General features: G+C 44.4%; 3 protein-coding genes, 1 long non-coding RNA gene, 1 other non-coding gene and 1 pseudogene across 11 annotated transcripts; 2 read left to right on the forward strand and 4 right to left on the reverse strand.

The window, feature by feature from the left end:
- Positions 1-5801: 5801 nt before the first annotated feature.
- Leprot lies at positions 5802-17725 on the reverse strand. Its single transcript, XM_036177072.1, has 4 exons — positions 17604-17725; positions 11965-12040; positions 8179-8365; positions 5802-6582 (listed from the first exon to the last, which is right to left on the reverse strand). The coding sequence occupies exons 1-4, from the start codon at positions 17617-17619 to the stop codon at positions 6466-6468; spliced, it is 396 nt and encodes a 131-aa protein (XP_036032965.1). The 5' UTR covers positions 17620-17725; the 3' UTR covers positions 5802-6465.
- A 3300-nt stretch (positions 17726-21025) lies between these two features.
- Dnajc6 (DnaJ heat shock protein family (Hsp40) member C6) lies at positions 21026-181550 on the reverse strand. 5 transcript variants are annotated; one of them, XM_036177395.1, is made up of 20 exons: positions 170034-170283; positions 145522-145586; positions 70502-70652; positions 69379-69428; positions 69136-69284; positions 57933-58055; positions 52153-52286; positions 50516-50710; positions 49310-49427; positions 47917-47996; positions 46906-47099; positions 46710-46790; positions 44008-44439; positions 38590-38724; positions 36425-36493; positions 34067-34186; positions 29183-29446; positions 27890-28032; positions 24447-24623; positions 21026-23356 (listed from the first exon to the last, which is right to left on the reverse strand). In XM_036177395.1, exons 3-20 carry the CDS (start codon positions 70633-70635, stop codon positions 23255-23257), a joined length of 2700 nt encoding a protein of 899 aa, XP_036033288.1. In that variant the 5' UTR covers positions 70636-70652; positions 145522-145586; positions 170034-170283; the 3' UTR covers positions 21026-23254. The 5 variants fall into 5 exon arrangements, with proteins under 5 accessions (XP_036033288.1, XP_036033287.1, XP_036033285.1 ...); XM_036177396.1 differs by lacking the exon at positions 170034-170283 and adding an exon at positions 181168-181246 and having other exon boundaries at positions 21039-23356; XM_036177394.1 differs by lacking the exon at positions 145522-145586.
- Positions 127787-128195, forward strand: LOC118577266 (annotated as a pseudogene).
- Positions 181551-200080: 18530 nt separating the features above from the next.
- Positions 200081-251654, reverse strand: Ak4 (adenylate kinase 4). 3 transcript variants are annotated; one of them, XM_036179349.1, is made up of 6 exons: positions 251615-251654; positions 251037-251281; positions 218479-218598; positions 203349-203521; positions 201976-202094; positions 200081-200939 (listed from the first exon to the last, which is right to left on the reverse strand). In XM_036179349.1, the coding sequence occupies exons 2-6, from the start codon at positions 251179-251181 to the stop codon at positions 200825-200827; spliced, it is 672 nt and encodes a 223-aa protein (XP_036035242.1). In that variant the 5' UTR covers positions 251182-251281; positions 251615-251654; the 3' UTR covers positions 200081-200824. The 3 variants fall into 3 exon arrangements, with proteins under 3 accessions (XP_036035242.1, XP_036035241.1, XP_036035240.1); XM_036179348.1 differs by lacking the exon at positions 251615-251654 and adding an exon at positions 251439-251603; XM_036179347.1 differs by lacking the exon at positions 251615-251654 and adding an exon at positions 251432-251603.
- Positions 213493-213648, reverse strand: LOC118579049. The gene has a single exon (XR_004944416.1). It is a non-coding gene; the product is annotated as a U1 spliceosomal RNA (small nuclear RNA).
- LOC118578421 lies at positions 237559-248600 on the forward strand. Its single transcript, XR_004944258.1, has 3 exons — positions 237559-238263; positions 246087-246138; positions 248203-248600. It is a non-coding gene; the product is annotated as an uncharacterized LOC118578421 (long non-coding RNA).
- Positions 251655-288358: the final 36704 nt, after the last annotated feature.

Consider the following 288358-nt stretch of genomic DNA (forward strand, 5'->3'; position numbering starts at 1 on the left):
ATTTCTAAAACCCAGAATATGCTACCATGCATTCCATTAGTAGCCACTGGGGGGCGCTTTTTAGATGGCCTCTGGAAAGAACCATGTAAATAAATGTAGAAGGGCCCTGAGGATGTCCACTTTGAGAACCATTTATCTAAACATGCAAGTTACTTTGTTGAGGTAAGAGACAAGAGAAAACAGAGAGCTAAGTCCTCCCACCTCACCTAAATACGGAGCTGCAGCACATGGATGCTTTTCCAGGTCCGTTGCATGCCTGTTACTTATAGAACTAGGCTCTAGGGCCCCAAAATTTCCCAGAGTTGCTAGGGTGGGGGGAGGGAAAATGAGTAACTCCTAATGCATATGCCGTTTCACATGGGATAGCGAACACATTCTGAAATGGAAGTTGGTGGCCACAGAGCTCTTTGAATATACAAAACCTGACAGACTAAATACTTTTAGAGGGTGAATTTTGTGGGATGGCAAAAGAAAAAAAAAAAAAGAGAGAAGCTTTGAAACATTTCAAGTCCTTCAGTCCAAGAAACCAGAAACTAAGGGAGAATCAGGAGCTTGACTTTGCATTTTGCACATCGAGACTCCAATGAACAGGACGCACTGCCAGCTGTGTATACAATCCTGGGGGCCAGAGGAGTTTGTCCTAGAAGTAGAATGTGTGTCATCTGCCTCCAAAAGGCAAAGACAAGAGTGGTGGTTTGAATGAGGATGTCCCTCATAGCCTCAACTGTGTGAATGCTCAGTCCCCAGTTAGGGATGGTGTTCAGGGAAGTCTTGCAGGAGGAAGCGTGTCACTGAGGTCTCAAAGCCATGGGCCATTTCCAGTTCACTCTCTCTGCTTTATGCTTGTAGTCTGAGACAGATCCTAGCTAGCTCTCAGCTTCCATCCAGCTCCAGCCACCATAACTGCTGCCTGGGGCCATATGGTCCCCACCATTAGGGACTATGAGCCCTAATAAAATCTTCTATAAGTTGACTAGGCCATGGTGTTTGGTCACAGCAACCGAAAAGTAACTAATATAATGGGACAGCATGAAATCAGCAAGTCAGTGAGTGCAGAGCTGGAAAGGTTCTGCTGAAGTTTACTCCTTATGGAGTACACAGTTGTGGCAGAGGAGGAAACTGTCTCCTGAAACAGACTTCACTCACGGCTGGTAACATGTCAGATTTCCCTGAGGAGAGACTGGGACAGACAGTGATGGACATGACCACACCTTGACAAGTCTGTTTAATTATGCATTTAAACCTAAACTTCATGTAAGGACCCAGAAGAAGATGGACTTAAGGAAATCACTGGATCTTTGTTCCTCTTCCCAACGTAGCCCTGTGCGCTCTCTCTCTCTCTCTCTCTCTCTCTCTCTCTCTCTCTCTGTGTGTGTGTGTGTGTGTGTGTGTGTGTGTGTCTCCCTCCTTCTTTTTATTTTTTTGCATCTCACTATTAATTTGGCTCTTTTAATTGGCTTATTAAAAGTGGGTGACCAAACTGGGCATGGTGGCATATACCTTTAATCCCAGCATTCCAGATGCAGAGTCAGGTGGATCTGTTAGTTATTTAGGTGGCGCTCTTATCCCTCAAGGAACACGTCCCGAACACGACAAATCCACAGAAGAGCTGTTTATTAATATAGGATAGGAAGAGACAGACGTGACAGGCCACATGGTCAAGAGAAAAGGAAAAGAGGAGGAGAGAAGAGGAGAGACCTGTGCAAAATGGCGCCGGCTTTTTAAAGAGTGGGCTGCGCATGCGTACAGGACTGCATGTAGCTACTCCACGCATGCGCATAGATTACATGGCCGTGTGCGCGCTTTATGCAACCATGTAAAGCCACAGAGTCCTACCCATGCACAAGATGTTTGACCCGGAAATGGCTATTTTGAACTGGAAATAACTAGGCGGTCCACCGGCAAGCCCAACCGTGTGGGCATGTTGTGACTTCATATCAGGATCTCTGTGAGTTAGAAGACTGCCTCATCCACAGAGTGAATTCGAGGACAGCCAGACCTCCACAGAGAGACCCTGTCTCAAAACAACCCAAGGAGGGGAGAAAAACAAGATAGATAACCAAACCTGGCTTGTTGGAGTGCAGGCTGTTCTCTAACCAAAGTGAACTGTGGTTGTGTCAGGGGATCAAGCACAGTTTGTGGAGAGCTCCAAGAGTTGTGCAACTGGCACAATATGGTGATACAGAGGAAATGAAAGTGTTGGGACAGAAGCACGGGTACATTCATGCTTTAACTTATAAAGTGAATGACCATCAGGGATGCACAGATTTTAGCCAAGGCATTGGGAATTAATAATTGAATTATTCTGAGAAAGAAAAACTAATGCATAAGTTCACTATCAATTTCTTTTTTTGTTGGTTTTGGTTTTTTTGTTTTTTCGAGACATGGTTTCTCTGTGTAGTTTTGGTGCCTGTCCTAGATCTCGCTCTATAACTCAAACTCAGAGAAATCCGTCTGCCTCTGTCTCCCATGTGCTGGGATTAAAGTCATGTGCCACCACCACCCGGCTTTGAAATTAATGGATAGAGCCAGGCGGTGGTGTGCACACCTTTAATCCCAGAACTCGGGAGGCAGAGGCAGGCAGATCTCTCCAAGTTTGAGGCCAGCCTGGGCTACAGAGTGAGTACCATGAAAGGCTCCAAAATTACAGAGAAACCCTGTCTCAAAAAACAACAACAAAACAAAAAACCAAAACAGGGGGTTGGGGATTTAGCTCAGTGGTAGAGCGCTGCCCTGGGTTCAGTCCTCAGCTCTGGGGAAAAAAAAATTAATTTCAAGTGTGTGAAGTGCCATAACACCCATTTCTGACAATCAATACTGAAGGGACACACTGCAGTCTCCAAAGTGTGCTGTGCTCCGAGAGACAGTCTTGAGACTTCCACCCTTCCTGTATTCCCAGGACTTAGGATGGACAATTCTTTCAAAATGGCCACCTATTGGTTTTCCTTGAGAACAGTTTTCTTGTGGACCTTTTATACTCACATTAGCGCTGCTAAACTTGTGTCTAGTAATTGAACTATGTGACTGATGGGAAAACATAACTTCTTTGTGATCCAGTTCCTAAATGCACTTATAAACATCAGGTCAGATCTTCCCTACTGCACAGAACATGAAGATCCCCAGTTCCTTCTGTGTCACTTCACATTTGTGTGTGCCTTTTCTGTGGTTAGATTTTTGTCCCTTTTTCAATACAGCATACTTTATCTCTGTGTGTATGTGCACACGCATGGCGTGTGTGTGTGTGTGTGTGTGTGTGTGTGTGTGTGTGTGTGTATGCACATATGCAGACACAGATTTGAGGAAGTATATGTAGAGGCGAAAATTTATGTCATGCATTTCCTCCACTGCTCTCCACTTTCCAATTCAGCTAGTCTAGCTAGCCAGCTTGCCTCCAAGATCCCAAGTGCCATGATTCCTAGTGGGCCACCATGCCTGCCCAGCTGTTTATATGAGTGCCAAGGATCTGAACCCTGTTCTCAAACTTGGGTTGCAAGCTCTTTATCCACTGGTGAATCTCTCCACCCCTTCCATACAGCAGTCTGGGTTAATCTTGCCACTCCACCTGCACCCAAGTCTGCCACCTTCCAAGGGAGACTACCCCAGGACAGTTGTCATGAGTGTCTGGATTCCTTCCAGGCGGACACTGCTTCCAGAACCAGGACTGCTTCTCTTCAACTACAGTAAGAGCAGGTCGCAACCAGTCAGGTTGACACTGAGGTTGTCCAGACAAAAGCACTGGAAAACAAACCTGTCCAAATATAAAGTATCCCAAAGCACAACAGAATCTTTTTAACTTAATAATGTGCATAAAAGCTTCCATTGAAGGGTTAAGAGACAAGTTTTACTTGACAATTTTCCATTTTCATCACGTCACACACCCAAAAGCAGACCTAGAGATCTCTGGCTTCGTAGTTGGGTTAAACACCACTGCTCTACCTTAGCAGCCTCGCCATTTGAAAGCAAATCATAATTCATAAGCTAGGGCTTTTGCAAATAAAGGAGTTATCAAGGCAAAATGAAGAGAATAGAAATACACAAGTAACATTCATCTACAGGATAATGTGTCCAGGCTATAATTCATTACTATTCCTAGATAATCCTGGTATCATAAATATTTTGGTTCTCTTAGGATACAAATTTTAATTTAGTAAACTATGAGAAAGCACAGTTTTGTGACATCATCTGAGAACTCCTTTAGAGTGTCAAGGGTGCCATTAACATAATAAAACAGTTTACCTTCTAGAAAATTCTTCAGCAAGGAGGTAACTAATAAGTAGATGTCTGGACATCTGTAAGAAACACACATGGGGTGCTTAGTGGGGGGCAGATAAGCACCTGTGAACATGAGAACCTTGGCCTGAAGAGGGGATGGCTTGCACTGCCCCAAACATTACTATGCTTCTCTACACAGCTGCACTGCTTGTTTGCTTTTCTGTGACCAAGAATGTGTCAGGAGGTACTCTCACAAGCTCTGGGCTGTGGCATACAATACTCACCTGGAGGGTGAGGCAGAAGTATCAAACAAGCTTGAGGGTAGCCTGGGCTACTGAGGAAGCTCCTACCTTGAAAAGAGAAAGGGGAGGGGGAAAAAGTAACATTTTAATCTTCTATATTAAAGTTATCATGGTTACTTGAGATGTGTTATAACACACCTCTGAAATAAATAGGATAAACTGATGGTTATTGCCATCTGAGGGAAAGAAAAGTTATTATAGACAACTAGACACTGAAAACAGTATCACAGAAGTCCCCACTATTATTCTAAGACAGAAATTACTGCTCAAAACTGCCCATTCCAATGTCAAGAAATTCTCACTCATCCTTTAAGCAAGGTAACATGAGACAAAAGACATGAAATACAACTCTCCTTCAGTGTTTAAAGTCAAATTTATTACAATAGCAAGAGTCATGATTAAAAATGCTGGTTAAAATGATCAAGTATCTAAATAATTTTTCTAATGTAAATAATAGAAATGACAACAATTCTATATGTACACAAAATATTGAAATACATATAATATCATGCACAAGGCCAAAAAGTAACATTGCACGCTGTCCGCTGTCTGTCCATCTGCTGGTCCCAGTGTCACACCAGCCCGAGCTGGGTGTGCTGATTCCTCAGAACACAAGCCTCAAAGATCGAATGCTGGACACTCACCAGCTACTGACATTAATGCTTAAACACCACTGACGGCATCCTGATGAGGTGACTGTCTTCACCTCCTTCTCCTGACAGGTTGCAGATAAAAAGGATGAGCTAGAAAAACTGTTTATAAGAACCAACATGGATCCTGTGTTTCCTGTGGAAGTGACATCAAGTTCCACACAAAGAGGGAAAGTTCACCAACATGTAAATCCAAAGAAGCCATAAGCCTCTGCTTGCTCTTGATGCTCATATGCATCGCATCGAGGGGAGGTCAGAACCAGCAGGCCCGGAAAGGGAATGATGGAGAGTGGGGGATGGGAGACACTGGAAAGGGGCAGGAAGCACAAAGTTTTAAAGGGAAATTTCAAAGAATTGTCTGTCTGCCCCTCCATTTAAGCAGGGACCTGCTATAGGGGGGGGGGGGTGTCAGCGACAGGGCTTTTGGGTTATTTTGTAACTTATTCTGTGCAACAGACATGGTCCTTTAAATGATGTGAGGGTTGATTTGTTCCCTCTTAAGAACAGGCTCCCCCATTTTGTTGTTGTTTGGGTTTTGGTTTGGTTTGGTTTCTTTTGGCTTTTCCAGACAGAGTTTCTCTATGTAGCCTTGGCTATCCTGGAACTCACTTTGTAGACCAGGCTAGCCTCAAACTCACAGAGATCCACCTGCTTCTGCCTCCTGAGTACTGGGATTAAAAGTGTGCACCGCCACGCCCTACCCAGGTCCTCCCCCCAAATTTGAGGAACATCTCAAATATAAGTTTAAACATTTTAGAAACACCAGGAGTCTGAACTTATTCTTAACACGGGGCAGGTAATGGGCATGCAACACCCAGAGAGGTTAAGTGTTGTGCCCAGGGGAGGACAGTGAGCTAGACATGACGCTGATTCCTCTACAACCAAGCTTCTCAGACTTCTACAGGCATGTGACAAGTGTGGCATCTCATCAGACGCAACCAGTCTAATGGGGCTTCAGACCCCACATCCCCTGTAAGCTGCCAGCACAGTGTGGATGCGACTCACTCTGAGCTGGAGCTCCAGTGTATAGAGAGAATGCCAACTCTGTCTGGGCTGTCACAGATCTGTCCCAGTGTCTCTGAGTACCCAAGTATATCCCAAGCAAAATGTGAATCAATGGAGTGAGCTATCTGCTAGGAATAGAACTCATCTTTTGTTTACAACATCTTCCCTAAGGTGATTATGATATAAAGGTATAAAAAACTCAGCATATTAAAATCCACAAGAAAAGACCACATGTGCACAGATGTACGTACAGTACAAATTCTAAGAAACTCAATGCTTCCCATCAGAATAAAGTGCTACCACTGTTCCCAACTGAAATCATCTCCTCTTCCAAAGACGAGGAAAAAGCCTTGAATTGTGAGGAAAATGACAGCGTTGCCAGCCAGCACGAGGCCACAGGCTCCCCACTTGATCTGAAACACAAGAGAAGGGGTAAGTCACCTTCAGACTCTACTCTGTAAATCTCTTATTCTCTGCTCCAGAAACCCCCACTGAAACATGACCAAGGCTGCCACAGGCTGAGTCACATCATGGGTGGGGGACAGTGAACTTCTCAGCCATTAGTTTAGCTGATTCCACGGTGCTTGTTAATTAAGTCTGGTATCATCCTTTACATCGTCCCTGTTTTTAGTTGACAATGACTACCTCAAGCAAGACACACAGAAGCAAGATTATTGATGATCCAATTACAACATTAGGCGCAAATGCTCTCTGCATGCATCAACCTCTTTCACAGAGAACAAGAACTGAAAATGCTAAGCATCTGTTTGCTTCTTTCCGAGGCAAGGCATACTTTTAAACAATAATCTGCATCTAAACGAAAGCGGCATTCCAGCTGGGCAGCTGGTTTCCTGGAGGCACATCTGGGGATGAGAGTACCCTCTAGTGGGCATTTTTTTCCCTTTTGACTTCAAATGAACCAAGAGAAATAATACCAAGGAAAGTTTCTTCCCCAAACGCAAGCACAGTGCTGAAAGCGCATATACAAACACTTAAGGCAGGAGAAGGAGGCCACGGCCACCTCGTGTTCAGAGTTCAGAGAGCCTCATGGCTTAAGGAAAGTTCCAGCTGGCGCAGCATTAGCGGGTATCTGGCTCAGTAGGCCTCAAGGACATTTGTGGCCTTACTCTCGGTGCCTCCTTTTTGCTTCATCATACCGCACTGTTCTTTATTCACACAGTGCATTTTCATATCCAGGTGCCATTCCAACAGCCTTCTCTGCTTTAATCAAAATCCTATTTGGCTTTAGAGGCCCACATCAACCAGCAGCTGGCATTTCTCTCTTCGTGGTACTCCTGTGGTATTCTTACCAATTTCCCTCCTCATACATAGTATACCTTAGCATAGATCCTCATCAGGGCAGCATCGTATTCTTTGAGTGCTGACAGCACAGAATTTTTAATCCTGGCCTTTCATAAATGGTATTTAATGCTGAATAAGTAAATAAGATTTGTACATATTTGCGCATGTTGGATAGCCAATGTGGTTGGCAGAATAAAAACAAGGAGTGGGAGTGTCAGAGAACATCAAGAAACTGAATAAATTATACCCACAATGTTTTACATGCAAAAAAAAAAAAAAAAAAAAAGCCAACAATGGCTGTGGTAATGTCACTCACTAGATACTGCTCAGTATCTACCAGAGTACTGAGAAGTAAGTTCCTAGTTCCAATTTGATAAGACCTTCATTTTCTGATTGGAGAAGCATCATTTCTATCATCTCTACGGATTGCCCTGTGGTATAAGAGGCAGGAATCTAAGAATGATTGAAAAGAATGGCTAATGTGGGAAAAGCAAGAAGTCATAGATTGGACTAAAAGTTGTAAGAGACAAAGAAAGCATTCTGAAAATGTGACCAAGACACTGATGAATCTCAAGGAGGAGAGAGAAACGCAAACCACAGCTGGCTTCATGGAAAGCTGAAGCAATGAAAATGAACTTGAGGTCTCAGACACAGGCCTTTGAAACAAACGCTGATGGCCGACTGAAACAATAGAGAACAGAACTCACCACAGCCACGCGAGCAAGGATAACAGGAAATCCAAAGGCAGAAACAACAATCCCAGTAGTGAAGAAATATGCCAGCTCCCGACAGGCACTGCTGGTCGCATCGGAGTCATATGTGACCCTTTTGGCAATGAAGTAGGGAATGGGGGAGATGACGTAGAAAATCAAGACGAACAGGGGCCAGTAAACGCTGTCCTCGGTGGAACCAAGATGAAACCCAAAAGAAATGTTACATCTTAACTCAAAGGCATATTGCTGTTTCATTATCATTAGTTTACATGTTTAAGTAAAAACATTAATCAACCATGAATATTACATCATGAAAATATTTCTACCAGGCACACATATAGTTAGAAAACTATTACTTATTCTCTAGTACATATGCAGTTTATATTATGTTAAGAAACAACTATAGAGTATTATACTACAGACCTGCAGTTTTTTTTGCATTACTGAACCCAGGACTTTGTACAAGCTGGCAAGAACTCTACCACTGAGCTGTACAGCTGGCCATGATCAGCACCTCCAAGGACAGGATCTTAAAAAGCCAGCTGCTTTCTCTCTCGAACACAGTACAGTGGCTTATGCACGCTAGTTTCATGAACATCTTTTACATGCATGCATGCATGCATGCATGAAAGCGTCCAATGATTTAAAATGAAACACAAACCAGGTTCCACATGTGCTGTTTTCCATTTCTTCAATTCATTCCGGACCACCCCACCCTCATTCTTTTAACCCGTAGCCACAGCAGCCTTCTCCTTGCTCCTGGCTCACTCTGGCCTCAAGCTTGCCTTGGGCTCTGACCTGCACTGCAGTCTAAGCTGGACACCCCTTCCCGAAGGTGACCCCAGTGACCCTTGCCTACAACACCCCTTTCTAGCTTTCTGCACAGCACCATTTGGTATCTTTGTGCTCACTAGAACAAAGCTGTGATTTGTCATAGTCAATCTCCATTTATCTCCAGAGCCCTGAATGGGACGTTCCACTTACACTTGTCAAGCAGGTGGGAAAAAGAACAAAAGATTTTAGGAATGAAGGAATGAAAATGCACATATGCTCACTGTATGTACCCAACACCACCTTTTATTACAGTAGATTACAAGTATAATCTCACACAAAGGAGCAAAACCATCTGCAGGTGTTAAGAATGGCCACTGAATTTACAATTGTGTTTTCCCTAGAAATACTTTCAAAATAATCTATCATCCTGGTCGCCTTCGGTTAGACACCCATTAAAGAGAAACACACCAGCCAGTCATCATCATAAACACATGGCACAGTAACACACACCATCACCCAACGGCAATCATGCAGATCCACCCACACAGCAAGAACCCCTGGGGTGAAGGGTGTAGGAAGTTGGGGTGATAACCAGGAAGCAAGAAGGGAGTGTTCCTTCAGCAAGCAGACTCAGGATGGAAACAACGAATGCAGGCTCCTCATTTGAAACTACAGAGGTTATTAGACTATATTCCAGAAAGTATTGTTACAAGGGGCTGCTAGGTAATATCAGGACAAAGACAGCGAGGAACAAGCTACAGAGGAGGTTACCTAACTGTCAGTGACAGTTTTCTGAGGCATACTCGAAGAGACTGTCCTCATGCAGAGCAGGCCTCTGGCAAGAGAAGTCTTTTCATATACAAAATTTAACATTTAAATATAACGTGGTTTACAAAATGGGAAGTCCAAAGACTGGCCAACTCTTTTCTGTAAAAGACCAAATACAGACCATGAGTGGCCAAGCAACCTCAGGTCTCCGTCACCTCTACAGTCTGCCACTGTGGCACAAAAGTACTGACTGTGTTCCCAACAAAGCCTGACCCACAGAAGCGGGCAACAGCTACACTGGCCAGTTTGCCAGCTTCTGATGCAGATGAAGTCCCAAGATACTGACACAAAGGCATAAAATGAGTCTCTCTGGGGTGGCAGCAATGTGTGCTGTTCATCTTACGGAGACATGGTACATTACAGAGAATTCAAACACCTGGACTCCATTAGTCATGGAATGACAGGCAGCGCCTTGGCCAAGAGTCAGAGCAGAGGGCCACATCCACGTCTGCCATGTCCTGCTGTACAGTCATCCAGGTTTTCACCATCCCAGGCTTTCTTTTCCCAGGCAGGAAGGGGAACAACATATCCCTAAACCAGAATACAGTATTGGCTGTGAAAACTCTGAACAAATGTGTGTGCTAACATCATGTTTAAATAATGTATGTAATCACTTCTAACTCCATGGTAGATTTGAACTCAGCAATGTTTTCCTGGTTAGTTTTTTGCCAACTTGACCCAAACTAGACTCATCTGAGAAGAAGGAACCTCACTTGAGAAAATACCTCCATAAGACTGGCCTATAGGTTAGCCTGTGGGGCATTTTCTTGATTTATGATTGATACAGAAGGCCCAGCCCACTGTGTGTGTGTGGTGCCACCCTGAGCAAGTGGTCCTGAGGTGTGTAAGAAAGCAAGCAATGAGGAGCAAGCCAGTAAGCAGGATTCCTCGCAGCCTCTGCTTCAGTTCCTGCCTTGAGTTCCTGCCCTGACTCCCCTTCATGATGGACTACAACTGAAAGCTGAAATAAAGCCTTTCTCCCTAGGCTGCTTTCAGTCATGGTGTTTTATCCCAGCAATAGAAAGCCTAAGACAGAGGTCGCAAAAACCAGTTCCAGCTGGTCTCAGTCGCACATGTTTAGGTCAGGCATTCAAACCACTCACTACTCATTCAAGCTGGCAGGAACTTGCCTAAGCCCTGATATTAGTAAATAAAACCTACTGTCACCTACACAGGCCATTCCCTTCCATTTCCACGGCCCCAGTTTTCCTACATCTCTGACAGTGGTCCCTCAGGATCCATCGGATTACAGTCTCTGTCACCAGTTCCTAACTGGCCTCATGATATGTTTTCCCAGCTCCTGTTGTCTGGACACATATCCAACCTCCTCCACAGGGCATACCAAGCCCCAAAGAACTGGCTCTACATGCTAGGTTAACCCTCCTTTAGTGGGTACAGTACAAAGGCTACTGACTGCTCCCTATGCCTCTGATGCAGAGAATGTCTCTCTCATCCACTAAATCTTGGCTCAGGAGAAATGCTCAGGTCCGCTCTCTGAGCTCCCACTGTCTCTACACTCTTGTTAATTGTCTGTCTCTCTCTCAGGACTTCAACTGCAAGCCCCTGTGGGCAGGACGCATGCTCACAACCCCAGCTGCTTCAGGCTCAGAGCTTAACAATGGTTATTAAATTAATACACCCATTTTTTTAAAGGAGTTTTTCTCTACATAAATACACTGGTGCCTGAAGGGGCTGAATTCCTAATGTAGACTTCACCAACTGGTGCATCACAGCATGGGCCACAGTGATCAGACTTTGACAGTGAGAGTAACAGAGAAGTTACTTTAAGAGCTGGAGAAATAGCTCAGTAGATAAAGTGCTCACTGTACAAACACAAAGACCAGAGTTCAATCCCTAGCAGTCATGTAAAAGGCCTGATGCAGTAGTGTACACCTGTAATCCCAGCACTTGGGGTGTGATGGGGGCACTGGGGACAGAAGGATCCACATAGCTTGTTGGCCAGTCTAACCAAATGAGCAAGCTCCAGGTTCACTTAGAGACCCTGTCTCAAAACAATAAGGTGAGAAAAAAGAAAATAAGGTAGAGAAGAGACTGGAAGACACATCACCTCCACAAATACCTGCATACACATGCATGTACACACACTCACACACACACACACACACACACACACACACACACACACACACACAGTAACTCCTTTTTCAAACAACTTACCCATAGTCCTCCAAGGCACATCCCAGCATGAGAAAAGTCAGCCCAATAGCCCCGCTGAAGGATAGTGCCACGAGAGCTGTGGAAAACACACGGAAATGTTAAAGGTTCTAATCAATGGTTGTTTGGGGAGAGGGGGCCAGGAACCACTAATAGGTGCAGAGTTTTGTCTAAGGGATGGCAAATGTCCTAGGAATAGACGGCAGTGGAGGCAGCACGACCTTATGAATATGATAAAGTCAACAGAATTTTACATTTAAAAAGGCTGAGTTTATGCTATCTGAATATATCTCAGTAACACATGGCTGGCAGGTCGGCTCAGCAGATAAAGGCCCCTGCTGCCAAGCCTGATGAGCTGAGTTCAATCTCCAGGACCCACACTGTGGAAGGAGAAAACCAACTCCTGCAGGCTATCTTCTAACCTCCACAGGTGTGCTGTATGTGCACACTCACATACATTTTTTCTAAGTGAAATTTAAGGAGAGGTTGTTGTGGGGTATTCGTACCCTGTGTGCAGGAGTATTGCTGTGATTGTGGTAATAAAAAGCTGGACGGCCTATAGCTAGACAGGAGGTTCAGGCTGGATTTCTGGGGAGAGAAAGGAAGAGGAGGAGGAATCTAGGCACATGGGAGATGCCTGGAGACATGGAGAGGAAACAGGAGGTGCAAAATGAAAGAGGGTGATGCAACATGATAGTACATAGGTTATATAAATGGGTTAATGTCGGTTATAAGAGCTAGTTAGGAACAAGCCTAAGATATAGACCGAGCTTTCATAATTAATAAGAAGTCTCTGTGTCATTATTTGGGAGCTGGCTGGTGAGACAGAAAAATACTCATTACAAGAGGTCACAAATTTAAGCAAATGTAGCAATTTACTTACGTCATTAATTGATGTTACATCTGACTATCCAGTGAGAACTACTATGTGGCTGAATGTCTGTGTACCTTTTAAATTCACATATTTGAAATCATAACTCCTAGTGAGATGGTCTTAAGAAGTGAGGCCTTTGGGTTTGTTTTCTTTAAAACAATGTAGTCCAAGCTGGCTTCCAACTTGAGATCTCCTGCCTCCACAGCTCAAGAGCTGGGATAATAGGCACGCATAGCCATACATTCAGGAAGTCAATATACTGAGACGAGAGCATGATTGTAGAGTTCTTTTGACAGGACCAGTGTCTTTATCACAAGAGAAAGAAACTTCTCTTTTTCACTCTGTCTGCTCCTGGTTCCTGGACTTCCTGGCCTCTAATACTCAGGATTAAGTCATTTAAACTACCCAGTCTGTGGTCCATTTGGTCCAATAGCCCACAGTGAGAATGGCAATGGCCTCTGTCTACCACTTTAAAACCAAAGGTGGAAAGCTCTCTAGCCACTCCAGCAACTTGGCCCTGCCTACCACATGGGTTCTCTCTACATGTGCCAGGATTGTCAACACCAGTGAGGGGAACTCACAATATGCCTTCATAGGAAACGATCCCCAGCAGTGGCCACTGTATAAATCCCCACACACACTGGATACTCACATCAGAACATGTCTGCCCTTTCCACTTTGCTCTGTGACAGCCCTTCAGGTTAACCCTCAGTCACCCAATGGGTCTCAGATATCAATTCTGCAACCAGCTGGTTGCACGACCTTAGACCTCTCTGAGCCTAGTTTCTTACCCGTAAAATGGCAATGATGGTCCCATTTCATGGGGTTTTGGGAAATTAAATTGGATCATCTATACATGGTGCTCGACGAAAGGGGCTCAACCGATGCTAGCTAGCTATGGCAGCTCTCCACTCACCCAGTTATTGGATAAAATAATAAATCAGAAGCACAGGATCCAGACTTTCTTAAAATCCCTAATATAATTAGTCACTGTCTAATGAGGACTGTTTTTTAAATTTTTATTTATTTTCATGTGCACTGGTATTCTGCCTGTATAAGGGTGTCTAATCCCTAGAACTGGAGTTACAGACAGTGGTGAGCCACCATGTGGTTGCTGGGAACTAAACCTGGGTCTTCTGGAAGAACAGTCAGTGTTCTTAACCACTGAGCCATGTCTCCAGCCCCTAAACAAGTTTTTTTTTTTTAATTGCCTTCTTTTATTAAGAGATTTAGAGAGAGTGTTCAATAGAAAGAAACCATTATGCTTTCCAGGAAACCTGGATGAATACAGATGTCAGGGGATGAGGAAGGAATTTCTATCTTAGTGTCTATCTTTTTCTACTAATATGGCGTTTTTAAAAATAATTTATTTTTTAGAATTTTTTTGTACATTGGTGTTTTGTCTGCATTCATGTCTGTGTGAGAGTGTCAGATCCCCTGGAACAGGAGTTATAGACAGTTGTGAGCTGCCACGTGGGTGCTGGGAATTGAACCTGGGTCCTCTGGAAGAACAGACAGTGCTCTTAACCCCTGAGCCATCCCTCCAGCCCTAATATGGTATTTTTAATGGACAAATGTCTGTGAGTTTAGAAGTTGCCTGCCCCTTTCCTCATAGCCTTACCCTGTTCCTCTGTGACAGACTGCCTGCAAAGTTCTCTCTTCCAGGAACCTACAGCATGTGAACCACAGACTTACTTCTTCTTTCTGTTCCAAAATCATCTCAAAGTTCACAACCATATTACTGCTCAGTGCCTTTAAGCCGTGTGTGTGTGTGTGTGTGTGTGTGTGTGTGTGTATTCAGGAATTGCATTCTCTGCCTACTTCCTCTCTTTTTAAATTATGTGTAAGAATGATGTGTATGGGGGGGGGGGCAGGTATATGTGCCACAGCACATGTAAAGACAACCTTGTGAAGTCAGTTCTCTCCTCCCACCTTCCCATGGGTTCCTGGGATTGAGCTGAGATCCCTCAGCTTGCAGAGCTAGCATCTGCTGAGCCATCTTGCCAGCTTGGGGCCATTTCTTAAATTTCAGTAGGAGCTAACCAACAATTCAAGTCCATCTCTTTTCACTTCACACTTCACTGCTGAGAAGCTCAGTTCAACCCCAAGCTCCCAGAACAAGGGCCCAGCCACATCCAAGGCTCCATCGCACAGCAGATCCTAAGAACTCTATTTCTAATCTAGATTACTGTGCCCATAGAGCCAAAGCCAATAAGGACCTCAAATCCAACATGTAAAATGGCCTTCCATTCCCACCCTTTTAAACACATGCTTCATCTTACCCTGAAGACCAGTTTTAGAGGGCTGAAACCATAGCTAATCAACGTAACTCATTTTACCAGACCTCACTCAAAACGACCGTCTTCTCTTGAACTCTTTGCTACTGTGTAGAGCAACCCTTATGCTCTCCTCCTGCTGCCAACTGAGCCTCTTCCTAGCCTTCCTCCGTACAGATGATCAGCTGCCTGTGTGTTTGGTCACAGCCTGCAAACTGCTCCATCTCGCTAGAGCCTCACGACAGACAGTCTCACTCCGAACATCTCCAGCTTCAACCCTTGCCCCTCCCCCTCCAAGTCCCTGAGAACAAGAAAAGAAGATGTGTCCTTTCACGGCCTCTGGCCTAGTCAGATGTTCTGTCCAGCTGGAATATATTCTGGTCTCAACCGCACCCTAACGGGGCCCTATAAATTCAGCAGAAGAACTTCCTCTTCTGTCACCTGCCCCATCGAGGAGTGGTCATCCACGCTGGCTATACAACAAACTACCACAAACTGGGTGACTGAGAACAAGAGAAAATAATTCTCTTAGTTCTGGAATCAAGGTGTCGCCCGTGCCGTTCTCTTTCTGAAGTCTATAAGGAACGAGTTTCCTTGCCTGACACCCAGGGCCAGTACTACCGGCTTGCAGCTATACCATTCCAATTTCTATTACTGTTTTTTTTTTTTTTAATTATTTACTTAAGTTTATCTACCTATATATGGGAGTGTGCCATAGTACATGGACATGTGTGGAAGTAAGAGTTGGTTCTCTCCTTTCACCATGTAGGTCCCAGGGATCAAACTTGGGTCTTAAGGTTTGGCAGAAAGTGCCTTGCCTATTAAGCCAGTGGTTCTCAAACTGTGGGTCATGACCCCTTTGGGAGATGAAAGGACCCTTTTCACAGGGTCACCTAAGATCATTAGAAAGCACAGATATTTACATTACAATTCATAACAATGGCAACATTACAGTTAGTAAGTAGCAATGAAAATAATTTGAGGGTTGAGGGTTACCACAACATAAGGAAGGGTCCTTCTAGCATTAGGCAGGTTGAGGATCACTGTACTACGCCATCTTGTAGCCCTCCACTTCTGTTCTTAAGTGGTGCTTTCCCTGTATGTCTTCATGCACAAATTTCTGTTATCTGAAGGGCATCGTGCAAGGCAGTAAATACTACCTTCGGCTGATTAACATCTGCTGTTTGCAAATAAGGTCACACCCTTATTTGCCACTAGGGAGTTACAACTTGAACATATCTTTGGAGGGACATGATTCACCCCAACATATTATCTCTATGTTCCCAACTGTGTCTGAGCACACCTCATTTACTTACACAGCAATATAATTATCTGAAGCCGTCAACTCAGTAAAAATTTCTCCTTTATCTTTTATCCTAAGTCTCCAATACAGTTCTCAGTAACAGTTGAATTACCCACATTTTTTTTTACTTTGCTTAGTTCTTGTCCACTGAATAGCCTGAGTTCCTTTTCACTATGTGATTTCTAGCACGATCACACATAAACTACTGGTACTATTTTGTACTTTGTGGTCATGACCAAACACACTGTAGTGGCGAGACACCATTTTCCCTGTTTTCTGCACTGCTTTCAAATGGATACATTATACAGTGGACACTGCCCAAGAAAAAAACCACGTTTACTCAGCTGATATGGAGTAGGAAAGTCCTCCAGAAATGATAAGGTATGTCTGTTACTGCTGCTCACACAGACACATTCGTAGTGCACCCACAAGTACACATGCATATACACTGTGCCCATCTGTACACAAGTTGGTAAATGGGAAGGTCTTGGTGGACAGTTTTTAAGGAAAGGAAGTCCAACAGAGACAAGTTAGTCTACTTTGTGCAGATGATCAGAAATCCAATCAGGAAGCCTTCCAATAACTACGTCCCCACTCAGACCCCCATTGCTTTGCATTCATACAGATCAGGGTGGTCATCTCGGTGCCCTCTTTTATCATCATTCAAAAACACAAACAGCACACCCACTGCTTTGTCTGTTCATAGTCGAGTTAGAGAAAACACTCAAAGTCTTGTTAAAATCCCATCTAATCACAGCCCCCAGGCTGCGACGAATAGTGTTTCTGGTTACTTTTCACTGCCACACGCCCGAAATTGATTCTGCCCATCGAGACAATCGTAAGGAACAACAGAACCAAGTTTCCAACACCCAGCCTGGAGACAAAGGCTCCTCTGTAAGCCACAGGAAACTGCGGAGGAGCAGGAAGGTGAGGATGTGGGGCCCTGGAGTGACCCGTGGGGAACTGAGAAGCCCAGGAGGCGACGGGGGAATGCACAGCCCACAGGAGAAGCCTCTGCCAGGGGTCTGGCGGGCGTGGGCAAGAGCATTTACAGGGTCCGCGAAACACCGCTGCAGCGCACTGGGAGGCCGGGGTCTGCAAGCACCGGCACGTTCAGCAAGCTGGGAGCCGCACAGCTAGGAGCCGGAGCAACCCCAACCACCAGCCGCGGGCGGGGGTCGCGGTGTACCTTTAACGCCCGCCATGTCTCTGGAGCTGAGGCCGTCGCTGCTTCCGGCTTCCTCCAAAAGCCGCCCCCACCCAGACTAGCAAGGGCTGGCATGCGAATCCGGGACCCGCCCGGACTCACAGGGTCCGCCCTTGATGACATTATCCCCGCCCTCAGCCAGCGTGACCCCGCCCCTTCAACAGGACCCGCCTCCTGTTGTTTTAGGCTCCTCCTCCGTCCCCCCCTATCCCGTTCGCGGAGCCCCGCCCTCGAGGCCTGAGCCCACCCCTCCAAATAGGTCCCGCCCCTGATCCCTGGGGGCTCCACCCTCAGCTCGCGGAGCCCCGCCCCCAGAGGACACAACCCGCCCCACCATGCAGAACCCGATTCCTACTGGTTTGGGCTTCTGCCACTCATAACCTTACGCCCAATGCGGCCAGATCCTTCCCTACAGGCTCTCAGCACTTCCTGTGCTGGTCCAGCCCAAGGAGACCATCCCCAGGCGTCTCTCCACACTTCGCGGACTTATAACTCCGCCCCCAGTTCTCGGAGCCCCGCCCCTACTGCGCCGATCCTGCTTCGTCTGGCAGAACCCCGCCTCCGCGGGATTGTTCGCGCCTCCGCCGCTCAGAGCCCGGACTCTACTGGTCTTAATTCCTGTCACTCAAACTTCGTTCACGTAGTCTCCAAGCCCCGGCACAGAACTCTGCGCCTAGTCTCGGCGCCCCTCCTACTTCCACCACCTCAGAATAACCCCTTAATTTTAACTTCAGGGATCCTAGCAATCCTGAGCGGTCCCAGCCACGCCCCTCGTCTGGGGACCAAACCTCCCTCACAGTCCTGGCTCCGGTCTCCGATGCTGCCTCAGGACATTCTAGATGCTTTGTAGCTACATTAACATTTTGTGTGAACTAGTGTGTCCGTCTGCCTCCTTCATACTTGTTTACTTGTAGCGATAAGTCCTATACAGACTCTTCGGGTCCGAACTTCTGCTGAGTCCTTAAATAAAGAGCTTGTTTGTTTGTTTGTTTGTTTGTTTGTTTGTTTGTTTGTTTGTTTGTTTAGCAACGTGGATCTGCAGGTAACTAAGGCCAATTTTCGCTCCCCCAGAGCCATTTTTTTCTTACTTTCATCCTTAATGTTCATCTTAGAAACCATCCAGTCGGACCCTCTCCAGAAAGAGATTCAGAAAGGATGGGAACTGTGCTAAACAGCTCCTTAGATAAGGTTAATCCCAGCACTTGGGAGGCAGAGCCAGGCGGATCTCTGTGAGTTCGAGGCCAGCCTGGGATACCAAGTGAGTTCCAGGGAAAAGGCGCAAAGCTACACAGAGAAACCCTGTCTCGAAAAACCAAAAAAAAAAAAAAAAAAAAAGAAGAAGAAGAAGAAGAAGAAGAAGAAGAAGAAGAAGAAGGAGAAGGAGAAGGAGAAGGAGAAGGAGAAGGAGAAGGAAAAGGAAAAGAAGAAAAAAAAATCACAAAGAAACACATTTTGGGGAAACACAACATTTTCGTAAATGATTACAATATAACAATTTTTTTGTATTTATACTGTTAATCATATTGTAACCGCTACAAGTTAAGCCATTCATGTAAGTGTGTATAGGATAAACAGTGTACGTAGGGTCTGGTACTATCTGCAGTGTCAGGCGCCTGCCAGCATCGTGGACAATACCCCTGACGAAGTGGGCATTGTAGTACCTGTAAAAGCACTCAGAAAATTGCTCCGTCGAACCTGTTTTTAATTCCTCCATTATAACTAACCATTGAGCTACTTGAGTGAGGAGCTAGGGTATTTTCCCACTTTAAATGATTAGGATACATTCTCCTTACATTCTCAACCATTCAGTTTGTCCCTGAAAGGCTATGTAGAGGCGTTTACCACAGTTATCCCATCTATACAACATACCAGCACCTGCCATTTTCCATACCCAGATCTCACCCCATCCCCACCCCACGGAGACAGGAGGAAGTGCCAAGGAGCAGGTGTTTCCAGCAGACTTTCCAACTTCCGTCCCTGATTCTCAAGCCTAAGGCTCCAATGTAGCTGCAGCTCCAATACCATCAGTGCCACCCCATGTCTCATTGATTATCGTCAACAGTAGCAATAGTCAGTATCCTTGTGATAACAGTTTACACACATGGTCCCTAATTCTCCCCTGGAAGAGTCGTGAGGAACCTATTTTACAAATGATAAAATCACGACTCAGAGAGTTTAAGGTATTTGTCAATATAACAGATATTAAGTAGGAAAAAAAATCAAGATTCAAAGCTACTTTTTTAGTTTCAGACCAACACAAAGTACCATGCCCCAAACCACATGGCTTATTTTTAGGATAATGAAAAAACCTCTTGATTTGACCTATGTTTTCTGGTCTGGTGTTTCCAGCATGGGAACTGACCTGTGCTGTACTAACTTCCTCTGAAATTACACTTTCATGCTGACTTCTTACTAGGTGGAGTCTCTCCTGTGGCATTGGTACTGACTTGAGCCTCTGAGTCTAAATGCACAAGCACAGCAGTGGCTGAAATGCTCTGGTACAGCATGTCTACAAATGTTCCTGCCCTATGGTAAAGTCCCAAGTTACAGATCAACCTCCCTGACTCAGCACACACATGCACGCACGCACGCACGCACGCACGGATGAAAATGCATTAATATTCTGGTGAGGAGAATAGGATTTCTATGCTGATTCTTTTTGCAACACAGTATTAATTAGGCATGACCTGTGTGTGTATGTGTGTGTGTGTGTGTGTGTCTGTCTGTCTGTCTATCCATCTGTCTGAATGTTTATCTGTCTGAATGTCTGTCTGTCGTTTTGTCTCAGGGCATGAATGACCCTGGGAGATGCAAGTATCTCTGTAGAATCTTGTCAGGTCACATTTCGATTCAAATGTAATCTGCACTTTTCACATTCTTTCCCCTTACTGTGCCTTAGAAGCAAATCAGGTCAGAAGGTATCTTTCAACTTTGTCTTGCGCCTTATCTCATAGTTTTCTTTTGTTTTTTAATGATTTAGTTTATTTTTAATCATGTATATGGGGGAGGCAGCATGTGTACATCAGCGCAAGTGGAGACCAAAACAGGGTGTCAGATCGCTCTACAGCTGAGGTTACAGGCAGTGAGGCCCCCCAATGTGGGTGCGGAAACCCAAAGTCAGGTCCTCTGCAAGAGCAATAGCACTTTTAACCACTGAATCGTCTCTCTAGTCCAGTGGTTCTCAACCTATGGGGTCGCAGCCCCTTTGGCAAATCTCTGTCTCCAAAAATAGGTACATTGTGATCCTAACAGTAGCAAAATTATAGTTATAAAGTAGCAACAGAAATAATTTTATGGTTGGGGGGTCACCACAACATGAGGAACTGTGTTAGGAAGGTTGAGAACCACTTATCTAGCCCCTTACATTCCCACAAGTACAAAAATAACGACTATTTCTACAAGTATTTTTATCCTTTTTAATATACATTACAAATATTTTAGAACAATGACATTTTGTTGTGTTTAACGTATTTACAAAACAAAAATATATTACAATAAATATGAATGAGACAGTGGATCTGACCAACAACAAGCTGTCACAACCAGGTATTTAAGAGGAATGCAGAACCTATTGGTCTGCATGTGTTAAAAGTTTTGAGATAGACAGGCATCCAGAATCATAATGCATCTGGGAAAGAGGTGGGAAACCCCAAGATTTAAGGAGGGGTTCTTTTTCATTGCTAGTCGCATAACATTTAGTGGTATTTAAACCATGAACATTAATGAGCTATGCAAACATGGTACAAAGCTAATATAGTCCTATCATTTCAAAATGTACGTAACAGCCACATAATATCCTCTTAATTATTGTCATTATATACTGTAGTTCACACAATATCTACAAATGTGAATGAGGAATAAAACAAAAAAACAAAAACAACAAAAAAAAAAAACCCTAAAAAACAAAACAGGTCACAGCAACATGTCTTACATCCCAATCTTAAATAGGACAAGCACATACTGGGTAAGATATCGTTGTATAATACGTTAATAAATAACACCTAGGTTCTTACGGTTACTTTGAACAGTTTATAGCTGTATATTTAAAAGAGAGCAATTGTTTTTTGAGAATTTCACATTATCCATAAAAGGTAAAATAAAAAAAAACTTTCATAATTAAGAAAAGAGAGAGAAAAGAGAGATCTACATAGAACAAAAGTATTTCTGACATGCTGCTTTTCCCGTTCAGTTTGTCACAAGAATATTAAAACAGAAACAAACAAACAAAATGATTGTCTTTGAAAACAATTTTTGAAAGCCTTTCACAACAGTGCGTGTGAACCTTTTAAGATTAGAATGAAAATCTTCTTGATCACCTGCTTTGGGACTATGGATGTGCACATTAGACATGTCCATAATGCATACATGCGTGGAGAGATGCTGCACATGTGCTCACAAGGAGACCCAGTGAAGTCCCAGCAATACAAGCTGCTTACCCTGTAGAGTGGGAAGCACTGAGCACTGGGCTAAAACCCAACCAGCTGGAGGTCTGGGAAAGCTTCATGCTTGCATATTTTCACAGGCATCCAACAGCAAACCCAGCGAAAATAATCCAGGGGGGGAGGTCCAGATTCCCTGGGTGGGTGGGACTCTGGTTCCTCAAACTGACAAAGCTATCCAAAGATACACACAGCTCTCTCCCCAACTGAACCCTTCTCCTCACTCAGTGTTGTCTTCTCTGGTTTCCCCATAGCTCGATACAGACCACCAGAACACCGTACCAACTATGAATGGGCCAAACTGCTTTACAAACTGTCGCCCATGAAGAATGGTTTCTTGACTAAACAAAAGAAAGCACACTAAGTCTCATGGCAGCAATTAGAAAGCGCTTTTAAATAGGTTTGGAGTTGTGGGGTGGTAGTGTTCCAAAGTTTTTCTTTAATCAACCACAGATTTTTTTTGTTTAAGGGAAAGGGAGCCAGTAGCCCAATATCCTGAACAGAAGTTGAGATTTGACATCTCAAGCCTCCTGGTCTCTTCAGCTTTGGGCTTGCAGTTCATCCAGGAAAAGTTAGGAGTAGTGCCTAGATTTCTGCATAGTCACAGCCCACCATCTAGCCACTTCTATAATGGTTACCACTCTTGATCAAAAACACACACACTACAGGAGCAAAAGGCTCCAGTAAATTTCCATTAAAAAAAAAAAAAAAAAACCACTTGGTTGGTGATCTTATTGGAGTTTGTGTAAAGACATCGCTCAAATTACATCTTTTAAAAACAAAACACAAACAAAAAATATCCCTAAATCAATTCCTTAAAACCATTATGTAATGCAATTATCATAACGTCCACTCATAAATCTTAATCTCAGACAATGAGATGGATGTCATGCCTTCGCCTTGGGTGGCCTCAGGCCCATTTCCCCAGACAAAATGCTGAAGAGGCTTCCCAGAGGGCAGGCTGGAATGTATAACTCTGAAAGGTCAGCTTGCTAGAGTTCCTCTTGGTGCTATGGACTTCAAGAAACCAAACATTCACATTCTTTATCATGAGAAATGAATTCATGAGGAACTTAACAGTTTAGTACTAGAAATACATTACTGGAATTTTTGGTTCATCTGTGAAAATCTCAGAACTGTAATACACACTAAGCATTAACACAGGGCTGCAGCCAGCATAGAAAAGCTCACAAATTAATACAAGGGCTTCTGGCCTTGGTTTTCAAATTCAGACCAGGCATCATTTAGCTCCATGAAAATCATCTTTGCATATTGTTCATAGGGTTGCCCAGTAGCCTAAAGAAAACACAAAATACAATTAGATGTTAAAATTAAACTTATATTAAATTCACTGAGAATGTGGGTGGTAATTAAAATGGTCTTCCATTACGACATTTCTTTTTATAGCCTACCTATATGAAATTAATTACTGAGCACTGCCCTGGAAACTCACAGAGAATAACAGAAACCTATCAATAAGAAGAAAATTGGGAGCTTGCTGGACAATAAAAGACACATCTCTTTGTTAATGAAAGCCCTATCTCCAGTTGACTGTATTTCCAAACTCCCCTTTTCCAATATCTATAAAGTTAAGGTCTTTGAGACTCATAAAGGGAAGTTTGCCAGCTTCTCTGGGCTCCGATTTCTCTTTCGACTGCTCAAAGTCCAAGCATTGTTTCTCATTAATTATTCTATTTAGTCATAAGGAGTGCCGAGAGATTGAAATCAAACATGACTTTAAACCTATACCCCAGAGGCACTGCAATCTCAACTTGATGTCACATGTCTGTTACAGGTCACATGACAGCAGGGTGGCATGCTTCAGTCTGAGGTGCTGCAGCAGATTACAATGAACTCAGCCAGGAGAGAACTGAAGTTCCAATCCTGTGGAGCCCTTATATGCTCTCCTAATTTATTCAAACCATGAGCATCAATTGCAACACACACTGACATTTTAAAAATCTTGTTGATCCTTATCAATATTTTGTGTTCCAAATGCACCCTAAAGTGTCTCCCGGAGTTCTAGCTAAACATGATCCTGCCCTCCACAGGAACCAAATTTTCCTTTGAAGTACTCAGCCTTGTTTTATTATTGTAGTTCAAGATCACCTGTAAGCCCTAAAACTAAGTCACTGATGAGCGCTGCACTTCCATGGTCAATAAAATGCTTGCCCCAGTGTTTGTAAAGGATGCTTGGATTGCTTTCTGCCAGCCTCCTGAAGTATGACTATTTGTTTAGATACCTGGTTCAAATGACCCATGGGGTAAGTTTTGTTAAATAGCTCTCTTCATCAGTCAACAAACTGAAAGCATGCTGTTTTATCCTATGCTTCTCAAGTCTGAAACAAGGACCAGGCCCATCTCTGACAGGGCAGATCCTACCCACCTTGTCCGGGTGCACCACCAACACAGCCCTCCTGTACACCTTCTTCACTTGCTCTGGCGTCACCAGGTCTGCCATGCCCACAGGCTTCCACTTGGTCTCCCCGGCCCACAGCACAGTGTGCATCGTGGATAGCAGGGCTCTGATGTTTCTCTCTTTGCCTTCTATCCATTCCAGGATCTGCAGACAGAAAATATGAAAGGGGTTAAGACAGTCAAATACTTTTATCTACCAGGACACAGAAGGTCTATCCTGTTTTCAGTGAATCTGAGCATACAGGGCCCCCCTCCCCCCCCCCAGCCGAAACACTCCCCCACCTCCCTCCTCACCCTTCCAGTCTACATCATTGTTCAAAAGCTGTTCATGAACTTCAGACTACACCTCTACAGTCTGAACTCCTTTTTGTCTTCCTACAGCTAATTACATACTCCTAACACATGAGGTCACACCTGGATCTACTTTGTTCCATTAACTAAATAATATTCCTTTCATGTAGACCAAAGTTGTGCTAAGATCTAGCTCAGAGGTAGAATACCTGCCCTGGGTTTGATTCCTGCCACAAGGGTAAAAAAAAATGCCACCTCCCCTACTGCAAATGTGCCATGTCTACCACACTTTATTGAACCTGCATGCCCACCTTTCCCTGTCATTACATGGAGTAGTTTAGGGAAAGGTACTGTTTCTGTTTCTGATCGTTGTATGTCAGGAAGCAAACAGACCTGCCACAAAGTGAGTGGATCTTGACAAGTTCATTAAATTAATTGATCCCGTCAGTCACTTGTTTAAACTAAGAACCTTCCTGGTATGGTAAAAGAAGTAATTAATCAGAAGTTGTGGGGGTTCGATGGGAATGGCTCCCACTGTCCCGTCTCTTTGAGTTCTTGATCTGCAGTTGGTGGAAATGTCTGAGGAAGGAAGCATGGCCTTGCTAGAGAATGTGTGTCATTGGGGGCAAGTCTCAGGCTATTTGAATGGAGCCTGTGCCATTCCCAGTTAACTCTCTCGTTCTCTATTTCAGGCTTGTGGATCAAGTGAGCTCTCAGCTACTGGTCCAGAGCCATGCCTGCCTGTTGTCAGGCTCTCTGCCAGGACGGTTATGGACTCTAACCCCCTGGAACTGTGAGGACCAACAAATGTTTTCTTATATAAGTAGCCTTGGTCATGGTATCTCTTCAGAGCAACAGAGAAGTAACTAAGACAGAAGGAATCACAAAATGGCACCAGCATTTGACACATGCCCAGGCTTCAGTGAGTGAGTGTTGGCGGGGACATGGCTCTGTTGTGGTTACTGATGGCTTCTTTCATCATCAATTAAAACCCCATGCCAATCAAACAATCAGACTCGGCTTTACAGACAAAATGGCTTTCTCATAGAAAACTGTCCCAGTTTGCTTTGTGAGCAGTAGATATCAGTTTGGGAAAGAATACCAAGCTTCTGTGAGTTGTGTGGCAAGAGAGGCAAGCAAAACTACAGACCCTTCGCTGCATCATTTTATGCACAACTGATATGTAAATTTGCCAAGACATGAAGCAAAAGCACAATAGTCTGTTGTTTCTAAAGCAACATGAGCAGTTGCCCTGGAAGATGGCTTAACCCAGAGACACTGTGTGGTTTTCAGGATATATATATTTAACGTCCTACCATGAACAATTCAACCTCTCCACTGGGATAAGCCTTATAGCTCTGTAGTTTTTAACAAAATCTTAATCATTCGATTTTATCAATAAAGACTTGGGAGCAGGTGCTGGGGTGAAAGCCTGCTAGCTCAGAGAAACAGAGAAAGCACCTAGCTGACCTTCCTCCTCAGCCAACATCCCAGAAGCCTCCCACCTTCTCTACATCATCTCAAACAAGACTCATCAAACTGAATTTCCCTCCCTTCTACTTCCTGTGTGTCTCCCTATCCATCCTCCTGACATTCTCTCACTCTCTGTTTTTTTTTTCTTAATAATCCTGTGTTCACTTCCTGTCAGCTGGTTGCCTGCTCCACCTGTTGACCTGTGGTTGACTTTATTTAATCCTGTTTACAATATTCAGGCAGAAAGCTCTTGGATTAAAGGTGTGTGCTAGGGCTGAGCCACACCACAACTAGAAACAAGTTTTTTCCAGGAAATAAAACAATCTCAGCGTTCACAGTGTGATCAAATATCCTGCAACATAATTCTTTGATCTTTATGAACTCATCAACAACCTCACACCACTCATCTTCAGAACCACCTTCTGCCTCCAGGCTGATCTGCATCTGGCTGTCCACACTACAGCCTCACCTGTGAAGAACTCACTTCTTTTTCTGTGTCTGGCTGTCCACACTACAGCCTCACCTGTGAAAAACTCACTTCCTTATCTAGAGTTAAGTTAAATTCACTGAGTGACAAATGTATTTTTTCTTAAAAAATAAAATAAAATAAAAAGTCATTCTCCTTTCCCCCAAACTGATTCTTTAGAACTTTAGAATCAAAAGCAGATGTTTTGTTTTTGCATTAAGAAAAAGTAGAACTTCTTTAGCTTAAAAGCAGGAGTGTGTAGTAGAGGCCAAGGTCCTCACTATCCTTAGCTCCCCTTTCCTCAATCTATACAAATCTCATGCCTAATGTCTCCAGAATGGTAAATCTCTCTTGATCAACAGAGAACTAAAACGTGGTTTCAGTCAACCAAGAACAGCAGAAAGTTCTCAAGGTGGACAGAAAATACCAAGAGTGAACTGTTCTCACCAAACTCTAATGACCGATATTTATAACCTAAAGGCTTCTGAACTTCAAAGTCGAATATCATTGTTCATCTGGTGGGCAAATGTAAGGAGTCTGTATTACCAAACCACAGGCTAAAATTCAGCACTGAGCACAGACTTCCCAAAGCCACTTTGTATTGAAAAGCATGACTGTCATCAAAACACAGCTTCAGAGACCCACCGTAATAGAGTGACTGCCAGAATGAAGTGCCTTCCATAGCTGATCCAGTCTGTGTCCCACCCTAGAGTCAATGTTGAGTTGTAACACCCAAGGTGTCGCACGGCATTAGGAGGCAGGGCCCTGGGGGGTGTTTAGATTTAAACTCTTCTCCACACACTCACGTTTTGAGCATCTGTTTACCAGTGGATGGTCTTTTGGGGAGACTGTGGAACCTGTAGGGGCTTAGCTAGTAGAAGTAGCTCCCTAGCAGTGGGCTTTCGAAGATTCTCCCTAGCCACCCCTTGCTGCAGTACCCTTCTTTCTGCTTTCTGTCTGCTTCCACATGAACAGCCACCCTGCATGCGCCCATTGCCACATGTCCCGGTAAACTGAAATCTCCCGAGACCATGAGCCAAAGCAAATCTTTTCTTCCTCAAGTTGTATCTATCAAGTATTTAGTCCCTAGTGACCTACACAAAGGCAACCAATACAGAGGTGATTGGACATACATGACTTTGTCACACATTTTTGTCCTATAGGATAATCAAGGGGCTCACCTTTAATTTTTCGGGGTCCATTTCCTTAGCCATTTCCTCCTTTCTCATCTCAGCTATTGTTCGAGGTCCCTTCTTGTCTTTGTGGGCATTGAAACCTTGACTAGAAAGCAGGTCTTCAAAGTCAGCAGCCTTTTGTTTCCCTTCTGTAACATAATATTTGGAAACCATCAGAACTTTCATTCCTAAACAGAATGGCAAACCCTCACTTCTTGAGAGTACCGGGCTTCCAAGTAGTTTTTCCATACTTCCACCCTCTTTATACCATGCAAAACAGTAAGAGTTCTGTGTAACAAATGAGGAAAATGGAAGGCTGGAGAACCTAAGGGGCCTGTCCAGAATCACACAACGTGTCTACGGCAAGTGCAGGACCGAAGCCTGGATCACTAACGCCTATTTCATCTCCAGTGTAACTTTGCAGACAAAGATACTCATGATTCTACCACAGTTACAATGAACTAGTGTCAGAGACCAGACAAGAGCCTAGATTCAAGTCCTTGAAATCCTCCCTGCTATCCCTTCCCTGTCTATACCCAGCTGATGGGTTCAATGGATCAGACTGCCCTTCTCCTGCAAGTCTGGCTGGGAACTAAACCTCTCTCCGTCTTTTTGAAGAGGCAGATCCTGGAAACAAATGTTATGTGCCTGAAATCCAGCTATGACCACAGGGACATTACAGGTGTCTATACTTCAGTTTCTTAATCTAGAGAATGGGGATGATGTTAACAATATAGTGTTGTCATGAGAATGAGTTAAAAGCATGCCTGGTTATCTCAGTGTTCATTGGAAAACAAAACTGAATGAAACCGCAACAGCCCATGTAGTCAGTAGTAAGCAACCTGCAGTATTTTTTTTTTTTCCTGGTTGGGAATGTTTTGCCATCTCTGTGCCTAAGATGCCATTGTGGCAGGTTCCATCCTTTTCTCCTAAGAATACCTTCCTTATCGCAAAGGAAATAGTTTTCTGTCCCATCTACCCCTCTAATCAACACGTATTAAGACTTACAATACAGCAAGTGCTGTGCTGGGTTTGAAACCTTTGACCAAAGCCTTCCTTCATACCCCAGCATGGAGAAGGAAAGACCGAGTGAGCCGAAGTCACATGGCACCTGTGTGGGGTTATGGTAGGCCCCAGGTGCTCCACTCACAGTCCTGTGTGGATCACCTGATGCCTCTTCAACGCTAAGACGGTCTCATACACTCTGTGACTGGTGTTTGTCTCCCTCAGACATAATATCCCCAGCAGTGTAACCACACAGGCCGGTCATCTACACCAGGCTCATCTCGTCAACCTCACCCAAATTAGCAGGTCCTTTCCCACGTTCGCTCTGTCCAGCAGGCATAGCTGAGAAGCTCACGTTGTAATTGGGTCGGTTCTGGGGGGAGGAGTGGGGCATACTGGACTGTGGCTTAGGCTGCGCCTGCTGCCAGTTGTAGCCGGCTGGCTGCTGCCACCCTCCACCCATCGGCTGGGGGGATGCTTTCTGTGGTGAGCTGAGAGGTGGAAATCCTCCACCTAATCCAGTTGGTGTGGTGGGTTTGCTGGCAAATGAAGAGCTACCTATGGAGGACAAGGGAGAGAGAGGAGGTCAGGCGATTTGGAGAGGCCTCGAACTCGCGTTGGAAGGCATTGCTTGCAATGATTTTACTGGACACTGCTTTGGATGGTAACAGAATTAACCTCCCTAAAAAGGTAAAGAAATCACCAGCATGTCTGCATTATCTGTTATCTCCTTAATCAGCCCAGTGCTACTTTTAGGTAGTACCTCTTACCTCATTCACTTCTTCAGAGGAACAGAGAGTAACTCAGAATCCTGCAGGGCTTTTTCTCTATGACACTCAGCCAGCATATGGCAGAACACTTGAACTAGACCATTGAGTCCAAGCCAGAAGAGCCAGACTGGGTCACCCTGCCCAGCCTGCCCCATTCTAAGCAAGTTTTATTTAGTCAAAACTACCCAGTGACAAGAACAGGTGATAAGACAAATGGCCTCTTTAAGGTTCTGTTTAAATGGCAATTATTAGGATTAATTATCAAGTGCTATAAGGAAAAGCCTGGTTAGGACACAAGAGCAACTATGGAGGTTTTTGAATTTCACAAACAGGTTCCAGTTTTACACTGCTTGCATTCCTTTGTGGGAGGGCCAGGATGTGTGGAGGTAAAAATGAGAAGCTGAAATAGCCTGATCTCCATTGATTCTTCAAAGAGTCAAAATAATGACGATAATAAAACAACTAACAGTTTGTCAAGTGTGGATAAAGAGTATCACTGGCTGGGTTTAAAGAAGAGGGACTCAAAGGTTCACTGATGAGCTCATGAGCACACAGCTGGTTAACGCAATGCCCTGACCGTGGGAATCTTACCTCTGCACCCCTGCACCCAGAGTCTCAAGCTCTTCCCAAAGCTCTGAGCTGCTACTAAAACTCACCCCTTGCTGGGTCTTTCCACTATAGCTGTGCCCTTCCATTGTGGACCCTGAGACTCCGCTTCCCTTTCACACTAGGATGCTGCATTATAGCTACTGAATTTCCAGTCAGCCCGCTGGTTTTTACTTACATACCATTCTCTCTTTTACACATGAGTTCTAAGTCATCCACCAGCCGCTGTTGGATGACTGCCATGTGCCAGGTACGATGTCAGGCACTGGGATTATGCACAAACAAGGCTTCTTGCTTTTCTAAAACTAGATGAAATGTTCATTTCCATGAGCTTCAATTTTCTCATCTACGAAATGACTATGTCTTTATCAGAAGTATAGTATAAACACACAACCACTGCCAGAAGAGCTTCACGGTCCCTGAATTAAGTGAACGCAGGTACATTACACATCACAAAACAATACCAACCACAAGTCTGACACGTTGTAAGGGACTCGATAAGCATCTGGTCATAGAAAACAATATTCATAGGCTGTCACTGCCCCTGTCATTTCCTATCACCACCCTCTTTTTTGAGGCAAGGTCTTACTATGTAACCTACACAGTCTAAAGCTCCCTAGGTATGCCAGGCTGGCCTCACACCGGTGATCCTCCTGCCTCACCGGAAGTGCTTGGGAATACAGGCAATACCAGCATGTACTGCTTGCTGCTGTCATTTGAAACATACAGCAAGGAGCCCTCTGCAAGGGTCCCCTGGCCCCTCTTGTCCCTAGCACATCAACACATACATAAGGCTGGGTATTTTGTATGAAAAGTAAAAATTCATTTTCTATTTTAAGAATACTTACTTTGTTCTAAATACATCTGTTCATCATTTTAACATTGGATTTATCTTCTACTCATAGGAGAAAACCTCACGAACTAAACACATCTCCCAGATGCCCACCAAGCCCATCACTTGTTCGTTTATTTAGGAACCTCTTTGAGCATCTTCTACACACCAGGCTGCGGACCCAGCAATGAAACAGTGGGTGCTGACATTGCTTTCCAGGGGCCTGCCAACAATGCATGACTTTGTAACATCTACCTTTGCAGAATATGGCATACTCAAATGCAACGATACTCCATGCTGATGTTATCGAAGCAGTGAACTGGCCAGAACACAGCAGAGCTGCTAGGCACAGGTCACAGCCATCCCCTCAAAAGCAGAAGAAGCCCCCAGTTTTCAACCTTGACTGTGCATCGGAATGATCCAGGGAACTTCTCATTCAATGTCTCACCTAGCACGGCACCTACGTGGTGGGTATTTTATATTTGATTAACGTTTCTCTCTCCTACCATACTGTAAGGTCCTCTGGGCAAGAATGCTATCTGCCTTCATTCATTATTGCATCCAGAATGCTTAGCAGAGGGTGCATGGTCACGAATACCTACCAAAGGAGGAAACTGAAGCTTATTGGTTCACAATGGAGGTGGTCTTTCTCTAATCCCTGCTAGCAAGTCTGAGAGGGATTAAAATTGCCCTGTCCTTCAGCTTCCCTTTTGACCTCCAACAACTTCTGCTCACTTCCTCTATGAAATAGCAAGTGGTTTCCGCCATTACTGAATTCAGCTGTGTATCCCAGAAGAGGTCACCTGGGACTCAGAAGGTTTCCTCCCCCACCAAAGCCACATGTAGGTCAGTTCCATCTGAATACATAGTGAGGAATTAGGCATTGGTGTTTATATTAGATCTGGTTCATTCAAGGCCTCTGTCTTTTGTTTTTTTGAGTTAGTGCTGTGTTTTTTGGATGCTTACTTCTTATTCTCAGAAAACTCATCTCATGAGCCAAAATTTTAGCTTATCTCTCTCACTGGTATCTGTTCATTGTGTGACTTTAGCGGGGAAGAAAACTCACTTAAAATTTCTAAGCTGTATACCATAGAAAGTAGAGACGTTTAAGAAGCCAGGTTGTGAGAAGGGAGTTGAGAAGTTTCCCCTCCGTTTAGCACTGTCTATAGATCTGTTTTATATAGACTTTATGTTAGGATTCGATCCCTCCATTCTTAGTTCTTCAAAAGCTATCATCAAAGGATGTTGGATTTTGTCAAGAATTCTGTCCTTGGGTCCATTTATGTGATGCATTACATTTATTGATTTACATATGTTGAGCCATCCTTGCATTTCTGGAATGAAGTTAAATTGATCATGATTGTTTTTGTGTGAATTCAGTTTCCAGTTTCCAAGTATTTTCATCAGGGAGATTAGCCCGTAATTTCCTGTTGCTTTTGTAACTTTATCTGGTTTAGGTATCAGGATAAAACTGGCTCCTGGATGTGTACCTTTTTTCCCCCCAAGACAGGGTTTCTCTGTGTTGCCCTGGCTGTCCTAGAACTCATTCTGTAAACCAGGCTGGCCTTGAACTCACAGAGTTCTACCTGCCCCGCCTCCCAAGTGCTGGGATTAAAGACATGCACCACCACCACCTGGCCTTTCTTTTAATTTTACAGATGCTTTGAGCGTGGTTGGTACTACTTCCTCTGCAGTGCTCTGGTATAAGTCAGCCACGAATACATCTGGGCCTGGAGTTTCTCACTTGCAGATTCTTTTTGTTTGTTTGTTTGTTTAAATCACTGCCTCAGTTTCCTTGCTTGTTACATGGCTGCTTGAACTGCTTTTCATCTTTATTTAACTGTGTTAGGTCAAATGATCTAGAAGTGCCACCATTTCTCCTAGGGTTTCCAATTTAATGGAATACACATTTTTAAAGTATGTTCTCATGAATTTATGAGCTTCACCGATATCCATTGTAATTTACCCTTTTTCGTTTCTTTTCTTTTTCTTTTTTTTCTTTTCTTTTTTTCTTTCTTTCTTTTTTGTTGTTGTTGTTGTTTTTGGTTTTTTGAGACAGGGTTTCTCTGTGTAGTTTTGTGCTTTTCCTGGAACTCACTCTGTGGCCCAGGCTGGCCTCCAACTCACAGAGATCCGCCTGCTTCTGCCTCTCAAGTGCTGGGATTAAAGGCATGCGCCACCACCACTCAGCATAATTTACCCATTTTCATCTCTAATTTTATTCATGTGGGTCTTCTCTTTCCTTAGCTTGGTGAAGGTCTGCCCATTTTATTTATCAATTCTTCTCTTCATTGCTTTATTTCTTATATTAATTTGTTCATTTCTATTTTCACTAATTTATGCCTCAATCTTAATCATTTATTTCCATTCACTGCTTTTGTATTTGGCTTGTTTGGGGCTAAAGAATTCTAACATAATATTTATCCAAAGCCTTTCTCTCTTCCCAAGGGTAAAGCTTCACTTTTCTATGAATCTCACTAGAAAATCTCCTTTACAGTAAAAGTGCATGCTCTAAACCCCTTGTGTGACCCTAGTGACTCCTGCTTTTGTTGGTGGTGGTTGTTTTTATCAAATTATAATCCCATCCAGGGCACCTCTGGAGCCACTCTATAACCGCGTTAATTGAAATGGACATAAAAAAGCTGCTAGCAGCCTCTGAGATATCACTTGAAAGAAAGCAAAACAGTCTACACGGCGAATGCTAAGGCATTCCATGGGGCTCCACTTTGAGAAGCCCACAAGCACGTTTTCATTTCTTGCCAGTGCCTCCCTTTCTCTTAACATGGGGATTAAACTCCAATTCCACTTTGCATTGAGGGCCAGGATCCAGTTTTACCCGAGCGGAGGTCTCAGAAAGATTAAGGTAAGTCTCGCGCTGCTATAGGAACAGTGTGGAGCTGGGCCTCTGTCCCCGCCTCAGCTGACATTTGCATCAAGTACTATTCAGATCTTAATCCGATAAATTCATACCCAGTGTACCCAGGTCAGCGAAGGGATCCAGAGTCTGGGGCTTGCTCTGATGGGTAGGGGTGCCATGTGATGAGCCTGTCGGGCTGGTGGCGGCTGATTTGCTTCCCATTCCAAAACCCCCTGGAAAGGAATGGAGATCATTGAAAATGAGTTAGTTCCCTGAAGCAGGATGCTGAGAGTGGGGTTTCAGAGCTCCTGCTCAGCTGCCCCTATAGCAAATTAGGATGGGGTTTGGAAACATGTGAGAAGTCCCTAGATGCTATTACTCTGATTTGGGTGAGTGGTGACCCGAAGCAAGGGTAAGACACAGGTCAGGCATCTGCTCTTCCCTGGCCATGCATGTTATTTGCCATGTTTACCTCTCCCATCCCAACTTTCTCTTTTTTCATAGATCTGAAGTCAGGCTGGATCTGAACTGTCCCCACCACCCTGGAGATCTTGCTTGTCATCTTTCAACTGTAACATTTTTAACTTAAAATTTTTTTTATGAGTATCTTATTTTATGTGCATGGATGTTTTGCCTGCACATATGTCTGTGCACCAAGTGTCGGCAATACCCACAGAGACCAACAGAGGGCGTCAGTTCCCCTGGAACTAGAATTATAGACCATTGTGAGCCACCACGTGGGTGCCCGAAATCTAACCTGAGTCCGCTGTAAGAGCAGACAGTGTTCTTAACCACTGAACCACCTCTCCAGCCCTTTAACTTAAAAAAAAAAAAAAAAAAAATTTCAAAGTCACAGGTAATAAAAGCAAAAAGTAGACACACTGAACTAGAAAAACTTGTCTGAAAAGGGAAATAGTCAACAGAGGGAAAAAGTGAAGTATACAATGGGGACAATATTGCCAACCATTATTGAGGATAAGGAATTTGAGTGAGAATATATATAAAGCAACTACAACTTAATGATAAATTGACAAATGACTTGATTTTAAAATAGGCCAAGGACATTTTTCCGAAGATGATTTACAATGATCACAACACATACAAAGATCCTCAACATCCCTGTCTTAGTGACTTTTCTATTGCTATGATGGGGCACAGCAACTCACAGAAGAAAAAGTTGATTGGGGCTCAAAGTTCCAGGGTGTTAGAGTCCATGACCACCATGGTGGGGAGGACAGGACAGGCAGGCACGGTGCTAAAGCAGTACCCGAGAGCCTACATATTATCCACGGGGCACAGAGCTAACTGGGAATGGAGTGGGGTTATGAAACTACAAGTCCACTCCCAGTGACACACCAGCCCCTTCTCAAACAGTTCCATCAACTGGGACCAACTATTCAAATATATAAGCCTGCGGGGGTCATTCTTACTCAAATCACCACAGTCACTAATTATTAGGGGAAACGTAAATCAAGTAAACAATGAGGTATTACCTTACACCTGTCAGGATTGGCATTTGTCAAAAAAAAGTGTAGGAAATGGGATCCTTGCACACTGCTGGCAGGGATGCAGAATGATACAGTTACAGTATGCAGGCTCTTCACAAACTAAAATCAGAACTACTATGTTTCAGCAACCATGTTCCTGAGAACATATCCAAGGTATAATTAAAATAAGGACCTTAAAGAGACATTACACAACCATGGTCATTGCACATCATCTCTGTCCACTGAAAATGGAAGGCAGAAAAAATGTAGTATATGTGGACAGAGAAATATGAACTAGACTTAAAAAGAAAGAAATGTTCTTATGGACTACAATGTGGATAAACCTTGGGACCTTTTGTAAAATGACATAAGCCACTCACAAAATCACAGATGCTGGGACAATCCACTTAGTAGAGGACCTATCCAGTCAAACTCATTGAAATGGAGCTGGGGAAAGGAAGCCATGGGTGCTACTACTTGGTGGGTGTAAAGTTTCAGTCATGAGCAATGAGGGAGGATACATCTACACTATTTGACTTAGACTTACTCTGCTGTGTGGGATAAGCATTGTTCGCCCTAGTTCTCAGATAAGAAAACAGAAGCTGAGACTTATCAAAAAGAAAGAATCCAGGAGATTCTAAATGAATTGGTAGAACCAATTCAGACCCATCTAATTCTATTGTTGACACAGATATATTGCAGATGAGTCTTGTAAAGTTAAACGATACATATACATATACTCCCGCAGTTTAACTTTATAAGACAAATATACATATAACTATATGTAGTATATATAATAAATATTTAATATATATATAATGTCATCAAGTGCATTGGGAAAAGTGCTGCTACAATGCGGATCATCAGGAATAATCAAACTCCACAGTGGACTATAATATTCCAAGTATTCACCTTATCTTGGGTGAAGGACCATGCCTTTGCCACTGGCCACTGATGTACAAACAATAACCTGCTGGTCTTTACCTGGTTTGGTATGCCAGTCCCAACCTCCGGCAACATCTGGCTGGATGTTCACGGCAGGTGTGCTGGAAGCTGCAAACAGAGGGAAGATGAATGAGAACAAGACAGCTCAGAGCCCACTTTCCTGAGTTTGCGCAGAACAAAGCTGTCTTCTCTAGGCTGCACGGCTTCGCAAGGCTTCTCACTATCTAATGGATCCATTCTTCCTCCTGGGCTTTTACCCACTCTGCAACAGAGATAGTTTCTGCTTTCATCTGCGCATGCGCATGAGAGCTTGGTAGAAACCACAGGCTTTCTCTGTTCGTTCTTTGCCTCACCTTTGTGTACCTCCGTGTCCACCCACTTGGAATTACATTTAACACTGAGTTCCTTGAATGTGAGAATTGTCTTACTCATCTTCATGCACCCCACTAATGTACTTAACATTCCGGGCTATGCAAAACGAGGGAAGATATCCTTAAACTCAACCCAGCTTAGTACTGACAAGGGCATCAACGCATGAACCACTCAGAACTGGGATCTTATTTCCTCCTCAGCTGTGGCATGGATTGAGAAGAATGAGCCATTCAGAACACTAATTGAGCAAAAACTACCTATCTCCCACTATGCTGGTGGCAGGTACGTGTCTACTGTCACTCAAAGAGAACCCCATTAGAGCTTCAAGAGAGATCATTCTGACCTCTCAAGAAGTTGTGAACGGAACTGAAGTGAAATGTGCTACTGGAGGAAGAATCTCCCTAGGACTTTGCCCATAAAAATCAGCAAGTAGAATTCAGTCTACTAGCATTACAAGTGGGATTGAAAACACACACGCCACACTACACACACACACACACACACACACACACACACACACACACCACAAAGGACCCAAGGCACCAGGATCAGCACTCTAGGCTTCATAGTTACCTGTTTTATTTACCTAATGTCAACATATCCTGTTCCTTCCTATCAGATAATTAATTAAAAAGCACACACCATTACCAGGGATGATGGCTCTTTCCTTTCTGCTCTGGCTCCACAGTAACCCATGAAAAAAAGGCCAAAAGTAGACAGCTCTGCCAACATTTGCCATCTGGCTTCCTCTACATTCTGATGTTTGTCTTACATCTATCAGGATGAAAATGAGGCGGGGTGGGGGGAAGAGACCCAAAGGGCTGAAATGAAGACAGAAAGGAGGAAAACGGCTATGACCAGGGTAGAGTAAATGGAGTCTATACAGGCTATGACCAGGGTAGAGTAAATGGGGTCTACACAGGCTATGATCAGGGTATGTGATGTTGGCTCTTATGTTGGGTGAAATAAGGAACCACTATGAGTTCATAGATGACCTGAATTATATGTAAAAAAGAAAATAATGGTAACATTAATCATCACCCCTGCATTTGAAATGTGGAAAAACAGAATTCTTAAATCAGTAAAATATGATATTAACCCAAATATTATTCTAATGAGGGACCATTATAAAAATGTGAAGATACCTTGCATTCTTTTATGTGCAGTAAACTTTGGAGCACATTTCAATTCAGACTAACCACATCTCAAGTATTCATCTCAAGTGCTCTGTAGCCATGCACATCTAGTAGCTGTCATATCAGACATAGGTTCTCCAACACATCCACATACCATGTCCTAAGCTCTGCTCTGACAAGTGATAATTTTATGGAATGCTAACATCATATTTTACTAATGTAATAGTCCTTTTTTTTTTTTTAAACATTTCAAAGATTTCTGCAACTAGGACATAGCTTCCAATTAATTAAAAGTGGGAACATTTCTCTTTTTCACTGATATATAAAGTAATAACATATGTTATAATTAATGACGCCCTCTGCTTCTGGGTATGCAGCTCTAGAGTAAAAACAAGCAGAAATCCACAGCCTACTGGTTTCAGGACCATCGTGAAACCAAATTACATGTTAAATGAGTCTCTTTCCGGTAAGGAATTGCAGAGTTTTTAGCATGTTAACAAATTGTTAATTTCCAAAAGTTTTGCAAACACACACACACACACACACACACACACACACAGAGAGAGAGAGAGAGAGAGAGAGAGAGAGAGAGAGAGAGAGAGAGAGATGCTTTTATATTCACATCTCAGTACTTAGCCTGTCTTGTGGAAAACCACTCCATTACTCCATTAAGTGTCATAGAAAACACTTTCTTACCATGCACTGTAGGGGAAGGACTTCTCGTGGGCTGCAGAAAGGGGTCGCTAGAAGCACTGGATGTGTTCAGAAAGGAGCCCAGCAAATCCTGACCCGGTGGCTTAGCAGGAGCTCCAAAAGGGTCAAAGGTGGTGCCTAGAAAACAAAGGAAGGATGCATTTCTCGATCCTGCCAGGTAATTGCTATATGGATATTGAAGGCCTGTTACCTCGCCAAACACTTGAAAGACAGGGCTGAAGCTTGCCTCTTCTTGACCTTCCTCACCCCTTCCTAGACTTAGAACTTCCTCCAGAACTAACAGTGGGTCCCCACACGACAGGAATCATCCCACCCATGCAGATGAAAGACTCCGGATTTGTTTATTCGAAAGCCATAACTCTAAATGAGGGTCAAAGCAGATTTAATAAATCCTGCGTGTGTGTGTTTGTGTGTGTGTATGTTTGTGTGGGAGTGTTGGGGGTAGAAGTGTGTGGTGTGTATGTATGGTATGTGTGTATATGGTGCATATCATGTGGGAGGTATATGGTATGTGTGTGTGGGGGTGTGTTGGGGGTAGGAGTGTGTGGTGTGTATGTATGGTGTGTGTGTACATGATGCATATCATGTGGGAGGTATATGGTATATGTGGGTGTGTATCATGTGTATGTGTGTATGTGTGAATGGTGTGTGTATGTATGGTGTATATTGCCTGTGTGTGTGAGAGAGAGAAAGTGTGTGTGTATGTGAGTGTGCATTTGTGTGTGTGTGTGTGTATGGTCTATATCATGTGGGGTGTATATGGTGTGTGTGTGTGTGTGTGTGTGTGTGTGTGTGTGTGTGTGTGTATGGTCTATATCATGTGGGCTGTATATGTGTGTGTGTGTGTGTGTGTGTGTGGTCTATATCATGTGGGGGATATATGGTGTGTGTGTGTGTGTGTGTGTGTGTGTGTGTGTGTGTGTGTATGGTCTATATCATGTGGGGTGTATATGATGTGTGTGTGTGTGTGTGTATGGTCTATATCATGTGGGGGATATATGGTGTGTGTGTGTGTGTATGGTCTATATCATGTGGGGTATATATGGTGTGTGTGTGTGTGTGTATGGTCTATATCATGTGGGGGATATATGGTGTGTGTGTGTGTGTATGGTCTATATCATGTGGGGGATATATGGTGTGTGTGTGTGTGTATGGTCTATATCATGTGGGGTGTATATGATGTGTGTGTGTGTGTATGGTCTATATAATGTGGGGGGTATATGGTGTGTGTGTGTGTGTGTGTGTGTGTGTGTGTGTGTGTGTGTGTGTGTGTGTGTGTGGTCTATATCATGTGGGGGATATATGGTGTGTGTGTGTGTGTGTGTGTGTGTGTGTGGTCTATATCATGTGGGGGATATATGGTGTGTGTGTGTGTGTGTGTGTGTGTGTATGGTCTATATCATGTGGGGGGTATATGGTGTGTGTGTGTGTGTGTGTGTGTGTGTGTGTGTGTGTGTGTATAGCACACCACAAGTGCAGGTATCTGTCCTCATCTTCTGCCATGTTTGAGACTGTCTTGTTTTTCTGCTGCGTACATCAGGCTAGCTGGCCTGGAGCTTCTGTGGTTGTCTTCCTTTACTTCCCATCTCCTTGCAGAAGTGCTGGGATTACAGATGTTCACACTGTATGTCCAGCTTTTATGTGGGTTCTGGGAGTGCAGACTCAGGTTCTGACACTTGTGTGGCAAGCTGCTTTACTCAATGAGCCATCCCCTCAAGCCAGCTTTTGAAAATCTTAATAACATAGAACCAGCAAATCAGAGTTACAGAGTAGCCGAGAACACAAGATCAACACAGATGAATCCATGGGCTGCCTAAACCACATATAGGCTACAGGGGTCCAGGGACTAATAATGAGTGCTCATGTAAAAGGAATTAATGGGGAAAAGCCAGGCAGGGGGCGCTGCTATAAAGATACTTAGTATTCAGAAAACCTCACAACAGGACCAGGAATGTAGCTCAATCATAGAGTGCTTGCCTACCATACATGAAGCCTGGATTTGACGCCCAGCACCACAGAAGACTAGGCACAGTGGTACATTGCTGTAATCCTAGCGTTTAGAAGGTGGAAATGGGAGGATCAGAAGTTCAAGGTCATCTTGGGTTACTCCGTGAGTTCAAGCTCAGCCTGAGTTATGTAAGGCCCATCTCAAAAGAAAAGGACAACCCCACTAAGTAGGTTTTTCTTTAACTTTGTTTTCAAGGGGCCTTGAAAGCTCACTTGAAAGCTAAAAACAGAATAAAATGAGAGCAGTGAGTGAAAATGCACTCTGGAGTCCACAGGATACAAGCATTTCTAAAACACTGACTCCACAGCCTGCTAGGAGCTGGAGAAAGCTGTGGGGGAAGCTAGGAATTTGGGAGGCCCTGCTTGTCAGTAGTAGTGAAGCTTCCTGGGCTCTACTGTGTTACGGAGAGGACCTTGGGTGGTCCACAGTTTCTTCCTGGCAAACACAGGTGCTGTCACCTTCACTCGGCCCTGGGTAAACTGGGGTTCAGAAACTTGCTCTTGTTCAAGTCCAGGAAACACTACACTAAACTCACATTCAAATCTTCCAGCTCCAGGCTCCAGATTATCCCCACAAGCATCAGTCATGAAATGAACGAGATGCCTGCCAATCACCGAGCTACATGGAGACAACTGCCCTTGGATTTCTCACTGTCGAGCAAGGAACAAAACCTCCTTGAGCTACCTAAAGTGAGATGTCACTTCCAAATCTGTAGGCACCAAGCCGATGACAGCCTACTTCCTGGAGTGAGGCTGACCCATTCTAGAAATAGAGCCTGAGAACCAAACCAGCGAACAAACACTTCCCACTGTCACGATGCAGTGGGACATGTGGCTCACAAGTCTACAGCTATGATGTCACTGGCACAAGGCTCTCTCAACACCTGTGGGGCAGGGGCAGCAGATCAGCTTGTTGTGGCAGTACCTACAATGTAGTCCAGGATGCACATCCCTTGCCCTACTTAGTATTCAGGAGACCTCATCCTCTCTGACACAAGGATTCTGGGGTTTGCAGACTGACTGTAAAAGGACAAGGGGTAAGCCCACCTGTTTCTAGTTGAAGCCAACCAATGGCGAAGACACTAAAGACTTCTTAGATGACTGGAGCACTTTTAACATCGCCTTGTTGTAGAAATTCTCTAATAACCAAAGATGAAACATGCATACTACAGATGAAAACTCAAGAGTTGGCCTTTATCATTATGCCCATAGGTATTATCCCCAACTAAGCAAATTGAGAGGGTTTTCATTGTTTTGTTTTGTTTTTGAGTCAGGGACTTACTCTGTATCCCTGGCTGTCCTGGGAACTTGCTCTGTAGACCAGGCTGGCCTAAAACTCACAGAGATCCACCTGCCTCTGCCTCCCAAGTGCTGTGGTAAAGGCATTTGCTACCACACCCAGCCAAATTAAATTTTTAACCAGGCTCTCCAGATAGTTAAGTGTTGGTCCTGTGATTCAAATGCAGCCATTAATTCTAGGGTTGGTGTTCTCTTTCTTTCTGGAGGGACAGAATACTTTGAGCCTTATATCTAGGTCTGCCATTAATAGCTGGGTATGCTCAGACAGCATAGCTGTGATTTCACAGACAGAATTAGCCAATGTCTACAGTGCCTTCCAGCTCTGACATGAATATACCTAGCAGTATGCGAGTTAAATTAGAGTTAAATTATCAAACATCCTTAAGATAGTTTGTCTTAAAACTCAGCCATGAAACACTGCTGATTTCTATCTTGGGATTTTGTTTCCCTGACGGACCTTTCATTCATCCTGACAAACAGGAACGGGATGGAAGAAAGCAAAGCACAGAAGAGCCACAATGTAGGATGCAAGCTCCCAGGTTCACATCCAGCCACCACCAATTAAAACTCTGCACCTGAGCTCTGTGATTCTAATTCCCTTTTTCACAAAGGAGGTATCTAGCAGAACTTCACAAGCCAAGACCAGCCCAGAGCCTCCAGAGAAGGTGAAGGATTAGCATGTGGGAAGATTCCTATAGCATCCCCCAAGCCTAGATGGTTGAGACTCATCTCTTTACCCTTTCTAATGCAGCATCATCTTAAGAGTGACAGTCACAGGGGTAGCTGGTTTGTGCTGGTTATTCTGAAGCTGTAATGAATCTCCGGTACCCAGCTACATCATCTTGCAAATGTTAATGCTGTGGCTGACCCGGAAAAGGGAAGGTTGACTGGGAAAAGGAAGTCTGTGGTGGTGTGTCAAGTGAAACTAGCTAAGTATGTCTGGCTCAGACTCCTTACAAAGACCAGCCACACTTCTCTCCCAACCATGCTGCTGGCCTGGGCCCCTCAAGCATATTCTGATGTCCCCAAACACTTCTCTGTACAGCAAGGGGATATCCAGGACACTAGAATTCAAAGAAAGTATCGCAGGAGGTCTGGGGGAAAGCTCTTAGTTCACAGGTCAAGTTAGGACCCTGGTTCCATCAATGCCCAGCTGTTCGAACAAATGCTACTAATTAAACTGGAGGCTTCTATTTCCTCAACTATGAAGTGGAGATAACGATAGCATCTGGGTACTGATCTTTGTAAGAACTGAGTCATGTTTAATCATGTATTCTATATCTGGCAAGGGGCGAGTATCACACAATATCAGCTGCTGTAGTAAATAATAGCTCATCCATCTCCATCTCCAAGCAGAAGTAACTAAAGCAGATTCAAGGCTTAAGCTCCAAGAAAAGGAAATTAAGAGCATGGAGTTAAGCCAGAGGATCAAGATGCCTGCTTCGAGATAGTGTCTTCTAGATGTTACAGAAAAGTTGCACCCATGACATCTCAACAATATGGCTGGCTAAACAAGACCTTCACAGTGACAACATCAGTGAACATGCCAACACAGACAGAGGGAATTTTACAAGGCTCCACCCTAGACGAAGGGCTACAGAAAACCAATGGCTGTTGGAGCAAGGGAGACTCTTTTTTCCCCAGGGATGAGCTCCCTGATAGGTTACCCAGTACCAAGCAGTTAGTCCTAAACACACATGAGCAACAGTAAAGGAACTCAGTAGGTTGATATAGATGTAACAATAATAATCAAGAAACGAGAGATTATGAATTTGAGAGGGGAGTGAGGGGAATATGGGAGGAGTTGGGGTGAAGGGTGAAATGATGCAAATACAGTACTCATGTATGAAATTCTCAAAAAATAAAAGATTTAGATAAAAAAGACTATAGAGTTCAAATACATCTCCACACCTTTCTACCAAAAAGGACAATGTTTGTATTTTCCTTATGATCTCCCAAGGAACTTCCTTATGATCTCCTAAGGAACTTTCCAAGAAATCAGAAAAGTTCTGCTTACTAAAACATTTGAGTTCTACGTGCTTGGGCCAAGTTATTCCTGAAATCTGAGATAACAGAGAAATATGGGAAGATTACCTTCTCCCACTCTTAGGGTTGGCGATGCAGAGGCGGAGGTGGCAGCGCGGCGTGGTGTGGACTGCGCAGATGCAGGTCCACTGGGATGAAACACGTCTTCTACCCCAGCCTGCCCTGCCTGGGCAGGACCTGTGGCACCTCCACCCCCAAACAGGTCACTCAGCAGTTCAGAATTGCTGGGAGGAGCTGCCAGCGGAGAGAAGTTCGTGCTCACATCAGACCCTTCCAGGCCCAGAAGGTCCACCTCTTCCGGGGGTGGAGGGGCCGCTGGCTCCTGCTCCTTGCTGGCCTTCTTGGCTCCGTGAGGCTTGTCACCGTTGGCATTGCCGTGCGGGCTTGAGAGGGTCAGTAGTTCATCGTCCGACTGCTCACTTTCCTGATTCACCAGGGCAGCGTGGTCCTCCTCACAGAATGACTTCTCAGATTTCTGATCTAAGAAAGGCCAACGTGCAAATAAACGATTGTATGACCGACCGCTGAGACAGGCGAAGTTTGCTGGGAGAACATTGTTCCAGAAAGAGAAGATCTACCAGCCCTGAGCAAACAGTGCTTTCAGACCCCTTCCAATGCAATAACTGTTTTATTTCAGATCATTCTCAGCTCTTTGTTCAACATCTGCAAGGCGATATAACATAAAGACTAAGAGGAAAAACTCTGGGTCCAGGCAGCCTAGGGTGGAACGTAGCTCCGCCCCCACTGGCTGCGCAACCCTGAGCAAGTAACTACTTCTTGGTGTCTCAGTTTCCTCCTCAGCAAAACAGGGGTAATAAATACTAATCAGTGCTCAGGCTGCTGTAATAATGACATGAAATGATAATAAAAAGAACTCAAATCAATAGCAAGTAGCACCTCAATGCTGATTTCCAGACACTATGTGGGGCTACAGAAAATGACAGTAACACTTAGTCCTTTGCGGACACCTCTCACTGCCCTTTATTTCTCCACGTGATCTGAAGCAGAAGCAACACACCCTAAGAAGCAAATTCAACGCTCTGCCTCACGGTCCTCCCACCATCCCACCTGAAAGGAGATATTTTCCCACAAAATGAGCTAGGAAAGAAGCTTCTGCTGGGGAGAAATGGAAGGCTTCTATGTGCCTTTCCAGGCCCTGGGTGAGACCATCTTCCATAGTACTTTGTTATCTCATACGAGACAGACCCACAATCTAAATCGGGGTCAGGTTCATGCTTGTGAACCCTAACTCTGAACCACGACGATCTGTGGGAAGGGCGAGGCTGATCTAAGTTTGGTAGTGGGATCTCAGCAGAAGAGCTTGCTCAGGATGGGTATATGAAGCTACCTTCAAGCTTCCACTGCCTCACGCAAGTTACTATTTATATGTCCCACTGCAGAAACTTTGACGTATGATTGCGGGTTGTCATCTGAGATGCCACTGGTGATGTTAAGTAATATATTTCACATACCTTTGCAAAATGTAAAAGCCCCAAGCAGATAAGAGAATGTACCTGAGCTAAGAACAGAGATTTTCTATTTTTAAAAACATTTTATGTGTGAATGACTGTATATACGTCTGTATACCATGTGTGCACCTCTGGAGGCCAGAAGAGGACATCAGATGCCTAGCAATTGGAGTTACAGATGGTCCTCTTAACTACTAACTTATAAGTGTTCTTAACTACTAAGCCATCTCTCCAACCCCACACAGAAATTATTTCTACATATTAACATGACAATGGGAAGGAGAGAGTGTTTTATTAGAAGCCATTACTGTGAAAAGATACAAGGTAAGGACCCCAAGAAGGGGCTGATGACCCATGTGCAAGCTACATCTGGCTAGGCTTCCAAGTCTCAGAAGTTTCCACTGCATTTTTCAAAAGAAAATTCTGTAAGCAAACCTTTTCATCCAAAGGAATCAGATGAATATTTTTTAGCCTAACACTGAAAACATCTACAGGCTGTAGGAATACTGTGTTACAGTCTCAAATCAGAGCAAGGTCAATCATGTTGCCTAGGCCATCTCTGAAGCTGAATCCTCACCCCTTTCTCATCTAAAGTCTTGACTACTCGATTCTGTACCACACTTTGTAGCTAACCTCTGCAAACTGGAAAGCAAGAATGGCCAGTGTACATAACTAGAATGCCCATGCTGTCTCCTTAAGTAATGTAGTAATGTAATGTACTAGTAATGTAAAGTGCTAGGTGGAGAAGGGGGTCTGGAAATGCCTCCGGGTGTGGGAGAAAATAGCACAGTGGTAGAGCCCTGTCTGGGTTGATTGCTAAAGCAACCAGCAGAGATACAGGCCAGGTAACTTCCTTCACCACACCAGGGCAAGACCCATCCTGCCTTGCTAAAGGTACATTGCTAAGACAATACTCAACTTTATGTCTTTAGAATATTTCCCTGAAGGCAGGAAACTGAACTCTTTGTTAGTCTTTGTCAGTTGACAGCAGCCTAAAGAGAGATCTTAGAATACATCACAGTTCATCCGTTTCAGAACATGTGTTTTGGAAACACTGTGCAAACAAAGGAGGGGGACTTAGCCTCCTTTGGCTTTCTGGTCATTCTGTGCACTCATAGACTTGAAAGCAGGCAAACTGCCTGATTTGAAAAACAAATGAAGGGAAGGGTCTGAAATAAGGGAGGAAGGAAACTTGAATTGAGATTGCTTCAGGAAGTGTCTTAATAAAACCACTAGACAACTTAATCACCTAATCATCCTAATTTAGAGGCTCTGCCATACCTTGCCAACAGAGGGAGGCAAAGAAGCCACCTTGCCCAAGATTCCTGGGATGGTCTGGAGGGAGATCTGCTGGAGCCTGACCTGCAAGACAAAAGCCACCCAGCGTCAACCGAATGCTGAACACCAGAAACAAAGCAATGCAGTAACTCACTCAGAGGCCTCATCCTGAAAACCCAAAGCAGCCCATGACTCATACCTCCTAAGGCCAGAGTATCCTGATGTTCCTGCTGAGAGGAGAAGAGGATGCTGGGGTTCACATCTTTTGTGCAATAGTGCTCCCATGGTGGAGTTAAGTCGATCACTTTGTCTTGGGACTGCACTTCTATATCCAGTGTCACTTGGAACAACTGAGGATATTTTTCTGGTACATCACATGCATCCAACTCAGGCCTGATGGAAAGAAAAACAACGGCACAGGCAGAGCAATCAGCAGGATGCTCAACACGAGACTCAGCTGAAGAGTCCAGCTTGAAACTCCCTTCTGGGAGACTCAGTCTCTAGCCAGGTATTACTGTGCTTTGCTATGCCTCATCTAGAGAAAACGGAATAGCACTTGCTCAGATCCTTTGATTACTACCAAACACACCAATGAAAGCACCGTGAGAAGCAGGGTTGATAAATCTGGCCAGTATATACTGGCATGGCTAAATGGGTCATCAAAATAATGAGACAGACCCAAAGCTACCTTCTCAGCCTGAACTCCTGAATCCTTCATAGCTCCCTGTCTCTGGATCCAGCAACCACCCATGACTCCAGATTCAGTCACACCCTGAGATCTGCAGCCACATTATGTTGTAGCAACCTCAGGTCACTATTTGGTGCAGCTGGTACCCCAGAACCTCTTGCACAGTGCTATAGCCAGACACCCCTTATGAGAGGCCACTGTTTATGCCATCCCAGCAATTAAACTGTCATTCCTGTTGGGTGTAAGCATCCACAAACACAGAGGATTGAGGCCATAATCCTTTGTTCCCAAACATGGAACTTTAGGCCATTTTAGTTAACTCTGTGATCCATATCCACTTCTTAAGACCAACCATACTCAACTGAAGGATTTCAAATACACACAGCTTCTCCGTGCAGTGAAGCTACACTCAACAGCTACACTCAACAGTCCGCAGTTTGGGACTTTGGAGGTGGCAACATGCTGCTACAATCGGGGCTTCCGGGCTATGCCGGTAACAACCTCAGGCCATGCAGCACTTACTTGGTGAACTTTAAAACCGTTGTGTCCAGTGGTATAAATCCAGAATGAAACTGGAGCTGGAATATCTGTGTGTTGGTCACCTAAAAATATGTGCAAGAAGCATGGTAAGTAGGAGAAAAGGGAGTCCACACCAAAGATTGGGTTTGGGGAGCCAGTACCTTCCATTGCTTCTTTATACAATTCTTTGTGGAATATGAATATTAAATGAACTCCCGGTTTCATTTCTAGTTTCTCCACTCCAGGAGAGCAAGTCAATTCCTTACCTACCGATGTCCATGTCTTTATATATTCTTTCATCCCAAGGTGTCCTTCTTCAACCTGACAAACTCATCCTTCAAGGCTCACCTCCACGGTCTGCCTGGCCACCACTAGCTAAAACAAACTGTTTCAATAACAGCCCCCGCTCTGTCCTCTGATACAGCAGTGGATATTCATGTATGTTTGACTTGACCCCTCCTCAGGTCAGTTTTGTAAAGCTAAGAATACAATATTACTCCTGCTAATCCAAAACACCTAGGCAATGGATGGAATATGTGATCTTAGCAAATATTTGATTAATTAAGATATAACTACTTGCAACATATTTCCTAACAACCAAAGAGTAGAAATAATCTAAACATAGAAAATCAATAAATGTGGTATATCTATTCAATGGAACACTACTTAACTATATAAAAGAATGAAATACTGATACATACTAAAACACAAGTAGACCTCCAAGATATTATACTGAGGGGGAAAAAAAGCCAGCCACAATAGACCACATAGTGAATGACTCCATTTATATGAAATGTTCCCAAAGAAGAAATTCTGAAGAAGCAGGAAAAAAGATTCATAGTGGTCAGAAGGCAAGTAGGAAAGGAGGGATGGTTAGTGGCTGCTAATGGGTCAAGGTTTCTTTTAATGAAAAAAAACATTCTTAAGTAAGAGAATTCTAACAGGAGCAATGCCTTTTGGATACACTGAACACCACTGCATTTTGGGGAGGCATCCTGGGAAATGAACTCAGGTCATCAGGCTTGGTGGCAAGACCATTCACCTGCTGAGCCATCTCTCAGGGGGGAAAAATTCTTAACTATACACGTTTAGTTGAAATCCCTCACTTTATAGTGATCCCCTCAAAATAGCACTAAAAGAAAGACTCAGCATCTCAAGAAGGTGGCTTGTTGAGGTTCCAGGGCTGTCTACTCATGATTGTGTATAAGACACAACCTGCCTCAATCTCCATTCCCTCCTGCAGTGATGAAGAAGACGGACATCAGCAGGTTTTAAGGGTCTTTCTCACTCGCAACTCACAAGTCAATCAAGCCCAAAACGATATAGAGAAAAGACCCAGCAATGCTCACATTACCAATTCCGGTGGGCTCATAGTCTGAGTCCTCCTGAAGCTTACCTTAGCCTGCAGCCGGCTCCCAATGGTTGACCGCAGGTGGTACATGGAAACAATGACATCGCCTTGGGCTGTGATGTTCAGGGGGATGAAGATTTTTCCATCTTGGACACGGTATTCTCTTTAAATGGAGATCAGAATAGACCATGAAAGTGTCCACAGTCTGGTACCATCACAGACACAGGAATGCACCTTTATGGCTCTAAGGGACCTGTTTGCCCAGACTTGGACCAAGAAACTACTTCCTGTCTTGTGCAAAGGTAGGAATGCAGCCAGTGTGGACAGGATACAGACTGTTTCTGAGCTGGCAGAACACTGACCCAACATAAGCCCTCTCTCTCCATCTCATCTGGACTTCTAGACCGATCTTGTTTTCTTCAAATCACCATGGCTCATTCAGTAAAATCCAACCAAGGTCAGAATAGAAAGAGAAATATCATACTCTCCCAGGGTCTAGAATTCTGACTCCTAGATTAACCTGTTGCCAACTAAGTCTAGGTTGTGTTACCAGCCACTCCTTTGTCTCCTAAACCCCAAGGACTTCCCACTGATGCATGCTCTCCTTTACAGATCATATAAGTACTTTAAGAACATCATCATTATGGTGGTTTGAATGAGATGTGGCCCCATTGGCTCATAGTTCCCAGTGGGTGGAACTATTTGGGAAGGATTAGGGGGTGTGGCCTTATTGGAGGAGGTACATCACTGGGAGCAGGCTTGAGGATTCAAAAACCCACTCTATTCTCAGTTAGCTCTGTCTGCCTCCTGATTGTTGTGTCAAGATGTGAGCTCTCATCTACTGTACTAGGACCCTGCCTGCCTGCCTGTTCCCATCTTCCCCATAAATGAACTCACCATCTGAAACTATAATCCTCCATAAACTCTTTTTTCTCTAAGTTGCCTTGGCCATGGTGTCTCGTCATATCAATTTAAAAGTAACTAGGATAGTTGTCTATCCAAATCACTGAGTCTCCTTTTTAAATGTCCAGGTCCTCTGTGACCACCCACCCCTATCATCTGGACACCTAAGCACTGTCCTTCAGAACACAGTACCACTGTGTATAAAGAAGAAAAGTCCTTGGATTCAGCTGTGCTTTTCTTTGATTACACATGTTGGGCTTTTAAAAAAAAAATCACACAGTAATAAGCAGGAAGAATCCAACTTACACAGGAATTAAGCATGCAAGAAGAGAAAACATTGTGACTTACTTCATTCGTTCAAAGTCTGTGCATGTTGAGTATATTTTAGTTTCTCCGATCAGTACATCACAGTATGGGCGACACCCATTTCTCTGCTTATTGAAGAAGGGAATTGGGCTGACAGTGATTGCCTTGATCGTCAGTGGCTTGAAGTGAGGGCGGTAGGGCTTGTCTGCAAGTAGCTCACACATGTAGCCCAAGTACCTGAAACAGAAGACCCCCATTCTGTGAGCTCATTGTAGCAGGAGGATTAGACCATTTCTGCTGTGAAGTTTGTCTTTGTAAATCAAATTACAGTAAAAATGTATTCTGCACATTCCTTAACATTAACCACCAAAGGGGAATGCACACAATAAAGAAAGCTTGTGAATCAGAGCAGGAGCCATGGCTCGGTGGTTAAGAGCACTTACTGCTCTTGCAGAGGACTCAAGTTTGGTTCCCAGCTTCTGGATGGTGGCTCACCCACTCTGTAACTTCAGGTTCAAGAGGATCTGCTACCCTCTTCTGGCCTCCCAGGCACCGGGGCATGCATGTGTAGTACACACATACATGTAGGCAAAACACCCACATACATAACAAAAATAAATAAGTCTTTTTTTTTTAAATGAGAGAGACATTGTTTCCATTGACATGCTGAGCTGATAGTAGGGTGTTTACTAAGTCAGAAGTGTGTGGCAGTGCTAATGCTAGCCCGATATATGGACATCTATTCCTATTATATCTAGCAGAGTAAGCACAGCAGCAAAATGCAGATTTGGGTAAACTTTACAATGTATTATCAGGAATTTTATCCAAAGAAGTGAGGAGATAAAATTTAAGTAAGAACAGAGAAACTAATTCTAATTCTAGGGAAGAAAATAAATCAGCTACCTAAAAATGGGCTTCCTTTTTAAAGCCACTTTCGCATTATTATAATCTATACCTATCCATTAAACCTCCATGTCTCGGCCATCAGAAAAGCTAAGCTTTGAAACACATATTCTCTCTACATTTTTGCATTTTCATGCAACAGTCACCATTGCATCTTAATAAAGACCTGAAGCATGAACCAGAAGGCAGTGGGAGCTCAGACTAGAGAGAATGGTCAGGCTACATTCAGTGGGTTCATGCCTCTCTGGACTCTCCCAGAAGTCTCTGCCTCTGGCTGTGCTCTCCCTTTTATCTACAATAAACTTTCTCCTCCACCATACCTAGGAGCAGTCATGACCTTTCCTTTTTATGGTTATTTTTTGCATTAAGTAAACAACAGCATTTGTTTTTTAAAATTTTCAGGTTTTTTTAAGATTTATTTATTTATTATGTATACAGCATTTTTGACTGCAGGCCAGAAGAGGGCACCAGATCTCATTACAGATGGTTGTGAGCCACCATGTGGGAATTGAACTCAGGACCTCTGGAAGAGCAGTCAGTGCTCTTAACCTCTGAGCCATCTCTCCAGCCCCTCTTCCAGTTTTAAAATCACAGACTTTCAAGTGAGGTTCATGGACCTGCATGAAATTCAATATTCTCATCCATTTTAATTGTCATCAAGGTTCAGGATAACACCAGATCAATTAGAAGAATTTAGAAGAGAGCTCCCACGGGGAGGCCAAACTTCCACAGTCCCGGGCACCACTTAAACCACGCCCTGCACCTCGGTCACGTACCTCCTGTGGGACGGAGACAGTCCAATTCCCGGTCGCTTTGCGTAGAGCAATCGAACAGCGGGGCCAGGAGCAGAGTAGAGATTACAGAAAAGGAACATAGCACCAACCAGAATTGAAGACGCAGCCCGTCCATCCTGTCAAAGAAGAGCCACAAACTCGTCAGAAACATCACATCTGGGGAAAGCCTGCTTGCAGAGAAGAGAGAAAGCAGAGGCGCCCCCTAATTATGGATGCCTTTCACTTCGGAATTGTTCAAGACCAAAAATATGTCCCTGCCGTGAAATCAGAAAGCAGCAAGGAAAGACTTTTCTTGGGATAAAAGTGTCTCTGTATTCACCCAAGAGGCTCAGCAAAAGAAATTCCACTTGGCTATGTTTTCTGAGAACTCGAACACCTCTGGACTGGAGGTATTGTAATGAATAGTGGGAGTGAAGAGCCCGGGGTTAGATCCTACCTTTGGAACATGCAGTATATGTTCTCCACCCAAACTGTTCATTAATACAAAAAACAAAAACTTTTTTTCATTGTACAAATCAATGTATTATGAACTGACTGTCTCCTCCTGAAATTCATGTATTGAAATACTAATGCATAATATAAGGACATTGGAACTGGAGATTGGGGCTCTGGTATAATTAGGTCTTGAGGGACAGGCCCTTATGAATTCTTTTTTGGTTTTTTGTTTGTTTGTTTGTTTGTTTGTTTTCTGAGACAGGGTTTCCCTGTGTAGCTTTGTACCTTTCCTGGAACTCTCTTTGGAGACCAGACTGGCCTGGAACTCACAGAGATCCGCCGGCCTCTGCCTCCCAAGTGCTGGGATTAAAGGCATGCGCCACCACCGCCCGGCTCCCTTGTGAATTCTTTCTTTGTCCTCTCCCTTCCTGGGGGAGCACAGCTATGTGCCAACTGGGAAGGAGGCAGATCTACTAGATATGCAAAAAGTCTGAGCTAGGCTTACAAGCTCCACATTCTCCATGAGAAATAAAATTTCTACCACTTGAGACACTCAATCTATGATTTCCTTGTTACATGTCCAGTAACCCAGCTGACGGATGGTAACTAAGCCTCTCCTAGAATAAGTAAGAGCCACTTTGACTTCGAATGGCTCACACCAGTTTACAAACTGTTTCCTGTTATGTGTGTTAAAGTCTGCCCCTCCACAATCTTTTTGGTTTTTTCTGACAGTCTCACTATGTAGCCCTGGTTGGAACTCACTGTGTAAACAGAACCCGTTAGCCTCAACTTAAAGATCCACTTGCCTCTGTCCACCAAGTGCTAGGAATTGAAGATGTGGGCCACCACACCCAATTTTTCTTCCACAGCTTCCAGTCAACCTATCTTTATTCTTCCTTCCAGGAAGGAAGAAACCCACTCCTTTTCCTCTGGCAGCCCTTCACATATCTGAAATGCCTTCCCATTCCATCAGCACTTCTGATTTCAGATTAGAGCCAGCTCGATCCCAGCTATTCTTCCTGCTTTGGAATTCCATTCTAAAAGACATTATCATTTGGAATGCACATCTCTGAACATACCTAACATATCAGTCTTCTGTGTACTGCCCACACAAAAGCAAGGCATAGAATAAGCTCTGGTCAAACTGGAGAAGAAGAAACACTACTTGCCTTAGTGTGGACACTACTTTGATTAACCCAACTCCAGGCCACACTAGTACTAATATCACAAGTCAAAGTACATGCTCATATTGACCTTTGTAGTCCCCAACACCTAGTTCTTTCTCAAATGATCTGCTAAACTCATATGGGCTGGTTAGTTTTATGTCAGTTTACAGAAGTTTACTCATCTGGGAAGCAGAAAACTCAATTGAGAAAATGTCCCCCACCAGATTGGTCCCTGGGCAGGCCTGTGGAGCAATTTTCTTGATTAATGGTTGATATGGGAGGACCCAGCATACTTTGAGTGATGCCACCTGTGGGCTGGTGGTCCTGGGTGCCATAAGAAAGCAGGCTGAGCAAGCCATGGAGCAAGCCATTAAAGACCACTCCTTCGTGGCCTCTGAATCCCTCCTGCCTTCAAGTTCCTGCTCTGTTTGAGTTCCTGTCCTGACTTTCTACAGTGACAGACTGTGATATGGAACTAACTGTAAACACTTTCCTCCAAGTTGATTCTTGTCATGGTGTTTTATCACAGCAATAGAAACCCTAACTAAGATAGACAGTTATGCTTAATTTTCTTTTATATCTAGCTACACACTGATCCTACGTTTCACATTATTTTTGTTAAACAACCAAACTTAGAGGTTTTTTTTAAAAAAAAAAAAATTTGTGTGTGTGTGTGTGTGTGTGTGTGTGTGTGTGTGTGTGTGTGTGTGTGTACAGATGCCTGCAGAGACCAGAAGATGTCCAGGTGCCTGGAGCTAATTATAGAAGTTGTGAGCTGCCTGATGTGGGTGCTGAGAACTGAACTCCAGGGCTCTGTAAGAACATATCTTCTTAAGCATTGAGCCATCTCTCCAGCTCACTAGAAGAACATTTCAAATCCAAGTTCATTCTGGGACCACCTCAATTCTAAGAGGACTGATACAGCTTGCTTTCTGTATCTTCATCTAAACTTTTGACTTTTTAAGCATAACCAAAGAAAGCTTTCACCCATGAGGATGTTGGTCTATCAATCACCCACCGCTCCAAGCAGATGTTCAGTTGTAACCCAGCTGAAAACTCAAATGACTCATCCCAGGTTACTTCCTTTTAACCCAAAGAAATCTGGCAATCTGAAGTTGGAACCTGTAAACTTTCCCGAGTAGTCTACTTGCCTCATGGCAAAATGTTTAGTTGGTTTGATCCTTGTACTCTGCTGAGCCCACGGGCTTCTTTTTTTTCTAAGAGTTTTAAATTATATGTGCAGATTCATTTGACTCATTCCTGAGGACCCATAGTCCTGCGGGATCAACCCCCTCCATCTTTTGGGTGGGGCATTCTCGTTGCTCCCCCAGCACCTCTTCTTCCTGTTTTCTCACAGAACATGGGGAATCCATAGCTGCTTCTCCACATGCTGTCAGGATTTGTCACAGGATTGAAGTCCTGAAAATGGGCCAATATAGGGCAATGCAAGGCTATCCATGCACTACCTCATTACCTGCCAACTTTATCTCATTGGCTGTCCCTGCTAGCCTGACATTTGTCCCCTGCAGAAGAGACAGAGTAAAGGAGTTAGAACTATACGACATGCTTCCATAACTTCTTATCCCTGTTCTGAACATAGAAAGGGGGTGGGGGATGAGAAACACTTTTCCTACTCATCACTCTTTCCAGAACGTAGCCTCCCTGCCACTCTTAGAGGATCATAGCTCTTAGCTGTACATCTACTCATTTTATCATCTATCACACAGGCTTTACTTTTTCTTAAAGGACTAGTGTAGGCTTATTATTTTAAATAAACCTGTGATGTGCATAGGAGGGCACTGAGGGGCTAATGCATAGCTTCCTTTTCTTTCCCCAGCCTAGTCAAACCCTCCTGACTCCTTTATGCACATCCTTTATAAGTGATGCTAAGAACATCCTGCCAGACAATGGTCCTTTGTCAACCTCTTTTTCTTCCTCTTCATAGAGTTTTTGTTCTCACACCCCCCACCCCCCACTTCGGATTTACTTACACCTCACATCCCTGGAACTGTCTTAATTTGAGCTCCATAAGAAATGGCACTGACGGGAAAGATGATGGTTCTGCCTCCAAGCACAGCTGCTGATGCTGCCTAGAGAAGAACCCACACCTCGGGGAGTCAGGGAGATGTTCTGAACATTGCAGCTATCCGTAACTGGCCAGCAGTCTGTAACAGGTGCCAGGCCGCTGCCCACGCCTTTCACAGAGGTGGCAGCTGGCCTGCACCTCCTCCAGGCACTGAGCATAGGCCTCTGACATTCTTCATGAGCCTCACTATGATCACACAGGAAGGATGCTTGGAGCCTGCAGCTGCGCCCAGGGCCACCATAGAGAGGATATCCACTGAGCCATCTCTCCGGCCCTATTTCATGTCATCTTTCTTGTTTTGACTTGTGTGTGTGTGTGTGTGTGTGTGTGTGTGTGTGTGGTGTGTGCATGGATGTTTTGTCTGAATATATGTTCGTGTACCACACGCATGCCTGGTACCTAAGGTCAGAAGAGGGCATTGGATCGCTGGAGCAGTAGTTACAAGTGGTTGTGAGTCACCAGACATGGGTTCTGGGAACTGAACTTGGGTCCTCTGTAAGAAGAGCAAGCACTCATAACCATTGAGGCACCTCCCGAGCCCTCTTTCATGGCTTTCTTGAACTTGTACATGGTATCAAGAAGCCAGGGATCCACAAGGGTGGTTTAGGGTGACCAACAGTTCATGGTAAGTATGCTCACCATTGAAACATCTCCACCTGCTTGTCAGGTCCCTTGATTTTGGTCACTATAGAGACCATAGCAATTAAGTACCCAGATGAATCCACAAAGCCTTGAATTTGTAATTCATTATGATTATATTATGAGAGCTGGGAAGCCTTTAGCCTCTCTAAACGTTTAGGGAAAAAATTGAAGTGAAAATCCCCAATGCATGTAAGGCTGCCTAGGCCCTAAAAGCAATCTGTTCTTTGAGTATCATTGTGCCTCTAAAAGGCAAGCCCTGCAGCCTCTGACTTTAAATGCTTACAGACACCGAGTGTTTTGTATGGCTTGCCAAGTATTTGGGAGTTGAAACAGAAATATAAAAAGGTTCTTCAACTGTCTTCTCTGTTTCAGCCAGCTGGCTCTTAAGGACGGGAAAGTCATCCAGTGCCTCAGCAAAACAAAACAACACACAGCAACACAAACCAACTGATGTTTGTAGTAGGAATGAACGGTTTCCAGCGCTTATGCTCAGGCTCAATGTGTTCATATACACAGCCACTTGCTCAGATCTTTTGTGTCAAAGTTCAAAGAAAGTTTCTTCCCGAAAGAGGGCAGTCCAGTGGGGAATGAGTAGGGAACGGCCTGGGGCGACACTATGCATTAAATGCCACAGGTCATGTTTAGATGCACAATGAGGATGTTCACACTGTGGAAAACACCCAAGGTTTAGAAATATTTTGCTGGAAGTTGGGTTTTAAGAAACAGTTAAGAAGCCTGAGAAGAAGGGCTGGAGAAAGGGGAACCCAAGCCAACAAATCCGTTGGGAATTATTTGGAAATACAGCTGGTCCATAAAACTACTCACAAGGGCATAAATGTCACTTCCTCTTAGTTTTATTTTAATACAACTACTTAGGAAATTAAATGTGTTTCTATCCATTTTATCCATACAAAGCTCAGTGCATTTCTACCCGTGTGTCCACAACTCTCTTCCCACCTCTTTTAAGATTCTCGGCACATTTTAGAACCCCTGCATTATGCAGACTGTGAACACAGACCTCTCCTACTCTCATTCATGCATCAAGCCAAGAATAAAGCCAAGTTCTGTGACAAACACCTGTAGTCCCATCACTTAGGAAACTGAGGCAGGAGGATTGCCATGAATTCAGGACCTGCCTGGACTACATAGTAGGCATTCATCTCAAAACAAAATAAATCATCACCAAGAATAGCAGATTCTTCCCTCAGTTGCTTTTCCTCTGGAGAGGGGGTAGGGAAAAGGCCACAAATAAAACAAGTTTTCATAGTAATAAATCATTTCTTCTCTTCCTTCATTTTTACCTGCCTGGCATTGCTCTACCTCTAAGTGGATGCTCGGTAAATGCTGTTGAGCTCAGATGTCGTCACACTTCTGGATCCAGCCGTCCACACTTCACCTAAGCCCCACCCATGGAAGGACCAAAGAACACTCACCAAGCAGTGGACAACGCAGACATTTTTGGGATTCTGGAGCAGCCAGTTATACATATTCCGACACACAGCAAACAGGTTGTGTAGACTCGGGGCCTGCCTGATGGGCCAGCTGCATTCCGAGACCTAAAGAAATGAAGAGAGGAAGTGAATTCTCCCATCAATCCATCTCCATAAGCATGCATCACATGGAACTTCTGGAAGTGGCATCCCATCCTTTCTCCATGTATAGAATGGTATCTAAATGCAGAAAGACAAGTTTAATGTAACAATTTGTTAAGATCTCCAACATCATGAGTTACACCACTAATGGAGGTAGCATTGTGATCTTTCAGTGCAAACAGGCAGAGTTGGAAAAAGGATCTAAATGCAGAAAGAGAAGCTTCACACAGTCATTTTGGTATTACAGGGTCTCAGTACATAGCGCACCTGACCTCAAATCCACTATCCTCCTGCCTCAGCCTCCTGAGTAACAGAATTACTGGTGGGATAACCTGACTTAATACAACAGTTTTTTGTTTTTGTTTTTAATTAAATAACTCTGTTTCACTGAAGTTAGTAAAACACATTTAGAAATACATTTTAAGTTAACTAGACAAATTTTTTATTGCCTTAGGTACCATAAACTTTAGTTTCTAGTATCCTTCTTCTAGATGTTTCTCTTAGATCCTGTAGTCTCTATGTTCATCTAAGCTCTCCTTAACATGAAAAGTCCTGTGGAGTGAACCAGGGTGGCTAAAGTGTCTTAGTTTTTTCCACAGGGGAAATATTTCCCATCTTCACTTAACATATATATTGGATGAGTTAGAGACCCACCATGACACTGCTCAGCCTGGTCTATCTGGCAGTCAAAGAAGGCAAGCATTGATTAGATGACATTTTTGTTGATGAGAAATTGACTGTCAGAGGTGAGCTGTCTACGGTCACACTGTTAAGCCCAGGTCTTTTGAGCATTATCCATTAGCTTTGGCAGCACCGGCCAGATGACCTCACTGTGCAGGGAACGTGCCCTAACTGACTACATATTTACTAACTATCTAAAACTAAGAAGTTCAGACTTGGGTAAACTTTACATCTTTAACCTTTTCTTTCTTGATTGAATATGGTGAACGGGGATCTACTTCCATAGCTGCCAGTATTACAGGAGAATCAACTGTCAGGGTTTAGTTTGTATCTGACACATACAAATTGATCAATAAATTCCAGCAATTACCATTATTTTACTAAGTCATTGCCGATGCAAAGCTCTGAGGTCAGACTGAAAACATTGAGTCTGGGTGGTAAGAGTGTGGGTGAAGGGCAGACCACAGGAGGCCTAAAGAAGTGGATGGAGGAGATGGCCAATAGATCAAGTGTTTGTGGACAAGAATGGAGACCAGAACTGGATCCGGTCCCTAGAACCCACAAAACTACTGATCAGCCATTGTCCGACTCAGTCAGAAGGCAAAGCCAGAGGATAGAGGATCCCCTGGGCCAACTAGCTAATGAGCTTCAGGTCTATCAAGAAACCCTTTGCCAACAGACACTCAATGTCAGCCTCAGCCCCCAACCCCCAAACACACACACATACATTCACACCAGGAGGAGGAGGAAGAGGAGGCTATTTGAAAAGACTCACTCTGGGATCTACATTTTCAGACAGAAGGAGGCAAAGGAATCAGTTAGGGGGCCAGTAAGATGGTGGGGAGGTGAAGGAAGGGATGGTGGCCCCTTAGCTCAATGGCAGTGGGGTACAAACCCACCTTAGCAGCTCAGGAGACAAAAGGGAAGTGCTCATGTGGCTGCAGTGGCTGTGCAGAGAAGTGTACTTAAGAGAGGTGTTAAGGGTGACACCCATGTTTGTGGCTTGAGTGACCAGACGGAGGGATGGATTCAAAGGGATGCCATCAACAAGGTGTGCTACGAGGTATAAAAAGACCTGGCCTAAGAAAACTCCAACACCTCCAGCTCCCTATGCTCGACACTGGGAATGGTAGAGAAAGAACTCTCATTGGTTGGCCCTTTCCTGGTCACCAGACAATACTAATAACAATATAAACAAGAAATTATCTGAGTGTGCTCACCTCAAAAAGCAAAGGTGGGAATTCCCTTTCTGGTCTGCCAAGGCAGCCTGCTCTTTTTTTTTTTTTTTGGTTAATCTGCAGCCCTTTTTCTATACAATGACTGTGGGTGAAGAGGAACTTCCAGGTTACCCAGTTTTCTATACCCTTGGGAACAACAGATGTAGCGTGTTAAACAAAGTGTGTGAGGGACCAGGAGGTGCCAGCTCAGGCCTGCCAGTTTAAACTCCACAGTAACTAACACCTTCTAACCAACACAATCCAGAGCCCTCTGGTCCACTGTTGACTTCCCAACTGTACTCTCCACCGATGTTTTTTCAAGGAATAGAAACAACTTACCAAATAAAACAGTTGAAAATATAGGAGAATGAATTTTGCTTTGGGGGGATTATAAAATACATATCTGTTGATGCTGCTTCCTGTCTGTGGTGTTTCTCTTCCTTGGAAAACTTCATTACCCCTTCAAAGCCCAAGTCCAATGTACTCTTATCTCTGACCCTCACAAATAGAGCCAATCACGGTTCTATCCACGTCCTGGCCTGTTTTCAACTATCCCTGTTTTTGTTAGTAAGACAGCACAGTTACAGACTCAGGGTGGGTTTTCATGTTGCAGTCACCCCTGACTACTACACTAACTGTCTCAAGCTTCTATTCTCTTGGGGGTTGAGAGCAAGGGAGTATTCGAGGATTGTTGTGAGGATTAGGGCACACTTATTGTCAGATGTATTGGACTGACTCTCCTGTCTCCCTCCTTAGCTACTGAGTTCCATGGAAAAAGAAAGCATGGCTTCCCCTTTCTGTAACCTCACTCTTGGGTGTCTGTGTCTTCAGTGGGTGGCCGCTGAGGGAACGACCAAATAAACACTAAAGGAATAAATCCTAGCTGGCAATCACTTTTTTTGTAATAGGATTTGTCTAACATCTTTTTAAAGGACTTATTCCATTTGTATTTACACTGTGTATACATGTGTGTGGGTACACACAGAGGCCAGAAGAGGGCATGAGATCCCCTGGAGCTGGGGTTGCCAGAGGTTGTGAGCTGTACCACATGGATGTTAGAAGATGAACTCTGACCTTCCACAAAAACAGCAAGTGCTCTTCAGCACTGAGCTCTTAAATCTGAGCCATATCTCCAGCCTCTACATGTATAGCTTAAGGATGAACAGGAAGATTTAATTTGTTGGATTTTTTTTTTTTTTAGATTACAACAGAGTGAAAATACAAGATTTTTTTTCCTGAGGCAATATTTTTAAAGCTTTTAAAAACTGTATGCTAACCACCCACACATCATATGTCAATATCTGAACTGCATCTCTGCTAAAAGCTGGCTAAATTGTTCTTAGCACAATAGGCTAACAGCCCTAGAATCATTAAATCAATCAAGCAAATAATATTAATTTAAAGTGCTCCATAATTATATCTTTACTTGATATATAATTACATAGCACTAGGCAAACACATAATTAGAATTTTTTTTAAAAAAAAACATGTTCTGTCTAAAAGAGGAAAAACATTAGGACATAAACACCTCCCCACCAAATTAGGGATCTGATTGGTGCCAGGCTTTCTGTGATGCTCTAGGTCACACTCAGTACAGTAAGTACGACCCTAGCCTGTGCAACACTTCACTGCAGCATCTCCAACCTCCCTGAACACTCCTGGAGTAAGTGAGCATCAGAGGATACCATGTCTGCTCCAGGCCCACCATGGTACTACAAGAAGAGGTCAAGACAACTGTAGGGTTGAAGCTGGATGCCATGCATCATCATCTCTGAAGTGGTATGCTGTAGCATGAATTCTAGTTGGTCTTAACAATAAAAACCTGGAATCAGATATCAGGGTAAATGCTGAAAGACCAGAGAAGTAAAGCATTCACAGTTACCTCTTACCTCTAAGACTCCTCAGCCTGAAAGGGGTGAGCTCCTGTCTCCTTCTGCCTTATATTCCTCTCTCCACCCAGCCATATCACTTCCTGTCTCCTCCTCCCTAGTGCTGGGATCAAAGATGTGTGCCTCCCAAGTACTGGAATCAAAGGCATGAGATCACAAGTGCTGGGATTAAGGTATGCACACCACTGCCTGGCCTCTATGGTTAACTAGTGGCTAGCTCCACATTGTGATCTCCAGGCAAGCTTTATTTGTTAGAGCACAAACAAATACCATCACAGTGTGCTAAGCACAAAGGCCAAGAGTGAAGTGGAGCGTCATACTGGCACACCCTGTCTGCTGTTCCCTGATCAGTTCATCATTTATGGAAGACAGAAGTATTTCAGTCACCAACTGTGATATTCTATTATTACCAGGGTTAATCTTGGTCACCACTTACCGGGTGCTTACTCCAAGCCAGACACTACTAATCAAATTTCTTTTTTACAATAAGCACATGGTAAGGAACTGATTGTGTTGGGCTGGAGAGATGGCTCAGTGGTTAAGAGCACTGACTGCTCTTCCAGAGGTCCTGAGTTCAATTCCCAGCAACTACATGGTGGCTCACAATCATCTGTAATGGGATCCAATTCCCTCTTCTGGTATACATGAAGACAGGTCATTCATATACATAAAATAAATAAGTATGAGAGAGAGAAAGAGAGAGAGAGAGAGAGTGCTTGTGTAGGTTAGGGATGGTGTTCAGTTGGTAGAATGTTTGCCTCCCATACATGAGGCCCTGGGTTTGATATAAAGAGGAGAAGGAATAGGAGGAGGAGGAAGAGAGGAGAGGGAGGGGACTTATGAGACAAGTTCTGTTATTGTCATAATTATCTTTTTTACAGGGGGAAGTTTCAAGACAGAGTTTCTCTCTGTAACAGCCCTAGCTGTCCTGGAACTCTCTCTGTAGACCAGGCTAGCCTCGAACTCACAGAGACCTGCCTGCCTCTGCCTCCCGAGTGCTGAGATTGAAGACAAACACTATAACACTGGGCTGCCACAATTATCTTATACAAAAGAGAACTGAGTTCAAGTAGCAGTGGAATGTCTTGTTCAGTAAAAGACACAACTGAGAGATGAGCCTAAGGTATTTTTAAAGCTTATAATCTGTGTATACTATAGGCTCTCATCCCAATAAAAATAATAAATTGTACTGTGATGCCCTGCTATGGTTATTAACAATAGCTCTATAACACATTTGTAAGGTGGTATCTGTACTTTACCTAGGCGGAGACATTCAGCTCATGAAAGGTTGTATAACTGCACTATGTGAGCCTCTGGCTCCCAGTTTGGGCTCTGTTTCCACTTTCCTATTTCCTGTCCAGACACTTATGGATGGAGCCACAGGGAGCCAGTGGGAAGTTCTTTCCTCTGCAGTCACCTCCTCAGCAACCTCAAAGTAAAGCAGAAATAACCAGGAGCTGCAAAGGACTTCGTCAGTGAGCTCTGGAGGAAAGGGGGGAAGACCCTGGCTCGCAGTCAGGAGCCCTGTAAGAATCCAAGTCATTAATGCACTTTCCAAAAGCTGAACTATTTTCAAAGGCAAAAACTAAGTCCTACAAGATGTGGAAATAATCCACATGAAGGAAGAGTTTAAAAAAATTTTTTTAAAAATTAAAAAAAAAAAAAACTGGATGACTGGTTTCTATACTGCTAACAAGACGTTCCCAGTAACATCCTTCACAGGTGGACAGAGAAGGGTGGGCATGTATAGCACTGAATGGCATTCTCAGAAGTTCAGAACATTGAGCAAGGTTAGACCTGCTCTCTGGTCATCCTGATTTTTATTTTTTCCAACAGAATTACCAAGAGATGAGTGATGCAAAGATTCTTTATATTAGAGGGCATAGCTACAAACCTGTGCAGAAACCCAAACATACACACACACACACACACACACACACACACACACACACACACACATGGGTGGGGAACAATGTTAACACTTGGGATGATTTAAAACAAAAAGGTTTGGATCTAGATAGTAGTGATGGTTATACAACAACATCACTGAGTGCAATTAGTTAAACTGGATTACATACTTAAGTGGTTAAAATGGAATCATTGCTATATACATTTTCCCATGTTTTTAAAAGTGCAAGCCCCTGGTTTAAGTTCTCTACAGCCCACCAATTAATCTAAATATACAGTGTATCTATTAGTGTTTGTCTTTCAGATTAAGAGTATTTGTCTTAGGGCTAGAGTTGGTTCAACATAGGATCATATACTACTCCTGCAGGTGATCCAGGTTCAGTTCCCAGCACATGCATTGGACAGCTCACAACCATATGTAACGACCATTCCAGGGGATCCAGTGCCATCTTTTGTCTTCCACGGGCACCTATGCACGTGGTATATAAAAACCCACAAAGGTATATTAAATAAGCATAACAAAATAAATAATTTTCAACAATAATATTTGGCTTAGCCAATTCATCTTATGCTCTCTTAAATATCATTGACTGCTTTTAATTAATACTTTTAATCCCCAAGGGTAGATATTTTCTATAAATAATAATAAAAAAATTTTACCTCCTTTGCAATTCTGAATGGATATTCTAGTGCCTTGATTTCAATGTGAGTTTGTTTGGAATCAACTCCTTTACTAACTTGAGACTACAAAATTCCTTTCTTGTGTAGCTATGTTCCAACACCTATGCAAATACTACAAAAACTGCTATGTGATTTTCTCATGATCCCCATCAGTTTACATAGCTTAAAATCATGGGTGTTCATCAAAACACAGAAAGAAAAGCCTCAGAAAAGTTAAAATCTTCCTGCTACAACCTGCCTCCACCACTATGACCTCTACCCTGAAATTCAACCACATAATCAAGGGGACGCAACAGAGTTCAGGTTTCACACAGACAGAGCTAGAGTCCATGAGTCTGTTAGTAACATCAATCCTGCATTATGTCATTTCCAAGGGTCCTTTATGGAAGAATGTACCTACATTTATTAAAATGAGGTTTAGGAGCAGACCTAGCCCTTTGCTAACCTGGAAGCAGGAAGCCATGGTTCTAGTCCTCATTGCCTGGAGACTGAGAACTGGGAAGACAGATCGTCTAAGTAGGTGACAGTGAGCAGCCACTCAGTTCACAGAGTCAGTGCTGGGAGGGATGGGCAACGGCCTTGGAAAGAGACGAACCAAATCAAAAGCAGGCCTGAGGGGAACACTCAGATTTGGGGACCATCTTCCTGCAACTAAAGGTTGAGAGACGCAGGTCAACAGGTCTGGTTCCATTTTGACCAACTCCGCTGGGACTCTCAGCGAAGAGTTATGGATGCCATGTCATCCACAGTATGGGAAAGAATTGCAAAAGCCTGGGGTGTGAAACAAGACCAGCAGAGGAAAAGGTGGAGGGCCTGTAGTTCAGATGACTTTTTGGAGAGAAATGTATAGTTCATGCAAAAGTATTGTGTGTGAGTGTGAGCGTGAGTATGTGTGAGTGTGTATACATCATTTGTGCATCCCTGATGGGTACACAGACTCTAGTGATGAAGGACAGTGGATGATGAAGCTGGAGAAGCAGAGCCCTCACGAGGAGCCTTCTAAGATACCTTCTACCTCTGCCTAGAAGAGAAATAACACTACTCACTACTTCTTCCACTTCCACTGTGTGTCCTGCTCTCAGGCCCAGCCGCATGCCTGTCTCCCAGAACTGAGCACCTCCACAGGCTCCCTAGTTACTACTTACATTCACCTTTAAAAACATCTCTCTCCAACTAGGCTTAAGTGCTTTGACAGCAAGAACCAAATATTTCCATTATAGCTACAGTGTTTAAGACTTCTTGGCACATCTGTTATTTTAGGAAACATTTATTAGCCATGCTGGATACTGTCCTGTATATCAAATAAAATAAACAAGGTCCCTACTCCTCCTAGGGCAAGGGAAAGCAGCCCAGGGTAGATGCTCAGTATGCAATCCCTGCTTCTCTTTTGCCAGTTAAGACCAGTAGCAAGAGCTTTAGTTACACGATTGGGTACCTTTCTTTATAAATACCTTTGCAGGGCTCAGTGGGTAAAGTGTTTGCTGTGCAAGAATGGGAACTTGAGTTTGGATCCATATAAAGCCCAACACGGTGGCATGCATCTATCACCCCAGCACTGAGGAGAAGGGATGGCAGGTCTCAGGAGCCCAGTGGCCAGCCGGTCTGGGTGAGACCTCAAGCTCTGGGTTCAATGAAAGACCCAGAGCTTGGTGGAGAAGCAATTGGAGAAGATGCTCTGACATCAGCCTCTGGTTTCCACATGTTCCTGCACACACACACACCCACACACACACCCACACACACACATACACCCACACACCCACCCACCCACCCACCCACACACACACACACACACACACACCATGGGGAGGGGGCTATTGAAAAAAAAAAGCTATTCAAGCCTATCTTCATATGTATAAATGCTTCTATTGTCAACCTTACAAATTTACTTACTGAGACTGTCACAGATATACCAAAAGCAAGTGAAATTTCTATGAAATACTGTTCAGGGTATTTCATTATCCTTCAGTTGTGAAAACAATGACATTCACTTAGTCTCCAAATGAGAAAACTCAGCCCCAAATATTTTCAGGGTAGTGCTGCACACCTGCAATCCTAGCCCTCAGGAGAGTGGGAGGAGCCTGCAATCCTAGCCCTCAGGAGAGTGGGAGGAGCCTGCAATCATAGCCCAAAGCAGGAAGAATGAAAATTCTAGACCAGCCTGGGCTATGCAACATGACCCTTCCTCAATAAGCAAAAAGACAGTTGTATTCCATTAGGACATCACTCCATTAATGTTTCAGATTCACTTGCTTGGAATTGTATGATAGCAGAAATAACAATTAGAAAGCTAGTTTACTGAGATAGATTTTAAAGAATGGCATGTAAAACTCTTATCAACAGAATGACAATTTCAATCCAACCACTTTGAAATGGTTTTTATTTGTCGGTACCTGCCTGCCTGCCTGCCTGCCTATCTGTCTGTCTGTCTGAGATATGGTCTTGCTATTTAGCCCAGGCTGTTCTTGAACTTGATGTGTAACCCAGGCTAGCCATGAATGTGTTAACCTCCTGCCTCTGCCTCCAAAGTGCTGAGATGACAGGTCATAGCAGCTTCAAAATGGTCTTGTGACTGCTTCTCAAAGAGGAATCCCCCACAGCCAGGGTATAAGAAGTGCCCTGAAGTTGTTAGAAATGCAGATTCCTTGCCCATCTCCCATCTGACTGAAGCAGAAGTTGGTGCCTAACAAACCTTCCACGTGATTCTGATGTACAATGGAGTTCAAGAGTGTTCTAAGATCATGTTGAAAAGATCCTTAATAAAACTTTCATAACTTGTTGAATGTTAGGACAGAAAGAGATTTGGGAGAGTCCATGAAATAATGCTTTTGTGTGTTGGAGAGATGGAGACTAAACCCAGAGATTTTCAAGAGCAACCAGAACCTCAAGCAAAAATGTGTTCTAGCATAAAAGTGAGGGTCCATTGCTTTGCATATCCAAAATCAAACTTCACTTTTTTAACATTTATTTGTTTATTTTGTGTATGTGTGTGCTCACATCTATGCCATGTTGCATGTGTAGAAGTCAGAGGACAACTTGTAAAAGTTCCTTTCTTCCATGGGTTCCAGGTATTGAACTTGGGTCAAGTTTGGCAACAAGTACCTTTACCCACTGAGCCATTTCACTAGTCCCAAACTTCCACTTCCTAAATGTCCGTGCAAAAAAGTCATTCCTGGGTTGGCGATTTAGCTCAGTGGTAGAGTGCTTGCCTAGCAAGTGCAAGGCCCTAAGTTCGATCCTCAGCTCAAAAAAAAAAAAAAAAAAAAAAGTCATTCCTATTTATTAATAGATCCAGATGAAGCTATAGAGCCAATCAGATCTAAAGGATAAGGCACAAATATTTTAAGGTAAGAGAAAGGCAGGCAGGCAGGCATGCTGGCAAATAGACAGATTGAGAGAGACAAAGCTTTATTTTAGTGAGTCAATCAAGAACTCAGAAGCCAAAAGTATCAGGCATGATGTCAGATTCAAACCTAAGCCAGCTCCCACAGTTCCCTGCCCAGATTGAAATTAAGAATAGTTTTCTACCTTGTTTAAAAAAATTCTTTAAAAGGCTAATTAAAATTAAAAAGGATAATCTAGCTTTTCCAATGTCAGCCCAGGCTGATGGTCAAAAACAGAAGCAGACAGCCACTTTGCTAGCTGTGTGGTTCAGGGCAAGTTTCCTCTCTCTCTGGGCCTTTTCTGTTCTGCTGTGTGTGGTGCTGCATGCAGACTTCTCCATGCCATGTAAAACCAACTTTATAAATGTTGGTTGCTGCCCTTTCCATTATCAATATTTGAAATTGTATTACCGAGGTGAGGTATGGAAGGGCAAGTGTATAATACCAGAACTTGAGAGACAGAAACAACAGGCTCTTAGCAAGTTCAAGACCAGTACGGTCTATATTGAGAATTCCAAGCCAGCCAGGGATATATAGCAAGGCTTTGTCTCATAGAAAAACTAATTTACAAAATACAATAGATAGTATCACCAATTCTATAGTAAAGATATCTTCATGCTATCCTTCATTAAGGATGTCATAAATATATTACTATTTTAATTTAACCTTCTGCACATTTTGTCTGCATGTATATCTGTATACTATGTGAGTGAAGTGCCCTTTAAGGCCAGAGAGGGTATTGGGTCCCTATGATCTGGAATTATAGCTGGTTGTGAGCCACTATGTGGGTGATGGAAATTGAACGTGGGTCCTTTGGAAGAGCAGACAATGGTCTTAACCTCTGAGCCATCTCGCCAGCCTCTGAAATATATTATTCTAAAAACAGTCTGTCTATACCAGTCTAACTACTGATATCCATGTAGATTTATTGAGGAAGATCAAAGGCATCATTAGTGTTACAGCAAAACAGTAGTTAATTACCCTGTGCAGTTCAGTTTTTAAGTTGAGCCTCATAAGCAACCACCAAATGCTTTGAGCCCCCAGCTCCAATGGTATTTCATTGACAGGCACATGTTCTTGTAAGTATTTTCACCTAAGCAAAACATCCAGAATATTTAATAGCAAGAGTTTGTGGCTAGAAAGAGCCAGATTCCATAGTTCATAGGCTCATACACCTATGACAAGGGACCCAAGGACATCTCCCAAGAGCAAAAATACCCTCAACCATGCAGATAGTGATGCTACAGTGTCCTCAAGAATCCTTCCCCGGGTGAAAATTCCTTACCCGGCTGTGAAACTTGGCAGTTCGGTAAGACTTGGGTGACAGGTTGTATACTGTGTAGTGGTCGAGATGTCTGGAATCCAAAAAGCTACGGATGTCATCAACCTGATTCCTGAATCCTATGTCAACATTGTCCAGAGGAAAGGACATCACTAGGAGAGGTCACACACAAAGAGAACAGGTTAAACCCATCTGCTGTCAGAATGAATGGCACTGAGGAGCAGCTAAGGAACATGAGACACTCACCAATAATTCTGGAGGTGACGTAAGTGAAGTCTAGGTCTCCCTTTGTGTAGCTGAAAGCAAGACAGGAGAGGGGATTAGAGCAATCGGAATAGGTGAAGATTTCTGTCTCCACTGAAACATCATGAACTGGAGCACTTGTGTCCAGCGGGCATATCTGAACTCTCCTCATTCTCTTTCCTCTAACAAGGAGGCATCGTTGAGAGAAGGCAGCCCACATCCCCTGGCTACACTCCCAGCTGTGCATGCTGCTGCCCTACACACACCCCTTGATGGGCAGTGTCAATCTCAGAATAGAACTGCTGTGTGTTTCCTAACGCTGACGCTTTCAGAGTGTCTGACCCGCTGGAACTCTCTTTCCTAATTGTGAACTGCTAAGGGGAGAGCAGGCAGAGGCTGAGGAGAGGCAAAAGGTCCCTTCTCTCCTCCTACCAAGGTCTTGGTTAAACAACAGAAGAAACAGGAAATTTTGCCTTTGAAACAAGATTAAAATGCCAATAAATATATTGGATTTGACATTTGATTTCCGATTCAAAAATAAACAAATTGTTTATTGTAACCAAAAACAAGCAAATAATTTTCTAGTTCTTAGGAATATAAAAATTACTACATTATTTATGTAAGAATTTTCATAGAGGGGAAGAGCAATCAACTTGCCCCACTAAATAAATGTTGAAGGACCAGCAGGATACGAAAGTTCAGTTTCAATTGCAATCCACAGACTGCCTGTGCATGATCTGATCTAATCCCCAAGCCACTCAGACACAAATCCTATCAGAGAATTCATTACCGTGCCTTACACCACATAGTTTATAAGCACAGATATTGCATTAGAATCCACAATGTTTGTAAAGCCAAAGATGGTGACCATCCCATACCAACATACTAATGAGCTCAGTCCCTCCATAGACTGTGTTTATAACTCCAAAGGGACTTAACATTCAGTTTCAGTCAGAGGACGCAATCATGTCACCAAGCTGACACTATGGGAGTCCAATAAGCAGTAGGCAAGTAGCCAGATCCCTTGGAAGCCTGGGTTCCGCCAGGCTCACTTGGAAGCCTGGGTTCTGCCAGTCTCACTTGGAAGCCTGGGTTCCGCCAGGCTCACCCGAAAGAATGTACGCACCTGCTAACAGACTGGATGACTCGAGAGGATGTGTCTTTGAGGGTGTCCTTCAGGTTGTCCTTCAGATTACTGAATAGCCTCCCTGCACCACCTTTTACCATGTCAAAAAGGCCTCCCCCATAGCTGGGCTCCATGTCTGGAGATGAGGCACCTGAGAAGGAAAGGCAGAAGGTTAGCAGACAGACAACACTGAACGCCAGCTTCTCTTCGTCCTATGACACGTACATCATCTCTAAGAGGCAGGGAATATCCCAGCAATTATGTACTGTTCTCAGAATTTATGAGTTTTGGCAATGCTGCTGGGCCCCAGAGAGTACAAGGTAAGTTGTTGCACATGGAGTCGTAGGAACAGGGACCTCCTGAGTCACATTGCCCAATACCACGGCCGACATCCATAGGTAGCCATTGAGCCTTGAAATACAACTAACTGGTCATTCTGAGCTGTCCTGTAAAAATACCAGAAAATTCTAAAAATTTGGCGCACACACACACACACACACACACACACACACACACACAAACACCCCCATATTTTTACACTAATTACATTTTGAAATAATTACATTTTAGAAATATTTAACTAAATATATAATTTCACCTGTCTCTTTTTAATGTGAATATTAAAATTATTTTATTTTATTTATTGCATTTCATTTCATCTTATTTTTTAAACAAAGTGCTGCTATATAGCATAGACTGGCCTCAAGCTTACTGCGTCCCCACCTCAGCCTCCTGAAGCTGGGATTACAGGTGTGTACCACCATACTTGGTTTGGAAAAGTTAAAGTTTAAATCACCTACATAGCCTGTATTATATTCTATTGACACAGAGAAACCCAGGAGAAAACAAGCATGCAGCTTAAGTTCATTCACCGGGGCCTGCTCTGGCCTCCAGTGGACCTGACTAATAGAGGTTCATTATGTACCATCCCTCGGCAACAGATCCCTTCCATCATGGCTGAGAACTGCGTAATGGCCTCTGCTGTGACTTACCAGACACTTCAGTGTCTCTTCCCTTGAGCTACATGAAATTGCACCCCTCTTGTCAGCACTACTGATATTTGGGTCCAGTACTTCTTTTTTTGAGGTACCTCTGCATTTTGGGTAGACTCCCTAGGCATCGTAGAGTCTGGTACTATCTAGAGATCCAGGCATCCTCTGGGGACTTGGAACTTAGCCTCTGCAAATGCAAGGAACAGGATTCTATTTTGTCATTTTTCCTGGACTCCGATAAAATGAGGTGACTTTCTTTGTGTTTACTAGCCAGAAAGGTGTTATTTATATATATATATATATATATATATATATATATATATATATATATATATATATTCAAGTACCTACTATACCCTACATGCTATTAGCACATGCCTATAAATACATGTTTACTGTCATTCTTCTGTCCCGATCACAAAACTCATGGACGCCGTAGGCATGACTGAGCATCTGTTTCAAGGTGGAGCTCTATCGGAAATCGCAAAGAACAGTGAATGCTGGGGAATAAAGAAACAGGCTCGTGAGCAAATGGCAACAGAGCCCTCCACTTCCTGGAGGACAGGAGCTTTGCTCCGACCTTTCCTGGTGGTACAGTTCCTCACAGTTGGAAACTGTTTGTTATTCCTCCTGAGAGGCAGTGGGGCAGGGCCTCATTCCAAAGCCAAGCCTGACCTGGAATTCACAGCGATCTTCCTCCCTCAGCTTCCCACGTGATAGGATTATAGGTTTAAACCCATGCCCGGCCTATTACTCCGATTTTACAGTAGGAGAACTGGGGTCTCAAAGAAGAAGGCTGCTCATCGACGGCCTCAGTTAACCAGAAGAACCAGCCGTTCACACCCATGTGTGCAGTTCTAAAGTCTAAATGAGAAGCAGCCACAGCCCACTATGCCCCTGGCCGATACCAGCCCATGATTCTGCCAGCTGTGGTTAAGATGGTCCTTCTTTACGTGTGTGTGTGTGTGTGTGTGTGTGTGTGTGTGTGTGTGTGTGTGTGTATGAGAGAGAGAGAGAGAGAGAGAGAGAGAGAGAGAGAGAGAGACTCTCTCTCCCCCAAGCCAAGAAATAGTCATCTTGGGGAATTCAGCTGCTTCTGAGTCCAAAGGATCGCCCCCACTGAGTTTGTAGACTGTTTAGATTCTCTCTTGGAGTGTCTGGGAAGAGACCCTCACCTAAGTACCCAGCCCCTCAGCACCTCTACCTTGGGTAGGGGATAGAATATAGAGGCAGGAAAGACGGACGCCATCTATACCACTAGAGGGAAGTCCTCATCCCTGCTGAGTAAACGCTTTCCAGGTGTGGCCTGTTGGGGGAAGAACACTCACCCTGCTGCAGGTGACCCCTCACCTACACACTGTCAGGAAGCTCAATAAACTCATTGGTTCCCTAGAGTGAACTCTGGAGGAATCATGCTTTGGTTAGTTACTGGGGCTTCAGGAGGGAGGATGGCTATTGTTTATGTCCCCTGAGAAGTCCCTTGATCTTCTCATCCTCCTACTGTGTGCATTTCATCCGGCAGCTCAGGCTGATGTTCCCATGACCAGCATCCCCCAAATCTCTGCATCTGTCAAACCAACTATGGGAGTTGGAAAGAAAATGGCCCAACAATGGGAGTGGCACTATTAGGAGATGTGGCCTTGTTGGAGGAGTGTGTCACAGTGGGGGTGGGCTTTGAGGTCTCTTTTGCTAAAGTTTCCCTCAGTGTGTCAGTCAGCCAATTTCCTGTTACCTCTGAGTCAAGCTGAGGGACTCTCAGCTCCAGCACCAAGTCTGCCTGTATGCCACCATGCTCCCTGCCTTGATGATAATGAACTGAACCTCTAAAATTGTAACGAGCCCTGTCAGATAAATATTTTCATTTGTAAGAGTTGCCATGGTCATGGTGTCTCTTCACAGCAATAAAAACCCAAACTAAGACACCAGACAAACTAAATTATGTAGGCAGCCTGAGCTCCGGTCTGCTCCACAGGTTGAGTGACATGCTGGAGTCTGACAACAGGGAAGACCAGTGCTAGGAGCATAAGAAAGCCCTCTTGTGTTCTGGTTCCTCCTAGTTAGTTTTCTATTGTTAGGTTTAAAAAACATTGCCTGCCCGGTGGTGGTGTGGTAGTGCACGCCTTTAATCCCAGCACTCAGGAGGCAGAGCCAGGCGGATCTCTGTGAGTTCGAGGCCAACCTGGGCTACAGAGTGAGATCTAGGACAGCCTCCAAAGCTACACAGAGAAGCCCTGTCTCCAAAAAACAAACAAACAAAACAAAACAAAACATGACCAAGGCAATTTATAGAAGGAAGGGTTCATCTGGGCTTATGGTTCCAGAGGGATGAGTCCATCTTGATGGGGAATCAAGAAGCAGGTATGTTGACTGGCACAGCAACTGAGAGTTTACACCTCAAACTGAAAATGGGAGATAGAGCTAACTCAAAACGGCATGAATTTTTGGAAACCTCAAAGCCTACCCACAGCGACATACCTCCTTTAGCAAGGCCATACCTCCTAATCTTCTGCAAATAGCCAACAACTGGGGATCAAGTACTCAGGTGTCTGAGACTTATGGGGAACATCTCGTGCAAACCACTACACCTATGAAAGAGGTCAGATTACCTCCCTTTAAGGACATGCATGTATAAAAGTGGTATCCTATTTTCATTTTGAATATATTGAGAACAGAGAAGCAAAAATATGCTCAACCCATTTACACCCCAAAGTGCTCTGCCTGAGCCCCCTCCTGAGATGCCACTTCTCAGAGGGGACATCATGTTGATTGTCTAGACATCTCGCCGACTCTCAGTTTCACACTGGAGCAGAACACTGAGGCACGGGCCTATTAAAAGATGTGGCTGTCTTTGATCATCTAAAACTCACTCTCAGCATCACTCAGGTCTCTCTCTGCTCATTAAAAATGCTGCTGAAGCCAGGAACGACTTTCCAGAGCCATTTATAACACCCATATATCCAACTGTCACACAAGCCATGACACAAAAAGAGAAGGGGGGCCCTGTGTGATTTCACCCTAATGGCTCATTTGGGTGGGTGTGCCAGCGTTTCTCAGTGAGCGACTCTAGGTGTCGGGAGCACAGATTCTGCAAAGGGTACTCTTGCCTCAGCTAGTGGAAAGAGAGGGGGAGAGGTTTTAAAATCTGACAGAGCAGTGGGCTTAGTACGGTGGGATGGAGCTCTAGGCTGTGGGCCAAATCCAGTCACTTGTTTATCTCTATAGAGTCTATGAGATCTCAATGACTTTCCTATGTTTTAACTGTTGGGGGGGAAATTTCAAAAGACACTTGAGTTCATACTCCATGATAATTACATCGTGGCCTACTTTCAATGTCTAGAAATAAAATGTTACTGGAACACAGGGCAGGAGGTATAGCTCAGTGGTATATCACTTGCCTGGAACACACAAAAAACAAGAGCAGATTGAGACTTCTGTGTTCATTTCCTGGTCCGTGGCTGCTTCTGGCCTGCAACAGCAAAGCTGAACAGCTGTGAGACACCCGTAGAGCCTAAGTATGTGTCAGCTGGCCCTGTAAGGAAGGTTTCCCAACCTCTGCACTAGACTGTCCACCTTAAACACTACCTGGGGGAACAGTGCTGGCCAGGGCCTTTGGGGGATCCAAGGATCTAAGAGGGTGTCAGGGTCAGAACTGACAGTGTATGTCTGAGAGTACCAGGAGGAAAAAAGGCTGGGTCTTTGCTTCAGGCTCCCAGCAGACTCTTATCTATAATGACATTGTGTCATTTTAAAACCTAAGCCCACAGAAGGCAAATGTCAGAACCATACCCTGCCTCCTCACTAACCAACCCCATGTCATTCCCAAAATGTCAGAAATGAGTTTTCTTGGGGATCATTAGCACTCAGAAGAGCATCATATTCCACCCGTTATGAGACCAGCACACAGATTGCCTGACTAGTTCTTACAACACTGTTGACTCCTGGGAGAGCATCTCTCTCCCCACTGAACTGTTCGCTGTCTGTTCACCTGTTGGCATCCACGTCTTTTCCAGGAGTATTGGAGGCATTTCAAAAGTCATTTGGAAAATGTTCAGGTGGGCCTAACTGCTTCACTGTGTGAGGAAGGTAGAAAGGGCAGGGGATGCTCTTAATCAGCATCTCATCTACCTGTGGTACCCAAGTCAAGACACTGAGAAGTGCAGAGGAAACAGAAACTATTTTAACAAGGGAAGCACAGCTCTTGGTGAACACTATCATCCCACACATGCTCCCATGGCTCACACAGTGCCCCTGTCAAGGGCACCCTGGACTGCATGCAGTAGCACTTGGTGATTCTAAGAAGGCATACTCTCCCATGTAGTATAATATTGTGTCTTGCAAAGACTTGGTGAATTAAAAAAAAAATACATATTGACCATGGTATTGTTTTGAATGACAAGAAAATACAGATGATGTATTTTAACTTACTTTTAATTGTATGTACATGGGTGTGTTTTATTTACTTTTCTATTGCTGTGAAGATACCATAACCAAGGCAATATACAAAAGAAAGCACTTAGTTTGGGGCTCACAGTTCCAGAGGGTAGTAGAGTCTGTGATCATCAGCATGGCAGTCCAGGCATGGCAGACAGGCATGGCCCTGGTACAGTAGCTGAGAGGTTGAGATGATGACAACCATGAAGCAGAGAGAGAGTGCTAACTGGGAATGGTGTGGACTTTTGAAACCTCAAAGTCCCATACCCAGTGACACACCTCCTCCAACAAGGCCACACCTCCTAAACCTTCCCAAACAGTTCCACCAACTACAGACCAAGCATTCAAATATATGAATCTATAGGGTCCATTCTCATTCAGTCCACCACAGGGTGCCATGTGCATACCCAGTGCCACAAAGGCCAGCAGAGGACATTAGAACCCCTGGAACTGTAGTTACAGATGGTTATGAGCCATCATGTGGGTGCTGGGACTCAAACCAAAGTCTTCTGGAAGAACAGCCAATGATCTTAATTGCTGATCCATTTCTCTGGTAAAGGAATTGGTTGAATACTCTCAATAATGCTGTGCAGTGATTATAATTAGCTCATTATATATATATATATATATATATATATATATATATATATATATATATCCATTAAATTGCCTTGTAGAAGAATAGAGATACTTATGACTAAGAACAAAATGAAAGTTAAAATATAAACATTGCACGCACATACTTGTAAGAGAAAAATATTGACAAGTAGCAAAAGAATTCAGAAGTGTTGTATATTTTGGTGTATTTGAGACAGGATGTCATGTAATCCAGGCAGTCCTTGGGCTCTATGTATAGCTGAAGATGACCTCAAACTCCTTCCTGAACAATCCACCTCCCCAGTGTTGAGAGTATAGGCATGCACCACCAGAGTTGGCTCAGAAATTGTAATTAATATAAAAGAAAAACTACACTAGCCCAAACTTATGGGATACCTCTTATGTAACAGACATTGAACTAAAAGCCTAGTTTATGGTGATGTTTAAGCTTCACACCAATCCAAAGGCAGTTCCACAGCTCTTCCCATTCACACCGGAAGATGAAGACTCACAGGCCCACCAGGAACTCACTCAAGTTCCCATAGTAGGTGTGCTAGGGTGTGTAGCCAGTCAAAGGGTTCCAGAGCCAGGCTTTTATCCATTACATTTTCAAATTACAGCAATTACATCGAATTATGCAAGAAGTGGTTTTTTTCATTTCTTTATATGACTGCATTTTCTATATTTTCTACATCTCACAGCTTCACAGTTAAAAACGCATATAAAGTCAGGACAATTAGCCAAGTGCTGCACTATTACAGTTCAGTACACGCCTGCAGAATGTCTGTGGGACCCTCCCTCTTCTGCGCATGACCGTTCGTTCCAACATGAAAGTTTCTTTGATGGCCTTTGAGAAGCAGCCATGCTTACCACAGCATTCTAGTGGCCCCAATGCCTCTCTAACCACAGGCAAACTGGGCATCCTTCTGCCTGAGATTCCATCTAAGGCCTGGGTCCAGGGCCTTAAGGATAGGGACTGATGGCAGGGGATACTTGGCATCAGCCATCCTCAGTGGTTCCTCTACGCCTACACAAAGTCACCTCCACAGTCTTCCACCTGTCTTCTTTCCAGAAAGACTCTATCCCTGGTTCTAATAACTGTTTCCATTCAGGGCCAGCCAGCTGATAAAAGACAGATAAAACCAACTTTGCTAATAAGTTCTGGTCATGTTCACATTCTTCTTCACCAAAGGGCATTTTCTTCCGTGTTTGTTTGTTTGTTTGTTAAATGTCATTATGCTACATGTGTTGCCTGGCATCTACAAAGTTAATGGGTATAGGAGTGAAATCCTAAGCCTCAAAAGGTCTTGGTACGCACTGCCAACTCCCGCCCCAAGAACAAGACATGCCTTTGCCTAAAGCTTGGCCAAGGGCAAAGAAAATTATGTCATTGCCACAAAAGGCTTCCTTATCCTAAGGTAACAGATTTTCAGCTCTTGATTTCCCATCAATTAAACAAATAGACCACATAGGCATAATAACTAGCTTCCTTATTAAAAGAATCCACTGCCTCAGCATCCAGAATCATCTTCCCCCATTCAGCCTACTCCAGGGAACCTTCAAGGAGAGAAGATAGACGCTGGGGAAAGATGTCTTGGACTTGAGGGCTGGTTTTCCTACTTAAAACCTATGTAAGCTTGAGCATATCATTATATTCCTCCAAGATTCTTTCTCCCCTTAAAATGGAACCAATTAGGAACAAAAGCTTTCCTGCATGCCTCATGGCATCAACAGCATCAAAGGAGACCATGTATGATGATGTTTTTTAAAGTAATAAGACCTTTTTTAAATGAGCAGGAGTTTTAATTTGCATCCTTACAAATTCAGCTCTCATAGTAAATGATTCCAGGAATTGCCCACAACAGCATGCCAGAGAGCACAGGTATCGGATTGCACAAAATGAAAGTTTAACACATGCAAAAATAAATAAAATTAAGCCAAAAGTATTCAAAACTCTATGCCAAACAAGGAGGCAGGGACTAAACAAAGCTGGCAGTATTAAAATGCTGACTGCCTATCAGTGAGAATGGGTTTGGACCCTGCTCTGCCACTAGCAGGGCGTGCAGCCTCCAGCTGCCATACAAGACTCCTGATCTGCAGGAGAGAAGCACCCACAGAATACAGGCAGCTGTGGGAGGATCGGAGAACTAAAGGTCTGCAACACTCTTAGCATATGCCCGGCATATTGTGAACACTCTGTAAGTGACAGTTAGCAGGGGCTGTGGAGAAAACCGTGACCAACGCAGCCTGCATCACAAAGGACCATATTGTTGTGATTCATAGTTGGCCCAGCCAGACTGGAGAGGGATACAGCGAGGGAGGGATCTCTTTCCAGAGCTTCTAGACATCGTGCATGTAAAGTTTTCACTGTGGGGATTCAGAATCAAAACGGCTTTATGGAGGCAGAACTCTCTATATCTTGGAGCCTCTGCTTCTCATCTCGTACAGCTCTGGTGTGGGGAACTATGATAAGCGATTGGCAGTACTATTATTAAGGTGCACATGTATTTGATGTCACTATTTTTAAAGACGATGTGATTTCTGGGTTATTTGGCCCATAGTGTGAGCTATTATGTCACACTGCTGTCACACAGCAGCCCTGACAGGTCTAAAGACCGCTTGACAGACCCAGAGTACAGAACAGACTTGTGGGATATTGAGCCCCAGCTGGCAAGGGCCCAGAGCACCGGCACTGATTCAGGTTTTGTGGGTTCGGCCTGTGTAGAAAGCATGGGTACACAAGTGCATGATGGTTCTTGGAAGTCAGCCTGGACCAGCTGGAAGTAGATAGAAATCAATTTAATGAAAAGTTGCTACAAGGGTCTGCTTCTGTTCCCTTTCTCCAACCACAGCCTCAAAATCGAGATAATGTAGCCAATAGTCTGATCAGTCTTGAAAATTTCCAAAATTCAACAGGAAAATATTGGAAGTTAATGATAAATAATTCATGTTACATTACCCGGCAAATAGTTATAATGTGTATGTGTTTACTTTTTGTTTTTTATAGACTAAAAGGGGGCTCTACTTTATAATGTGTATGTTATATCAACTATTAAATATTTATATCACTACAGACACCATAATATCCACAAATGCACTATTTCTGCTCTTGTTTGTTAGGTTGCTGGATTAAAACTGCTCAGGTCTTTGTCGCTGGCTAGCTCTTTCTTTCTCCAATCTACAAGGCCATGGGGAGATTATAAACTCAAGGTCTCAAAGAATATAAAAATATGGGAATGAATTACAGGATTCCCAAAGTTCCCTCCAGTTCTGAAACCCTTTGATGGCATCATTACTATAACAGAAAGACTTCCTAGTAAGCAAATATTCCAATCCAGGCACTCTACTAAGCAGTTTCCATAAACCACAAGATTAAACTGTCATGCTACACAGTGGGGCAGGTGAGCCTCTGTCATAGTCAATTTCAGTTGTCACTTGACACACCTAGGAAGAGGTGACCTCAGCTAAGGAACGATCTTTACTGGAGTAGCCTGTGGGGCAATTCTGTGGCATGGCCCTGACTGCTAATTGCTATAGGAGGACTGAGTCCACTGTGCGTGGGAGCATGCCTAGCGATGTGGGCCTGGGCCACTGAAAGTGAACCTGGAACAAGCCAGTAAGCAGCAGCCTCTTCCATGGACTCTGCTTATCACACTTACACTATACTTCTTGCCTGGCTACTGGCCAATCAGCGTTTTATTTATCAACCAAATCAGAGCAACACACATTCACAACATACAGAACAACATTCCCATCAGGTGGGAGAGCTGGTCCTGAGGTCACAAGAGTGGGAGAGCTGGCCCTACCCCTCACCACCTGCAGCACTCGGGACAGTGATCCCTGCACCTCACCTGAGCAACACAATAGAGCTGGCCCTGAGGGTCCAAGTGTGAGAGAGCCAACCCTGAAGGCATGAAAGCAGAAGGGCCCACCCCTTACTCATTGTGGTATGGGGTGAACTAGTCTAATGTTGGAGACCAATGCTGGAGAGCTCAACCTGGTGGTGAGGATGAAGGAAAGCTGGTGGGATGACCAACCCTACAACTACCCAGGCCCAGAACTAGGGTTATGAGTTGGCCCACTCAACACCCATCCCATCTATGATCTGCTGGAGCACATGAAGGGACCAGTCCTGAAGACCCAAAGCTGCAGGATCTCCATGACACAGGGCAACAAGATATCCAAGAGGAGTCCCAGTGAGAGCCCAGCACTGATAGTGTAGCAGAAAGCAGAGGCCTCGAACCAGACTAATGACTCTTTGCAGTGAACACTTACAGGTAGATATATGGATAAAGGGGTTTACTGCGTGATTCACTGTGTCACACTACAGCTTCCAGGTTCACATTTTTCCTTTCCTTTTTGTTTTCTTTTTTTCTCTTAAATTTTATTTTACTTGAAGAGGGGGTTGCAAAGGGCAGAGGGTGAATACAAAGGGACGGAAAATTAAATGGGATTGAGATGAGTGATGTGAAAGACACAAAGAATAAATAAAAAGGAAAGTTAAAAAAACGAGAAAGAAATGATGACAAAATAAAATTGAGCAGAAGGTTGGCAGCATCTAAAGCTCCAGCTATTATCCACCTTTCCATCCTGTCCTCTGCTGAGAGGGTCTTTGTCTCTCATGCCCTATGGTGCCATTTCCCCACGTTACTTTGCAGCTCCACCTCAGGATTCGGAGAACGCTGATTTGCACTAGAATGATTCAGTTCCACTGGCTGCAGGCCTGCAGTGACAGAGAGTCAGTCTCACACTTCTTCATCTCACTATGGGCTTTGAGGACCCAGACAGTCAGAGCTCAGTACACATATGGGACCAGAAAATCATTTTTATCTTAAAATAGGTAAGGAAAGCTAATTAAGAAGCCAATACTAGCCACTCTTTTCCCCAAAGGATCCACAATATTAAAAAAGTAAAATAATAATTTAAAAAAGTTAAGAGTAAGAAGAATAAGAAATATAGTGCAAATGAAAACCACATTGAGCCCAAAGTTTGAAATCGGGCTACATCTGCCACTTCAAACTCTACCCAATATGGTCTCATATGAAATCATATTCAGGTGGTGTTAGTTTGAGCACAGTCAGTAGGCAATTAAAAAAAGCTCAAAGAAATAGATCCTAAGATGCTCCTAGTACTGGAATTAGCTATATATACTTAAAACCTCATAAATATCTTCAAAGAATTTAAGAGGGAAAAAAAAGTAGTCTTGAAACAGTAACTGGGGGAAGTGAGGGAGGGAGGTAGAATGGGGGATTCTAGAATTGAAAGTAGAAAAACAGGAAATGAAAATTTTGTTAAATAAACTTGGGGGCAGATTAGAAAGCCAGTCATGGTGGTGGTGGTAGTGGTAGTGACGGTACATGCCTGTAATCTCAGCCCTTAGAGCCGTGGTTCTCAACCTTCCTAATGCTGCAACCCTTTAATGCAGTTCCCCATGTTGCTGTGACCCTCAAACATAAAATCATTTCATTGCTACTTCATAACCATCATTTTTCTATTGTTATGAATTGTAATGTAAATATCTGATATGCAACCCTGAAGGGGTCACAACCCCCAGGTTGAGAACCACCAACTTAGTAGGCTAGGAGGATCATGGGTTCAAGGCCAATCTGGGCTACATAGCAAGACCCTGTCTCAAAAAAGAGAGACTAGAAATTACAAAAGAATAAGTTAGTAAACATTAAGGCATCAAGTTATGCCACCAAGTAAGTCTAAAATTGAAAGGAAGAAGAAAATTGAGCAGGAAAATGATTTTAATATTTCTAAAATTTATTAAAGAAAAAATTAATTTAAATGAGGATCTCTCGGTCAAGAGTGGTAGCATATACCTGTAACCTGAAATATTTGGTCACTTAGGAGTCTGGGGCAGGAGGATCACGAATTTCAGGCCTGCCTGGGCTACATGGTGAGATATTGTCTCAAAAAAGACCGAATTCTTCCACCTTGGAACTCAGTACTGCTGACATGAGTTGTGTTCATGTGTTCAAGACCTTGTTGTGATGACTGTTGTGAACAGAGCAATCTCCAGCAGCATTCCCGGCCTCTACTAACTAGATTATAATAATATCATCCTCAACCTTTAGTCCCAGAATATGTAGCCATGAATACTTCCAGACAAAGCCAAATGTCCCCTAGGAAAGCAAAATTATCCTTGGTTTAAAACTGCCATTATAGTTGGGTGGGGTAGCCCACGCCTAAGATGCCAGCACCAGGGAAGTTGAGGCCGGAGGATACCAAGTCCAAGGCCCCTCTGAAGAGATCCTATCAAAAGAATGGAGGGAAGGGGAAAGGGAAGAAGAAAAGGAAAGGAAGAGAGAAAGAAACAAACCCCAAGCAAGATAAATTACACAAAGAACCAACCTTAGACACACCAGAATCGAACTGCAGAAGCCAAGACTAATGGGGCAATCTTAAAGATATGCAAAGTAACAATGACACAAATGAGGACCAGCTTCTAATCAGAAGTTTAAAAAGATAGAATGAAGTTTTGACAGAAAACTATCGACCAAGAATTTTATAGATGGCAAAAATTCCTTTAAAAACAACTTAGGGTGAGCATGGTAGCACTCAAGAGGCTGGAGCAGGAAGACTGTGAGTTCAAGGTCAGCCAGAGTCATAGATTGAGAATCTGCCTTAGGAATTTGTTACCCGATGGTCTGCATTCTGAGGAATGCTAAACACTGTATATGTCGGTCTTATGGGATGGTTACCAGATGGGAATTTGTTTTCAGGAAACAAGTCACGATTCCAAAATGATGCGTGCCTAACACAAAGGATTGTTTTTCTTCTCTCAATCCATTTTGAAAGACAATTGTTTCCAGCCATAGTAAGATTACCAAAGCCCACCTTCCATTCCAGGCTAAGGCCTTCTCCAGGAGAGGGTTGCCAGCTCTTCTTTGTGTAATCTGTGGCACCTCCACCACTGTAAGGATGTGGACGGTCCTCGCTGACTGTGACTTTGCACCTAAACTGCACTCCTTACAGCCAGTATACAGTTTGGCAAGGAAACATGAATAATTCAAAGGAGGAAAGACTCATTTTGGATCATGATTTTAGAGGTTTGTGTCTGTGTCCGGCTAGCTCCTTTCCTTGGGGCCTGAGCTAAGGCAAGAGCATCATGGTCTCTAGGGACATGTTACCAGTGACTGACTTCTGCCAACCGTCCTCCAACATGCACGGTTCCTATGACCTTCCTATAGGGTTAAGCTATTGGTTATCAGAGCCCTTGTGTTCCAGTCATATCCCAAAGGCTCGTTAGCTCGCAGCCAAGCCTGTAGCACATTACCTGTGATGCCTTTTAGATTCAACCATAACATTGGGCTAGTAATTGCTGCCTTTTAATAATAGCATGTAGTTCATTTATATGCAGAACAACGACAGATGTGGTTAGAAGGAAACAGTATCTTGCTAATTCTTTTTCATTGCTCTTTCTATCCTTTTGTTTCTCTTTTCTTCTTTTTCAACTTTATTAGGATTAATCATATCATTTTAGTATGAAATTTCAATTCTTCTATTGGCTTTTCATCTATGTAAATTTTTTATTTTGAAGGGTAGTTTCTTCATTGGGTTATTGTAGATATTTTTCAGTAATCATTGTATATTTTAAGTGTGTAAATATCTGATGATTAAATAAGGAAGCCACATTGCCCAATGTGAAATCACAGGCAGAGCAGGGAGATGGAAATGACTTTACTCCTAAAGGTCATGTCCCTTTTGCCACACGCTTAACTAGAGTCTGGACTGGCAAGTTAAACAAACACATTAATCAGCACAAAATGCCATTCTTTGTCCCATAATCCTATCTGCCTTGCCTGGTTGTTCTCTGTTAAGAATGTGCTGTGCTGAGAACTAGGAGCCAATGCCCAGATGCTCGAGACAAGCCAGAGTGAAATGTCATGTGTAGTCATCAGTCATATGCCACTGAGCTCAAAGGTGTGTACATGTGCAATAAAGTATTTGGGAGATGGAAATGTAACTGGTTAAGCAAACCTTCACTTGTGTTAGTACAAGTATGCATGTACACATGTGTGTGCATATGTGACCATGGAGTTGAGAGGAAGGAGAGAAAGGAGGTGCAAGGTAGAGACGTAAACTTCAGGGTTGGTTTTCATTTGTTTTTTGTTTTGTTTTGTTACTTTGCTTTGCTTTTTAGACAGGATCTCACTATGTAGACCAGGCTGACCTAGAATTCACAGATATCGTCCTGCCTCTGACTCCATATTGCTGGGATTAAAGTATTTTGCCACCATGACTGACTAAACTCCAGATTTTTACTTTAAAAAAAAAAAAAAGCTGTTGGTATTTCAGAAACAATATATCCTTCCATTCTTAGATCTGTGTTTTTATATACAAGCACAGACAAATATTTGGGGTCATGTACCCACATACATGGAAGTCACATTATATTGCCTTGGGTCTTCCCATTTTTCTACTTAACAATGAAAGTTAATATTAAAAGCTATTAGTACTCAAGCATGGTTGTGCATGCCTGTTCTCTGGACACTCAGGGAGATCAAGACAAGAAGATTGAGAGTCTAAAGTCAGTCTGGTCCACCTCGTGAGACCTATCTAACAAAAGAAAAGATGCCAAGCTGGGGAAAAGTCTCGATGGGTTAAAGTGCTTGCCACGCCGGTGTGAGAACTTGAGTTTGGATCCCCAGAACTCACATAAAGATGCGTGCAGTAGTGTGCATATGTGACCACAGCGCTCCTACAGCAAATGGGAGGTGGGGACAAGAAAGTTCCCAGAACTCATGGGCAAGCTAGCCATGGTGTAACACAAAAATACCATCTCAAAAGGAGAGGGAGGTGGGGGCTGACACCCAAGGTTGTCCTCTGACCTCCACAAGTGCACCGTGGCACATACACAGATATGCACACTCATTAGCGCCTTCCTCTAATGTCACTCATTGGGCTTCATCATAATCATTAGATTGTTCCAGGATGCTCTGATCACCAGATGCACTACACATTACTCTAGAAAGGAAAGAAGAAGAGAGAGGATATCTGAATTGCAGCCTGGGTGGGGATGGGCTGAAAAGCTTTTCAAGCCAAGCCCAGAAAACAAGCAAAGGTCAAGAGAACACCACGCCAAGGTGAGAGCCATCATAACTAAAGCACCCCCCCCCCCATCATCACACTAGGGACCCTGCCAAGCTCAGCCAACACTGAAGAGTAGGTGCTCTGGTCCCTACTGAGCAGATGAGGAAGCAGGGAGCGGATCTGAGACAGCAAATCACATGCTTGGCTATCCACCAGCACCTCCTGCCATTCCCTCAGAGATGGAGAGGATGAAAAGGGTGTGTTAGAGAGGGTGACCTCAACTGGGAGGGTGAGTGAGTGTCCCTTTGTTTCCAGACTTGGAAGTCTAGCAGACGAGTGTGAACATTTACCAAACTCTCTCTGTAACTGCTTACAGAACTTGGTCCTCGCACTCACTCACTAATGGCAAAAATGCAGCGACCAGCAGATTTCCAAAGAGCTGTTCACAGAGCGCGTTGTCATGGTTCTGGCGAGGGGATTTCTGCAGGAACAGCACATCCTTTACTGTATATTTCAAAAGCCAGAATCCCACCCCAAGGCATCTGAAGGGAATTTCAAGGCAGATTTTTAGCATCAAATGCTCAAATACATGTGGACGTCTGTGGTAACTCACACAACACATAAAAAAATGTCCAATGAGGCTCAGAAAGCTGCAGGAGGACACACCCACATGCTGACTAAACAGGGAAGGGGCAATGTCAGAAGATGAATCTACAGACAGAAAAACCTCCACAGCAAGCACTTGAAAGAAAATCCACTACTTAACTACAAACAGAACTGGCTACAGAGCAGGTAAAGGCACTGGCCACCAAGCCTGACAACCAGAGTTCCATCCTGCGGGGCCCATGTGACAGAAGGTGAGCACTGACTACTTCGAATGGTCCTGTCATGCACTCCATGACATATGCACCCACACACATAAATAAATGTAATGAGAAAAATGTAAGACACCTGGCTACTGTTCCATTCCATGGGTCTCAATGACAAAGACAACTACCATTACTTATGGCCCAACTTCTGGCATGGTTTTGGTTTATGGAGACACTCTAGTAAGTGTAATCCTTCTCCCTTAAATGGACACACCAATTGCTGAGCAAATGCAGTCAGTGAGCAGGCTGGTGGGCTTCTGTGCTTAGCCAATCTGAATAGACAGTCAGGTCTAAACTATACTCACAGAGCCAATGATACACCCTCACCTGCTGAGCCACAGAGGATGGTTCCTACCTCCTCTCCAGGCCCCTCCCATGCAAAAATGATATTCTGTGTGCCACTTTTCCCAAAGAGTCTCAGCTCCAATGACAACTCCCTGAGAACCAGGAAAAGAGAAGCATAATTTGCAACAAGGATAGTAAGATTGAGAGGACCTAGGCCAGCTGGGCTTAGGAGTATGTGGTAGTTAGCCAAGCACTCGAGATGCTAGAAACATCAAGGAATTGAAGGTGAGACCCTGTGTTGAGCAAAAGAAAGAGAGAGAAAGAGGAAGAGAGGGAGAGAGAGGAGGAGGGAGAGGGAGAGAGAGAGAGTTTTTATGCTGCATGGATTTGAGGAGTAGAGAGGCCACACACTCAGGAAATGGTCTTGAAGAAGGAATCCTCATGTGTGCCTCATCCTGCCAGCCCCCTTACCAATCAAGAAAGGACTCTCCCCTGCTCCTACTGTCAGCCAGTTCATCTGGCTCTCTTCCTTGTTTAATTATACTCGAATAACCCTGACAAGGCTGGCTGAGCCTCACTGTAAATCATGACAGTGAAAATCCTAAAATAAAAGCAAGAATAATGACATGACCTCAATCTTGACATGAAGGTCCATTAATTGGAAATCATGGCCTTAATTGAATTCCAGGCATAGCGTTGCCATCTGGATTAAATTTTCTGAAACCTATTTCTTCATCTCTATCAAGATAACTGACATGAGCCAATGACAACTAAGCCAAATACTGAGCCCTGCAGAGTGAGACAGGTAATTGATTTACTTCCCTGGCATGCTAGCTACCCAACCATCAGATCAGTCTGAAGTCACGCTTTGAAGGGGCCAATCATCATCACTTGGACCACTCTGTTTTCTATATATTCAGCGATGTGATGTAACCTCTCTGAACCTTTGTTTTGAGATAACAGTATTAAAATAATGAAACACACACAAAGAGAGACATAGAGAGATAGACAGTCAGACAGACACACACACACACAGAGAGAGAGAGAGAGAGAGAGAGAGAGAGAGAGAGAGAGAGAGAGAGAGAAAACAGCTTCCCCATCATGGAATCCAACTGTTTTGATCGCAGCAAGATCCAGTTACCAGAAGATGACTGATGAATTACTGAGCAGGACTTAAGAAGCATTATTTCGTCCACCTCCTGCCTGTTATTATTCTGGTTTCTCAGAGCATCTTATTAAAGGGATTGAAAAAAAAAAAAAAGAAGTGGCCATCATCACCCTATCTTCCCTTTTTTCTTTTAATGGAGGAAAGAGTTACGTGCCCCCCCTTTTTACAAGCTGCACCCTGATTGGCTACAAAAAAAATGATGCCACCAATAGAATAGAAAAATCAGTCCCACCCGGCACCTCCATGAGCTCAAGGCTTCATCTGTCTTTGTTTGACATTTGACTTGATGCCAATGTCTCTTCTGTTTCCTGCAGTCTGCCTGTGAGCTTGTGTCTGGTTTTGTGTCAAAGACATGCGTGCCAACACAGAGAAGTGAGTAAAGAGGAGGAAGGCTGGAGGCTTTCTAGGGATGAGTTACATTATAAGATGTGTCTATAGCACATACTGAAGCCCGGACATCATGGTATTTCTTCTCAGAATTGGGCACACTGAACATGTATTAGAGGCATGAGAGCTGAGACAGGAAACTTAGAGGTCTCCGCCCCAAGAGGCTACAAAGCCCAATTGACCTGAAGGAGACAGTGTTTGGAACCACTGGGAAAGGTGTGGAGATGGCTCTGTTGAAGGCTTTAAGACAAACTTAAGAATGAGCAAGAATGAAGTCAAGAGCAAGAATGAGTGAAGACCTGATGTATGTAAAGTGTTCAACACAAGGCTTCCCAGAATGAGCAGTCTAAAGAAGGATATGAGACTGAACTGAACTGAACCTGCCAAGAAACCAAAAGCTCCAATTCACTTTTCCTTTTTTCCCTTTCTTCTTCCTTCCTTCCTTCCTTCCTTCCTTCCTTCCTTCCTTCCTTCCTTCCTTCCTCCTTCCCTCACTCCCTCCCTTCCTTCTGTGAGTGTATATGTGTCTGTGGCATATGTACATGTTTGTATGGGAATGGACACCTGTGTGGGGTACATGTGCAACTGCATGTACTTGCATTCGAAGGCCAGAGGTGACATTAAGTATCTTTCCCAATCACTCTCCACTGTTGCTAATTTTCATTGCACTTATTCATTTATTTATTTGTCTGTTTATGTGAGGTAAGCATGTGTGTGTGTGTGTGTGTGTGTGTGTGTGTGTGTGTGTGTGTTACAGTCACATGTAGAGGCTAGAGGACAACAGGAAATGCATTGTAAGCAACTTCCAAAATTCTGAAAATGAATGAATCCTCTAGAGTCTCTTTCTTTAAAATGAATCTTTTTTTAAATGTGTGTGGGTGTTTCACCTGCATGCATGTCTGTATACCACAAGCATGCTGTGCCCTCAAAGGCTAGAAGAGCTGATCTGATCCCCTACGACTGGAGTTACAGATGCCTATGAGTCATTATATGGGTGCAGGGAATTGAACCCAGGATCTGGGGAGAGCAGCCAGTGCTCTTAACCACTGAGCCATCTCCAGCCCCAAGAAACTAATTCCACAGCTTTGCTGTCATGATCCAATCACCTTCCAATGTCCCCTCACCACATCCTATCGATTTCAACATACAATTTTTGGGTTGGGGAGCACAACTATTTAGTCCCTAGCAAGCAGGACATGAAACAGAAATCAGGTCACACAGCCAAGCCTCTTCTCCATGTCTGTCTCACTCAAAAGCCTGTGTTCTTCTCGTGACATTACTGCTTTCCTGTGTGTTTGTTAAAAGCCTAAAACACGAAGGGAAATAGGTCTACGTGCAAGTGGAGAAGCAGGTACTGCCTGATGTCTGCCCCATGAGTGATCTAAGGAGATTTTCAAGACCAGACACCCAGCTGGGGGGGGGGGGGGGGGGGGGGGGAGCTGCTGAGCAGCAATGGCTGGAAAGGAAGACACAAATTAATGAAAACCGCCAGCCAGATCTTTAATAGGCAGGAGAAGAAAATGGAGGTGAGGGCTCTAATCTTGTCCCCTTCTTCAGATTCACAAAAGGAAAGAGGGCAGGACAGGAGGTTTTTCCTAAAGAGTCTCCTTGAGTTTCCTAGGCTTACCCTGAGCCCGCACATGTGCGCGCGCGCGCACACACACACACACACACACACACACACACACACACACACACACCACATTGTCTTTAGGGTCTGCATCTATTCACTTTCACTCTTCTGTTCACCAGATGTGAGCACAAACGTCCTCAGTGTGGCAACAGAGTCCAGGATGGGAGGAGCAAGGACCCAGAGAGCAAGCTGCAACGCACAATTCGCTCTCCCCACCAGCAGGCTTTGGAAACTGCTCACTGTCAAATCTCTCTGAGGTAGAAAAGCACATTCTCACTGACAAACCCAAGGTCAAAGCCACCTCAAAGGCAGGTGGCTGTGACTGAAAAAATTCCTAAGTCATTAGAGGAATCTGGTCTCCCTCTGTGTCCTTTAGATCCCAGGCAACATGACCAGGATTCACAGGCTCTGAGATTTCAAAGGCCGGCACTGACAATCCCAACAGGAGTCTGGGTAAAAGGTGGACAGCAGGCAAGGTTGAAAGCATGTGCCTTTCCATTTTGCACAGAATGTCCTCTGCAAAGAATGGCAATGGTGGGTTGCCAAGAGCTTTGTAAGGCTTGATGTCCTTCAACAGGGGAAAGCAAGTTTTCTACAGAACCTTTGTGCACACGGGGTGAGGGTGACTCAGCCCTTACATTCAGGATCAGGTCTACTCAATGCCTGGACCAAGCCTATGGATGATTATAACTGTACACAGTCAAGCACAGTGGCCCCGGGGATGCTGACCTTCCCTGGGCTCCCGCTAAGTGTCAGATAGAATAAGAAGCTGCATATACAGCATCTTCCTCCACTCTTTCAAAGGCTTGGGAGCAAAGGCCACATCAGTCCTAAATTACAGGTGTGAAGAAGATGTTCGGGGAGGTTATAGAGCCTGTCAAAGCTAAGAGGCCTGCAAGCAAAGGAGCAAGGAGTTGCCAGGATCAAGGATCATGCTTGACTCCAGACGGCCTGACTTTGATGAAGCCAGGCCACTATATCCGAACAGCAGAGTTCCAGCTAAACATGGGCAGTGGGAGGGGTTGCACTATAATTCCGGCATTCAAGAAGCTGAGGCAAAAGGGGTCCAGTGGGGCTGGAGAGATGGCTCAGGTTAAGCACACTGGTTGTTCTCCCAGAGGTCCTGAGTTCAATTCCCAGCAACCACATGGTGGCTCACAACCATCTATAATGCCTTCTGGTGCTGTCTTCCAGTGTGCAGGCACATATGCAGGCAGACTACTGTATACATAATAAAAATAAATAAATAAATCTTTTAAAAAAGTAAATCATTGGGCTGGAGAGATGGCTCAGAGGTTAAGAGTACAGACTGTTCTTCCAGTTCCAGGTCCTGAGTTCAATTCCCAGCAACCACATGGTGGCTCACAACCATCTGTAATGAGATCTGGCGCCCTCTTCTGTGTACATAATAAACAAATAAACAAACAAACAAACAAACAAATAAATAAATCTTTTTTTAAAATGGGGGGGGAGGTCCAGTGGAGGCTACAGAGTAAGTTCAAGGTCAACCTGTGCTACCTAGTGAAATTTTGTTCCTAGATGTATATGTGTGTGTATATGTCCATATGTTTTCTGAAACAGCACAATGTCTGTTGCTGCTGAGTATGGAAGCGTGATTACACAGCCTCAACTCTGTCAGCTTACTTTGCCAAGAATAGCCAGCCCTAAGTAAAGGTCCAGGGGGAGCAAGGGAGAGCCACAGAGGAACTACCATTTATTTACTCAGCACTTTTCATCTGCCGGGAGCATTAAGTCACATTTAATCCTTCCAACGCCCTGCTGAGGCAGATCTTCTCACATCTGGGCCTAGTAAGGCTAAATAATTAGATAACAGGCCGCACAGCTAAGAAATACAAGGTCGGAACAGACCCAGGTCTGCCCCCCCCCCCCAAAGCCACACCCCTTTTGCTGTCAGCCTGGGGGGGAGAGACATGCGCGGGCCTCACTGTAGTCATCAGCTGCAGATGGACGGTTACAGAGAAGACTGCACAAGATGAACCACACAGCAGAAACGGCTGCATACTAGAGGTACCCATCTCTCCCCTCACCAGCCACCATTGCTGTTCTGACAGAAGGCTGGTCTCACCACTAGCACAGGGTCAGCACAACAGTGCAGCCCCAGCCTTCGTCCCAGGATTCCACATTAGACGCCCATCACTCCCAGGCCTGAGTCCAGACACTGGGGGTATCTCCCTCTGACCCATGAGGGTCATGCACAGATCTGAATCCCAAATGTCAGGGTACCCTGAAGTAAAGGACTCCTTGGGTGGACAAGGGAACTGAATTTCCTGCTTACCATGATCCCCCTAATGCCCAGTCACCCCGTGATTCTCAGACTACATAACCCAAGGAAAATGTGACTTAATCAACTACACAGCAAGTACAGGTAAGAACATCACCAAAGTGTATGGTGGGGAGGGGGTTGGCTGGAATCGCCACTAATGGCAGCACTGTCTGTGGAACAAGAACACTCATGGCTCCATAGTGATTCTTGTTCTTTCTGCTCTGGAAGCCCTGGCGATGACTATTATATAATGGGCTGGCCAGCTGCAAATGCCTTCTGTCATTTCTCTTCACTTGGCATTGACCTCAGCTGACTGCCTGCTGACTAACCTCTGCCCAGCAGCCCTGTTTGTAACCTTTAACCATAAACCTCTTGCCTGTAACTCCCGGAAGATGGGTGAGATGAACACAGTGCAGCGTATGTGCTCTGGCCCACCCAGCCCCTGGAATGGGAGCACATGGGAAGCAGGCAGGACTGAGCAGCCTTGGCATCAGGCAGTGTGTGCACAAACGTCAGCTCAGCACTTTGCTAGCCATTCCCGCCCCCCCCCCCTTTTTTAAATGGGTTTTCCCCCACATAATATATCCTGATTATGGTTTCTCCTCCCTCTATTCCTCTCAGTTCCCCCCCCCCTCCCCTCCAGGCCCACCCCCTTTCTGTCTCTGAGTAGAAAAAAAATGGGCTTCTAAGGGATGATAACAATAATAAAATAAAATGAAAACCGACACATTGGAATTGGACAAAACAAACAGAAGGAAAAGAGCCCAAAAGGACCAGGAATTCCATAAGAACACAAAATTGGAAGCCATAATATACATGCAAAGAACCTATAGGGTAAATGAGAGAATAATATATATAATATATATTTAATATAATATATGTATATATAATAAAAAATTTTTTAAAAATTAGTGAAAAGCCCTGACATGACATTGTGAGACAAGGAGCCTCTAAAAACACCGTCGAGTTTGTTTTCTGTTGGCCATCGACTGCTGGGCATGTGGCCTACCCTTAGTGAGACTCCCTTGAGAAGGAAACTAAATTTTTATTTGTAAGTGGTTATCAGTTGGAGATTGCTTATGAGTTAGGGATGGGGGCATGTGTCCACTTCTCATTTCAGCTAGCTGTTTCTTTAGATAAACTGCATAAAACTTTTGGGCTCCTCCCACAGCCCAAAAGATGGGATGACACTATCTACCTCGTGGAGCTATTCTGAGAAGCAGAGACAAGTGCATGTCAATGACAGCCGTGTTGGACTGGGAAGGCAGCTCAGTGGGTAACGTGACGGTGTGCATCATGAAGACCTGAGCTCCAGTCCCAGAGCCCGTATGAAAAAAGCCATGCGTGGTGGCACCGTCTTGTAATGCCAGTTCTGGAGAGGTGGAAACACGAGGCTAGCCCACTGAAAAAGCACCAAGCTAATGAGAGACCCTGTGGTGGTTTGAAAAAGAATGGCCACCATAAGCCCACAGGGAGTGGCACTGTTAGGAGGTGTGGCCTTGCTGGAGTAGGTGTGGCCTTGTTGGAGGAAGTGTGTCACTGGGGGAAGACTTTGAGGTTTCAGACGCTCAAGCTAGACTCAATGTGTCTCACTCTCTTCCTGCTGCCTGCTGATCCAGATGTAGAAATCTTAACTACCTCTCCAGCATCATGGTCTGCCTGGGTGCCTCCATGCCTCCATGATGACAATGGACCTCTGAAGTGTAAGCTAGCCACAATTAAATGTTTTCCTTTAGATGAGTTGTCATGGTCATGGTGTCTCTTCACAGCAACAGAAACATTACCTAAGACAGACTCTGTCTCAAAAAACAAGCAGATGTTTCCTGAAGAAAAACATCCAAGGTTAACCACTGGTCTCTATACCCATGTACACAAGCATCTGCACACATATGTGCATACACACACATAAATTAATTAATTAATTAATTAAAGAAAAAGAACTCACTGTTGTACCTGCCTGCTATTAATTTGTGTGTATCACTGAGCCCCTCCATTGTGGGAGGCTCTTCTATAGGCAGTGGGAAAATAGAAGGCGAATGCATGGTTGCCACCTTCAAGCTTTGCATAATCTATTGACTGAGAAACATAAACAAAAAGGTGCATAATGCCATGTAGGAAGAACAGTGCTGTGCTCAGCATATCAGAGGCACTCAGCAGAGGGCACCTGAGGACAAGGACAGAGGCATGGATGAAAAGGCAGGCCAGGTTGTTCCATCCTCTCCATCAGTCAGTGCACACCACTAGGTATCAACCTTGATCCTAGTCTCGTGTTTTGTATCCAACATTTCAGAAAATACTGCCTGTTTCACCATAGAAGCTAGTCACAATCCAGCTCCAAAGCAGAGGAGATGAGGGATGACAGATTTACATACGCTAACAACTAAAAAGAGTCACCCATAAGAGAGGGACCAGAGTAAGCAGACAGAGCTAAGTCAGGTTTCTTTCAATACAGTTGTTGCACAAATTGGAATCAGGAAATACAGATAATAATCATTCTACATAATTGTAAATGTAAGTTTTAAGATAACTTACCCAAAGTAAAAGTAACATGAAACAAATGAACTCAGTAAGTACATGGTGGATGATATAACCATGCAGAGAAATGATCTCAAGTGACTTGATTAAATAATTTGCTAAAGTGAAGTCCACTGATCCTCCCAAAAGTATGAAGCAATTTAAACTATCTTGAGTTGAGCTGCTACTGTATTCTATGACTGTGTATCACTGCATAAAAATAAGTCATTATGTAGCTGTAATTAAGATGGGGGTGGCTAAAGAGATGGCTCAGCTCTTAAGAGAACTGACTGTTCTTCCAGAGGATCCAGGTTCAATTCCCAGCACCCACATGGCAGCCGCAGCTGTCTGTGACTTCAGTTCCAGAGGACCCGACACCCAATGGCAAAACACCAATGCACATAAAATAAAAATAAATAAATTTTTTAAAATAGATTTGAGATACAGGGCATACAAGAGAGCTATATCATTAGGATCCATGAGGTATTTTATCATTTAAGAAGTTATTTGTAGTACTGTCCACTAAAAAGACCTAGACACTGCTGCCCAGGAGCAGCGAGCATCCCTCCATGGAGACTGTGACCACAAAATACCACCTCCCTCTAAAAAGAACGAGGGTTCTTTGAAAACATGATCCTCAGAGCAGTGCAGCTGATCACAAATCAGGAAACACTGCAAAGGAGTTATAAGCCAGCAGAAGGGGCTCTGACTGGCCAAGAGTGATACTGTTTGAGCATCAATGAAGTGCTAACTGACATTAAAATATTGTTTCATAGTAATAGTAAGATAAAGAAACTCTCAGTCATCATTGGAAATACAAGGGAATCCATTTTTAATTTTTGAGAATGTAAAAAGAAAAAAGAATCAAGCCTTTTTCCCTGTCTTTACTAAATAAATTGCTCAAATATCTGATGAGGAAGAATTTCTCCTTATTGAAGTATCCCATCTGTTCTAATTTTGTTTCTGCCACTATGATAAAATACCCTGATGAAGAACAGCTTTTGGGGAGACAAGGTTCATTTTAATTCACAGGCACGTGCCCATTGTTGCAGGAAGTCACAAGCAGCAGCAGGAGCTACATCACATTCACAGTCCAAAGCAGAAAGAAATGAATGTAAACATGCTCGCTCGCTCGCTTACTGCACAGCATCATTTCTTCGCTCTTACAGTTCAGGACCCTACCCTTGCCTAGGGAACAATGCCACCCACAGTGGCCTGGGTCTTTCCATAACAATTAACTTAATATGATCTTCCCCAGACATTCCACAGGCCAGGGCAAAGGTGGGAGTGATTCTTAGGAAAGAGTCTGTGTGGGAACTAAAGACTTGCTCTGGAGTAGCAGTGAGCCACCTCCCTATGGACTATGGGTCAGAGTGGCTCCTGAGGCTCCCACAACAATGCAAGCTATTGCCACTTCTGCTGGCTGCCAAGTCGACTGCTAAGACTATTGCTGAGGACACCACACACTGGTTACAAGACATAGCAAAAGATCAAGCTGAAACTGAGCTAGAAGCTGCCTGCCGGCTGACAAGCCTTCTTAGCACCAGAAATGGCCACACAAGCTGCTGAAGGGAAAGTTTTACCAATCTTGTAGATCCTGCAAGTTGCACTGTTGACCTGCTAGGCAAGAAGGCCTACTGCTGCGATAGTGGCAAGGGCATTATGGGGAAACTAAATGCCTTCTGATTGGATCTGAGAACTGCCCCATAGGAAGGAAAACACATATGGTATAGTAAGCTCAGTCAAAAATCTCTGGTTGGGGAAGTCACAGACCTGAGGGAGAACCTGCTACCGCTACTTTGTCTGCTAGACATAATGAGCCTGTCAAACTGTCTTATAGATATTTTTGTGTGTCTCCATAGTGCTATTGGCAGCTTTGGTTGGAGGTTTGTTTTTGCAGTGGACGGCAGTTACTACAGAGACTCACAACTGGTCAGAGTGCTGAGAATAACTGATTGTTGAAAGCTGATCCCTACAGTGAATTTGTACAACCCTCCCATGGCTCAGATAACATCAGGAAGAGGAGATGGAAAGAATGGAAGAGTGGGAAAAGCTGCAGTGGAGTGCCTTCTTTGGGGCATGACCCGGCCATGGCATCCTTCAGCTCTCAGCAGCTATGATATCAGCACAAGATCTGCACAAGATTGGGTCTGTCGACGTTCTCTCACAGGTGGACAGGGAGTCCTGAAGACTCATCACCCTCTGAGGCTATAATGTAGTTCATGGTAGCTAGGAAAGGGAGGTTTTCTTCAGCTGTGTGGCTACTGACAAGGTGCTCCTGACAGATAACCCCTCACCCACGCTCCTGTAAGGGAGGAAGAGGGGGGATGGAGAAGAGAGAGAAAGAAAGAGGGATTAGAATATTTGTTTAACTATGTAAAGATGTGTTGCTGTTTCACCTTGCCTGTCTAAGGCACCTGATTGATCTAATAAAAAAAAAAAAAAAGCCAAATGTCCAATAGCTAGGCAGAGGAAAGATAGGCAGGCTGGTGGGCAGAGAGAAAAGGGAAGCCAGCCAGGGGCCAGCCAGCTGAGGCCCAGCCAGCCAGACATAGAGGAAGCAGAAAAGCAGGATAGACAGTATGTAGGTTAGGTAAACAAGCCTTGGGGCAGCATATAGATTAATAGAAATGGGTTAATTTAAGTTTTTTTTGTTTGTTTAAAAAAAAAAGCTAGCTAGAAACAAGCCTAAGCTAAGGCAAAACATTCATAATTAATAATAAGTCTCAGACTCATGGTTTGGGGACAGGCAGTCCAAGAAAGCCTGCTGCATTTGGACCCTAATATGGGGCATGGATTTCTACATAGGAACTGAGAAAGCTGGGGGGAAAAACAATTCCCAACACAATTTCCTAGTAGCCTTGTGCTCATAGCATACAGAGGTGCAGCTATGCTGTATGGTGAGCACTTGAGCAGCCAGCACAGTAAGTAGAAACGACAAGCTAAGTAAAAACACATGCCACGGTGCAGGCACCAACTTCCTAGAGCTGGGGCAGTTAAATGCAGCTCCCAGTTCAATACAGCTCCCAGTTAAATGCAGCTCTCAGCCAGGCACATAGGGTGTAGAGCTTGGCTCTCATGGACCCAAGTAGGTCAGAGCCAGTCAGTCACCAATGCAAAGGCACACAACAAGTTTAAGATGTGGCTCATATGATCCAAGAATGCTACAGGTTCACAATAAAGTAGATCCAGACCAAAAAAACAAACAAACAAACCAACAAATCCTCTAAACAGGCTACAGTGTAAAAATGTGTGTAGGCACTTAAGAAAGAAAAGAAACGGGTATAGACAGTCATAGGAAAAAAGTTTAAAAATAATAAAGCCTTTAAAGAGAAAGTAAAATAATATAAAGGGGGAAAAAGCCACGTACAGGTAGGAAATACATAGGGAGTCAGGATCCTGTATCACCATACAGGATTATGTTGGCTTTGAATTTTTTTTCATGTTGATGAGTGAACAACAGCTGCTGAAAGACATTGGATTATAAAAGGGACTGCTGAATTAAACCAGCCTAGATACTTTAGGGATGTCTTAACTTTAAAATGGAATTCAGAAAATGTATTGTGTTGGAGGAGAGGTTATGCTTTTGTTTCCACAGGAAATGAAAGGCTGTGGATTCCTTGAAGGTCAATAAAGAGATTAGGTTTGATTAGGGGAGAGCTCCTGAAAATATTGGCTACAGACATAAAGAAATAAACCAAGAAAAACTATAAGACAGGTGATAACATATATTGACCCTCTGCATGGGAACAGTTCTGAGAATGAACAAGAAATGTTACAAATTATCTCAATTTTCTCGGGGTTACCTAAAGATGCTGTTCCCCTCCACACACACACACAGACAATAGTAAGCAGTCTAGGAACACAACACCCACATTCCCAATAGGTAGGGTGGGTAGTTTTTGGTCATTCTGTGGGTTATAGATGTTTGTCATCATTTGTGGGGGGATATAGCACTATAGGATACAAAGATAACTACTAAACTCAAATATTTTACATTGGTATGGGTTTGGGTATATTGATACAAATTTAAGCTATTTTTGTTATACTGTATGTATGTTTCTACTCTTGTTCAGAGTATTATGATTATACAGCTCATTTTAAAATATAATGTGTGATTAAGAAATGCAGGTTAGTTAGTCATCTATAATATTCACACTTGTAGTCATATTAGGTATGTTTTCAAGGTTAAACAGATATAGTATAGATAGATAGGTGGTCTACAAATGCTTCAGAGACCTATAGAATATGGCATTTAAGATATTTAATAACCTAAGGCTTTTCATAACAGCAAGACATGTCTCCTCCTGGCAGCACCAGTCTACTTCATAAAAGGATGATAGGGATTAAAGAACCTCCATATGGAGTTTGCTTTCACTGTGGCAAAGCTAGACATTTGAGCAAGAAACTGTCCTTGCCTTGACTGCTGACAGTCCAAACCGGACATGCAGGACACAAAGGAAACCGACTGCTGAACTTTGCCAAGACAAAGCAGGACAGTCCTTCAAAATTTCTGCTTCATAGAAAAGTCTGCCAAGAAAGCCTGCTACAGGGTAAGAACAAACAAAAAGAGAAAGCATGACAACAGAAAGAAGAGTGGGAAGAAGGGGAACAGCAGGAACTGGGGCGAGAAGAAGGGGACTATGGAGAAGAACATGATTAAAGCACATTATATACATGTTTGAAACATCCCAATGGATTCCATTACATACAATTCATATATGGTAATACATGTTTAATTAAGCCCTTTAAGGACAGTGATCCTATGGCAAATAAGGCTATGGGGCAAGAGTAGGAGGATCCAAAGATACCCAAGAGTTATATTTTCCAACCCCATGTTCACAGAAAATCTAAATCCCAACTCACCTTTTTTGTATGCTATACACTCACTACTAGCTCGAACCTCAGCCCAGGCCACTTTCCTCTCCACACACCGACTACCAGTTAATTCCTCATTCCAAGCCTTCTCTGTCTATAGACCCAAACACTAACCAGTAGTTCAGTGCCATTCCATCTCTACACACCCACTCCCAGTTAGAATCTTAGTTTCAGCCATTTCCATCCCTAGCCTCTGATCAGCCAGCTAACTGGCCCCTGCAGTCTGCCCTGTACCCCTCCCTTCACATAGAGATTGCTATAACACAAATCTTATTGCACCAATCTCTTCCCAGAAAATTCCAAGGACCTATCATCCTTCATTCCTTTGCTCTAATCCCAGGAAACTACAAGGAAATGTCCCCTTAGCCTATACTCTCCCTTTCTTCAAGAACAGCAGTTCTCAACTTGTGTTGAATGACCCTTTCACAAGGGTCACATATCAGATATCCTGCATATCAGATATGTACATTACAATTATTAACAGTAGTTGTGAAGTAGCAATGGAATAATTTTATGATTGGGGGTCACCAAAACATAAGGAACTGTATTAAGGGGTTGCAGCATTAGGAGGGTTGAAAACCACTATTCCAGAATCTTTCACTTGCTCAAGTGCTCTCCATGGTGGCAGGGTCATCTTGAAGCTTCCTCTGCAGCAAAGGTTCTGCAGGTAGCATGCCTTACATTCTGTTCTTTGCCCAGAAGATGCATGAAAGAACTCACACTCCTCAGCCTTGCCACAGGCTGTCAAGCTTAAAAGGTTTTGGAGTCTGTGTGCTAGTTCCACTGTCAAATGTGGTTATATCTAATATTTGCAGTCATCATGTCTGCCTTAAATATTTTTTGTGAGTATAACACTGCCTTGGAAATTTCCTTTTCTTTTGACATGGTTTTGCTATTGTGTTCTCCAAAGAAATGATAGTTGCATACTCTAATAACAACATTGCCACATTTTTCTCAATTATGCTGTCTGAGAACATTCAAAATTATCTTGATGGGATGACTTGGTAATTTTGTATAATGCTTTTGGTTATTTCATAAAGATGCTTCTCATTTTAAAAGGTCATAGCACATAATCCATAATGATTTTCTAGGCTCTGCCTTCTACTTGGGCACAAGATAGCATTGAAGACTAAAGCCTGGGGGAAAACAACAAATAATCCCAAGGTGTTCTGGTTTGTGGGACATTCTGAAAAGGGTGAGGGTGGAACAGAATTTGTAGTTTTTTTCCTTGAATGTTTAAAACAATACCAGTGGAGGAAATGACCCCCAAGCCATTATTCTAATGATGACAGTGATGTTTTGGCAGATGTTAAACTGCTGTTTCTTAGCAGTACCAACCACCTGCACAGTGGTTTCTGGGTGGGACTACTGATTCCATTACCTGCTATCCTGTGACCTTGGGTAAATCACCTAACCCTTGGGAAGCTAGTCTACTCACCCATAAAATGAATATAGTTATACACTGCTCATGACCAGTTAGAAAATTGATGGGAAATGATGTCCATCATTTTATAAACCAAAAACAAAGCATGGGCATTCTTATTGTGGTCACTGCCAAACAGTAATATAATCAGAAGACAATGCTCTCCCAAGCTTCAGCATTCTACCTGAGTCTGTTCGTCCTACCCGGCTGGCATTTTCATTGTGGTGGGAAACACATCAAAAGGCTCTCTGCTGATCCCCTGCAAGGAACAAGTCCAGAATGTACTTTTAAATTCCTACCATTAATTTTAGGCTTGGGTTCTTTTTGCTTGTTTTTAAAGAGCCTGTTGACTTGTTAAAATCCTTAATGGGAACAGCTGAGTTAACATTAGATTAAAAACCCAAGTGCCCAAACTGAAACAATGTCCCAATCTGCTAGTTATTGATGGCCATCAGCCAACCATGCACATCTGTGAGGCTGCAGCATTGTAAATGGAAGAATATGCCATTGTTTCCAGAGCAGCTCAGCTCCTCTGTCAACAGAACACTCCAAGTTTCCTATAAATTCTGGGTTTAGAATTCTGATGTGATCATTTAATTTCCAACCTATTCACTCGTTAAATGGTTTTTAACTGGAAACAAGAATCCAAATATTTTTACAAAACATCACCAATATTGAAAAACAATGCAGCTTTCTTATATTCAGAGACCCAGTGGCTCTGAAAGAAGTCCTGAAGGAATGTTGTTGAGTCGGCCACAGTCAAGGTGAAGGCAATTAAGTGAAAAAGACCAGCCCTTCATCAAGACAGCTGGTGACCATTCTTCCAATGTGTCCAAAGTAGAATTTTTTGGACAAGTGTGATGGCATTTACTCTCAGTTTCATTGAGGCTTGCCCAAAACATCCACTGATGCTTGGAAATGGATGGTGCTGTTGGCAATGTGCCTCAGCTCCTGTCCAGTAGCAAATGAGCTCTACATCCAAGTCTCAAACTGGCACTGAATTACTTATCTCTTTCCCATCTCCTAGGAATCTGTGTTTGCTGTTCCTTTCAGGGACCTCTTCCTCACTTTTCATGATCAACTCCTTCCCGACCTCCATCAGCAGATCCCCTCTAAATGCCACCATTCCCAAAAGGCAGCATCTCTCTCTCTCTCTCTCTCTCTCTCTCTCTCTCTCTCTCTCTCTCTCACTCACACACACACACACACACACACACACACACACACACACACTACCCAGACTTTAGTTATTATGAAACATCTAGCTTTCCAGGGCCCCTCCTATGTACTACCTAACCCTGATTTGGGTTAGAAAAGCCAGTTTACAGCAGGAGGTGGTGGCACATGCCTTTAATCCCAGCACTCGGGAGGCAGAGGCAGGCGGGTCTTTGTGAGTTCAAGGCCAGCCTGGGCTACAGAGTGAGTTCCAGCAAAGGCACAAAGCTACACAGAGAAACCCTGTCTCGAAAAACAAAAAACAAAAAGAGAAAAAGAAAAACCAGTTTACTACTATAGAGATGTGTTTTCTTCATAGAGTGCCTGATTCTTGATTTTGGATGCATGACCCATTCACCATGCTGGTAAAGAAGAGGATGCAAAATGTAAAAAAGCAAAGCTGTCACCAAATAAAAGTCTAACAAAGTCCAAGAACAATCAGAGTCTATGATCTCTAACCAGTGCAGCAAGGCCAGCAACAGGCCTGATATCTGGTCCCAGGGCACAGTGAGAGGCCTCGTAAGGCCATCCCCACTAACGTTATGGACATGAGGCATCAAGCAAACTAAGAATTCCAACTTGGCATCACACCAACATGTGGCCAAATCCCAACTCTATGTCATGTAACTATGATATGCCTCTGCCCCAGTTTTCACACATACACACACACACACACACACACACACACACACAAAGAGATATCTCAGTCTGGCAAGATGGCTCAGTGGGTAAAGATAACCCAAGTTACCAAGCCTGACAACCTGAGTTCTACTCCTAGAACTCACATGATATGATTGAGGGGAGAGAACCAGCTCCTAGGAGTTGTCCTTTGACCTCCACATACATATCACACACACACACACACACACACACACACACACACCACACACCACACACCCACACACACACCACACACACACACACACACACACACACACCACACACCACACACCCACACACACACCACACACCACACACCACACACCACACACCACACACCACACACCACACACACACACACACACACCACACACCACACACCACACACCACACACCACACACACACACACACCACACACCACACACCACACACCCACACACACACCACACACACACACACACACACACACACACCACACACCACACACACACCCCACACCACACACCACACACCACACACACACACACACCACACACCACACACACACACACACACACACACACACACACCACACACCACACACCACACACACCCCACACACCACACACCACACACCACACACACACACACACACACACACACACACACACACACCACACCACACACACCACACAAGTAAAATATAATTTTACATATTTTTACAAAGAAATATCCCAAGGAACAGTGTACACAAGGTAGAACAGAGGGATAATACACCATTTGCCAATCTGGTCTTTCATTTGATATAAGCTCACACTCTACAAACAGGGCTAAGATAGAACCTTTCAACTTGGACTCGTGAACTATTTAAACAACCCCTCCTGTTCGAGTTATAACTGAAAGTGTCTAATTATTGTGGAAACAAGAAGGCTTTCTGAAGTGCTAAAGAGAAGTTCTGAGTTATCTGGCATCAAAGTAAGTGGGCAGTGACCTCAGGCTCCCTTAATGAATACATAGCAGTTTCCTCACAACCCTGATCAGTGACCTTGGGAAGTTATTTCATCTCTCGGGGAAATTTGGTAGGTAAGTTCAGGGTTAAAAATGGCAGCTACCCTGTAAGATTCCCCTAAAAACTACATAATGCATCTTAAGTATTAAACAAAGCCCAGTAAATAGTAAGCCCCCAAAAAATTACAGGTACTTGTTTTTTTGTTTTTTTTTTAAAGACAGTGTTTCTCTGTATAGCTTTGGAGCCTGGCCTCAAACTCACAGAGATGCACCTGCCTCTGCCTCCCAAGTGCTGGGATTAAAGTCATGCACCACCACTGCCCAGCTACAGGTGTTCTTAACACTGTAGCCTCCTCACAAATTATTCTGAGTTCTTATCTTTTGTGGAATCCTGACAGTTTCTGGAAGGCCCTGCTTTGCACTTTTTCTAGAACTCCATAAGCCTGGAATTGACTTCTTCTATCAACCAACCAGGGCCTGTGTTCCCAGAACAGACATAAAAGGGATATAGCAGAGACATCTCTGCCAACCAACATCCATTTTTGTCAGGTGGCTTCCTACAATAAAAGACTACATTTCCCAGACTTCCTTTGGCTTGCTGCTGCCATTGTGACTACGTTTTGACCAATGGAAGGTGAGCTTTCAATTTGCAAGCTGTTTCTAAGTGAGAGGAGATGTGTCATTCCCTTATGTCCTCATACTGTCTAGATAACAAATATACTGGCTGCCCATCCTAGATAAAAATGAGGGAAGTAACAATCTCTGGGTCAAAAAGTGGCAAGACAGGAGTCTGGGACCCTTCCTGCTTCATAGGGTAGAGCATCTATTCAGACCAGACATTCACGTAAGCAAGAAATAAACTTACTTTTGTTCAGGCTACAATCGTGATGGCTTTTGCTACGTGCAGTCAAACCTACAGCAGGATAAACAGAGCAGACAATGTGGAGGAGGGCAAAGCGACAGATATGACACTACCTTGGCGCACAGTAGGAGCTCATAATACGTATAGGATTTCTGTAGGCCTCAAGGCCGCCAACCCAAATTTGGACAATTGAGGTCAGATCCAATGGCTGGAAAGTGACGACAGAATGACTAGGGTGATGAAAGGTCAAGAAAACCCATGTCACCGGGGAGGACTGGAGAGAAGCGGGAGGTAAGCCAGGACGACATGATAAGGTTGCAAGTTGCCCAAGGGTGGTAAGTTGAACAGGGTTCCTCTCTTCACTCAAATTTCCTCATCCGATCCGAGATAAATAGGTAAAACAAGGAGGAGGGGTGGAATCCCTTTTAGCTATACTAGGAAGGATCTATAGATTCAGAGGAATCTGTTTCAGCAAAGGCTAGAACACCAAGAAGAGTTCCACTAAACTTCACAAGGCTTCTAAAATCAGGCTGGGTCAGCGGCTGAGTGTGTTGAACACTAAAAGTTCAGTGGAATTAACTGGTATTGCCAGAGAACTCAGCTCCTTTTTGCAGACGAGGCACAGTAGTGGCTAAGGAATGGCATTCCTGAACTTGGTGCCTGTCAGTTTCCTGGTTATGTGATCCTAAACAAGTGCTCACTTTTTTGTTTTTGTTTTTGCTTTTCAGCCTGAATTTCCTCATTTTAAAACTAGGGACAATAGAGTATAACGTGAAGTTAAAAAGATAGCCCATGTGAAGCACCAGCACAGTGGTAGTCTCCGAGTCACTCAAAGTATTCATCATTGTCTCACTACTTTCGCTAATGGAGAAAGAAAATGTGATGAACTCAAAAGGTAAGATTCGGGCATTCTGATAGCTGTGTGAGCAGGTGGAGCTCTGGAATTCCGAGGCAAAGTAAGTAGCTGTCACCAAAATAAGTCAGAGCCTGCCACAAACATGCTACAGTAGAGGAGTAGGCAGGAAGGGTTAGAAATGTAGTTGAGTGATGGAGTGTTTGCCTAGCATGCTTGAGGGTCTAGGTTCAATCCATAATAGGAGACACAGAGTGAGAGAAAAGAAAGAAAGATAGAGATAGACAGACAGATGGAGGAAGATTTAAAAAAAAAAAAAAGCTACTCACATTAGGAAGAAGAGGGAGAGCTAGCAGCTTCAGGCACATGTGTGGAATATGGGTGTGGGGGCAAGCACCAGCCACAAGCGCCATGATGTACACCATTGGAGAACAACTTTGGTTGTAGTCATCACCCCCACCTTGTTTGAGACAGTGTCTTGTTGGGAGTTCAGCGATGCTAAATTTAGGTCCTCAAGCACGTTATCCATGGAGCCATTCCAGTCCAGTGTTTTATCTGTTTGCCATTGCTAATGAACAATGCACTGCAATAAGGAAGCTATGGAGTATGAGCAGGGCACCTGACCCAGACTGAGAGGACCAGATGAAGGCCGGGGGGGAGGGGGGGGGGGGGGAGTGGGGAGAAAACTCAGGCTGGTAGTACTTCTGGCTGACGGTGGGTAATCAGGGTAATCACAGATCTTCTTCCCACTGTAAAAGTTTCCCATCCTAAGTGACCACTGAGATTTCAAATCCTTTTCCTACTACTCCAAGGTTCTAGAATTTTGGCTTCAGAAGAAAAGCTAAAATAAAGTAAGTGCCTGATGCATTAGTATTAAGTATAAAAAAATTAAAGAATGCGGGCATGTGGATGTGGTTAGAAAAGAGTAAGTCGAGGTTTCTTGTGGTTTTGAAAGTGTTTAATATTGATTGTGGTGGCAGACCCTGGAATCCTCAAATGAGACATGATACAGGACTTAACATACACTCAAATCAAGTAAAACCAGGGGAATCGGGAGTCCAACAAATCAGTGGCGGTGTCCTCGATGTGGCACTACCCTTCAGATTTGTAAAACAGCACATTTGGGAGGAGTAGGCAAAGCTTACAGGCATCTATACTGTTCTGCAGAACTGCAAGTGAGCGTGTAACTATTTCAATAAGAACTTCTGTTATACAACCAACTATAGAAAAGCACAGCTGCATACAGTTGGTAGTGTAAAATATAAATTCACAGTTGAAATGTAAGCAAAACACATACAAAAGGCTTCACTTACTGGTAAAAACCCAAATATGCTTTTAATATTTTGATCTACTTTCTTCATTTTTTAAAAAAAAATAGGAGATGTACTTTTACAATGATTTTTTTCATATGTGTAGATGTGTGTGTGTGGTTGAATTTAATATATATAGTTTGTTTCTTCTTTATCCTATTTGGAGATTATTAGTTACAACTCCCTTAAATAATTATTGTAATGGCTATTTAATGAGAGTCTATAGGTATATCTTAATTTCCTCAATCACTCTCCAGTTGGAGAAATATCAGACGACTCTAAGATTCTCCTATTGTAGGTAACTCTGCAATGAATTACATATAGCCAGTTCCCAACATAACTGGAATGAATAATAACAAGTCCTACCTTGATACAAGAGTTAAAACACAGCTTAGCATCTGATCAAATGTTCCCCCTAAAACAAGCATGCACTCACACACAAGTAACTCTGTAGTCACAGAAATTGTGTGTCTGTTCTCACTGTAGGGAAAGCAGTGAGTGAGCAGATGCAAGCCCGAGCGCCAACCTTACTTGGGGCTACTCTTGACCTTGTGGAACCAAACATGGAAGACAGACGTGAAGGAAGCAACAGGAAAAGCTGCTTAAGACTTTGGAACCAGATAGATAGGGTTCCTATTCCCACTTTCTAAATTGGAGAAGCAATTTAACTATTTTAATCCTGTTTTCATTGATAAGCACATGGCCCCATTACTAGGCCTTCAGAAAGTGCCTGTCATCTAAGGGAATAGATGAATCCCTGGTATATGCAAATGCCACCGTTCCTCACACACTCCGTGTTCTCCCCAGCTTTCATTCTCCCTATCTTTTTCTCCCACGGGGAGCTCTTGCCTACACTTCAATGTGAACACTCATACCATCTTCCAGATAGCTCCACCAACCCCCTTCATTACTTCTTTCCCATATCATTTATGTCACACTTTGTCACAGCCACACAAGCATCTGTCTCAGCTGTCCTCAAAGGAGCATCCTGAGAGTCAGTTTGTTCCATTTCCAGTTTTGAGGAGTGCTCTGGCAACCGCTAATACCCCAAGAGAGGCTTCTCACCCCCGCTACTCGGACTATAACTACTGGGTAATAAATATACAAATACTGCCTAAACCCCATGAGATCCCTCCCTCCCAGGACAGACAGGGGATCAGGGAGGGCTGGCTGCAACATACAAACCAGGGATCTTTGGGGCAGCCACATACACAGAGAAGAAAGTCTACAGGAAGAGCAGAGGACAAAGCAAACATGAGGAGAGAGAAGACAAGAGCCACAAAGCACTGCCAGCAGGCCCTCAGCTCCGCCATCAGGTCCACCTGAGGGCAGACTCCATGAGATTTCATAACACCTCCCCTCCTTTGGTTTAGAATTAAGACAATTCAAATACTTGTACTTGCACCCAAAGATTTGACATTGAAAAGACTCTATGGCTGATTTTTTTTCTTCTGTCTTACCATTCTATCCCTTCCTCTTAAAATATTCTTTCCAACTTTATCAGAAATATTCTCCCTCAGTATTTCGACTGACCCCAGGTACAGCCTAGCCAGGACGGGCCCTGACTATCAGGTTCCTCTGAGAGCATGGTGCCTGTGCTTGACAACTGCTCACTAGCTATTCTTGGACTTGCCATTGCCTGTAGGCCTCAGCTCCTTACTCTCATTCACTCAAAGCAAATCCACTACCTTACATGATCTAGCTCTTGTAGAAATAATGATGAAAGAAAAAATAAATAAGTAGAGATGGGGATGCAATACATAGTGCATGCTGGCTTGAGAAAAGCAAGTCCTACCCTGCCACACTTAGATGAGATGCCACCTTCCCTTTCTCCTGCACAGGTCCTGGCTTCAAAGGGAGTAGGATGAAAGTGTGGTGGTCAAGCTGGATCCAACACAGCCCTGAAATTTTACAGTCATACACTAAATACTACTGAGGAGAGCAGGCCAGTCCTCTAAAAGCAGTATCTAGCCTCACACCTTTACATTAACCAGAGTCTTTCTGTTTTCAGATACTTTATACAGGCTGGGAAAGACTTTACTGAGAAAAAGAATCTATTAGCTACCAACCAAACTTGAAAAACCTAGAAAATTCATGAGAACTCAGGGCAGCAAGAGCATGCTATATATACACATATATGTGTGTGTGTGTGTGTATATATATATACATATATATACATATATATACATATATATGTATATATATGAAATCTGAGATTATATATATTTGTTATATTTATTATAAAAGCAACTAGACCTGAGGGTCTGCCTCAAGTGTGAGCCCCTGCCTAGCATGAGGAAGGGGCTACATCCTACCTTCGCTCTGAACAAACAAACAAAAAAGGACTTGACTCTAGAGAACACAGATCCATGTACAAATTCCTAAGCCCCCTTGGGGCAGACAGCTTGGTTTTTTTGGTTTTGTTGTTGTTGTTGTTGTTGTTTTGTTTTGTTTTGTCACTTCATAGTATTTGGGTTTTTACACTTAGAGTTTGCTAAATGAATGAATTTGTGAATGGAACAGAGAAGTCAGTCCTGGATCCCATAGAAGCCATGAGCTTGAAGCTACAGAATCACAGCTGCCTCCAAGAGATAGCCCAAGCCAAGTGGATTTAAATCTTTTCTACACCAGCTCTCTACAAAGCAATAGTCCATCTCAAAGCCCCAAAGAAGTTCCTTTTGGGTGGCACCGTCAACTTGATATATCCAAGGGCAGACCATTCACCAGGGTCCTTACCTCAATTCATAATCACTCCTTTCCTCTTTGGGCTGGGGGGTGGGGGATCTCCTGATTGTCTTCTACGAGGAGCTGCATCAGTTACTGAGAGTGTTTAGCAAACCCTAGTCTCTAACCTAGCAGGTACCAGTTACAGCTCCCTCCACTATTGTAATAACCAAAAGTGTTTTCAGCTATTTCCAAATGTCCTAGGAAGAGGGAGCAAAAACAGCCCCTTCTTGAAAAGCACACAGTCTTAGTATATAATCCAAGTTGGTTTAAATGTGTATCCATAGGTTACTCACATGCTAGGTTATACATATGTACCTAGCAATAAAAGAGAAGGGTGAACAATGCCCAGTAAAACTTAAAATAGACTCTAATTTCCCTTTTCTTTTTCTCTCTCTCTCTTTCTTTCTTTCTTTTTTTTTTTTTTTTTTTTTGAGGAGGAGGAGGTGGAGGAGGAGGAGGAGGAGGAAGGGAGAGTTTGAGACAGGGTTTCTCTGTGTAATAGCTCTGGCTATCCTGGAACTCACTCTGTAGACCAGGCTGGCCTCAAACTCAGAGATCTGCCTGTGTCTGCCTCCCCAGTGCTGGGGTTAAAGGCGTGCACAACCACACCCGTGGCTAATTTCCCTTTCTTCTGGAAAGTTTCTGCCTTCTACCTTCAAATTTTTGTCTCAACTGGGCTATGCTGGACACCCTATCACATAACAAGCATTACTATTGGTTAATTGCCTAAGTCTGCCTCAACTGTCTCTTGACTTCTCCAGCCAAGGGTAAGTATTCTGCAAACTTCGAGTAATCCAGTTTGTAAAGGGCCCCAAAGCTTACAAATAACAAAGAAAAGACTCAGGTCCTTGAGAGTAAAACAGCCCTGGGAACCCTCAAGAGAGCAAATATTCTCCACCCTGCTGAAACTCACTTCCTCCTCTTGATCAGTTAGCATTTGCCAGTGTCTTGCACAGGGCACGGAATTCACAGGATCCCTTTTCACCTGGGCTTCCTGACAATCTAAAGAGCGGTATTATCTCCTTTACAGAGTGGGAAGGAGAGGCTCAGGGGTAAAAATTAGTGCTCCAAAGGACAGGACACATGCCAGCCACAGTCATCATGGAAAGCACAGCTGTGCTTGCCTGCATTTTCCAATCAATCTTCCATGACTACACATACTTGTGAGAATCCACACAAATATATGCAAATTCCTTCATGTCACACATGTAGGTACATCTACTCACTCGTGGGTGACTTACTAACACAATCATGAACAACAAAAATAATTCCTGGAAATACCAACATCTAATGACAGTTTGGAGCTAACTATCATCACTCATCACAGACTAGCAAAGGTTAACAAGTTTGGTAACACTCAACTCTGAGAGGGAAATGGGAAGGCAAGCATCCTCGTTAGAGTTGGTACCGGGTTCTCAGCAACCTAGCAAGCCTATCAGTGTGCCTGCCTGTGTTCTTCCGGTTTGCCATCCCAGTGTCAAGAATTGCCACAGGTAGCCGGGTGGTGGTGGTGCATGCCTTTAATCCCAGCACTTGGGAGGCAGAAGCAGGTGAATCTCTATGAGTTCAAGGCCAGCCTGGTTTACAAAGTGAGTTCCAGGACAAGCTCTAAAAGCTACACAGAGAAACTCTGTCTCCCAAGAAACAAACAAACAAACAAACAAACAAAAAAGTGCCACAGGTACAGGACACAGAGGAACGTGACATGCCAGTGCCATGGATCCCATTATCAGTTGTACATGTGTATTCAAATGCCACACTGCACTCCATAAATATATATGAGAATTGTGTGTAAATTCAAAACATTTTTAAGTATTTCTGTCCAAAGATACTTGCTTCCTACCCATAGAGATCAGAGGAGTCACTAGAGAAAGCAGGACACATCCTTAGAACCTAATGAGGAAAGTTTCCCACAACATCATGTTCAGTAAAATATGAACTTTTATAGCAACACATACGGATTCCAGGACACACACGAGTGAATGGACTTATACACATACATGGGCATAAGGGAATTTGCATTTGTTTGTGGGCTCGCTCACTTTTGTAAATGCATGGAAAATTTTCTAAGTGAATGCAGAAACCAGTAACACTGGGACTGCGGCTGGGGAGAAAGAAAATAGGTTTTTATTTTCACTTTTACATAATTTTCTGGATTGTTTTAAATTTCCTTTTCATGAACATGCATGTGTCATATTATAAACTAGACCAGGCTTGTGGGGGCTGGGGGTGGGGGTTATGTGCCAAGAGGCTCAGTTCCTGTGCAACAGCGTACAGTGTGAGAACAAAGCCAGACGTGAAACACAGCACATGTCTGTTACAACTGCTCACAAAACAAGACAGTGTGTGAAGTCCCCAGCCACTGTGTGCCTGTGACAGGCATAATGGAGACAGCCCTCTCCTGGCACATTCAGAGACAAAGCCAGGCTCCTATCCTGCTTGGGGGCTTCAATGACTCCATTTTAAGACCAGGAAATATAGTGAATATTCAGCTATACTTTCTGGACAACCTACCAATTTCCCTGGCAGTTAAAACCCAATTTTCTATTCCTCTGGCTGATACCTCATAGCCACAGGGTGCCCGGGATCTTGACTCTCCTTGGCAGACCTCTGTCACAGCTCATTATGTCTTAGGACCTGGGCTCCTTCCTCTTCCATTATGTTCACACCACTCACTCCACTTCCCCACTGTAAGAGCTCAACACGACAGGGAACAAACCTGGTGCTGATGGCCGTGGAGATCCTGCTAACGGGGTGGGTACGTACGGAGTGGGGAGAGGAACTGTGTGGGGCAGCTCTCTATCATCCACTTGACTTTGTAATAAATACAAAACTGCCCTAAAATAAGTCAGCCCTAAAGTTTATATCTGTGCACCAGGGAGAGCAATGGATGGAGCTAAAATGAGGGCAAAGGGTAATGACATTTATGTATGAAGATGCCACTATACCATTTCTTTAAGCTAAACTGAACAATTTGAACCCTAAAGGCAGGTATTACAGCACTTGTCTCTGATCCCAGCATTCAGAGGCCTGATGCAGAAGGATCATAAAACTAGCCTGGGCTACACAGTAAGACCCTGACTCAAAAAAAAAAAAATTAATTATGTCCAACTACTAATGTGAATTGGTGTAAGTTACCAGCTATCTGTAAAACCACAAGTTTTTTAACCAGTTGGCCAACACACCCAGGGCCTCATTTGTTGGCATCTCCCCCTGGCTCACCAAGGGCCAGCTTCTCTGCCACATGTTCCTTCACAGAGGAAAGCTGTGCCGTCCTCCAGATCATGCACTTACTGTCTATAGCACAGTCATCAGCCACATACTGCAGCTCTGGGTAGCAACAAGCCTAATCTATGACAGTAATCCCCCCCAAAAAAATGATGTCACCTCATGACTATCTTAGCTTAGGCAAGCACACTATAATAGTCACAGTCATGAATCTGCCTAACAATGCCATCTCTCCAATTGCACACATGAAGCACAGGGTAGCCACTGAATCCCCTCTGCCTGCTATTGGTTTTTGTTGTTGTTGTTGTTGTTTGCTTTTTTGTTTTTTCCTGCCAGCCTCTTTATCAGTTAATTCAAAGCTTATTTGTCTCCTCAGAATGGGCCTTCCTGACCCACCTCAGTGAAACAGGCCTTCCCTCCTCCCCAAACCTGAGTCCTTCCTGAGCACACCACATAACCACTTATCCAACCCCAGGGAAACCCACGAAGCCAGGGTCTTATCTGTCTCCACCTCTTCCGCATCTTCTCCAGGGCAAATGAAGTCAAGGGATGTCTAGGGATGAGCAAATAAAGTTCTGGCTATAAAGTGAGTTCACAAGCATCACACATTTACCTCAGCAGTGAAACATAGGGACAGTATGAGAGTCCTCAGCTGAATGAACTGACCAAGGTGATTGCTTGTAAAAGAAAGCTAGAACCTAAATTTGGAGTTTCTGACTCATAACACACTGGTGTGTCCCACCCTGTGTATACAGCACAAACACAAACACACACACACACACACACACACACACACACACACACACCATCCACAGCTAGGTGGTGGTGGCACATGCCTTTAATCCCAGCACTCAGAAGGCAGAGCCAGGTGGATCTCTGAGAGCTAGAGGCCAGCCTGGTCTACAGAGCGAGATCCAGGACAGGTGCAAACCTACACAGAGAAACCCTGTCTCGAAGAGAGAGAGAGAGAGTTGTAAATACAGACAATCCAGGCCTCACCATGAGGAAAGGAAAGATAAAGGTTTGTTTTCTTGCAAAGATGAAGTAATGAAAGAAAGGAAAAACAGGGAGCTGTAATCTTGCACACCTTGCTTGGGATGAGTAAGTACATTTCCCCCTTCCTCCGATTGAACACACCAGCCTCTGGGACACTCAGGAAACTGTTCTTCCCCAGGTCGTAGTGTGGAACACTTCGCTAATTGAAGCAACTGAAACTGTAGGGAGGTTAGATGCAATTACCCAAACTGGAAAGTAACGCTCGTGTTCACACATATCGGGCCACAAGCAGCAGGCGGGGGCTAAGACACACACACACACACACACACACACACACACACACACACACACACTAACTCCACTCACTGGGAGGAAGGGAGGGGACCCAGCAGGGAGGAGAGAAGGAAGCAGAAGAGAAGCAGAGACACAGAAGGAGAGAGGAATGAGGAAGCCGAAGATGGAGGAGGACGGAGAAAGAGGAAGAATAAAATAGAGGGAATGACTGTAGAGAGACAGACAGAAAGAAGAACTCAGAAGAGGAAAGAGAAATCAGCTGCCTGATTAAGATTTTGCCACAAAGCTCTAGTAGCCAAATACTGGTTGGTACAGGAAGTCCTTGACAATCTCTAAGGTCAGGGTTCATTTCCACAGAGACCCAGAATCCTTACTCTCCACAACCATCGCCCATGGTTCTCTGGTGTCTGATCTTTCTTGCTGGGACTCATCACCAAGCAGGAAGCAGAGTTGGATGCTCACCCAGTGAGAACGAACGAACGAACGAACGAGGGGCAGCCAGCCACCCTGCATCTGCCCGGCTTCACCAGTGCCACAAAACTCAATTCTGACATCTCCACCTATCAGCCCTGAGCTCAGGGACTCATTTGGTGAGCAAGGTGAGCAGAAGTGCATTGGAAGCCAGCACACCCTTTGAGAACTGAGCAGTTTAGGTGATAACCTAAGGGGCTGGACATCCAAGCCAGAGGGCAGTGCCAGCTGGCCTAGGAAAAAGAGGCAGGACCTAGAGCATAGCACAGGAGAGTGGAGGCTGATCACCAGATTGATGGAGAGGGTTCAGGGAAGGCAGCCATTCCAGCTGGCCTGGCAGCAGGAAACATGGTAGCTTCTGGTCCGGAAGTCTTCCTTTCTTTCTTCACCTATTGATTTCTGCTCCAGCTGCCACCTTCAACTGTGGCCCTGGCTAGCTAGTCCTCCTATTAAACAGTGAATCTTTCTTTGGCATTTCTCAGGGAAGTCTGCTATTATACCACATATTCACCTCCCAATTCTAACGTGCACCTCTTTCCCAGCAGAATGCTCTAAAGTCAGGAGGCAGCACCATGTGCACCAAGCTCTCCTGTCAGCTCCCAGGTGCAGCACCTGCAAAGCACCAACAGTCATTTTCTGCATATGCAACCCGAAGTCCACTCTGGCAATAAGTAGTCTGATTATGTCCTTGGCAGTGGCCTTCGTATTGTTAATGCTATATACAGTTGAATTTTCATTGAGTTTCTATCTCTAATGCCTTTTAAAATTATATCTGGATGAATTATTGAAATAAGATATTTTAGATCTAGATTATGGCCTGTGATATAGAGCAATGAGAGGCAGGAGAATATGCCAGATCCCTTGGCACAAGCTATGAAATTTCCTAATTCCTTGGACCATGAAGTTCATACTCCTCAGAGACTGAGTTTCTCCATCAAATTCTCCAGGGAAGTCTTGGGAAGAATGGTTTCATACAAAATAATGGGCATTTAGTTTCCATCTAACTTAAAAATCTCGCAGAAAAGAAACACATGATCTTATCTCCAGGATTCTTTTATTTACTTCAAAGGAAGGAAGGAAGAAAATGCAACTGTAGAGAGCAATGCAGACTGTAAAACAGTAAGCTGTGTCTCGCTTCAGATGGCCAACGGTGATGTGAAGAACTTCAACAGTGATATGCAGAACTTCTAAAAGGAAAATGGCCAAGACTTAAAGTCTGCGCTAATGACTAAGAAACATTCAGATCTGTGGATAAAGTCATCTCTGGTTAAGAAAGGAAGTGAGCTGATGGTGGTGCATGCCTTTAATCCCCACACTCAGGAGGCAGAGGCAGGCAAATCTCTGTGAGTTCAGAGCCAGCCTGGACTACAGAGAAAGTTCCAGGATAGGCTCCAAAGCTACAGAAAAACTCTGTCTCTTGGGGGAAAAAAAAAGTTTGACTTTAGGGTAAGTCAAACAATAGGCTATACTTTTTTTTTTTTTGAGGAGGGGGGTCAAGAAAGCAGTCTTCAGATAAAGTATTTACTTACATTTCTGCATTAAGAAGCTCTTGGGAGTCTGGGTGCATCTTAACCATCTTCCCTCTCTGGAACTCTTGCACATAAAAAATGTTCATTATTGAATTGATTGAGCATTCTGCCACAATTTCATTTAAGCCTGCCCTCATTTCTGATCAAATCTAACCGTCTACTTATTTTTAGGTTTGGCCAGGCACTTTCCATTATAAATGCCCTTTTTAAAAATTCAGAATCTGTTCATGCTTTCTTTTTATTCAACAAGTATTGGTCGGGCTACTAATAAATGCCAAGCAGTGAAAAGAACACAAAGGTGACTAAGACTAAGCCTCCCTCTGAACTGTATCTCCAGCCCAACAGGAGACACGCCAGGCAGTGTACCACAGGTCAGTACAATGAGAGCCAGGCTGATGAGGAGCAGGGATCATGACCACCACAGGCTGCCACGGGACAAAGAACATCCAAAGAGGAGGAGAGATGCCAGAAAAGAGCATCCAGATGGCTCTGGAATAAGATGCTCAAAGCTGAGGGGGCAGATGTTTGCAAAAGCTAAGAAGAGGAGGGAGGCGTCCTCTGGTCTGGGACAAGAGCAAGCACCTCTGGGCTAGTGTTCCGAGGCCCCACACTGGGCTGCTGGTGTCCAGTTCAGAAGATTCCGACCTTCATCCCGAGAGCACTAGGGAGCCGTTTTCTTTGGCAAGATATTATTCCATAAATTTTAGAAACCTGCACCAATTACATTATTCCCAAAGTGCCATCTCAAAGCTTAATCGGCCTTATTCCACACTGCTCCAACTCTGTCTTTCTTGCTCTTGCATTTTAAAAATTCTTTATGTTGTATGTAAATAAGGATGGCATAGCTGTCATGCTGGAGGAGATTCAAAAGGAAAAACAACGACATTCATTCCAGTTCCTTCAATCACTCTTGTTCCACCTTGCCTCCGAGAAAGAAGCAGACAAAGAGAATTCACCGCAAGTCTCCCTTTGCAATTTGAAGGGCATTTCTCCACTGTGTCCTGCTCCCTAAAAGAGTAAGCGAAGCCTGTGGAACCAGAGACAACTAGCTCAACCCCTCTGGACCTCAGTTACTTCAAACGCAGGCAGGAGGTAACAACTGTACTCTACTTTAAGCAATTTTTTTTCAGACTGCATCTTTCCCACCAGCTATTTTGTGAGCATTCAAAAAATGGCTTCCTCTGCGATGTTCATACATATAGATCATACTTGGTTCTTATTCCCCACTCCCGCTTCCCTGACCCCAACCTCTCTCCTCATCTTGCTGGTTTCCTTAAGCCTGCCCCACATACTCCCTCCTCTGGCTTCATGGCTAGACAAGCCATTGTTCTCTCTTATTACCCCATCACCCGTTCCTTTAAACATCTCTCTTCCCCATCATAGTCCACCTTTTCCTTTCATGTCCTACATTTATAGAAGAAAACATGCAATATTTGCCTGAACCTGACTTTTTTTTTTTTTGCTTAACAAAATGATCTTCAGTTCCATCCATTAAACTGTAATAAAATCTCTCTGTAAAATTAATAACAAACTTTATTCTTCCTTACAACTAAATAATATTCCATTTTGCATATATTTGTGTGTAATATGTGAGATAGATAGGTAGGTAGGTAGGTAGGTAGATAGATAGATAGATAGATAGATAGATAGATAGATATCACAGTTTTTAATCCACCCATCTGTTTATGGATATAGTTGGTAAATGCCTTTACAAGCATAAGGACTTGAATTCAAATCCCTAAAACCCATTTTTAAAAAGCTGGACAGAGGTGGTACTGCAATGGCAAGGTGGGTAGCAGAGACAGGTCAAGTCACTCACTGGCCTAGAACTTGACTAAGTTTTTATTAATTGTTTGGTCAGCATTTAGAGAAGTGGATCTCACTGGGACATTTTATACCTACATACTCTATTTTGATCTTAATCCCCTCTCCACTGCCCTGCTCCACGACTCCTTTCCTTCACTGCTAGTTCCCTCACTGCCCCCCAGATAGTCCCTGGAACCCAGTCAAGACCAAGGGCCGTGAGAGGCCTTGCTGCAAAAGGTGGAAGACATCTGAGGAATGACATGCAAGGTCTTTCTCTGACCTAAACATAAAAATGCACACATGTACACATGAGAACATGCATCTACCCGTCCATATCCACACAAGACTAGAGCAGCAATAACATGGCTGTGCAAACATCTCTGTGGCAAGTTGACTTACGGTCCTTCAGTTCTCTACCCAGGAGTGATACATCTGGGCCACTTGGTTGTTTTGCTCTTAGGTTGTGGAGGAACAGTAACTACACCAGTTTACATTCCTACCAGGTACTTTTGGGGTTCCTCTTTCTCCACAGTCTTAACAGCATTTGTTGTCATTTCGCACTTCCATATTTCTTCTGAAGGTTAAGAAACACCACAGGTACAGTGTTTAGCATGATGCTCAGATCATATCCATTTTATTGTTAAACATTACTGAATAGTGTAAAACACATATATAACGGGAATAAAATTTGAATTTTTCACTTATTGCAATTTTAATGTAATATATAAATGTGTGTATATTATATATTTTATACAAACATACATTATATGTTGAATGTCCCTTCAGAAACTTCCAATTTTAATTTTTTAGTGTGTGTGTATGTGTGTGTGTACAGGAATGTGTGTGCGATAGCATGCATGTAGAGGTCACAGGACAACCTTGAGGAACTGAGTCTCTTTCTCCACCTGGTTTCTGACACATTGCATATACTTGGCCTGCCTCCCAACTCCCTGAAAGAGTGTTGTGATTACAGATGTGTGCTACCAAATCTGGCCTTTTTACTTGAGTCCTGGGGATTAAACTCAACTCATCAGGCTTGTGTGGCAAGAACTCTTAGCCACTGAGCTATCTTGCTGGACCCCCAGAAACATTCAGTAGGGTTATCTCTGAGGTAAAAGCCTAAGGTACCAGAGATGAAAGGTTACTTTCCATTTTTTCATTTTGTTCCTTTCTGTAATAGTTAATTCTTTTTTAACCAAGAGTTCCAGAACCTTTTATTATAAAAAATCAATGAAAAATCCTGTTATGGAAAATCAAAACTATGAATTATTCTCCAATCTTAGAAATAATAATAAGAAAATGACTAGAAATCAAATGGAAAATAAAAAAAAAAAAGGGTGAAGAAGATAGTTTGGCCCAGAAAAGAGACCAGGCCAAGAGAAGTCTATTCTCAAACTGCCCAAAGTCACCATGTTAAAGAAGGACCAAATTTGTTTTGTATCTAAAGAAGAGAAAGGTTACTTTTGCCCCCAACACAGAAAGGACTCTGAACAAAAGCAGTCCAAAGACACTGCCTCTGAAGGCAGACTGTTTTCCACAGGGCTCCAGGGCTGTGCTCGGGAAGTCTAGCTCCTTGAGGGTCTGTTTGGGGGTTCCACCAGGAGCATGCAGTTACTTACACATATTGGACCCTGTCAAAGGCAGGCCCTCTGCTGAAAGTCATCCTCTTTGACTGAGCATGTCACTTGGAGAAGGATGTACATGGGGAGGTGAAGGAGGATGTGGACACCCGTCTAGCCAGTCAGATCAGACCCATCAACTACAGTGATGAACTGGGTGAAAGATGCTACAGCCAGATTGTCCTAACATCCAAAGGATCCTCCTTCCAAGTCCAAGAGGTCTGGCAGTCCTCATCATTGGAAATTTGAACATATTTTGCTTGTGACCTACCCCATAACTAGTGCATATTTAGCCATAAATTAAATAAGTTACAGAAATGAAATTTGCCTCCAAACTATAAAGTCCCCAAATGGAATTTGATAGGAAAGGGTTGTTACATGTACGCTTATTTCTATGAAGCATAAAGTTACCCAAATATATATTTCATGACAGTAAACACAGTTCAAAATGTGAATACTACAGTTAAACACTCTTAACATTGTATTTACCAAAGATAATTATTTCCAAACAGATTCTCATGCTCAATTGAAAAAGCATTCTAGCATTCTTCCTGTGTTAGTCACTGTGTGTCACTGTGATAAAATGCCTGATATAAACTACTTAAAGGGACAAAATTGGGCTCATGGTCCCAGGTTTCAGTCTACCATGGCAGAGAGGATGTGGTGGAGTAGAGCCCCTTACACACACAGTAACCAGGAAGCCGAGAGAGGGAGAGGGCTGGTCCAAGTTAGTCTACCAAAGGCAGAAACAAGGAAGGCACATCTGTGACCCACTTCCTCCAGACAGGCTGCACTTCCTGAAGTTGACACACACCACCACCACCACCACCACCACCACCACCACCACCACCACCAATAGCACCAAGTGTCAAACACATGAATCTGTAAGAGACATTTCATGTTCAACTCATAAAACTTCCTTATCCTTATTCTTTACAATTTCATTAATAAACCCCAGATTTTAAGTGGACCATCTTCTCTGGCCTGTCAGTATAAATTTGGCAAGTTAGCCCTAATTGGTGCAGGCTAAGGAGTTTGACTTTTATGTGCTTTATGGGTCCTACTTTCCCCGGGAGGCAGTATATACACAAGAGAAATGTGAAGTTTCTCAAGCAGTGTACTGGGATAGCTCAGTTCCTGGGGGACGTGACAAGATGACTTTTGAATGACAGCCCTCTCTAGAGAATAATCTGAATGAAGTGAACCCACCCACCAGCAGCAGCAGCCAAAGCAGAGTACTCTATGAGATACATCTGGCCAGGAAACTGCTCTAGACTCCAGAAATTGTTGTCAGAAAGTTATTACTGTCCTCAGAACAGCTGACCCTCTTTCCTTTGAAAACAGATGGGGAGTCTACTTTGATAGGATTGTTTGATTTCAACAACCAATTGACATAGTGTCTACACAGAATGTCACTTTGTTCCAAAGGAGGAAAACTCAGTCCATGAGCATAGGTGTGATGGCACACACCTAGAAGCTCAGCACTGAGGTTGAGGGCAGAGCATCACTGCAAGTCCAAGGCCAGCCTGGACTACATAGTGAATTCTAGGCCAGCCAGGGCTGTATATATTGAGACCCTGTCTCCAAACTAAACAGGGCCAGCAAGATGGAGCAGGAGGTAAAGATGATTGCTACCAAGTCTGAGGATCTGAGGTTGATCCCTGGGATCCACCTGGTAGAAGGAAAGAACTGACTCCTGAGAGCTGTCTTCTGACCTCCACATATGGGGCACGCGCACACACACACACACACACACACACACAAATAAAATTTTCAATAAATGCAATAATTCCAAGAAAGAAAAAAGACAAAAGACCAGTCTGGCTGTCCCTAGGTAACTCCTTTTCACTAGACAAGTCTCTAACATCATTATCATCATCATCATCATCATCATCATCATCATCATCATGCCAGAATCAGGGAGCACAGAGTCAAAAGAGTAAGGGAAATTTGTAACTTCAGCCTCGAATTGCCTTGAGCCTCAGCTAAAGTTCCATGTTAAGAATGTCTTCTTTTGCAAGTGAGGAATGGGCTTAAAACCTAGAGTTTCCAGCTAGTAACAGTGGTTATGAGGCTCCATCCTCCAATCTCAGGCACACAGGCACAGGCTGCTACTTTATTATTTCATAGCATTCTAGAGAATGAAATAAGGTAAGTCCAAGAGGTCTATATAAATTGTCACACATGTGTAAGGCACTACTGAGATCAAGTTTTGCATTTTCTACAGCAATGCCCACATATTTTCCAGTTCAAAAACATTCCTACTTGAACAAAGCCCCACAAACCTCCTATCCGGTCCACCACATCATACACAATCAGCTGGATAAACGGGCAGATGACTATCGCATTAGAAATGATCTATGGGTTTAATTAAATATCCTAGCAAATGGATATATTTACACAGCACGGGCCACACTTTGAGCCTCTCAGAAGAAAGGCTCTAATTAGGCAAGACATACAGTCGCACTAGGAAACAAATACGGTTCTCAGAATCTAATCCCTCATCCAAACCCAACATTATCACTCTAAACCATGTTCTCAATTGAACATATGCATCAAGTCGCCAGTTGTACCAGCCTGCTACAGCCCAGCCCCAGCATTCCTCTGAGCAGATGCACGAGGGGACAGACATGGCAGGGCGGCAGGGAGCTGCAAGGAGGCATGCGCTCTCGACACAGCACCAGCTTGATGAAGTTGAAGAACCAATTCCTGGCAACAGCACTTTAGAGATAACTGTACCTTCCTTCCCACCTCCACCCTTGAACAAGGCAACTCATTGTTCTCACCACCTACTGAAAACCCTGATTTAGTGGGGGTGGGGAGGAGCCAGTCCTCAAAAGTCCAGGACCTAACTAGGCCTTGTGTGTTAGAATAGTTGTCCCTATCAAATAACAACCCACACTCAAAAGACTGTTCCTGACTGAATTCTCCTATAAAGTTTAATCTTGTGTTTGGGCACCACTGGACCCAGGAAATGTGTGTGTGTGTGTGTGTGTGTGTGTGTGTGTGTGTGTGTATTTCCTACAAAAAGTATATGTTTTTCCCTATAATGTAATGTACTTTAAAAAACAAATTCCCACTCCTAAAATGATTGTTGTGGAAAAAGAGAAAAAAGCATGGACTCATTTTTCCTCTCCCTGATGTGGGGCTTCTCTGCACTCATTTGGAAATGTGCCCATTTCAATTTCCCCAAAAGGACTATGGGTCTGAGTACACGAATCTGCTAATGAGTTGAAGGAGGGCCATGTCTAGTCAAAATACAAATAGCATCCATGTAGAAAACTGCAGCTCAAATAACCAAACACAGGATCACCCCTCAACCCCCAGAAAACAAGCAGTCCATCAGGAACAATAATAGCTGTATGTTAGTCTGAGAGAACCTCCCACTACACCCTCTTCAATTTAAACCACCGCTTAACTAGTAAGCTCCCTTTCACTCCAGAACGTCTGAACATCTGTGAATAGTATTCCATGTCACTTTCGGGAAGAGGGAAATAGGAAATGATAGCCCAAGGAGAGACATTACACAATTAAAATCCACAACCAATTCTCTGTAAAGTGAAGGAATAAAACCCAACTTGGTTTCATCCCAACGTGACTCCCACCAGTCCTCAGTTGCCACTATTACAGTCACAAAAGTAGAACCAGCCCCCTGTGGTTCCCATCCTGGGGAAAAAAAAGTAAACAAACAGCTCTTACACAAGTCTTTGCCAGCAGGGACTCCTGGATGACTGTTTTGACACACAAATCGCTAACTCTCCCCGTGTCTAGGCGGTCTCTTACCCACTAAAACATTTTATGGACTTGGAAACACAGATAACAAAGTTTGGGTGCATTTCCATTTCCCTGTATGAGAGGCTTTAGGAGCGATTAGCATGCCGAAGAATAAGATCAAAGCCAACAAACAGAGCAAACAAATTGCATTGTGTAGAGCGTAAGAGCTGTGTTGTTTAACAGGGATCTTGATCCCAGGTAAAGCCTTCCGTGGGAGAAAGGAACCATTAACCCTAGCAGACCGTTCAGACGTGGCAGAGCTTTACATAATTGTAAATAACAGCAGCATCAGGGGAACAACTGGAATATGCGTCGTCGGCAAGCTGCTCCAGCGCCCGGAGCTTCTCCTTCACCTCGGCCCCTGCTGCTGGGCGGAGAAAGCAGCCGCCTTGCCTCGCGGAGCAACCCTCCCCTAGCTCCCTCCCCTCCCCTCCCTTCCCCTCGTCTCCCCGCCCCCAGCTGGTGTATTCAGCAGCCTAGGGAGATTAAGAGGTGCTCGCTAATGTCACCGAGCCTCCAGACGGATCTAACGTTTCTTAGCTCCCTGGACCAAAGAAATTAGAGACGTTGCACCCCGTGGTATTAGATGCCGTGGCCTACAACCCAGCCTCTCCCAGCCTGGGCCGGGCACGCAAGCCGGGTTGGAGGACTGCGCCACGGTGGCCGCTACCTGAGCTGTCCGTGGTGCTGGCGCGGTGCGGAGGCTGCCGGGCGGGACTGCGCGCCGCACCCGCGGTCACCCTCTGCGTGCCAGCCGCCGCGCCCCGCGCACTCGAGTCCCCGTGACTGTCCACCAGCTGCAAAGATTCATAACCATCGCTGCTGGTCTTTTTCCGGTAGCTCCCGAGGAGGCTCATGGGCAAGCCCGGAGAAGAGGGGGGAAGAAAAAGAAATCAACCTGGGAAAGAAAGGGGGAGGGGAAGGCGGGACGGAGAGGGATGCAAAAAATAATAATAATAATAACAATAATAATCAAGTGCCCGACATGACGCGAAGAGGAGGGGAAGGAGGGAGCGGCCACCGGGAAGGGCTCGCAGCCGCCGCCCCGGGCACAGCGCGTGGAGCCGGCCCGGCCACCCGTAGGCTGGACAGCGCCCGAGGAAGTGTAGGTACAGCGGGGCAGCAGCCGGGCAGCTCCCGGAGTGGCTGGAGGGGGAGGGAATAAACAGAAGCGAGTAAAGGAGGGGAGAGTCGAAGGGAGGGAGGCTGAAAGCGGAAAACGGGGCGGGGCGGGATGGGGAGGGGACCGCGACAACGCGGAGGGAGGGGTGTGTCAGCGCGCGCTTGCTTCAGAAAAAAAAGGGGGGCGGGGGAGGGAAGGTGTCTCAGGCCCGGTGAGCCTGGGAGACAGGGCACTATCACAGAGAGCCAGGCATGCCCATTTCATGTAATTCGTCTCGTCTTTGTTGGAGGATTGGGCAAGTAAAAGCCGCCTGGGTGGTGATCAACCTGGTGGACTGGCTGGCAACTCCAGTAGGAGGGGGAAAAGAATCTTGTTGATGGCAGACCATTTGTGTACTCAGAGCAGAGCGGCATCTCTGCACATTCCCTGCATGGGATGAGCTGTGGATATGGGAGAACATGTGCGCTTCTGGGTCTCTTACCCTTTAACTAGGAGCCAGGAGAAAGGCCTCCCCAACTCAGCTGACTTAAGGGATTTCTGGAAAGGAAATTACACCAGGTTTTCTTTCCATCCTCTAACCTCACCCCTTATTTTTCTTTCACAGTTGTAGACACAGAAAAAAAAAAATGTCATTATCAAATGTCATTATTGGAAGGGCTCTGTCACAAAGTTAATTAAGCTGGAGAGCCAAGGCCCTCTTGTTGAGGAAGGCTCTGCAAGCCTGTCTGCCTAGCCATCCGCTTGTGTTGTTTGCATTCCTAAAGAGACCCAGCCAGCATTGTGCAAGTCAGACCTCCACACTCTAGATAGGAACTCTGTTCGGTCTCAAGATGCAATCGGCCAACGTTTGTTTTCACCTGATAGTATTTCAGAAGGCTCCCTCCTCAGCTCAGGTGAAAGACTAGATAAAAATGTTGACTTAAGAGTATCATTTTTTTTTTCTCTCCTGGTACTTGGATAAAGTAAAATGAAAACCTTTTAGAAGCACTCTGACAGTTTCCAGTGAAACAAGAAAAAAAAAAGTGCATGGGGCACAGGCACAAAGCCAGCTTGACCTGCTTCTTGGTTTACATAGATTTCTCTTGCTGTTATTATTTTTATCACATCAGAACACACACACACACACACACACACACACACACACACACACACACACACATCAAACAACAGCAACTAAGAGTCTTCCCTCCAGATCATCTGGAACCTAAAGTCCCTGGAAACTCCAGCTCCTCATAGACCAACACAAATTCACTGGCTTGACGGGCATTTTCTTGTTCAAAGATCACACGGACACACATCCTGTGGGTAGAGAAGGAGTCAGAAGAGGTCAAGGATGCTGGGTGCTAGAACCCTTCATCCCTTCTCCACTCCCTGTCCAGTGTGCTCCCATCTGCTGAGGTGGAGTGTGACCAGAAGCTGAAGCCATAGCTAATGCTTGCTTATAACAACTTTGAAGGGCGGCAGGAAAAACTGAGATATGATTTTAAACACAAACGCTTTTCTTTCAGACTTACAGATCTGTAAGCCTGGGCTATTTTGGTTACTTCACTGAAGCAATAACTTTTAAAACCTAGTAACAAAATAGTTTCCAATGGCACCTAATAATCTCTTTCTACAGTTCTCAACTCATTACTGACCCACAGAAATCTCATGTCCATCATGTGTCTTGGCAGATGCTGGCTTTATAGTCACTAAATTTAGAGAATTCAGAGACAACCATTTCTGAAAGCGAAAACTATTATTTTCAAAGGGAGCACTTTGGGTTATTTTTGCTACACTTCAGAACTGCAAACACATTGGTGAAAGAAACTGAGACATATGCCTTTGTATTTTTGGATATCTATCTCCCAAGTTTGAAAATTTAAAGAAAGATATGAATGGGCTAGGCAGCATTTTTTTTTTCTTTTCTGGGACAGAACCCAGAATCTCAAATATGGAAAGCAAAGAATGTACCACTGAGCTACACCCTGGGCCATATCATCTTATTTTTTAGCTTTACAGTTAATATAAACTAAATCAATCAGAATAACTGTTAATATTTCTACAAAGCTGGGCTATAATGAACACAGGAAGACTACACTATCTATCTAGATTAATTTACAACAGCCTGAAGTCTAGAGTTTGGAGACCAACTTGGAACATGCACCAACTGAACTCTAACAGATTCCTAAAAAGCTCACTTCCCCCATGAAGATCTTTCTGCTCTGCACTAGCAAGTGTACAGAATACAACGATTAGCATGATGGAGCTGAAGAGACAAACAGGATCTGACCTAGTCATCTACACCAAGCACATACATGTTTCCTGTTGTCACTGCGCTGGCCTGTCTTCAAGAACAGCTCTACCATCCTGTGCTTTTGCAATCCCAGCCCCTCCCACGACTGCAGCTGAAAGGAAAGTGTTCCCTTCTCCAGAAGCAGAAGATAGAAAGGTATCTGTGTTCCTAGTAAGAACTCGGAGAGGCGTGGGTGGATGGAGAGATGGTTCAGCTGATAAAGGACTTCCTCCTGATCATGAGAACCAATATTTGAGCTTAAGCTCCAAGGTGGGGGGAGGGGAGTGAGGGAGTGGAATTAGGAATTCAGATGTGGTGGTTCAAGTTTATAATTCCAGCACTGGAGAAGTGGAGAAAGGAGGAACCAAGACTCTAGACTAATGAGAGACCCTGTATAAACAAAAATAAAAAGTTGGGTGGACCACAACTAAGAAAACACAGCAGAAATCGAAATCAACTACTGATCACACATGTGCATCTGCATGCGTGAGCGCGCGCACACAAATAATAACAATGATGAGAACCTGGGCTTCAGAGAGGGAGGTAGTACTGGTAAAAGCTGAGGTGAACATGTACACCTACTCTGATGTTTCTCAAGATCAAGGCTGATTTATAAAGGCTGGAGACATGGCTTAATGCCTAAGAGTACTTGGTACTCTGAGAGCACTGGAGTTTGGCTCCCAGCATCAATGTTGGGCAGAAAACAATTGTCTATAACCCCAGTTCCAGGGGATCAGATGCCCATTTCTGGCTTACACACACACACACACACACAGAGAGAGAGAGAGAGAGAGAGAGAGAGAGAGAGAGAGAGAGAGAGAGAGAGAGAAATACAATTGCCAAGTGTGGCGGCACACACCTTTAATCCCAGCACTCAAGAGGCAGAGGCAGGTGGATCTCTGTGAGTTCAAGGCCAGCCTGGTCTACATAGTGAATTTCAGGCCAACCTAGGCTACACAGTGAAATCATACCTCAATATAAATAAACAAGTTATTTAATGAAAAACTAACAGAATGCTCCATAACCTATTTTATCTCAAGAATAGAATATTGCGCCATCTTGGCGCCAGTGGAGGCCTGCTGGGAACAGGACTTCTAAAAGGCAAATATGTCTGGAAGGCTTTGGTGCAAGGCCATTTTTGCTGGCTATAAGCGAGGTCTCCGGAACCAGAGAGAGCACACAGCTCTTCTTAAAATTGAAGGTGTTTATGCTCGAGATGAAAGTGAATGCTACTTGGGCAAGAGATGTGCTTATGTCACAACACAGTGACACCTGGAGGCAAGCCAAACAAGACCAGAGTGATCTGAGGGAAAGTAACTCGGGCCCATGGAAACAGTGGCATGGTTCGTGCCAAATTCCGAAGCAACCTTCCTGCAAAGGCCATTGGACACAGAATCCGTGTGATGCTGTACCCTTCCCGGATTTAAACTAATGAAAGTAAATAAAAGTGGATTTGTGCTCTTGTTTAAAAAAAAAAAAAAAGAAAGAAAAAAAGAATAAAATATTGCATATGGGGATGTACACAAAGGATTGGACGTCCCCTTTGGGGTGACTCTTTGGTTGATTTCACTAACTGCATGGTGAGTGTCCACTCTGAGAGATGTTCAGTCTCTCTTCTTCCATACCCCCAACCAAAGTTCTCTCCTGAGCAAATTTCACCCACATTTGGCAGTGAGGCTATCAAATGAAGGTAAGCAATGACTGTACACCCCTTCACTTCTGGGAACAGTGATGGAGAATGAGGTTCTGGAACCAAACCACTCAGCAATGAGTCCAGGGCACTCAGGCTCTGGCCAGATCACCTAATCTGTCTTACTTTTCCCATGGAAAAGGTCAAAGTGAGGATTAAGTCAATTTTAAAATATTTTTTTAATGTAGGTATATCTGTGGATGCCATGTGAATGCAAAGATGAGAAAAGAGCCACATCCTTGGTGCTAGAGTTATAGACTGGCAAGCCTCCTAGCATGGATGCCAGAAACTGAACTCAGGTCCCCTAGAAGATCAGCAAGCTCTCTTAACCACTGAGCCATCTCTCCAGTCCTTAAGTAAATTATTACCAGATAGAAATCCTTAACAAATGCTATTATCATTACCTGTTATTCCTACTATTACTATCATATAAATGACTTATTGCTATATTTCCAACTATTACTGTACTTTAGAGCTCATTAAATCACGTTTTCAAAGATGCAAATAATTTCCTACCTTTAAAATTAAACTAAAACCTGTCCTGCTTTATTTGTTATCATTTTGATAGATGACAATGTAAAAAGCATTTTGTATAAGGTAAGGTGATTTTTCTGCCTTGGGTTTTTACATGTCTGCAGGCCTATTTTTCCAGTTACATTTGGAGTATTTATGAAGAAAAGTCCATGTTTTCCTTGTGTTCCATGACAACCAGAGAGTACCCAAGCAGTTAGTAAATGCACAAATAGTGAGCAAAAACTAAATTAACCTACTAGTGAAAAAACAAAAATACTGTATCATCACCTTCCTTTTTGCATGTGTGTGTGTGGTGTGCTCATGTATGTGTTTGCATATATGTGGGTGCAAATGTATGAGGTGTACATGCAGAGATGCAAGGTTGACATCAGGAATCACCCTAGGCCACTTTTCCATGTTATTCTTCAATGCAGGGTCTCTCAATCAAACCCAAAGCTCACAAATATCGCTAGTTTTGCTAGCCACCTTGTTCTGGGGATCCTCTGTCTCTGCCTTGGAGGCTGAGATTACAAGTGAGCTGCCATACCCACGGAGCATTTTGTGTGGGTTTTGGAGATACAAATTCAAGCAAGCACTATAACCACTGAGCCATATCTTTGGCCTTAGTCCAGTGATATATTTTTTTTTTAATTTAATTCATATTTTGGCCTCCTGGTAAATTGTAATATAAACAGCAGTTCATAGTCATGATTTTCACCAAAAGGAAATAAATTGAAAAAATAATTAGGTTTTGGAGTGTGGGAAATGGTGTGTGTGTGTGTGTGTGTGTGTGTGTGTGTGTGTGTGTGTGTTTACACTCAGTAAGGATACAGATCTAATTCTCACCACAGGTTCTGATGGTAAACATTTGCCTGTCTCTCTGATGAGCACAACCTCTGCTACTGAGCAGTGCCAGTGTTCTTAATTGTGACAGCTCTCTACACTGTGACGCCTGGGTTCACCTGAACAAATGGATAACAAAGAATTCTTCCAAACTAGATGGTAAATGAGGACCAAGTCCCTGGTGCATTCTTTCTGCTTCAAAGCCAGGTCTCTGAAACACGGTCCTTTAGTCTTCTGCTGTGGCCAATGTAAGTTGACGAACAGCATTAAAACTTCTGTGGGCAGCATACCTCAGAGTCATATCAGGTTGTCAACTAGTGGGACATGACCTGAAGCACTGAACTGAGCAGTTCCCAGCTGTATCCCAGACATGTTTGGTTTGTCTGGACTTTAAAAAAGAAGAACTTTAAGTTTACACATCTTTCCAGAAGGTTCCCAGGATCTAGTTTGAGCACCACATCCCACCACCAATTCCCAGCCTACGGCTCTACTTCCTGCCAACCCTCACAGACATTTGGACCTCAGACTTGCAGTTTCAAAGTCTCACCTGAAGGTCCAAGAACAGGACCAAGACCGGTGACAAAACCTACACCTCTGAGCCACAGCCAAGAAGAAAGAGGACCACCTGGGAATCTTTTCTCCCTCTGTTCTTCAACATCAGGGTGGACCCAACCCATTCTCTTCCTGGCAGTAAAACCGAAGGTGCAGACTTTCAGGAGTCTCTTGGGCTCAAATTTTCTATCTTCTCAAAACTTATCCTCTCCTTCTTCTCTTCTAAATGATGTCCAGAGGGGAAAACTCCAATCATTCAAGCGCTCCCATTTGCTACACCCCAGCAGATCAAGGTTTCAGAAAAAAAATCGCATGTGTAACTTGGAGCAGCTGCTGAGAGTTACATATAGCAACACACAAGAGCAAGCAGGCAGTGAGCTGGAAGATGATGAGCATGCCATGGTATCACCAACGCAAGAAAATCCCTACTTAACATTACTTGGGAGTAGAGATGTCTGTTTTGGGTGTCTGACCAAGTGCTAGGTCTCCTGGAAGGCAAAACCAGTTTTCTAGGTAGGGCATACTTTCCAAGACAACTCATCCTGAAACCTGTGCTTCCTTCAAGACTGGTAGTAATAAAGATAACTCATTAGTTAGTTCCCATTTTCAGGTTCCCTTTCTTGCTCATCTCTCACACCCCTGAGAGCCCTGCAAATGCCATCTTACTTTTAAGCAAACTTGGAGTCCCTGAGTCTCTCACCCAAGCTCACACAGATATCAGGACTCAAATGTCGAATTTTCTGGTCACACTTGGCTGCTACACAAGGCTACAGTGATAGCTCCACTGTGAGAACGAATCTTCAAGCCAGTGGGGTCACCGCACTTCTCTGGCGTTCCTTTCTCAGGGTGACCAGTGAAAAGGGATCTGCCCTGGCTGTACTGCCCATGTGACAGCCTGTGCCCAGCGAAGCCTGAAATTTTCGGATAGATACGCCTTCCTCATATGCACTCTTGATTTATAAACAACTGGTTCAAAGAACATTTCGGGTTGTACACCTAAAAGTTGATGCTTGGTTACCCTTGGTTCAATTCAAAGCCCTTAGAAGAGCTGGGCAGTGGTGGTACACACCTTTAATCACAGCACTCAGGAGGAAAAGGGAGACAAATCTGAGTTGGAGGCCAGCCTGGTCTACAAAGCCAGGTCCAGGACAGCCTGGGCTACACAGAGAAACTCTGTCTCAAAAACCCAAAGAGGTGGGGGGATGACTAGAAGGAAAATGCTTTTATTTTTTATCAAAAGCAAGCTCCTAGCCCACCCCCATACTATATTGGCAATTGTAAATTAAAACTACTTAAAATATAGTTTAGTTTTTAAAAAGTAACCAAGTAACTCCACAATGGGGTATAGTAACACACACTTATAATGCCAGCACTCAAGAGGCTAGGACAGGATAGAAAGTTTAAGGGTGGGTGAGGCTACACAATGAGATGTTATTTCAGATAAATAAATTTTTAAAAATAAAAAGTAAAGCTTGAGACAGGCTTGGTGATGCATGCCTGTTTCTCCAGCACTTAGGACACAGAGGCAGAAAGATGGTGAAGAAGAGTTTGAAGCCACAAAGATATAAAAAACAAACTCTTAACATTGAAAGCAGTTTGGCTTCTGTTACATTTGACATGTCATAATGCCAATCTGAGCACACAGGGATTAAAGAGATGTGGAGAAAAGTCATGGGCTTTGAGGGAAATAGTATACCTATGTTTGAGTGCTGTCCAAACATGCATATACAAGTTTTCTATGACCTGGCATGGACTCACAGCCACACTCTTGTTCTCTCCCTCACAGGATGAAACAAAGTAAGATGCATGAAAGCGGGCATTGTGATGACTGACACCAAGCCTGGTGACCTGAGTTCCGTTCCCAGAACCCGCATGGAAGAAGGAAAGAATAAACTCCTATTGAGTCACTCTCTGACCTCACACACTCCTACCCCACCTGCACAAATAAATTTAACTTTAAAAACTTTTAAAGACACACAAAAGCACATAATGAACAGGAAACCTTTCAAATGTTGCTTTTTATCAAATCTAAGAATTCATTTTAAGTCACAGCATTCAGAAAGAAAAACATGATACAGATGCAAATATGACCTATCAATTTTAAGATGCTTCAAGATTTCATACATGTTTACATGTAAAAAAAAAAACTGCTTTAGAATTGTCATAGCATTCTTAACTATGTATTATGCTGAGAGCTGCTGGCAGTGATAGCTTTACCAGAGGCTGTGGGAGTATACAGAAGGTGACAACTTATATTCAACAGGTCAACCTACCAGATGAATAACTCTCTGATGGGAAACCCCACTTGGGAAAGACCATGGGGTCACTGATTGTAAGTGAGTGGCTGTACCAGTCTGTAATTTTTCTCATATGCCACTACATTTCTCCCCTAAGAACTGCCATGGGTGTTTTCCCACTGCTTGTGTGTTTATCTCATGTATATATTCCATCTATTAGGCACACTTATAGCTGTGGATGGTCAGGAAGATGATTTCTGCTTAAGCTGTATAATTCTGATGAACAGAAACAATACTGGGATTTTTTTCATAACTGACATAACAAAGTAACAGTATTCTCAGTCACAAAGACAGTCTTTTACACATTTAGCTGGCTCAAAACAAATTCAAAACAGACTAGCTACCCCTGCAGAGAATACACAAAGACAAGTTCCCAAGTGTTTGTTGAATCAAGGCCAGGCACCAACAACTTCGGTAGACATAACCCTCTGCAGTAATGAACTTTCTGCATGTACCCCTACCACTCAAGGTACAGCCAACTAATTGTTTATTGCTTAGGTCCTGGGTTTCAATGTCATTTCCCATCTGGGAACCCTGACCACTCAGAGCTACATGTTACTTTACTCACCATGCCCAGTCAGTGAGACCTCCCTAGCCTGAGAGAAACTGTGTGACTTATCATGTGTTATGAGAATGGGTCAGACCCTGAAATTGTAACATATAATTGTCCAGAGTTTGGATGTTGCAGTGTGTGTGTATGTGTGTGTGTGTGTGTGTGTGTGTGTGTGTGTGTGTGTGTGTATGCTGAAAGGAAGATGTAGCTGAGTGTGTAGAGAGAGAATGTGTAGAGATTTGTAACTGTGTGGAGACAAAGAAGATAAAGCTGTATAGAAAAGAGATGAGTATGTAGGACAGAGATGTGGATATAGGGTAGGGAGGTATGTGAAAAAGAGAGTGAGTGAATGATGTAGTAGTGTGTGGAGGAATGTAGCAGAGTAGAGAGAAAAAAATGTGTATAGAAGAGAGATGTGGAGCTATACAAAAAAAGATGTAACTGTATATAGAAGTATATGGCTGTGCAGGAGAGAGATGTATGTATGTAAAGAGAGACATACAGCTATATATAAAGAATGTAGCTATGTGGAGATAGATTTTCAGAAAGAGATTTTTTAAATGAAGTAAAAGAGAAAGTTACTGTCAGAAAGCATGTGTGTTTCCTTATTTTTCCCTCAGATAGAAAAGTCTAGCCCTCAAATAAGAATTTTTCCTAAGCCTTCACTACTCTGAGGCATTCTTTTTGCTACCCTGGAGCAGTTCTGGGAGCTGGCTTCCCAGGCTGCAGTAGTAGTAGCCTAATATTGCCAATGTCCCATGCAAGTATTTTAAGCAACTCTGGCAGTTACATAAAGACAATCCACATCACAGTTTAGCAGGCCCTGCACCATGCCTGCTGCATGTTAGGTGCAGCAGGAAGCACCCAAGAGAATGAAAATACAAAATGGTATTTGGGGACTATCTTTAGTTAACAGAATAATCCACCCTTAATGAGCTCACTTATTTCAGATATAGTTACCAATGTCGCTTGCTAGTATTTGCCTTTTTTGTTTTGGTTTGGGTTTTTGTTATGTTTTGTTGTTTTTTTTTGTTTTTGACAGGGTCTGGCTTTATATCACTGGCTGGCCTGGACATTTGGCATGTCTTTTGACTTTTCAAGAAAATGTTTGTAGCATGACAATATGCCTGTGTTGCCATTGCATCAGTATCCCATGGAGATCACATGGTAAAACCATTGGCCTAAGCAATGTGTTGTATGCAAAAGAATTACTGAAACAAGTAAGAGCTAGTGATAGTGTAAATGATGCCACTAAAAAGCAGGCAGCAATCCTGAAGGAGTCCCGGATGATGAATCCAGCTTGCCAGCGCAGGTTAGAGGCTATGTCTACACCCATCTTCAGCAAACATTAGGATGTGAAAAAGACTCATAAGAAGCTGAGGAAATAGAAAGAAGCAAATTGAATTCTAGATTCAGTGAAGTCAGCAGCCTGAAACCTTGTACAGGGTGTTTTCTGCAACCCTGGGTCCTTTCTACAATTCATCATTTCTGCCCACTGCTGTGTGTTCAGTTATATGAGAATGTGATTCCTTTCATGCAGTCGTATGTGCTTTTCTTTGAATAACCAAGTGTGTGAAATAAGTGATTACATCTAATTAAAGATAACTAAGTAACTCACAGAAACACTGGCTGGTTTCATGTCTTCTTTCACGCAAAGAAACCTCAGCTACGCAAACTGGCAAATGCTAATAGACCACTTCAGAGCTCAGCTGCTCTCTATCAGGGAGAAACAGATAAATGTTTACCTTTTTTAGGTAGAGCTCCCCCAAATCAGGTGCAAGCCAGCACAGGACTAAATCTTGGATGTTCCTATTAGCCCTGCTTCATTATGTATGGTTTTTATGTTTGAGACACTTACAATCTGAAGCTTTTCCCCAAAACCCCATTGTGCCTAGCCAAGCGCTGGGGCCCAAAGCACATGGAACACCTGGCAGCTACCGTGTGGTGATGACACAGAGGGAACCAAGTCTGAGTGCTGGTGTTCAGTCTAGAACACCAAAGTGCTGCTGCCTCCTGGCTACATGTGGCTGGAAGAATCTAGCCTTTCTGGACATTAAACTGAATTCTTGGGCTGCTTGTGTTTTAACCTTGTTCAATTTTTGAAAGGTCTTACAACAAGAATTTTATTCCAAGAGACCAGAGCTCTAAAATGAGCTGTTTGGGCTAAACAGTTATTGCAGGGATCCACCTACATCCCTCTCCATATTCAGGGTTAACAGAACCCACTCGGCTGGGAGTCTAACCATTCAGAATAAAGAATGCACGTTTCATTTGTCTCTCATGGTGTGGACCTGCCACAAGCTGCTTTCTACAATCTGCTAGACATACACAAGGGGCTAAGCTGTAGCCACTCTCATATAGAAAGAAGCCATGTGAGCGGTTGCTGGCATTGATCCTTAAAAGCAAATGCAGGTACAACATCCTGCTTCCAATCTTTTGCTTTTTCTTCTGGCTGGACATTGGAGCTCCCACAGGCATCTCACACCATGAGATGGGCTTCAGGATAAAAGGCTTTGGCACCGAAGCAAAAGACATAAGAACCCCGAGCCCCAGAAATCCATGGCAGCCATGTGATAATTATCTCTAGATTAGTTAAGGGAAAGAAAGAAAGAAAGCCCTGTGGTGAACCACTCTTTTCTTCTTCCTGTTACAAGCAGCCATTCTAGCCCCCAAGGGGATATAATGTTCCACCTGACCTCTGAATCTCGAGTCTGCATTCACCACAACAGTGACTAGGAATTCCTTCTCTATATGACACAGGCAAGTTTTAGAACTTAAGACTCTGTTAGCTCACTCATAAAATTGTTACATCTAAGTAATAAGGCAGCTATTAAAATTGTGTGACATCAAGGACAGAACGAGCTTAGGTTGGCGGCTGCCTGTGGTGTTTTCTGCTGCGCTTCAGCAAGTACATAGCTGTGTCTGCTGCACCTGACTCCAAGGCCAGTGATGCCCTAAGGTCCCCAAAGGCTTCTTCGAGACAGGCCTAGCTCGGACCTGCAATCCTGGTTCATGTCACCTGCGACTTCCCTAGTCTAAGCTCCTTCCTTTGTACAGGATTCTATCTCTTCCATCTACCTATATAATTCCAGTGTAGTCTAGAGCAGTTGAAGCCATCCAAGTTAACTTAAAACAGTTTGTAGCTATTTACGACACAAGAGTTCTGAGACTGTTTTATATGGCCAAGTGAGAATCTGATTCATTCTCCATCTGTCCAAAAAATAATAATAATGAATGAGAAGGTTAGGTAATGAGAGGGAAGCATTTCTATTTTATTATTTTATTTTTTAATTTTTATTATAGAAGTTATCAAGCACACACAAAAGTAGATTAAATGATGTAGTTGATTCCTTTGTACCCACAACTCACCATTAATACCAAGACATAATCAACCTTCTTTCACATGTATAACCCAACTTCATGTATTCACTCATTCATTCATTCATGCACTTAGTCTTTTCCCTTGCAATCCAGAGCCTCATGCATGCTAAGCCACTAAGCTGTACCTCACCCTAGCCCTCCTCAATGTATTAAAGTACATTTCAGGCTTCATATTATTTATCATTAAATACTTTGATGTGTAGTACTTTAAATTTTTTTGGCAGGCAGGGGAATGCTATTAAATTTCACCCATGCCGCAAGCAGAGCAAGATGTATTCCACCTGCATGTTGAGAGGCTAAAGCCACCCACCGGCTCCCTGTCAGGTGACCCACGAAGAAATCCGCTACTTCTAGTGGGGAAGATACAGCATCCATTTAGCTTCTTGTCCCTGCCCACCCCCATCCACACCGTGCACCTCTCCCCGCTCTTGTTATAGTCTGGGCCTTGCTGGCCAGGAGATCTAGAAGCTAGCATGGGATTAAGGGTTCTACAGCCAGAGAAATAGACAGAATGTTAAAGTAGGAAGGAACTGTAGAGGGCAGGAGATCCCTTTCAATTAGAGATAAGAAAAAACAAGTCAGACGAGGGAGCAAACTGATTCACACTGGAAATGCAAACCCAATTATAGGACTGTGCTGGCTGCTTTCTGTGTCAGCTTGACACAAGCTGGAGTCAGTTGGAAAGAAGGACTCTTAATGGAGAAAATGCCTCCATATAACTGGCCTGTGGACAAGTCTGCAGGGTGTGAAAGAACCTAGCTCACTGTGGGTGGTGCTACCCCTGAGCAGGCGGTCCTGGATGGTATTAAAAAAAAAAAAACTGAGCAAGCCAGGAGGAACAAGCCAGTAAGCAACACTCCTCTCCAAGATGAAATAAACCCTTTCCTCCCTGTGATGATCTGAATGATAACGGCCCCCATAGGCTCCGTATATTTGAATATTTGAATGCTCATCCCAGTTGATGGAGCTGTTTAGGAAGGATTAAGGTGTGGCCTTGTTGGAGGAGGTGTGCCACTGGGGTTGGGCTTTGAAGTTTCAAAAGCCCACACCAGGCTCAAAGTGCTGCGCTCTCTCTCTCTCTCTCCTGATGCCTGAGAATCAGGATGTAAGCTCTCAGCCTGCCCACCTGCTACCACGCTCCCCACCATGGTGATCATGGATTAATCCTCTGGAACTGTCAGCAAGCCCCCAGAAAAATGCTTTCTTTTGTGAGTTGCCTGGCCTTGGCCTTGGTGTCTCTTCACAGCAATAGAACAGTAGCTAAGACACTCTTCAAGTTGCTTTTGGTCACGGTGTAATAGTTTTATCACAGCAATAAAAACTCTAAAAAAGACAAGGACTCAGCCCTCTATCTAGGTTAGCAGTTCTTCACCTCTGGGGGTGCAACCGCAACAACCCTTTCACAGAGGTCACCTAAGACCACAGGAAAACACAGATATTTACATTATGATTCGTAACAGCATCAAAACTACAGTTATGAAGTAGCAATGAAAATAATTTATGGGGGGCGGGTCACCACACCATGAGGAACTGTGTTAAAGGGCCACAGCGTTAGGAAGGCTGAGAACCTCGGAGCTAGGTGTCTAACACAATGTACTCTTCACCTGCTTCTTGTTTCACCTCACTGCTGTCTTTTTTAATGATTATTATTACATTTTATTGCTTTAGTGTGTGTGTGTGTGTGTGTGTGTGTGTGTGTGTGTGTGTGTGTGTGTGTGTACCACAGCAGGCATGTGGAGGTCAGAGCACAACTTGAGGGAAATGTTTCTTTCCTTCTACCAGGTCAGCAACCTTGACAGCAAAGTGCCTTCACCCACTAAGTCACCTTGCAAGAATCCCTACCTCAGTCTTGAAGTCCAGACATTTGGCATCCCTGGATCCCCCACCTGTCCAAGCCCAGCCTGCTCGTCAGGTCTCTCTGTGGACAGCACACACACCACCACCCCCCATGGAATCCTCAAGTCCTCAGAACTAGGGTAGATAGAATCCCATGAGGTCCCATAGAACATGGTACAATTCCTAACATATCATAACATGCAATACTGAAACTGACAGTCTACACGTGTGTCTTCCCACTCCAGACAGTTTACTCCATGACAGAAGGGCCGTGTTAGTACTCCATGTCTGACAGAGCCCTGGAGAGTGAGTGAACAACTTCCCTGGGAAGTTGGTATCTCTAGGAAACACTCTGGTTTGCTGCTTCCCAGCCAGTACTGGTGAAGACCATGGCGCTGTATGCAGAGGGACGCTTTCCTGACAAGCTCAGGTCAGACTCTCAGAATTTTAAAAATGGATTCACCCAACAAAGCTGCCACACACTGCCATCTTGTATTTCTCTGGGATTGAAGAAAACAGATTTTTTTTTTGTCTTTTCAAATTCTATTAGCTTGAATTTTCTTTTTATTTTGGACCAGCTTCACATCCTCCAGACTCCCCTTTTTGAGTGATGTATGAACCATAACTCTAAAAGAATATCCCCTTAGACCATACATAAGTGACAGAATATAATGTTCACCTCTGTTGCTACAATCACCATGCCCATAAGCTGTAGACCACAGAGAACCATGTAATGATGGAAAGTAAGTTCATATATACATACATACATACATACATACATACATACATACATACATACATATATACATATATGTAGCACTAACAATATCTGAAGCTCAGTAGTTGAAAGACAGTAATTGGTATGCTTTCTTTCCCATTTCCTTTCAGGCTTTGGCTACAAGGCTGCAGGGCACAGTGGTACCAATGCCCAGTTCCAGAAGAATTCCCCTGGTGTTACCAGGGGCCACTTCTTCCATCTGCAATCCCCACCATCAGGTTCAAAGGGAAGTGATCTAATGGGGGTGGGCAAGAGCTAACGCCATAAAATTCAAGTCTGCACAACCCAATTTACTAGGATGCTCTTGGTGTATTTGTTTTAAATGTGGGCTTTAAAGAGACTTGAGCATCTAGCCTGGGAGTTTGAAATAGGGCAAAATATAGAACTTCTGTGAGCCATAATTTGCTCTTTTTCCAAATGAAGCTTTCCAGTGTACTTGTTGACTGTATGTATTCGTTACCACTGTGGTCCTTGCCTGTTTTATGTGGCTATAACAAAGGATGTGAGTTCAGGTCCTTCTAAAGAGGTTTATAAGGCTCACAATCCTGGTGACCAGAAGGACCAAACAGCATGGTACAGTTGGCTAAGGCTCCCTTGGTACAACATAGGAAAAAAGTGTTAAGAGAACTGGAACACAGAAGGGCACATTAGCTTAACAAGGAACCAAAAAAGTCAAGGTCTTGATAACAGACCACTCTTCACAGGAATAAACCTACTTTTTGTGCTATGGAAATTAAACCCAGGGCCTTGCATATGCTATAAGCTAAGCAGGTGCTCTACCACAAGACTGTATCCCTAGCCATCTTTTTTATTTTATTTTATTTTTTTTTATTTTGAGAAAGGATCTTCCTAAGTTACCCAGGCTAGCTTTGAATTCACACTAGGATAGGCCTTGAACTCAGGATCTTCTTGCCTAAGCCTCCTGAGTAACTAGAATTATAGACTGATACCCAGCATGAGTCCATACCCATGGGCCACTAAACATGAAGCAATATTAATCCATTCAAGAGCTTGGAGTCCTCATGACTCAGTTTCTTTACACTAAACCCACCTCTTAAAGGGTCCACTGCTCTAGCAGTACAATAGTGGGGACCAATGTTTCAGCACACAAACCTTTGGGAGACAAGTCATATCTAAAAACAGTAGACACAGTACATTTTTTTTTAACCAATCAAAAGAAGCACTCTTTCTGGAAAAGTCTCCTCTTCTGTGACTGGAATTGGAACTGCCCCAGTCCTACCCAGAACAATATCTAAAACGAAGCTAGGTCAACAGGGTGTACTGAAAACTAGAGAGTAAGTCAGACTGAATCCTGCTGTAGAGCAAAGATTATAGACAGCGGGCCTAGGACCTATGTTTCTGACACATCAGGACAAGAGATCTGAGAAGAAATTGTCACCAACTAAAAGAAGTAAGTTGGAGAGAAAGAAAGAGCTAAGAAGACAGCATTCCAAGTGCAGTAATTCCAGAAACCCACTGCCTTTCCATACTTATAAGACACCCAGTTTTTTTTTTTTTAATTAAATCGATTTGCACTATATCTGTGGTGTATAGCCAAAAGAATTCTACCTACTACAGGACACAGTGCTCACATCATTGTGACCCAGTACACTCAAGTTTGCTCACATAAATGAATTATTCATTCACTATTATATATCAGGAGGAAGACTAAGATGTCTGCATACAAGCTTACATTAAAAATGTAGTGACTGTTAATAAATAACCTTTTGATGAAAATGGAATCCCAACCTACACGGCAACATCTTCTATATGTCTCCAGGCTAGAACTAACATTTATACAATACTTCACAGTCACAGAGCATAGCACTGGTCTGAAGAAATGGGATGCAAGTCACCAATAAGTAATAACTGTGTATTGTTTAGTCTTTTGTCAACTTGACAGAGGCTAGGATCATCTGAGAAGAAGGAATCTCAGAGGAGACAGTGCCTGTCACATTGGCCTGTAGGCAAGTCAATGGTTAATGGTTGACGTAAGAAGGCCCAGCCTACTGTGGGCAGCATCACCCCTAGGCAGATAGTCCTGGAGTGTTTAAGAAAGCAGGCTGAGCAATCTAGGTGGATCAAGCCAGTAAGCAGCACCCCTCCATGGTGCCTGCTTCAGTCCCTGCCTCTAGATCCTGCTATGAACTCCAGCCCTGACTTCCCTCAGTGATGGAGTGTGACCTGGGAGTTATAGGACAACTAAAGTCTTCCCTCCCTGAGTTTGTTTTTGGTCAGTGCTTATCACAGCAACAGAAACTATACCTTTCAAATGTCTAGTGGCCACATTAAAAACTAAAGTGAATTCAGTTTTGTAGTGCCTCTCACTTATCTCAGTAGACACAAAGTGTTGCCACTTCAATGTGGAGCCAGTAAGATTTTCTTCCTGCTACATACTTGATAGGCCTTACATTTTACATTTACAGTGTATCTCATTTTGCACTAGCCTCTTAGAGCAAATGGCTACTGTGTGACCCAGCAAGCACAGCTATAAAATGTTTCCATCTCCCTAGCAACCTGAGATGACAAGCTTTGTGTAGTTATAAAGGAAAAAACTAAAACTCAAAGATAAATATTTTTTCCAACAACAACTGATCAGTAAGTGCACAGCACAGACTCCAACCTTGGCCTCTGGCCTCTGCTTCTGAAGCTCTGCACCTCACTCTGAAGTCTGCAGAGGAAGAACCATGCTCCACATGATCCTGAAGTGCAGCCACATCAAAGAAACGCATGTGCATGTGCAAAGGCCTCACCCATACAGTGCAGCCTGTGGACATAAGGACTCCGTTTCCTCTCAGATCACAGAGAGCCTTTAATGAAAATAATCTCCAAATCCATGCTTCTCTGTGAGTGTGTATTCACGAGTGGAATTAATTACTGTCACTAACATATGTCTTCCCTCCATCACGTTCTCTAGCCTGTAAGATACCCTCTGTGTTCACAAAACTAAATGTATGTGTGCATGCATATATATGGTATGCATGTATGCATGTATGCACACACACACACACACATACACAGTTTCCATGGCTCCAAAATGGTTGGAACAGTAAGTATACCTTTTGTTAAACTATTTGGTCTTTACTTTAGGAAGCAGGTTTAGAGCCATAGAGGATAGAAAGTGTCTTTGTTCTGATGCTGGGGCAACTTATGCTTCAGAGAAAAACCTCTCTCTGGCCTTCTATTTTCCTTTGCTCTGCTCCTTTTTCTCCTCAAGCCATACCATAATAATTAATGTTTTTCTTCCCCATGTCAGATTACTAAAACCATAATTGTATTATAACCTTCTCCTGCTTTTCCTGTCTTACATCTTACCAGAAAGACACTCTTGTCCTACCTTGTCTAATAGTAGATCCTAAGACCTTCATTCCACATGGCTTCCTGCCCCATACCAGAAAGAAAGGCACACTGTACATAGAGGCCATGAAGAATCTGAACAGACAAGGTGTGCTGGCGTCTCTGTCTCTGAGCATCAGACCCTACCTTCTGTCCAGTCACACTGGTACACAGTTGCCCGTGCTTCAGTCATGCCGATGTAGTAGAGTCTCCATAAAAAAAAAAAAAAAAAAACCCAGTGGAAGAGTTCAGAGAGCTGAAATCTGTGGAGACTGATGAAAGTGAACTGATCCACGTCCCAGGAGCAGCCATACCCCTGCCATACAGTTCCGTGTGTGTCTTCATCCACATACCCCTGCCATACAGTTCCGTGTGTGTCTTCATCCAAGACCTTATTTGTGGCCTTACAATAAACCAACAAATGCTTTTTCCCTGGGTTCTGTGAGCTACCCTAGCAAACAAACTAAGCCAAACCAGGGAGTTGTAGGGAGCTGCTTGTAGCCAGCTGGTCGGAAACCTTGAAGCCTGGACTCCAGACTGATGCCTAAATAGTCCTGTGCAACCGAGACCTTAACATTTGAGACTTGATGCTGCTCATAAGTAGGCAAGGGCAGAATTGAATTGAATTCTGCTACAGAATTGCTTGCTTGCTAACTGATGATAAGAAATGACCAGGCATTTTGAGATCTCAGAAGTGACGTGTGCTGTAGTGGGAGAGCACACAGTTCAGTAACAGAAATGGAGTTTGCCTTGACTCACTATCCCTGGACCTCTCAAAGTGCCTAACCCCCCTAATATGTTGATGTTGGAGATGGGGACCTTCAGGAAGTAATTGGGTTAAGACGAGGTCATGTAGGATGGATGAATGCTCAGCCCTAGCAAGACATTTATACCATCCCTAAGGCTGAAGAAAAAATTGTGGCAGAGGGGGGTAGGAAGGACATAAGAGCCAGAAGATAGGGAGAGGAGCTTCAGATCAGCCATTGCCACCTACACTCACAGCAGCTGTAGTTGCCTACATTGAGCCAGCAGAACCATCCCATTAACAGTCACCCAGGGATGGGAGAGGACTCAGGGAACTCTACCACTCACTGCTGTACTACTCACTACCTATAAGATTCAGGAAGAGGGGGATCCATTTCCTTCAGTGTTGTGCCCACTGATTAACCCACCAAGTTCCAATGGACAGTGTCAATCCAATGGTCACACAGATGACCTCTAAATGGATCACAAGACAAAACCGAAAGTCAAAACCCCAGGAAGGGGACTGGAAGGAAGGAGGAAGAGGAGTTGATGAGAACGGGAAGGAGATAAGGGAGGATGTGGAGAGAGAATAATCAGAATACATTCTAAGTGTGTATGAAATGGTAGTTCAATATAAGTCGATTTTTAAAATATTATTTTATAATGAAGAGGTCATGAGGGCAGGAGCCTTGTGAAAGGATTAGTAACTGTAAAGGAGCAAAGAGATCAGAGCTTTCCATCATGTCAGGACATAGAAAGAAGGTAGCTTCCTTCAAGCCACATGATGGTCTGTACCAGGTGTTAAGTCAGCCAGCATCTTGACCTTGACCTCCATGCACTTAAAACTATGAGACATAAACACCTGTTGTTTGTACCACCCAGCCTGGGATACTTTGTTAGAGCAGCTTGAGCTAAGACACAGCAAGTGTACTGTCTGTGTGCCGAGGCCCCAGACCTCCATGGACTTCTACTGGCTTCCTGGGCTCCTCTCCTCCAGAAGCATGAGTACAAGCTAGCCAGCTGTAAGGTCGGAGCCACTTGGAGAAGCTGATCCCAGCATCTCAGCTGACGCTCCAGGCGTGAGAACAGTTGAGTGTGGACCAACTCAGCCAGGCTGAGCTGACGCATCTAATTCCTGTCAGTAGAAATGTGAGCTGAGTGTATGCTGTCTTGAGCCACCCTGTGCAGATGGTTCTTTATACAGCAAAACCTAAGTGACACGAGAATATCCTTCAGGATGGATACAATAGAAAGTGTAATACTTTAGAGTACGGAAGTGGGCTAGAAGCTGCCTCCCTGTGATCCAGAAATAATTGGTGGCACACACCTTTAATCCAAGCACTCAGAAGGCAGAGGCAGCAGGATCTGTGTGAGTTCAAGGCCAGCCTGGTCTACATAGTGAGTTCCAGGCCAGCCAAGACTACATAGTGAGATCCTGTCTCAAAGAGGGAAAGAAAAGATAGATTCTGTCCCATAGAAAGTAAGGAAGAGCGTCAGAAATCCACAGAAGGGATGATAAGATAGCTAGAAACTGCAGAGAAAGAGAAGAGAAGTCGATAGAAAGGGAGTGGAGGGGAGTGGAGAAGCAGCAATACAGATCTGAGTTCAAATCCTAACTCTACCACATAGTAACTACGTTAGTTAAATCACCCAAAGCTGACTAAACGTATACTTCTCTCCCAAAATCACTTTTAAAGATGTTTACATTATCCGGCAGAGCAACTGATCTTCAATGGGCACTCAATATATCTCAAATCCCTTCCTCGACTTCTCTTGTACCTAGCAAGGCCTACAAACAGATTATGGCTCAGTTTTATTCATGTATACAGCACCATCACTACACTTTATTCTTAATTTATTCTCAGCTCTTTTGACTTGACTGGACAAGTCCAATGACTCAAGGTCCACTTGAGGAGTTATCAGAAACCTTGTGAGGACTGTGCTGAGGCTCAGTCCAAGCACTAAGGCCTCACAACAAGGGAAGCAATGGTACAATGGAGGTCAAAGTCCCGAGGGCAGGAGAATGCTTCTGGTCTAATTCTGCAGTCTAAACCTGGAGTGCTGATGGCCAGGAGGAAAGAGTTGTGAATCCAGGATCCAAGAGACAAAGACCTAAAATCCTCCAGTCATTTTGTATTGTCTGATTGCCCTTGGCTGAAGGGATGGCATCTGCCGACATTGAGGGCAGAGCTTCTTTACTTAGACAGTGTCTCAAAGGCCAGGCTCCTCAGGACACAGACACACCCCACAAACAATGCTTTCTTTACCAGATCTCCGGGTAATCCTCACTCCAGCCAAGTTGACACCATCACAGAGATGAAAGATCTTTACACTGAAAAGAAATTGGAGAAGACACAAATAAATGGAAATACATCCTGTGCTTGAATGCTGTAAAGTGTCCACCAATCAAAGCAAGTGACAAACTCAGTGTAATCACTCTCAAATTCCAGTAACATTAACCATAGAAAGAGAAAAATAATCCTAAAATTCACGTGAAATCACAAAAGACCCCAACTAGACAAAGCAACCGTAAGTAGACAGAGCAAAGTTAGAGACATGATACTACTTAATTTCAAAATACACTACCAAGCTATAAAGACAAATCAAATGACAATGACACCAAACTGACATGGGGACCAGCAGGACAGATGAGAGAGCCCAGACATAATCTACATACTTAGACCCTCCTGACTTTCACCAAGCGTACCAAGAACACACAATGAGCAAAGAGTTAGAAAACAAATGACCAACTGAAAACAGACATTTCTCCAAAGAAGACATACAAAGACCAACAGATATATGGAAAGGGCACAATGTCTCTCATCATCAGTATAAATCAAAACCACGGTGGGCTCCGCCTCATCCTTAGAATCGCTACTACCAAAACAACACAAAGGGCGCATGTTGACAAGGAAGTAAAGAAAGAATACATGCACACACACACACACACACACACACACACACACACACACACACACACACCCTGTAGGTGGAAATATAAGTTATATTTATTTTTATTTTATGTGCATTGCTGTTTTGGCATGGGTGTCAGGTCCTCTGGAACTGGAGTTACATAGACAGTTATGAGCTGCCATGTGGGTGCTGGGAATTGAACCCAGGTCCTCTGGAAGAGCAGTCAATGCTCTTAACCATCTGAGCCATCTCTCTAGCCCCGAAATATAAGTTAATATAGTTATTGTGGAAAACTTTTAGAAGTTCCTCAGAATTTAAAATAAAACAACTATCCAGAGAACCCACAACTTGGTGTTATATACTCAAGTGAAATGGAATCCATATCAAACGAACACCTTCACTCCCATATTTATGGAAGTATTAATTACAGTGGCTAAGATACTGAATCAAACAAAGTATCTATCACTATAGAACTTGATGAAGAAAATGAGGTTTGCATACACAATGCGATACTGTTTAGCTATGAAAGGAGGAGACCCCATCATTTGGGAACACAGACGAACCTGGAGGATAAGTGGACTAAGCCACGCCCAGAAAGACAAATGCCACATGATCTCACATATGTGGAATTTAAACTGTTGATGCAAACAGAAAGTAAAATGGTAATTACCACAGGCTGGCATGGTGTGGAGTAGAGCAGGGGTGGAGAAATGTTAGTCAAAGGGATGTAATTACAGGGATACGTTAAAAAAGTTGACTGAATGGCACCATCACCATGATGGCTCTTTATATTATATACTTGAAAAATATAGAAAGAGTAAATTTATGTTCTCATCACAAAGTGATAATTATGTGAAATAATGCACTTGTTAATTAGCTAGATTTGATTATTCCACAACACAGACACACTTGTATATGTAAATATATATATATATTAAATATACAAATATTTGTAACATATTATAAATATTGAAATAAATGTAAAAACATATCTCAAAATGTCATGTTGTACATTATATATATGTATATATATATAAAACATGTCTATAAATTTTTAGAAAATAATAAAATGACATAGAGATGTAGCTCAATGGCAGTGCACTTGTTTAACACGTGTGAGTTTCTGGGTTCGATCACTGGCACCAAAATTATTTTTAATGTGTGGCAAGGTTATTATTCAAGATTTCTTAAGTGTTTATTTTCAACAGATCAAATTTGTTGAAAATTTTAAAAATCAACACATTCTAAAACAAAGCTTTTGAGAAGAATAGCATAAAATAATATCTTTACAACAATGAGGAAAATAGGAATTTGCCAAACAGAATCCAGAATGCAGGATTCAAAAGGCAAAATCAGCAGACAACATTCAAGACAGTGGTGAATCTGAGGTTGGCTGCTCGGCAGTAGGACACATGCACAGCAAGTATGAGACCTTAGGTCCAATCCCCAGAAACCCTGCCCCAAAGAAAATCGCTTTTGTTCTTCCATCAAATACATCATAAAGAAGCTGGATATCATTGTACATTCCTGTAACTAATATTCATGAGGCTGAGGCAGGAGGATCACAAGTTTAGGCTAGCACAGTTGAAAATCTGTTTTAGCTGGGCAGTGGTGGCACATGCCTTTAATCCCAGCACTCAGGAGGCAGAGCCAGGTGGATCTCTGTGAGTTCGAGGCCAGCCTAGTCTACAAAGTGAGTTCTAGGACAGCCAGCACTGTTACACAGAGAAACCCTGTCTTGAAGGAAAAAAAATTGATAAAAGTTATTAAATCAGATCTTTTACGAAAGACGCTATCCAAGTGGCCAATATATCATGACACGCTGCTTAACCCCTGAGTCATAATGGAAACTCAAATTATAACCACAGTGATCAACTCCATACCAAATAGGATGGCTAAAATTTTAAAGACTGTTGGTATCAAATGATATAGATGTGGCTAGACAAGGTGATCCTCACAAAGCGGACAGTACACGGGGTACCACCACTGAGAAGCTGAAGGGTCACCCTCTGTGATGGAGATTGCTCATTGTCAACATGATTGCGTTGAGAACTCTATACAAGATCAGAAAAATTACACGTCTGGAGAGTCTGTGAGAATATTTCCAGAAAGGATTGACTAAAGAGGGACCGAATGTGGGTACCATCATACCATGGGCTGCACAGAAGAAATTTAAAAAGGAAAAAAATCAGATAATGCAGATATTATCTATCTATTTTCTATTATCTATCTATCTATCATCTGTCTATTTCTCTCTCTCTCTACTTAATGTGTGTCCTGAGTTGAGTAGTCTCTGCACCTGCTCCTGTTGCCATCATTAACTGCAATACCACAGGCCCCAAATCCATGGAGCCTAAGAATAGGAAGTGAAACCTCAGATACTGTGAACCAAAATCAATAATTCCTACTTTCAATACTGTATTTGGTCACAACAAAAGTTAAAAAAAAAAAAAAAAGTTAAAACACAAAACTGGCCCTGAGAAGTGGGGTCATTTCTGTGGCTACAGCTGACTGAGTGGTTTCTATACTGTGTCTTTCGTTTGCAAGAGAAATTTGGAAAAATTGGAAGTGGACTGAAGAAAGTCTTGGTTGTTATAAGCAGAGGTTACTAAGCAATGAAGGTGGGAGTTCAAAGGACTGGAATGACAACAACGTGGTGGTATTGTGTTCCCCAAAATACTGTGCACCCTAATAAACTTATCTGGGATCAGAGAACAGAACAGCCACTAGACAAAGGCTAGAAAATGGTGGCACTCACACCTTTAATCCTAGCATTCCAGAGGCAGAAATCCCTCTGGATCTCTGTGAGTTCAAAGCCACACAGGAAACAGCCAGGCATGGTAACAAGAGCCTTTAATCCCAGGAAGTGATGGCAGAAAACAGAAAGGAATACAAGGTGTGAAGACCAGAAACTAGAAGCTTTTAGCTTGTTAAGCTTTTAGGCTTTGGAGCAACGGTTCAGCTGAGATTCATTCTGGATGAGGACTCAGAGGCTTCCAGTCTGAGGAAACAGGATCGAGGTGAGGAACTGGCAAGGTGAGGAAGCTGTGGCTTGTTCTGCTTCTCTGATCTTCCAGCATTCACCCCAGTATCTGTCTCCAGGTTTGTTTTTATTAATAAGAACTTTTAAGATTCCTGCTACACAACAGAAATGTGGGTAATGGTCATCGTTTAAATGAGCATTTGAACACTTGTTCCCCAGTTGGTGGTGCTGTTTGGGGAGAATAGGGAACTTTTAGGACATGTAGCCTTGATGGAGAAAGTATGTCACTAGGGGTGGGCTTTGAGGATTTATGGGCCTAGCCCACTTCCTCCTCACTCTCTCTGGCTGTGATGTGATCTGGCTGCCTGCTGCCATGCCTCCCTTACCATTATGAACCCCTCCTCTAGAACTGTAAGACAAAATAAACTTCTTTAATTTGCTTTTAATCACTAAATTTTTATCACAACATAAAAGTAACTGCCACAGCAATAAAGATTATTCTTGTGAGGATTCAGATGAAAATAAGGTTTCTATTGGCCATTCCTGTTTCCATTTGGGCAAAGAACTTGATTACATTTTATCCACGACCTGCATCTTGCCAGGAGGCTGAGTTTAAAGGTGAGAGACTAGTTGATCTGAGTGAGGAAATTTCAAATCAATCCAGAATTTAGACTGTGGCATGGTTATTGCTGGCTTCTTCTAGCCAAGTTTACAGTGAGAAATAGGAAGCTAGATACAGAGCAGAAAGACTGGGAAAAAAATCATAATTTGGTTATAAAAGCCAGTGTAAAATCAGAGCTAAGAAAGGTATGGTTTCTAAAGAAACTAGGGTGGTTTAAAAGAAGTCAGGTCAGTTGCATCAGAGGAATTGTGTCTTTATGTGCTTTCAAGAACTGGCCTGAAACTTGGTATGCCAGACCTTGTTGACTACCATGGGAGGCCTTACCCACTCTGAGGAGTGGATAGAGGTAGAATGGGAGGGAGGTGAGGAGGCAGGAGAAGGGGAGGGAAGGGGAACTGGGGTTGGTATGTAAAATGAAAAAAATTATATATATATTTTAAGAACTGGCCTAAACTCACTCGTGACAAGCTCAAGAATGTAAAATACTTTCCTTTGAATACAAGGGCATCTCTGAGTCACTTGCTTGCACAAGCTGACCTAGAAAACTGTTTCTTCAGAATTCACTTTACTGCTCTGCAATCCAGGCAGACAGACCTCAACCGTCAGCACAACTTTTGCAGGTATGTGGAATATAAGAACTACAGGGTTATGAATACTTCCACATAGATTTCAAAGAAGACATGGGAGGCCAAGTCATGTGTGGCGGTATCAAGACCACTGTAGGCAGCCCCTGAGGGGGCAATGTGGAAACTGTGAGCATGAAGTCAAAGGCACAATGGAGAACACAGGAAGTTAGCAATGCCAGAAACTTGGCCTGCCAAGAAAAACCACAGGCAGCAAGCAGAGGCATCGCAAGAAGTAAATCTCGTGGGCTCTGGCCAGCAAGGCCATAGGGATGGTGCAGCCTAAGCCACTAGGAGCTTACGTTACCACCTGATGTGCTCAGATAACAAACATCAGACAAGGTGCTACAGGGTTTGTGTTGGCCCTGAGGCACTTGGGGCTTGCTTTGGCCTCACCCCTTCTTCCTGTACATCACCTACCCATTTGGGTTTGGAATGTTCATCCTGTGCCACTGGACATTAAAAGTATGCAATTTCCTTTTTTTATGTTACAGGAGTTCACGGCTAAGAGTTTGCCTTGAGTCTTGGGAAACTTTGGATTTGAACTTTGAAACAATGTTGGAGATGTTACTATGGGGACTCTTGGAGATGGACTGAATACACTTTGCATTATGAGATAGACATGAGCCTTTGGGGGCCAAGGATGGAATGTTGTGGCTTAATTCTTTTAGTGTGTGTGCATCTGTGTGTGGGGTGTGTGTGTGTGTGTGTGTGTGTGTATGTGTGTGTGTGTGTGTGTGTGTCTGTGTCTGTATCTGTCTGTCTGTCTGTCTGTGTGTTTATGTGTCTGTACATGCAAGATGAATGTGTGGACATACATACATGCCACAAGGCACAAGTTCAAGTCAAAAAAACAACTTTATCTTTCCTTCTACCTCTACGTGGGTACCAGAATCACACTCAGATGGCCAGGCTGGCTTTTAATTTCCTGTAAAGCCAAGAATAACCTTCAACTTGTATCCTAATGCCTCCAGCTCCTGGGGGTTGGACTCAGAGGCATGTACCACCATGCCTGGATTTATACACTGCTGAGTGTCAAACTCAGGGCTTTCTCCTGCTGAGAAAACAACCTGCTGAGTTTTCTAGGAGGCCCAGGATATTTGGTTTTAGTTGGTTGTTTTTTTTTTGTTGTTGTTGTTGTTGTTTTGTTTTGTTTTGTTTTTTTAATAATTATTACTTTTTTTATTTTGGTTTTTCGAGACAGGGTTTCTCTGTGTAGCTTTGGTGCCTGTCCTGGAACTCACTTTGTAGCCCAGGCTGGCCTCAAACTCACTAAGATCTGCCTGGCTCTGCCCCCAAGTGCTGGGATTAAAAGCATGCACCACCACCGCCCAGCAATAATTACTACTTTTATTTATTCTGTTTCTATGTGTGAGCACACACGTGTGAGCACACATATGGAGATCAGAGGACAACTTTTAAGGGTCAGTTTCATTTGTCACTTTGTGGAATCAAGTCATCAAGCATTCTGGGAAATGCTTCTGCCTGCTGAGTCATCTCACAATAGTCAATCTGGATCATGAACTTCACTGGATTGGGAAATGCCTCAATCCAATTGAGAATAATAAAGGACACATCTGTGTGTGTGTGTGTGTGTGTGTGTGTGTGTGTGTGTGTGTGTGAAGATGTTTCCAGACAGTATTGACAAAGGGGAGGAAATGCATTGAAATGTGGACGGCAACTGTCCCACAGGGTAGGATCATGACAAAACAGAAGGGAAACACAGGAACCAGGGATGTGCATGAAATGATACAGTGCTTTCCTCACATGGAGAAAGCCCTGAGTTTGACACTCAGCAGTGTATAAATCCAGGCATGGTGGTGCATGCCTCTGAGTCCAACCCCCAGGAGGTGGAGGCATTAGGATACAAGTTGAAGGTTATCCTTGGCTTTACAGGAAATTAAAAGCCAGCCTGGGCGACATAAGACTCTGTCTCAAAAATAACTAAAGAAAATAAAGTAGGCAAAGAAAGAAGACCAGGTCTTCTCTACCCACTTCAACTTCCTGTCTACCATGAGGTGAGCAACTTCTGCCACACGCTCTGGCAGCTGTAGTGTCTGCTTCTTCCCAAGAATGTGGACTAAAGACTCCGACCATGAGCCAAAATCAGTCATGTTTCCTTTGGGTTGTTTCTCTCAGGTACTGGGTCAGAGTGACAAAAAGCTAACATGCTCTATGAACTCAACAGTGGACTCTCAAGTATTTAATCCCCGGAGATACGTTCACGGGTGGGAACACAGATGCCTGTGGGTATGTTCATGAGCCGTTCTCAGAGCCGACCCAAGTGGTGTACCGCCAAAGCATCTGTCCAAATAAAGACAGTGACGTGGCGTATTCACTTCGTGGAGAGCTGTGTGCAAATGAGAGCGGATGTTCCACGCACTGCAGACGGAGCCCACAAACAGCAAATGACTCACCGGGGCATTTCCTCCACACAAAATTCAAAACCATGGCACTAACCTACAGCCTGATCCCTTGGTGCTGGAGTTAGGCTGTGCGTATGTGAGACAGTGAGGATTCAAAGGGGGTCTCCATGTTACTTGGCTTGGACTCAAGTTACATAAGAAACACACACATACAAATTCATCAACCTGTATGCTTAGAAGGTCTATGTACTTTTTTATGCTGAATTATAGAGTTTGCTTTACAAGCCAATTTTCCTTTCGCATCAACACACTCAAAAATCATTACAAAGAAAGTTCCTGAAACCAAAGTTTAGCAGTTCATCTCCCGAGAAGACCCTGGTGGTGCCCATTTCCACAGCGCCCTTACTCACTGCTGCCTGCCACCTGTACTTCTGTCTCCAGATGCTATCACGAGGTGTGGATTTGTGCTGGCTGGTTTTATGTCAACTTTACACAAGCTATAGTCAGAGGAGGGCGCCTCAATTTAGTAAATGCCCCCAAAAGGTGGGGCTGTAAGCAGACAAGCCTGTGGAGTATTTTCTTAATTAGTGACCCAGAGGGGAAGGCCCAGCCCATTATGGGTGAGGCCACCCCTGTGCTAGTGGTCCTGGGTTCTATAACAAAACAGGCTTAGTAAAGCTTGAGGAACACGTGGGTAACCAGCATTTCTCCATGGCCTCTGCATCAGCTCCGGGTTTAGGTTTCTGCCTTGGTTTCCCTCACTGGACTGTGATTCAGGAAATGTGAACCAAATAAACCCTTCCCTCCCCAAGTTGCTTTTGGTCATGGTGTTTCATCACAGCAGTAGTGGCCCTGACTAAGACAGACTCTCACCTTAGAAATGAACTTCTTGGTTCTGCCTTTCCTTCTACTGTATCAGCCCTTTCTCGTGAAGTCAAAGGTAGCCGGCAATACATTTTAGAGGATAAAAACAGACTGAAGGGGCTGGAGAGGTGGCTCAGAGGTTAAGAGCACTGACTACTCTTCCAGAGGTCCTGAGTTCAATTCCCAGCAACCACATGGTGGCTCACAACCATCTGTAATGAGATCTGGTGCCCTCTTCTGGTCATACATGCTGTATACATAATAAAGTAAATAAATCTTTTTTAAAAAATAACAATAATAATAATAATTTTAGGGTTAGGGTTCACCACAACACAGGGGACTGTATTAAAGGGTCAAAGCATTAGGAAGGTTGGGACCCACTGCTCTGTGTGATGAGTGAGTTGTGAAAGCAAGACTAAACTCAGAAACTAGGATTGGCTAGAAGTCTACTTAAGAAATAGTGAGATCTGAAAATCCTCTTCATCAGACCCTGAAGTGGGCGGGTGCCAGGCCCTAAGCCCAGCAAAGACTAAAGGTTAGGGGAACAGGGAGCCAGGTGGGGGTTTCATGCTGGAATCAGAGAGTGAAAGTAAATGATCATCTCACAAATGCCCCAAGTCCTCAGGCGGCACTTCATGGGATACCCCACACTCTCATAAAGGAGACTAGGCAGCAAAGCAGGTGGACGCAGGCGCATGGGGCCTCGGTTATTCTGCAGTTCATCTCCTGAAGCAGAACAACACGGGCCCAAGCTGCATATGTGGCTTGGTGGGACCCAACTTTTCAGGCAAGTGCAGGACTTTTGATTCAATCCTAGCACCTTAAAATCAATGCCCCATAAGTAAATAAATGCCTATTCCCCTAAAGACTGATAACAAGATAAGAGGAACATGCTGTAACAGGAATAAAAATTACTATTTAAGAGGCACTTGGAGAGGTCTCTAAAGATGGAAGTAGGAAAGCCGGGTCACAACCCACTGCTATTGCATCTCACTACCCCAGGGATTCATGGACCTGTAGGTCTTGACATCTAAGTAATGTATAAGTAGTATAACAAAAGCCCATCCTCATCTTCTCTTCTGTGCCTTTATACTATATTATCTCATTTGTCTGCATTGCTTGGGTGGAGTTTTAATTTCCTTTAATGGGATTTTCCTGGCAAATCTATCAATAGAAGACTCTAATTTAAGTGCCCTGCTATGTCAGGCAGGGCAGTCAACCCAACTGCCCACCCGAGGCCACTCACCTATATGACCTTCCAACCTAGCCCCCGCCCATCTCATTCATTCACTACTGGCCTAGGCATTCCATGCAGGCCTGGGATTATTTCAAGAAAACAACTCTAAACTACAATGTTCACATGGGAATTGAGTCTTACAGTATGATAATCTCTGCCTTTATGGAGGCAGACAAAACAATGTAAAGAATACAGCTGTGACTGGCACATGCTAGTAATCCCAACACTCCAGAAGTTTAGGCCAGAGGGTTGCTAATTTGAAACCACCCTAAACTACATAATGAGCACCTGTCTCAACAAAACAAAACAAATAAGTTGTGGGGTCAAAGAAACATGCTGGAATCCTGGATCCAGCCTTGTAACTGTGACAAAAATACTGTAGCTAATCAACACAGAAAGAGGAAAAGCTAGCCAGGCAGTGGTGGCACATGCCTTTAAACCCAGTACTTGCAAAGGGGTGGGGACAGATCTCTGGTCTACATAGTGAGTTCCAGGCCAGTCAGAGCTACACACAGAAACCCTGTCTCAGAAAAAATAAAGAAGAGAAAAGAAAAGAGTAAAGGCTGATTTTTGGCTCACAGGTTCAGAGGTTTCCATCCCTGGCCAATGAGCTCTACTGCTTTGGGGCCTGCAGTGAGGGCATGGTGGAAGGATTGGTCAAGCAAAGTTGTTCATGTCATACCAACTTGGAAGTAGAAAGAAAAGATGAGCCAGGGCCCCCGAATTCCCTTTAGGAGCATACTGCCAGTGACTACCTTCCTTTACCTTCCTTCCGCTAGGCTTCCTCTCTTAATGCTTCCACCATCAGCAATAACACCATTAGCCAGGGACCAAGTCCTCAAGGTGTGAGCCTTTGGGGGGACAGCTGTTATGAGAACAACCACCACCTACTAGCTGTCTGACTTTGAACAAGGCATGGCTCAGCGCTCATCTTCATTGCCTCCATCCACAGAATGGATACACTAATACCTACTTGTATGTGGCAATACATGGTTATAAAAATATCTCTTACATTCTAAGAGGCTGGAAATTTTGCTGGACCTCACAGCCAGAGTTAATAACACACCTTGAGGTCACTTATAACTTAAGATTGCTATCCTGGTGTGTATTCTGCCTGTTTGTTTAACCTGCTTTTAAAAGAACAATGTAATAGACAACCTTACTTGCCTTGAGGTCCCATGTAATCAACTTTTATAACCTAAGCTAATGTATAGCTTTAATGTTAAATATATACTCTGCTCTGACCCATGGGTAATGCATGTGTGTGTTTGTGTTATGATGATAAACACTGTAAACAGCAAATAGATGAGAAACAACCTTATAAAGCAAATATCCACCATAAATGTTGGAAGAGACATGGATACAGGTTGATAAGTCTGTGTGCAGTGGTGTTGGTAGCACAGCCCGGGTCAGTTCAGGGTGGTTGGAGTCAGGAAGGTTTCATCCCCTGTAAACTCTGGTAAAGACTCCTTTGAAGTATCCCTCATTCCTTCTCCCTTGTGACTCTGTCTGTGCTGTTTAAAAAATACAGAGCAAAGCCCTTTGTTAGAGACACAGACAGACAGACAGACACATACAGACAGACACAGACACAGATAGACACAGACACAGACAGATCCAGACACAGATAGACACAGACACAGACAGACAGAGACACAAACAGACACAGACACACAGACACACACACACACACACACACACACACAGGCAGACACAGACAGACCCAGACACACACAGACAGACACAGACAAACACAGACACAGACACACACACACAGAGAAATAAGACAGCATTCAAGCAGGCATAGATCCAGACTCTCACAACAGGCATGAGGTGATGGACGACACAGGGAGAAATGAGTAGAGAATTCAAACCTGGTTCCCTCTCAGTTAAATTACCCGAGGGGAAATGTTTTTCATTTCTTTTCTGTAATGCAACACAGACACATTTTGGGTATTCTGGGGTTACTACTAATGTGAGACAGGTTTATTTTGCTTCATAGTTTGGGAATAGAGTCCATCAGGCAGGAAAGCATGGTGGCAGGAGCGGGAGGCAGTTATTTCATCAAATTTCACAGTCAGGAAGCAGAAGGAGGATGAACATTTATGCTCAACTTGTTTTCTCATTTTTATTCAGCCTGGGACCCCATCTATAGGACAGAACTGCTTATGTTACTTGTTTGTGGGCCTGACACCTTTCTTGAAATGCCCTCACAGACACGCTTGCAGTATGTCCGTCTGGCAATGATTCTAAATGCAGTCAAGCTCACTCTGCTGAATATCCATTCCAATAGGCTGAGAACACAGCCGGGTCCAAGCACTCAGTAAAGGGCAGCAGGCAGCAACTTTGTTTCAATGCACTAACCTACTCTGTAACATTTGTAAATCAAATGCATCCTCAAAGGAGTTAGAGCAAAAATCACACATTCTTCTAGTCATTCTCTCTGTGGTGTCATACATTTGTCAAGCAAGATGAAACAATCCATGGGCTTTCTAATCCTAAGAGGTGATAGATACTATAAGGGAGCAAAGGGGGGAAACCAAATGATCCCCATTCTAGGTAACTGAGAATTCTGCTAGTCCATAGATACACACACCCATAACCAGTTGGCCCTTCCACAAAAGAGGAGGGCGTGAGATGAGGTGGAAGATGTGGAAGGCTGTGGTGCAAAGATGCTGAGGGACTCCAGGCTGAATGGTCTTGGCCTTGCTCATGGGTGGAGAGGGTACCTAAGAGAAGAGGGCTTGATGATGGTTGAACACATTTGGAGTGGTACTTTCCAGAAATGGAAGGGAGTCACCAAGGTAACAGAAAGGGGTATACAGGAGTTGTGATGCTCCAGTCCCAGCAGGTACTTGGCTTTGTGACTTTCCCCAGGAATTTGGAAGGCAGTGGGCTTGTGATGGACCCTGGGACTCAGTCTGTGAGGGAAGAAAACTAAGTCAGGAAACAGACTTAGGAAACAGTTTGGAAACCTCAGGAGAGGTCTGCTGAGAGCTGGAAAACTGAGCTCAGAACCCATATGTTTGTTGGGTGGAAGGAGGGACAATGGGTCATCTGTGTATCACTCAATACCCATGGTAATGGCTAGATGAAACATAGTTGCAGTGGCACACACTCACAGGTGTGTGAAGACATTCACGCAGTGCTGATAAGACTGGAAAATGCTACACACTTTGGACAACAGCTTAGCAATGCCCTTTTAAATTGAAAGAATGCCTTTACCATATACCATGCAAGTACAGTCTTGAGCTCTTTTTCACATAGAAATGGAGTCTTAATTTCACACAGGAAGTTGCAAACAGATATTCACAGAAGCTCTGTACCCCACAGACAGGACCTGGAAATGACTCACATGTCTCTCAAGGCTGAATAAACAAGCTGTGGTGTGGGCAGACCATGGACTACAACTGTATCGATCCATACCACCTCCATTATCCATAAGGAAACCAGGCTGAGTGGAAAAAAGCCAATCATACTTCACGACTTCATTTGGGAAAACCTATGAAGTAACAATTATAAAGATGAAGGACAAATAGATTTAGATTAAAGGAAAGGGGTGGCTATGGAAAAGTAACACAAGGAAGTCTACAGTCATGATTTAATTGACTGTCTTGAGTAAAGTAGTGGTTACCCAAGATCATAAGCCTGCTAAAAAACTGCACAAAGGTGTACATACAAACACACAGATGAGTTCGTGTGTGATTCATACAACCTGAATAAGCTCAATGATGTACAAGTGTCAGCTTCCTTTTGGTGATACAGTACTAGAGAGGCATCAGAGGTTTAATGGAGCCTGGGAGGTGGCTCAGTGAATAAAGTACTTGCTGTTCAAATCATGAGGACTAGAGCCCAGATCCCCAGAATCCAAGTAAAAGCTGAGCAGGCATCGCGCTGCCTATAATACCAGCACCCAGAGGGCAGAGACAGGAGGACCAGAGGGCAGCCTGGCTACCTATACTATCCAAGTTTGGAGTTCTGGGTTCAGCAAGACCTCTTGCCTCAACTAAACTGGAGAGCAATCAAACAAGACATCTGACATCAGCTTCAGGCCTGCGTACACGCATACACATGCACACACATGCAAACACACACAAATACACAAATAACTATAGTTGTACATGGAGGGAACAGGAAGAATGCACAGGACTTCAGGCTTCCTCACTTCTGGGCAATGGATGGCTCCTTTATTCCTTTAAAGACCAAAAACAAGCTGGGCAGTGGTGGTGCACATCTTTAATCCAGTACTTGGGAGGGAGAGGCAGGCAGATCTCTGTGAGTTCCAGGCTAGCCTGGTCTATAGAGTGAGTTCCAGGAAAGGCACAAAGCTACACAGAGAAACCCATTCTTGGAAAAACAACAACAAAAAAAAAAGGATAAAAAATAACCCTCTCATCCACTGAAATATCACAAAAAGAAAGCAGAGAGGGGAGAGAGGAAGAAACCTGGCCTATCTGGATCATGTCCACCATCTCATTTACCAGGGATTTGAATTATCTCCTTAACTCAAGACACAGTATCTGGTTGGACTTCAGAAGATTGGTTTATAAACCTCCTTTCTGTAACTGAAGACCTAGGAATCAAGGTGAGATGCTGTGAGTGTAACGGCAATTTTATGTTCAGGAAGAAAGGATACAATGACAAATAAGCGCATGAGCAGAGACAGAAAGGAACTCTGGGACATCTGCAGCCTTTCTCTCTAAGAAACAAGATCACGGATTACAGGTTTTCTCTGTGCTTTTCTGGGTTTTCATAAACCCCTTGGGGAGCATTTATGCTTTAATCTACTCACTCTCAGGTACCATGCTTGGCATTTTCAATGTACTATTTCTAATTTTATAACAACTTTATAAGTATTGCTATTTCTTTTTCAAAACCAAAGACATTGGGGCCAGAGAGATGGCTCAGTGAGCAAAACCCTGATGACCTTGAGTTTGATCCCTGGGACCTACTTATTAGAGAGAACCAACCCCCCACACATAGGGTGTTCTCTGACCTTCATAAATGTTACATGGCATGCAGGTGCCCAAGTACAAACACACAAACACAAAATTAATAAAAAAAACACTTTAAAATGTTTACTAAATTTTAATAAATTAAATTGCCAAGTGTAGTGGTATATACCTATAATCCCACTATTCAGGAGGCTGGACCAGGAGAATAGCTACAAGCACAAGCCCAGCCTGAACTAACTCTCTCTCTCTCTCTCTCTCTCTCTCTCTCTCAGTGACATAAAGTTAATAGGCTTTACCCACAACACGGTCCCATTATGATACACTATGTCAACAAAGCCCCAAAGCAGTAAGGCCAATGACCAAGGACTGAGATCTCGACAGCTGTGAGCTGAAATAATCTTCCCTCCCATAAAGCCATTCTTCTCAGGTGTCTTGTCGCAGTGACAGAAATCTCATTGGATGTGAACATGGATATGCATATGTATGTGTGCATACACATATAACTGTGTATTTTAACATCTTGATGTTAATATTAATAGTATCAACAGTGTTGATTGCTAACATCTTAGTAATTATTAATACTTGTCGGTTCATTTTTAAAGACTTTTAATTTTAATTTTAAAGTCTGAGTTCCCAAGCTAAAGATCCCGTCCCTCTATCCTCGGCAGGCTATGTCTCACACGGGAGGGAGGAAGAGAGCTGTCCCTGTCTTTCCCCTCTTAGCCTACTTTTCTTGGGGGGGGGATGTGGTTTGTAAGACAGTATCTGTCTGTGTAACAGCCTCGTTGTCCTGGAACCTGCTATGTATCCCAGGCTGGCCTCAAACTCACAGACCCACCTGCCTCTGCCTCCTGAGTGCTGGGATTAGAGGCAAGTGCCATCATGTCCAGCTCTTTACTCTACTTTTGTGGCATTAAGGCAAGTCCCTTCCTCAGGAGACCTTCTAATACCTTCCCAGATTTCCCCATTTATCTTGCGGGGAGCAGGAGTCACAGGCGGTTCGATTTCTGCAAACTACCACCACCCCCTCAACTTGGAAAAGGGATTCTAAATTTAAACAACACAACACCAAACTAAAAATGGGCCAGGGAAGAACAGCCATACCTTGAATCAGGCTCTTGTTAGATTTCACAGGCACAAAGTCAGTCAGCCTCTCTCTCTCTCTCTCTCTCTCTCTCTCTCTCTCTCTCCTGTGATCAAATGATTCTTAGGTGATAATTTGAAAAAGAAAAAAGAAAGAAAGAAGCTCTAAGGGTAAGTGTCTGTCTTTAGAAGGCTGGGAAAGAGAATGAAGACAAGACAGAAAAACAGAAAGCAGGAAGTGCTGACTCACGCAGACTGCATTAGGGCTTTGAGACTATCCTCTAGTCCCCACGCTGTGATGGCTATCCAGCCCCTCACTCGCTGATCAGCAAGTTTAAGACTATAAAAGAGTAAGAGACAGAAGTCCTGACCGTGGGCTCTGAGACACCCACAGCTCCCAGGTCACGACCTCTTCCCAGTGACCGAGTTCATCAAAGCAAAGCTGACCTTGAGTGGTCCTCCAGCTTGCTCTGTCCTCAGCACTCTTCTAAAGTGCTGACATCATCAGGGAATGGGGGCTGGTTCTTGTAATCTCAACACTCAGGAGGTAGAGGCAGGAGGATGGCTGCAAGCCCACCCGGTGAACATGTCTGAGCTCAAGGTCAGCCAAGACTACAATAGTGAAAACCCACCTCAAAATCAAAATTTTAAAAAAAGACATTTAACATCAAAGCATTCATTTTTACAATTTTTATTCGGGTGTGTAACATATGTACTGAAAAGTGAACAGAGAGAGCATGTTCGGCTCAATGTGTTTCCACAAACTGATTGCACTTAACAAACTCAGTCAGATAACGGACAACACAATGCAACATCCCAAGGCCCCTTGCTTGGCACATCTTCCATACTAGAAGTGGAGTAGGGGAGCACATCAAAAGAGACTAGAAGGAAGTGCCAGCTTGTTTCTTGGTCTAATTTTAATAGGAAATGTGAAAAACCTTTCCACAGTATCCACAACCGCACATCATTGATCACATCAGTGACTTCTGCTCTAGGTCACTTGAATCGGGCTTTTTACTCTCCTGATGACTCAAGAGCCACCGTGATGTGTATCTGTGAAAAAAGAAGTTAGGTACATAAATACTCAAAGAATGTGCTAAGTAAATGGCCAGATAGGACTAAAAGCTCCTGGGTCCGATTAACACAACATACGGCCCTGAAACTGGGAAGGAAACCCGAGAAATGCATGCTGGGTGCTGGGAAAGGTTTGGATCAAGTCTGCAAAACAACTTCTAACGTGACCACTTAAACCCTTTGAACCCTACTGCTTTGTACAATGTCTATATGCCAATAAAAACTCAAAATGGTTTTTTGTTTGTTTTACATTTAAATGCTAAATAAAACATCTCCAGCTTAGGTTTTTGTTGGTGGTTTGGTTTGAGGATCGGGTTGGGGGGCGCATTGTTTTGAGACAGGGTCTCACTATTTCCCAAGCCAGCCTTGAACTTCTGGGCTCAAATGACCCTCCCAGCTCAGCCTCCACAGTACACGCCACCTTCTTGGCTTTTCCCAGAATCACATGCACTCGGTGGCACTACCCTTCAAAAGACAGACGTGACTTGGGAATGGTGACTCACAACTGCTATCTTAACAGCCAGGAGGCAGAGGCAGGAGATCCGACACAACATCTACCGCAGCCTGGTCTATAGAGCAAATTCCAGGCCAGGCTTTATGGCAAAACCAGAAAAAAAGAAAAAATTGCCAAGGCCAATGGGGCAAGGTGGCTCATGCCTGCAATTCCAACTTGGAAGGCTGAGGCACATGACTGCTGTGAGTTCAGGGCCATCTTAGGCTACACAGTGGGTTCCAAGCCAGTCAAGGTATAGATGAGGCTGGATCTCAAAAAAGTAAAGTGTTCTAGAGAGGTGGCCCAGGGTTAAAAGTGCATTCTGCCCATCCAAAGGACCCAAGTGCAATTCCCAGTACCCACATCAGCTCACAACCCTGTAACTCCAGCTCCAGGAGACCTGATACATCTTTTCACCTCCAGGGGCACCTGGACATGCATGGCATTCACACACACAGAAATACACATATACACATACATAAAAAATAAATCTTTGTGCCAGGTGGTGGTGGCGCACGCCTGTAATCCCAGCACTTGGGAGGCAGAGGCGGGTGGATCTCTGTGAGTTCGAGGCCAGCCTGGTCTACAGAGCTAGTCCAGGACAGGTTCCAAAGCTACAGAGAAACCCTCTCTTGAAAAGCCAAAATAAATAAATAAATAGATAGATAGATAGATAGATAGATCTTTGCATTTTAAGAAAAAAATTGAAACAATCAACATACCTAAAAATGGAACCAAGCAACTTTAGTGTGCACATTATTTTAAAGTACATATATTATGTACATATACTATAAACATATATAAGTCACCAATATGCAGGGCCTCAAAGCAGATTTCAATTTTTTTCTAAGAACTAATACATTTACAGTCTGCCCTCTCACTACAATAGAAGTAAATTAGAAGTCAGTAGCAAAGAAGTTGCTAGATAGAACCACTTTAGTTCTCTAATAATGAAGTATACTTCTACATGACTCTCTGGGTAAAAAAAATCATAATGAAAATTAAAATAGTTCATAATAACTAACTATGACACAGTACTTGCAGGATTTACAACAATCATGCTCAAAGGAAAATTTACAGCCTTAGATGAAAGTATGTTCTCTCTTTCTACCATGTGGGTCCCAGGAATCACAATCAGGCCATCAGGCTTGGCAGCAAGTGCCTTTACACTAAGCCATCACGCCAGCCCTCTAGTCATCATTTTCAGAGAGATCCTGGCTAATGCTTAAGTAAGGGAAGGTTTAAAAATGTGTAAGCATTGGAAACGAGGAAATAAAACTGTCTCAATTATAGAAAAATGTCAACATAGGAAATCCTTCCAAGTCTAAAAACTATTCAAGTTACTAAGTGCCTTTAGCAAGATCACCGGAACAAAGCCAACACATAAAAAATGGATCACATTTCTATATCCCAGGAACAACTCAAAAACGAAAACTCCAAGGGCCAGCCCCAGTAGCACAGAGAAGAATCAATAACCAGTGGCATCACTGTCCAGCAGATGTTACATCCCTGATGTCCCACTGTCTCCACTGGACATGATGGCGCTTGCTCCTAACCTCAGCACTCAGGAGACTGAGGCAGGAGGATCAAGCCAAAGACTAGCCAGGAATGAACCAAGTTCAAGGCCAGTATGAGCTGCATACACAGCAAGATCTTGTCTCAAAAGTGAAAGGGAAAAAAATAGTGTAGTTTCTACTCAGCCCAATTTCAATTACAAACAGTTGCATACTGTTCCCATCTTTTTTTAAAGGCACCAAAATTATAGGATATACTGCTCTGAAGTTTTAATGTGGACTCGAACTCTCATAAAGCAGGAAGGTAAAGAATGAGGGGAGCAGACAGGAGTGTTTGCTTCACATGCACAGGCCCAGAGTTTGATCCCCAGCACTGCACAAAAAAAAAAAAAAAAAAAAAAACCACAGCGAAAAGAGGAAGGGAGTCAAAACCAAGCCATTTTGCATATAAAAATTAAAATATTCAGCCACGTGGTGGTGGTGCACACCTTTAATCCCAGCACTTGGGAGTCGGACGGAGAGGCAGGTGGATCTCGGTGAGTTCAAGGCCAGCCTGGTCTACAGAACTAGTTGTAGGACAGCCAAAGCTACACAAAGAAACTCTGTCTCAAAAACCCAAAACAAAAACAAAAACGGAAAGAAAAAAAAAAGAAAGAAAGTTTCTTAGAATTAAGTGACATCTAAGTTGAAACATGGAAAGTGTCAGAGTCCTCCAGAGAGGAAGAATGACAAAAGGTGTTCCAGGGCAGCCAAGGCTACACAGGGAAACCCTGTCTCAAACAAATGTACACATACTCAGAAGGACTGGGAAAATATTTAGGCTCAATGGGTAAGAGCACTTGCTCTGTAAGCATCAGGACCAGAGTTCAATTTGCAATCAGCCATGTAAAAAGCTGGCCATAGCTGAGTATCCATATCCTCAGCACTGGCAGGGTGCTGGGGGAGCTGGAGACAGGGGAAGTCTGGCCAGTTAGCTCAGCAAACATGGTGTGCTTCTGGTCCAGCCAGAGACCCTAGCCCAGAGCAGTAAGACACAGAGCAATGGAGGAAGACACCTGACATGCTGTTCCGGCCTCCACATGCCCACACATGCTCATGCATCAAGCAGAAATTAAATAACACATGAATAATAAAATATATGCATTGCAATGTGTAATCACTCAGGCAAAACTATGTTACAAGGTAGCCATGCACATGCATCAAGCAGAAATTGAATAACACTTTCATAATAAAATATAAACATTGCAACGTGTAAGCACTCAGGCAGAATCATGTTATAATGTAGCCAAGTGTTTACACCTATAAGTAGACTGAATGAAAAGATAAATTGTGTTGCAATTTCTTCCCATGGTCCTGCAAAATTTGCAACATTGCTTTAGGTGGGTTATTTTGGAACAAAATTAAGTATTATAAACTTTCTCAGATTTGCTAGCACTCCTGGAAATTTCACTATGTGTATAAGGCCAACATATATTCTAGGCTTAGAAACTATAAAGGGTTTCACCTCTTCAGTAAAAACATTTGAAAGTTAAGGTCATACAAGCTAACTCAAACAGTTCCGATTTCTGCCCCAAATGAAAAGCTTACTAGCAGATTTCCAGTGTGAATCTCATTTCCATTGGTAACCATTGGCATGGGCAAATTCCCAACCTGTCTTCCTGGACCCCTGAGAAATCACATGACATTTACAGGTCCTTCCTGAAAAAATATCATTTCACCAGCCCACCCGGACAAAAGCAGCCATGACGAAAAGCCCTTCAAAGAAGGTGTGTTTACTCTAAAGATAGCAAAGGGGTCATGATGGCCAAGGAAAATAAAAGCTAACATTCTTTATACTTTTTTCTGATTGAAGAATGGAGAGCATATTTAAGACATGAGGCTTAAAGTCTGGGTCTGACCTTGTTTGACTCCCAATTCGATTCTAAAATATCTTCTAGTGAAAACATCCAGGTCCCTGTACTCCAGACAGCGCTCAAATCTTAGACTCAGCACATTCAAAGGTGAGGCACATCCTCATTTGCTCATAGAATGTCGTGTTTGCTAATATTAAATAAAATCCCTCAAAATACAGAAACATTGAAGGGGAAATATTTTCTCTGCCTTTTATATAAAACATCCACTTCCTGTTTTTCAACTTCTCCTCTCTTGTTCTTTCATACCTCTTCTTCTAATACCTTATTGATGAATTCACAGACTTTAACATGTCTATTTTTCAAAAAAACTAAAAAAATCATCAAAAGTCATTATTTTATTTTCTGAGGTTCATCTCTTCTTCATACAAGGTAAATTAATTCTAATATGGATATAGTCAATTTTATCTTCTTTATATTTTTGTTATTATTTATTTATGTAAACGTGTGTGTGTGTGTGTGTGTGTGTGTGTGTGTGTGTGTGTGTACACGCCTGAGGAGTTCAGAAGAGCATCAGATCCCCTAGAGCTAGAGTTATAGGCAATTGTGAGTTGCCTCATGTGGGTGCTGGGAATTGAACTCAGGTCCTCTGCAAGAACAATGCAAGCATTTAACTGCTGAGTATCTCCCCTGCCCCTACACATTTTTTTTAAGCTAATTTTATGGAGTGGCTTGTCTGCAAATCCCCACCTACCTGAGAGGTGGTTTGTGAGGTGAAATCTACTGCTTTCTGTCTATATGCTGCACAAAACGTGTTAGGCCATTTTTTTTTTTTATTTTGGTTTTTCGAGACAGGGTTTCTCTGTGTAGCTTTGTGCCTTTCCTGGAACTCACTTGGTAGACCTGACTGGCCTCGAACTCATAAAGATCCGCCTGCCTCTGCCTCCCAAGTGCTGGGATTAAAGGCGTGCGCCACCACCGCCCAGCATTAGGCCATTTCTTTAGACAGGAAATACCACCTACCTTGCACTACTGGGGCAATATATAAAGTACCTGGTAGACAACTTTCTACAAACTCATTGTTCATTCAATAAGCTCTATGATGTTTAGTACTAAAATTAGCAGCCACAGCCGGGCTGTTGTGGCTCACGCCTGTAATCCCAGCACTCAGGAGGCAGAGGCAGGTGGATCTCTGTGAGTTCGAGGCCAGCCTGGTCAACAGAGCGAGTTCCAGGACAGGCTCCAAAGCTATAGAGAGACCCTGTCTCAAAAAAACCAAAAGAAAAAGAAAAAAATTAGCAGTCACACTTACCAATATCTAGTATTTTATTTTAACTGAATTGTCTTATACATATGATTTTTCCTTGCAAAGCATTTTGAGATAGTTTTATAAAAGGCCTTCATAGTTAAAAACTTCACTGGTCTGTTTGAGATGTACTGAGAACAGGTCAAAGAAAGAAAGGCAGTTATTAAACCACAATCCAACATTTCCTGAACAGCAGTCATGTGACAGGAGCTCATTAAAGTTCAAGTTCTGTTTGCCAACATACTAAGCATGCACTGGCTCCATCTACCTCTTGCGATTTCACCTAGTTTCTTTGTTAGTCTTTGAGAGGAGAACTGACTTCCAAATAAGCCCTACACTTTTGGTACTTTTCCAGGGGTCCTTTTCAGCATGAACACTCTACATTTTTGGTACATTTATTTCAGATTTGGGTCAATAACTGGTACTTTGCTTCCCAAAAATAGCTTTCATGGTCTGGTGGACATATTCATACCCTCTCTCTCAACGGTTCTGTGTATGCACTGCTGTGTGTGCATACATACATACAATCACCTTACACACTCTCTCACACTCAAATCCACTCCTCAACACAGACCCACCTCTTGACAGAGAAAGAAAAAGGCCTGAAAAACTCTTGGGAGACTCTAGACATGCATTAACTCATGACCTATTTGTGGTCTTCAACGCCTTTGCCAATCAGAGGGAAATTGCGGACTCTCTCTAAATAGATAGCACACTTGCACATATATGGTTGCATTTTACAGACTCTTTGAAAATGAAATTAGTAGTTTACAGCTTGTTTCATCCTTCTCCAGTGTGTTTTAATTAGGACTCAAAGAACATAGACCTGACAACAGAATACAGCCTACCTGTGTGCACACACAAACATAAATATCTGACATAGACGTTTCTGAAAACAAGTTAGTCACATTTGTGCAATAGTTTCTAAAATGAATTTATTTTATGTGTATGCCCAAAATGATGCTCACAATCCACCCAATTGCACACAATCTGGGAAAAAAAAAAAAAAACGAATGTCATCTAAAACAGAACATCTTTCTGCTTGGGAGATAAAGAAACTGAGACCCAAGGAAACTAAAAGTCATGTCCCAGGTCTCTATGGAGAGATGGCTGAACAAGCCAAAACCTGTCTATTTGGCTCTCCAACAAAGTGATACAAAAATTCCAAATACCAGCTCCCACCAAAAAGGTCAGGAGAGAGATCTGAGGCTTAAAACATGCTGACACGCTGGGATGGGAAGTATTTCTGTTCTAAACACTGGCAAACGCTGAGCTGGGCCTGAGCCTCTGATTCAGACAGCTTTATTTCTAAGTCATGCCCGTGGCCTAGCATGACTTGACAAATAGGCAATTTTTCCCTGTTTCTCTAGCCACTGCAAAGGGCAAGGAAGAGCCCTCTTTGGGAACTGATTTTGAATACTTAGATCACCCAGGAATTATTTGTCCATGAGTGGCAGCTGACTGGGAAATAGGAGTGAACTGGCCTCTTCGCCTTCACCCGGGCCTCACACAGCTGCTTCTCCCTCCCCGTGACTGCTTAATTAAAATTTAAACATCAAAACCACATGGATCAATGCGTGAATGTGAAGGGTCCAAAGCCTCTATGCCTATGTTGCCAACAACCTCAAGCCCCACCCCCGTCACTTTTAAAGCCAGGAGAAACCAGGACCCTTTAAGACGCTTTTGGGTGGATTGGAAAGCTAGCCTCGCCCCTGGCATCCATCACATCGTACCCGACTCAAGGTTCTTTGCTTGGGAGTTCTCCTGTATGTGAGTGTGCATATACCACTGCCCACCACCAAATGGGAATCTTTTAACAAGCAGAGGTCAGACTACTGCGGGGATGGGGTGGAAGAGAAAGGGGGGCCCACGGGCTCCCCGGCAAGCAGGCAGGCGGGGGCTGGAGCGAGTGGTCACCTGGCGCTGGTCTGCCTGCACCTGCGCACACGCCTGGCCAGGGGCAAAGTGCGTGGTCCCGGGCAGTTTCGGGGGTGCCGGCACGCTGAGCAGCTGCGGAGAAGCGAAGCTGGCGAACCCCCACATGAGCGCCGAGCCGCAGAGATGGCGGCCTGTCCCCGGGCTCGCACGGCCCCTCTTCGGGCACCAAAATCTTGGAGAACCAAGGATGCATAAGGAAGTGCAGACCCTGAACCACGTGTACTCGGGGACGAACCTGGCCGTTGCTCCCCCACACCCCACCCCCGCTGCGGCAGGAATTTGCTAGGGCCGCAGCCTTGAACCCCGAATCCCCCAGAGTCCTTGTTGCGGGGGGGGGGGGGGGGGCTTTCACTTCAATCTGTTTCTGTCCTTGCCCTCCCCTCCAACAGAATTCTTGTGCTGGTGGTTTTTGTTTTTGTTTTTTTTCTTTTTTAGAGGAGGTGGTGGGGGCGGGGAATAGGGGGAGTTTGCATCCGAACATCCCTGTGCAAGGTAAACAGCTCTGAAGGTCAGCGAAGACTCCCCGCTGGGCCCTCCCAAAAAGATGACTGTTCATCTGGAGATTCTCTAGAAAACCCGAACTGTCTAAGTACCAAGTTCTCCAGCTATTCCAATAATTGGCTGAAACCCTACATCTTAATGATTAACAATTGTAAACACCCCCAAAATAAAAGTATCAAAATTCTGGAAGCGATTATAAAGAAAACTGTGAGACAGGTACTCGGCCAAGATTAAATCAAGAATACAAAAAAATACATTTAGTACTGCAAAAATGGGAAAAACTGAATGAAATGGTATTTAGAAAACAGTCATTTAAAGAGGACATATATTACATAACTAAAAATTACGAATATACCTCAGTAATCAAATCAGCCATCAGCACAAACTAAACATGTCCATGTTGTGACATCTCTCTCCCACGCACCTTTTAGCCGCCCCTCTGCTGTCAACCCCTTACCTTTATTTTCAGAATCTTTCATTCTCTGTTTCCTCCCTCTGCTGCACGAAAGCAGGGAAGTCCAGCTGTCTGTGCAACCCTGACTTTGGATTTGTCATTCACAGACAAGTCAGCAGTCCCGGGGGCGAAGTCCCTCAACGCAGAAGCACCCAGGCTATGATAATGGCATGCAAGTCAGTGTGCAGGGTTATAATTTTGCTTATGCTGGAGCGGAAGGGATGAGGATGAAGGCAGACGTAAACACGACTTCCAAAACATGGCATGGAACCGGATCCGGAGCCTAGGTTTGCCCTTCTCCCTTCCGGGAGCGGGGATCAACTGCTTAGTGGCTCTTTGCCTCTGGAGGGAGAGACGCGTTCAGGTTTAATGTGGAAGGTCCGTGAGGTGGTCCAGACTTATTTCAAATGATTTTGGAGGGGTTGAATAGCCCTGAGCTTTCTCTTCCATCCTCTTCCATACTATACTCATTCACTGCTTCCTTCATTAATTCAACAAACACTTCTGGGTGGGTCAGGCACAGGGCTTAGCCCTGCAGACACAGCAGTGTGCAGGACCAACCCCTAGCTCTGCTCTCAGGTAGCACACTCCAGAGACAGTGAATGCCATACAGTGACCTGTGTCTGCTGTGAGGACATGATTCCCAAAGCCGCTTCACCAGGGTATATAAACCAATGGGCAGGGGAGCTTTGCGAACCAGCCAGTCAGTGACTCAGTCAGGACCAGGTATGAGGAAGCCAGACCAGGAGATCCCTCTACTGAAAGGCAAGGAAGTTTCCAGCAAACTTTTTAGTCATTCAGATCACACTGAATTTTGTCTCATTCCACAACTCAGGTACATCCATCCCTTCCTTGCTCCATCATTCATTCAACAAACAGTAATTTTTGGAAGGCACTGCTCTACCTGTTAGGGTTTCAGAGGCTAAAAGCAGACATGTCCCTGCTCTGCTAGCATTTTTTACCTTCCGGTGAGAGAATTCAGACAAGCAATAAAAACATAAGTAGCAGCAAATACTGTGAGGAATAACAGAATGTGGAAATGAGGTAACAAGCGCCATTTTTAGACAGTGTGGCCACATGAGATGGTATTTAACTTATGGAAAATGGGTCAGCATTATCACCAAACATCTCCATGTAAAATTGGGGCCAGAAGTGTGGTTCAATGATACAATACTTGCCTGGCATGTTCAAGGCACTGGATTTGACCCCTAGCGTTGCCTTACAGCCCTCCATGCCCCCCTAAAAAAGAAAAACATTCTCGGGGCTAGTGAGATGGCTCACCATATAAAGGTGCTTGCCACCAAGTCTGACTGATGACCTGAGTTCAGTCCCTGGGCTCTACATAGTGGAAGGAGAGAACCACTCTCCAAAATTGTCCACTGCCCTCCACACATGTACCACAACATACATGCACACACAACATACACACACACACACATACACACACATTCAATAAGTGTCATAATATATATTATTTTTATGTGCATGGGTGTTTCAAAACATACATAAAAATAAGTAACTTTTTAAAATTAAAAATAAAATAATTTTTTTTCATTTTTTAAAATTTATTTTTCTATTATCAGCTTGACACAGTACAAATTCTTATCCTAATAGTGAAATGTTTCACTGCGGCTTGCCCAGTGATTGAGTAAAACCAAAATTTATTATAAGCCACAGTCATCCTAGGGTCCCCCCTGCTATGTAGCCTCCCTGGTTCTGTGGGTTGCAGTCTGATTGTCCTTTGCTTTATATCTAGTATCCACTTATGAGTGAGTACATACCATGTTTGTCCTTCTGGGTTGGGTTACCTCACTCAGGATGATATATAAAATAATTTTTTTTTTTCATTCTGAACCCTTACAATCTCCTCTCCTACATGTTGCCTCACTGGCGGCTGATAATGTGTGATTTGTTTTTTTCCATTACACGTTGGGAAAACTGATGTCCAGAGAGATTAACTGATCAAGTACAGGACCCATTTTGAGAGAAAAAACCAACAGAAAGAAACCCATCTGTTACTCTCCTCCTCAGAACTCGCTGGTAAATACAGTCTCAACACAGGAAATGTTTTGATTGACAAGAGTGCTAACGACCTCTCTGCCGTTACCAACCGAGTGGTGAAGGGCAGATGACTTAACCTGCCAGCATCATTTCCCCACCTATAAATAGGAGTTCATCACACCTGCCCTGGTACCGGCGTGTACCAGGCTGCTGGGAAGATGAAGGAAGAGCAGAGATGCAGAACTTGGTAAACAAAGCACTGTCAATGTGAGGAGACATGACCAACTGCCTGGGCACATTGAAGATGACTAATCTTAAGTGTTCACCTAGTCATTGCTGCAGTCATGAGTCAAGTATGGCTGTGGAGCGGAAGCTGTCTTGGCCACTAGGGGCCCCAGAATTGATTTCTAGCTGTTTACATTTGAAGAGGCCCTGAAAATTTGGAAATATTTAAGCATTTGGGTTTGGTTTCCATTACCCCTTGGCAATGTATGATAGCTTTCTGCTCTTCTTTAGAAGTTTGGGGGCTAGCGAGGAGGAGGATGCACTGAGACAGTTAGCTCTTGAATGTCTCCCAGAAGTCCATGCGATAAAGGCTTCATTCTAAAGGCATGGCTATTTGGAGGATGGTAACACCTTTAAGAGGTAGGATACAATGAGAGGATGGTCTTTAGGCACTGGGAATGTAGTCTCAAAGGGGATTGTGGGACCACAGCCCCTTCCCTTTTCTCTTTCCTGGCACAAGATGAACTGTTTTTGCTTTGCCAGGTGATCCCCCAATAATATATTACCTTACCACTGATCCAAAGCAACTGGACAAACCTATCAGGGGCTGAAGTAAAAATAAACATTTCCCCAGCCCACTGAAATGGCTCGAAGGGCAAGGACACTTGCTGCCAAACCAGATGACCCGAGTTCAATCCCTGGAACCCAAATGGTGGAAGGAGAGAACTGATTCCCAAAAGTTGCCCTCTGACCTTCACATGCACATATGTGCCCATGAATAATAAGTGCAAAAAAGGTTTAAAACAATCTGTAAGTCATCTCACATATTTTGTTATAGTGGTGGAAAGCTGGATGTCACAAATGGGTTCATTATAACTCCTTAATAGCCATCTTATGAACCTCAGGTCCATACATCACATCAAAGAACTGGGCATCTCTTCCCCCAAGGACTAAGTCAATCTATGGAGGTAGGAGCACTTCAGGGGGCTGAGATGCTGCAGACCCCCTGCCCTCCCCTTATTCAGTAATACTCTCATGTTAGGAGCTGTTCTGGACATAAGGAAGATGCAGCACTCAGCATCTTCTGGCTTAAGGAGCTCGTGGCCTCCAGTAGAGGGGTTACTAAATTGGGCAAACAGATGCCAGGCCTGGGTCTGAATTGTAGGGGGCAAACGGGCTCTGAGACAGAAAAGACTGGATCCAATCATGGGCTATGCCATTCACTGGTCCCTAGAGAAAGTCGGGGTGAATTCTTGAGTCTATCTAAAGTTTCTATTCCAACTGTGTGGGTTGAAGATAGTCATGGGACCATCACCTAAGGCTGGGAGAGGCACAGTGGCTTCAAACATGAAAAGAGTGTGGCACAATGCCATGAAGATCACAGTCAATGCTGTAAGATTAATAGGATTACCTGAGTCAGCCCTCTGAGCCTTAGCTTTCCTCATAAACTATGGAAAATAGTAATTAGTTTGTAGGTTATTGTGAGAATTATACCCCAGGAAGATCAAGCCTGTGGTATAAAGGAGCAGTTACCCACTGGCTGGCTCACTCAAGCTGCATCTGCTTCAGGGAAGGAGTATCAAGACTTGAAGTAGCATGGGGAGGGAGGGGAGGAGAGCTGCCATTCATACTTCAAAGGAGGTAACAGTTCTTAAGTGTGACCTTCTCTATGGATAGCTGCATTTCACCAGATACTGTGTCTGAAAGGTTTCAAGCATGCAAAGAAGTTGGAAGGATTGTGCAGTGAGCCCCGTGGCCATATGCATTTTGTCATACTTGCTGCATGTCTCTATTTCTAACCTGTCCTTAGGTTATCAAGTATGGGAGAGACAATGTGCATCAGAGAGAGAGACAGAGACAGAGACTGAGAGAGAGGGAGACTGAGAGAGACAGAGACTGAGAGAGACAGAGAGAGAGAGATTGAGGGGGGAAGAGCAAGAGAGCGCACATGCCATGCCATGTGATCATGAGAAGGTCAGAGAACTACTCTGTAGTCTCTTCCCCCCTTCCCATGGGTTCCAAGGATGGAACTCAGGAGGTCAGGCTTGCACAGCGAGTGCCTCTGTCTGCTGAGCTGTCACTGCCACATCTTAGTATATTTTTGAGACAAAGTCTCACTATACTCCCAGGCTGACCTCAAACTTACAATCCTCCAGTTTCAGCCACCACCCAAGTGCTGGGACCCACAGCCACACCCAGATTTTATCTTTTATAAGGTAGGGCCCCAGATTCAGAAGCCCTTCCATCTCAGACTCCTGAGTGCTGGAACTATAGACCTGGACCACTGTATATGGGTAATTGAGTATCTCCTTCTCTCTCTCTCTCTCTCTCTCTCTCTCTCTCTCTCTCTCTCTCTCTCTTTTTAAATCAGGTTGAAAGAGATTTGAAAGTCTTATTAAATGGAAAGGGGCTTAACATTCCCCTCGTGACACATTATTTATCAAAACCTTAGATCTCTGATCCTCAGGCCATTCCAGTAAGGGTCAGACAAGCTCTCCACCGGTAGCCTCAAGACCATGCCTCCTTCAGGAACAAGAACAGGTTCAAGCCTTGGATAGATTCTTTCCACGAATTGTTGTTCCTGACCCCGAGCTTCAAACAGAACCGTAACGAAGGCAATTCTAAATAGCCAGTCATGGAGTGACGCTCTGTCTCAGAAACTGAGTTTAGGGACTGCTTCCAGCAACTCCACTAGCCACTAAGTCCCTCGACATCTCTGCACAGTCCCTGTCTTGTTAGAAGCCACTTCTGAGTCACTTGTGAGTCACACGCAGGCTGGAGAAAAGAGAGATGGCGTCCCAGGAAGTACCACATTTGGTCTCTCTCCACCCAGCTGAATCTGTTTGCTTTGCTCTGAGCACCCAAGTGGTAGTTAGGAAGGTAAAATGGAGAGAGAGAGATCACTACCAAGCAGTGGGGATGTGTAGCTGGGTATGCCTGGGGACTAGCCATGGAAGGAGGGCAGGAAGCCTGGCTATAAGGAAGGCAGAGTTCCCAGGAAGCCAAGCTACCAAACAAGAGGAAGGATATTAACCCGTGGAATGCCTACCATGTGCCAGGCAGTTAATTTTGTTGTTATTTGTATACGTTTACTGGAGAACTCATTTGCCAAGCTGTGGTTTCAAGGCAAGTATGCTCACATCAAGCTGCCTGGGTTCAAATCCCAGGGTACCAGCTGTGTCACTGTGGAAGCATTATTCGGCCTTGCTCTGCTTTTTTTTTTTTTTTTTTTTTTATTATTATTATTATTCATCAAATGGAGACCTTAAAACAAGGCTGTTCAGGCCAGGAAGACAGCTAGCTCAGTGGGAAAAAGTGCTAGCAGCATAAGCCTGATGGCCTGAGTCTGATCCCTTAAACCCCCAAAAAGCCGGTCAGGACTATCTCCTAGGACCTCTGGGGCAGCAAGCTGGGCTGGAATACACAGCACAGTGGCAGAAACAAGAGAGACCTCAACAAAGTGGGAGGGGAGAACCAACCCCTGAAAGTCCTCTCTGACGTCTACACACACACACACACACACAAACACACACACACACACACACACACACACACACACACACACAAACAAACACAAGTGCACATGCGCACGCACACCGGCACACAATACTACATACATGCTACAGTCCCAAGTCTTAGACCAGAAAAATGATAGAGAGTGGGAGGCAAGGTGGCTTCCAGAAGCCACACAGACAAGTAGCAGCAGAGCCAGGATGCTCCATGTCATTCACATCTCACAGCAGCTCTGGGAGAAAAGGGCAGCATCCAATCATCTTCCTGTACTGCTGTGAGCCAGGGACCCTGAGAAATACCTGGTAACTCACTCATGCCGCAAGTGTGAAGGGAAGAACTGAGGCTTAGACCCACACTTGACGACAGCCCGAAACTATCTCACAGGCCAGTTTCACAAATGTTAGCTTGTACTGGGGTCACTTCCAGGCTTAGGAAAGGACAGATTTCTGGGCTCTGTCCCGAGTTTCTGATTTGGGGATGCTAAAGCAGTGTGGAGTATTTGTACTTCTAGAGGCTGACTTGAAGAACCTCCCTCAACAGTTATGTAGACCTATAGGCATCACAGGCGTTGGGGGAAGGAATCGGGCCTGAGACTGTCAGTCAATGAAGTTCTGCCACTCAAAGTGTTGCTTACTTGCCAGGGCTTAGCTATCTTGGTGTGTGTGTGTGTGTGTGTGTGTGTGTGTGTGTGTGTGTGTACAAGTACATGCAGGTGTGCTCAGGAGTGAGGGTGACAGACACGACCTGTCATGAACAGCTTTTGCATGGGTGCTCAGGATCTGAAGGGAGGTCTTCCGGTTCCTTCCCCACGCGCTTCCCTCACTGAACCATCCATCTGCTCACCCCCTGATCCTTTCATGTTTTTTATCTCATTTGATTCCAGTAACCATCATCTCCATTTACTGTGTTTAAAGAGAAAAAGACACACTGTTAGGAACCAGGAGCGAAGCCAGCAATTAACTGACACGTGTGCTGTTCTCTTCCTGCCCTGGACAACAGTATCCGCTGGGACAGACTGAGCCGGTTCCAGCTGTGTCTTCCCAGGAACTAGCTAGTGTATTTCAGGACCTAGCAGGATGAGGTGATCTCCTGTGAGAGGAACTCAGGGCTGATTAGCGTAATCCCAAGGGTTGGAGCCCGTCTCCTGGCAACAGAAACACATCGACCCTCTGGACAGTCCCTTTTCTACAGCTAACAGTTTTGAGGTACTGTTAAAAAGTCATTCTCTGGGAAGGATGGATGCATTGGAAGGGTTAATTTCTACTCCACACAGCTTGATCACATTCCCATTCATGGAGAAGCCTTGAATTTGATCCAAGAACTGGAAGAAGACAGAAAAACGCTACATCATTAAATCTAAATCAAGTAACTGATTAGAACCCAGAATATTTAAAGAATTCCTATAAAGGGGGGGGGGGGGAGAGGACAAACTACCAAACAAAAGAGTGGGAAAGGTCAGCATCAAGCTTTTCAGAGGCTCATATGAGTAGCCAACATTTGTGAAGAGATACTCCGAATCACTATTTATCAAAGGAATCCAGTTTTCCAAAAAAAAGGCAAATGACCATGGTGGTCACCGTTGTCTCGATCATGCATGCCTACTGGGAGCATGCCTATAAGCAACATTTGGAAGGTGGAGGTAGGAGGATCAGAAGTTCAAGGCCAGCCTGAGACACCTGAGACCCTGTCCCCCAAAACACAAAGCAGTAACAGGCCCCACTGCATCGTTTTATATACAACCAAGTGGGCAAGCATTGACACATCTAACACTATCAAAATGCACTACATAAATTGTCAAAGAATAAAGTTACCTAATTTTAAACAAAAAAAAAAAAAAAAAAGGCCTAGCAGAACTCAGAAAGGAATCAAGAATATCTGGTAGACACAAATTAGCATAAATCTTCACAGAGTTCAATGTGGTAAGCTCCTTTAAGACCACCACCAACAAAAGCATATCACCTTGTATCCAGTAATTGTCCCTCTGAGTATTTACATTGTAATTACAGTTATAAATACTCAAAGTGCATAGGTTTTAAGATGGTATTTGTATTAAATGTATGTGTGGGGATGGGAATGGGTATCCACAGAGGCTAGAAGCTGTTACTGGATCCCCTGAAACTGGAGTTACAAATATTCATGTCATGGGAACTCCAGTTCTCTGAAGAGGAGCATGCACTAAAAGATGCCAGGAGTCCCTAGAAGTTATGTTCTTCCTTTCTCACTTGGGAGGGCTGGGAGATAGCAGGATGCTGCTACAGAAGGCCTCGCCATCCCAGAAGATTCGGCTGCCCAAAAAGACTCAAGTTACGCTCTTTTCCACAACTCACTAAACTTTTCAGTCCCATAACTACCCAGATTTGAGGTATAAGACCTGTACTAATATTCATAAAAACAATAACTAGCCTTTTCTGAGCCTCTATGTACTAGGCAAACAGCACAGCTACATGATTTTGCTATGGGAAACAGCATCCCCATTCTGCAGATAAGTGACTGAGGCTTTTTGGGTTGTTGTTGTTGTGGGTTTTGGTTTTTTTCAAGACAGGGTTTCTCTGTGTAGCTTTGGAGCCTGTCCTGGAACTCGCTCTGTAGACCAGGCTGGCCTCAAAGTCACAGAGATCTGCCTGCCTCTGCCTCCTGAGTGCTAGGATTAAAGGCATGTGCCACCACCGCCCAGCAAATGGCTGAGTTTTAGGAAGGTTGACACATGGCCCTGGCCAAGATCAGGCTAATTTTGTGCCACTAATTAGCAGCAGACTAAAATCATAACCTTACTACCATCGGAGAACATGGTTCCAGGTATTCAAGTGATAGCAATGTCATCAGGGAGAAAACTTCAGACAACCCTTGCAAACCAGATAGAGCTGGCCTATGGATTTCTTTCATCATGTGGTATAGTTCATCTTACTTCTCCCCTCATAAGTGCCTGGGAACCTATTCATTTTGTGCTGGGAGGTATGGCAGAAAGGGTGGCCTCCAGATAGGCCTGAGTCCGCCAATTTCCTGCTCTGAGTCCTCCTTCAGGACATTCAGGATCCCTGGACTTATCTTCTCAAGTACACAACGGAGGGAATGGAGGGAATAAGTAACATCTACCCTTCTTTCCTCTCAGGCCTGCTTTCAAGATCTGATCAAGGCTGGGCACAGTGGCACCTGCCTTTTCTCCCAGCACTCAGGATGGAGAGGGAGCAGGGCCTCTGTGAGCTCTGGTTGAGAGAGCTCCAGGCCAGCCAAAGCTACATAATGAAACCATGTCTCAGGAAAAAGAAAAGGAAAAAAAAGAAGAATAGAAGTCTGAGCAAGATCTTGTTTGAACTAACCTATTAAGTATCATGTAATCCCTTCTTGCTCCTCTCTTGCTCTGCCTCTCTCATGCCCCCTCCCCCCCTCCAAGACAGCCTTCTGCTCTTTCCGCTCTCCCTCCTCCCTCCTCCCCCAATAAACCTCAAAGTATCAATTAAATAGTCATTTCATAATAGTCTTATCCCCAGGATGTCTAGGGAACAAAAAGAGGAATGTATAGCCTGAAAAGCTGTGAATGGACCATAACATAGGAACCAGGAAGCAGAAGGCAGAGTATGTCATACATTCAGTATAGAACTATATTTAATTATTTATTACTTACTTATTTATTTTGTTTTTCTCGAAACAGTGTTTCACTATATAACCCCGGGTGACCTGGAACGTTCTCTGTAGACCAGGCTGCCTTGGAACTCACAGAGACCCTCCCTGTCTCTGCCTCCCAAGTGCTGGAATTAAAGATGAGGCTAGAACTGTAAAATGATAAAATTGTGCATTCCTTCCCACCCAGAACCAGATGATGCATGTGGTTGTCTCTGAAGGACTACCTGTTGCCATCCCCAGACCCAACAACCTAGAGAAAAAAAAACCTGACCATCCCTAGCCCCACTGGGTGTCAGCAGCAGATCTTGGTAGCCACAAGGAGGAAGTTTAATGCGCATATTAATTAAATTGGGAAAACAAACTTTAGAAGCCAGCAAGGTGGTGATGACGGGCTCAAGGGTCTGTTTACCACCCACGAAGAGCTCGTGTCTATGGCAATAAATAAATATTTACAAGACTATTGATCTTCATCAAGTTTTATCCTCCCTGCTCTGCATCAGCACCTTATAGCTACTAACTCTTGCTATTCGATCATTTATTTGATCCTTAAAGCAACGGGGTAAGGGTGACTTTGGCACCACAGGGCTCCGTTGGAATCTGGCTCAGGTCTGCATCTGTCGGCCATTTTAGAAATCAAGGCATGTCAGCCTCACAGAGGAAAGATCTTTAGATGACGAGACAGATAAAAAGGAGGAGACAGACACACACGAGTACCGAACGCACACTTCAGCTGGTGGGAACGGTAAAGAGAGCTGGGGTAGGTGTGATCTGTAATACCAGATGGACAGCCACAAACGCCCTGCAGGGGATGAAATCCTAAAGAAGAGGTTACAGGTGGCAGGAAAGGTTTCCCCAGAGGCGGCGTTTGAGTGGCAGTCAGCCAGGCTGCCAGATGAGGGCCTGGCCACTGCGGGCTGAGAAACCAGGAGCCCAGAGATTGTTGTTTCCTACTCACCAAGCCTCTCTTCTCAGTGAGATAAAATGTCGACTCTTCCTCCCAGGCCTCAATCCTTGCCTCACAACTCTCGCTTTGCCCTTGATGAGCTCCTGGGAGCCATGCGGCTGTTTTCCCTGCGGGCAGACCCTTTTCCTGTCTGCTTACTGGAGTAGCTCAACAGGTCTGGGCTCCCTTGTGGCTCTGCCTCGGGCCTCCTCCGCACACCTGCGCCTTCCTCTCCCAGCCCAGTTCCCAGGAATGGGTGGGTGGCTTTAGGAGTGTCCTGTTGGCCTCCTTCTCTAGAAATGGTCTCTCATGTGCAGGGCTTTTTGCCTATCTTGTCCTGGCGGGGAGAGGGGCTGGATAAAAATGAATGGAATGATGAGCAGCCCTGAGGAGGAACAGGCTGGCCTGTGCCTGGAAAGCCGTTCCTTGCGGCGGCGCTTCGGGATAACCTGGAGTCTGCCAGCGCCTACAGGTTGGAACCTGGGTGGGCTGGGTGCAGATGGGGAGAACCCGGAAAGGAGCCTGGGGAATCACATCAGTTCCCCACAAAGGTACCGCACTGCAGGGGCTGGGCCAGGTGTGGGGTCCAGGAAGGGACTCAACCTGCGTGAGATTCTGCCGCGTGTCACCCACGATCTGCCCCCCCTCCCCGCAGAGCCAAGCCCGCAGACAGGACGCGGGGGCAGGGGTGTGGGGGGGGGGATGAGCACACCGGGATCCGCCCCTGCCCTGAGGGAGCCTGGGGACCTCGGGCCTGGCCTCTGCAGGGTTTCCAGTGCCCGCCGCCGCCTGGGTGCCCTCCGCCGCCCCGGTGCCCGCCGAGCGCACACTCACCCTGCTCCGCCCGGAGAGCCGATCGCGTCCTCCGCAGCCGCCAGCCCGCGCGCCACCGCCGCAGCGCGGACAGCAGCCTCGGGCTCTTAGTGCCTCCGGCCTCGGTCGCGCCCATAGGTGCGCCCGCCCCTTTCCGCCGCCGCTTGGGCCCAGGGTAGCCGCCGCCGACGCCTGGCGTCTGCTTGTGCCAGGCCACGGCCGGGTGGACGCAGCCACGGGGGAGGAGCTTGCGGTGGGGCGATGCAGCCGGCGCGTGGCGACCGGCCCCGCGGGACCCTGGCCACGAACAGGTGTGCGCGGCCACGAACACGCGCTCTTTGCTGCAGAGAAATCTGTGCGCGTCCTGCAGTAGCCTGCCGGGAGCCCCGGGAGAGCCTTGATCCTATCTCACATCACAGAGCGAGCCTAAGATCGAAGCTCCCAGGGGTTAAGTCTTCTGCCCAGAGTTCGTAGCGCGCTGAAAAGGGACAGTTTCCAAGTCCTGCGCTCTCACTCTGCCTCACTGAATGAACGTGTTAGAAATTAAACATGCATCTCTTTATGTGCCCGCCAAATTATAAAACTGCCAATTTTTTTGCAGTCATGAGTATCAGACGAAAACTGCATGCCTCCGACTTTGATGTGCTCAGGAATCCAGGCTTGTCTGTCTTGTACCCTAGACCAAAAAAAAAAAAAAAAAAAAAAAAAAGCACAACCATGATTTAACGTCGGGAAACACCAAATGAACCCAAAATGAAGACAATAGTCCTAAGATAGGGTCCTGTATTCTCCAGAGGTGCTGATGTCATAAAATGCTACGCGAGGAGGTGGAAGAGTCGCAACTACTAAACACAATTTTGCTCCTCAGCTGCACCGTAGGAGGGAGGCATTTCGTGGTTTTGTTGTTGTTAAGGCTCTAAAGGATACTAACGGGTTAACCCATTAAATATGGATAGTAAAATAGATAACCGTTTATCAATTATAAATCTGTTAGCAGTAACTGTCCCATAGTTACCTTCAAAAGTCCTTATTTTTAGAAAATATACATTAAAGCATTTCAGAATACCTGGAGACCCACAGAGGTTTCCTAGTGAGATCTGAGCTTGCTTTATCCAGCAAAGCTGCATTAGAGGACATGTGCATGGTTTCTATGTGATTGGAAGGGTCTGCACTTGGCTGTGCTAGGGGGAGTCTTTTGCTACACCCCTTGGCATTCCTATAAAAAGACCTTTAAAAGAGACAGGAGGGCTGGCCGGCGGTGGTGCACACCTGTAACCCCAGCACTCTGGAGGCAGAGGCAGGCAGATCTCTGTGAGTTCCAGGCCAGCCTGGGCTACCAAGTGAGTTCCAGGAAAGGCGCAGAGAAACCCTGTCTCGGAAAACCGAGACAGAGAGAGACAGAGAGACAGAGAGACAGAGAGACAGAGAGACAGAGACAGAGAGAGAGCCAGTGAATAAGCATCCAGGCCCTCCCGAGGCTATCCTGTGTTTCTATCAGTTTCTCTCTCCTCTCTCCTTCTATCTAAATCTCTTATCCCTCACTCCTCAAGAGTACTCTGGGGTAAAATGTGGGAGGAGTCTCCCACAGGAATAAAGGACTGAGACACCTTAAATGTAAAAGCCTCGGTGGGAGAAACCACTCTACCCAATAGGAAGCCTACTCATAGCCCAGATGTCAAAACGGTGCAGTGTTCAGAGTGGGAAAGTGCACACTGTGAATGTTTGAGGTCCTGGGTATGTTCTCAGTGTGTAACCAAACAAAATAGTGTGGTGTTTGCTAAGGGACAAGACACGTAGCTCAATGCAACTGAATCAGGACACCGGGAGGTACACCCTCCCAAAGACACACCCCCCCCCAACTGATTTCTGACCAAAGTTCAGAAGCAGTTCAGTGTGTTTGGCTCGGTGGTGCACGCCAATAATCCTAGTACTGAAGAGGCTGAGGCAGGAGGATGACCAGCACAAGACCAGCCTGGGCTACACAGGAAGACCTTGTGTCAAAACAGCAGTAGCAGGCTAGGCACCTTTAATCCCAGCACTTGGGAGGCAGAGCCAGGCGGATGGATCTCTGTGAGTTTGAGGCCAGCCTGGTCTACAGTGCGAGATCCAGGACAGGCTCCAAAACTACACAGAGAAACCCTGTCTCAAAAATAAATGAATGAATGAATGAATGAATGAATGAATGAATGAATAAATAAATAAGTAAATAAATAAATAAATAAATAAGGGTTGGGGATTTAGCTCAGTAGTAGAGCGCTTTCCTAGCAAGCACAAGGCCCTGGGTTCGGTCCTCAGCTCTGAAATTAATTAATTAATTAGTTAATTAATTAATTAATTAATTAAAAACAGCAGTAGCAATACTAAGAAGGAAGGAACAAATGCAAACGTTTTAAAATGTATATCTGGGCTGAGCAGATGAAAACACTTGCCACGCAAGTTTGACAACCCAAATCTGATCTCCAGAACCAACAAAAAGCTGGGTGTTGCCATGGCTCAAATCTGGAACCCAACACTCCTACTGCGAGATGAGAAGGAGAAACAGAAGGCTCAGCTGGAAGTCCACAGCCCAGCCAGCCTACAAGGCACAGAGAGGCAGAAACAAGAAAACCCTGCCTCAGCCAGGTAGAAGGAGAAGCCAACTCCCAAAGGTTGTCTTCTGACTTCCATGTATACACTATGCCATACACACATATCAATAAAAACGAATTTTTTTTTTTTTTTAAGACAAGCTGTCTCTATGTAGTTAGTTGTGGTTATCCTGGAACTTGCTCTGTAGACCAGACTGGCCTCGAACTCGCAAATATCCTCATGCCTCTGCCTCCTCAGTGCTTCGAGAGAGAGCCACAGATAGATGGGGGGAGGGGTGGGGAGGCTCTCTTCAACAAACCCTGGAAGCCTGTGAGATGAGAACTCAGTCTGAGTGAAAATCCAAGCGCCCTGAGGCACATTCAGGAGCTTAGGGACAAGAATTTCTTTCAAAGGTCAAAAATGTGGACTGAAAATACAGTAAGACAAAGAAAGAAAAATGTGGGCCAGTGAGATGGTTTATCAGGTAAAGGTACTTGCTGCCAAACATGATGACCTGCATGCTGTCAGGACTCACACAGTAGAAAAAGAACTGGCTCCTTCAGACTGTCCTCTGACCAGTTGCACACACACACACATAGATATACACACACACCACACCACATACATATACACATATACACCACACACATATATACACACCACACACACCACACCACATACACACCACACACAAACACCACACCACATACATATACACATACACACCATACACATATATACACACCACACACATATATACACACCACACACACCACACCACATACACACCACACACAAACACCACGCCACATACATATACACATACACACCATACACATATATACACACCACACCACATATACACCACACACAAACATCACGCCACATACATATATACATACAACACACACACACACACACACACACACACACACACATATATATATATACACCACACACCACACCACATACACACCACACACACACATATACATACCACACACACACCACACCACATACACACCACATACATATACACATACACACCACACACACATATACACACCACACCACATACACGCATAGACATATATACACACCACAAACACCACACCACATACCACCACCACATACATATACACACACCACCAGCACACAAAAATACCACACATATACTACACATACCACACTCACACCACACATACACACACACCATATATACCACAAATACCACACACATCACACATGTACACTATACACTACACACATACACACAAATGAACAAATAAATGTAGTTTAAGAATTCAAATATGGGGGCTGGAAAGATGGCTCACAGGTTAAGAGCACTGGCTCTTCTTCCAGAGGTCCTGAGTTCAATTCCCAGCAACCACATGGTGGCTCACAGCCATCTGTAATGAGATTTTTGTGCCCTCTTCTGGCATGTAGGCATATATGCAGGCAGAACACTGTATACATAATAAATAAATCTTTAAAAAAAAAAAGAATTCAAATATGAAAAATGCAAACCAAATAAGCCCATTTAATTGGATTATTTAGCCCACTGTGCAAGGAGAGAGAAAAAAAAAAAAAACCTGAATTCCATTCATGTCTTTCTGTTTACAGAACTAGTATCAGAAGTAAGAAATACTAAAGTTTCAATGAGATTTAAGGAATGTGTGTATCTGTGTGTGTGTGTGTGTGTGTGTGTGTGTGTGTGTGTGTAGCAGGCAGGTGGGAGATGTCCAGAGGAACGATAATAGAAAGATGGGCAGAGCTGTGAGAACTCTGACTGCCTTTTGGGAACAGGACAGTCCTAGCCATCCTTGCCTAACTGCTCAACCCCTGTTTGCTCATCCGTGACATAAAAGTGTGAGGAGTGCTTGCAGTAATTTCACTGCATTTGGTGTAATGGATCAAATGGGCTCAGATTTATAACGGAAGCCTGTTACAATGCCACGCCCCTTAGAAAGGCAGGGGCAGGCTTTATGCCATCTTTGGTTTTCAATTAATAAATAAATTGTAGCCGGGCAGTAGTGGCGCACGCCTATAATCCCAGCACTCGGGAGGCAGAGGCAGGCGGATCTTTGTAGTTCGAGGCCAGCCTGGACTACAGAGTGAGTTCCAAGAAAGGCGCAAAGCTACACAGAGAAACCCTGTCTCGAAAAACCAAAAATAAAAAAATAAAATAAATTGTAATAAAGTGTGTGTGTGTGTGTGTGTGTGTGTGTGTGTGTGTGTGTGTGTGTTTGTAATGACAGAGATCTGAGAAGGCCTAAACAAGGATCACATCCTTCAAGCTCCATTCTGTAAATTTTCCTTTGTTCTATTATGCCTAAACATCCCCACCACCACCCACCCCCTTCCAGAAGATTCCAGGATATGAACTATATCCCAATGTGACTCACTGCCAGTGCCTCTGAAGTCACTGGGACCAACAGTATCACCCCACATCTTCGGGATGAATGGCAGTGCCAATAGGGGACTGCAGGGAACAAGCTGAATATAATCCCACCTAAGTCTGCTTTGCAAGCTGAAGTTCTCCGGATTCACAAGATTAAAGGGTGTGGTGATTTGAATGAGAATGGCCCCATGAGAGCATATATTTGAATGCTTGGTCACCCCACCCATCCATCCCCTCCTTCCCAGTTGGCAGAACTGTTTGGGAAGGATTAGGAGGTGTGGCCTTATTGGAAGAGGTGTGCCACAGGGGTGGTCTTTTCTAAAGACTCACACCATTCCCAGTTAGCTTTTTCTCTACATCTCTGGCTCAAGCTCTTAGTTGCTGCTCTAACACTATGCCTGCCTGCCTACCATCACAGTTCTTGCCATGATGGCCATGGACTCTAACCTTCTGGAGTCTTGACTTCCCAACTAAATGCTTCTTTTATAAGTTGCCTTGGTCATGGTGTCTCTTCAGAGCAATGGAGAAGTAACTAAGGCAGAGAGAGAGGGACACTTGTGTAAAGCTCCCCACCTGGGACAATTTGAATAGTGGCAGCAGGTATGCAAAGAGGAGACCCTGCTCAGGTGAAATGTTTCAGGACTTCTAAGAAACTCTGGCTGCACAATAAACCACCATCACCCAGTAGATGGAAACAGCAACAGTGGTTCAGTGGCTGAGGATTTTGTGGGCTGGGCAGTACTCACACAAGCAAGTTCTCCACAGCTAGAGCTGCTCAAGACTCAAAGTCCCCACCCTGGGGTGTCTGGCTCCCAATATTGACAAGATGATGCTGGCCGTCACTAGAAGCTCTGCCAAAATACTTGGGTTTTCTGCACATGGCTGCCTTGCCTTTCTCACTAGTAGTGGCTGGGTTTCAAAATGGAGGGAGGCAGAGATGCCCGCCTCCCTTCAAGCCTTAGCTCAAAAGTACGCAGCAAACTGTTTCCTTCAGCTGTTCTAGAGAGGATCCACATGTTCCACTTCTTGGCGGGAAGAATATGCACACCTACAAGGTGTGCAGAATTGTTCAAGGTTGCCTCTAAAGGCTACCTATCCCATGAGTCCCACCAATCATCTGGCCCAGATTCTTATCAGTGATCAGCTGCAGTATGATGACTGAACTCCCTACTTTAATGAAAATGCCCACTAAATAAGAAACATGCACAGGAAGAGGTCCATCCCTCCAGGGCTGAATGTGGTCTCAACTTAAAATTATCAGAAACAACCTAAAAACTATTTTCGAGCACTTACTGTACTCCAGCTGAGCCTAGGGAAAGAACATCAGACTTGACATCAAAGACCTGGATGGATTACAATGTACTTGCCATGTTGATGTCTTAATACAAACCACTGAATTTTAGGCCATGTGGTGGTGGCACATGTCTGTAGGCAGAAGTTTCTCTTTCGTCTGCCTATTCCCAAATACCCAGCAGCTACTTCCCAAATAATTGACTTGGAGGCTTAATATTACTTATAAATGCTCAGCCAATAGCTCAGGCTTATTACTAACTAGCTCTTACACTTAAATTGACCCATAATTCTCTATGTTTACCCATATGGCTTGGTACCTTTTCTCAAAATGGCATTCTCATCTTGCTTCCTCTACATCTGGCTGGTAACCCCTGACTCCGCCCTTCCTCTTCCTAGAATTCTCCTAGTCTGGTCACCCCACCTATACTTCCTGCCTGGCTACTGGCCAATCAGCATTTTATTAAACCAATTAGAGTGACAAATCTTTACAGTGTACAAGACCATTATCTCACAGCACACACCTTTAATTTCAGCACTCAGGAAGCAGAGACAGGTGAACCTGAGTTTCTGGCCTACAGAGCAAGTTCAAGGACAGCCAAGGTGTCTTATTTAAGGTTCCTATTGCTATGAAGAAATGCCATGACCACAGCAACTCTTATAAAGAACACATTTAGCTGGGCCTGGCTCAGTTACAGTTTCAGAGGTTCAGTCCATTATCATTATGATGGGGAGCATGGCAGGATGCAGGCAGATGTGGTGCTGGAGTAGAAGCTGAAAGTCCTACATCTTACAGGCAGCAAGAAGTTGACTGAGACATTAGGCAGTATCCTGATCATAGGAAATCTCAAAGCTCACCCCCACAGTGATATACTTCCTCCAACAAGGCCATACCTACTCCAACAAAGCCACATCTCCTAATAGTGCCACTCCCTATGAGATTATGGGGTCAATTATATTCAAACTACCACACAAGGCTACACAGTGAAACCCTGTTTCAAAACAACAACAATAAGAAAAGCATTGAATTTTTCTGATCTACTTTTCACAAAGAGAGTCCTACCTTACAAGTGCTCAGGACCAAGTCTGGCTAAAGGACTAAAGGGAAAATGTTGCAGGATGTCTTTCTGTATGCTGTGAATATGTGTTACTCTGATTGGTTGATAAATAAAGCTGCATTGGCCTATGGCAGGGCAGGATGGGGCCAGGTGGAAAAATCCAAGAGAGATAGTGGGAAGAGGAAGGAGAGGAAGGAGACACCAGCCGTCACCAGGAGAAGCAAGTTGTAAAAGTACTGGTAAGCCATGGCCATGTGGCAACATATAGATTAATAAAAATGGTTAAATTATAAGAGCTAGCTAGCAAGAAGCCTGCCATAGGCCATGTAATTGGTAATTAATATTAAGCCTCTGAATGATTATTTTATAAGCAGCCATGGGCCTGTGGGGGCCAGGTGGGACCAGAGGGCTGGGTGGGACCATGGGACCTGGGCAGGACTGGAGAAACCTTCTGACTACAGGAACATATGCACACCAATAGAGGCCTGGCCCAGAAAGCTCTCATGCAACTCACTCTGCATTTCTTCTGTCTAACTCAACTGGATGGAGGCAGAAAATCCAGCATCAAACTGAGGCCTGAGATGGTGGGAGCCAAGGTCCCTGCACATGCTGTGGAATGCTGTTTTCCAGCATGGCAGCTATCATTTGCTATCAGAGTAGCTCTGAAAACATGCAAGAGACCCACCACATGGGGCCTGTTGACTACTACAGCTCATTCATAGGTGGTGGGGGAGGGAAAAGTCATGGAATCCTCACCAGAGATTCCAGAAGCTCCCTCTCTGGACCTCCCAGCCCACTATATGCAATTCTACCCTAGTTGCACAGGTCCTTTTGGCCTCAAGCCTAGTGTGAGCAAAAAAACAAAACAAAAAAAAAAAAAAAAGAAAGAAAGAAAGAAAAAAAATTAAAGCAAACATACAACAACCCTCAAAATAGCAAAAACAAGTAGATTCAACAGCAAGTCTCCAAAACTTAAAATTTGAGGCATGAAGGAAACAGGTTAATACAACTCCAACTTGTCTATATTTGTCCTCAACTCTACAGAACCTCGGTCCATGGTCACAACCTTATTTATTTATTTATTTATTTATTTATTTATTTATTTATTTATTTAGCTAGCTAGCTAGCTATTTGTTTAGAGTGTGTGTGTTGCACATGGTCACTTTTTTGACCCTCTGATCTTTGATCTTTTTCTACTCAGGACCTGGCCTTCTCAGCCTCCTTATTTTTCTATATGGAGAACTTCAATTTGTTGTCCTGACTGCTTTAGTTTTATTTTTTATGCTTTTGGTATTTGACCTCAACTGTTACCTTGATGAAATCTAGAACCACTTGGGAGACAGGCCTTCAGGCAAGTCTGTTGGTGATTATCTTGATTAAGTTAACCACGTTGGAAGATTGGCCCACTGTGGGTGGTCTCATTCCCTAGGCTGAAATCCTGGCCTCTGTACAAAGGAACAACTGAATTGAACATGTGCATCCATCTCTCTCTGCTTCCTCGCTGGAGATGCAATGTGCTCAGCTGTGGCAAGCTCCTGCTGCCATGACTACTCATCCATGATGGATGGGACATCCAACTGTAAGTCAAAAGAACCCTTTCTCCCTTCGATTGCTTTTGTCAGGGAATTTAGCAACAGGAAAATAACTAATATAACACTCAACTTCGATCTCTATCAGCCTTTTCCCCCGTTACTATTTGAGCTAGAGGATATTCTCTTTTCACCCTCAGAATTTCCATTTCTTTGTGAATTCTTGTTTTCTTGGCTCCCTCTTTTTTCCTACTTCTACTCTGCCTTTTCTCTGAGTCCCATTAATCTCTCCTCCTACCCATCTTCTCCATTTTCCCGTGTCATCTCTCAGCTTTATGGCCTTCCTCTTCTCTTCCTCTCCATCTATGGCACTCTTGCTTCTGCTGAGCTCTTTCCTGGCTTCCAGACCACACTCTCTTGTTGATGTGCCCACTTCTGCCGGTCCCTCGCTCTACTGTCTGTGTTTGCTTTTGGTTGGACCGTGTTCTCTGCTGCTACCCTTTGCTTTGCCTGGGCTCATGCTGACTACTTTTGGATGCTGTTCATATTCTCTTGACTTCAGCCCTTCCCTGGTCTTTTCCGGTAGAATTAGACTTTTCTTTAACATTCTTGTGACTCCCTTAACTCTTCGACATCAACTCTTTCTCATTGGATATGCCTCCTTTCTTCATTTTGGTTTTATTGTATTTATCTTCTAAATTTCTGGTGTCTTTCTTTCTGCAGTCAGATAAGGGTTTAACCTTCTCTTCCTTTTCTCTTTTCTATCTGGACTCTCAGGTGTGTCTATGATCAGACACGTATCTATGTTCTTTCTCCTCCTCCTCTTCCTCCTCCTTCTTTTTACTATAACTGGGCTCATTTTATTTTACCTTATTCAACTCTTATCCCTCCAATCCATCCTTTGCCCCTTGACATCTCATTCTCTGAGCTCTCTGAGTCTCTTGTCTCTAATGGTAAGGATATTCACTATGTCTGAAATGGTTCCTTGATCTGCATTCAGGAGTTCTACAAAGCTCTCTTCCTTTGCAATTCCTGTGAGACCCTGAATCCGAAGAGTCTTCTCTGTAGGAAGTGGCTGTGATTCAGGTGGACCACACCCTCTGTCCTCCCGCCACACCAACCCCCTATTTTTCTCTTTCCTTGCCATTAGTGTTAGGAAGCCTTTGTTCTCTGGTACTAGGAGTCTCTTCCAGATGGACAGCAGGCAGGCTTCAAGATTTTCAGGCTCAAGTGTACTACACCTTGTTCTTGGACTTCTTTTTTTTTTTTTTAATTTTTTATAGTTTCAGGAACGTTTCCTGTCCCCCTCCCCCTTTTTAAAACTTCTCTTCAGAAGTACGTTCAGAATCAGAACACTGAGAATCACCGGGGCTATCTGAATCACCAATGACGATAAGATTGTGACTGTTTGTTTACGTCTGGTCTCTTCGTAACTTTAGATTTGGGGAGTAGCTCCCCACAAATGAGTCACACTTTGGCAAATGGCTTGCTCACTGTGTTTCTGCTTTTGACTCTCACACAGCTCCTTGACCTGAGATCACCTACTCAAAGCCAACGCAATATTCATCACACTGAGGAGTTGGTTGCCTGGTGAAGAACCAGGAGCTATTTTTTTTTTTCCATCCCTCTATTGGCTCCTGAGAGAAATTCTGCAATTAACAGTAAAAATGTTCATTTTTAAAATGAGAGGGCAAAGAAATCTCCATAATGGCGACTGTTCTTCCCTTTTCTTCCACACTGACAGTTTTGTCCTTTCTGGGCCCAGGCCCACTAACCGTCTCCCTTGCCCACAAACCATCCTGGCACGAAGGGGCTGATCCTCTTGTTTTTACTTAGGCTCGAACTAGTTGATTTGTTACACAAAACCCTTTGTTTCCACCTACTTCCTCTACATGGCAACTGAGTCGCTTGGTGTGCTCTGCTGTTTTGCTTCTTTCTCCGTCTTTTTCTTTTGCACAGCATCATTTCCACTCCTCTATGACTACTTTCATTGTAGTCTCCTCAATAATAAACTATATACACTTCCTGTACTCCCTCCATTCATCTCCCAGCTTCGGTGATGCTTGTCATCAAGTAGTAACAGTTCTGAGTGAGGACTATTAAAGTCTGAGTTGCATATTTGAAGACTACTTATCCATGTCCCTGAGTACTGAAGATCAGCGAGCTGGATGTTTCTGTTCTTCAGTATTATTCCATGGCTGTTTTGCCCGTGTATGAATTGCTTGGATTTTCTGCACAGAAGCCCAAATTTTTCTGTTTCTTGAAGAGTTGCTGGGGTCTAGCCTCGGCTTGGGTTCAGGTCCTGAGACAAAGAGGGGGCATCAGTGCAAGGAAAACTTCTGACCACCAAGTGGGTTGCACTCTCGTGGCCCGAATAGCTCGGGCCATCTTGTTTATACTTAAACGGAGTTTTTCTTACCAGGGTTACATGAATAGCTTTATCATTGGCTTCTAATTCTGACTTTAAGAAATACATCACACCTTAAGGAATATACCATGATCACTATGAAAGCCCCCATTGTTCCCCTTTCTGCCTCCCCAAATACACCTTCCCACTCCCTACATAACCATATTCAAGAATAGAGTTCAGCATTTTTGCAGGCTTAAGTAACTATTGAGCCAGACACATCTTGCTCCCGCAGCACTTACATCAGCTTACAAAGTTAAAAAGTAATAGACACAGGCACAATGCTTTAAGGACAACAATATTCAAACACAGCTAATAATTCTTTCATGTCTGCAAGATATATTTTTATATGGTTCTCTTTTCCACAAGAGGGCCCCATGTCAAAATCTCTGTAAAAGGCAGACTTTGACAAAGCACTCTTTCCCATCTCACTATCCCATAATCTTCCACCAATATGTTAAAGATGGATCTATCTATCCCATAGCTTCCATTGTACTTTTTCCTCTTGGAGCATACCAGACCCTACCAATAACTGTATGCTTGGTGTCCAGGGAACTTACTCTCAACAGCTGGCACCATGTGTATTTCTGGGGCTTTCTTCCTAGTCTGCGTATGCATGCCCTGCTCTCCTCTCCCAAACTGTAAAACATGGCTAATGTTCCTTGTGTTGTGTTCTCCTATGTGCCGAACTATCTCCATTGAGTCAGAAAAGTTCCCAGGGTTGGCAGTTGTAGTTAATAATTACAGATAAGAGATATAAGAAGCATTAACCCCCTACTGAATCTTAGGGGAAAATATCTGTGAGGGAACAGAATTTCCAGGGGAAATTACAGCTGTTGCATGTGACTGACAAAGAAAAACTAAAAGCAGCTCAGAGAATCGCCAGTCTAATGAGAGAGAAAAGAGCCTGCAAGCTACACGAATTTTCCAAATTCCTATACTGCCCTGTGAGAGTCCTAAGCAAACCCATTGGACAGGCAGTTTTATGCTGATCCAAGATGGGGTTGCACAGCTCCGACAAAGAATGTTTTAAAACGAAGCATTGAGTTAAATCGATACATAGGTTCAGGGTTTTTAAACCTGTTGTTTAAAATCTGTTGTTTTGTTTCTCAAGACAGGGTTTCTCTGTGTGACAGCACTTACTGGTTGTTCTGCAACTCGATTTGTAGACAAGGCGGTCCTTGAACTAAGAGGCCTGCCTCTGCCTCCCGAGGGCTGGGATTTAAGGTGTGCGCCACCACCACCCACCTTTAAAACCTATTTTTATAAGCAATACCGTAGTATGAATTTGCATGTTGGGTTTGATTCCTGGTTTTGTTTTCTTCTTCTGGAGGATTCATTTATAAGTATGTTGGATCTTCTCCATCCCCTATAGCTCTCTTCCGACTCACCTTTTTATCATTTTTTTTAATACTATGAGTTTTCATTCTCCATGCCCATGTCTCCTCTGTATTCCCTGCTGAATTTGGACTCTCTTGTATGCCTTGGAAGTTACTTCTTAGGCCCCTTGACTCACCTGGTGTTCCTGTATCAACTCCTACTTACAGCTTCTTTGCTGTGTCCTGCTCAGGGCTGCATTTCTGATTTGTGTGGTCTTCTTCCTGTTGTAGCTTTCCTGATAGCTGGATTCACGGCTGGAGTGGTGGTGCACTACAATTTCCCCTACTCTGAAGTTGGGTCTTGAATGTTCTTTATAAGCCATAGAATTTAGACTCCTGGTTTATTTCCTCTTAAAAAATAATTTTGTGCAGTGTTGGCAAGATGGCTCAGGGTAAAAACACTTGCTTCCAAGTTTGACTTCAAGTACCCACATGATAGAATAAGAGAACCATAAGACAATCCTGTAGATTGTCTTCAGATTTCTATACTTTAGCAGTGTCACACACACACACACACACACACACACACACACACACACACACACACACACACACATTTTAGTGTGTGGCTAGTGCATGCTTTTTCTGCTTGTTCTCAAGATGTTAATTTTTCCTATACCACGTGCTTCTACAGCAAGTATAGTCTTACTCAACAGCACCCTCTCCTGTTGGTGCACTGAAACACATTTTTTTTTTTTTTTATTACTTCTTATTAACTTCAGACACCACCAATCCAACTATGTGGTACTGGGTCTTTGAACATGCTATGGAAGCATCTACAAAGCAAGCTTCATCCCAGCTCCCTGAAATACATTTTTTAATGAAGAGTACCTTTGGGGGCAATGTTAGGGGAAGTTTGGTATCTTAGATTTCATGGGATCTTTGTTTTCATGGGTTTTTCTCACCTAAATCCTAACTCTCCGTTTCCACAAGGGCTCCAGCGCTGGTACTGATTTCAGATATTTAATCCACACCCAAATGAAATAGGAGTTTGCAGTATTGTGTCCTCGCTATATATGAGTTAAGTACAATTTTATCCTGCTTTTGTGGGCTTTTTAAAAAAGATGTATGGACTCTTTTCAGAGTCCCCATTTTGTTATGAAAACTTGAAAAATAACAGTATTGATACATTTTTAGGTAAGACTTTCATATAAAAATTACCTAATAGGCTTCATACTCAAGAACCTTACTCCTTCTATACACACATAGAATATTGTGAAAAGGACCTAGGACCCACGTGTCCAGGGTAATCAGTTTGTCCTGCTGTCACTATGTTGTTCAGAGTCATCTGAAATGATCTAGGCTGTTGGTATATATGGACAATCTGTGGCATTACAATCAATGATCTAGACTGTTGGTAAATATGGACAATCTCTGAAGACAGTGGCCACTCTGGCTCTGTAGAGCTGGATTTAATATCCATCTTTTTCCTGATGGCTCCTTGTCAGGTTAATTGTGTTCTCTCCAGATCCATGGCCTTGGATGGTGGGATGGAGACTGTAACTCCTCATCAGATATGAAACAATCTCTCCATGGGAAGCTCTCCTGGCTTGTGAAAGGGACTGACCCCAGAACCCTAGCCAGGAGAAAAGCCTCATACAGGAGAAACAACTGTTTAGTTTCTTGCCACTTGATTTCTTATCATCTTCAGATTGTGGTCCCTCCAAGTACCTGGATAATGGGAGTCAGGATGACAAGGAAGAGCTGAGTGGTGCCCAGTGAAGTTCCTGGAACCACTTACTTACCAAATTTATCAGTCTCAGGTTCATCCTGGATAACTGTCGCATGGCCTACTGCCTGGCATCAGACAGCCCACAGTACCTCCCATTACATTCACAGCTATATACACACTCAATTTAACTAGTCGCCAAGATGACTCTCATTCTTTATTTTGCCTCTCTAACCTAAGTCTCAAATTGGCCCACAAGCATCTGCTACTCAGCCAGTTAAAATCTGAAACGGTAACCACACACAAAAGAGGTCTGAGAGAAGTGAGTGGGCGACGGGCCATATTGCAACAGGGGCAGCGATTGGCTGGCAGCAGTGGCTCTGTCATAGATCCTTCCACTTTGCCTCAAGCTCACCCCCATTTTCTCACCTTGTTCCTCTCTTCCTTCCGGAAGTGCCCCCCCCCACCCCGCCCTGCGCGCTGTTAGTCTAACCATCCCCTTCAACTGAACACACCTCCTAGGTCTGCAGGAGGGTGACTTTCTGCCATGCAAATTTAATTTCATTATATCTTACACTGTCTCAGGTTGCTGAGGTAGCCTCTGCCTGCCATGCACACTCAAACCTCAGTCCCTGCATACCTTACTGCATCTGCCTAGATTTTCTTTCTAGTAAAACTCAGCTCAAATATTAATTGTCCCTTGGTTTCTTTAGCTAAGAGTTACTACTGTTTGCTCAATGAATGGGTTAATTCTAATAGTTATGATCACTCATGTTGTCCAGACAACTGGGGAAGTCAGGGACAAAAATCTATTTACATTTGTATCCTTATGAAGTTTGACAAGACAACCAGTAATAACTGGATGACAAGTCTGACTCCTGGGCTCAGATCCCTCAGTCTACTTAGGTTATGTCGTCCTATAGTAATAAACTCAACCCAGAGCCAGCAAGATCTCAACAGGCAAAAGTGTTTGCCATCAAACCTCAGCGCCCAAGTTTGACCCCTAGGACCCACAGTGTAAGAGAGAAATGACCCCCACAAGTTGTCCTCCGACATCCGTGCAATGCAACAAATACGTTAAAAACTAAAGTCTCGTTGGGTTTCAAAAACCAGCTATTTTCAGCTACTACTCATCCACCATGGACCGGGTGGGTGCATCTCTGCTCATGTCACTAGGAGGTCTGACTTCTTCCACCACGAGCTCTGAAGTGGCACCATCTGGCTACCGTCCTTTCAGTGACTTCAGCATGGCAAATGTCCAAGTACGAGGAAGCCCAAGGAGCAGGGACGTGACCTCCTCCACAAACGAGGAAGCATATGACAAACTACCACACAGCCATCCTATCAGATGGCCTTCCCTATCCTTCTTGGGGCCATGAATGAGTTTAGAGCTGCTTCCAGCTGGTTTCAGCTGCGGGAAGGCCCCACGGAGGAGGAGGAGGAGGACATACATACCAGGGCTAGGAAAGGCTAGAGCTTGTGCCTCCATTTTCTCAGAGTTCTTCTGAAAGGGCAGTAGGTACTTTCTTCATGGCCCCAGCACCCAGCAGACCTTACAAAGGGCTCCAACTCTATCAAGCTTCTGTAAAAACGGAAACTAATGGGCAAAGGGCGGGGCAACATGAGGGTCCCCAAGCAAGGCAACAGCAGGGAAACCAACGGACCAGGAGCATTGCCTGGACCACTACCTTGTTTAGGTTACATTCACGGTTTGCCTCATTTGCAAATTAGTGTGAATAATGCTATAAATGATAATAAACAGCCACAAAAAACAAATGAATTGAATTGTATATTAAGCAGAAAAAAACATTTATTTCTATCAAATTGAATACAAATCAATCTTCAAGCAAGATAACAAAAAAAAATCAATTAACACAATGAATAGTTAGGATAGCATATACAGAACATACTCAGATCCTCTGAATTAAGCATATATGCCAAAAATCAAGAACACCAGTTACCACATTGAAGAGAAGCTGACCTGTCAGCTCCTGGGAAACTTAAGCCGCCATTTTTTCACGGGCCAGTGAACCGAAGACAGACAGGTGGTACTGGGTTAGAAGACTGCCTTGAACTTTGGGGGTCACAGTGAAATGCCAGAGTTCAACACATTCCCCAGAAATGTATTCATCTCAGAAACAAAAATAAAATCAATAAATTCAGTAGTACAAACTCTCATAAAACTGGAAGAGAGCCTGGAGCCCTAACATTGCTTACAGTTTCCACAAAAACCATTTTCTTCCCTGTTCCCCAACCCCAGAGAGCTGATTTTTAACAAGAACTTTTTGTTGACTTCCTATAGTTGTCTGTCACTAGAGTCCCTATGAATATCACTTGTGCACCTTTGCCATCTGGGCAATGGCTCAGCCTACCCTCTCCACACTCAACTACATACTGAATGGTCAAACCAGAGTGCCCCAAGGCACAGGTGATGGCATTTATTCTGGCAAGAACTGTGGCAGTTTGCCACACCAAAAATAAGGAGTGGCATGTCTGGCTAACTTTCATGGTTTAATAGGTACTGGCTTTCTTCATATGGCTTCATGGCTTCCTGACGCCTGGGTCTGAATCCAGCCTGCCTCGGTGCCTTGTATTTAGAGGACTCTTCTAGCAGCTTCCTTTGCTTAGGCCAAGAGTAAACAAAGTCTCCTGCAGCCACTCCAATGGTATCTGCCACTCTTCTGAGCCCACAAGCAGACCTAGCCAGGCTCATTGATAGACCTGGGTTGCTTAGGGCAAAACAGACAGCTAACATCCAATAAAAGGCTGTGGTTTCTGAAGCAGGAAAACCTGGAACTGAGTCATGGCTACTCTGTTTACTTGCATCAAGAGCCTGGGCATGACTTCATAACCTGGACTCTTTTTGTTTAAAGGAAGGATTGTCTGTGTCCACCTCATGGGATGCTGGGAAGATTCACGAAGATGCTTATAGAGGTCCTGAGAGTGCAATCCACTCAGAAGGCCTCCTTCATAGCACCTTTTTGTTATAATACTGAAGGAATGAACATGCAGCATTGTCCAAGCTCTAAGCAAGAAGATTGTGGGGAAGCAAACTGAGTGAAGAGCCAGGCAGAGTCTGTGATTCAAGTCAGACTGGAGTCTCAGGAGCCACCCGGACAGAAGGAAAGGCATGCGTGGCACAGGAAGGAGAAGATGCCCCTTTCACTCCGCCTACGTCAAAATACTTCAGTATGAACTCTCTTTCTACAAAATCACTCAGAGAAGAACAGGCGAGTCTGGTACAGGAAACCAGGTCTCTTTTTAGGTCAATGGGCATGAAAATGAGCAGACCTTGGAAAAGATGGTTTTTTGCCCCATGCTGGTTTCACCGGAAGACAGACACTTCTGACCCCCAGTGTCCCAGTGGTGGGGACCACAGTCTAGTGAGCTTGAAATGTGGGGGAAAAAAAAAAAGAGGGAGAACCAGAGTATGCAGGCAGGGGCCTGATCACAGCCTGTTGCTGTTCCCAATATCTATAGGAAGTGAAGAAAGAAGTTGGAAGATACCCTCCCCGCTCCACTCTCAAGTTACCCAGAATTCCTTTAACTCTCTACTTCTCTTGGTTTGTGGGAATCATCTCGGGGCAATCCTCCTATAAACTGTACAGTTTCTCATACCTGACCTGCTGCCCCAAGAAGCCCGGGGCTTTATCTGTTTCTTCTGACCCCTACCTAGTGACAGCCAGATGCAAGCTTCCAAAGTGCCCAGCATCGATGGGACAATTCCTAGATGGTCACAGGCCTGGGCCAGGCAGAGCCTGCAGTTCAGAAACTTACCTAGTTAACTATCTGATGTCTCTGTGTAGAGAGCATGAGGGATGCTGGTCTGCGTTAACACCAAGGCAGACAACTGAGAAGGACCACAGGAGTCTGGGCAGTGCAGCGAGGAAGACACTCATGAGCACACAGGATACGCGGACGGCAGCGACTGGACTGGGGATTCCCAGGCGGTCTTCAGAATGTAATGTTTCAAAACCACTAAAGTGCTAAGCCTACCCCACACCCCACCCACACACAGACTATGAGATGTCACACTAAATCACCAGTAATAGAGGATGCTCCCTGGGAACAGGTGGGTGCAGGACACCTTTTTTAAGGCAGTGGGAAGAAATTTCCTCATTCTTCCAAGAGAAGAGTAAGAATTATATACACGGTGGCCAACAAGTCTGAAACCGGGGACGTTTTTTAACAAATGCTTTATTGACATGACGATTGACAAAATATTAGCATTTTCATTTCTGGACTTTTTGGCCACCTATAGACTGCATCTTTGGAATCGGAAGAAAACAAAAAGACTCGGCGTTCCCATAATGGTGAAGCTGTCTTTCTCAGTGCAGGCGCAATGTACATCTAGTGCAAGATGCTCCAAGGCTTGTTCCCTTTACTGACTTCTTACCATCTGCTTGGATCACTCACAGAAGAAAAACACTGTCAGCATTATTATTTAGCAGCATGTTCAATATTCATCTTGCCTCATCTAAGGAAGCCTAAACAATCTCATTAGTCCAGTGATTTCCATACAATAACTACATCTATGCAGAAGATACGATCATCCCACATTTCCTTAAGTGAGCATTTCCCTCGTGTTTGAGAATTCCCAAAAGACTTGGGGAATCTTTTTAAAAAAATAAAATAAAAAAATAAAATAAAATAAAAGGTACAGAGTGGTTCAAGACAGTCAGAGCAGCTGTTTAACCAAGTAAGCTTTCCGCCTGGCTCAGATCCCAGTATGAAGGGACTGAATCCAGTCCCCTGATTCTGTTTGTAGAAAGAGGAGTTTAGAGGGATAAAGGCAGGAACTATAATGTTACTGAATGGCCTATGAAGGGAGCAGGCAGACGAGAGAAGACACATCCAGCAGAAACTAGGGTGTCTAAGATTGGAGGGAGAAACCGTCACCATGGAGAAGCAATCACCGAGCGCGGTCAGCAAAAGGGTATGGCAGAGGACAAGCTGGGACCACAGCCCCTTCAAGTTCTCAGGCTTACAGTGCTGTGGTTTCAACAGCCTCTGTGGAGGGTGGCATGAACCAGATTCCTCCACCATCGCATGCAAAATGGCTGTGAGAGCAGCATGTGGCTGTCAACCACCCCATCTAGTGTAGGCTCAACGGTGGTGGAAATCCAGTCTGTACTCACTTTCCCGTGAAGGGCGTAATGCACCTGCAGAGCTATATCTTCTTTTCAAAGGCAGGAGGAGGGTTTCTTTCTTCATGAGTTCTTTCTACCCACTAGATTTGCCTCATTGCTACATCACTTAAACTAGAAAAGATGCTGCACGCTGTCTTGGCTAGCTTCTAATTTGGCCAGGGCACCAGGACTACACGCATGATTGAGTGAACGGCCATGTCTTCTTGGTTCTTCTTCCGATGGCAGGCTCAGTATGCTTCTTTGGATTGAATAGGTGCGATCTTGTTTGAGAAAAGCGTGTAAACATAAGGCCATATTTTGTTAGTCTCCGTCCCAGAAAACTGGTGGAGCACTCCGCGGCTCCTGAAAGACAATCCAATAAACATCATTGAGGTTGTTTAACATCACAGGACAGGCAAATATCCAAGGTTAGAGCAGGCACCATCCCCTGGTCTGTTTGTTCATAGTTTTACAGCCAGCCCTAGACTACTTGAATCACTTATTTACATTGATAGAATGTCAAAATATCTAAGGCAATTAAATAAATAAGATAATGAGGGCTGGGGTGGGGGTGGAGCTCAGTGATGGAACACCTGTAGAACATGCATAAAGCCTCAACTGCTGAAACCCACCCAACCCCACCCCAAGCCCCAAAAGAGAAGTCCATACATAATACAGACAGAGATACCAGTCTTCATGTTCTAATAGTTCCTGACTCAACACACTGGACCATACCCTCGCCCCCCATATACCACTTGTGATGTGTGCCCCAGTAAAATTTATCTGAGGACCAGAGGAAAAAGCCAGCCACTATAAGCAAACATGGAAGTCAGGCAATGGTAGTACACATATTTAATCCTATCACTTGGGAGGCAGGGATCTGTCTGAATCACTGTAAATTCAAGGCCGCACTAGGGAACAGAGCCAAGCGTGGTGACACATGCCTTTAATCCCAGCACTAACCATAGAGGTCTGTCTGGAGGTCTGTACAGACAGGAAGTGACAGAGGTGGGCAGGAAGAGAGAAAGTGATGTAGCTGGGCTGAGAGAGCCAATGAAAGAACAGAATGCTATAGGCTTGGGTAGACAGGAAGTAGCTCTCTCTTTGGAGACCGAGGTGTCTCAGTGAAGTGAGGTTAGCTTGTGGCTTTTCCTATTTCCCTGATCTCAGGTTTTCACCCCTTCATCTGGCTCCACGTTTTTATTTAATAAGTTTTATGTATTTAATTTAGCAATTCATCTACAACCACTCTATCTCTTGACCCACCCTCTGGGAGGTGTGGGCCTTCCGACATTTTTAGCTGGAAGAAGCATTACCTAGCTCAGGCCAGCGTTCCTCCCATCAGGCCCTATGACTTCCTGGTAGGACCCGACCATGAATACTCTAGACACACACTCACTTGTACAGTTCTATGACCGGTTTCGCAGCATCCTTGTACCGCCGTAGCCTGGCAGCAACTGCTTCAGGTTTATCATCTTCCTGTTGGACAAGCGGCTCACCGGTGACGTCATCGATCCCCTAAAACACCAGAGGAGCTAGTTAATGTGGCCAATCCCTGGGCATTTCCAAAGTCAGAACTTTTTTCTACTAAAAAACCACATGATCAAAGTGAACTCCAACCACACAGACGTGGCGTTTCATCATGCTGACCACACGTCCCAAGAAGGGCACTACATCTTAACTAGTCACATCCTTATAAACACATCTCAGTGCTAAATGGCATCTTCAACTCTCAATTCTGGGAATCCTCCCTACACAACATACCTACAATGCCATGCTGGTCCCACTAAACACCCCCTCACCCCGCCAAATGGCTTTGTTTTCTAAATTCTACCTTCTTCTAGGCGGGAAAACTGGGAAGCTGGTAAGGAGACTCACAGGTAGGCCCTTGCTGCCAAGCCTGATGACCCTGGACTCACAAAGTAGAAGGAGACTCCTGCAAAATGACCTTAGTCCTCCACACTTGTGCCATGGTGTACCCACACACGGACACACCCACATAAAAAATACCTGTAATAAAGGCAAGTGGATCTAGCTGTGAGTTCAAGGCCAACTTGATCTACAAAGTTAGTTCCAGACCAGCCAGGGCTCCACACACAAACTAACCTCCTTTTTGGTACTCTAAATCCTCTAGGAAGCATAGCTACCACACGCAGCATCAGTACGAGCATCAGAATTCTGCCCAAGCCCCCAGCTGTTCTCTCTGGGGAAGGCTGCAGAAGTGAGTCTGTCAGAGAAGGTTGGGGAGGAACCACAAGACTCCGGCCACTCACATGGACCATTAGAAGCTGCCCGTGAATTTAAAACAGTGACATCCTGCTGCAGCTGGGGGTTTCGGATATTACAGTGAGGATGCATGATAATGCACATCATTTTCACGGGTGGGGGGGTGTTGGCACGGCAGAAGAGGAGAGGCCGTGACTGATCAATGTTTTACTGATGGCTGCCATGCTTAGAACTCATTGTAGAGTACCAGCAAACAGTGCTACTTCCAGAAGTATCAGAAGGACACTCGGGCAGTGCTCTATGCCAGGGCAGACACCAGTGGTTGGTGCTTATCACAAGTGAACTAGCATCATTAAGGGCAGTGTTGGCACCATGGCAACCAGCAGTGGTGATACCACCCTAAAGTAACTTTTGACTGCTTCCATCTATATTCAGGGCTGTTTCCCTTGGACTAGCTTTCTACACTTCTTACCCTGTAGATATTTTCCCCTGAACAGTCACTGGACAGTATACTCATGCCCCTGCCCAGCACTCGGTGTAGCTTACCTGCACTTGAGGCGGGTTAAAGTCCAAGTTATAGACTCTCCCGCTAGAAGGATGGACCCATCGTTGCCTCAGACGATCCTTAAGTGTCTCAAAAGGAATATTCAAACTGACCACAAGATCCACATCGCAGATTCTGTCCAAGGCTTCTGCCTGTACTAATGTCCTCGGGAACCCTAGAGGCCAAAACAAACAAAGTTCACTGCAAGACACTGTCCATTGAGTATGGGAAATAAGAAAGTCTACATAATCCAAAAGGAGAAAATTAAGAGTCTGTAACTACCTCTGAATGTTCTTTTATGGCTCAGCTTACATGTTTGATCTAGGGTTCACGTGACTGAAAGCAGACTGCACTAGACCAGCCTGGACTAAGCTCTGCCTTACCCACCTCCATGTTCTGTTGGGCAAGCTGCACCTTCTTCATTTCCTCTTCTGCAGTACAGAGTGCAGGCTCCTGTATGGGGCCTTTGAGCTTGCAGTCTGTTATTTATTCTCAGGTTACCACAAGTAACTGCAGGCATATCCTTGAAATCCTGAACCAATAGGTGCCTTTACCCAGATATTCACCTGCATGGTATGTACCCCGTAACCTAACAATTCCACATGGCACACTTGAATTGTGCCAGGAAAAATGACTGCAAACATTCATGATTCCACTATTTGGGAGGATACACCAAGAGCTTCGGGAGATCCAGGCCAGCTTGGTAAATAAGTTGAGACCCTGTCTCAATAAGAAAAAAAAAAATTTTATTTTTTTTTTACCTAAAATACCTAAGCCTGACTGAATGTGATAGAATACACCTCTAACCAACACTGGGGTAGAGAGAGGTAAGCTTTGAGGCTAAGCACAGTCTGCAGAGCAAGTTCTGTAAGGAATCTATAGGGAGACTATCTTTAGTTAAGCCAGATTCTAAAGTAACTAGTCCTTTGAAAAGGATTTGGTTGCTACAAAATCTACAGATCTGTCTACTTTTCTAAATGTGGAAAAGTAACAAAATATAAATCTGGGCTCGTGGGCACTGCTGGTGCTGCTGGTGGTGGTGTTTTCATAATAAGGGATGAGCAGACTTAAGGAGACAGGGAGGTCTAGCCAGCCTGCCTTTTAGTTCCTGTCTAAGCATGACATAAACAGTGGTTACAAGTGGCAGGCCTTGGACAGCCTCATCAAGAAGGCCCTGGAAACAGTCTAAACCTCCACAGATATCTGGGCTACTGTCACAGGTACTGGTGAACAGGCTGCTTTGATTGGACGTAAAGGCAAGGCTTTGAAAGGTGAACTACTCAAGATTTCATAATACGATTCTTAGCCTCAGTTTTAGGGTTCAGGCCGAGAAGAATGCAGATTAGGGTCTTAAGCCCTGGATTCCAAGGGTGGTCTGCATCACTGTCTCAAGCTGGTCATGCAGATGTCATTCTAACATCCTAGGCTGCCAGGAACACGACAGGGCAAGAGTATGGTGAATCTGGCTCTTTCACCACTGGTGCCTGACAGTGTGAGGACCTGTCAATCAAGAACATCTAAGACGAGCTATTCATATAGACAAGGGGAGATTAAAGAGATGTACGTGTTTTGCTTCTCTGACCTATACAGTTAGCATTTGATATCTATTGATCCATACTCCTATGGTGATATTGTGATCCCCAAAATATTGCGCAACCTAGTAAACTCTGGGATCAGAGAACAGAACAGCCACAATATTAAACAAAGAGGTTAGGCAGTGGTAGCACACACCTTTAATCCTAGCATTCCAGAGGCAGAGATCTGCTGGGATCTCTGTGAGTTCAAAGCCACACTGGAAACAGCCGGGCATGGTGACTCATGCCTTTAATCCCAGGAGTGATGGCAGAAAGCAGAAAGGTATATAAGGTGTGAGGACCAGGAACTAAGCTGCTTAAGCTTTTAGGCTTTGAGCAGCAGTTCAGCTGAGATTCATTCTGGATGAGGACTCAGAGGCTTCCAGTCTGAGGAAACAGGATCAGCTGAGGAATTGGCTGTGGCTTGTTCTGCTTCTCTGATCTTCCAGCGTTGAGCCCAGTCCCCGGCTCCAGGTTTGTTTTTATTAATAAGACCTTTAAGATTCACACTACATACTCCCTTCTAGAGATCTACCCTTGGAAACAATGAGACTCAAGTTCCTGGAACAATGACTGAATTGTTAGGACATTGGCTTGTGGAAAGTATCCCTTATATAAATCCCTTATATAAATTAAAAATGATCATGAAAATCTTTGAAGAGGAAAATCCATTTACCAGCCGGGTGGTGGTGGCACACGCCTTTAATCCCAGCACTTGGAAGGCAAGAGGCAGGTGGATCTCTGAGTTCCGGGACAATCAGGACTGTTACACACAGAAACCCTATCACGAAAGGGGGGGCGCATATTTAAGAGTAACCATTTCTGGGGACGTGGAGAGCAGCTCAATAAGAGGGAGGCTGTAAGACTCTGGATTCAAAATCCCCAACTTGCATTTGCAAGTGTGTACACATGCAAGCCAAGGGAGGAGCCGATAGGGGAGATGGAGGGAAGGAGGAAGGGGAAAGTGGACGGAAAGACAGACAGACAGAAAATATTAATCTGACTGAACAGCCTACTACTCACAACGGTAATCTCAGAGACTGCCAACCCAGCGTGGTACTTACCCCACTAAACTGGGTTGCTGACAGATCCTATGGGACCTGTATAGGGCTTATTTGAAGTGCCCAGAACACAGAGATGCCACCTGGGCAGGGATGCTGAAAGTGGATGGGATGCACGGGGACATTTGGTCAACAGGTGGCAGCATTTACAATTTTTCCGTGAGAATTACAACCAGGCAGGGAGGCTGACCCTGTAATCCACATTTGGGAGGCACTGAGGCAGGAGGCCTGCTGTGATTTCCAGGCCAGTTTGGCTAGAGAACAAGGGCCAAACTCAGAAGAAATATTAGGGAATATCAGGGAAAAGGAGAGCGGCTTACTTGCTAGCTGCTTCGTGTCTGGTTAAGTATCTCAGCGAAGGAGAATGAAGACCCAGGTGCTCGCCTCTCCCTCCAGCACGGCTTCGCAGTTTACAGCAACTGACTACCTCCCTCTTCCACATCTGTCACAACCTGCTCCTTAACGCAACCTAGAAGCCATGCTCTTGCTCAGTCCAAGCAGCCACTCCAGGTAGAAAGCTGAAAGAGCCATACTGCACCCCTAACCACACACAGCACCACCAGCTCTCTAGGATCCTCGGGGATTTGTGCACAATGGTGAAGAGTGGCTAAATGCCTTCTGGCCCTCCCAACCATGCCACATGCTGGAGGAGGGCAATGGAGCAGGGTGCATCTGCTTTTCTAACTTGGAGTGCATCCACAGGGGGTGCAGAGCCAGGGTCTACTGCCATTCTCAAGAAAAACAGGACCTCTGCCTGGTTGGTGGGAAGACGGGATGCCAGATATTTACATTATGACTCATAACAGTAGCAAAATTACAGTTATGACGCAGCAATGATAATTTTAGGATGGGGTCACCACAACATGAAGAACTGTATTAAAGGATCACAGCTTTTAGGCAGGTTGAGAACCACTGAAGCACTGGGAGAAGAGATGTGCCATAAGGGGCCTTGCACACCTCTTATAAACCGAGAGACAAATGCTGAGGCAGAGGCAGCTTTCAAATTCAAAACTGTGAACCGGATGGGACAGTACAAGCCTATATCCCGGCACATGGGAGGGTCCCGGTTCACTTTTGAAAGCAACGTAGGATGGAAGGGTTTATCATGGTTTACATATCCCCATAAGAGTCCATTATTAGCTGGGCAGTTATGGCACACACCTTTAATCCCAGAACAGGGGAGGCGGAGGCAGAGGCAGGACAGCCAGGGCTATGCAAAAAACCCTGTGTGTGTGTGTGTGGGGGGGGGGGGGGGGGGGGAGGTATTAAATTTTTAAAAAAGTAAGTAGCTTTAAAAAAAAAAAAAAGAACCCATTATTGAGGGAAGTCAGGGAAAGAATAGAGGCAGGAACCATGGAATGCTGCTTACTGGCTTGCTCCCAGGCCCACATTCAGCTGTCTTTCTTATACTTCCTAGGACCACCTGCTTAAGAATAGGACTGTCCACAGCAATCAACCACCAAGAAATACCCCCCAGACATTCCCATAGGTCAGTCTGAGGGAGACAATTGCTCAGCTGAGAAGCCCTCTTCTCAGCTACGTCTACATTTGTGTCACATTAACAAACTAACCAGCACACCAAGCAGGAGGACCAGAGCTGTATGTCCTGAGTCCAGCCTGGTTATGAGACACTGACTATTTCAAAAAGTCTTCAAAGGGACCTTTGTCAAGTAAAGGCCAATCAATTCTAGTTAGGCAAAAATTTTTGGAGAATGTCTGCTTTGAGATCTCCTGAAATCCTTCAGGAAGGGTTTTTGTAATATAACCAAGTCCTTGGTCTTTACTTGTATTTATATGCATAAGTGGTTTGCCAGGATGTATATATGTGCATCACATGCATGCTGGTGCCTGCTGAGGCCATAAGAGGTTGGATACCCTGTAGTTAGAGATGGTTGTGAGCTGTCTGTCCATCATGTGGATGCTGGATACTGGATCCAAGTCTGCTCTTAACCACTGAGCAGCCTCAAATCCTTGTTCTTAAACCAGTTATTCTAATACAATACCTCTTTCCTCCTAAGGAGGCAAGATGTCCCTTGTGTGGAGACAAAAGCTACCATCCTCAACCTTTGTATAAAGACTCCTCTGTTAAAGAACCCTCTGTTCTCTGAGCACAAACAAGTTGGGGGAAAACAGGTCCCACTGTGTCTCAAGACAAAGGGACAAATGATTTTACCACTGGCCTATTCATTTCTGCACTCAGGAAAATAGCTGGCCAAGCATCCCATGAGGGCTCAGCCATTGGCTGCAGGTGAAGTCTTTGAAATGGACATAACGTTCAGAAAGAAGCCTTTGCCTTGTAAAGTAACCCAGACACAGTGTCTGCCTACATGCGGGGCAGGGAGCTGAGAAACCAAATATGCAAATAAACATGATGCCATGTGATTCTGACAAGGAATGAACCAGGCATGGTGACAGTCCTATAATCCTAGCACTCAGGAGGCGGAAGCAAGAAGATTAGGCGTTTAAAGTCATCCTTGGCTACATTAGGGAATCCAAAGCCAACCTAGGCTACATGAGACTGTTTCAAAAACTCTGAGGAAAAAAAAAACCCACAGTACAAATAATATTGATATTAATTAGTGACAATAACACATTCCTACAATTTAACCATATGTCCAGAACCCCTTAAGAGTTCCATACTTGTGGGCTGAGTGTGGTTGTGCATGCTGGTACACACCTTTAGTTCCAAACATTTGGGGAGGCAGAAGCAGGCAGATTTTCTCTTGGTTTACAAATCAAGTTCCAAGACACTCAGGACTGTAACAGAGAAACCCTGTCTCGAACCAACAAACAAGTGATCTTCATGCTTGTAACCAATATTTATAAAACCTATACCAAAAGCAGGCCTCTTTTATGAATGAGGAAAAACAATTCAAAAGCAGCTTGGTTGCTGGGGGGGGGGGGTGGATGTGCATACACCTTTAATCCCAGCAGACTAGAAGCAAGTGGACCTCTGTGAATCCAAGGTCAGCTTGGTCCACAGAGTGATTTCCAGGACAGCCAGGGCCAGAGAAACCTTGTCTCAAAAAACCAAAAAGAAAAAAAAAAATCGTGGTGCACACAGACCTGCATCAGCTACTTGGAAGGCTGGCTAAGGCAGGGCAGTGGAGGGCAGCCTAAGCAACGTGACAAGTTTTGGGGAACCAGCATGTGGCTGAATGGTGGTAGTGAATTTCCCCAGCATCTCATGAATCACATGATGGAATGAGCCTGTTATCCCAGCACTCAAGGGGTAGATGCCGGATTAGGAGTCAAAGCCAGCCTCTACTGTGCAGGAAACTGGGAACCATCCTAGGATAATACCGAAGAGACTATCTCAAAAAGGGGGATAGGGGATAGAGAGAAAAATCCAAGTCAGGTATCACCTAAGTCTCCCCACGAATGCGACTCAACAATTATTGCTCTTTAGAAAACCATTAGCTAGCTGGTCTCACTAAAATGATCTCTCACCCCTAGTGAAGCTCTGTGCTTTGCTTCGGCACACAATTTAAATGGAAAGTTATTTCTCTTGAGAATATGACGATATTTAGTGACCTGGTTGTTAGAAAGCAGAATCTTGGGACCAAAGTGATAGTTCTACAGTTAAGAGCACCTGATGTTCTTCCAGAAGACCAGAGTTAAGTTCCTAGTGCCCATACTTGATAGTCTCCCCAGGCACATGCTCAGACATGGCATACACTTCAAACATACACACGTGCGCGCGTACACACACACACACACACACACACACACACACACACACACACACACGCACAAATTTGAAAGATAAATTAATTTTGTTTTTCGAGACGTTGTTTCTCTGTGTAGTTTTGGGGCCTGTCCTGGATCTCGCTCTGAACTCAGAGATTTGACTGTCTCTGCTGGGATTGAAGGTGTGCACCACCACCGGCCCAGCTATAAATTAAAAAGGACTTGGCAAAAATTATCTGATCAAGCAGGGTGGTGGTGGTAGTGGTGGTGGTGGTGGTGGTGGTGGTGGTGGTGGTGGTGGTGGTGGTGGCGGCGGCAGCATACACCTTTAGTTCCAGCACACAGACGACAGAGACAAGTAGCTCCGAGTTCAACACAGAGTGAGTATCAGGACAGCCAGGGCTGCAGAGAAACCCTGTCTCAAACCCGCTGCCCACCCACCCCCCCAATTTATCTCATCAATTTTAATGCACAAACTAAAAGATGTGCCCATCTGGGTGATAGCATCATGGTTACCTAGTTACAAAAATAACCACACCAAAAAAAACCAAAAAACAAAAAAAAAAACCAAAAAACAAAAAACAACAAAAAAAAAACCAAACCCAACAAAGTCTGATCATTGCTATTGGCATGACAAGGCCCCTTTAAGGTTCACGAATCTCAACAGTTGGTTCCCAACTGGCAGTTTGTTTGGGGGAGGGGGGGTTCTTGAACTTTTTGGAGGTGCAGCCTGGCTGAAGGAAGCATGATTCTAGGGAGGGATAGGTTGAGAGATTTATAGCCTTCTAGTCCTTCCCTCTCCTTGTGTGCAGGTGATATGTGAACAGCCAGCTTCCTGCTTCCGCCACCATGCCATGCCTTCCTCACCAAGATGGGCTCGATCGATTTGGGACCATAAGCTGCAATAAACCCTTTCTAAGTTGCTATTGATCATGACATTTTATCACAGCAACAGAAAATTAATAGCACTGATCCTTCAGGAAAGAAAATCAAGCCCACAGGGAGGAGACACCTTGATCAAGGTCTCCCCGTGAAGAACAAGAGAGAAAAGATTTGACACCAAAACAGGTTTAAAAAATGTGCCCATGGCCAGGCGGTGGTGGCGCACGCCTTTAATCCCATCACTCGGGAGGTGGAGGCAGAGGCAGGCAGATCTGTGAGTTGAGGACAGCCTGGTCTACAAAGCGAGTTCCAGGAAAGGCGCAAAGCTACACAGAAAAAATGTTCCCACACAAAAAAAATGAATGAAAGTGAGCCAAACTTCTTTATATTTTTTATATGTATGGTCTCGCTATGAAGCTAGACCTGGATGGCCTGGAACTTGCTAGGTATGACCTCAAACCTGCCTCTGCACCATGCTGGCTGAGCTATAGTCAGATAAGCACCACTGCTCAAATTCTTCACCATAAATATAGAAAACCTTATCAAATATATATATGCACTGTGTTGGGGCCTCCAGAAATGTGACACCAAGGCTATTCTAAACATAAGCCCATTACTTTTCGTAATTCCAATTCCATTTATCTCTCCTGAACTTAGATGTCACCTCATCTAACAGGTTGGCACCATGTCCATCTTCCACCCCTGCTGTGTCAGAGTGCTTAAGTATGCTTCTATACACTGTGTGTGTGTGCGCACATGTGTTTTGTTTTGTTTGAGCAGAGGCTCGAACCCAGGGCCTTGCATTTGCTAGGCAAGCGCTCTACCACTGAGCTAAATCCCCAACCCCACATGTGTTCTTGTATGCACACACTCCAGTGCTCACACACATATGCTATATATATAGCACATCTGTGGAGGGTCGGAGGGCAACTTTTCGGAATCAGCTCTCTATCCACTGTGGGTTCCAGGAATCGCACTGAGGTCATCAGGCTTCGAGTGGCAAGCAAGCACTTTCACCAATGGAGCCATATCACCAGCCATAATCCCTCCTCAACACATGTTTTCCTCCCTCCCTCCCTCGCTGTCACCAGCTCAGTGCAGAATCAGCTCCACCTGTATCCCACATACTTTAGAAATCTGCAGAGCTGGCTTCTCAATACATGGAAGCGCTCATAAACTCTCAAAGTGGGGCTGTTCTCCATTCTACCCAACAGCAACTCCTCAATAACCTTCTAAACAGATCTATAACACATCCAGAATCACACACTATCACAAGGGCAATGGGAAACTGCTCCAGGCATTCTCTACGGGAGGTGATGAAACAGGAGTGTATTGTTCCTTCCCAGTAGACATCTGCTGCCCAGTGGGGAATGGCGCTCCTCAGAGGTAGGCCTCAAAAAGGAAAATACAGAGGAGATGAGGTCAAAGCCAGTTTAATGTGCTAAAACCAACTCTGCAAAGAAAGGGCAGAACCCTCAGCCCCAGGACCCCTGGCCCACTTTCTTCACATGGACCTCCTTCCAAGGCCTGAGTGGGTGGGCAGGCATGCTGGCATGTCTCGGGTCTGAGATCACTTGACTGGAAGACCAGCAGACAAGGCAAGACTGTGCATTCAAAACAGCCTGACTTCTGGGCAGAAGAATGAATACATTAAAAATAGAATTCCCTTCAGAAAGAACCGGTGAGGTCGTACTGTTTTTCACAATGAAATGCAGCCTGTTTAATACAATTCCAGCTTCTTGAAATGAGTCTCGACACATGTGATTGATTGCACAGTTGAAAAACATCTGGCAACAGAAAGTTTCTGAATTGAAAAGCAAGTGTGTGAGGAAGCAAGCTATGGGGGTGACTTCACCACTGCCTTGCACTCTCTGCACTGCAGAGGCCTCTATGCTCAAGGCCAACACCTGAAGTTCCTCAGGTGTCACATATAGGGCTATTGGAATCAGAATTAACTCACGCTCAGCTATATATATATAATGAGTTTAAGGCCAGCCTAAGATACAAGAGACCTTGTATCAAAAACAGGGGGAGGGAGATGGGCACCAGGTATAACACCACACCCAGCAAACTGCAGGGTTTTTACCATAAGAAACGAAATGATGCTACTGAGGGTGTGAACCTTTAATCCTACGAACTAGTGAGGCAGAGGCAAGAGGTTCTCTGAGTTAGAGACCAGCCAGCCCGGTCTAAAGAGTTCCAGGTCAGCAAAGGCTACACAGACCCTGCCCCCAAAATAAATAAAACAAATGTATTATTAGTAGCAAATGTTTGGTCTGTATACCTATTTTAGAATTTCATATTACGTTTATTTATTTGGGGGGCGGGGTGGGGGTGGGGTAAGCATGAAAGAGTATGCCTGTAATGGTCAAAGAACAAGTTATGGGATTCAGTTCTATTCCTCTACCCTTAGGTACAAGGGGTCATGTAGCTCGAGTTTTCTGGCCCTGCCTGGCCCATGGTCAGGACAAATCTCTCACCTGCCAGTCCCGCAGCTGCTTAGACACAACTGAGTAAACACACAGAGACTTACAAACTGTATGACCACAGCAGGCTCATTGTTATCTAGTTCTTATATATTAAATTAACCCACATCTATAAATCTATACCTTGCCACACGGCTTGTGGCTTACCGGCATCTTAACATCTTCCCATGGCGGCAGGTGGCAGCATCTCTCTGCCTCAGCCTTCCACTTCCCAGAATTCTCCTCTCTCCTTGTCCCGCCTATACTTCCTGCCTGGCTACCGGCCAATCGGTATTTAATTTATTAACTAATCAGAGGAACACATTTAACATACAGACCATCCCACAGCAACAATGTGTGAGATTGAGACTTGTTTAGAGGTACAGATGAATGGGAAGTCAAGGGGGAAGGAAGAAGTATATGTACCTTCCTTGGAAGTGATCACCATGGTTTTTTGTTGTTATTGTTTTTACACAGGGAAGAGCGGAAACCCAGTCCCCCACTAACACAAATTATGCAGTCAAGTTTCCCCCATTTGGGGAAATTACAGGGGTCAGCACATCCAGAGTGCAATGGATAAGCCTCGCCCTGGGAAAACCACCTTCGTGGTCTCCCCTGCCAGGTAAGTATCACTATGGTTCTTGAGGATTCCAGTTAATTACCATGAGACTTGTACAACATCAGGAGCGTGGGCCCCTACCAACTCTGGCTTCTTGAGTTGGATCATGAAACCTCTCCTCGTGTGTGTGCCTTACTGAGATGCAATCGATTATGACAGGATGCAGCTGAGGGGGCCCTCACTCTGTTGTTTGATCTTGTGGTTTGAATAAGAAATGTTTCCTGCACCTCAGGCATTGAAACTTAGTCCCAGCTGGCATTGCTGTTTGGGGAGATGGCGTGCAACAGACAGACAGACACACACACACACACACACACACACACACACACACACACACACACACCCCTCGCCTTGCCACGCTTCCATTTTGTTATCTTGCTTTGTGTCTGCTGCTGAAGGTATGACCCCTCTGCTTCTTCTTGCTCCGGCTGCCTGCTGCTGGGTCCCTGCCATCATGGACTCACTCTGGAACCCTAGTATACTCTTTCTTCCATAAACTGCTTATGATCGTGGTATCTCATCACAGCAACAGCAGAGTTGCTAAAAGACCCACCCTCACACACAACTTCAAACTAAATAAAACGTTTTGTTCACCCATGACTCATCTTAACCACTGTCATAACAATGCAAGCTGACCAATGCACCAAATAAAAATCTTTTTGAAAACCAACCATGGTAGCCCCCATCTGTAATCCCTGCATTGGGAGGCTATAGAGAGGATTATCTGGAGTTTGAAGTCATCTGAGCTACACAGTGAGACTCTACTTCAAAAACAAAAAAACGGGTGTTTCTTTTCCAAGCGCCATGAAGGTAGATAACTGAACATTTTAACAAGGATAGCGCTGGCCAGGCAGAACCCACACCATCCCCCACCCGACTTAGTGTTCCCTTGGCTTGTATCCACTGTGCTGATTTCCACCCACAGTTAGCAGACTGCTTCTCCAAAGCCATATGGACCAAGACGATGACTCATCTGTCATCTAGAATTCCTTCCAAGACAGGCCTGTACACATCCAATCACCTTTAGCACACTCAACAAGCATTACCCTCTCCTAAGCACAAGCATGTGCCCTGCCAACAGAAGGGGTCTGAAGTCAGAGCACAGAACATGGGGACCGACCAGGCAGCCCTGACACACACCCGCACAGTGTCAAATGGACAGATTCCAGAGCTTTGAAGAAAATCAAAACCGAAAATGACCAGATGGGTTTTCAGGAGAGGAAAACTGAAGCAGTTGGAAGACTGACGGGCTTCACTAAAACAGGCTGGTGGTGATGGAAGAGGACTAGAGAGTCTCTGAAAGAACAGCTAAGACAGAAGCAAGCAGGAAAGGAGGCGAAGCGTCCACAGATGACTGACTTTGCAACTCCACAAGGCTAAATCTTTAAAGCCTTTTTTCTGCTGTTTTCTATTTTTCACAGGTTTCTGATCTCCTTGAGATGTGCCTGCCTCTGCCTCCCAGTGCTGGGATTAAAGGCGTGCACCGCCAGCAGCTTCAAGCTATTTTTGAACTTTGTGCTTCATGTAATAACCTACAAAATCCCAGGCCCTGTACACTAGCCATGCCAAATACATAAACCCTCATGGCATTTACTCAACTGTTACACTTCTAAGCATTTTTACATCCAGCCGAAACTCTTTCCTAATCCATCGTCCTCAATGAATCAAATGCACAAAACAGCATGGTGACCTGCCCAAGGTTACATACATACACACTGTCTGGGAGAAGAGTTAAGATTCAAGGAGCAGTCTGACCCCAATACCCATTAGCCACCTCTTGAAAGGAATTTAGAGACAATGACCCCTAAAAGTACACAAATTTTATTCCACAAGGCATGAGCCCTTATGATTAAAGAACTTTAAAGGAATTACTGACAGGTATCAGCAAATCTAGAGCTCATCCCAAATACACACACACACACACACACAAACTATTTGTGAAACAAGTACAATAAATAGTACACACCTATATATTGCCACTGCTGGGGGTTAAGTGTCACTCAGCTGTGAACCCTGCATGGGACTTGCCAGGTGAACTATACCAACCAACAGATGCAATAGTGGCACCCCTGCTTTGGGGGATAATAACCAGCTGCTTTCTGATTGGATCTGAGGTTCGAGCCACAGGAAGGAATTCACATCTGGTACTGTAAACTTGTTCAAAGGCCTAGTGGGGGTCCTATCTGTCAAACTGACTTCCAAGTATTTATGTTCATGACCACAGGTTAGTGCTGCCATCAGGTTTGGTCAAAGCAGCTTCTGTTTGCCATGGGTGGCAGTTAAAGTAGAAGCTGTTAACTGTTCAACGTGCTAAAAATAAATGGCTGTTTAGAATTCATCCATAAACAGGGCATCTGTGTTATCAACCTATCCACACCCATAACCACGTCCACCGAGGCTTAGCAAACACCACAGACCTGCAGTGTGTGCTGGCTACCTTTATGTCCACTTGACACAAGCTAGGATCTGATAGGAAGGAACCTCCCTCAATGGAGGCCTGTCGATCGTTTTCTTATTTAGTGATTGATGTGGCCCAGCCCATTGTGGGATGGCGGGGGTGAGGGGGACGATGGTCCTGGGTGCTACAAGAAAACAGGCTGAACGCGCAAGTAAACCCATGGCCTCTGCATTAGCTCCTGACTCCAGGTTCCTACCCTAACTTCCTTCTAGGATGAACTGTGACGCGGGAGTGTGAGCAAATCACAGCAACTCATTACAACAGGGTGAGAACCGTGAAGGCCAGCAGAAAGAGGTGTGTGTGTGGAAGGCTGTCTTCTAGGCATGACGTGGCCTCTGTACTTTTGAACTCCCGTCAGTTGTTATTACTTACACAAATCTTGCCTCAAACTGGGCCCACTGGCACTCTGTTCTGGAAAGGTTCGCAAGGCTCTGCCACTCCCTGAGACTCACAGGCAATTTAGTGGGGCATTTTCCTCAGTGGTGCAGCGGCTGGGAAGTCGCCCGGTCTCCTGTAAACAAGCTCTCACCCACGCTCCTTAATTAAACTCACCGGGCACACATAAAAAAAAGTAAAAAATGAAATAGAAAAATAGAATGGGACTAGGTGGGAAGCGGGAGCTCAGCTGGAGTGGGACAGCAGATGAAGAGCAAATATGATCAAACACAACATATTTATGTACAAAATTTCATGATGAAACCCATGTAAGTAATATGTAGCAATAAAGATATTTTAAGTACTCCTCCTAATATTAAGGTTATTTGGTTATTTGATCACAGTGACGGACAATTTGAGTAACTGACACAAAAATCAAAAGGATTTTCTTTGCCTTTTTCTTCAAAGCTCAGAAAATGCTAGGCTGACTCATGGCCCGCTTGCTCTGTACCTACCCTCCCACTCAAATCTGTATTTTCTAAACCATATTTTTCAACCTGAGGAGCATGCATCTTCTCGACTACATTTTATGTGTGTGAATGTTTGCCTACATACTCGCATGTATGCCATGTACATGCCTGCTGCCCCAGGAGGCCAGAAGTTACTGGATCCCCTAGAATTGGAGTTACAGATTCCAGTGAGCTACCATGTATGTGCTGGTAAGCAAACCCAGGTTCCCTGCAAGAGCAGTAAACGCTCTTTAACCACTGAGCAGACCCCCACTCACCTCCAAAAAATTAACCTAACCCTTTCTTTCATCAGTAAAACAATGTTCTCCTGTGTCCTTAGAGAACCATAAAATTTACGTTTTCTCTTACAGCTTTTTTTTTTTAAACATTTCTTTACACAGCTTACTCCTTTCCTGAGACAGCTATTAGCACCTTTTAAAAAAAGTGTCTTAAACTATTTACCAAAAAGGAGATCAAATAAACATCCTTAAAGAAACACCCCTGGGCAGAAATTCAGAATGGAATGTAGTTGGATTCTTTGCTCTTTGCTCGTTGGGGGCCCAACACCCAGCTCTCAGATAATACATGGAGAGTTATTACTTATGAATACCCGGCCTTAGCTTGGCTTGTTTCTAGCCAGCTTTTCTTAATTAAATGAGCCTGTCTATCTTTTGCCTCTGGGCTTTTACCTTTCTCTATTCTATATACCTTTCTTTACTTCTTACTCCATAGCTGGCAGTGTTAGCTGGCCCCTGGTGTCCTTGCTCATCCCCCACCTCTCTTCTCATTTTTCTCCTATTTATCCTCTCTGCCTGGCAGCCACCCCCTATTGATTGCTATTCAGCTCTTTATGAGACCAATCAGGTGTTTTAGGCAGGCAAGGTAACAATAGCTTTATAAAGTTAAACAAATTCAACATAAAAGAATGCAACACATCTTTGCATTTTAAAACAAATATTCCACAGCACAAAAGAATAGAACACATCTTTAACTAATATTTCACAACAATGGAATGGCTGGATTCTAAGAACACACAGCACCTCACTGCCCCACAAAGGCCCCACTCTATAATCCATTGGCCTAGAACTCACTATGATAGCCTAGGCTGGCTTACAACTTGCTGTAAATCCCCTGCCTCAGCATTCCAAGTGCAGAGGTAAGAGGTACCCCCACATACACATTTTTACAGTCACCTTCCCTCTATAACCAATACAGGATTTCTAGACAATCCCAGTGAATGAAAACACCTCTTAATTTAAGATGGTACACCCAGTGTAACCTCATTACAGACACCATGGAACTAAGGCAATGGCTGTGGGCTTCCCTCAGGTCAAAGCTTTCATAGTAATAGTCAGCAGGCAGAAACTTAAGAGGTGTCACCACACTGGGTTTCCAAATTATAATGTAAAATCAACGACAGGTCTGGGAGAGGGACAGTTGTAAAAACTATGAGAATGATCAAGGGTGCTAAAAGCCCAGCCTGCCCATTACCCACTTACCATCTAGCAGCCAGTGTTCAGTGCTCCGTGTCTCCAGTTCTGATACCATTAGGCGTGTGATCACATGATCTGGAACCAAAAGACCTTTTTCTAGGTACTGCTTTGCTGTGTCACCAACTTCTGTTTAAAAGAGAAGGGAAAAAACACTCAAGAAGTCTTCCAAGATGGGTGTATTGGCACAAGCACTTAGCACTCAGGAGGCAGATGCAGGAGGGTCAGAAGTTCAGTGTCACCCTCACAGCTACCAGCAAGTTCTAGGCCAACCTGGGTTCTATGAGATCTGTTTCCCAAACTGTGGGAGAAGTTAAAACGCTTGACAGTTCAGCCTTCTGGCTCATCATCCATGACCCGGCAGCAAAGTTGAAAGGGGGTAACTTACAGCTCTTACAATGGGACTCTGTTGATTATTTAACGCCTGTAGATTAGAAAAAGCAACTCTTAGAGATATCACAGGCAAAAATCCAAGAAAAAGAATGGCCAAGATTAAAATGAAGAGGGAGATGGGACACAAAGAAGCAGCACTGGAGGTAAGCCCCAGCCTGGGCACCAAGGTCCCAACAAAGACAATAACAGGACCAAGGGAGCATAGTGCTGCATGCTTTAATCCCAGCACTTGGGAGGCAGAGGCAGGTGGATCTGTGAGTCCAAGGCCAGCCTGGTCTACAGAGTGAGTTCCAGGAGAGCCAGGGCTACATCGTAAGACACGGTCTTGAAAAAAGACCAAAAACCACCCATCCCACCCCACCCCGTTCCCCCCAAAAGCAGGTGTTCATCAGGCAGTGCAGGAAGACTGAAGAAGACTCAACCATTCCCTGGGTCAGAGGGCAAGAAACCATTCCAGCTGGCACATGACTTTAATCACAGCACTGGGGAGACAGAAGCAGGTAGATCTCTGAAAATGAGGCTGGTCTAATCTACAAAGCAAATTCCAGGCTGGTTAGGCCTATCGTTAGGCCCTGGTTTTGGTTTTACTCAATTACTGGGCAAACCTCAATGAAACACTTCACAATTAGGATAAGAATTTATACTGGATCAAGCTGATAATAGAAAAATGAATTTAAAAGTGGAAAAAACCACCACATAGGTAGGCATGATAGTCCACACCTATTATCCCAACACTCAGGAGGCCAAGGTGAAGGATCAATAAGGCTAAGTTAGAAAGGAACACACACACACACACACACACACAGACACACACACACACACACACACGCGCGCGCGCGCGCGCGTTTCTTTTCCTGAGCCTCAATAATCAGATGGTACCCAGTGACACGGTTGTAAAGGCAATTTGGTGTTATTAGTGCACTGCCAAGCTCTAAATGGATGTGCATTTTAACCATACTTCAGAGAAAAATAGTTTCTTATATGCAGGAACCATTACATGAGGCTAGCAGACAAAAGACTGGGTTAAACCTACACATTTCTAGAACTGAACATTTTCTACAAATGAAGTCCTCTGCTGACCAGGGATCTGAACCACTAACAGTCACAATTGCGCAGGAAGGAAGTTCTTACAGAAATACAAAAGCATGCAGGCGACATGGCTCAGTGGGGAAAGGTGCCTGCTGCCAAACCTGAGACTTCAACACCCTGGGACCCACAGGGCAGAGTGAACAGATGCCAGCAAACTGTCCCCTTACCTCCACGTGCTAGGGTACATACCTGCACACTGGGATGGGTGGGTGGGTAGGTGGATAGGTAGGTAGGTATCTAAGTATATTAGCAGCGGGGGAAATGCCTGGAAAGTACAGACAGATATTTATAGACACACAGAATAAGTAGAATATCTGAGGATATTACAAGGAAAATGAACAGATAGACAGACAGAATAAGTAGACTATTCAAGAATATTACTAGGACAATGCCTGAGAAGTATTTTGGCCTCAAGTTTGTGCAGACCCACTGCCTCCCCAGCTGGAGTCAATACTCACTCCCATCCTCAAGTGAAGCACTGACCGCAGGCTGTGGAAATCTCCATCCAACTCCTGTAGGTTGGCTAAAGACACAGGTCCATGTGGGCTACCCAGCCCCAGTTGATACATCTACAACACAACCCCTCCACCTGAGGCTTGGGGAACATCTCAGGAGAGGCGAAAAGACAGCTAAGAGCCAAAGGATGGAAGTCTGCTGTAAGATTGTGCCCCCCAATGTGACAAGGAAGCCACACCCACAACATCGACACTACAGCTACTTAAACTTTAAGACCTGAACAGTGAGCTCTCCAGTGGGTTAACACAGATGGGAAAGCCTTTGGAGCCTCGCACATAGATGCTAGATGAAGAGTTACAGGCTGATAATGACCAATGAAAGAGGAAGAATTAAATCTTCTCCAACTGTTTATCCAATACCAAGGGGTCAATACCAAAGGCAAATACATACAAACAACACTAAAATAGATTCAATGGGTTGTATTCACTCATTTCCCCTCTTTTTTATTTAAAAAGGAGACAGGGTGTCTCTATGCAGCCCTGGCTGTCCTATATACTACCATAGCCTCAACTAGAACTCAGAAGAGATCCACCTGCCTCTGCCTCCTGAGTACACCACCACTCCTGACTATGTATTTGTGTGCATGTGTATGTGACAATAATAAAGAGGCTGTGAATCTGAGGTGGGGGAGAGGGGGTAAGAGAGATTAGAGGTGAGGGAAAGATGGACTAAATTATCAAATTACATTTTAATTGAAAAAGAAAACACAGGTCCAAGCCAGGTATGGTGGCATATGTCCATAACCACAGCTGCTGGAGGATTAAGGCAAGAAGACAACCTGGGCTACAGAGACCCTAAGATTTGTAGCTATGATCTGAGATGGCTCAGTGGGTAAAGGTACTTGCTGTCAGGCTTAACCAGCAGAGACCTGAGGATCCCCAGGACCAAAATAGTTGGAGATAAGAAATGATCCTCACAAGTTGTCCTCAGACACACTTCATCATGGCACTTATATACACATGTACATATATAAATTTTGAAGGAATCACATTTATTCAACAAGTATTACTACTCCTTGCAAACTACATAGTGGGTAGTACTTTTTGGATATACAGCAATGAAGAAAAGCTCCAACTTATTGATAACATGGAAATGTATTTCCCTGAGAACAACGACATCCATTAGCTGACAACTTAACACACCACACAGCACTATGCTTCAGGTAGTTTTAGTGCTCTGCCCTAAAAATCCTCATTAAGGTCCTCACCTCCAGAGATGAGATGTGACATCTTCATTGGCATACTTCACACACCATAAAATTTCCATTTCATGACATTCCACCTTGTGACTTTTAGTACCTTCTTTTTTGAGCTGAGGATTGAAGCAGGACCTTGCGCTTGCTAGGCAAGCACTCTACCACTGAGCTAAATCCCCAACCCCGTACATTCTTAATGTTGCACAACTGTTACCAGTGCTGAATTAAGACTTCTATTGCTGCTGCCACTGCTCTTTGCAACTGAACATGGCCTTGTGTCCAAAAGGTGAGCACTGCACCACCAGTGTGGCAGTTCTAATTTCAGAAAGCTATCTATATATCCCAAAACAAGTTCTATGCCCAACCAACTCCCTCCCTCCAGCACCACCTCCCTCTGGTTCTATGTACACGCACTCACATGCACACAAGTGTGCCACACAGTGAGGAGAGAAGAGGAAGAATTAGTTGGGGAAGAGGAAGGAGCAGAAAGACTGAGACTTAATTCAATACTGTATCTTCATGGTGCACGTATGAATGAACGAAAACCCTGGGAAAGGTAAAGTTCACTCTAACAAAACACAGCTACTATCCCAAAGACAAGGCTGAGGCAGGGGTATCATGAGTCCAAGGCCAGGGAGACAGTATCAAGAAAGAGGTGAAGAGGGGCGGGGAGAATGATGGTGACAGGGTTGGGGATCAAATTCACTTGCCAGAATGTTTGCTCAGCACACACAAGTCCCTGGGTACTATCATGGTGGGGTGTAACACCTGGTGTGGTGGTGCACGCAGGAACCCCAACACTGGGCGAGTAGAGACAAAGGTCATCCTTGGCTATGGGAGAGATTGTAGACCCGTCTGAGCAATGACAAAGGAATGGGAGGCTGTGCCAGCCAAGCATAAGACAAAGATGCAGAAGCAAGGGAAGGAGTCCTTCGACTGTCCCTTGAGAGAGTACCTTGGCTTGATCCGAACCAAGCTTAAAATAACCCTGTGGAAGACTTCCAGCACTCACTGCAATATGCAAGTGACAGAAGGGTTCAAGTGTAGCACACTTCCCCAGCTATTTCAGACCTTGTGGCCTCCCTCTGAAGGATGACAGGCAACATGTCCACTGCCATGACACAACAAACACATGACCCATCTCTCAACCTCCACCCACCACAAAGACCCACAACCATAAGAACAGAGCACCTTGTCACAAGACAGGTCACCCCAAGAACTGTCCCTGTGCCTGCCTAACCAGGTAACTTGGAATAAAAAGTACTCATTAAAAGCTAATAATGCCAGTATGTTACATGAGTTACAACAGAGCTGATCGAACTTCCCAAGGAGTCCAAATACTGCTCGCAGGCGCTCTCCTCCCCACCCCCCACTAAGGGGAATGCCGGGGTATCTCTAACACAGACTGGCCTCTAACTAGAAATCCATGTGCTTCATTCAGCCTCCCATGTATAAGGATTAGAGGGTGTGTATCACCTTCCTGGGAAAATTTTTTGAACTTAAAATCTACAGAGCTTAAGCTAAGTGGCTCATCCTTCCAAAGTTCATACATCCAAGAAAATTTCGTTAGCTCACTGTCTGGGGTTTTAAGGCTGCCTACATTCATGGAAGCAACTAGTAGATTACTGTGGTTGAGTATATACCATAGCCAGATGCAAGCAGAGAGCATGCAGGACCCATTGTTAATATTCCTAAAATGAAAAGAAAAGGCCTCTTTCTTTGGAACTAGGGAAGGCAGTGTGTAGGGGGCCGTCTTCAGAAGGAGCATGAGAAACACAGAAACTCTGGAAGCTCACCCCACAACTACCTTCGTAACACTGTCACCTCACACACTCAGAGAAGGAATGAGTTCCCAATAACAGGAGTAATTTCAGAAGGATGTATGTGGCAGTCAGAGGGAACCCATACTGTCTGGGGCTGGCTGCAATTGTTGGTCTTATCGCTTGAATAACATGTGATTCCACTAAGAACTCATTGAGCTGGGATGTGATGGATGCCAGGCCCTGCACCAGCCTACCACCCTATCCCAGTGTTTCAAGCTTCCAACAGCAAAATGCCATGGCAATCTGTCAATGGGCAGAAAATTAAAGCCAGTAATTACCACAATTGAATTACAAAGTCCATATATAGTGACACACACCTATAATCCTAATTCTTGTGAAGAGAAGTCAGGAGGATTGCTACAAGTAAATTCAAAGTCAGCCCAGTATACATGGCAAGTTCCAGGCACCTAAGGCTACACAGCAAACCCCTGTCTCAAAAAGACAAGGAAGGGCTGGCAAGATGGCTCAACCACTAAAAGCATTTGCCACTGAGCCTGACAACCTGAGTTAGATGCCCGGGATCTACAGAGTGGGAGAGAACCGATTCCCCTCAAGTTATCCTCCATCATAACCCCTCCAAACTTGGGGGTGTGGTTTTGGAAGATCTAGGTGATACAGCCTTGCTGGAGGAAAGAAGTATGTCACGAGCGCATGTGTGTGCTGGGGATGGGGGCAGACATTACAAGTTAAAAAGCTCACCTACTTCAGTTTACTCTCTGATGTACGCCTGTGGCTGAGGATGGGAGTTCTCAGCTTCACGCTGCCACCATGCCTGCAGCTTACTGCCAAGCTTCCCGACAGAGTCTCATCTCAATGGAACCATTAGCTAAAAGAAATCCTTCCTCCTAGAAGATACCTTGTTCATGTTTTCTCACAGCAACAGAAAGTAACCAATACAATGCTCATCTGTCTTTCACTGGCAAAACCCATTTTTCTTCCTAAAGAACCTGGCCAATTACACAAAATTATTATGAGTAACATCTTGCAAAATTTTATGGAAAAAAATCAAGATTATGAGACATAGGGCAGTTGCTAGCAAGAACAGGGGTACAAGGGGGACACTTAAGAGTTACCAGTAATGTTCTATTTCTTGGACTAGAAAAGAATACCTAACTGCTGCCCCCTCCTCTCTCTGTCTTTGTTCTGACCAAGTGAGAGCAAACTGATTCAGAAGTCAAGCTAGTCAAGTGTCTACCGGGCAGCAACTTCCCATGATGCCTGGCTGGGTCCCTACAGCCAAACTCTCTCCCTACAGCAACTTCCCAGCTGGGTCCCTACAGCCAAACTCTCTCCCTACAGCAACTTCCCACGACGCCTGGCTGGGTCCCTACAGACAAACTTTCTGCATCCATTCAATGCCTCTGGGAAAAGATTTGGCAAGGAACCAATTCCTTCCCAAGGCTGCACACCCTCTAAGTACCAAACACAATGTCGAAGGGACAAAATTAGAAGAAACTGGGGTCCCCAAACTATAGCTTTTTGGTCCTACAGACTAAATTTTCTCTATGTGCAAGAATATTTAAGCATTACTTGAAAAAATACTGCATCCTCCTATAAGCTGTCCTTCATATTACTTTGCTAAAAAACCTCTTACAAAAAGAAAGTACACTTGGGCAAGTATGGTGACACATGCCTTCAAACCCATCACTCAGAGTCAGAGGCTGGAGGAAAGCCAGCCTGGTCTACATAGAGAGTTTCAGGAAAGCCAAGGCTACAGAGACCCTGCCTTAAAAAACTAAAAACACTTAAAAAGGGAGTCACGAGGGAAATGCTCATGATATTATATATATATATATGTCTGAAAGCTTCAGAAAAAGATATTTTAGCCGGGTGGTGGTGGTGCATGCCTTTTAATCCCAGCACTCAGGAGGCAGAGGTAGGTGAATCTCTGTGAGTTCGAGGCCAGCCTGGACTACCAAGTGAGTTCCAGGAAAAGGTGCAAAGCTACACAGAGAAACCCTGGGGGGGGGGGGGGGGAGAAGACTTGCCGGGGAGGAGGGGCTAAGTAGGTAAGAGTACTTGCTGGGCAATCATGAGGACTAGAATTTGGATCCCAGCACCCCTATAACAAATCAAGAATCCCATAAATGTCTAACTTCAACGTCCTCTTCTTGCCTCCAACATGCGTGTGCACAATGTGTGCATGCCAATGAAATGACTCAGCAGGTAAAGGCATACACCACCAAGCCTGGTGACCTTTGTTCGTTTCCCAGTACCCATATGGTAGGAGAAAACCAACTCCTGTAAGCTGTCCTCTGATCTCCACGTACACTGTGACACAATACAGGACCATACATATGTAATTTTAAAACCTTTTTTGAAACAAAATCTAAAAAATAACTTGCTCCAAACAATTCAGTCAATAAATAAATAGCAGCAAAGACAAGACTCCAACTCAAATAGGTTGCACACTTTTGTTTGTTTGTTTATCGTTCAACCTTAGAAAAAAAGTCCCCAGTTTATCTGAAACAGTCTCCCATTGCTTAGACTGAAGACTAGATGATTTTGGAAGTCACTGTTCAAGTAGAAGGGATACAACCATGTCAGTTCCTTGGTTTCTCATTCCACTTGTCCAAATCACTGTCAGTCTCCACTGAAAACCCTACCTTCAAAACCTCCCCCCTCACCCTCCTCCTCTTCACTTCACACTAGGAGCACCCTCATCCTGCTGGGCATGGTAGCACATTTAGAAGGCAGATGCAGGTAAATCTACATATCAAGTTCCAGGCCAACCAGGACTACATACTATGTATGACCAGGTATCTAAAAAAAAAGAAAGAAAGGAAGGAAGGAAGGAAGGAAGGAAGGAAGGAAGGAAGGAAGGAAGGAAAGAAGGAAGAAAGGAAAGGAAAGGAAAGGAAGGAAGGAAGGAAGGAAGGAAGGAAGAAAGAAAGAAAGAAAGAAAGAAAGAAAGAAAGAAAGAAAGAAAGAAAGAAAGAAAGAAAGAAAGAAGACAAAGAATAAGAAAAAGAAAAGAGAGTACCCTCATCAACTGCTGGCTAAGCCTAGTCCCCAGGGAGACTAGAAAGAAGCATGTTCCATTGGGCTAAGTGCATGGGCAGTCCAAGCTGCACTACCCTTCGGCCCCACATAGGTCTGTACACCCACCTGCCAGTGTCTGTGGTCTGCACCCTTGCACACCTGCCATGGCCGCAGTTGACCCAAATGTTATGACTGGCCAGCAAACCAGGGGTCCTCCTCTCCAGCACAGGGACGGCGGTGCATGCCACCACACCTAGCTTTTTATGCAGATCCTGGGGATCCAAACTCAGGTCCCCCTGCTTACATAACACTTTACACCGACCCAAATCCACAGCTGACTTATGTCAACAGCTTAAGTTCAGAACTGCCTCATCTGCACACAAAGAATGCAACATTTCATATATGACAAAGCTTTCTTTAAACACTATCTTCTAACCCAATTCTTTGGCAAGCTCTGAGATTACTGAATTAAGCATTCTTTCACCCACGTAGATGACATAAAAGGGCAGTAAGTGCATTTTGTCAATCTCACAAAGACTATTTCAGGCTTGCACAAACTGATGTGGAAGATTACCACAGGTTACCCACATCTAGAGCCTGACCACAAGAGTGATTAAGAAATCACTATATCACTTAAGATTAAAAAGGAAAGAATCTGTAATGTGATTCGCATCCCACCAATGCCTTTTCAAAGATTGGGATGATTTCAGAATGCTCAAAGGAGCAAAAAATGACCCAAGGACTGTCCAGCTGAGAGCAGCAGGCATCTGGGTACAAGATTCTGATTCCAACTCTCTGCCCAAATGGTCAGAGTGGATGCTGTCACTCATTGGACCCTCAGATTTTCCCATCTGCTTGATACATTGATCATGGAAATTTAGATCCTTGGACATCGTATGAAAGTTGCAGGGTACTACCCACTTCCACCCAAATATCCCTCAAACTACACCAGCTTCCTTTTATCCACTGACATTCCCACGATATGAGAATGATTTTAATAAAGAAGAGTCTGTTTTCATGGGCAGACAGGCACCAACCACTGTAGCAGCCTTCTGGATTCATGGCGTGGAGTTAGAATTTAGGCCTCACACAACAACTGGTGTCTCTTTAATGTTCTTCCCATTGTACTATACCTGGAGAGTTTAGGGCTGGTGCTTTGCTGGACCCCTCCCCTCTTCCTCTCCAATCAGTACGGTTATTTTCATGCACTTGAAAGAAGTATTTTGTAGTCTGGGCCCAAAAACGTGTCAGCAAAGGATATTCCTCTAACAGCCAAAGCATCAAGACTCAGGGACAACAGCCAGGATTCTGGTCAGCCCATGGCAGATCATGACCGAGAAAGGGATCCAACACCCAAGCACAAGAGGCTCCTCTGCAGAGCCTCCTCCCACAGCACACCAACCATTTGACCTTTCCTATTGATTTGATGAACACAACAGTACAGGCCCTCATTTTTAAAAAGCTTAATAAATCATAAAGATGATATAATTTCATAAGCCAAGCAAATGCAGATGTCTATGTCCTGAGTATTTTCTTGGCCCAGGACCAGAACATGTGTCCTCATAAAACACACCATGAACATCTGGCGCGGTACCACACGCTGTCTCTCAGGCAGTGAAGAAAAATAGAGACAACAGAAAGAAGACTGCAAGGAAAAAGATAAGGACAAGCACCCTGGAAGTCAGCCAGAGTGTGAAGATGTGTATGTAAGCCCAGAGTATTGAAGCATCTTTTCAGGCTCACACCTGCACATCAGCCTGGTACCCATCACACCAGGCAGTCCTGAGAAGTGGGATTATACTTCCTTCCTGGCCCTCTCAATTTTCTCTGCAAAAAAACAAAGAACAGCCTCCCCGTATGTAAACTGATCCCAGTCCAATGACTACCCCCATTCAGAGGACACTGAGGAATCTGACCCAAAGTCATTCCTGGCCATGGCTGACCAACAGTTGGCAGGGCCACGCCCTGAGCAGGGGGTATTTTGACTGTAGATCAGCAAGAGAAGCCACCGTTCTCCCAGCCATCTGCGTAGGTAGTACAAGCTGCCACAGCTGCCGAGGCGTGACTTTCCCTCTCCATCCTTCAATTCTCATCATAACCTAGTGGAGAAGAACTGAAATCACAAACCGGAAGTGTTCCCAGCCTCTCAAAGCAGGCTGAAAGGGCAGGCAAGGCTGATGTTGAGGACTTCCCGTGGGATTTCCTCAGCCACTGAGGTACTCTCACGGGCCAACCAGCAGACAGCCTTCGACAAAAGCAGTTGGCAGCAAGAGAAGCCGGCAGTTACTGGGCACTCGGGACTTGGCTGGAGAGATGGCCCTGCAGCCAGGAGCTGTTGAGAGCTGTTGCTGGCCTTGCAGAAGACCTGAGTTCGGTTCCCAGCGGCACTCATGTCAGGCACTTCAAATAATCCCAGCTCCAGGGAATTAATAATTTGAGAAGTCCACAGGAGTCTGCTTAAAGGGCAAAGGTTTATTAAGAAAGGAAAACTCACACACACACACACAAGTCAGAACAGAATTGTCACAGGGTCCTGGAAAAGGTGGTCCCATGCTGTTCTTCCGCACCCGAGACTGTCCCAGCATCCAAGTCCCAAGAGGGAGCAAAGAGAGCAAGCAGCATTCATGCATCTCAGGTCAGAAGGGTCGCTGACAGGCCATGCCCCAGGGGCATGTACTTCAAGGTCATAGGCAGGTAGAGCAGTTAGATACCTGCTGGTCCCCTAGAGCTATGCTTCAGGGTCATAGAACAGGTATCCACCACAGGGAATCCGATGCCCTCTTCTGGCTTCTGTACTCACACCCATGTGGCACACAGCCAAACAAGATATATACATGAATAAAATAAATATAAGATCTTTTAAAATAAATAAACAATAAAACAAAATACAAGACTGACCAATAGCTGTCTCTCTATGGCAAAGGCTACTAGGATTTTTCTAAAATGTGTTAGCTGGGCATGATGGTACACATCTGTAATCCCAACACTAAGTTAGGTGTGTTACAACAAGTTTGAGGTCAGCCTAGGCTACATAGTGAGATCCTATCCCTAGAGGGGAAAAAAGTTTTGCATAAAAACCTACAGACTTTATATTATGCTTGACTCCCTCCTCCTTTGTTTTGTTTTACTCTGTCGAGACAGAGTCCTGGTCTCGATGTGTAGCCCTGGAGGGCCTCGAACCAGTCCACGCTAGTGTCAAACTCAGCCTGTCAAAGGCTGCCATCTTAATTTCTAAGTGAAGCTATTTCTGTTGGGGAGACTGATGCCTAGGCTGTTCTGGGTAACAGGCATGGCCAGGTCTCTAAGAGTCTTTTCCTGTTGGGCGGTGGTGGCACACATCTTTAATCCCAGCACTCAGAGGCAGACAGATCTGAGTTCAAGGACAGCCTGATCTACAGAGTGAGTTCCAGAACAGTCAAGGCCACGCCACACAGAAAAACCTGGGGGAGGGGGGGTAAGTCTGCTCCTAACCCCTAAACCTGGCTAGAGTTTCCTTTCCTTCTGTAAGAACTAGGCTACCAGTTATTCCTAGTTTACAGTTTCACAAGTGGGGATAGATAGAACACGTCTGTGAACGCTTGGCTTCCGCATAATAGATCCAGAGTCCACACTGCGGACACGTCACTAGAGCAAAGCTTTCGAAAGGTCTTCCCTGCCTACTTCCTCATGCATGCAACTGACTCCAGTTCCAGTCTGTAGTCTTGCTTCACACAAGCCCTCCTTTCCTGTTCTCAGGGAAAGAGCTTCACTCAGCTGAGTCACTTAAAGCCTCATGGAACCAGATATGTCCCATTATTTTTTTAGTTATCACTTTATGTGTATGAGTGTTTTGCCTATACATTATTACGTCTGTGTACTATGTTTGTGTCTAGTGCCCACAGAGACTAGAAGACAACATGGAGTTACAGGTACGAGTGAGTAACCATGTGGTGCCAGGAATCGAACCTGTGCCCTCTGCAAGTGCAGCCAGTGCTCTTACCCTCTGAGGCACCTCTCCAGCCCCATCATCTTTTTTAAACCAAGATCTTGTTTGTATATGCCCTTTTATGCTGGCCTGAAAATAGCTAGTGGTCCTCCTGCCTCAGCCTCCCAAGTGCTGGGATTATAGGCGCATACTACCATGCTTGACCCATCAATATTTTTCAATGGTGTGAATAAAGAGCAAGAAAAGGAAGTAAAGCCGGGCAGTGGTGGCGCACGCCTGTAATCCCAGCACTGGGAGGCAGAGGCAGGTGGATCTGAGAGTTCCAGGCCAGCCTGGGCTACCAAGTGAGTTCCAGGAAAGGTGCAAAGCTACACAGGGAAACCCTGTCTTGAAAAACAAAACAAACAAAAACAAAAACAAGGAAGTAAGAATGAGATGTATTCATGATGGTGGTGGTGTTGGTGGTGATGACGATAAATATAAACTAACAATGCAAAAATGATAATGATGATAAATATAAACAAATGCAAAATTTACCCCAGGCAAAGAGAAAGGTAAACTTTGAAGCTAGCAAATGTCTGAAGGTAAAGGTGCTTGCCACCAAGACTGACAACCTTAGTTAGATCTCTGGGACCCACAGGGTAGAAGTAGAGAACTGGGCCCCACAAGTTTACACACAATAAATAATATGAAAGCAAATGACAACAGAGAACTCAATGTTTGTAAGGGCCCTTCCTTTCTTAAGAGACCCTCATGGGGAAGATAGAGCTCTAGCTAAAATAGATCTTAAAATGCACGTCTAGCTGTTCAAGGAACACAATCAGATGGGTTTACTGGGGGAGCCTGGGAGAAGGGAAAGGGCTCTGGGTAAGAAACCGGCAGATACCAGAAGCCTGGAAGTGAGCTGCACAAAGAGCAGGGCCTCCAGCAGGGCAGAGCAAGACAGCCATGTGCAAACCTCTGGGGCAGGGCAGGGCATGCCTACGGGGTGTGCTCGCAATGGTTGACGGGTGTCTAACAGACCATGCCAGAATGTTGCTTTGCTGTTAACAGGCTCAAACCCCCATTGTCCTAAACCTTCGATTCAAGCATTTCATGATCAAGGTGCTTTGAGGGAAGGAAGTTACAAGAACAGTTAGTGTGCAACATAGGATGAAGCCATGCAGAAAAGAAAGACTAGAAAATAGAAGGAAGTGAATGCCCAGGCAACAAGGTAATCTGAAGGGGGGGGGGGGGGAGTTGCACTAAAGCAGTGGTTCTAAACCTTCCTCATGCTGTGACCCTTTAATACAGCTCCTCATGTTGTGGTGACCCTCAACCATAAAATGATTTGTTGCTACTTCATGACTGTAATTTTCCTACTGTTATAAACTATAAGCATTGTGTATTTTCCAATGGTTTTGGGCGACCCCTATGAAAGGGTCATTTGATCCCCAAAGGGATGTCGATCCACAGGACTAAAGCCACCTCATAAGGGATGGGCCTGAGTCATAGGGGATGGATATGAGTCCTGTCTTTTCTTTGGCCTCCATGCTAAAGAATTCTTCCACAAGCTACATCCCTGACCCTTCAAAGTTCAAAGGTCAACCTTGTCCTTGAACTAGTTTAGCAGCCATGGTAGGCCTTTAGCTTGTCACCCTCCTGCCTCAGCCACCCAAACAGCTGATATTGCAGGCATGTACCACCATGTATTTTAAGATTTACTTTTTAATTATGTGAGTAGGGGTGGGGAGGAGATGTGCATGTGAACATCAGGTGCCCATGGATGACGGGTGTTAGATCCCCCCAAGAGCTGAGGATAATAGGATATAGGCAGGTGTGATCCACTCAGTGTGGTTACAGGTAATTCAACTCAGGTTCTGTATAATAATAATCTGTGCTCTTAACCGCTGAGTCGGCCTGACTTGCATCTTTTCAGTGTTAACAGACAATGCTGGAGGACCTGAGAACAGTCAATGCTGTTAGGACCAGGCTGGGTCACCACTCACATCTACTCCCTTCATCTCACTTCCTATCATGCCTCGTCAGAATGACTCAACATGTGACCAGCATTTGTACTGTGATTTAATAATCTCTTGAAATCTCAGACTAAACTGGCCCAGAAGCAAAGGGAGGAAGAGGGAAATGGGCATTTCATCTTGAAACTTTCAATCTCCCCTCTCTGACTAAAGATGGACTGGGAACACGCCCAGTATGACCCAGTAAACCAGGTGCTGGAGAGACTGCCCTGTGGTTAAGAGCACAAGGTGTTCCTGCTGCAGAGAATACAGGCTTGATTCCAGCACCCACACAGTGGCTCACCACCAACACCTGATCTCCAGTTCCAAAGGACCCAACGCCCTCTTCTGGCTTTCTCAGGCACCAGGCATGCAAGTGGTAGACAGACAGACAGACATGCAGATGAAACACTCATATGCATGAAATAAAATTAAACAAAAAAAGTAATCTGAGGGACCATCCATTCCCATGGTTATGTCTATTCCAAAAGAGATCCCCAAGTGCTTCCCTGGCTAACAGGTGGCCTGTCGGGTACCAGCCCCTTGACTTCAAGCCATGAGCTTACTCTAAACAAGTGTCTGGTCTCCGAATCCGCATTGCTCTTTCAAAAAAGCACATACGTGAAACTGAATGCTCTACCAGGGAGACTAACTAGAGTGTTCACACTCATGCCACTGCCGAAGAAGGGAACAGACAACACAGGGACACAATTCAGAACTGCCCGGGCTGCTCGCTCTCCAAAGTGTGCATGAAGAGAATGACATCGTCATTTTCCTTATTATGAACCAGGACACCTAAGAGCCTCTGGAGATGACTACAGCCCAGGCAGGTGCACACGCCTCTCCAGCCCAGGCGGCGACTGAATAAAGCCGCCAATAAAATCAGTTGTTCCAGAGCTACTCCTCATGGGTATAAGTATGCTCCACTGCACTGCAGCTTAAAATCTCAAACAAGTCCCACAGCCGTCCTCTCATCTCCACACACGTGCCGCAGCATGCACATACATGTGCCAATGTGCACAAGTTTAAATTTTTTCATCTTAAGAAGCTAAAGATATGGATCAATGGTTAAGGGCGCTGGCTGCTTTCTGGAGAATTTGGGTTCAATTCCCAGCACCCAGCTGGAAGCTAACAAGTACCTGTAACTCCAGTCAGTTCCAGGAGATCCAATGCTGTCTTCTTATTCCTAGGGCACCATGGCACACATGCTACAAACATACATGCAAGCAAAACACCCGTACACATAAAATAAATGATACCATCTTTATGCCCACTGTGGTGAGACTTAATCTATTTTTCCCTTTGAGCAACTACACTTGGGGAGATGTCAATACAATAAATCTGTACTGTGAAAAGTAGAGAGTTGGGTGGTGTAGTGGCACACATCTACAATCCTAGCAACACTTGGGGAGGCTGAAGCAGAAGACAAATGGTTTCTGGGCCAGCCTGGTCTACATAGCAAGATCTTGTCTCAAAGAGGAGATAGTGTCACAATGAGACCACTAACTACATACAGCATAGCAGAGATTGGGTCTTCAGAGGGAGCAGCCATGATGGAGTTGTCCTAACCAGACCACTGGTCTGCACGGCCTAACACGTGGGCCTTTCATTGCAGAGTGTTGAGGAGCTGATTCCACACTTTCTTTCGGCCTCCCTTCAGTGGCCACTCATCACTAGACAGATGGAAAAGATAACCAGAAGTGCCAGCCATGGTGACAGGCTGGCATTCAAAGCTACCCTAGCCTACGTCGTTGAGTTCCGGGCCCAACTGAGCTACAGAGACGACCTCCCAAAACAGTAAGCCGCTAACAGCAGCAGAACCAGAACTACAAAAATATTCTCGGAAGGTCCAGAAACAAGCTTGCCAGCTCCAGTGTGTTCCTGGCTTCTGTCCCCAGAACATCCTGCAGCCGCCAGGAGCTCCAGCTCGAGCTCAGCCACCATCTGTGACTGCCTTTCAGAGGCACAGCACAGAAGGGAGCGCGGTTTCAGGCAGCAGGCTTGGCAAGGCTCCTCTGCACATCAGCCACGAGAGTCAGGGCTGCAACATGACATTCAAAACACCTCTGGTGCAAGACAAAGATTCACAGCCTCCTGCCTGCCTGAGCTCCTACTGGCCAGACAGATGGTAAGGATGCGATATAGTAAAACTTTCCACTGAGGTCGGTGTGACAAATACACTCTACAACCCAGACAGACCTTGAGTTCAAGTTTATTTCAAACTCGAAGCAATCCTGAGCCTCCGTAATAACTGGGCCCACTACAGATGCCAGATGCACACTCAGCAGGCCCATGTATTTATTGAAATACTTTTCAGTACAAAAAGAAACACCAAAAACTCAAACAAAAAGCTACAAAAATTCTAACTCAAAACAGGGCTTAACCTTGCACTTCAACTTAACTCTCAAGTTTCTTGGGTCTGGTCCTAAAATTATTTTAACTTCTAGAGCCTTTGAGGTGATTTGGTGGGTGAAGGTCCTTGCCCCCAGGTACCACACGGAGGAAAGAGAGAGAAAACTTCAAAAGTTGTTCTCTGACCTCCATACATGAGCCATGGTTCTTGCATGCTCCATAGCCCAGACTTCCTGTTTCTCTCTTGACTCAGCCCCTCCGGTGCTGGAACCTCCCAACCTCAAACTGGCATTTTGAGCTGGGTGCAATGTAGGCACACAAAAGAACCAGCTACCTGCCCCATGGGCTGACAAGAAGGATTTCTTGAGCCCTGAAGCTCAAAGGAATTGTGTACTGTACTGGCCTGTGTCTGTGCTAGGTACCAATGGTGTCTCTGTATCTGAAAAGCCTCCCACCTCCATGTGCCCCAGCCTGGGTGTGGCAAAAAGACTCTTAAAAAGTAAACAAGCCAGGCGGTGGTGGCACACGCCTTTAATCCCAGCACTCGGGAGGCAGAGGCAGTCGGATCTCTGTGAGTTTGAGGCTCCATAACCAGTGAACTTAGCTTAATGGAGGAGTTTCAAGAAAGTAGGAGACTGAACCAGGCAGTGGTGGTGCACGCCATTAATCCCAGCAGCACTCGGGAGGCAGAGGCAGGTAGATCTCTCTATGATTTCAGGGCCAGCCTGGTCTACAGAGAGTTCCAGGACAGGCTCCAAAGCTAGAGAAACCGTCTTGGGGGGGAGGGGGAGTAGGAGACTGTCTCAAAACATAACATGGAAAGCTAGAGATGGCTCCGTTTATGGTTCACTGCCTATAATTCATTAGAGCATCCAGCACCCTCTTTTGACCTCTAAAGGCCCCAAGTACACAGGTAGTGCACGCACACACACACACACACACACACACACACACACACACACACACGCAGGCACTCACCTACACTCAAAGTCTTTAAAAAAAAAAAAAAAAAAAAATCCGGGCGGTGGTGGTGCACGCCTGTAATCCCAGCACTCGGGAGGTGTTCGAGGTCAGCCTGGTCTACATGGCTAGTCCAGGACAAGCTCCAAAGCTACAGAGAAGCCCTGTCTCAGGGAAAAAAAAATAGGGAGCCGAGTGTGGTGGCACATGACTTTAATCCCAGCACTCAGGTGACAGAGGCAGGAGGATCTGAGTTTGAGGCCAGCATGGTCTGTAGAGCAAGATCCAGGATAACTAGGGCTGTTACATAGAGAAACCCAAACAAACAAAAAGATGGATGAAGCCTGATGTGAAGAATGAAACCCAAGGCTGACTTGGGCCCCATACACAAGACATGGGTTCAAACACACACACATATATACACACCAAAAAAGTAATACAAAAAAAAAAGGAATAATATGTGTAATACACGGAAAACAATGCAAACAAACTGCAATTACAGATAACTGGGCAAATGTAATCTTCAGTTGTTTGTTGCTCATCAATGCTCTCCAATATTTAAGCTGGGTGATTCTTGCCATGGATTCTACACAGTCATCCTTACTCCTGACCTGGTCAAGGGGGAGGATTTCAGTCCCCAAGTCAGTCAAAGGGCAGAACAAAATGAATACCCTGGAGTATTGACAGCCGGTGTCTTACATTTAGGTTCTGATGGCCCTCAGACAAACTCTGAGCTTTAGGAGAGACAGGGCATGATAGCACCTCACCATGGATCTCTTTCGGGCAGACCTGGGACTCCTTTTCTGGGGATAGAGTGGTTCCCCGAACACTGACAGGAAGGGACAAGAACACCACAGCGGCCCACGGGTTTTTACATCACATATGTAAGAACAGCCAGAAGGTGAACCGTTTCCACTGTCTATTCCATGATAAAGTGGTTACAGTGGGAAAGAGAAGTCAGCAAGTAGAAGAGAAGCTGAGCCACGGAGAGAAAGCTCAGTAGGGAACTAACTCCAACGGGCTGCCTCAACTTCCCAGGTCCATCTCGGCTGGAGGTCTATGAGCCTCTGATTTGATGGTGTTAGCTCTGTTTGCTCCATCCAGCTACACCAGGCATTGTCACTGGATACTGAGTTTGAGCTCCTGACCTGATGTCGTTATCTGTCTGCTACTTTTGTTACTTGTTAGTTATTCCTTTGCTTTGCTACATTCTTAATGAATTCACTCATTCAAAGTCAAAAGCACAGCTTTTCTACTGACTGTACAGAACACAGACCTGCACCCACATACACACATATACACACAGGAAGAAAGAAGGACAAATGGATAGAGGGATGGACAAATGGAAGGGAGGGAAGAAGGGAGGGAACAAGCGAGCAAGCTAGGTCAGCCCAGATATACTACCACAGGAAAAACAGTGAGGGAAAGCAGGGCTATTGTTCTCAGAGGTGCCTTGAAACTATTCAATTATCTGAGGAGCCAGTGGATGTAATTTATGTGACAGTGAAGACAGAAGCTAGACAAATGGATGGCAGCTTCCTGATGATCATTTCAAGGACTGAGCTTTCATCTCTGTATAGGGAGGAAAAAATCTCCCAACAATTAGACTTATGCAGCATTGGAAGAGCCCGCTCTCAGTGCCTGGGGGGATGAGCTGCCGGCTGCCACAGCAGGGAACAGGCATAAAATGGCCAATTGGGCACAATGACCCAAAAATCCCTTTCAAGACATTTTATTCTAAGACATTTTAGAAACTGAATAATTAAAACTTACCAGGTTCATTGGTATGCATGGTGTTTGGTCCCTAAGAACTCTGGAAAACCAAAACAAAACTGTGGAAGAGATTTTGTACTTCCTCCAAGCTGCAGGCTTCATTTCCCTAAAACGGAGGTACTAGAGTTGGTCAAAAACCAACCTTTCTTCTGGAAAAGAAAGCATATCCTGTGATGTATCCATAGTTACCACTGAAGGAAAAACCGGGAACTATATCTATCACAGGTTCCATCTACACCTGCTATTCTAACCAAGCACCAACTACCGTCTTTAAGAAGATGAATATCCAAAATAAGAACCAAATAAAAAGACCAACGAGCCCATTTTCACCCAGGGCAGAGATCTGACCTGACGGCTTCCAGTGAAGACAGACAGTCACCTACCTGCCCAGGAACAGAAGCTCCACAAACTGGGACCTTTATACCACTAGGAGTTCAAACTCAAAGTCAGACCAAACTCACATGCTGGCACTGTGGAGTGGATCCCGGCATTCAGGAGGCAAAGGCCGAAGAGCTGAAGCCAGAGTGCACAAGCAGTAAAGACTGACAGATACTCGAAGGCATACAGATGGTGCAGGCTACCTGATGACGGTGCAGGGTGCCTGATGACGGTGCAGGGTGCCTGATGACGGTGCAGGGTGCCTGATGACGGTGCAGGGTGCCTGATGACGGTGCAGGGTGCCTGATGACGGTGCAGGGTGCCTGATGACAGTGCAGGCTACCTGATGACAGTGCAGGCTACCTGATGACAGTGCAGGCTACCTGATGACGGCGCAGGGTCTCTCCCAAGGTAAGGAGAACATTATGATTAGGTGGTGAGGGTGGCTTTATCAGCTCTGTAAAACACACAAAAACTTTCTTTGGGAGTGATTTTCTTCTGGATTTTTGTTGTTTCAAGAATGGGTCTCATATAGTTACATTGGCCTTGAACTCACAATCTCCTCTTGCTTCACTCTTACAAATGCTGGGATCACAGATGTAGGTAGGATGCGGTGCTCAGCTGCTCTATGTGGATTGTTTGGTGGAGAGCTAACAGAGGGCCTCATCCATGCTAAGCAAGCCTATTAAATGAGCCACGTCCCCACCCTTTGATTTAGTCCAAGTCTTACTAAATTACATCAGCTGAGAACTCCCCCTTTCCCCAGGCTGGCCTTGACTGAACTCACCATCCTTCTGCCTCAGCCTCTGCCACCGCACTTAGCTTGATTTGTACAGTTATTTGTGTTGGGTGGTGGTGGTGGGTACCTGGAACATGTGGCCTTGAAAGTGTCTTGGCTTATGTGTGGATGTCAGAAGTCGGTTTTCTGCTTCCAGCCTTTTTTGAGGCAGGGTCTCTCGTTTCCTCTGCATGTGTTTGTTACAGTCCCACAAGCTTCTAGGTGAGTTCCCCATCTGTCTACAGGAGTGCTGGAACTAGAGATGCATGCCAGCCACCACACACAGCTTTTTACCTGGCTTCCTGGGTCCCGGGAATTGAACTCAAGTCATCAAGCATGTGTGGCAAGTACTTTTACCCACTGAGCCCATTGGAACATTTTTAAAGGGCCAATTTTACTTCATGCAAATTTTCTCTCAGTAAAGCCGGTTTATGTATTAACAGCAACAGAAAAGCATTTCTCTAATAATCAATCTGACCACTCAGAAAACCCTACGTCCACTGTTCTCCATCCGTATCATGAACAGACTGGACTAGGTTCTTTCTCCCTTGTCCACTGTAAGTTCACTCTACCCCAGAACACCAGACCGCAACTCCACCTGGAGCTCAGTTCAAACATCTCCTCGGAGAGCTGGCTTCAGTCTGATCTCAATGTAGCTCTGTGGTAGAGAGCTTGCCCACCTCTCTTCAAGTAGCCTTCCAGGGACCAGTCATCACTGTGGTATGCAACCTTGATATACTTACACAGGACAGAAAACATAAGAAATGTCACACTTTGCCCTGTTGAGCTTATGTCCAAAGCCTCTGAACTCAACTCCCATTAAATTTACTATTTAAATGGTGAGCGACCAGCTATGGCTGAAGTTATTTACAACCAAAGGGAACCTGTCACTGAGGAGAAAATGAACGCCCAAGTGAAGATACAGATGGTAGGAAGAAGACCAGAAAAGAGCCACCTGCAGTGGGAACAGTATGGAAGAGCTTCAAAGCCAAGGCTGCAAAAGGATTCAGAAAACGAAAGAGGCGCTCCAGGGGAAAGTTACATCTGAGCTATGTCCCCCACCCACCCGGGCTCTGACTTCAATGCTCCACCCACATAGGCACACCTCACTGGAACATCCTGAGACCTACAACTTGAACCCTGAGCCATAAGTGCCTCAAGGTCAGAGAACAAGCTTTGCTCGCCTGCCTCCCCATGTCTACCATTGGCACAGAAACTGCTTGTCAAATGCCTACCGAAGAACACTGGGCTCCGGCCCAGTATGCCAAACCTCACACTGTTACAATGAAGGCTCATTTCTACCTCCTTACCACCCCAGATGGTTTCTATTTTAGACCTTTTCGGCCCTGTTTGAGATTGGGGGGTGGTGCTTCCTCTCCATAGATGTGTTGTTAAAAAATGTTGAGGGCAGAGCTTCAAAACCCAAACCCCACAAACCTCGAGCCTACCCAACTTGTTTCCTGTGACAACAGCCCAGACTGGACTGGAATTCTCTCTCAATCCTCCTGCCTCAGCTTTCTGAGTGCCAGCATTTGGAGGATGTGCCACCCTGCCCTCCCAACTTAAAGTGTCTTTTGCACCCCAACACAGTGTGGAGAGCTAAGTTGCTAGGGTTTTCTGCCACCTGGGATGCTCCTGGCAAATGTCTGCCCTACATCTAAAGATTTCAGGTAACTGCGGTGACAGTACTCAAAGATGAAGCTTTTAAAGGTATGAGCTCATGGGTTGGGGATTTAGCTCAGCGGTAGAGTGCTTGCCTAGCAAGCGCAAGGCCCTGGGTTCAATCCTCAGCTCCAAAAAAAAAAGGGTATTAGCTCGAGACCACCTGATCTCCCTTGAGAATGGGGTTACTTCCCCAATTACAAAAGGTACAAGGCGGGGGTTATAGCTCAGTTATTATATATAGTATAGTTCATCAGTACAGTTATAGCATATGGGGGGGAGAAGCAACTTACAAGTTGGGCATGGTGGCAAAACCCAGTAATTCCAGCACTCAGTGGGCAGCTGAGGCAGAAGGATAAATCATGATTAGAAGGCTTACCTGGGGCTACATGGTCAGACAGCACATCAAAAAACAAAAGGGCAGTGCAGTGGTCAGCATGATGATTCAGACAGTAAAGGCTGCCAAGCCTGATGACCTGTCGGTCCTCGATAATAATCCCCACAGCAGAACTGACTCCTATAAATTGTCCTGTAACCTTGAGTACACAACCACCCCACATAAATAAATATACATAATAAATTTTCAAAACCAGCAGCAACAAAAAGCAGCCAGTCCTTAACCCTTTCCCTTTTCCTCTTTATCACATTGTCCGTGCTCAGGGAGCCAGCACGGAACCAAAGATCTCAGGACGCCTTGATCTTGGAGACTGCCTGTGTTCTGGAATTTGCGAAATGACCAGGCAAGGTGGCACGCACCCACGATTCCAGCATGTTAAGAAGCTGAGGCAGGAAGATCAAGTTCACAGCCAGCCTGGGCTACACATTGAGTTACAGGTCAGGCCAGTGAGTCAGGAATTCACAGAAAAGATTCTATCTCTGTCTACCTGCTCCAAAAAAAATGTTGAAATGAATTCCTGTTGCTTTAAACCACAGTGTGAAACACTCTGTCTTAGCAGACAAACAGATTAAGATACACTATCTCACATGGCATTTTTAACCAGGTGAGAGATAGAAGAATCTAATCTCCCTGAGTTCCAGGACAGCCTGGACTACAGATAACTTCAAACTGGCCCAGGCTATGTGGCAAGACTCCCTCTTGGCAAAAAAAAAAAAAAAAAAAGCAGTGATCCAAAAAAAAAAAGTGCTCAAGAACTTGAGGCATACAAACACATTCTACTGGATGCCCCCAGGACCATAACAGCACACGACACAATGAGAATGAGTTTGAATCCAGCTAAAGAATCCCGGGTTTGAATGACAGTTTATCTAGCTGTCTGACCTAGGGCAAGTTGCTCAACCTCAGGGGCCATTTACTCATTTTAAAATTATACAGCCAAAACTGCTACTGTGTAGCTAGGCATGTAGACTCTAACAAACAGGAGCAGAAGAGGCCATCCAGAGTTGGGCAGATGCTACACTCATTGCACACTTAGGGCAGAGTCCCAAGAATTACAAAGTGCCAGGCAGGGTCCCTGGTTAGTGATACAAATAAAAAAATGTAAAAAGTGACGTCCATTAAAATGCGAAGTCTAGAAAATAATTAATCTTTAGCTTCTTCAGAATCTGATGATCAGGACTAATGTTTCCGCTTGAAGCGAATGCTTGCTGCCTGGTCATTTCCCTAGTACAAAAGTTCTCAGGCCTGGAGGTGAGGCTGTTAAAATGTAACATAAACCACCCAAAATGGACTTTACGGTGCTGTACAAATGAGACCTTTTGTACTGTGTCTGAAAGGCCAAACAGAACTAAATATCAGTGCAGGGGGAGGGGGGATCAGAGTAACCCTAAAAACTCTCTAGCACCTAATACTTTAAAAAAAAAAAACAAACTCAATTTACTAAAAGAAGTTCATGTTTGAATGCCTGAAGACATCATTTCCAACTCTACAAATCACAGAGACTGCAATACAGCGGAATACAGCACCATTTAATAATGCAGCCAACAGACCATCACAAACTGTCTATTTCTAGTAGTTTGCACCCTAATTTACCAGCTTCATGTTCATTAGCCATCACTTGAACTCTAGAAAGCTCAAAGTTTCATAAACATCATTATACCACTTTTTTGAGAAAGAAAGAGAGAGAGAGAGAGAGAGAGAACGAACAGAAGGCAGGTATCAGAAAAGCAGGTGCAGTTAGGAACTGTCCGTGGATACTATGGAATTGGACTTGGGTCCTCTATAAAAGAACTATGTGCTCTTACTTGCTGAGCCATCTCTCCAGCCTGATGCATTATTTTACGTGCATCTTAAAACAAAAAATGGAGAGGCAGATGGATCTCTGTGAGTTCGAGGCCAGCCTGGTCTACGAGTGAGATCCAGGACAGGCACCAAAACTCAGAGAAACCCTGTCTCGAAAAACAAAAACAAGCAAACAGACAAAACAAACAATGGGAGCTGGAGCAAGGAAGGGGCATGGAGCAAACCTAACATCCTGCCTTAGACTTGGTGCAGCCATGCGTAGTTTTGGCCTATGCAAAACACCATAATGCTAAAATAACCCTTTGCTTTGACACTAGTGATATTCATGAAGACTAAAATGAGTAAGTGTGTCCATGAATTCTAATTAATGGACAACAGTTCTAGAGAAGAGTATCCAGTCATGTTATAATAATTAAGCCCATCTCCTCACTTGGTAACTGATATCATCTACCAAATTCTAAGTTAAGAAACACCTTGTGCTGGCTAATTCTATGTCAACTTGACACAAGCTAGAGTCATTGGAGAGGAGCGAACCTCAATTGAGAAAATGCCTCCACAAGATCTGGCTGTAGGCAAGCCTGTAGGACATTTTCTTAATTAGTGATTGATGTGGGAGGGCCCAGTCCATTGTGGTGGTGCCGCCCCTAGGATGGTGGTCTTGGGTTCTAGAAGAAAGTAGGCTGAGCAAGCCATGCAGAGCAAGCCAGTACGCAGCCCTCCTTCATCAGCCCCTGCGTCCAGGTTCCTGATCTGATCTGTTTGAGCCCCTGTCCTAACTTCCTTCAGAACAGGATGATGAAAAGTGATGTGGACGTGTAAGTCAAACAAACCTTTCCTCCTCGAGTTGCTTTAGGTCATGGTGCTTCATCACAGCAATAGTCACCCTGACTAGGACACACCTCCTCTAAAAGTGCTCCCCAACAAGGGCTAGCAAGATGGCTCAGTGGGTGAAGTGCTTGCCACACAAGCCTGACAAGGAGTTTGGTTCCCAGAACCCAAATTAAGTTGGAGGGCAAAAAAAAAATCTTGAAAGTTGTCCTCTGACCTACACACACACACACACACACACACACACACACACACACACACAAATGAATGATAAGTAATTTTTAAAAGGAGTCCCAATACTCACAAGACTGATGCAGTGAGACTGAGGAGTCAGAAGCCATCCTAAACTACATTTTGAGTTATAGGCCAGCCTGGGCTACATCCAGGGCAAGCAAGACCCTGTTAAAGGGTCCCCCAAGCCGTCCTTTCCCTGTGGTGCCCAGGCTAGGCATGCACTCCTGCAACTCTTCAGTCGCTTGCCTGCTTCTGTTGCAGCTCAGCAGCACTTTCAGAGAACACCCCATGTTTCACTAGGTACTTCACAAGCCACACTGCCCAGATCATAACACTGCAAGACACTACTACAGCATTCAGTGCTGACTGCTTGCCTACAAGAAGACTCTAAATAACCCCAACCCCCGATAACAGAAGACTAGTTATAGCCACAGGTCTCAAAGTGCAGCCTGAGGATAGCTGAGCATCCATCCAGGAGATATCTCCAGGGTCCATGAGGTCCTCCTTCAACTACTTATCTGTGTGAAGTCAGCCTTTAAACACTGTACCACAAATTGAAAGAGCCAAAGACAATCTTGTGTTCTTTCACAAAGACATTAAAGACTGGAGAGCTGGGTCTGGAAGCCAAGCATGATGGCACACACCTATAATCCCAGCATTCAAAAGGCTGAAACAGAAAAGTCAACAATTCAAAGGCAGAACAGGCTATACAAGCAGGCCCTGTCTCAAAAAAGTTGTGAAAGATTTAAGAAAATTTAAAAATTAAGGAAAAGAATAGAAAAAAAGGAAACTAAACTCTGAGATTACAGGTGAAAAGAAGATTCAGTGACTCAATGAAATGTGCACTCATTTAAACTCGATCTTAGAAAATACATGAACAGACAAGCAAATGGTATTCAGAGAATATCTGTAAATTAGGTGATGACACTGTCGATGTTAATTTTACTGCGCTATTATGGAAATAAGCTATGGAAACAATTTAAACCATATACCACAGCTTGCCTCCAAGCATACAGATGCTCTGACTTCAATCCCAAGCAACACATAAAACTGGGCATGGGGCTGGAGAGATGGCTTAGCAGTTAAGACCACTGACTGCTCTTCCAGAGGACCTGGGTTCATTTCCCAGCACCCACATGGCAATTCACACCTGTCTGTAACTCTAGTTCCAGAGCTTCTGACATCCTCACACAGACATGCATTCACCAATAAATGTTTAAAAAAAAAAAAAAAACAAAACAAAAACAAAAAAAAAAAACTGGGCACCCAATGGTGACGCATGCATTCAAGATGCAGAGGCTCAAGTGGATCTTGTGAGTTGTGAGTTCAAGGCCAGCCTGGTCTACAGAGTTGAGTTCCAGGACAGGCTCCAAAGCTACACAAAGACACCCTGTCTCAAAAAAAAAAAAAAAAAAAAAAGGGCATGGTGGGTTTGGGAGAGGGCTCAGTGCAAGAGTATAGAAGCCTTGAGTTCAGAGGCCCAGAACCCACTAGACTTAATGAGATGTCTTACTCTGTGTACACAGAGCACGGATCAAACCAAGGGCTTCCTGCATGCTAGGCAGGCTACCAACTGAGCTAGATCCACAGCCCAAGAAACTGCCCAGCCCTTCATTGACCTGGGCTTGTTCCTGGGTCTTGCCAAATGGGAAACCAGAATGTAGCATACCCTAGAAACCTTGGAATGAATCAAGACCCTGGATGAACCAGGGAAGGTTAACCATTTAAAGATGCTTTAGAGGCAATAACTGAACTCTGACTCAGGCCTCCAAACCCCTCTATCCTCAATTCTCAGAAAATTTCTTACATAAGTCGCCCATTTATACTTAATGAGTACCCAAAAGCCTGAGCCCTTTGAACGAGGTCATCTTCTCAGAGAGGAGCAGCTCATAGCCTCATTTGAAATGCTAGTCCATCTGTAAAACCCTGGCAAGAACGGCAGTTAATATTAATTAAGAGTAGAAACAGGTTCCTTCTTGAACATCTTTCTGTAGTCAAGTCCAAGATGCTTCCACATGGAACTTCTCCAATTCCCTACCCTTGAGCTACTAGACGCCGATATTAAAGGGGGTCTATACTCTGATACCACTACCTGTCCGCCCCTTACAATGGCATCTTTATGTCCTTCAGAGAAAACCTAGCAAAGAAACCTATCGCAAAATATCGGAGTTCGGGGGGGGGGGGGGGTTGTTGTTCCTTCTGAGACATATTTTCCTTATGTAGCCTTCACCCAGGTTAATCTTAACCTACCTTCAACCTTCCACGTACTAACATTACAGGTATGCACCACCAGGCACTCATGTGCTAGGACTCAAACCCACCAGAACTGTCAGGGCTAGGCAAGCACTCTACCAACTGAACTTCATTCCCACCAAATAGAATTTTTGATGGGATATGATACATTCTATAGCGGAGCAGCTTTGTATGTACACACATACACATGTATTGGGGGAGGGGGGCTAACCTTCCCTGTGAGAAAATGTAGGGCTCAGCTCCTTGCAATTTAAGGCAAGTCTTTCTATTTCTTCACAGTGTGTGCTAAGAAAATACAAGCTGAAGACCTGGAGGCGGGTCCTGAAATAAGGTATTTGATAAGCCTCAGCCTGCACAGCTCCAGGCAGCCAAGGAAAGGCCAAGGGAAAAAAACAACTATCACGATGCTAATCTCAAGTCCTTTGTAAGCCTCGCTCTCACCATAATTCAAAACTAATCAAACTGAAGCAGGCTGCGTGTGCAACTGCTGGTACAACACACACATACACACACACAATTTATGACTGGGCTCATCCTTTTAATACAGACAACATAAAACCCTTTATGCTGCATTACCGTTTGCCAGACCCCAATTTCAGGGGTAAAGCACATGCTAAAGGGAGAAGATACAGTAAGTGGCACACCTAAGCTGTTCCTACTGGCACATGCCTATCATCCTAGCACCTGGTCCCTGGGTAGAGACTGGAGTTCAAGTTCAGCCTAGGCTACTTAGGGAGTTAAAGACCAACACAGTTCACACACAGCCTCGTCTCAAAAAGATTAACTTTTTAGGAAAAAGAAAATTTAAGGCACATCCTTTTCTTAAGCAATCAATGTGATCACCCCCGGCACCAGGCACACGGACACAGGGGATATACAGCCAGCAGATGAAGCAGACAGACAGCTACCAGCCTTCACTGTACTGTATTCACCAAACAGCTAAGTGCAGGCAGGAGTCTGCAAGAAGACTTCCTTCTCCAGAGCAGTGAGGTCAGATAGGCCCTTTTCCTGCGTGGCAGCTTTTTGCCAGACTCTGGCTGCAGGAGGCCAAGCCATGTAGTAAAGAACCTGGCCAAATCTAGGCTGGAGCAGATGGCCTGAGCTACTTTCCAATTGAAATTGCTACTGACTTCCTGGGTTTGCCATGTTTCACCATCACCTTCAAACTTAACTCTAAAATGTATTTTCAGAAGGGTTCTTGCCTTCACTATGAGGTTCAAAGCAAGAGGCAGGTGACAGGAAAATAAATACTGTGTTCTTACAAGACAGTGGCCCCTAAGACTCTCACATAGACCTCTAGAGAGATAATGTGACATCACACGTGCCAAGTTCACTAGGAACAAGCCACTCTCAAAACAAATCACAGTCTTTTATTTCTCTTCTTTCCCTGGTCAAGTTTTTTAATTAGTTCTTGGGGGGGAGGAGGGGTCCCAAAAACATTTAAGTCACTTTTACTAAGGGAGAAAAGGGTGGCAGGTGGCAGGTGGCAGGAGGCAGAGGCAGGCGGATCTGAGCTCAAGACCAGCCTAGTCTACAGAGCAAGTTCCAGGACCATCAGGGCTACACAGAGAAACCCTGTCTCGAAGAAAAAATTATAGAAACCAAACTTCAGAACAGGGCAGAGTGTGGTGGAGCACACCTTAATCCCAGCCCTAAGCAGGCAGAGGTAGGTAGATCTGCATTCTGGGCCAGTCTGGTTTTACACAGTGAGATGCTGTCTTAAAAAAATGAAATTAAAAATGAAAAATGACAGGGGGTTGGACAGGTGGCTCAGTGGTTTGGAGCACTGGATGCTCAAAAGGACCTGGACCCAGTTTCCAGTACCCATGTCTCAATCATCTGTTAATGCTAGTTTCAGAGGATTTGATGCCCTCTTTTGACCATTGTGGGTACCAGGCAAGAACATGGTTCATATATAGATAAAATATTCACTGATTTTTAAGTCTGGTAGGTACAAGAAGTTAAGGATATGTCACTTAGCTGGAGCCTTATTTATGAGTTGACAAATCACACAAAGCTAACTGGTATGTTTATAAGGAGACCATAAACTATGCATGCATGCAGATTCCCTTTACACTCAATGTGGGTTGTTTTTTTTTTTTGTTTTTTTTTTGGGGGGGGGGGGGTCCGAGACAGGATACTTTTATGTAATTTTGGTGCCTGCCCTGGATCTCACTCTGTAGACCAGGCTGGCCTTGAACTCAGAGATCCGCCTGGCTCTGCCTCCCAGTGCTGGGATTAAAGGCGTGCGCCACCACCGCCCCAGCTCTGGTATGGTTTTTATAGACAAGTCTTAAGCTGCTGCTGACAATGGTGGTAATACCCTCGGGGCAAACAGTGGCTGTGATGCTCTACACCAATGAAAACCCACCAGCCTTCTGTCTGTTTTTGATAGTGGTTTCAGTCCCCCAGTGGACCAGAGGGGAGCAGAGAAGTGGACTTGAAGCTGGATCCCCTGTCAATCCAGGATGGGTGTAAAAGTGGAAGAGATGTGTGAGGCCAAAGAATGGAGTCAAAGATCGCTGACTTCCGAGAACCGCCATATTCTCTACCTTGGGGAAAAAAAGGCACGACACGCTGTCTCAGCTCCAGACAACCTTAGGTGTCTCCATTTCAGAGACTGTCAGTCCAAGTAAGGCAACTCTAGGAACTAGAGGGGACCAGGCTGACCTCATTGAAGAAGTTATGACTGTGTGAGGTTCAGGAAGAAGTGGCGAGAAGAAAGGAGAAGTCGTCTTTGGGGCTTGTTAGCTGAGTAATTTCATACTAGGGTAAAAGCTCTTATTAGGCATTGTGACACACACCTTTCCGCCCAGCACCTTTGAGGTGAATCGGAGTTCCAGGCCAGCCAGGCCTACATAATGAGACTGTCTCAAATAAATAAATAAAAATTAAAAGAGGAAAAAATTCACACATATAAAATAATAAATCAAACGTTTTTTAAAAAGTGAGAACAAAAGACCTCCAAGTAAAAAGTTTTCAAAACTCCTAAGTAAAGAAAAAAGCTATCTCCTCTCTTACTGCTTTTTTAAAGGTAGAAAGGGAGCCAGGTGTGAAAGAGGTACCCAGCATTCAGGAAGCAGAGGCAGCTGGATCTGCGTTTGAGGACCATGCACCTATACAGTAATACAGTTCAGACTTGATGAGCAATCAGACGTCTTTGCCCTCCTGTGCAAAAGCAAGGCCAACAGAGCCTGGGAGACAGAGCACCAGCAGCTCGTCTTCCTTCTCCAACCTGAGAGAAGCATCATGGAGCTATGTATCTCCTCAACCAGGCTGACCTAACCAGCAAGCTGCCAAATTTCCCCCAGCCGCCTCAGCATGAAGGTCATTAACTATCCGGCAGTAAATGGTGACTTTGGAGTCAAATGCGTGGCATTTGAGTGAAGCCAGATGGCCCAAATCTGCCAATAAAGGTGGCTACCCCTACTGCCCATCTGAAAAAGGGCCCCTAGTCCATCCACAGAGGCCAGGTGTAAAACTCTTTCATTCCAGAAGTAAAGGGCAGAGGATGTTATAAAATGGGCTGGATATTATGCTGGCTTTGTCTCTGCCAACCTTCTCTATAGCCTCACCTGGAAGAAGCCGGATCCTACACACAAACCCTCTGGTTGCCCCCCTCCCAAACTGTCTTCCAAATACCGGAAGAGTGCATTAGAGAAGAAGAGGCCGGGATGTATGTAACTCAGGAGTACAGTGCTTGCCTAGCCTTCAAATCGGTATGAAGTTCGACCCTAACTAGGGGGGGGGGGGCTGTGGTACACCTACAACCCCAGCTCCTGAGACAGGGGAATGAATGACTTGTAACTTAATGAAGCCCTATCTCCAATCTAAGGGCTGGTGAGAAGGCTCAAAGTATAAAGGCACTTGACACTTAATGCTGAGGACCTGAGCTCCACATGCACAATGACAGGACCATACTCACATACAAAAAAAAAAAAAATTTAATTTTAATTTAAAACCGGTGTTGAGTGACGTTCCTTGGTGCGATACCTGCCTAGCCTTTTCGAAGGTCTAGGTTTCAATCCCCAGTGGTGGGGCCAAGGGGGCCGCGCCTGAGGTAACAAAATACAATCTGGTACACATAAATGCTTCTGTATCAGACACAGGTGTGAGGAAAGAATCCAAAGAAAGGCTGGCTTTTATTAACCCGCTTCTGAAGAATAAGCAACCTTTCAGATGCTTTCAGATGCTTAAAGGCTTTCCAACATTGTCGGCCACCCACCTGTTCACACTTGCAGATGCTTCTGAAATGCAGATTCGTGAACAATTAGCCCATGAGAAGCAAAAACCACTTGGCCACAGGACAACAGAAATAGGGAAGGGACCTCACGAATAAGACATTTCACGCGCGAGTTGCTAATTACCCTCATCTGCATCCTAGAAGGGTCCCGCAGTTGCCTCGCCTTCTCATGCTCATTTATTCCTTTAGAACCCGGAGTCAAGGAAGCGGGGGAGAAAGGAGGAATTTGCCATACCAGGGAGATAGGGCAATCCAGATCCCCAAGTTTACCGCACCCGCCGAGGGACAGTCTCAAAGAGGCCATCTGCAGAAAGGCTACACTCAAAATGCAATTTATCAGAACGAGTCTCCGGGTCTGCAGGCGGCCAAGCCGGGCAGGAGGAGAGAAGGGGAGTTGGCGTGGACAGTTTGCCGCGGACGTCGGCCGCGACCACAGGCCTTTCACCGCCATGCAGCGCTCGGCTCCAGGCCGGAGCGCGCGCGGGGGGCCGTGGGGGAGCGCGCCGCACGGTCCCAGCGCGCCGGCGGCCGCGACTCCCACAGGTGGGAGGCGAGCGGTCCCCCAGCTCCTCGCCGGGGAAGGGGACGCGCGGCTCGGTAGGACCGCAACAGGGGACCCAGGGACTCTGCATTACGGGAGGCGCGGCGTGAGAGGCCAGTTAGGGTTCCCGCCGCGCGGCTCGCCTAGGTTCCCTCGGCCTGGAGCGCAAGGTCCCCCCTCCACCCCCACCCCTTACCCGCGAGCGACCGGTGCAGTCGGAGACGCTGCCCGCCAGCCTCGGCCTCCTCCGGGCGCGGTTAAGCCGCGCGGGCGGGCGGCTGGTTGCATGCGCCGCGGCACGTACGAGCCCGCACGGGCACACGCGGGCGGGGGCAGGGCGCCGGAGCCGAGCAGGGGACCCGTGCCCGCGACCGCCCCGCTCCCGGCCCTTACCACCCCACCGGGCTCGCCTCCACCCTCACTCCCCTACCCCCGGGCCCCTCACCCGTGCTGGCCTTGAGGTTCTCCCGCAAGAAGTGGCCGCTGGAGAGATGCTGGAGGCCAAAGTTCTGGGCGATCCTCTGGCATACCGTGCCCTTACCCGAGCCGGGCGGCCCGAGGATGACCGCGCGCAGGAGTTTGGAAGCCATGGCTTTGGCGGGGAATGGGTGGCCTGGACCGCAGCCCGCGCACTTTGCCCGACAGCCCCTGCCTCGGCACCCTCCGCAAGCGGGGATTCGCCTGCCACCCCTATAGGGGAAGGAGAGGCTTTTTAAGACCGCCCCGCCCCTCAGCCCCGCCCTCCGCCACCTCCTCGCCCCGGGCCACGCCGGTGCAACGCTGCGGGAGCCCCCGCCCTGCGAGCTCGGCCCTCTAGGGTCAGAGGTCAGTTAGACCCACCGGGTACCTTCCCTGCACCCTAGCCCGGGTGCGCGATCCCGGGGATCCCCTGCCGGTCCCCGCACGTGGGCTGAGCGGGAGCCGTTCGCCGGCCGCTTCTCGGTGACCGTCGCATCCCCAGAGTGGCGGCCGCCTGAAACTAGGGGGGCCCACCTCCGCCCCAGCAGCCGGAGAGGGACACACCTCGGCGGAAAGGAGCGCGGCTAGGATCTCGCTGGGCGGCGCCGCCTCTGCCTGGCCGGCCGCGCGGGACTCGCTTCTTACGTAAGCTGGGAGCCGGCTCCCCGCTACAGCCGCCGCGCCCCCTCCTCTCCCCTCCCCTCCACTCCCGGCGCGTCCGGGGCCAGGCTGAGACTGCGGGGGCGAACGGAGCTGGAGACGCCCTGAGAGAAAGGAACCGCCTGGGGACCCAGGCTATTGTCAAGGGGAAGGAAAAACACCACTTGTTGAGCGCCACTGGGCGTCCAATTCTAGGCTGTGTGATATTATTATGCAACCTTTGCAGGTACGGATGGAGAAAGGCTTGGTATACGAACCATTCATTCATATACTTAGCAATGTTATTTGTTTTCATCCATGTGGGGGGATCGAACCCCCTGAGACTATCCCTTAAACCAGGGCATCCACAGAAGGTCCCGGCAAGAGTATAAAAAGTTGTGGGCGGGCCTGAACTACATATTGATACCGGCTCAAAAAAAAGAAACACCAAAGCTGGGTGGTGGTGGTAGCCCACACACCTTCAATCCCAGCAGAGGCAGGTAAGGATCTCTGAGTTCCAGGCCAGCAAGGTCTACTGAGCGAGTTCCAGGACAGCTAGGGCTACACAGAGAAACCTGTCTCAAAAAACCGAAAAGAAAGAAACTTTATTGTGTGCCCAACGCTGTTTTGTGTGCTTGATATACAGCAACGACAAGTGGTCGAATCCTGCCTCCATAGTTGCAGCCATAGTTTTGAACCCAAAGCCCAGCGCCCTGGAAACGGGGAGTAAAAAGGATGCCTTTCGCTTGTACTCCAATCTGTAGCCAGATGATTCCAGGATGTGTTATTTCCAACACCCTACTCACCATCTCAAATGGAGGCTTTCTTTTCCTTGCCTCTCACATATACAAACACATACTGCTACATGCCTCTGCCTTTGTTTTGTTTTGAATCAGGATTTCGCTTTGTAGCCTAGGCTGGTCTTGAACTCACGATGCTCTTGCCACAGCTTTCTTAATACCAGGATTACAGGAATGGGTCACCAAGCCCTTCTGCCCCCTCTCTCAATTTTGTTTCCAAGTTACATGAAAGCTCTCAATTTCCCACCCCAACTACTGGGATAATCACCTGCAAATCTGTCTTTGCACACTTCTGTCTCCACTACAGTTACTAGAAATACTGCTAAAGTAAAATCCCATTTCCATTACTTCCCCCGCCTCGGTGTGACCCACCTCCCTTCCTAAGGTTCCTGCCTTCCTTGCAAGACTCCTTTGCAGAGGTCTCACCAGTGCTATCCATAACTGAGAGATGGTGAGGAGCCGTACAGAGGGACACTGTAGGAAAGAGCCTCCTCTGGATTTCTGAATGTTGGGTGTTGTGGAGGCAGGAGACAGAGCCTGAGATGGTGTCTTGCCAACCCAGCTCCCCTCATTGCCATTCCACACACAGCCTTGACAAGACAGCACACTCAGGCCACCAACCCCGTGCCAACGTTTGTTCCATAGACTCCTTTCCTAAAGTATCCCAATGTGCTATAGACTTTATTCCAAGCTCCTTAGGTGAGTCTTTGCTGAAGAACAAGGGACACACAAAGCCAGGTGGTGAGGGGACTTAAGTCTTCAGGTCCTTATGCTATAATAAACAGCTGATCGTTCTTTACAGTGAGACAAGAGCACACATCAGATCCACCAGGAGAGCTTGTTAAAGCACATTGCTGAGGGCCAGGGAAGCAGCTCACTTATAGAGTGCTTGCCACAGAAGCATGAGGACTTGAGTTCAATCCCCAGCACCCATGTATAAAAGGTTGGGTACAGTGCTGGGAGGTGGTGACAGGAGATGACCTGGGACTTACTGGCCAGCCAGTCCAGTCAGATTGGTGAGTTTCCGGGTTCAATGAGAGACCTCATCTCAGAATATAAGGGGAGCCACCTTCCTTTGGTCCTCCATTCAACGGGAGGACTCTGATAGTTCACCACAGGATCAATGGTGTCGGTGTCGTCGGTGGGGAATTTAGCTGCTTCTTTTCAGGGAACCTTGAAAAGACAGTCAACAAACAGAAGTGCATTTTGGAGAAAACAGCCTGAAGCTGTTGACCTTGACATGATTTCGAAGATACACAAACCTGACTTTATCTCTTTAAAAAGCCCAGTAGGGCTCAGCATGGAGGAATGAGCAAGTGGGTCTCTGAGTTCAAGACCAGCCTGGTGTAGAGTGCCTTACAGGAAAGCCAGGGCTACATAGACATAATGAGATTGATATCTCTCTCTCTCTCTCTCTCTCTCTCTCTCTCTCTCTCTCTCTCTCTCTCTCACACACACACACACACACACACACACACACACACACACACACACAGAGCCCAGTATGGGGGTGGAGAGATGGCTCAGCAGCAGTTAAGAGTATTAGCTGTTCTTTCAGAGGACCCAGGTTCCATTCCCTACACCCATATGACAGCTCACAACCATCTGTAACTCCAGGTCCAAGAGGACTGGCCTCCTCAGGTACCAGGAATGCATGTCATACACAGACATATATGCAGGCAAAATACCGATCCACATAAAATCAAGTTAAAATAAAATTGTAAGCCGGAAGGTGGTGGCGCACGCCTGTAATCCCAGCACTTGGGAGGCAGAGGCAGGTGAATCTCTGAGTTTGGAGCCAGCCTGGTCTACAAAGCGAGCTCCAGGTCAGCCAGGACTGTTACACAGAGAAACAAAAAAAAAAAAAAAAAGGATGAGGCTGAGGAGATAGATTAGTGGTTATGAGCACTGGTTGGTCTTCCAGAGGACTCAGGTTTGATTCCCAGCACCCACATGGTGCTCACAACCATTTGTAGCTCCAGTTCCAGGAGATCCATCCAATACCCTCCTCCGACCTCTATGGACACACACACACACAGAATAAATAATTAAAAAAAAAAAAAAAACTTTGTAAGAGTGGGTGGGCACACTTTTAGTCCTGACACCAGAGAGGCAAAGGCAGGCAGGTCTCTGAGTTCAAGGACAGCCAGGGCTACATAGTGAGACTCTTGTCTCCAAAAAAAGGGAGGGAGGATGGCAGGTAAAATTCTTTAAAGATTCTTTTTATATGTGTGTGAATGTATGTATGTGTAACATATGTGCGCAGGTGCCCTCAGATGCTGGAAGAGAATATTGGATTCCCCAGGAATTAGAATCAAGGCAATTGTGAGTCATCCAATGTGTGTCCTAGGAACCAAATCCAGGTCCTCTATAAGCATAGCAAGTGCTTTTAACTGCTGAACCATCTCTCTAGTCCCAGAAGAAGCAAGTACATTGTTAATGAATGGTAAATATGTTGCTTAAACTGTTAAAAATAATAAGGCAGAGTGTATTTCTTAAAGATAACCAGCTTCAACTTCTGGCTTTCACATGCATGTGCACAAACTCTCATGAATACACAACAAATGTAGTAATTATATCATGCCAGACCAATTCATTCCACTATTTGCTGAGGAGTCACCAGACTTTTCTGATTTGTTTTTGCACAAAGACCACATATTTAAAAATGATCATCTTATATCCCTGAAACTTTGCCATTTTAAACTTATTTTCTTATTTTGTGTGCCTGTGTTTTTGTAGGGGATGTTTGGCCATGCACACCATGCACATGTGTTAAGACAGAGGAACAGCCTGCAGGAGTCAACCCTTTCCTGCCACACGTACAGAATCCCATTGTCAGGTTTGGTAGCAAGCACCTTAGCTGTAATGGTCTAATCCAGCTCTCTCTTTTTTTATTTTATTTTATTTTATTTTTTCAGAGCTGAGGACCGAACCCAGGGCCTTGTACTTGCTAGGCAAGCGCTCTACCACTGAGCTAAATCCCCAACCCCCCCCCCCCCACCCTTTTTTTTTTTGTTTTTTGAGACAGGGTCTCACTATGTAGACCAGGCTGACCTCAAACTCACAGATATCCTCCTGCTGGGATCAAAGGTGTACACCACCATACCCAGCTACCATATCTTCTTCGTGCTCAATGTTCTGAGTTGCTGTCTTTATATGATGGAGTACCCTGCTGGAAAGAGGCACAGCCATTCTTTTGCTATGACAGGTGCCAGAAGGCGCTCCGAGTTATTTACAGAGTTCTCCCTTAAGGGTATAGTAACAGTGCCCACCTTGCATCCTGTATTACTATGTTTTGCCCTGGACCTCACTGTGAACTCTTGCAGTCCCCAAGGCCCTCCCCGTGACCCAAAGTGACACCCGTGACATCTGTTTTGGTTTGGGATTCCTTGATGCTTTTGAAACAGTCTCAGCCTGACATTGACTACTAGATCCCCATGCCTTTTTCTGGGGGCTAGGATTACAGGCTTGGACCACCACTCCTAACTGACAGTCCTGTGCTTTATAAGGCAGCAGCGGGAAGACAGTGGGAAGATGATCACTAACATCAGGTCATGTGGGGTCACCTCATCTGTGTAAGCGTTAAACCTGAGGGCTCTTGGTTATCACCCTGATAGGAATCCGTGTGTCTGGAAGATTGGCTTGTATTGTTCTAATCCTGATTTCCCCGAAGGTCAGATGAACAGGCGAGGTTCAGCCTGGAGCCATGGAATTTAGCATGGGTAACTCTAGTTGGGATTCTTTGCTTAATCCATAGGGGCCTGAGGCAGGGGCATCTGTTGGAGATATGGTCTACTATAAGTTTTGACTTATTAAAGGGCATTTATTTATTTATTTATTCCTCTCCCCCCACCTGCAACCCAGGGCCTTGCTTGTGCTTGCTAGGCAAGCGCTCTACCACTGAGCTAAATCCCCAACCCTTTATTTATTTATTTTTATTTCATGTACATTGTTGTTTTGCCATGGGTGTTGAATCTCCAGGAACTGGAGTTACAGACAATTATGAGCCGCCATGTGGTTGCTGGGAATTGAACCAGGTACCTCTGGAAGAGCAGTCAGTGCTCTTGATCACTAAGCCATCTCTCCAACTATTAAAGGCATTTTAAAAAATGTATTTAATTTTATGTGTATGAATGTTTTGCCTCCCTGTATGTCTGTTTGTATGTCTGTGACCATACTTGTGCCTGGTGCCCATTGAGGTCAGAAGAGGATGTAAGATCACTTGGAACTTGAGTTAGAATAATTATGAGCCATCGTGTGGTTGATGGGACTTAAAACCAGGTCCTAGCAGCTAGGCCATCCTTCTAGTCCCTCATTTACTTTCTTGTGTTATTACTGGGTTTGCCAGAAAAGCAACTTTGTTGTTGTTGGTTTTTGTTTTTGTTTTGTTGTTTGTTTGTTTGTTTGTTTTCTCAAGACAGGGTTTCTTTGTGTAGCTTCTGGAGCCTTTCCTAGAACTCACTCTGTAGCCCAGACTGGCCTGGAACTCACAGAGATCCACCTGCCTCTACCTCCCGAGTGCTGGGATTAAAGGTGTGCACCACCACTGCTTTGTTGTTTTAAATGATCCTGGTGCAGCCATTTGATTTTGAGGCTGTGAGTCCTTGGGGACACTTTCTCTAAAATCATAGCTGAACTCTGCTGACCTTGAAGCTAAAGAGCAGGTTAATAAGTCAAGGACGCCAGAGAGAAAACATCCAATTCCAGGTTCCAATCTTTACATTAAAACTACCTTTCTTGCTGGGTGGCCTTGGCGCACGCCTTTAATCCCAGCACTCAGGAGGCAGAGCCAGGCCGATCTCTGTGAGTTTGAGGCCAGCCTGGTATGCAGAGCAAACACCAAAACTACACAGAGAAACTCTGTCTGGAGGGTGGGGGGGGGGGGGAACCCAAGACAAACAAACAAAAAAACTACCTTTCTGAAGAATACCTTCATTTGCCAGGAACCATATTTAGAAACCTAAAATTGTCTTTATCGCTCCAAAAGATACTTGTCCCCATGGGCTCTCTTCCCTGTGGTGTCAACTTTCTCCCCTCTAATCTGAATACCTACATCAAAAATTTTTCCTCCAATACGTGGAGCAGTGTCTGAAGCCACAGGCTCTGTGTTCTCTTGATGAGATCTGAGTCTTGGCTTGTGTTTTGCTAATCCTACCAATGGAGAATAAGACCACTACCACAGTTGAAGCCAAATTTGAAGTAAGCTTTAATTAAATGCTGGCCAGGTGGATAGGCTCTGGCTAGGTCCATACCCAGGTTCCTGGGAAATGACCCAGAATCAAGTATGGCAAGGCTTAAGAAAGAAAACCTATAATTCATTGCCTCTCCCATGAGGTACAATAAGGGGCAAGCATACATCCTGACGTTATTTCCTGCCCACATACCTGCTACCCACAGGTGATCAAGCACATCCAGTGCAGTTGGGTCAAACAGACTTCTTTAAGGGAGTGGAAAACATGTGATTGTTATCCCCCATAAACAGTAGCCCCCAGCATTTCAGGAACTATCTGTCCTTGGGCAAGGGGCTTGCAGATCAGAGGCATTTTTGTTTCACGGATCTCTAAGGCATAGTAATTAAAACTTACCATGTAACTTTGGCTCTCACAGTTTCTTGATGCCCAGAAGTCATCCAGAACAACTTTAAGTTTAGATTATATAAATTTTCAAATACTAGCCCTTCTATGGTATATATTAAAAACATGTAACTGTTCAAGTTTTCCCTAAGGTTTACTTTTAGCAGCCAGGGAGACCGATCAGTGAGGTGCCTCCAATGCAATCGTGAAGACTTGAGTTCGGTCTCCAGCACTCCTGGAAATGTATTTATGGGAAGTGGGATCCTCAGCATTTGGCTAATAAACGTCAGTGTTGATTATCTTGGAAAGGCATTGGTGGTGTTCTACATCCTAGTCTGGTCCCCTAAGAAAGTCCTTCCCCCAAGGTCAGGCATTCAGACAAAAGTCACCATTCCCTCAGGGGTTTGAAGAAAGTTACTGCTTGCTGAAAGGGAATCATTCCTCTTATCTCTGGTGAGAGGAGGGAGCGGCTTTTAACATACGGACTGTGGTGCCTGTAAACTTGTCAAAGGCAGTGCTAGCCTCTAGGCTCCCTCACCCTTTCTCTGGTTCCCATTTAACTCTAGAAGTCTTCCCTGTTGATTTTCCTTGCTTTCTGGGGAAGACAGCCTCTGCAGTTTGGAATAAACTTTCCCTTTCTACCCATGGAGCAGTCATTTTGGTTTCTTTACTGCACCCATTTTTATTTAGTTCTGAAGTATCAGATATTCAGAAAAGATTTAATTCTTTGGTTAGTTGGCTGTTTGTTTGTTTGTTCATTTGTTTTTGAAACAAAGACTCACTTAGCCCTAGCTAACCTTGAACTTCAGGTGTAGCTGAGGATAACCCTGAGTTCCTCATCCTCTCACCTCTACCTCCCAAAGGCTAGGAGTCTGGTTATGTGTATCCACTCTCAGCAAGATTTAATTCATTTTGAACAAAGTTTTTCCATTATGTAGCTCTAGCTGCCCTGAACTTATTATACAGACCGGGCTGACCTAGAACTCACAGAGATCCTCCTGCCTCTGCCTCCTGAGTGCTGGGATTCAAGTCAAGCACCACCACACCTAGCCAAGATTGAATTCTTTTTTTTTTTTTTAATAAAATCTTTACTGACAAATAATTTACATAGTATACAATTTGCCAATTTGCACAATTTGATAGACTTGAGTCCAGCATCCTCATAGGCCCATGACATCATCACCACTTTCTATTTTAGAACACCCCTGTCTTCAATTTCATATACACATATAATGTATGGTGATTACATTCCACCTTATTTTTTTAAATGAATATAAGATTTGCAATTGTAGCCATTTTTAAGTTCACAATTCAGTGGCATGAATTACATTCAAGATATTAATTATACTTATGATATTCATTAATTACATTCATATTAATTACATTTGTGGTATTCATTGATTACATTCACAGTATTCATTCAGTAACTATATTCATGATATTCATTAATTACATTAATTGTATTGATTTATTACATTCATGATAGTATTGTCCTGATACTATTGTCTGTCCCCTTGCAGGGCTTTTCCATCACACAAAACAGAAACTCTGTACTTAGGAAATAATTCCTCTATGTTCTTTTTTTTTTTTTTTCTTTGAGACAGGGTATCTGCGTGTAGTTTTGGTGCCTGTCCTGGATCGCGCTCTGTAGACCAGGCTGGCCTCGAACTCACAGAGATCCACCTGGGTCTGCCTCCCGAGTGCTGGGATTAAATGTTCACCACCCGGCAAACTGCCATTGATTTAAAGTTTTTTGGTTTTGTTTTGTTGTTTTTTCATTTCTTCGAGACATTTAAGCATTCCTGATTTGGGTGAGTTACTTGACTGCCAACTGATTCTGGCACATTTGTGCATTTAATAATGCACGCTGAGCCAACCCCGAGCATATACAGGTGGGCAGGGGCCCTGCGTCAAATGTGGAGTAACACCAGTACTCAGAGGCAGATGCCAATAAATGAGAGTAGGAGTATTTGACTCAACAGAAACTACAAACATAAATTATCTCATCTGTACTGGTTGATGTGGAGGGGCCCCAAAACAGCTTGACCACACAGCAGCCATGACAGGCTTAGGGGCCTAGACACAGCTTCTTCTGTGACAGGCTTTTGGCAGGTAACACCCAGATCCAGGAAAAGCCTTAATCTGATACCACCCAGGGATGAGGAAGTGCCCCGACATCCCAAACATCCAACCATTAGATAAGGTGGCCAGATGTCCCTGAGTCTACCACACACCTATTTTTTTTTTAAAGATACCCCTAGATACTTGTCAGCCAATCAGGGTCCTTGACCCTGGAAATTCCGTTACCCCAACTTCTGCTATGGTAAAAATCCCACCCTGCCTGGGCTCAGGGCTCTCTGCTCTCACCCCTGCATTGGACAGAGAGACCAAGCTCGGAGCTTGAAATAAAGGCTCTTTGCTTTTACATGCAGGATTCTGTCTCCATGGTAGTCTTCTGGGGGTCCCCCTTATCTGGGCATAACAGTTGACACCATTCACTTAGTTCAGTGGTCCCAAACATAGAAATGTGCTACAACCACCTTGACTGTGTTTTGATTAATGTTTTCCAAAGTTCCAAATGTGAAGGTTTGGTCCACAAGGTGGGAGGTACTGGGAAGTGCTTGTGGCCTTTTAAGAGATGGGGCCTTGTTGAAGGTTCTTAGATCACTGGGAGCCATACATTCAAAAGTGCTTTCTCTCTCTCTCTTTCTCTATCTATCTATCTATCTATCATCTATCTATCTATCTATCTATCTATCTATCTATCTCTATCTCCTCCCCACTCCAACCCCTCATCCCCCCCCCCCCCCCCCCTTTCTTTCCCTCTCTCCAAACTCACACTACCACTGGCAATTACCTAATCTTACACTTGGATCTCCAGAGCTATAGGTCAACATAAACCTCTTCTTACTTCATAACTAGCTGGTGTCAGTTATTAAGTGATACAAAGCTGACTGTTACAGGGACCAACTGTTGAAATGCTAGAAAAAAAATAGAGTATTTCATGTTTATATTATTTGCCAACAAGGAAGCAGCCATGATTAATCAGGCTCTGCATTCTGGCCTCACTGGGACAGAACACTCTGTTCTGTCAGACCAGCTAGCTCTCTTTCTGGCCCTGATCTGGCTTTCAGACCCTGGGTATTCCCATTATTATCTGACTAAAGAGGGGCCTACTCACCAAACATGGGGGTGCACACCTAGATCCTAGCACTGGTAAGACTGAGGCAGGAGGAAGGACTCAAGTTCAAGGCCAGCCTGGGTCTGTATAGGGAGTTACAGGTCAGCCAAGGCAGAGAGGCTGTTTGAAAAACTGCTCAGAACAAATCACCAGCGCCTAGAGAAAGAGCTCAACAGTTAATAGTACTTCCTGGCTGCTCATCCAGAATACCTGGACTCCATTTGGAGCACCCACATGGTAGCTCACAACCACCTATAACTCCAGGTCCAAATCTGATGCCCTGTTTTAGCCTCCCTGGGCACCAGACACACACCTGGTTCACAGACATGTAGGCAAAACATACGTATAAAATAATTTTTTTAATTAAAATTCAAAACAAAACCAATCAGTCAATAAGGGTGTGTCTACCCATCCCTCTAAATTTAGCTTATTCACCACCCTTCCTGGAGGACTGCTGGGCTCCACAGCTGAGTTAAACACACAGTAGGTTTTTCATATCCTTACTAGGTTAGCATGGGGGAGGGTGTCTCTTGTTCCAAATCTAGAACTACAAAGCAATGGAGACCACTGTACCTGATCTGACAGCCTTCTCCCTCAGAAAAGATCAAAGTTTACAACAAAGGAGCAGGGCTGGACAGATGGCTCAGTGGTTAAGAGCAGTGGCTGCTCTTCCAGAGGACCTAGGTTCAATTTCCAGCACCCACATGACAGCTCACCACTGTCTGCAACTGCAACTCCAGTTCTGACACCTTCACACAAACAGGCATGCAGGGAAAAACACAAATGCACATAAAATAAAATAAAAATACATAAAAAACGAGCAAAAGACCTGTCTATATGTTCTGTTGATGGTGAAGCAAACAGTAACCCATGAGCACTGCTCCTGACTTCCACAAGGGTTGACTGATAATTTTGTTACCAGAGTTAGGGTCAGAGCCCATGCCCTTGGAGCCCTAATAATTGGAGCTCAGCCACCTGTCCTCAATAAACCAATTAAAGGAGTGGAGAGTAAACTATCACTGAAAAACTGATGGAGGAGATGTATTTGTGGAGGGGCCCCCAAACAGCTTGACCACACAGCAGCCATGACAGGCTTAGGGGCCTAGATACGGCTCTGTGACAGGCTTACTGGCAGGCAACACCCAGATCCAGGAAAAGCCTTAAACTGATTCCACCCAGGGATCCACCCAGGGAAGAGGAAGTACCTGACATCCCAAACACTCTAACCATTAGATAAGGTGGCCAGATGTCCTTGAGTCTAGCACAGACCTATTCACAGATACCCCTAGACAATTGTCAGCCAATCATGGTCCTGGACCCTGGAAATCCTCTCACTCCAGCTTCTGCTATGGTAAAAATCCCATCCTGCCTGGGCTCAGGGCTCTGTTCTCACTGCTGCATGAGACCGAGAGACCAAGCTCAGAACTTGAAATAAAGGCTCTTTGCTTTTACATGCCGAATTTGGTCTCCAAGGAGGTCTTTTGGGGGTCCCCATGATCTGAGTATTCAATGTGGGTGCATTAGGAAGAGGGACAATGGGGAGTCCTAAAACATGGTTTAGTTTTAACTAGAAGGCAAGTGGTATGGATAACTAAGCAGTCACAGTTGTGGGGGGCATTCATCAAACAAGACTGCTCAGACATAGGTTTGAGCCCATAAAACTCTTTAGTAGCCGGTCAGTGACTATGTTGGGAGTTCAGGATCCCAACACCTGAGCCTTTGTCAGAGTGAGCTTTTAAGCAAAAAACAAACAAAAAAAAACATGTTCTGAGTTGACATCCTGCACTTAACAAGAACAGTTAGCCAGAAGCTGAATTACAGAAGCCAAAAGGCAAAGTTAGTGCATGTAGAGACTTTCCCAGAACTGTGGGCTTTGATGGATTAGGTCTTTCTTTTCATTTTGGCAGTGGTGCTGTTCTGTGTTGAATTTTACAGCCTGAATGATACATCAGGGAGTCAGTCAGTCGTGCTAAGGTCTGGGGCCCTGGGACAGTGGTCAAGATGCAGTCCTGTCCATCTCTGATGCATCATCTCAGCTCCATTCTCCTGTAAGGTGGTCCTTTCTTTCACAGGATAAGATTCCTGAGGGAGTTTTAATGGCTTGGTGTCTGTTATTTCAATAATCTGATAGTCAAATGGAGGTCACAACTAGCTCTGCAGTATATGCTCATTCCTGCTAGGCAGGGTCTTCACAGTTTCAGAGGTGCCATTCACCCCAAAGTGACAGAAACCGGTCCTTGCAGAGTTCACCCTTAAAATAATCTGGAGTCTGAAGTCTTGCAAAATGCGTTCTTTCATTTTATTTCTAAGTCCTTTAAAAAAAAAAACATTTAAAAAGCTAGACACAGTGGGACACACTTTCAATTCCAGTATTCAGGGGGCAAGGTAGGCAGACCTCCATATTGAGTTCAGGCCAGCCAGAGATGTACATGAGGTGAGACACACAGTGAGTCAGTCTCTCTCTCTCTCTCTCTCTCTCTCTCTCTCTCTCTCTCTCTCTCTTTCTCTTTGGTTTTTCAAGACATGGTTTCTCTGTGTATCTTTGGAGCTTGTCCTGGAACTCACTCTGTAGCCCAGGCTGGCCTCGAACTCACAGAGATCTGCCTGGCTCTGCCTCTTGAGTGCTGGGATTAAAGGTGTGCACCACCACTGCCCAGCTGAGACCCTCTCTTTGTTCAGGAAATAAAAAATAAGAACTCCACCCCTGCCTTATGGGCAGGGTGTCACAGACCTGTACTCCTAGCTTGAGAGTGGAGGAGCATGGTCAGGAATTCAAGACCATCCTGAACAAGCTTTGTAACAAACACCAAACAAACAAACAAACCATGACCCAACAACAAAAAGAACTCCACCTCTTGCTGATAGAATCAATGGGATAAGGGAAATGTCCTTGAGAAGAAATCCCATGAAGATGTCTACTCAACTTGGCTGACAGTGGCCTACTCTCCGATGGGACAGAGGGCAGTCTCACCCCACCCCTTCAAGTTAACTGTTTGACTTAGGAAGTTGGCTTAACCTGCCCAACCTTAGCTTCTTCTTTTTTTTTTTAAGCTGAGGATCGAATCCAGGGCCTTGCGCTTGCTAGGCAAGCGCTCTACCACTGAGCTAAATCCCCAACCCTTTTTTTTTTTTTTTTAAGATTTATTTATTATGTATACAGAGGAGGGTGCTAGATCTCATTACAGATGGTTGTGAGCCACCATGTGGTTGCTAGGAATTGAACTCCGGAAGAGCAGTCAGTACTTTTAACCTCTGAGTCATCTCTCCAGCCCCAACCTTAGCTTCTTTACCTAGAAAAAGCAGACAAAAGTTCTCACCTCCCTCTCCCCACTTGGGACAGTAGGCCTCGTGAAGAATCATGTTAGAGCCAGGAGTAGCAGGGTTTGCAACAACCCAGAGCCATCGTGAGTTCCAGGCCAGCCTTAGCTACATCGCAGAACCCTGTCCTGAGAAACAAACAAAACAGTGATCTGGAGGCAGCAACAACAGGATCACTATGAATTCAAAGCCAGCTCAGGCTACTTGAATGAGTTCCCGGTCAGCCTGTGCTACAAAGTGAACAGAAGAGTCACATTAACATCTAATGTGCCTGGCGGTGGTGGTGCATGCCTGTAATCCCAGCACTCGGGAGGCAGAGGCAGGTGGATTTCTGTGAGTTCGAGCCAGCCTGTGCTACAAAGTGAACATCTAGTGTCCACTGAGTGCTACCCACATGAGAAGGTCAGAGTTAACTCCTTTGCAATCCAACTCACAATCCAATCCAAGTGCGGTCCTGTCTCTGTTTTACGGGTCACGAAAGGGATACACAATCACTGGATTGTCCATGATTACACCTTAAGTCAAGACAGGATTCAAGCCAAGCAGTCTGGGTCCAAGTGCCTACTCTCATCTCCTAGGGATCTTATTTGCCTTGCCACCCCATGTCCCAGGTCATTGATGAGGCTGACACATGGCTGCCAAAAATAACTTGGATGAATGAATCAAAACCTTTTTAGGGAGGGATGTAGTCATTACTTGTCTAGCATGCTCAAGACTCTAGAATGGGGCTGGCCAGGTGGTTCATTGGGTAAAGGTGCTTACCACCAAACCTGACCAATTGACTTCGATCCCCAAGCCCCACATGGTAGAAAAAGATAACTGACATCCTAAACTTGTCCTCTGACTTCCACATCACTACAAAGACATACACACCTTCCCCTCCCCTCAAATGAGTAAATAAATGAGAAAAAGAATTTTGAACTAAGTATGATGGTACATGCACTCGGGAAGCAGAGTCAGGTGGACCTCTATGAGCTCGAGGCCAGCCTGGTTAACATAGTGAGTCCAAGGACAATGAGAGACTCTATCTCAAAAATCCAAAATTAAATTCCTAGTCAAAGAAAAATGTGCCAAGGACAATGATCTATAAGCGATCTTCAGGTAAGTTGTTCTGGGGCTATTTATTCCTTGTATCCTCTTGGATGTAGCTAGCCTCTTCATATTGAAGTTTTCCTTCTAGTGCCTTTTGTAGAGTTAATAAATATAAATTCCTTAAATGTGTTTTTATCAGGAAAGGTTTTTCTTCTTCAATTAAGGTTGGTAGTTTTTCTGGGTATAGTAGTCTGGGCTGGCTGTATGTCATCTTTCAGAGCTTGTAGAATGCTTGTTCAGATTCTTCTGGCTTTCAGAATCTCCACTGAAAAATCAGGTGTTATTCTAATGACCCTGTCTATATATGTGACTTCATTTTTTTTGTCCTAGCTTTTAGTATCTTTTGTTCTGTACATGTATGTATCCAAGAGAACTTCTTTCCTGGTCTTGTTGATTTGGTGTTCTGTATTCATCTTGCACCTTGATAGGAATCTCTTTCCTTAGATTTGGAGAATTTCATTCTATGATTTTGTAAAGGTATTTTCTATAGCTTGACCTGGGTTTCTTCTCCTTCCTCTGGATCTATTATTCACAGGTTTGGTCTCTTCATAATGTCCCAGATGTCATAAATGGTTTTTTGCCCAGATTTTTTTTTTATTTAGATTTAACATATTCCTTGACTGATTGATTCATTTCTTCTACTTGGCCTTGATTCATTTCTTCTACTTGGCCTTCAAGACCTGATATTTTCTCCTTGATTTCATTCAGTCTGTTGGCAAGGCTTGTCTCTGAGCTTTTCCTGTGGCTTCCTGCTTTTTTCATTTCAGTTTTACTTCAGCTTGACTTTCCTTTAGCCATTCTATCCCTCTGTTAAATTCTATTTTCATATCTTGAATGGTATTCATTATTTCCTTCAGTTGTTTGTGTTTTCATGGTCTTTATTCACACATTTTTCCGTAGCCTTTTGAAGGCCATTGAGCATATTCATAATTGCTCTTTTGAAGTCCTGTCTTGTGTGCCAGCTACACTGATCTCTCGGGGAATATTATAATAGATGCTGGTTTCTGGAGGAGGCACATTGTCTTTGTTGTTCATGTCTGTGGTTTTGAGATGGGACCTTGGCATGGATAGCTGTTATTGACTTTCTTGAGTGGGTCTTTGTTTGCTCTTACCCCAGTCTGTCAGGTTGTGGACCAGCTGAATGTTTGGTCTTGGGGCCACTCTGGTCTCAGACCAGCACAGTAGCTAGGATGGCTAAAGTTCTGGTTAGGACTCTGGATTCAGACTCTAAGTGATCCCAGGTTGACACAGTGGGAGGGGCTAATGATAAGTGAGCACCTGGGGGATGGGGACTGACTGTGGAGATCTCAAATGGAGTTTGGGGTCCAGCTCCATGTCGTCCTGGTCCCAGACCCAGTGGTTGGTAGGCTGGCTGGAAATATGAAGCGGGGTGAGGAAACTGCCTCTGTGAATCCCTCACCTTAGGTTTTGGGTGGAACTCAAGGCTCAGGACCCCTTCCCTGGCCTTAAAAAAAAAAAAAAAAAAAAAAAAAAAAAGACAAGGTCTCACTATGTATCTTTGGCTGGCCTGGAACTTACCATGTAGAACAGACTGGCCTGGAACTCACAGAGATCTACATGCCTCTGCCTCCAGAGTGCTGAGATTACAGGCCTGCCCACACACCAGCTTTCATGCTCTCTGTTATTATTCCTGTTTGCTTCATTTCCATGAAGTTCCTCTGCCCACACAAAGTGAACTGGTCCAGTACCAAGTGAATCTCATCCCCTCAGCTCTCCCCCCACCTCCATCTCTCTTCTCTACTGTCTGATTATGCACCCCAGCTCAAAACTCTCACATCACCAATAGCCTGCCTTCCTTAGCCCTTCCCCTTCTAGAAAGAACTGTGTTCATTATCTCTTACCAAAATGGCCATTCAGTCATTTAATCTGTCACTACATTTATTGAAAGCCTCCTTGGTCTAGCCCTGGGAATATATCCAGATACTGTGTTTTGGCAGGGGTGACTGTTGGAATTTCTAGCCACTTCCCCATGACCGTGCATGCGTTGGCAGGATGCTTGGTTATCCCAGGGCCTTATGTCCGTGCACTGGGTGATCATGTAATCCATGTACATGCATGGCGTAGCTATGTAAGCCCATATGCACATGTCCGGGGGAATTCATAAAAGCGGGTCCCACATATCCCTCCTCCCTCTTCCTGCACAATCGTTCCCATAGGCCTAAGCACTCCCATGTTCTCTTTCCCCCAATAAACTCTTAGAGTGGGTTTTGTTGTGCCTTGTGGCTTTTCTCACATTGTAAACAGCACCACATAATACATAACAGTGACAGACAATTAATATGTAATTATTAGAAAGATCAAGTATACACCTATGTCCTGGTGAGAAATTCACTTGCATAACGAGCTAGCAAGAGATTATTAGCAAGACTATCTCAAGACCAAAATCAAAACAAAGAAATGAAAGGTTGTATGGTGTGGCACACCTACAATCCCAACCCTTGGGAGGCAGGGGCAGAAGGATCATTATGTGTGTTAAAGTCAATCTGGTGTACATATCAAACTCCAGGCTAGATAGGGGTACATAGTAAGACCTCTCAAATACAAAACAAGCAGACAAAAAGGATGTGTGGTGTTGTGAACCAGCAATTGTAGCACTCAAGAGGCAGAGGCAAGAAAATCAGAAGTTCACAGTCATCCTCCAATATCTACTGAGTTTGGGGCCATCCTGGGTTACTAAGAACTTATCTGAAAGCAAATAAATAGAAAGCAAACCAAAATGTAGTACTTGCAGTACACACTTTGAAGATTGAAAAGTCCTGAACTGATGGTGCTTTACATCTAAATCCCATTCTGACACTGGTACCCCCTTCAGCCTCCCACAAGGTTTCCCTGGTGACTTTTCATCATCAAACATATGAAAGGGAGGAGGGAGAGAGGATCCAGTTCTCTGCCTGGGCTGAATAAATCTCCTGTGACACGAACAGGTCTGTGGTGACTGCAGGGAGACCCAGGAGGCCAAGCTCTGGAACCACCCTCTGGGTATTCCTAGATGCTCCTGCTCTAGGCTCTGAGTCAAAAGAGCTGCTAGTTGAATCGGAATTTTTTTTTTTTTTTTTTAGATTTATTTATTTATTATGTATAGTGTTCTGCCTGCATGTGTCCTTGCAGGCCAGAAGAGGGCACCAGATCTTATTACAGATGGTTGTGAGCCACCATGTGGTTGCTGGGATTTGAACTCAGGACCTCTGGAAGAGCAGTCTGTGCTCTTAACCACTGAGCCATCTCTCCAGCCCTGAATCAGAATTTTTTCATGGCAAAGGAAGAGGAAGAAAATCAGATCACATCTCCCACTGGCAGAGCCTATTTGTTCAGGAAGATCTTGGAGCTCTAGCCGTTCATAACAGGAGGGTATTCATTAAGTCATGCCTTGATTATGACTGTTTAAGTACCCCCCAACACTCCTGTTTTTCTTCCCTTCAAGTTGCAGAACCTGCAGCTGGCTGGGCAAGTCTTCCATCACCCAACCACATGCCCAGCTCTTCCCTTTGCCTTCAACTTTCAAGTCATTCCTCTCAAAATTAAAATACCCTGGGGGAGCTCCAGGTATGGCCATCATGAGACAAAGTGAGGAACCATTGGCTCAGCAAGGAAAGTTATTCCTTCTAGAAGAACTGGGTGTTCGTCTCATACCTCATAAAACCCCACAGCTTCTGGGAAAAGGAATCTGGGGACCCACGGAAGCTGTCCTGACATCCCAGCTCCATGGGAGTTGCTGGTAATAGTTAGTTATTATTTCTGTCATCTCATGCAACTCATAACATCCCTAGAGGGAGGGGCTGTATTTCCCCTGGTTACACCTGATGAAATGGGCCTAGAAACTTGCCTGAAGTCACCCTGAGGGTAAGTTCTTATGAACAGGCCATCAACCATGAGCCCTCATGCTTTTTGTCCCAGCTCCACAGTCTCTCTGAATAGCATCCCTGAAATGTGAGCTGTCTCTTGTTGGATGCCTACAGCAATGAGGACCGCTGGCTTCTAGAGGCAGTCTATTGGCAACTATGAGAATAATTTCCTTCAGTGCTGGCTGTTTTCCGCCATTGATCACATTCACAACTTTAAATGACAAGTGTGTCTAATCTCGAGGTCTCTGTCACCATCTTTGTGCATTTCAGCTGGTCCTTCCCATGTTCTCACTTACTGTTCCTCTTTCCTGATACACTACCCTGTGTGTCAAAAACCCAACTCAATTGCTTTGGCCAGAACTTCAACAGTAACTATTCAGATGTAAACTCTGTGACAGCAGTGACTGTCCAGGCCACCAAATTCTTAGACCAGGCATAAAGTATGCACCTGAAGCATTTTCTGACTGTATGATTAAGTCTCCTAGATGAAGGTTCAGTAGAGAACAGGACAGGACTCTCCCCTTCCCACTCAGGATGCTTTCACAGTTGCCTGATGCACTTTTGCTCAATGACAGATTTATTGACGGCCCAATGCTGAAAGCTCAAGGCTATATTAGCAAACTTTGGATTTTGAGAGACTCTGACTCAGTAAAGAGTGGCAAACAGGATGATTATAGATATGAACTTCAGGCCGCCACATGCTCAAGCACACTTGGGTGCCCATAAACACTTAAAACAAACATTCATGTATATACAATTGCACACAATACACACATATACATGAAAATGGAAAAAAAAATAGTAGGGGCCCACAGACTGGCAGTTCTTCCTTATGTTGTAAAAGGGACTGCTTCTGTCTATCTGCCCTAGAGGCAGTATGTGGCATGAATCTTAAAGAGTTCTTATTAATGAAGTCAAACCTGAGGCCAGTTATTGGGGTGATTGCTGGAAGATCAGAGAAGCAGAACAAGCCACAGCTATCTCACCTTGCTAGTTCCTCAGGTGATCCTGTTTCCTCAGGCTGGAAGCTTCTGAGTCATCCTCCACATGAATCTCAGCTGAACTGTGTTGCTCCAAAGCCTGAACGCTTAACCAACCAAATGCTTAACTAACTACATGCTTTTACTTTTTAGATTCTGGTCCTCATGCCTTATATACCTTTCTCTTTCTGCCCCCACTCCCTGGGATTAAAGGTGTGGGTCACCATGCTTAGCTGTTTCTAAAGTGGCCTTGAACTCAGATATCTGGCTAGCTCTGCCTCCTAAGTGCTGGGATTAAAGGTCTGTACCACCACCACCCAACTTCTGCTATAGTTTGCTCTGACCGTTATCTAGCCACCATTTTTGGCTTTGTTCTAGTGGCTGTCTGTTCTCTGACCCCAGATATGTTTATTTCGGGGAACACACAATATTTCAGGGAACATAATACCCACCACAGCAGTATGCACAAGAGATGAGCATAATCCTTGGCCAGTAAGTGCCAGGGCAAGCATTTCAGCTCTACTACACACTGGCTGTGCAGTCTTTTCCTGGTCACTCTCTCACTCCTCATTGTCAGTGTCTGTAAAGTAGGGATAAAAACATCTTTGTGGCTGGGATGCTCTTAGGTTGAAAGGAGACAGTGGGCTCTGGGCAGATGACTACATCAATAAAGTGCCTGCTGAACAATCCTGAAGAGTTCAGGTCTCAAGTAGCCACATAAAATATAGGTCTGGGGACATGACTCTAACCCTGGTACTGGGAGTGTAGGGCAGAGTCAGGAAGATCCCAGGGGCTTGCTGGACAGATGCCCTAGCCAATCAGTGAGCTCTGGCTTCAGTGAGCAAGCATGTTAAAAATAAGGTAGAGAGCACTCAAGGGAGGTACCAGACATCAACCTCTGGTCTTCATACACAGGTGTACACATATACACACACACAAATGCACTCTCACATACATTACACACTCAAAATTGATAGTGGATATAAGATGCCTAAAACATGAAAAATTCCCAATTGATTGTTAATTTACTCAAAGAAAATTAATGACTGCTGGGGCTAACAAGATGGTTCAATGGATAAAGGGTTTCCCTGAAAGCCTAACCGCCTAAAGTCAATCCCCAGAAACCTTGTAAAGATGAAGAGAGAGAACCACCTCCACAGTTTCCCTTCGATTTCCACATACAAACTGTGACATGTGCACTCCCACACTTGTATCCTACGTGTAACGCAATAATACTAAATAGTTAAAAATAAATGTATGACTGTAGCTCGAAGTTTCTCCAGTCCCACCAGGTCCTGAGGTCCAGATGAATCTCTCGCATCTGTGGTCTGGCAGCTGCCTATAAATAATCATTCAGAGGCTTAATATTAATTACAAACTGTATGGCCTATGACTCAGGCTTCTTGCTAGCTAGCTCTTATAACTTAATTCAACCCATTTCTATTAATCTATATATAGCCATGTGTTCAGTGACTTTATCTGTGTCCCATTACATGTTGTTCCTTGGACGGCGGGTTGGCGTCTCCCCACTCTGCCTTTCTTCTCTCCCTGTCTCTTTTGGATTTTCCTGACTGGCTCCATCCTGCCCTGCCATAGGCCAATGAAGCTTTATTTATTATCCAATGGGAGCCACACATATTCACGGCATACAGAAAGACATCCCACAGCATATGACTACCATTGTAAGTTCATATATATGCAGTTTAAGCACTCAAGAGTACAGCATGCAATCAGATCCTCTACAAGAGCAACAAGTGCTCTCAACCACTGAGCCATCTCCTCCACCTCCCTAAATGTCTCAAAAGATTTGCAATAAAATCTAATTCACGATGAGCTTTATAAACTAAGCGTTTTTCTTTGTTGTGAAGAAAACATCTAGAAAAATAGCTGTAGAAGAGTGACCATGTAGGGGCAGAGCAGGCAGGACACAACCCTCCATTATGAAACCTGATGCCACAGAGAGACTCAAGCAAGGTAGGTACCATCTTGATGGCTCCAGAGCCAGGCTTCCTCTGGGTTTCATAAAGGCATATCCAAAGCAACAAAACACCAGCAATCAATATCACCCATCTTCTCACTCAGTTAGCACTAGAAAGCATATCAGATATTCCAGGGATTGTGATAAGACCCTGCCAGTACCGTCAAGAGAGACACAGTGGCTGCCCAGGAGCTGTTCACAGCCCAGCAGGGAAAGGTGAGATGGTAAATATTGACAGGACAGTGGGACCAGGGCAGATAGTATGAACAAAACATAGTGGAGGGCTGGTGTGATAGCCTAACAGGTAAAGTCCTTGCTGCAAAAGCCTAGAGACCTGAATTTGATTCCTGGAAACCATGTGAAAGAAAAGAACTGATTGCACAAAGCTGTTCTCTGTTTCCTGCACATGTACCTGTCCTCTACATCAGGCTCCCATCAATGACAGATGATAGAGAGGTGACAGATGGATGAAAGAATAGACAGACAGACAGACAGACAGACAGAAACAAAGGATGGGAGAATTTAACAAAGAAATTAACCTCTTGACTTTAAAGACAAATTTGAGCAATAGGTAAGATATTAGCCTAAAAAGCAATGAGCTGGAGCCAGAGAGATGGCTGAGTAGTTAAGAATACTTAAGGCTCTTTGCTATTCATTTTTTGAGACAGGTCTTAATGCTATAGCCCTGGCTACCCTGGAACTTGTTTTGTAAAATCAGGCTGACATGAAATTCACAGAGATTCTCCTGCCTCTGCTTCTACCTCCAGAGTGTTAGGATTAAAGGTCTGCGTTGCTATGCCCACCATTAGAGTGCTAACTGCTTGTGGAGTTTGAAAGAAAATGGCCCCCAAAGGGAGTGGCACTAATGGGAGGTGTGTCCTTGCTGGAGTAGGTGTGCCCTTATTGGAGGAAGTGTGTCACTGTGGGGGTGGACTTTGAGGTCTCCTATGCTCAAGTTATACCCAGTGAGACAGACCACTTCCTGTTGCCTTTGAGTCAAGATGAAGGACTCTCAGCTACTTCTCCAGCACCATGTCTGCCTGCACACCACCATGTTGCACCATGATGATAATGGAATAAACCTCTGAAACTGTAAGCCACCCCAATTAAATGTTTTCCTTTATAAGAGTTGCTGTGTTCTGGTGTCTTTTCACAGCAATAAAAACCCTAACCAAGGCCAGGCGTTGGTGGTGTATGCCTTTAATCCCAGCACTTGGGAGGCAGAGGCAAGTGGTCTTTGTGAGTTCAAGGCCAGCCTGGTCTCCAAAGCGAGTTCCAGGAAAGGCACAAAGCTACACAGAGAAACCCTGTCTTGAAAAACAAAACAAAAAACAAAAACAAACAAAAAACATAACCAAGACAGAATTTGGTACAAGAAGTGGGGTATTGCTGTGATTGGCCTGACCATTTTTTTGTGTGGAGGAATTTGGACTTTGGTACTTTGAGTTTGGAAAGCAGTTGAATGCTTTAAGTGTTGCTTAAATGGGCCACACAAGTAGGAGCATGGAAGACAATGGTGCTGAGAATGATTTGAACTGTGTGGGGACTGACTCAAGCAGTTTCAAAGGAGGAGTATTTTAGTATGTTGCCTAGAAATCATTCTTGTGATATTTTGGTGAAAAATGTGGTTGCTTTTTGCCCTTATCCCATAAGTTTGCTTGAGGCTAACATAAAGAGTTTTGGATTAATTCCTTTGGCAGAGGAAATCTCAAAACAGCCTAGTATAGACTCTGCTGTGTGATTACTAGTATTAACTCTAATGAAGATACGTAATGAAAAGGAGCAAACTGAGCAAGAAAAATATTTGAGGAGAAAAGGAGCACCCGACAGTGGACTGGAGCTAAGTCCTGTATTCAAGGAGATAAACATTAAGAAATGGAATAAAGGAAGTGGTGACCTCAGAGCAAGATCTTACCCAGCTAAGTTTCCAACTTGTGAAAAGGAATTAAAGAAAAGCTTAGAGCCAGGTATGGTGGTGTACACCTTTAATCCCAACACTCAAAGTCAGAGACTGACAGATCTCTGAGTTTGAGGCCAGCCTGGTCTATAGAACAAGTTTCAGGACAGCCAAACTTAAGCAGTGAAAGACAGAAATCTGAAGATCTAATTTAACAAGGGGACCATATTCTAGTCTCAGTAAGCAGCAGAAATTGGTAGCTTCAGCCACATGGTTCTTGATTTAGAGTTAAGGATAGAAGAAGCGGGTTATTGATTTTGCCTCCACACCTAAAGAAAGCTACTGAGGCCAGGCATGTGTCAAGGGTGTCCCTGAATGGAGGCCTGGTAGAGAGGCCATTGTGTGAAGCTGTGAAGTTGAAGCCTGGATTGCCTTAGAGACCCCAAGATGTTGGAGATGGAGTTGTGGGATACCTGCTAAGGAGAGCTGCTAACAGGGAGTGGAAACAGACCAAGAGAAAGAAGTGTGTTGCAATAAACAAAGCTGAATGGAGTTGAAGATCCAAAGAGCATTTTGACATTGGACATGGAGGTGCAGAGTTTGGAATTTGCCCAGCTGGTTTTTGGTCTTAGTTTGGTCCAGTATTTCCTCACTATGCTCCCTTCCCAGCGTTTTCAAATGGTAATCTATATCCCATGCCATTATATGTTAGAAGTATGTGATCTGCTTTTGTATTTTGATTTTATAGGGGATTACAGTTAAGTGATTACATGAATATCATAAGAGATTTTTCAACTTCAGACTTTTTTTTTTTTTTTTTTGGTTTATTCGAGACAGGGTTTCCCTGTATAGCTTTGCGCCTTTCCTGGAACTCACTTGGTAGACCAGGCTGGCCTCAAACTCACAGAGATCCACCTGCCTCTGCCTCCGAGTGCTGGGATTAAAGGCATGTACCACCACCGCCCGGCTTCAACTTCAGACTTTTAAATAAGTTTGAGTCTGTTACAGACTATGGGCACAGTTGAACTGAATGCATTTTTGATTTTTGCATTATGATATGGCTACAAGCCTTTTTCTTCAGCTTGTTCCTTTTCATTGTAAATCTTTTTTTTTTTTTTTTTTTTTTTTTGAGCTGAGGATCGAACCCCGGGCCTTGTGCTTGCTAGGCAAGCACTCTACCACTGAGCTAAATCCGCAACCCCATAAATCTTTATAAACATGAACACTAGTAAGCACATGACAGATTCTATACTAGGTTGTTTTGAGATTTCTTCTGCCAAAGGAATTAATCCAGATCTCTTCAACTTTAGCCTCAGGCAGACTCTTCAGACAAGGGCAAAAGACAGTCATAGTCTTCAGCAAAATATCACAAGACTGATCTCTAGGCCATATACTAACGTTCTTCTCCTCTGGAACCTCTTGATCCAGGCACCCACAGTTCAAATAATGCTCAGCACTGTCTTCCATGCTCCTACTATGGTGGCTCATTAAACAGCAGTTAAAGTGTTCAACTGCTTTTCTAATCCACAGTCCCAAGATCCATAGTCCCTCAAACAACAGCATGGTCAAGTGTTGGGGGATAGTCAATGACACTGTGAACCCTGAGTTCACATTTGTGTTCATTAAATAAAATTAACCTTGGATCAGAAGGCTAAGTTAGCAACTAGTTGACAGAGAATAATCATAGAGCATCAAAGGGCATCCTGGAGAGATAGAGAGACACAGGAAGTAGTATGGAGGGATTTGGAGTGGTGCAGCTTTTTCTACTTTGGTGAAGAGAAATCATGGGTCTTTCAGAGATGCCAGCAAAAGGAGAGTTATCTAGTTACAATCCAGCCTCTCTAAGTTAGCAGGTTTTCATCCCAGCCTTTGAATCTTGAGTCTCATTTATAAATAGAATGATAAAGATTTAGTTAAAGCTAACTTTAGTGGCAGTGACGGAGCCATCCAGCCAGGCTGTGGCCTGAGTAGCAGGGCCCCTGCTAGAGAAGAAGGCCAGTAACTGTGGAGTTGCAATTGTTGGCTGAAATAGCAGTAGATTAAGGTCCAGCCACTGTGCTGAAGATGTAAAATAACAGTCAGGCCTAACACAGCAATACCCCACTCCTGGTTCCAACTTCTGTCTTAGGGTTTCTATTGCTGCAAAGAGATACTATGACCACAGTAACTCTTATAAAGGAAAACATTTCATTGAGGTGGCAACTTACAGTTTCAGAGGTTTATCCATTATCATAGTGGCTGGGAGTATGGTGTTATGCAGGCACACATGGTGTTAGAGAAGTCTACATCTTGATCCAAAGGTAACAGGGAGTGATCTGTCTCATGGCTTGAGCATATATGAGACTTCAAAGCCCGCATCTACAGTGACACACTTCCTCCAACAAGACCACACTGTAGATGTAACTGTCTTGTTAAATAAGAAACACAGAGCCAAATACAGAGTTAAAAGCCAAGAGGTCAGAGCTAAAAACCTTACCCTTCACTGCCGCTGCTGTCTTTCCCTTCAGCAAGAGGCCTACTTCCTGTGTCTCTGTCATTTTATTGACTTTATGTTCTGCCTTCTCATTGGTTGTAAACCCAACCACATGACCTCCTCATCACTGCCCATCTATACAGACCTCCAGGTCTTCTATGGTTGGTATTGAGATTAAAGGCGTGTGTCTCCATGCTGGCTGTATCCTTGAAAACACAGAGATCTGCCTAGCTCTGCCTCCCAAGTGCTGGGATTAAAGACACGCACCACCACCGCCCAGCTTCTGCTATGGCTTGCTATTAGCTCTGACCCCCAGGCAACTTTATTTATTTATAAACATACAAATAAAATCACATTTCAGTACAAATAAAGTATCACTATACCACATCTACTCCAACAGACCACAACTCCCAATAGTACCACTCCCTTTGGGTCCACTTTCCTTCAAACCACAACAGTGTGCCTTTGCTGTTCTGTCTACTGCCATGAAAAGAAGCTGCACCAGTGTTATGCCCCTGAATTTCCCAATCTCAGAACTGTGGGACAAAAGAACCCTCTTGTCTTTATTGCCCAGTTATAGGCATTTTGTTATAACAACAACAAAAGAAGACAAATGTAATAGTTTTATAAAGATCCCTATAAAAGTACTTACAATAAGGGCTGAGAAGGTGACTCAGTAGGTAAAGTTGCTTGCTGCCAAGCTGGACAGCCTGGGCTGTATTCCCAGGACCCATGTGATGAAAAGAGAGAACTGACACAGTTGTTCTCTGACTTCTACATGTGTGTCATGTAGGCACAAGCACTACCCATATGCCTCCCCAAAATGAATAAATAAATATAAAACTTTAAAAATATCTACTATTTTATTTTACATGTGAATATTTTCCCTGAAGGTATGTATGTGCACTTTGTACCCACAAAGCTCAGAAGAGGGTGTTGGATCCCCTGGAACTGGAGATACGGATAGCTGTGAGCCATGATGTGGGTGCTGGATTAGGATCCTCTTCAAGAGCAACAAGTGCTCTTCGTGACCACCCATCACCCCAGCCCCTGAAGATGTTTTAAAGGCATTTTTAATAATACCAGCTCCCTTCTTCCTGTGGTCCCTCCACATCTTCACCCTGCCAGCGTTCCCACTACCACAGCCTCTTCACAGTCTTCCCTCTCTGCAACGCCATCTGCCCGGTTCACACTCAAGTGACTTCTTTGTGCTTACTTAGGGAATTCCTAGTTCATAAGGAGCTATTTATAAGACATAGGCTTTTAAATATGTCTTCGGTTTTCCTTATAAAGGGACTCGATGAGTCATAAAGCAGTAGGCTGGGGGAAAAAAAAGTTAATTACGAATGAAAGGAACCAGTTTCATTCCCAAAACAAACATTTCTTTTTCCTTTCCTTTTTTATGTTTTTGTTTTTTGTTTGTTTGTCTGTTTTTGTTTTGAGACAGAGCCTCTCTACATAGACCTAGCTATCCCTGGAACTCACTGCATAGACCAGGTTGGCCTATCCTCAAACTCACGGAGATCCATTGGTCTCTGGCTCAGAGTACAGAATTAAAGGTGTGCCACCATACCTACCTAGCTCAAGCATTTCATTTTTAATGTTTGTATTTATTTTTAAAATTTATTTTAATTATGCCTATATGTGGGTGAGTGTATATGAATGTAGGTGCCTGCAAAGGCTAGAGATGTTGGGTAAGTTATAGTTGGTTGTGAACTGCTTGATGTAGATACTGGAAACTGAACTCAGGTCCTCTGCAAGAGCAATCCATGCTCTTAACCACTGAGCCATCTCTCCAACTCCCTAACTCCCTCCCTCATCTTATTTTTAGGCTTGTTGTTGATTTATTTTAGTTGGTTGGTTGGTTTTAAGACACAGTCTCATTATGTAGCCCTGGCTGTCAGTCTGGAAATTGCTATGTAGACCAGGGTGGTCTCCAACTCACAGGTATCTGCCAGCCTCTGCCTTCCAGTTCTAAGATTAAAGGTGTCCACCACCATGCCTGGGTATTTTCATGGTCCCTAAAATGGCATTCCTTGAACATTAAATGGATGAGTAGCATGAACCCAGCCTTCACTGAGCAGCTGAAGAAGAATCTCCTCTTCTGGTGTGATGCCACAGGACTCTCATTCCAGCATGTGGGAGACAGGAGCTGGGATTGTGAGTTCCAGATCAGCCAAAGCTATTTAGAGAGACTCTGTCTCAAATGCCTAAAAACTGCAACAAAAAGTGAGTGCAGACTGGGGAGATGGCTTGATTGGTAAAGGACTTATCACACACTTATGAGGAGCTGAGCTCTGTGTCCAGCACCCACAGAGAAAGCTGGATGTGGTAGTACATTGGTAATTCCAGAGCTAAGAGGTAGAGTCAGCCTATCGGAGAGCCCCAGGTCCCAGTGAGGGAATCTGTCTCAATAAACAAATAAATAAGGCCACTTGTTCCTGAGGACCAACCCCTGGTTAACCTGTGGCCTCTATACATGTGCATACATGCACACTCCCCCACATATATCCACTTACACACACACACACACACACACACACACACACACAGAGAGAGAGAGAGACAGAGAGAGACAGAGAGAGACAGAGAGAGACAGAGAGAGAGAGAGAGAGAGAGAGAGATGTATGTCTCCAAAAAGTCTATTTTTGAACATATGGGTGTACACGTTGTCTGCAGGCATATTTCTTTTTATCACATGAATGCCTGGTGCCTGCAGAGTCCAGAAGTGTGTCAGATCTCCTGGAAGTGGAGTTATACATGGCTGTGTGCTACCATAGAGGTGCTGAGAACTGAATGTGGTCCCATGCAAGAGCAACAAGCAATCTTAATCATTGAGCCAACTCACCAGTCCCAGTTTTTATTTCTTGTGGCATCAGGAGGAAAAAAAAGCTATTAAAATGTAAATAGGGGTTGGGGATTTAGTTCAGTGATAGAGAGTGCTTGCCTAACAATCAAGAGGCCTTGGGTTTGGTCCTCAGCTCCAGAAAGAGAGAGAGAGAGAGAGAGAGAGAGAGAGAGAGGTAAATAAAGCCCTTTCTGTAGGTCCCTGGCCCCTGTTTTGGGTAACTGTTGCCTTGCTTGCCGACCTTGACCTTGATATCCTCCCAATGCTAATTCCCTGTGAGATTCCACCCTCCTGAATGGTTAAGGAAAGCTCCTTGTCTGTGTATTCAGCATATTGGGCTTTAACAGCTTAGACACAAGATTGTAAAAGATGAGGAGCAGGGTTGGGGATTTAGCTCAATGGTAGAGCGCTGGCCTAAGCACTTGCCTAGCAAGCTCAAGGGCCGGGGTTCGATCCTCAGCTCAAAAAACAAAACAAAACAACCCCCCCCCCAAAAAAAAACACACAAACAAACAAAAAAACATCAGAAGCGAACTTCTGCCCTCTGGGGTTCTCCCAATGTGCTGCAAGCCTGTATTTAAGACCTCCTCCTTCAATAAATGGCATTTGGCATTCAAAAGAAGGAGGAGGAGGAGGAGGAAGAGGAGGAGGAGGAGGAGGAGGAGGAGGAGAAGAAGAAGAAGAAGAAGAAGAAGAAGAAGAAGAAGAAGAAGAAGAAGAAGAAGAGGATCAAGATCATGATGGGGAAACCCACAGAGACAGCTGACCAGTGCTAGTTGGAGCTCACTAACTCTGGACTGACAGCTTCGGAACCAGCATAGGACTGAACTAGGCCTGCTGAATGTGGGTGACAGTTGTGTGGCTTGATCTGTTTGTGGGGTCCCTGGCAGCAGGGCCAGGACTTATCCCAGGTGCATGAACTGGCTTTTTGGAGCCCATTCCCTGTGGTGGGATACCTTGCTCAGCAAGAAACAAGCCAAGCTATGCCTGGGCTTTTATAATTAAGCCTTCAGGTGTGATTTACTTGGAAGCTGGGTGGCAGGCCCCCAAAAGAGCCAAAGAGTAAAAGAATAAAAGAGCAACCAACAACAACCCACATGTTGAGAAACACTGGCCTAAATGGACAGAAAACATCATGGCCACATGAAGGGAATTCTTCCATGAAAAGTGATAGGAAGAGGAGCAGATGAATTTTTGTTTTTGTTTTTTTGTAGCTTTGGAGCCTGTCCTGGAACTCACTCTGTAGACCAAGCTGGCCTCCAACTCACAGAGATCCACCTGCCTCTGCCTCCCGAGTGCTGGGACTACAGGTGTGTGCCACCACTGCCCAGCTGCAGATGAATTTTTATATGACTTTTTATTCAGTTTATACAGGAGATTCTAGAGAGAAGAAAGGGCTTTTTTTTTAAAAAAATTGTTTAAAAGAGGAATATTTTATTTGTTTACTTTTTTCTTTTTCTTTTTTATAAATATATTTTTTTACCCCCATCCACTCCTCAGAGTGGGTAAGGCCTCCCATGGTAGTCAACAAAGTCTGGCATACCAAGTTGAAGGAGAGCCTAGCCCCTCCCCATTGTATCAAGGCTGAGCAAGGTATCCCACCACAGGGAATGGGCTCCAAAAAGCCAGTTCATGCACCTGGGATAAGTCCTGGTCCTGCTGCCAGAAACCCCACAAACAGATCTAGTCACATAGCTGTCACCCACATTCAGCGGGCCTAGTTCAGTCCCATGCAGGTTCCTGAGCTGTCAGTCCAGAGTCAGTGAGCTCCAACTAGCACCGGTCAGCTCTCTGTGGGTTTCCCCATCATAATCTTGATCCTTTCTTCTTCTTCTTCTTCTTCTTCTTCTTCTTCTTCTTCTTCTTCTTCTTCTTCTTCTTCTTCTTCTTCTTCTTCTTCTTCTTCTTCTTCTTCTTCTTCTTCTTCTTCTTCTTCTTCTTCTTCTTCTTCTTCTCCTTCTTCTTCTTTATGCCAAATGTCGTTTATTAAAGGAGGGAGGAGGTCTTAAATACAGGCTTACAGCACAATGGAAAAACCCCAGAGGGCAGAAATTTGCTTCTGATATATATAGAGATAGAGATAGAGATAGAGATAGAGATAGAGATAGAGATAGATGGATGGATGGATGGATGGATGGATGGATGGATGGATAGATAGATAGATAGATAGATAGATAGATAGATAGATAGATAGATTTTTTTTTTGAGCCAAGGATTGAACCCAGGCCTTGCGCTTACGATCTATCATTGAGCTAAATCCCCACCCCTGCTTCTGATGTTTTACAATCTTGCATCTAAACTGTTAACACCCAATATGTTGGATACACAGACAAGGAACATCCCTTAAGCTTTCAGGAGGGTGGAATCTCACAGGGAATTGGCATAGGGAGGATATCAAGGTCAAGGTTGGCAAGCAAGGCAACAGTTACCCAAAACGGGGGCCAGGGACTTACAGGTCCCCTCTTTTACTAAAAAATGAGCTTCTGACTTAGGTTGCGTGGGACGTCAGCAGGTCACCTTACCCATCATGGAGACACCTGTCCAGGCCACACAGGCGTTCTGTCTTAGGTTGGTGAGCACCCCCCAGGTATTACCTATCTCTGAATACTCATTATCATATAGGCTCAATCGTGTGAGAGCTGCAGAGTTAACTGTTGCCAAATACCTCTAAGTTTGCCAGCTTTTCTTAACTTTAAATTATCCCATCCAGCTTTTGCCTCTGGGCTTCTACTTTTCTCTTACTTCTGTATGTTACTTTCACTCTTACTCTGTGGCTGGCTGTGTGGCTGTGTGGCTGTGTGGCTGGTCCCTAGCCTCCTCCTCTCCTTGTTCTCTTGCTCTTTCTTCTTTTCCTCCCAGATTTCTCCTTCTTATTCTCTTTGCCTGCCAGCCCCACCTATTCTTTTTCCTGCCTCACTGCTCAGTTCTTTATTAGACCATCAGGTGTTTTAGACAGGCACAGTAACACAGCTTCACAGCGTTGAACAAATGGAACATAAACAAAAGTAACACACCTTAAAGTAATATTGTACAAAAGTGGGTTGCAACCCCTTTTGGAATCAAATGACCCTTTCATAGGGATCACATATCAGATATCCTGCATATCACATATTTACATTATGATTCATAACAGTAGCAAAAGTGCAGTTATGAAGTAGCAATAAAAATAATTTTATGGTCTAGACTCACCACAACGTGAGGAACTGTATTAAAGGGTCACAGCATCAGGAAGCTGGAGAACCATTGATCTACACAGAGCTGGCCTCTGTAATTTCAGCCATAGGTCTTCTGGCATCTGGTACTCTGGGGTAGGCTGTTTTCTGAATCTCCATCCCTGTTTCTTGGGGCTATCTGAGGACAAAATAAAGTACGATGGGCAGACTTAGGTCAAGATACAGCTGCAGAGGCAGGGAGACAGATGTCGATGTTCAAGGAACATGAGCTTCCTTCCCAGGCTTTACCCACACAGCCTTCTGGAGGCCTCTCCATTGAGACCCTTCCACGCTTCTCCAGCCTATGTCATACCTTCTCCCATTGCTTTACTCCCTTACCATTTGTCCTTGCATGCACCAAGTGGCAGAGCCAGGGGAGAGCACAGCACAGTCTTAATCCTTTCCCCTTGCTTCCTTCTTCTTTGATGTCCCTACACTTCTGCTCCCAAACATCTGTGGTACTCAAATTTGATCTGAGGACCAAAAAACAGTAGTATCACCTGGAAGCTTTGTATAAATGCATAATATGGCTGGGCATGTTGACTAATGTATAATCCCAATCTCAAAACTCAGGAGGCTGAGGCAGGAAGATTACTACTACTTCAAGACTAACCTGGATTACATAGTAAGACCCTGTCTCAAAAAAAGAAACAGAGAGAGAGAGAAAGAAAGAAAGAAAGAAAGAAAGAAAGAAAGAAAGAAAGAAAGAAAGAAAGAAAAAGAAAAAAATTTAGAAAAAAGAAAAGAAATGCATGATGTGGTACTGCATTCAAGAGATGGAGATCTGCCAGGTGGTGGTGGCACACACCTTTAATCCCAGCACTCAGGAGGCAGAGCCAGGCAGATCTCTGTGAGTTCGAGGGCAGCCTGGTCTACATGGTGAGTTCCAGGAAAGGCACAAAACTACACAGAGAAACCCTGTTTCGAAAAACAAAACAAAACAACCAACCAACCAGCCAAACAAAGAGATGAAGATCTTACTTTTAACAAGACCTCTGGTGGTCTGTATGGAGTTTGGAAAGTGATACTCTTCTAGATTATTCTGTAGAACAACACAAAATCATCAACTCTATGAGAGTTTCATAAATCTCCTCATCTTACTTTCCCACTCATCTCCATTAAGGCACCACTATTTACTCTACCTTCCAAACTCTCATCCATCCAAATTTTCATTCATCCATCAACATATACAACCCACTAATCCCTCTATTCATCCATCATCCATTTACTCATCCATCCATGCCACATGTATGCATGCATCCATCCATCCATCCATCACACTGATGTGTTCACTCAATTAATCCATTGTCCAGCCATCCATCAATCTACCCATACACCTATTTCTTTATCCATCCACCCACCTATCCTTGAACTTGTAAATATTCAATGAGTACTCACCGTGGCAGTACATTCTCCTCATTGATGGAGAGAAAAAAGATGAGCCCTCCTTGTCCACCTCTTCCCTAACAAAGTACCCAATATTATGTAAGAAGTGACTAGGTTTAAAAAATTACATCATGTAGCTAAGTGCTATTTATTGAGTAGTCAGAAATATTTCATGTTGCCAGGACAAAGGAGCATGCAGGAAGCCTATCCCATTCAGCCAATGAAGTAAAGAAGGATAACCAGAGACAGTGTCCAAGCTTAAGCTACTACTTCAAGTCTGTTCCTACATCCATCCCCTAGGAATCTTGGTGTCCCAATACTGGGTTAGGAATTCCTATGCTGTGGTCTATCCACAGAAGTCAGCATATCAAAGAGCTAGGAAAACACTCCTACCAGGAGCAGTATGTTCAAAAGTCTCAAGCAGAGCAAAGAAATTCCTGAAACCAGGCATGGTGACAGACACTTATAACCCCAGCAGTTAGAAGGTAAAGGCAGGAAATTTAGGAGTCCAATATGATAGTGAGTTCAAAGCCAACTTGGGATACATACAACTCTGTCTCACAAATTTTTTAAATTAAAAAATATAATATACAAACTAATTAAAGGTTGGAGAGATAGCTCAGCAGTTAAGAGCACTGGGCTCCAACACCCACATGGCAGTTAACAACTGTCTATTGTAGTGAGTCTTTTTCCGTCCTGCCAGCCAGCTCCCAAATAATGGCATGTGTTACAGCCCACTTAGTGGCTTTACCCAGCAGGACTGTATAAGAGGATGATTGGGCCATGGGCCTCGGTACCAGGCATTTGGAAGGGTCTACACTTGGCTACATCTAGTAAGGGGAAGGTCTTTTGCTCCTCCCCTTGGCATTGTTATAACAAGCCCTTTTGAATAAAGTTCTGGGCTGGTAGATAAGGATCCAGGCCCATCTGAGGCTATTCTGTGTTTTTATCTGTTTCTCTCCCCTCTATGTTTCTATCCAATTCTCTTATCCCTCACTCCTCAAGAGTCCCTGGGGTAAATAAATGTGGGAGCTGTTCTCCCACATACATGGAGACTTATTATTATGATGGCCTATAGCTTAGGCTTGTTCCTAACTAGCTCTTACAACTTAAATCAACCCATTTACATTAATCTGTGTTCTCTCACTATGTTGCATTACCTCTCTTCCATCTTGCACCTTTTGTTTCCTCTCCATGTCTCCAGGCATCTCCCTATGTGCCTAGATTCTTCCTCTTGCTCTCTCTGCCTAGAAATCCTACCCATACCTCCTGCCTAGCTGTTAGCTGTTCAGCTTTTTATTATACCAATCACAGCAATACACCTTCACACAGTGTACAAATATCCCACAACATTTCCCCCTTTTTTTCTAAATAAAAAGAGAAGGTCTTAACATAGTAAAACTATATACAATAAGAACAATTATCAGCCAGGCAGTGGTGGTGCACACCTTTAATCCCAGCACTCAGGAGGCAGAGCCAGGCGGATCTCTGTGAGTTCGAGGCCAGTCTGGACTACAGAGGCACAAAGCTACAAAGAGAAACCCTGTCTCGAAAAATCAAACAAACAAACAAACAAACAAAAAAAAACAAACCAATTATCAGATAAGAATTAAATTTACAATGTCCAGTCTATCTGTATTGGGCAAATTTAGAGAAAGTACTGTGTTATCTATCCTATCTTAGTGAGTCCAAAGTTTTATTTATACCTAATCCATTTTCTATCATAACTTGCATTATCATCCTGAAAATATCTTTTTAGACCTTAAAACATCTTCTTAGATAAAGAACTTAGGCTTTTATGGTTTTTTTTTTTAAAGACTTACTTATTTATTATGTACACAGAAGAGGGCACCAGATCTCATTACAGATGGTTGTGAGCCACCATGTGGTTGCTGGGAATTGAACTCAGGACCTCTGGAAGAGCAGTTAGTGCTCTTAACCTCTGAGCCATCTCTCCAGCTCCCGCCTTTTATGTTTTTTAACCTATACACTTTACATCTTTAAAATTTTTTTCCCTGAATTTAGTAACAAAAAAAAAAAGACATATATAACTATCAAGTCTTCAGTCCCCATGAGAGTCCGAAGAAGGATAAAATATTACTTCAGTGAACAGAAAGTGCAGAGCAAACAACTTCCAAAACTATAGAAATGACAAAGATGCTGGGTGGTGGTGGTGCATGCCTGTAATCCCAGCACTTGGGAGGCAGAGGCAGGTGGATCTCTGTGAGTTTAAGGCCAGCCTGGTCTACAAAGTGAGTTCCAGGACAGCCTCCAAAGCTACAGAGAAACCCTGTCTCAAAAAACAAACAAACAAACAAACAAACAAAAAAGAAATGACAAAGACAGCTGGCTGCCTGGACAGTCACCCAAGGATCCTCTGTAATGTTGGGGCATCTATCTTTGACCTATGAGTCTAGAATATCTGACTGAGGCTGGAGAGATGGCTCAGAGGTTAAGAGCACTGACTGCTCTTCCAGAGGTTCTGAGTTCAATTCCCAGCAACCACACAGTGACTCACAACCATCTATAATGAGATCTGGCATTCTCTTCTGGCCTATAGGTATAAGTGTAGGCAGAACATTGTATACATAATAAATAATAAATAAATAAGTCTAAACAACAACAGAATATCTGACAGACTTTTCTGTGAAACAGGAATTTTAAAGGCTGTCCCACTTTCCTTGGCAAAGTTCAGCAGTTGCTTTTTTGTATGTCCTGCTTGTCCAATTTGGATATCATAGTGCCAGAAGTCAAGGCAAGGGAAGTTTCTTGCCCAAATGGCTAGCTTTGCCACATTGGAAGCAAACTCCATATGGAGGTTCTTTGGTACCCATTATCCTTTTTTGAAGTAAATTGATGCTGCCAGGAGCAGATTTGTCTCATTATCATGAAAAGCCTTATGTTATTAAAACATTCTAAATGCTATATTCTGTAGGTCTTTGAAGTGTTTGAAGACCATCTATCTATTTAAAATATATATTTGACCTTAAAAACATGATATAAGTTTGTTAGAGATGACTATTAACCTACATTTCTTAATTATTCTAAAAAGTAGCTTATAATAATAACTTTCACCGGGCGGTGGTGGTGCACGCCTTTAATCCCAGCACTCGGGAGGCAGAGGCAGGTGGATCTCTGTGAGTTCAAGGCCAGCCTGGTCTACAGAGTGAGTTCCAGGAAAGGCACAAAGCTACACAGAGAAACCCTGTCTCAAAAAACCAAAATAAAATAAAATAATAATAATAATAATAACTTTCAAGGACTAGAAATTTACATTACATTGTTAAATGAGCTGCATAGGTACAATGCCTTAAACAAGAGTAGAAACATTATACACGGTATAACAAAAATAACCTTAAATTTATATCAATATTAAAAAAATCCATACCAATGTAAAATATTTGAGACTAGCAGGGTTTTTTGTTTTGTTTTGTTTTTTTTAGTTTAAAAGTAGACTAAATCTACCCTTTAATTATATCATTCCTATACCCACCTACCCCCTCTTTTTTGGAAGAAGATCCCTGACTCTAATCTCCTTTATTTAGTTTCTTTCCTGACCATTACCAATAACAACTTGTAACCAACCCCCCTAAACAATGACAAGCATCCATAACCCACCAAATGACCAAACTCCACCCATGCCACCTCTTGGGAATGTGGGCTTTATGTTCTCTAGACTTTCCTGCTGTCTGGGGGTGATGGCATCTTTAGGGGACCCTGAGAAACTTCAGAGAATGGTCAAGTCCTGAGAGAGTTAGCTCTATCATTGTTTGTTTAGTCTCTGTGTGATGGGAAAGCATAGAGTTTATCTGAAGCCTTGGCTGGAATAGTCTGTGAGGTTGGACCATCTTAGCCATCAGCTTTGAAGTTATTCTAGATGGAGAATTTTGAGGAAACTGTAGAGAATCTGTGCTCCATCATCGTTGCTCTGTGCTCATAGTCAAAACCCTTTCTGTGCCTCCGCTTCCCCACAAGTGAAATGAGGATAATACCTGTACCTATCAGCGAATTAGGAGAACCAATATCCATATGTCCCTTTGCACAGCATCGGGAGAGGCACCGAAGGGC

The sequence above is a fragment of the Onychomys torridus genome, chromosome 2, assembly GCF_903995425.1.
Source record: "Onychomys torridus chromosome 2, mOncTor1.1, whole genome shotgun sequence".
NCBI lineage: Eukaryota > Metazoa > Chordata > Mammalia > Rodentia > Cricetidae > Onychomys > Onychomys torridus.

Excerpts from the sequence above, each read along its gene's own strand:
- Leprot (XM_036177072.1), bottom strand. Across the intron at positions 8,366-11,964 it reads TGTGCCTTGGAGGACTATGG|CGTTTACTGGCCCCTGTTCG; the intron begins GTAAGTTGTTTG and ends CACCGAGGACAG. Across the intron at positions 6,583-8,178 it reads TCCTTGCTCGCGTGGCTGTG|ATCAAGTGGGGAGCCTGTGG; the intron begins GTGAGTTCTGTT and ends CTTGTGTTTCAG.
- Dnajc6 (XM_036177392.1), bottom strand. The coding sequence starts at position 124,190 with ATGAGCCTCCTCGGGAGCTACCGGAAAAAGACCAGCAGCGATGGTTAT. Across the intron at positions 50,711-52,152 it reads CTGTCTCCGTCCCACAGGAG|GTACTTGGGCTACATGTGTG; the intron begins GTACGTGACCGA and ends CTTCTGTTTCAG. Across the intron at positions 47,100-47,916 it reads ACGGTTTTAAAGTTCACCAA|GCCTGAGTTGGATGCATGTG; the intron begins GTAAGTGCTGCA and ends TCTTTCCATCAG.
- Ak4 (XM_036179349.1), bottom strand. The coding sequence starts at position 251,181 with ATGGCTTCCAAACTCCTGCGCGCGGTCATCCTCGGGCCGCCCGGCTCG. Across the intron at positions 202,095-203,348 it reads TTAACCCGCCTCAAGTGCAG|GGGATCGATGACGTCACCGG; the intron begins GTAAGCTACACC and ends CTGGTGTTTTAG. Across the intron at positions 200,940-201,975 it reads CCGGTCATAGAACTGTACAA|GAGCCGCGGAGTGCTCCACC; the intron begins GTGAGTGTGTGT and ends ATTGTCTTTCAG.